The sequence below is a fragment of the Camelus bactrianus genome, chromosome 35 (assembly GCF_048773025.1).
Source record: "Camelus bactrianus isolate YW-2024 breed Bactrian camel chromosome 35, ASM4877302v1, whole genome shotgun sequence".
NCBI classification, from domain to species: Eukaryota; Metazoa; Chordata; class Mammalia; order Artiodactyla; family Camelidae; genus Camelus; species Camelus bactrianus.
Genome location: NC_133573.1, coordinates 15,351,381 through 15,639,738, shown reverse-complemented (window position 1 = coordinate 15,639,738; position 288,358 = coordinate 15,351,381). Strand labels below are relative to the sequence as shown.

The window sequence follows — 288,358 nt, the reverse complement described above, 5'->3', positions numbered from 1 at the left end:
ATAAAATCATTTATTTACGAATCACTGACATGACTAAATAGATATATTATCACCAAAGGAATTTGTTAGAAATTATATTCTGATTTTAAAAAATACCTCTTATTGGAAAAATGAAAATGAATTATGTTCTTATCACAAGAGGTAGGAAAGAAATATTCCATAGATGTCTTCAATGTTGTTCAACAGAAAACTTTCTGAATCATCCTATGAATATGAAAGATCTATAAAATACAGGAATTGGGATAAAATAAGTCATCTCCTCAGAACTATTTCATTACTAGATTCAACTTCTCCTGACCTTATGCTGATTATATGATAAAGTTTTATGAGGAAGTATAAAAGCTTAGCGTTGACCTCAGGTGGGGCTGGGGGGAGCCAATAGCAACTTGACTACTAAAACTACTGTATTTAAAATAGTAGCACACAATTATGGCAAAGGTTTCCAAAGGATAGAAATCATAAATATTTTTAGGATCCTGACTGATGGACATTTTTCAGTATTTTAAGATACTTCAAAATGGGTAGTATATTTCTTCTCTAGGTGAAAGCTATAACTTGAAGTTAAAATGACTGTAGTCTCAGGTCTGAACCAAGTTACAGGACTATTAGAACCATTCCCTTTTGTGTGACATTCCTAAAGAAAATGTAATGTCCCCTTTCTTTTAATAGAGACCCACTTATTACATAGCTTAACCTGACAGATCCTACTGAGGCCGTTGAATCAGAACAGACCTTGTATAATAACAATGCAGCAACACCTCAGAGACACAGACATCATTCATCCAATAACTTCAGTTATCTAGAAAACAGCAGCAATCAGAAAGTAATATGTATACTTAAATAACCAAGACAGATAACATATAGACCAAATTTTAAGAGCTCTCTGCTCTTGGAAGAACTCTTTAAGCCTTTACTCTCAGCACCTAGCACTAACTTTAGGCATGATTTTAACTGCTTTGTATATTTGTTTTCCATATCTTTAGCAAATTAGAAACAATAAATTAAAAGTTGGAAATGCTGAAGGCAACAATTTGACAACAGGAAGAACCAGAATCCTACAGCCTGAGCATAGAGATGAGAAAGAAAACAATTAGAGCATACATTCAGAAACCCATCACCACCATCACCACCACCACCACCAACAACAACAACAACAAAAATAACAATAATAGTAGTAGCACTCTGCTGCCACTTACCATGCCATAAATGGCCCTTCTGTCTACCATGGTAGAGGTGAGAGTCTGAGGTGTGCAAGTATTCCTGTATGAGATAGATAGTATCCTCGATGTAGAAAGCATGTCTCCATAAACTCTCACCAGGAAACATTACTGGAGGTTTTCAGTAATCTTTGATCACCAAGGAATTTTCTGCTTAGCTTCCCAGGAACATTTATATTGGGAAAAGTGGTGATGTCATTAAGAGATATATATACCCCATCAATGGAACTCCCACATTCAAATTAATAAATTGACTTTCTGATTTGTGTAAGCCTTGTATAATATAAACCCACTGTGAATCAAATCTTCTTTGATCTTACTAATGAAATCCAATTTTTAGACCTGCAAGTCTAAAGAGATGAACCTTAGATTCTGGTAAAATTATGAAACTATGCCACCAGCTGAGGCCTCTGAGCACCAGCTTTCTCTTGTCTCTCCCAACATAATGATAATTTGTCTTCAAGCAAAGTTTCAGCAAGAAAATCCTGATTTAAAAGTTTTTGCTGTATTTCCTTCAGGAAGTATTCATTTTCTTAATGAAATTCTAAGAGTATTTCAACATTTACATGAAGCAAAAGCTTTCTCTAGTAAGTCACAGGCTGTGATATTTTTACAAATGGCCTGATTACTCCTATGTTAAAATCTTTAAACACTCACTATTAAACAATTTCTGGTCACACATACAGACATTTTTTATAATTACAGAGAAAACTTTTAAAAAGCTGCCAGAAACAAAATTAAGATTTTGATTCACAGTAGAAACAAAGTTATTCAGAATTTATAAGTAATTTTGTGATTTTAAAGCAGCTTTGGAGGAGGTAAAATTCTGAGGTAGCATTGCAGGCACTCTGTCTAGAATAAAGCTGTGAGCTTAAAACCTATGTCTACAAACAGAAACCACGAGAGGTGGGGGTTCTAGCGATCTCCTGGCATAAATATTGACTAATGTCTTTCAGTGATATTAAATTCAGAGTTCAGTTCTATGCCCTGCACAAAGTTATATTAAAGAGTCATGGTTTAGTTTTCCCAATACCATTTGCTAAAGAGACTGTCTTTATTCCATTGTATATTCTTGCCTCCTTTATAGAAGATTAGTTGACCAAAAGTTTGTGGGTTCATTTCTGGGCTTTCTATTCTATTCCATTGGTCAATATGGCTCTTTTTGTACTAATGCTATGCTGTTTTGATTACTGTAGCTCTATAGTATTGTCTGAAGTCTGGGAGAGTTGTTCCTCCAGCCTCCCATTCTTTTTCTTCAATAATGCTTTGGCAATTCTAGGTCTTTTGTGGTTCCATATAAATTTTATTATGATTTGTTCTAGTTCTGTGAAATATGTCGTGGGTAATTTGATAGGGATTGCATTAAATCTGTAGATTGCCTTGGGCAGAATGACCATTTTAACAATATTGATTCTTCCAATCCAGGAACATGGGATATCTTTCCATTTTTTTAAGTCTTCTTTAATTTCCTTCATCAATGGTTTATAGTTTTCCGTGTATAAGACTTTCACCTCCTTGGTTAGATTTACTCTTAGGTATTTTATTACTTTAGGTGCTATTCTAAAGGGGATTGTTTCTTTACTTTCTTTTCCTGTTGATTCATCATTAGTGTAAAGAAATGCAGCTGATTTTTGAACATTAATCTTGTAACCTGCTACCGTGCTGAATTCTTGGATTACTTCTAGTAGTTTTCGTGTGGACCTTTTAGGGTTTTCTATATATAGTATCATGTCATCGGCATATAGTGACACTTTTACCTCTTCTTTTCCAACTTGGATCCCTTTCATTTTCTCTCTTGCCTGATTGCTGTGGCTAGGACTTCCAAGACTATGTTGAATAGGAGTGGTGATAGTGGGCAGCATTGTCTTGTCCCATGTTTTAGTGGGAAGCTTTTGAGTTTTTCACCATGAGTACTATGCTGGCTGTAGGTTTGTCATATATAACTTTTATTATGTTGAGATATGTTCCCTCTATACCCACTTTGGTGAGACTTTTTAATCCTAAATGGGGTTGAATTTTATCAAATGCTTTTTCTGCATCTATTGAGATAATCATGTGGTTTTTGTCCTTTCTCTTGTTGATGTGATGTATTACATTGATTGATTTGTGAAAGTTGAAACACCCTTGTGTCCCTGGGATGAACCCCACTTGATCAGGATGTATAATCTTTTTTATGTTCTGTTGGATTCTATTTGCTAAAATTTTGGTAAGGATTTTTGCATCTATGTTCATTAGTAATATTCTGTAATTCTCTTTTTTGCTAGCAGTATGTAAATCAGTGAAGCTAGAACACTCCCTTACACCATACATAAAAATAAACTCAAAATGAATCAAAGACTTAAACATAAGACAAAATACAATAAACCTCCTAGAAGAAAATATAGGCAAAACATTATCTCACATACATCTCAAAAATGTTTTCCTAGGGCATTCTACCCAAGCAATAGAAATAAAAGCAAGAATAAAGAAATGGGACCTAATGAAACTTACAAGCTTCTGCACAGCAAAGGAAACCATAAGTAAAACAAAACGACAACCTACAGAATGGGAGAAAAGTTTTGCAAATGATGAAACTGACAAAGGCTTGATCTCCAGAATATATAAGCAGCTCATACAACTTGATAAGAAAAAAACAAACAACCCAATCCAAAAATGGGCAGGAGACCTAAACAAGCAATTCTCCAAGGAAGAATTACAAATGGTCAATAAGCACATGAAAAAGATGCTCAATATCACTATCAGAGAAATGCAAATCAAAACTACAATGAGGTATCACCTCACACCAGCCAGAATGGCCATCATTCAAAAATCCACAAATGACAGATGCTGGAGAGGCTGTGGAGAAACGGGAATCCTCCTACACTGCTGATGGGAATGCAGTTTGATGCAGCCACTGTGGAAAACACTATGGAGATTCCTCAAAAGACTAGGAATAGACTTACCATATGACCCAGTAATCCTGCTCCTGGGCATATATCCAGAAGGAACCCTACTTCAAAATGACACCTGCACCCCAATGCTCATAGCAGTACTATTTACAATAGCCAAGACATGGAAACAGCATAAATGTCCATCAACAGATAACTGGATAAAGAAGCAGTGGTATATTTATACAATAGAATACTGTTCAGCAATAAAAAATGACAACATAACACCATTTGCAGCAACATGGATGTCCCTGCAGAATGTCATTCTAAGTGAAGTAAACCAGAAAGAGAAAGAAAAATACCACATGAGATCACTTATGTATAGAATCTAAAAAAATAAAAAACATAAATACAAAAGAGAAACAGACTGATACACATAGAATACAAACTTGTGGTTGCCGGGGGGAGGTGGGTAGGAAAGGACAGACTGGGAGTTCGAAATTTGTAGATACTGACAGGCATATGCAGAATAGATAAACAGGATTATACTGTATAGCACAGGGAAATATATACAAGAATATATATTCTTGTGGTAGCTCACAGTGAAAAAAATGTGACAATGAATATATGTATGTTCATGTATAACTGAAAAATCGTGCTCTACACTGGAATTTGACACAACATTGTAAAATGAGTATAACAATAAAAAATGTTAAAAAAAAAAAACTTTAGTTCTTGAACGTGTTTGTTATTATAACTGTGGTGATGGTTTGGTGATTATATGTATATGTTAAATTCATCAGATTTTAATATGTGCAGTTTATTGAGTGTCAGTTATAACTCAATAAAGTTGCTTTGAAAAGTACATAGAAAAAAAAGAGTCATGGTTTAGATACACAGATTGTGATTACCAGAGGCAGGAGGATGGGGGCACTGGGAGAAAGGGGTTGAGGGGGTCAAAGGGGACAAACTCCAGTAAAAATAAACGTCATGAAGATGTAATGTATGCCACGGTGACTATAGTTAATAATTCTGGTCTACATATTTGAAAGTTGCCAACAGTAGATCTTAAATGTTCTCATCACAAGAAAGAAAAAACTTGTAACTACGTAAGGTGATGTTAACTAGACTCATTATGGGGATCATTTTGCAATGTTTACAAACCTTGAATAATGATTTAGTTTTACACCTGAATGTTTTATATCTGAAACTAATATGTTATATGTAAATTAGACCTCAATTTTTTAAAATTCTTTAAAAATAACACAACATGGTTTTTCCTTATCACCTTAGACAGACTTTACAAGAACAATTGTATTTTAAAAGCACACTCAGAGGCTAAGAGTGGATCTGCTTGTCTTTATCTCTAAGTATACTTGTGAGAGTTGCATTTTTAGATAGGGTTGGGGCAGTAGAAAGTAGTCTTCTCTTTTCTGATTTATCAGGCAAAACTTCACAGTGATGTTAGGAGGAAAAAGAGGGAGTAACTGTTGAGTCGTATGCCATTTATTTATATTCTAGTCTATAAACCATTTAACAAAGATGTTTGCACAGAGCAGCCCATGATAAGAGGCAAAGAGTGGGTGTCATTCTACAAATGCAAGTGTATATAACCATATCCACAATGCAAGAAAACATGCCTACCTAGACAACCTCTTAAGATATGTGCCTGTGCTCAAGATGAGACAAAAACTAATGAGAAAAAATCAAGTACTGCCCCTTCAACAAACTCTGATGTGTTTTCAGTTATCAGAAGACATGTTTAGAAGATGATCTTGTGTGTGATAATCTAAATGCATCTTGTAGACAGAGAACTAAACTGCAAATCTAGAAACTGAAAGCCAGTGACAGCCCTGCAGAGAGTGTGGTGAAAAGGACTGAAGCCCAATGTCATTGTCCCTTTGAGTTCTTACTAGTTCTACTTCTTTATCAAGCCCCTGTTAGTACAATAAAGTACAGTCTGGTTTGTTCAGATAATTTTTAGTGGTGAATAAAACATTACTCAAAGCTGGGTTCTATCCTTCACAGCTAAACACTCAAATTCCCTATGCATCACTTTTCTCATGTTAAATAAGTGTAATAATGCACACTTTCCCAGACTGCAGGCAGTGCTAGAGGTAATGTGTGTAATACACCCAGCCTGGTGCCTGCCATAGTAGATTCTCAATAAATGGAAGCTGTCATTCATAGCATTTTAGTAAGACTTCCTCCTCTGACTGTTTTTGCTCTCTAAACATTATATCCTGACTTAACAAACATATAAAAAGTTGCCAACTTTACTTTTTGTTGGTTTATCCATCTATAAAATAAGGCTAGCAGGCCAGAGAGCATATTTAAGTCAGACAAAAATTACCTTTGTAAACTGTTTGAAATCACTTGAAAGACATTCTGAATTGCATCCTTGGTATTTTAGTAGAAATAAAATGCTGCCTTAGGGGTAAAGTTTCTCCTTTATATAATATAAAATACTCTTCTATTAGACTGAGTGCATTGACAAAGCCTTCATTACTGGGAGATTGTTAAAATAACACATGCAATCTATGGTGAAGAAATAAGCCATGACTCTATACATTGATGGCTTTATATGTAGATGGATTCCCTAAGGAAAACCTTTGAGAAAGTTCAGAAATCAGAGAACAAGAGAAATGAATTAGCTCAAAATAGATTTTTTGAAATTTTCTTCCTCATTTGCTTCACTTTGTCTTATACAAGGATTCAATGATTAGAAAAAATTAATCAGAAATATCTTTTTTTTTTTGGCAACTATGTGTTGCTAGATTGGATATCTGTATAGGCTTATTTGAGGACTTAGTAAAAACTGATGGTTATAATAATGAAAAGAAACTCAGTAACAAAATTATTTTATAGTCAGGCAAATATGATGGCAAATAGATTATCTCTTATATTTATGATTTGTAAAAGTATTTGAACACTTCAAAATATACCCAGTCATTTAGTTTCATAAAAACCATTTCAAACTCCTTCAGAACTCTTTCTAAAAATTAAGTTTAAAATATGAAGAAACAAAGTTGATATATTAAAAGATTTGACGACTTGAAGATCAGAAGACAAAGTCTGTGTTTCATACCATTTAAATGAAATTTAGAGACAACTAAAGGGAATTTTCCACCTTATCTAGCCCAAATAAGAGGACAAAAGGGTAGAGAGTCCAGACTACAAGCAGTGACCTATAAGATTAAAAAGAAGTCTCTTTGTTGCAATTTTATCATCACTTGTAAGTGATAAAGTGCCAAAAGACAGGCTTGTGGCAGTAGCAATACATTTTCTCAAGGCAGTAAAATCGTCAACAAGGTGTCTGTGTATATGTAGCCCTGCTTGAATATGAAAGCAATTTTCCAAAGCCCTGTCTGTGGCTTAATTCTATTGTTTTCATCAAGAACGAATATTCTAGATCACAATTTTCAGTGACTGATTGTAATGGACGCAGCTTGAAAAATAGATGAGGAAGTTTCCCGAATGATTACTAGACAAGAGTCCAATGCCATCAGCAGCAATATTTGCATTTATCTAAAAAGAGATTAAATGCTAACTGGACAACTATACATTTATCTGTATAGCATCCTTGCATACTTCTTCTATTAAAATATAGTAAGCAAAGGGCAAAATTGGAGTAGAGCAAAAATAAGCAGAAAATCTAAATAAAACAAATAAAAGTAAAAGTTTGAGGCTGTTATACAGTAATACAACAATTAATACATACATTAGATTAAAATGCTGAATTTTTAAAATATTCTATTATTAGAAATAAAACAACGCCGTTGAAAGATGCAAGTGCTGTTTAATTACATCACTTTCAGCAAGTTCATTTTAGGCTAAGTTTTCAAGTCTAAGGCGAATCCAAAGTTGGAAAATATTAACATATCATCTTTACGTATGTAATTCAGTTGTGACCAAAGACAATTTTAATTATTTAGTTTCTGAACAGCTTTTTATGGGTAATTTTATGGTCAATAGCTTTGTAGGAATGTTGCTTTAGAAAAGAGTAATAACTTTTATGTGTGAAGAAATAAGCAGATTGTCATGGGCCAAAAAATTAATTGCTCTGTCTGCTCTTTTGTGCCACTTAGTGTGATTGGGTAAGTTCATGCTTTGGGGTTTTTTTTTCCTCCTTGGAAGGGTTCCTTTGTTGTTGGTGGCAGTGCCACAGAGGGGCATACATAAATGATGCTCTCAAACCAGAGCTTGATGATACTCATTTTACGACATTCATAAGTGTGTGTACTTAAAAAATTGGCAGGGTACTTGAGTTGCTGTTTTAGAGACACACAGGGGATACCAAATGACAGGAAAGTTTAAAAGACTGTGAGACACAGGGGAAAAGGAATAGCAGAACATTAATGGCCTGACAAGTTTAACTCAAATACTTTGGAGGACAGCTAGGCAGAAAACAGTAGCATAGAATTCTCAGAACATAATATGCTTCAGTTAATTGAGTTTCTAGAACAATTATAAGAAAGACTTTATTTCAGTCCTTAACTTTGAAGATGTTTCTAACATAGGATGGTTTGTTTCATTAATTAGCATAGTAAGTAGTGCAGTTCCATATTTCATTTGCTCTGTGATGATTTAAGGTCTTGCAGAAGCTCATTCTGCACTTCAAATGTCACTATAAAAATTCTATAAATGTAGAGAAAAGAAGGTATAGAAGATTGGTTTTAATGTGGGTAGATATTTCTAAAAAGCCAATAATGTCATAAACCTCTAGTGTTATCTTGCTTTTTGGAGATTTGCTGTCTGATTTTTACAAGCAGGGAAAGATTGTTGTTCATAGGTTTTCCTATCTTTCAAGGTTTCACTGATCTTTAAACCTATGACAGAGAGAAACAAGCCACCTGGTTTTGTAAAACTCTCACTACACTAACCACACATTTGAAAATTCTTGCTTATATAAGTAACAGACCATAATGGTGAAACTAAAACAATAGTCATATTTTTTTCAAGACACTATTTGATTAAAAAAAAAATCTTGCACTCTCTATTCCTAAAAGTCCTCTAAGTGATTAGGCAGTAGCCTGACTGGAATGGTTTAGCAGTAGTGTTCCCAGAAGGAAAGGGTAGAGCAGAGGAAGTTTCAAGTACTTCTTACAACCAACTCTCTGAATCTACCCTCCATAAAACAGAATTTAAATGCCTTTCTTATTTGGGGAAAATATTTCTAAATTCTCTATTATTCCCCCTATCCTCATACTGATTCCTCAGAAGAACTCTAACTCTGACTTTTTAATTACCCATTTTTGGTAAGAGTGATTTCTCCACATTAAAATATAGTGCAAAATTTTAGAAGAAACTTTTATTAAGTCATCTCGTCTGTCCTCTTCATTTTATCACAAAAGGAACTGAGACAGGCACCCATCAGCTGATTCATTCAAGACAACACAATTCCTTGTATAGCCAGAAGCAGAACCAAAATTTTTCTCTGCTTAGCACATGAGTCTTCCACATTTATTGCAGAAAGTGGTTCTGAGTTACTCTATGACCAAATTACACATAATAGTGTACTCAAAATCTACAAAAGTGTCCCTGCATTATATGACATACGCTCCTTTACATTATGGCTTTTTTATTCCTCTATCCATTCCCCTCCACACCTCATGATAGGGTCAAATAGTCCAGATTCCAATATATTCATAAAGGATTTGTCATTCTGAAACCACAATGTAGATCACACTCTAGAAAGTGAGTGTGTCCCTGGAAGGAAATGAATGTTATTTCTGATGCAGAAAATGAGTTAAACTTTTAGACTGGAGTAAGGAAGAGTTTACTTCTTTCTTAAATTAAATATTTAAATATTTAATTAAATATTCTAATGTATAACTTCCTAGAATGTGTTTATTTTCATTCATTAAAAGCCAAAAATGATGTTAATTGATTTTGGTTTGCTTTCATATATTAATGCCTAGAGTTTAAGAAATAGTATACTTAAGAAGATGAGCTGCAATATCACTAATTATCAGAGAAATGCACATCAAAACTACAATGAGGTATCACCTCACATTAGTTAAAATGGCCATCATTATTAAGTCCACAAACAATAAATGCTGGAGAGGGTATGGAGAAAAGAGAACCCTTCTGCACTGTTGGTGGGAGTATAATTTGGTGCAGCCACTATGGAAAACAGTATGGAGGTTCCTAAAAATACTAAAAATAGAATTACCATATGATCTGGGAATCCCACCCCAGGCATATATTCAAAAAAGACATAAAGTTTAATTAGAAAAGAGATATGCACCCCAATGTTCATAGCAGCACTATTTATAATAGCCAAGACAAGGACAGAAGAAGTCTAAGTTTCAGGAGAATGGATAAAAAAGATTTGGTATTACACGTACACACACACACACAGTGGAATACTCCTCAGCCATAAAAGAGAATAAAATAATCCCATTTGCAGAAACATAGATGGACCTAAAGATTATACTAAGTGAAGTAAGTCAGACAGAGAAAGACAAATATCATATATTTATCATTTATATGTGGAATCTAAAATATACAAATGAACTTACTTACAAAACAGAAACAGACTCACAGATATAGAAAACAAACTTACGGTAACCAAAGGGGAAGAGGAAATAGATACATTAGGTGTTTAGGATTAACAGATATAAACTACTACATGTAAAATAGATAAACAACAAAGTCCTACTGTGTAGCACAGGGAACTGTATTCAATATCTTGTAACAGCCTATAATGAAAAAGAATATGGAAAAGAATATACATATATGTATAACTGAATCACTATGCTGAATACCAGAAACCAACACATTGTAAATCAACTATACTTCAATAAAAAAAAAATTAAAATTTAGAAAAATATCATCAAAACAATTTTATGTCAATAAACTAGATAATCTAGATGAACTGGAAGAATTCCTAGAAAGATACAAACTAGTAAAATTGACTCAAGAAGAAATAGAAAATTTGTACAGATCTATAACAAGTAAAGAGATTGAACTATTAATATAAAAATTCCAATAAAGAAAATCTTAGGCACAGGTGGCTAACTGGTGAGCCCTACAAAATACATAAGAAATTAATATTAATTTTCACAAACTATTCCAAAAAATACAAGAATACAGAATACTTCCCAACTAACTCTATAATGCAAGTATTACCATGGCACTAAACCCAGACATAAACAATACAAGAAAACTTTAAGCCAGTATTCCTTATGAATACAGATGAAAAACTCCTCAACAAAATCTAGCATCACATAACAAGAATTACACACCATGAACTATTGGAGTTTATCCCAGAAATGTAAGGTTGGCTTAATGTCCAAAATTCAGTTATTTTACTACACCATATTAATAGAATAAATTACCAACAAATTATCATCTAAGAAGATACAGAAATAGAAAATTTAATCATTTCATGAAAACAACTGTTGACAAATTAGGAATAGGCATCAATAACAAACTCACAACTAACATACTTAATGGTGAAGGGCTAAATATTTTTCCCCTGAGATCAGAAACAAGACAGGAATGTACTCTCACAACATCTATTCAACAAGATGATTCAAGGTCTATACAGGGAAATTAGACAAGGAAAAGAAATAAAAGATATCCAGATTGGCTCCGCAGCCAGTCCCGCCCAGTCCATGCGCGTCCCGCAGCCGCCCACCACACGCACCGAGCATGAGGGAGATCGCGCACATCCAGGCCGGCCAGTGCGGCAACTAGATCGGGGCCAAGTTCTGGGTGGTCATCAGTGATGAGCATGGCATAGACCTCAGTGGCAGCTACGTGGGGGACTCGGACCTGCAGCTGGAGCGCATCAGCGTCTACTACAATGAAGCCTCTTCTCACAAGTATGTGCCTTGGGCCATCCTGGTGGACCTGGAGCCGGGAACCATGGACCTTGTTCAGTCTGGAGCCTTCAGGCACCTCTTCAGGCCTGACAACTTCATCTTTGGTCAAAGTGGGGCTGGCAACAACTGGGCCAAGGGCCACTACACAGAGGGTGCCGAGCTGGAGGACTCGGTCCTGGACATGGTGCGGAAAGAGTGTGAGAATTGCAACTGCCTGCAGGGCTTCCAGCTGACCCACTCACTGGGTTGGGGCACAGGCTCAGGCATGGGCACACTGCTCATCAGCAAGGTCTGTGAGGAGTACCCTGACTGCATCATGAACACCTTCAGCATGGTGCCCTCGCCCAAGGTGTCAGACACAGTGGTGGAGCCCTACAACACTACGCTGTCCATCCACCAGCTGGTGGAGAACATGGACGAGACCTACTGCATCGACAATGAGGCACTGTATGACATCTGCTTCTGCACCCTCAAGCTGGCTACCCCCACCTATGGGGACCTCAACCACCTGGTGTCAGCCACCATGAGTGGCGTCACCACCTCCCTCTGCTTCCCCATCCAGCTCAATGCCGACCTGCGCAAGCTGGCCATGAACATGGTGCCTTTCCCCCGCCTGCACTTCTTCATGCCCGGCTTTGCCCTGCTTACAGCCCGGGGCAGCCAGCAGTACCGGGCACTGATGGTGCCCAAGCTCACCCAGCAGATGTTCGACACCAAGAACACGATGGCCACCTGCGACCTATGCCATGGCCACTACCTGACCGTGGCCACCATCTTCTTAGGGTGCATGTCCATGAAGGAGGTCGACGAACAGATTCTGGCCATCCAGAGCAAGAACAGCAGCTACTTCGTGGAGTGGATCCCCAACAACGTGAAGGTGGCTGTGTGCAACATCCCGCCCCGTGGGCTCAGGATGTCCTCCACCTTCACTGGTAACAGCACGGCCATCCAGGAGCTGTTCAAGTGCATCTCTGAGCAGTTCACGGCCATGTTCCGGCACAAGGCCTTCCTGCACTGGCGAGGAAGGGTGAGGGCATGGATGAGATGGAGTTCACGGGGCGGAGAGCAACATGAACGACCTGGTGTCCGAGTACCAGCAGTACCAGGACGCCACGGCCGAGGAGGAGGGCAAGATGTATGAAGACGATGAGGAAGAATCCGAGGCCCAGGGCCCCAGGTGAAGCAGCTGGAGGGGTGGGACGTGGCTATGGCCAGGACCAAGAGGTCTGTCCCCAGAGCCATGAAGCCACTGACACCCCCCACCCCCCACCCTCACCTCCACCAGGTCCAGTTATGTCACCCTAGGGCTCCCGAGTGTTCATCCTTCTGTATTTACAGCATCCCAGCCCTGCGTGAGTCCACTTGGCTCAGTCTTCTGCCATAGATTATTTCCATTTCTGTGTGACCTGTTTGTCTCTCTGCTTTATTGTCAGCTCCAGGCCTGAAGTTTTATGGCTTTTTTCTTTCGACTGGTTTGTGTTTATATTTTGGGGTGATACTTAATAAATTTATTGCTGTCAGGAAAACAAAAGATATCCAGATTGGAGTTGAAGAAGTAAAATTATCTCTAGTCATGGATGACATGATGTTAAATATAGAAAATCCTAAAGAATCCACAAAACTGTTAGAATTAATAAATGAACGGGAGGCATGCGCAGAGCCGCCACCTGGGCTGGGAACCCACGAGGCCTCCGTGCCCTGCCCTCGGAACAATGGGAGTTGGCTCACGAGGCTTCTTGGCTGCACTGGCCCTGGGGGCAGTGCTGGTGACAGCGTTGCTGAAGATGGTCGCCGACAGCAGGGACCTGGACGGATCTCCAGGCACAAAGAAGTCTATGCCTCCAGAAGACTCTAATGCTGCCCGAACAGGGAGTACCCCACAGGTGTCTCTCAGCCATACAAATAAGTCCTCCACCTTGCCCATGAAACCATCAGCAACAACTCTAGTTTCCTCAAAGAACATAACAGCCACCACCTTGAAACCCACAGCAAAATCATCAATTCCAATTTCTTCAAAGAACACAACCACCACCTTGAAACCCACAATAACGTCTAAAACGACACCACCAGTGATCTCAACAAACACGACTTCTACCACTGCAGGGTCTACAACCAAGATAACAAGTGCTTCGCATCCACAGTGACCACAGCCCATGATAGTTCAGTGACATCTGTTTCTTCACCTGTAACAATCACAGCAACTACTAATTCTGAGGAAAACAAGGCATCCAGCTTCGATACTGGCAGTTTTGTTGGTGGCATTGTATTAACACTGGGAGTTCTATCTTTTCTTTACATTGGATGCAAAGTGTATTATTCAAGAAGAGGCATTCGGTATAGAACCATTGATGAACATGACGCCATCATTTAAGGGTTCCGAGCACCAACGGAAAGAAGAAAGACTGAAGCAGCCCAATTGGTTTTGGTTTATTATTAGTTTAAAACAGGATTCTCTTCTTGAAAATAGCATAAACAGGCCATGCATATAATGTACAATGTATTATATAAATATGTAAAGATTCCTCATGATTGCTGAAAGTAAAAAGGGTTTGGTTTGGGGTTTTTTAATGAACATATGGACCGTACAGTTAATGCAGTGGTTAGAATCACTTTTAGAAAATATACAGCAGGACAAGGCCTGTCCCATTGTTTTGCGGCATTAGTTGCACAGGGCCAGTAATTAGAAGACATCGTCACCGAAGGGCAGGATGCCATCTGGTCACACGAGTAAGGAGCTTGTCACCGCACTCAGGACGGTGCCATTTTTGTTGCTCACACTCGTAAGAGCTGAGTTTATCCTAATTACTAAAGTCACATAGCAGAATTTATACAAATAAACCAAATCTTAAGTGTAACTTTAGCTTAGGTGTCTCTTCTTCAGAAAACATCAATGTTTCATAAGTTTAAAGCTTAGTTATTTGGTTTAGAAACAAAACACACACCCTCCCCCACCAAAAAAAAAAAAAAAATCAAAACTGGAAATACCTAGGCTTGGCCTGTCAGAAAGCCATCAGAGATCCTGCATTTTTAAGACCATCTTTTGAGTTTTCAATGGCAGTTGATAATAATTACTTTTTTCTCTCTGTAATTTCAGTAAATTGAAATGATTAACCTGATAATGTTTTAAAGACTTAGCTGTTAGTATTAAATAATAGATTATGTGCTACTGTGAGAATACTGTCACCACTGGAAACTGCTTTATTTCATTTTCAGCTGTTAATTTTATATTTAGTGAATATTTTTCAGAGATGTAGAGCTGCTTTCAGTACCTAGAAATGATTAATGTAGTGTAAACACACCTAACTTAAAAAAAAAAAAAAAAGAAGAAGACCCTTAGATGGTTTCCAAAGCAACATCTCATCAGAACTAGGGATGAATGCTGTGTCCAGGCAGCTGGGGATTGTGGGGCCCCCTCGGGCTACTAAACCTGCAGGGGGGGGAATGCTGTATTATCATGCACTGTCGATATTGCTCAGAGATTCGGGGAAACAGCATTTTTGGAATAAATTACACCAGTGTATTTTGGAATAAATTAAGTTTTAAAACAGGAGACTTTTAGCTGGAAATGTCCTGTTTCCTTGCTTGGGTGTTCTTCAGCTGCCCCTCTTCCTCCCTGCTGGAGAGGCGGCTCTCTTACATGTGCTACGTTAATGGAGACAAAAAAGCACAGTACTGTAGGGACACCTATGTTAGCCGTCGTATTTTGGAGTGTTTTCGATTTTACAGTTATATTCCAGCGCTCAGAATTCAGGGTCCAGTTTTGACAAAAGAGGTATTTAGTCATACTATGTCCTAAGATACTATTTCTTCTACCTTAGGTGGTCAAAGTAACTGATACCAATTTCTGACAGTCCAAAAATGAGCTAAGAAGTCCTACTGAATATGTACCTACATTTAACACTTTTGTGATCAGCTTTTGGTTTGCAGAGAATCAAGAATTCTGATATAAAAGGATCATTTCTACTCACTGTGCATTATGGACAATTGATGTGATGAATGATGGATGGATAAAAACTATCCAAAATATGAATATGATCGGATGGATGATGTGGCACATGCAATGTGGAAGAAATATTATGAAACATGTGTGTTTACATTAGTTTGAAAAGAGATGTGGGCTGATAGGGCTACATTAGTAACATTCAATTTACCTAACTGGTCTTTTACCCACTGCTTGCATTTCTTTGCAAAATACACTGACAACACATTTTATAGTAATGGGGGCCTTTTAAATTTAACTTGTTTTGTCTCCACATTCTTGATATTTCCATACTTCAGGTCAGTCAGAACTTTGTAGACAGGCCTGAAATTTTCTTGAATACTTGTTTCTTTAGCACTTTGAAATTGTAAAACCACTTTTTAAGTACTAAATGTCATTATTTGCCTTTAAAGCTTCCTGTGCTTTGGGTTTGAAACAATTTAGTTATGTCTTTTTTCTGTATATATGTTGTGTAATTTGTTACTTTCAAATATCAGTACTTCATTGCAATCAGGTTTTTTTGGTTATCTGCAAAAAAATGAGGGAAACAGTGATGGCAAACCAGTATTTCACTTTGGAGCATATTTCCTTAGCATAAAAGTTTATCTTCCTAATTATGTTTACTTATGCAAATGTTCAGTTTTATTTTGTAACCTTTGAGAATGTATTTACTTGAAGATAAAAGCAATTCAGATGTATGTCTAAATATTAGGCAGAATTCAATCTTTGATTTTAAAATTTCCTTGGATAATCCATAGAATGAATAATTCAAATAGAGATAAATGAGAGCTGGCAGTATATTATGGTGATAATTTTGTATTTTTCAGAAAAAAAATTCAAAGCAAATTCCTGTTACTTCTTTTTTTCTTTTTATTGTAATGACCAGCTTATGGTATTTCATTGTTACTGAGATCTATTTTTAGAATAAAACTTTGTTCTTTAAGAAAAAAAGAATTAATAAATGAGACTAGTAAATTTGCAGGATACAAGGTCAATTAAATATACTAGCAATGAACAATCTGAAAATAAATTAAGGAAAGAATTCTATTTACAACAGAATCTGAAAAGAATAAAATACTTATGGATAATTTAACAAAAGAAGTGTAAGACTTGTACACTGAACACTAAAAAACATTGAAAAATTAAAGATTTAAATAAATGGAAAGAAATCCTATGTTCATGGATGATAAGACAATATTATTAGGATGGTGATACTCCCCAAACTGATCTGCAGATTAGTGCATTTCCTATCAAAATCCTAGATGCCTCTTTTAAAGAAATTGACAAGGTGATCCTAAAATTCATTTGAAATTGCAAGAAGTCTAGGGGTCAAAATGTTCTTGAAAAAAGAACAAAGTTGAAGAAATTTTATTTTCTGATTTCAAAACTTACTACAAATCTACAGTAATCAAGACAATATGATACTGGCTTGAGGATACACATATACTCCAATGGAATAGAATTGGAGTTTATATGTAAACCCTTACATTTATGGTCAATTGATTTTCAAAAAAATTAATAGGGAAAAAATAGCCATTTAACAACTGTTGCTGGAACTACTAAATATTTACATACAAAACAGTGAGGTTGAATCCTACTTTACACCATCCCCTCAAATTAACCCAAAATTGACAAATCTCAATGTAAATCTTCATGAGTTTGTGTTAAGCAATAATTTCTTAGGTATGGCACCAAAAGCGTAAGGGACAAAAGAATATGTTTCTTTGTTGGAAGTTTTTTGATTACTTGTTCAATATCCTTACTTGCAATGTTATGTCTATTCTATTTCTTCTTGAGTCAGTTTTGGTACTTTGCTTCTGGGAATTTGTACATTTCACCTAATATTTTTTAATAATTATTTTTATTTCTTTAAGGTTGGTAATAATATCCCCACTTTATTCTTGATTTTAATAATTTGGATGTGTATCCCCACCCCCACCTTGGTCATTCTATTTAAAGTTTTGTTAATTGTATCAATCTTTCCATTCTGGTTTCACTGATTTTCTTTTCTATTGTCTATTACATTTATCTCTCTTCTAATCTTCATTATTTCCCTCCTTCTGCTAGCACTGGCTTTACTTTGCTTTTCTTTTTCTATTTTCTAGTTCCTTAAAATGGAAGGTTATGTATATTGGTATTCTTGATGTTGTCTCAGAGATCTCTTAAGCTCTGTTCATTTTTCTTCATTCTTTTTCCTTTCTGTTCCTCAGACTAAGTAATCTTAGTGGCCAATCCTGAAGTCTGCTGATTCTTTTTCTGAATACTAACATCTGATGTTGAGCCCCAGAGAATTTTTAGTTTCAGTTATTGTACTTTTCAACTTCAGAATTTCTACCTGGCTCCTTTAAATAACTTCAATCTCCTTATTGATATCCTTTCTGGTGAGACATTGGTCTCCTGATTTCCTTTAGTTCTTTGTTCATGGTTTCTTTTAGTTCCTCCAGCGTATTTAAAAGAGTTGATGGAAAGTCTATTAAGTCTAGTCTATACTTCCTTAGGGACAATTTTTATAAATTTCTCTTGTTCCTCTGTATGGGCCATGCTTTCTTGTTTTTGTCAGCCTTGTAATTTTTTGTTGAAAATTGGACACTGATTAACAGTCACTTGTGTATAACACAGTGTGGCAAGTCTGAAAATCAGATTCACCTCCCAGTCAAGAGTTTATTGTTGCTGCTTGTTGTGGTTGCTGTTGTTTATTTACTTTTCTCAACTAACTTTATAAAGTCAGTATTCCTTGGCCACTGAAGTCTGTATTCTGTTCGTCTAATTGTCAGTTAGTGATCAGACAGAGATTTCCTTAAATGTCCAGAACCAAAAAATGAAGAAAAGCTTCCAGTCTTTGTCAGTGGGCTCTCTGTATGTGTTGGGTCATACTTTCAACATTCAGCTTGGCAATTAACATTTCCTATTTGAGCAGAGCCTGAAAGTTAGACAGATTTCAGGGCCTCTTCAAGACTCTTCTGAGCATCTACCCCTCCCAGATGTGCACGTGTCCTTTTGGATTCCCAAAATACTTAGGAGCTTTTAAAAATTTTTATTGTCCAAATTATCACTCCTCAGCCATCCCTTCCAGGACTTTTGGTGGGTCAACTTAACTGTTATTTCTTTTCCCACATGGCAGCAGCTAACAAACTTGCCTTCAAAAGTTTTTTTGACAAAAACCTGGGTAGTCACCTTTCTGCCTTGGGAGAGTTCCAAGTTAAGCAAAATAAAGGCAAGCCCTTTGCACTAGTCCTTCAGGGAACCACCAGACAGGTCAAAATAAACTACCACAATTCTTTGAGTACAAGATCCAATCTGCTCCCTCTGGGACCAAGAACCTACACTAGAAATGCAGATTGTTGTCTTCAAAACTGCCACTGAGCTGGGGATGAGAAAATGGGACCAGGACAAGTTTAAATGACACAAATTCTTCTACTGAGATTCAATCACTTTTTTCTTGATTAAGTGTTTTCCTAGTTATTTCAAACGTTTGACTCATTTCCACAGTTCACATAAATTTGATTCTGACAGGTTGTGCTAATTTATTTGCTGTTTATATGAAGGGATGGGTCCTTGGGAGTTCTGTATTCACCATTTTTGCTGATTCACCTCCAAGGGACTGATTCTTGAAGAACATCAGCATCTGGTAGTGAAGATGAGTCTGTTGATGAAGCACTGACTCAGGAAACTCCATTTTGGTGATGTTATGAGTGGAAATGTTAGACTACTTCTAAAGGCCAATGACTGAGCTCTGGGCAGCCCAGCCCGCCCAAGGCTGGCCACACGCTCAGCTTCCAGCTTGAGGCAGGTGCCGAGGCCTGGCTCCTGGCTCCCAGGAGCGGGCCTGAGGGAGCATTTCCCATCACAGCTCCTGGATGAAGCTCCCTGGCCACCACCTGCCCACCCACCTGCCACCCAACGAGGGGGCTCCCAACCAGCCAGCCTGAGCCCACCGGGGCAGGGGTGGTGGCTGGCCTAGACTTCATTTTTTTAAGAGCAGTTTCAGGTTCACAGCAGAAATGAGCAGAAAATAGAGTTGGCACATAACCCTCCCATCCACACATATATACTCCCCTACCCTCAGCATCCTTCATCAGTGTGGCATATATGGGACAATCAATGAACAAACATGGAAATATTATTATCAACCAAAGTTCATAGTTACATTAGGGTTAGAGGTAATTAGGTTTATTTATTTTTAATGGAGGTACTGAGGGTTGAACCCAGGACCTCATGCATGCATATATAGAGTTACCACTGAGCTATACCCTTCCCTGCCCATTGTATAGATTTATATAGTTTGAAATCAGAAAATTTCAGATTTGTTCTTCTTTCTCAAGAATGGTTTGGCTATCCAGAATCCTCTATGGTTCCATATAAATTTTAGGGTTGTTTGTTCTATTTCTGTAAAAAATATCATTGGAATTTTGATATGGATTGAATTAAATATGTAGATTGCTTTGAGTAGCATGGACATTTTAGCAACATTTATTCTTCTAATCCATAAGCACATAATTGTATTCCATTCATTTGAGTCATCTTCCATTTCTTTCATCAATGTCTTAGAGTATTCAGTGTACAATTCTTTCATCTCTTTGGATAAATTTATTCCTAGGTAGTTTATTCTTTTTGATAAGTGGTTGATATCCAAAATATGTAAAGAACTGTTAAAACTCAATAATTAAAAGACAAATAACTCACTTTAAAATGGGCAAAGGATTTGAACAGACTTTTCTCCAAAGAAGACGTACAAATGGAAAATAAGCACATGAAAAGATGTTAAACATCATTATAATTATGGAATTCAAATCAAAACCACCATGAAATATCACTTCACTAAGATGGCTATATTCAAAAAGAGAGATTGACCAGGATGTGTAGCAATCAGAATCCTTATACATTGCTGGCTTGATTGTAGATTGTTTTGAAAAATGATTTGGAATTGATTCGGCAGTTTCTTAATATGTAAAATATTGAGTTACCATTTGACCTAGGATTTTGCTCTGAAGTACATACCCAAGAGAAATAAATAATATAATACATTCGCTCAAAAACTTGTACATCACTGCTCACAGCAATATTATTATTCATAGTCAAAATGTGGAACAACCTAAATGTTCATCAACTGATGAATGGATAAACATGTGGTACAGCCATCCAGTGGAATATTGTATCTCAATAAAAAGGATTAGAGCACTAAATACACACTATAACATGAATAAACTTTGAAAACAATATTGTAACTGATAGAAGCCAGTCATGAAAGACCATATATTTATGATTCCATTTATATGAAATGCATAGAAAAGGAAAATCCACAGAGATAGGAAGTAGATCAGTGTAGGCCCTGGGTAGGGGAGAGGGGAGGAAGGAGAATGATTGCTAATGGCTAAGGCATTTCTCTTAGGAGTGATGTAAATGTTCTAAAATTAGTGGTGATAACTGTACAACGCTATGAATATGCGAAAAAGCACTGAATTGTACACTATAAAATGGTTATTACAGTCTATGAGTTGTATTTCAACAAAGCTGATATTCAGAAAAAAATAGTTTTAAAAATTACACCCCAGTCTATGGCCATACTACCCTGAACACATCCAATCTCATCTAAAAATTACACCACAGACCTAAGACCTAAATCTAAACAAAACAAAACAAAACAAAACAAAACAAAAAAATAAATCAGGAAATGAAGTTTTAAATGTTGAATAAGGCATTATCACCAAAAAAGTGATGATATAGTAAAAATATAACATAACATAGCATAATATAATATAACATGAGTAGAATATGGTAACGCAACATGAGTATACTAGACTAGAACGTGATATGACATGACGTGACATAACATGATACTGAGATAGATACTGGAAGTACAGCCAGGGAAGTATCCCACCAGACAACTAGGAAATTGACCCTATAACAGTGTTCTGGAAGTCAGAGATATGACAACAGTAGTTTTGTCTGTCTTTTGCTCCACTCTGTTTCTCTTCCTTGATGTTATCATAGGAGGAACATATTCAGAACCACAAATAATTTTTCTGTGAAAGTCAGATCATAAGAAACCAAACACAGTGAGCTAAAACCATAGGCTTTGGACTACCCTCCAGTGTGGGGACAGGTGGTCCCACAGATAATCCAGAACACAATGGACAGACATGCCTTCAAACTCAGGCTGCTGGTGAGTTTCTTTTTAATGGCATGTAACAGTAAAATTAGAACTTACTTAACATACCTTTTTGTATTTAATTTCTTACTACGTATATAAGTAAATATACATACACATAATTCAGAACACCTAATATGTATGCATATACTCCATATGTACACAATTTTACATAAATGCATAAGCATAACCATGCACACACTTTTTTCAAGTATACATTTTTGACTTATTTTTTCTGTTTGGTTTCTCCTTCCCTTGTGCTTCCTTCTTCACTGATGTCAAATATGCTCCCCCAAATAATCCACATTTAAAATCTAATACTATCCGTATTTCTTTCTGTACTCCTACAATCCTGCATAGTTGTGCACAGTCACACAATGGGGATTATCCTGATTTTTTAAAATGAAGTCATGGTGCACTGGTTCTCTATATCTTGATTTTCATTCTAAAATACTTTGTGGAAATTCTCCCAAGACATCTGATACGGTTTTAATTTATTCTTTTAAAGCTGCTTAATATTCCTGATTGTCCATGCTATGACTGTGCTGTAACGTATTCAGCCATTCCGTCACTCATGGACATTCATTTTGCTTCCACTTTTTTTGCTACTGTAAAAAATGCTGCAATAAACAACTTCAATTCTTAGAAATATATGTCCTATGTATGTTTTAGTTCTAAGGCACCAACTCCCAGGAGTAAGATGAAATATATAATTATATAGAGAGATAAATGAAGTATATATATAAATAAACATGAGTGGATGTTGCAAAAAAGACTGGAACAGTTTATATATCTACCTCATGCTTACATGTATACTTTTCCCACAGCCCCACCTATAATAAGAATTGTAGTTCTTATTCATTTTTGCTAGGTATATATTATCTATTCAATTACTAAGGAGTCTACCCATTATAAATTTCAAAAGAAATCTACCTGACTGCTTAACGAAAAGGGAATAGATATGCTCACACAGTTATATAATATTATTAAGACTTGGTTTATCTCTCTTTCTCTTGCTTTCCCTCATCCCTGTTGATTTCTTTTTCAGATTGTCTCTCCCTTTCTAGTCACATGATGGTGGCCAGCAGTTTCTGGAGCTACCTTCTTCCTTCCAGCTTGAGATCTGATAGGAAAGAGACAGAGCCTTGTTCTAGCATTCCCAGCAATGTTCTGAGGTTGTTCTGAAGTTCACTCCTACTGAATCAACTGTACATATCTTTGAACATAATTGTATTGTTGTGAAAATGTGATTCCTTGGTTGGCTTAGGTCTGGGTCACATGCTTTACCCAGGGCTAAAGGTAGAGCCTCAAACTGCCTGTGATGTGGATGGGAGGCATGGGGAGGAAGCAGCCCCTCCAAAAATAGCAGAGTTGTTGACAAAAGAAGTAAAAATAGCAACACAGATATCCACCGCATTTTTTTTCTTTTTTTTTTTCCCCATTGGACTATAGTTGATTTACAGTGTTGTGGTAGTTTCTGGTACACAGCAAACTGATTCAGTTTTATATATACATATACTTTTTCTTTTTTAATATGTGAAGTACGATTACATCTTATTCCTATTGCAGTTGTTACAAAAGGACGTGTTCATCATAAGTCAAATATGGTTCACCCCTTTAAATAGCTGTAAATGTCAAAATTACAATTTTAAACTTCTGTTGAAAATTTTATTATAGTATATCTTAAATGATAATCTTATCCCCTATGTTCTTATTACTTCAGAGTAATTATTAGAAATCTCTGTTGTTACAATGTGCTGTATTCCAATATAATTAGGGAATATGAGAAACATAGGGCCATTGGCTTTAATGTCTTAATGTCTTAGTCTTAACTTATGTTTTCCTTCATTTCCCCCTTTTTCATAACATTACTGTACTCATTTGTATCTTCTTCTACTTCAACTCACCCACCCTTGAAACCTGCCACTTACAATATACAAGTTGTCTGGAAAACAAGAGGCAAGAGAGAAAACCCAAGGTGTTCCTCCATTAGGGAAAATTACGAGCTTCAGTACAAAGACTCTGGGTCAGGCTGAGTCAGTCCTGATCACAATTGTGTATGAGCACCTGGAGGCTCACTTAGTTATTGAATGAATAAAGTTATTTAGGGTACTCAGAGCTCCCTTTTGCTCACTTCCTGGTCCTTAGTTCTATCAAATAGGTGAGGTTGTCAGGTAATTAACTCAGGGTGAGTGAAGTTTCAGTGTTTGTGCGCACGCGTGTGTGTGTGTGTACACATGCACATATACCATACTGTATATTATAAATATACAGATATAATGGGAGCACAGGCTCTGGAATCTGTCTACGTTCAAAATGTGGCTTCAGCACTTAGCTGTATGACGCGGAGTGATGCACTAAACCTCTTCTGCCTCAGGCCTCCCATCTGTAAAACGGCAATAATAATAGTATCTACTTCAACGAGCTGTTCTGAGTATTGAGATCATCTTCATGAAACTCAGCAAGGTGCCTGATATATAATGCATTCCAGTAGTGATAATTGGTATTATGTGTTAAATTTTCCTCCCCACTACATTGGGAGTGATAATAGTCTCAAAACCTAGTACAGTTCCTGGTACATGATAGGTGACACACAAATTTTTAATAAATTACTTGAAACTATAAGGTACTTTTCCTCTGTTCATAGACATGTACATGTACATTTGCAACATCTCAGACAGGAACTACTATCTTAAATACTGCTGGACTAGGAATCAGCAGGTAAAAATGAAACGAAACTGTATAGACGTGGGTTTATAACAAAGCCATAATAATTCCTGAAAGTTGTGCTGAGCAATCGTTGAAATGGAATTGTGTTTTCCCGTTTCCTTTTAATAGGCTACTCATCTTTCTGATCAAAAACTCTTCTTCCAGCAATATTTTGCATGGAGGGATCATAATTTTCAAAAAGGTAAGTCAAGAGGGAAAAGAGTGTTTAACAGGCTGAGTGCAGAAATAGCAGTTTTTCTTTTTCAGTAGGCTTTCAGATTCTGATCTGAGAGCTTTTCAGCTTTTAAATAACATTACCTCAAGTTACCTGGAGATTCCTTCCTGAGCACGCTGACCCTGGAATGTCTTTGGGATGTCTCCAATACTTTTTTATACTGTAATTTCTTTCCCCATAGCTCCACTCCCCCAGCCCTCAAAAGTACCAGATTTGTTTAAAAAATCAAACAAAAAGAAAGTCAAGATTATACAGAGATGTTAAGAACAAAAGCTCGGCCTTCAACTTTCAATCCTCTTATTAAAACTCATGTCATGACTCTTGTCGAGGGAATGATTTGGTGTCAGTGTCCTCAATCAGCGTTCTCTCAGTCAGTTTCATTAGGAGCCATGTTTCCTTGACAAAGGATAACAAATGGACACTGTTGGTCCCTAATGGGCTTTTGACTACAGATCCTGTACCATTTCTCCGTGAAGCAATTGCAATTATTTGTCATTTTAATATGACTTGGCAAGGAGGTCCAAAAAACATGGCTATTATTCATCAATATGTATATTTTGTACTTATATTAGTATTAGAATATCATTATTACTCGTCTCACATTGTACGAGCAAGATAGAATTACACCGTGTAAAAAATGCATTAAATTCTCTTCGGCTGCACTCATATAGCACAAGTAAATGTAATTTAAGAGCTTGCACCATTTATATGCTAAACTCTACCATCTATTATTATTAGTGGAGAAATGCTTTTACCTTTGCACTAATGAAAAATATATCAATATGTTCCCACTGTTAATTGGAAATAATATAGCTAATACTAAAACTCAAACCTTTAATAGTATATCTATCCATCCTTTTACATTCTGAAATGTTCTAGTGCCTAATTTTTCTATCATGTTGGCATAACATAAATTTAATTTTGATATTAGAATATAATTCTTTCATTCTGCATTCTTTCAGAGGCTTTTGTATATAAGATTAATTTGAAACTTTTGAAATTCAACAATTAGCTTTGTAAATAACCACGAATAATTTATCAGGCAACCTTCTCTCAGTGGATATAGTTAATATTGTATTATAATTCTAATGAAACAAGTTAAACCCCTGTCCAATTCCAGGTAGTTTTAAATTGTTTCTGTGATTTTATCAGTCCTTTTTCTAATTCTAAACTAGAGCTAAGTAAAACTCAAGTATGTTGCAAATAAATACACAAACAATGTTTTTCATTGCTACATGTTAAGCAAATGGAAGAAGAGGGCAAGTTTACTAGACTGTTTCTCTGAATTAAGGGCAGTACACACACATGCAGACGCACATACACATCCATAGTGTAAGAAGAATCAAAGAAAGGACAATCAGGTAGATTTCCATGTTTTTAACATGAATAAGACCTTTATCATCATAGCTCAAAATAAAATTAAACTTTTTTTCATTCAACGATTATTTACTAAGTGCCTTACAAAAGACCAGGTACATTTTTAAAATCACCTACAATGTACAAGGAGACCATACTAAGGTCTGATTTTAGCTCATAAAATTTAGAATGCTAGGGAGCCAGACAATGGTCTGAGAAAGAAAGAAAGGCAAAAATCAAGGCAAAATATCCTGCTTGTTTGTGTTGGTGGGTAGGATGGGTAAGATGGAAGAAAGGAAAGGACTAGAAATATTTAATTGGTCATTGACAAAGTCTAGTTATAAGATAACTGGAATGAAATAAATTGAGCTGAAGAGAAATATTTATATTAAAGGAAAATCATCCTATTATTTGTAAAATAAGAGAGTAGTTACATGAAATACAGATTATCTATACAATGAATTATCTAAAATCATCATTTAAAAACTATAGCTATGAAACATTTAAAATTATGTCTTATTAAATTTTTAGATATTTATTGAAGTATAATCAGTTTATATTGTTGTGTCAATTTCTGGTGTACAGCACATGCTTCAGTCATATAAGAACATACATGTACTTGTTTTCATGTTCTTTTTCACCATAAGTTACTACAAGATATTGAATATGGTTCCCTGTGTATAAACTTGTTGTTTATCTATTTTATATATATTAGTTAGTATCTGAAAATCTGGAACCCCTTTCCCACCCTCTTCCCCCAACCAGTGGGAACCATAAGTTTGTTTTCTATGTCTGCATCTATTTCTGTTTTATAAATAATTTTGTCTTTTTTTTTTTTTTTAGATTCCACATATAAGTGATATCATATGGTATTTTTCTTTCTCTTCTGGCTTTCTTCACTTAGAATGACATTCTCCAATTCCATCCATGTTGCTGCAAATTGCATTAATTATTTTTATGGCTGAGTAGTAGTCCATTGTATAAATATACCACACCTTCTTTATCCAATCATCTGTTGATGGACATTTAGGTTGTTTCCGTGTATGGGCTATTATAAATAGTGCTGCTGTGAACACTGGGGTGCATGTGTCTTTTTGAATTAAGGTTCCCTCTGGATATAAACCCAGGAGTAGGATTGCTGGATCATATGTTAAGTCTATTTTAAGTTTTTTGAGGAATTTCCATACTGATTTCCATAATGGCTGCACCAAACTTCATTCCCACCAACAGTATAGAGGGACCCTTTTTCTCCACAGCCTTTTCAGCATTTATCATTTGTGGACTTTTGAATGATGGCCATTCTGACTGGTGTGAGGTGATACTTCAATGTAGTTTTGATTTGCATTTCTCTGATATTAAGACTATATTTTTAAATGCAGAGATGTAAAAATATATCAAGTAAAGATAGATTTTTAAAGGAATGTGCACACACACATAAAACACAAATATATACATGTATAAAACAGTATGCTACAAATATTTACTATGTGACAAGATTATGGGTGATTTTAATTTTCTTCTTTATACTTTTTGTATTACTCAGATTTTCTGCAATGAATGCATTACTTTGTCAGAAAAACAGTCACTTAAAAGGCATACTAAAATATTAACTAGAAGATTATTTTTTAATGTGCAAAATTTAAAACCTTTATTTTTACAACTCAATACTGGACTAAATTATGGGTTTCTGTTGAATTTATTATGAAACTTAAATCTGTGCTAAATAAACTTTTGGCCCTTGTTAATGATATTTTAAATATTGACCTTAATATTTTTAAAAGTATCCTTAGAAAAGGCTAAGCCTTGTGGGAAGTATATTAAAAACTTGCTCTCAGCCCAAAAAGATCACAGAACCTCTAGGAAATACAAAACCACTTTTTTTTTTTAAGGTAAACATTAATAATATCACTCAGCTTTTTAAAAAGTTTGGGTCAGTCACTGACAGTTTTATCTGAGAGTCAAATTTGAAACACAGATGGATTCAAAAAGTCATGAAAAATAATGTAAGTTTTTATGGAACATTTCTTGAGGAGACAAGGAAACACAAGTTACATACACAACATGTGGTAAAGTTTCCCTGATGCTCTTTGAGCATTTTGTCTTCTCCTCAAATTTCCATCCCTAGCTTTCTCTCTCTCCTAGGAGTCTTTATGGTTTTATGCTTGTTTGCATGATTTCTCTATGCCAAAGTTCCTCTAACTTTCCCTTCCTCTCAGGTCATTCCCCTCCTGTCCTCTCCAGAAACCTCCATTCCATTTTATAGGCAGATCATGTTTAGTCTTGCTTGGATTCCTCTAGTTCTCTTCTCCAATATCCATCTTAGTCAACACCACGGTTCACTTATCTATAAAAATGGGAATATTAATACCAACCTCAGAATGAGTGACCAGGGTAGCTGCCATATACTTCATGCTCAATAAATATTAAGTTGCTGTATTATATATGATAACTGGTTTAATCTCATTAGTCTCTTCTCAACCACTTTTAAAGTAGTCACAACATAATATTGTGCATTAAGAGCCTTTCAACCTCATTATCTTCCGTGAAACAAAGGGCAAGCAATAATTAAAACAACAAAGAAAATTTCAATTTCAATAGAATAGAATACAACATTAAACAACAATTCTGAAGAAGAGCTACCATATACAGTAAAATATGGAGTGAAGTGAGGGAGATATTGAGTGAAGGCATAGATGTTTGATATCGCATGCATCTTGTTTGCCAAAATCTCCTATAGGTTAAACTGCTCTGAAGGGCTCAGAAGTGATCTTTTTCTTAGCACAGAAGCATGTTAAGATAGTTTTAGCAACATCTATGAACTGTGTTCAACCCAAAAGAATATTAGAAAAGGTAAAGCTGAGAGAAGACCCTCATAGATCCTTCATATGAAAGAAGCATACACAACATCCTTAAACCAGGAATTTAATACCAAGCCAAGATGTCATGAACATTTAAAAACAATAAACAGGTGTAAATTCTCATGAAAGTAATAATGTCTTAGATATGTCACCAAAAGCACCAAAAGCACAAGAAACCAAAGAAAAAATAGATAAATCAGAATGCACCATACCTGTTTTAAATTAATGAAATTTAAGTTTTAAATTAAAATTAAAAACTTTTGTACTTGATAGGACACCATCAAGAAAGTGAAAAGACACTCCCAAGAGTTGGACAGAATTTTTACAAATCACGTATCTGAGAAGGGATTTGTATCCAGAATACATAAAGAATTCTTACAATTCAATAATAAACAGACCAATAACCCAATTAAAAATGGAGAAAGGATCTGAACAGACTTTAAAGAAAATATACAGGTGGCCAATAAGCACATGAAAAGATACTCAACATAATTAGCCATCAAGGAAATTTAAATCAAACCCACAGTGAGATCTCACTTCATACTCATGAGGTTGGCTACAATGAAAAGGAGATAATAACAAGTGTTAGAAAAGATATGGAAAAACAGAACCCTCTTACATTGCTGGTGAGAATGTAAAATGATGCATTTGCTTTGGAAAACAGCGTAGCCCCAATGGATTAAACACACCCAATAGTTCCACTTTTAGGAGTATACCAAGAGAAATGAAAACTTATGTCCACACAGAAACTTTTACACAAATGTTCATAGCAGCATTACTCATAGTAGCCAAAAGATGGAACCAACCCAAATGTCCATCAGCTGATGAATGGATAAATACCATATGGTATATCCATACAATAGAATAGTATTAGTCAGTAAACAGAAAGAAAATACCAATAGATGCTACAACATGGATGATCCTTGAAAACGTTGTGCTAAGTGGAAGAATCTAGTCCAAAGGATCACATATTGTATGGTTCCATTTATACAGAGTATCCATAATAAGTAAATGTATAGATATAGAAAGTAGATTAGTGATTTCCTAGGGTTGGGGTGATGGAGGGGTGGGGGATGGAAGGTGACAGCTTAGAGGTATGGAGGATCTTTGTGGGGCAATGAAATTGTTCTAAAACTGATTGTAGTAATAATTCCACAACTCTCTAAATATACTGAAAGCCAATTAATTGTACACTTTAAGTGGGTAAATTGTATGGCATGTGAATTACTTCCCAGTAATGCTCTTAAGGAGAAAAAAATAGGCAATTTGGTCTTTCAAGATCTTGGGGACTATGGCTAATACCAGACTTTCCTCTAAAAAGAGGAAAATGAGGACTTTGTGACAAAAAATGCCTAAATGACTGTCCCATTTTTGTCACTTCTATGTTGTCCTCCCATCCTAACTACAAAATCACTTCAGATCTGGATTTTTCTGACAGTTCACTGCTCTCAGAAACAAACATGTCATTCCAAAGTTGAGTCGATTTTTCTTCTTGTCTCCCAAGGCTTTACCCAGGAAGAGACAGGACAAGTACCCTGGGCCTTGGGATTTCCTCAATCTACCAGGATTTTCATTCATTTATTTTCCCTCACAGAGTCTTACCAGGTGGCTTAAGAGAGGGTCTAAGACCCCATCAGTCACTTAACAATCTTTGCTTTACCTTTCACACTCCTCCTCTTGTTACCCAAGAAATCATTATTAAGTATCAGGAAAAGGAAGAGATGATGTTTACGTTTTTGTGTATTTTCCCAAATTTGAGGCCCTTCTCAGAGATTTTCCCATTTCTTGCAGATTTATATCTCTGAAACTCAGATACCTGGAAATGTTCTGTGTTTTCTCTATCATCCTTTCTTCCATCAACCATTGCTTGTTGAATGAAGAATGGTCAAAGTTAAAAAGAAATATAATAACAAGAAAAGTTTGGTTTATATTTCAAAATAGTATCTCATCATATTAAAAAAGTCAGCAACTCCTCTTTATATAATCAATAACCAATTAGAAAATATAATGGAAGAAAGATCTTATTTATGTTGGCAATGATAGATGTAAAATTTCTACCAATTAACAGGAAGTATGGAAGATCTACACTAAAATTAAAATGAAAAGGAAACTTTAGAACTCTACAGAGTAAATAAGAGAAGACTAGAATAAATAGTAGGATATATCTCATTAATGAATAAGGTTCAATACTGAAAAAAAAATGTCATTTCTTCAAAAGAAAGCCTACAAAATTAATCTCAAAGCAAATACCAGTAGAATTTTTCCTCATGAAGAACTTATTCTAAAGTTCATGTGACAGGACAGTTATGGCAGATAGTTAAAAAAATCTGGGAGAAGAAAGAGATATGATAGATCAATAACCCAACTAGGCATTGAAAGTACTTATGAAATTATAGTAATTAAAATAGTTTATAACTTCCCACTAACAAGAAGAGGTCAGTAAGACAGAATAGGGAATTTAAAATTTGACACAACATTGTAAAATGACTATAACTCAATAAAAAAATGTTTTAAAAATTTTAAAAATAAATAAAAAATTCAGTCAAAAAAAAGAATAGGGAATTTAAAAATGTATTCAACTACTTACAGTTATTTGATATATTTTAAGGATAGCATTTCAAATAGGAGAGGAGAAGATAGGTTTTTCAATAAATAATGTTGGGAAAATCTGTATGTAAAAAAAAAATAAGTAGGATTCCTACAACTCTCTTTATACCAAATAAAAACAAATTAACTATTTAAAGATAAAATTATAAAACCATAATATAGAAGAAAACTAAGGTAAAATTTGTGTATAATCTTGGAGTAAGAAAAGTCTTTTTAAACAAGACATAGAACCTAAAAGCCATAAAGGAAAAGATTTAAACAATTTATTACATAAAAATTTAAAACTTCAGTGTGGCAAAAGAATCTTAAAAAAAGTGAAAAGGCAAATCAAATGACAGACAAAAAGTAAGTTTTCTTTTTATAAATAGCTCTAACAATCTAATAGAAAAGAATAATGGCCTAATAGAAAAATGGGCAAAAAATGGAGTATTACATAGAAAAAGAATTTAAAAATAAAGTAAAAAATAATAAAATTATTCAAAACACCTTGAAAAGGCTAAGTGGCAGCCAAAATATCTGGTAATAGTTCTGTCGCATCCAGCTCTGGATATAAACCATCAATTCATCATTTCTTCATGACTTGCTCTACTTCCCTGAAGTACCAGAGATTTTATTCTGGTTAGTACTAATATCTCTGATCCCTTTAGGGCAAGATACTTAACATAGGTGTGTATCTTAAACATTAGAATATTATTAAGCTCAGTTAACATTGGTGGTAACTGAAAATAAATCACTCAAATCATTCCTGGCATTTTGAAATGAACTCGTATTATGTTCAAAGGAGCCAGTTAATTGAAAGCTTTTGTTATTGGTTTAATGCAGATGGTCTAACGGAAGGCAACTTTAAGAGATGTGTGTGGATAGATAGATAGATAGATAGATAGATAGATAGATAGATAGATAGATAGATAGAGATAGATATTTATATCTCCATATATATATATATGTATATATCTTATCCAGATTGAAGAAACTGTTTTTCTAACAATATATTCTTAAGAAACTTTGGATTGCAAGAGAAATTCTACATTATGAAATTGGGAAACAAGACTCAGACCCATTGTGAGAATGCTTTTAAGGGTTTTTTTTATGGGACATCGTTTGACCTGTACTGCAGGAAAATTCAGGTAATAATAAACCTTCAAATAAAAGACTTTTTCAGTTAATTAATGATCCCATGTCCATATAAGTGAATCTTGAATGTTCAATGAGATGTATCACGGATACCTAATAAAATAATATCTATGATGCAGCTTAATAACTTACCTGGAAACTTTAAAACTTAAAAAAAAAAAAGCCTTAATGTAGGAGCATCACATTAGTTAAATTAGAGAATTCCAGAATCTCTGATAAGAGTGTGAGCTGTAACACCAATGCCTTAATATTCTTTGAATGTAGTCATCATTTCTATGTATCTAAAGTACTGACATGGATATCAGGAAACTATTCACAAAGGAGATTTAAAGACAAGTGATAGCTAAACATTTAGAGCCTAGAATTACTAATTTGTAAAGAAAAATGAAGAGAACTAAATATATATATATACACACACATATATATGTAACTTTTTTTGGCTGAATGATAAAAATAAAGTACTGTGACAATTAGGAGTATTTTTAAATTGTAGAAAAGAAGTAGATGGAGGCATATTTAGAATAATACAAAGACACAATCAATGAAATAAAAAACAATAATTTTGGAATGGCTGTAAGGGAAAACACTAATAAATTGATTACAAAGTTTTTGATAGTACCCCTACAGAGCATAACTTGAGTCATATCTTTTTCTTTTAAGATAAAGTGTAAGCTAACAAACAAAGGAATTGTAAATATGTACCTAATGTTAGAAAGAAAAGAAAATTAAATTTTATTCAACCTATAATCTCTTAAATGTAATGGATTGCCTCTGTTGAGCTCTGCACATTAGTGTTATACATGCATAAAATCTTTGTATGCTGTGAAGAGTATTTTAATTTCAAAAGTCAGTTATTTGATAATAAAAAAAATGGTGCACTACTGAATTAAGCAATAATGTAAATAAATCTTTGAGGATCAAAAGAAGCCAGACACAGTAGTGCACATGCTGAAACCATCCCATGTATATGAAATTCAAGAACAGGCAAAACTATTACTCAGCATAGGAATTTTGAGATTAATTTTGTTGTAGTATGTATCAATTGTTCATTTACTTTTATTGCTGAGTGGTGTTTTATTGGGCTATCATTGCACAGTGTGTTTATTCATTCACCTTTTAATAAACGTTTGGGCTATTTTCATCTTGTGCCTATAACAAATAAAGCTGCTGTGAACCTTTGTGTAAAAGTCTTTGTGTAGACATGTTTTTTTATTCTCTTGGGTAGAAACCTAGCAGTTGAATAGTTGGATTCTATGATGGGAAAACATATCACTTTTTTAAGAAAGTGTTGAACAGTTTTCCAAGGTGGATGTACACTAGTATATTCCCATCAGCAATTAAACAGAGTTCCACCTGTTCTACACTCTTAACAACACTTTTTTTTATTGAAGTATATTCAATTTATAATGTTGTGTCAATTTCTGGTGTACACCATTCTTCAGTCATACATGAATATATATATATTCATTTTCATATTCTTTTTCATCATAAGCTACTACAGGATATTGAATATATTTCCCTGTGCTAGTTTATTATATATATACCACTCAGTATCTGCAAATCTCGAACTCTCAGTTGATCCCTTCCCACCCCCCTAATCCCCTGGCAGCCACAAGTCTGTATTCTATGTCTGTGAGTCTGTTTCTGTTTTACATTTAAGTTCTTTTTTCTTTTTTTTTAGATTCCACATATGAGTGGTATCATATGGTATTTTTCTTTCTCTTTTTGGCTTACTTCACTTAGAATGACATTCTCCAGGAACATCCATGTTGCTGTAAATGGCATTATTTTATCATTTTTTATGGCTGAGTACTATTCCACTGTATAAATATACCACTTCTTCTTTATCCAGTCATCTGTCAATGGACATTTAGGTTGTTTCCATGTCTTGGCTATTGTAAATAGTGCTGCTATGAACATTGGGATGCAGGTGTCTTTTTTAATTACGGTTCCCTCTGAATATATGCCCATGAGTGGGATTGCTGGGTCATATGGTAAGTCTATTCCTAGCGTTTTAAGGAATCTCCATACTGTTTTCCACAGTGGCTGCACCAAACTGCATTCCCACCCTTTTCTCCACAGCCTCTCCAGCATTTATCATTTGTGGACTTTTGAATCATGGCCATTCTGACTGGTGTGAGGTGATACCTCATTGTAGTTTTGATTTGCATTTATCTGATAATTAGTGATAGTGAACATTTTTTTCATATGCTTATTGGTCATTCATATGTCTTCACTGGAGAATTGCTTGTTTAGGTCTTCTGCCCATTTTTGGACTGGGTTGTTTGTTTGTTTGTTTGTTTTATTAAGTCTTATGAGCTGCTTATATAGTCTGGAAATCAAGCTCTTGTCAGTTTCAGCTTTTGCAAATATTTTCTTCCATTCCATGGGTTGTCATTTTGTTTTGCTTATGGTTTCCTTTGCTGTGCAAAACTTGTAAGCTTAATTAGATCCTATTTGTTTATTTTTGTTATTATTTATATTGCTTGGGTAGACTGCCCTAGGAGAACATTGCTGAGATGTATGTGAGATAATGTTTGCTTATATTTTCTTCTAGAAGGTTTATTGTGTCTTGTCTTATGTTTAAGTCAGTAAGCCATTTCAAATTTATTTTTGTGTATGGTGTAAAGGAGTGTTCTAGCTTCATTGCTTTCTTTACATGCTGCTGTCCAGTCTTCCCAACACCATTGGCTGAAGAGACTGTCTTTATTCCATTGTATGTTCTTGCCTCCTTTGTCAAAGATTAGTTGACCAAAAGTTTATGGGTTCATTTCTGGGCTCTCTATTCTGTTCCATTGATCCATATGTCTGTTTTCGTACCAATACCATTCTGTTTTGATCAACAACATTTGATATAGTTAGCTTTTAATTTTTCAGTCCTCCTAACATGTTTAATAGAATTGTTTTAATTTGAGCATCCTTGATGTCTAATGATGCTGAGTTTGTTTTTAAATCATAGAATATCCAAACTAGTCTAAAGTGAAAGAAGGCAAATCATTTGTTGTCTGGGGATGAGGCAGAGGGAGGGTTGAATTACAAAAGGACACAAGCAGCTTTTAGGAGCGACGGAAATATTTGTCTTTATTGTGGTGATGGTGTAACTGGTATAGATACATGTAGAAATGGATCTAATTGTACACTTTAAATATATGTGTAGTGTACTTCAGTTATATGTTAATAAATGTTTACAGTAGTTTTTGGAAGTACAGGCAAAACTAGTCCATGACGAAAAGCAACAGAACAATGATTATCTAGGGGTAATAGGGATCACCTGGAAGGGAGCATAAGTGAACATTTTAGGGTGGTAGAAATGTTATTTCTTGGTTGGGTCATTGTTCAGTCAGGTGTTTGTGTTTATCAAGACCCATCAAAGCAAATGCTTAAGATTTGTGTAGTTCATTATATACAGATTTTCCTTCATTTTTTAAAAATTCATTATTTGAGATTTTACTTCACAATGTCCCTATAATATTTGCACTATTTATGCAAGGTTCTGTTTTTTCTCCTGACCGCACAGAATTAAGCTTTTTGTCTGATCTTTTATTTCTTACCACAGATAAATATTTATGTTTATATTGAAGATCAACAAACTGGCAAATTGGTAGCAGAAGCTGCTGCATGCAAAGAAGAGTTTGAGTGAGTGACAGACACTGTTACTGTCTCACCGATGAATTTATTCATTGACCTTGAACGTCACTTGGGAAACACAGAAATTTCAGTTTCATAAGCAGGGTGAAGGAGTAATTGAAATATTGCAGAATTTTTCACAAAATTGTGACGGTCATTATTTTCTTATATTCATGCTTGATGCCACTCTGTTGAATGCTAAGCTTTTTTTCTTTTTTGGGGAGGGTTCTTCATTAAGTAAGAACATAGTATTTGTGGCAACAGTCTCAGAGGTTGTCCCCGCATGATCTTTGCATCTTGGTGTTCCCACTTTTGCATAATCCCTTCCCCTTGAGTGTGGGCGGGACCTGTGACTCTCTTCTAACCAACAGAATGGAATGGCAAAAGTGACAGGCTATCATTCTCACGATTGTGTTATGTTACATAAGATTCCGTCTTTGTAGTGGGCTCATTCTAAAGACCCTTCCTAACTGGATTTGAGGAAGTTAAGAAGCCATTTGGAAATTCCACTTGGAAACCAGTTGTGGGTGGCCTCTGGATGCTGAGGGCAGCTTCCAGCTGCCAGCCAGTAGAAGCAGGGCCCTCAATCCAACAACCAAAAGGAAATTTATTCTGCCAGTGATCTGAGTGTCCTTGGAAGAGGGCTCTTCCTCAGCCAAATGTTCAGGTGAGAATGCAGCTCCTCCAACCTCTTCATTACAGCTGTATGAAACCTTAGGCATTGGACTCAGCTAAGCCATGGCCAGACATCTATCCTGTAGAAACTCTGAGATGACGTGTGTGTGTTGTTTTAAGCCACTATATTGTGGTAACTTACTGTAAAACCATAAGAAGCTAATTCAATATTTTCCCTTGAATGTGCTAATTAAATCTCTTTAGATACCTTCCCTGTGCCATTAATTTCCCAATTTATTGCTGATGCTTCAGCTCAGGTCACAGTTCAGGGGCTCTAGAGTCAGTTCCTCTGCCAAGTGTGTTGATGTTGGCACAGAACTCTGCTACAGCTCGAGCATCTAACAAGACCAGACACATTTCTTCAGTTCCTTTGAAGAGATGACGTTGTGGCTCCATCTCAGGCCAAGAAAATAATTTCCCACCTGTACATAATAAAGGCTGAACATGTACCTTCAACTAAATGATGCTAAGAAGTAACCCCAGGCTAAATAAACATAATAAAATAAATATGTAACATGGGAGAGAAATCTGGGAGTAATTTTGGTAGTTTACAATTTTGAGTTTTGAGTATTTGCCTTTTTCCTCATTTAAATGATTTTGAAAGGCAACTACTTAAAAAGATCTCAGGTCAAAAATACCATCAAGAGAATTCTCAGCATTATCATGTGGATCACATTTCAGAGCTGCCCATTTTGAGAGGTCAAAGGAGAAAAGCTACAAAGGGATTTTTATTTTCAGTTTTATTTATTTTACTTAATTTTTAAAGTTCAATACCATAAAAGAACTTTATTACCTGAATGTCCTTTTCTCCTCCTTAATTTAATGCAAAATAATCTTACCATAGTTTTACTGAAATGGTTCTACACTCTTGCTGAAGTTCTTCAAATCCTGCATATCTTTCAGTTTCTTTTTAAAGCACTTTATTAAACACATAACACTTCATTTCTGCAGATATTTGACTTGCTGTCTATAAGACTTCCAAAGTCAGTAGTACAGTCTAGACTTATTAATTAATGTATATAATGAGACAATATACATGCAAGTTTGCTTTACTCTTCATGCAACCCTAGAAATCACATTAGAATAACCAGAGCCAAACATTGAATTCTGCCATCTTAAGGCACTGATTTAATAAATCAATCAGTAGGTATCAAGTTCCTATAAGGTACAACACTGTGGCCTAAATGTGTATATGTGTTTCTAATTATATGGGCAACATTTTCAGTCTTAAACATTACTTAGAGTTGATAAAGCAAATACAGACCACATGGGATAATGTAAATGAACAAAAGAAATCTTTTTAGCTCACGCTTTGTTTATGTATTACATGGAGACCTTGGAACTGAATCAAACTGTCTTACTCAATTGAACAAAAACTTTTAAACAAAAGATGTAGTCAATACGCTTGGCATAAGGTCAAGAGTTAAATGTCTAAAAGGAAATGATAACCAGGAAGTCTGAATAAATTATGTCTCCAAGTGCCTTCCTCATGACCCCATAAGTAGTAAGGATTGGGGCATTCAGGTATAGAGTGCACAGTGAGTACACTGTTTCTTAGAGTTGTGATCTGCAGAACACTATTCAGGAATAATAGCTTCCATGATCAGACAAGGTAGGGACATGCTGCTGGGTGAGAAGTCTTGGTGGTTCTCAATACATACACATTGGCATCTTAAAACTGTTGGGAAGCCCTGTAGCAGATGAACCTCTGTAATTTTAACACAGTATTTTCAAAACCTATTGAATGTTCCACACTTTCGAAGGCACATTTATTAACATGCTTAAGAACAGTTTTCTGCAAAACAGTGTCCCAGGAGACATATATGGTTAAAACAAGAGTGTGGAGAGAGCCCTGAACAAGGATTAGGTCCACAATGGTGTAAAACTAACACTAGCTGTCACTAAGTTATTACAACATTTTAAAAGAGAGAGAGAGAAGAATACAAAAGAAAAGAAAAGAAAAGAAAAGAAAAGAAAAGAAAGAAAGGAAGGAAGGAAGGAAGGAAGGAAGGAAGGAAGGAAGGAAGGAAGGAAGAAAGAAAGGAAGAAAATAAGAATTCAAACAATGGAAAGTAAAACTGACACTCTGGTATCAGGGTCTGCTGGGAACTGGTAACCGCACAGTCATGGTTACAATATGCTTCGTGTCCTTTCCACCACCAAGATTCAGCTACTTAGAAACTCTTACACAATGAGGTCTAGCAATTTTACCTTTCTTTCTGCCTTCAGTAGATTCTGGATTATTTCCTCATGCTTATTCTCACTCTCATAGTCTCCCCATCCATAAACTTTTCCCATTCTTGCAGAAAATTCCATGATTCAGCAGGAAACTGAAGTTTTGGTAGTGACATTTATATTCAAATTGTATGGCCAAAGCAACAGTCTGAAGCCTGCCGAGGGAAGAATTCTAGTATAACTGAATACTAAAAGTTAGAATTTTATATATACTATCTAAAGATCTCCCTAGGAACTTGGGAGGTGGACAATGCTGCTTCCATTGAACAGAAGTAAAAATTGGGCTGGAAACTAGAGAACTTACCAAGACTTGTACATTTCAATCTGTTCTACAACCTTAGATCTAAAGAGGAATTAAATTACCAAACAATCAGGCAAAGAGCAAGATGCAAGGCAATTCACCCATAAGATTTGTCTACAAATATTGAGTCAGGGAAGATTCCTTCATTTGAGCACGAGTAGGAGGTAAAGCAACATGAGGGAAAGAGGAAACTGTGAATTAAGCTGTGAGCAAGAGGAAGGGAAGAATATTCATGTGCTATTGAAACTGACCCACTATGTGGTCCACAAGAAAATTCTGCATTGAAGTGTGAAACTGTTCGTGAATCCTATAGAATGCAGGAAGCTATAGCCACCAAGAAACAGGAATAGGATTTCAAAATAGTCCAGGAGTAAAACATAATAAAATGGAGGGGCATGCTAAAATAAAACAGAAGGAGAAATAAATATAGGAATTCTCAAAATAAAATAAAAATAAAAGATGAAACTCAGGGTGCAGAAGGTTAAAACAGTACTGTAGAGAACAGTTATTACAAGTGCAATGGGGGGAAAGTATAATGGGAACAATGCAGTAGATATGGAAAACAGACTCAAGGAAGCCAACAAACAAGGTCAGGAAGGGTGGAGGAAAGTTGCTTCCCCTTCCTGCTCTTGTGTTCCACAGAAGAGGCACAGATCCCCGTGGCCTCTTCTTTCATTGCCCCTCCTTTCCAGACAGAAGGGACCCAGCTACCCACAGGAAGCCAATGTTCTGCTGTCTTATCCAAACCATAAGATTTAGAGCACTAGGCTCTCCTCTTGATGGGAAGTTTGTGGAAGGAGATAATAAATTCATCTCATGGTGCTATTATCATCTAATGCTCTGGGCAGGGAACCCTGAGAAAGAGATAAAGATTTGAATGACAGAACTAAAATAACAATATGGAGAGACAAAACTAGGCTAGGAAATGCAGCTTCATTTTCAGATTTAGTTAAGCACATGACCTTGGAAGTTTGTAGAGACTTCTTTGGGCCATGCGTCTGTTTTTGTTTGTTTGTTTTTTGTTTTTTTACAGTTGTGGTTCTTTATTTTTCATGTCTTCAGCACAGTGCCATGGAGCTTTCACATTTTGAGGTCACTGAATCTTATGTAGTTTAGGCTGTTATGTAGAGACAAGGTTGAGTTTGAGAGACTGTAAGTATGCAACTCAAGGATATGACCTTCTTTAAGCAATACCAAAGGCCTTAGCAAACATGGAAGGTCTAGAAGCAGCATGGGTCTCAGCAAGGGTGCTGTGTACAGTATTGCCTGGGCAGATGTTGGCCACTCGGGTACCAATAAGCAAATATCAGCCACACAGGCTCATCAGGTAATTGCCAATCATGATGGCTTCAACCAAGCTTCCAGCAGTCCTAGAGTGGAGGCTGCAGCCCCCTGGACTTGAAATTCACAAGTATAGCTTAACCTGGTATTACAAGTTAGGCTAAGGCAGGATTAGGTATTTCTAGCTGCGGGTAGACAGAACAGTTTTTACTGTAAGGCAGTTGTTCTGTATGTACTATGAAACATTAGCAAAATTCTAGGTTTAAAATGTTAACATTTGGTTTAGAGAGGGCAGGAAATCCTGAACAAAGAAAAAGCTGGAAAGCACCACAATTTATTTACAAAACAAAATTACCTTGTTTGCTATAGACAGAATGTTTGTGTCCCTCCAAAATTAATAGGTTGAAACCTTACTCCTAACCTGATTGTATTTAGATTCGGGGTCTTTGAATGGTCCTTAGGTCACGATAGTGGAGTTCTCATGACAGATTTAGTGCCCTTATAAAAGAGACCCCAGAGAGCTCCCTCACCCTCTTCTGCCAAGTGAGGGCACAACAAGAAGGCTGTCTGTGAAGCAGGAAGTGGGCTCTCACCAAATACTGAACCTGCTGGTGCCTTGATCTTAGACATCCCAGCTTCCAGAAATGTGCAAAATAAATTTACGTTGTTTTTAAGCCACCCAACCTATGATAGTCTGTTATAGCAGCCTGAACTGATTAAGGCATCTTGCTATTAAAGAGAGAAAAATAATAGATAAAGACAGAAAAGAGTAAATAAACAAATAACAGCTGCGAATAGACATGAAAAATCTTAAGAAAATATTAGTGAATTAACTAAAGACATATATAAAGCAATTCCACTCTTGGGTATATATCCAAAAAAGAAAAAAAGAAAAACACTAATTCAGAAACATACATGCACTCCCAACGTTCATAGCCGTATTATTTACAATTGCCAAGACAAGGAAACAACCAAAATGTCCATCAGCAGATAAATAGCCCATTACCTCTGTGATCTTCCTCCCCAAAATCCATAATTCAGTCCAATCATAAGAAAGCAAATGAATAAACAAACAATCCTAGGATTGTTTGCTGGAGACATTCTACAAAATACCTAACCAGTACTCCTTAACACTGTCAAGGTTGTCAAAAACAAGGAAAGTCTGAGACGCTCTCATAGTCTAGAGGAGCCAAGGGAAACATGAGTCAATGTAATGCGGGATCCTGGATGGCATCCTGGAACAGAAAAGGTGAAACCTGGGTGAAAACTGAGGAAATCTGAATAAACCATGTACTTTAGTTAATAACAGTGTATTAGCATTGGTTCATTAATTGTGAGAATTGAACCATATACGTAAATAACAGAGGAAAGTAAGTGTGGGATATATGGGAACTCTCTGTATTACCTTTGCAATTTTTGTGTCAATCTAAAACTATTCTAAAATAAGTTTATTTTATAAAAATTCTTCCCCCACCCTTTGAGGCAATTAGATAATTCAATGGTAAAAAAAATAAAGAGTGCTCCCCATCTACCATAAAAAAAACTGGCATTATTTTCAGGAATTACATGTAAAAATTGAAATTGTATTTTATTAAAAGAAACTATACATGGATATTTTTATGATGAGGGAAAATACTTTTTAGTATAACACCAAAAATAACAATAAAATATTCATTTACAAATATTAATAAATTTGACCATATAAAGATTAAACTAAGTGTGATATTACAATAAACATATTTTTACATTTACAATATAGAGGACAAAGAGTATCTTTAATACACAGTGCACTCTTATGAATCAGTAAGAAAAAAAAAGACGTATCCAAATAGAAAAATGGGCAAATGCCACCACACAAAAACACAAGTTATTGAAAAGGAAATGCAAGTGACCACTAAGTATACGCTGCTTAGCATCATAAATAATCAGAGAAATTTTCATTAGAACAGTGAATTTTTCCCACTTACGCCAACAAGGACAAAAAGAATGACAATACCCACTGTTGGCAAGGTGTGAGGAAATTGACCTTTTCATACACTGTATGAACACAGCATTCAAGACTTTCACGGTCATTATCATACTTAATTTGTGTGAAAGATAATTTTTATCTCTAGTTTTAATTAGCTCAATTACATGACTACAACCAAATTACAGAGCTAGTTCTGTACCAGATTTGTAGCAATATCTAAGTATTTATTTAAAAAATTGTTAGCTGTTCAAGTTTTAATTGGTTTTCTTTAAATAGCAGTGCTAAGTATCTGTTGATGGAAGATATTTGCTCTTAAGTGGATATGCTTCCCATCAGACATGCAGTAAGTTAACATTTGTACCATGTGCTTTATTTCTTTCAAAATTACTATGAACTTCAGGGTTTCCTTCTGTTTCTATTACCAAAGTCATTTGCCAGAAAAAAAAAAAAGTACCTGTTTTAGCAGGGGCTCAAAAACATTGGATAGATAGATGGAAGGCTGGATGGGTGGATAGATGGATGGATGATAGATGGGTAGATAGACAGAAGGATGGATGAGTGGATAGATGATGAATAGGTTGAAGGATGAATGGATGGATAGTTAGATGGATAGACATAAGGATGGATGGATGAACAAATGAATGAATGAACCAAATATGTTTCTCAAAAACCATGTTCAATTCTCTCTCAAAATCATTTTCTTCTAATCATTGCATCATAATCATTAAGCCAAAGATAACTGGAAAATAAGTTCTTACCAAAAAAGGGCAATTAAGAAAAGGCAGAATCAAACCATTAGTGTTAATTTTATTGTGAAAACAATTTTTCTTAATTTTTACTTAAGTTTTTTTAATTGAAGTACAGTCAATTACAATGTGTCAATCTCTGGTATACAGCACAATGTCCCAGTCATGCATATACATACATGTATTCATTTTCATATTTTGTGAAAACAATTTTAACAGTTCTGTTTTCTGAAACCAAATGAAAAAATATCCTTAAAAGAAAAATTAATAATAGCTATGCTTTGAATTCAACACTAAAAAGTCTTTTGTTATAAAATTAGTTACAAATATTTTTTAAACATAAAGGCTTTAAAAGTATTTAAGTAGGGCTCCAAATAGATTTACAGAAATCTCTAAATTGATTTACATCTAAATTTGTAATGTATGTAAAACATAATATGACAGGTTGCAAATATTTTGAGAAATGTTTCATATAATAAAGGGATTTAAAGTTTACTTTAGAGAAATCATCAATACTTCCTAAAATAGACCATAAAAATAACACAGGCATCCTTTCGATTCTCTTGAGTATACTTTATTTGTCCTTGAAAAAAAAAATATATCCAATGTACCTTTCAGAATGATGTATTAGGTGTTATTGTTATGGTGCTCAATATTGTTCAATACTGAACTACTATACTGATTACCAGTCTCCACTCTGCTTATTTCTGTCATGTGCTTTTATTTACCTCCTGAGGCAAAAACATTTTAATTGGTTTAGAAAAGCTTGAACTCTCTTTTATCAGTGACAGATTTCATCAAAATGGAACTAACCTAGGAGCAGTAGTCCCAGGGCAAAAAAAAAAAAGATGCACTTTGAGTTTCTACGTTTTAAGACTTATAAAATAATAGTTATAAAAAAGGAAAATAAAGCCTCTTAGTAATTTTTTTCATGATATGGATATATATGTGCACACACATATATATGCATACACACATACATATAAATACACAGATGTATTTATACGTATGTGTGCATACAGATATGTATAGCACTCAGGTATAGTTTTACAGAAATGTTAAGAAGTATCAAATATATTAAAGTATCTGCAAAAATCTTTAACATGGCAGAAAAATGGTTTATAATTCTAGTCTAGGAGGAAACAAGTTAGTACTTCTCCTGTTTTGTTTTGTTAATGGGCTGCTTGCCAAGTTATCCACACATTAAATTTATGGAACACTGCAGTCAATTTTGAAATAATTTACAGTTATAGTAAATCCTGCTAACTGCATAAACAGGCAAATGGTGTATTATTTTAATAGGTCTATATTTCTTTAAGTACTCATTTCACAGTGCTCCATTATTTATGAACAACAGCACAAGAAATAAGTTGCTTGTTGCACAGAAATTGTATTTATTTAATAGATTTTAGTTCCATACAGATTTAACTACTTCAAAAACAGAGACTAAACTGTAATTTGCACAGAGCCAAATATTAATTGTAATACACGTGCAAAACAAACATTACAAATACTAACCACAGTGACAGACACCCACTGTTGGTTGCCATCTCTTTTAAATTTTATTTTATTGTGATAAGAACACTTCACATGGATCCACCCTTTTAACAAATTTAAGTGTACAGTATATTACCCAAAAAATACTAAAGTTGACAAGTACTGATGAAGATGTGGAGAAATTGGAAGCTTTGTATGCTGTGGAGATTCCTCCAAAAAACTAAAAATGGAACTGCCAGATGATCAAGCAATCTCACTTCTGGGTATTTACCCAAAAGAACTGAATTCAGACTCTCAAAGAAGTATTATTACGGTCACGGTATTATTATCATGGTCATATGTTCATTGCAGCACTATTTACACTAGCCAAAATGTGCGGAAAAATTTTTAAATGTACATCAGTGGATGCTTGGCTATCACTTTTTGCCAAAAAAAGATGACAAGAATTATAAACTAAACCCAGAAGGGCCAATAGAAATAAATTCAAGTTCTCCCAACATTCTCATTGCGAGTAGACACAGCCTTTCCTTGCATTGAATTTTAACAAAGTTGTTCATCTGTAAATCCATGTGCACTCTACACATAGGAAATGTAAAATGGGCTGTTGAAAGTTGACGGAGGCTTCTATCCTTTCAGTAAATTCTATCTATGCCCAGTGAGATTCTTCGTTAGAGCTAATTTTTGTTGCTCTTTCCACTATATTTTTCTCTTTTTAATTTCTCTTTCTATATCAGGCTAAGCAAAAGCCCTTGAGAGCCACAGACACTGACCTTAATGTTTCCCTCTGCAAAGTTAAAGGCTTTTCCAGCACAGAAAGTTCATTCGAGAGAGACTAAAGTCATCTCATGTTACCTAGTCATGAAATAACAATGAGTTCAGTGAGTTGGTGGAAAATTATTCTCTTCTAAAAGGCAAATTTGTGAAATAGGTGTAAACGTGAGGTTATCTATAATGTAATATAAAGGGTACAGAAAATTGATATCTCTCACTGACAATAATAATTCCAGTATATTCACATATTCTTACAATGCACTGAATATACAAACGCATCTAGACACTTCATTACTTTGGATTAACAGATATTCTCTGCTGAAAGCAAATTAAAAAATGTCTGTGAAGTTACACTTTCAGTAGACAGACCAATCAAGTACTTATGGAGTACTTTCTCTTTGTTCACCTATGTGCCTAAGGATTATACAGAAAGATACAGACAAAATGTAACATTTCCTGCCCTTAAGCAGCAGCTAAAATTGTGGTTAGGAAAAAACCAAGATGAACTCATGAGATATCAAATGAAAAATGTCATATTGCTTGAACTCCTAGATTTCGTGGACCCAACTAGGAGTCAATAAACACTTCTTTCTGCAAAAGGGCAGATAGTTAATATTTTAGACTTAGAGGAACATAAGGTCTCTGTAAGACTACTCAGCTCAGCTGTTGTAGCAGGAAAGCCATCAGAGATAATCCTAAATAATGAATGTGTCTGTGTTTCAATAAAACTTTATTTATAAAAAAGAGGTAGTGAGCTGCAATGGGCCTGCCAAAGTAGTGTACTGACCCTAGGTCCAGTCAATAAGTGTGTTTACATTATGTTAATGATGTCTTGGGAAGAACCAGATTTTTTTCTATCTTTTAAAATTTTATTTATTTTTATTGAAATATATTTAACACATAATATTGTACAACTCTAAGGTGTAGAATATGTTAATTTGATATTGATGTAATATAATATGATTGCCATTGTAGCAATAATTAGCACCTCTGTTACATAATTATCCTTTCTTTTAAATTGTTGGAATTAGTAAGTTCTAATCTCTTAATAAGTTTGATGATTATAGTACTATATTGTTTATATTCTAGTTCTTATTTACTGCTCACTACAAGTTTGTGCCCTTATACTACATCTTCCCTATTCCCCATCCCCTGGTAACCACCATTTTACTTTCTGTTTTTACAAATTTGACTTTTTGATATTAAGTGATATTATACAGTATTTATCTTTCTCTGTCTGACTTATCTCACTTAGCATAATATGCTCAAGGTCCATCCTTGGTCATGCAAATGGCGAGATGTTCTTCTTTCCCTTAGGTAAATAATATTTCACCCATTGACAGGCACTTGTTTCCATATCTTGGTTATTGTGAATAGTGTTGTAATAAAAATAGGAGTACATGTATCTCTTCAATACCCTGTTTTCATTTCCTTTGGGTATATATATATACAGATCAGATATATATCTATATATCTGTTCCCTTGCTCTATGTGTCTATTTTTACGCTAGTGCCATACTGTTTTTATTACTATAGCTTTGTAGTATAGTTTGAAATCGGAAAGTATGATGCCTCTAGCTTTGTTCTTTTTCCTCAAGATTGCTTTCTCTCTTTGGGGTCTTTTATGGGTCTATACAAATTTTAGACTTTTTTTCCACTTCTGTGAGGAATGTCACTGATATTTTGATGGAGATTGTGTTGAATTTAGATAGCTTTTGGTAGTATGAACATTTTACCAATATTAATTCTTCTGATCCATGAATACAGGATATCTTTCCTTTTTTTGTTTTCTTTAATTTCTTTCAGCAGAGTCTCATAGTTTTTATTGTACAGATATTTCATTTCCTTCATTAAATTATTCCCAGGTTTTTTTATTGGTTTTGATACTATTGTGAATGGGCAAGATTTATTCCTTTTTTCAAATGTTTTACTAATTAGTGTATAGAAATGCACCTGATTTCTGTATGTTGATTTCAGATTCTGCAGCTTTACTGAAATCATCAATTATTTCCAACAGTTTTTGTTTTTGATTGATTCTTTGGGATTTTCTAAATACAAAATCGTATCATCTGCAAATAATAACAGTTTTACTACTTCTTTCCTATTTTTATGCCTTGTATTTCTTTGTCTGCCTAATTTCTCTAGCTAAGACTTCCAGTACTAAATTGAATAAGAATGATAAGACTGACATCTTTGTCTTTTTTCAGATCTTAGAGAGAAAGATTTCAATGTCTCTCTGTTGAGTATAATGTTAGCTGAGTGTCTGTCGTATATGGCCTTTATTATGTTGAGGTATGTTCCTCCTATATCCAGTATCTGGGTCTGCTCCCCTGTTGCTTTTATCATGAAAGGATATTGTATTTTGTTGAATGCGTTTCTGCATAAGGAAGGTTTGTTTTTTTAATGGAGCCCATTTTATCAACTCTTTATTTTATTTTTATTTTACTTATTTTTGCTTGTTTCTTTGTTTGTATTTAAAGTTGGAACATTCCTATGAAGATTGTGTGTGTCTAATAATTTCATTGCAAAGGCTGTTCTTACTATGGATGGTTGTCATGTCTTTCTTCTGTGTATATTGGCTGTCGTGTCCTTTTGATGATTAGAGCCTTCCCTGATTGTTGTTGTTGAGCAGAGCCTCCTTTTTCTGTTCTGTGGTTGTCACAGCCTTGACAGGGGCTGGATCTGCTCCCCTGTTGCTGGAATAGAGGCTTCTAGACCCATTTCTAGCTGTGGGGTATATTAGGCAGTGTTGGAGTGCCTCAGCTGGGAGGAAGAATCACTGAGTGTACCTCTGCAGGAGTTTTCCATTGGTAGGTGCCCTCTGCAGTATTGTCTGTCACTTGTTATGCGACTTACAAAGTACCCTTTGTTGATGCTGCCTTTGACCCCACATCAGCTGTGGGAATGTCAGCCACCTGGTTCTGGGCCCCTGGAACCATTGGTGCAGACCTGCCAATGTCAAGTACTATGACCCACTGTAGCGAGCGTGTAGTCACATACCTGACTCCATGGTATACCACAGGGTCAGCACAGACACCCATCTTGCCTCTGCATATATACTGTATGCCAGCCTGTTGCAAATAATCCTACTCGCCTTTGCCATGTGCCAAATTTCCACCCACTACTTGTTCTTCCTAGAGATGCAGGTTCAGAAAGGTGCCAGCAGAGCAAATCTCCCCTAGCTGCCTGGTGCTGTAAACAAATCTCGGTCCCATCTGCCCCACCTCTCTTCTCATGAGAACACACCAACAATGGGTCCATGGGGAGATAGTGGCTATGGTAGGGCTGCATTGTGCTCCTCCCCCCATGAACACCAGCAGTGGTGCTTTTTTATGGGGGTCCTAAGCTGTTCTGTTCTGAACACAGCCCCAGACAGAGCTCACACCACCTTCCAGTCCCCTGAAGCTGGCTCTGTGCAGTGGGCCCCAGCCTTCTCCCCGATCTTGTCATAGATCTTCAGCAGCCAGTCCCGGCTTGTCCCTGCCAGCTGGTGTCTAGGGCTGGGGATCTCAGGGACCCTCCGTGCCAGTTTCTTAGTTCTGTCTGCCAAGCAGCTGCCACTTTCTCCTCTGAGCCCTGGAAGCTCCACTTCTGTCCTTGCTGTCCTTCCAGCTGGAGAAAGGGCGTATCAGTGTGGGAGTGCCTTTCTTCCTTTGCAGCTCCCTCCCCACAGGACTGGTCCCTGCACTGATTTTCTTTTTCTTTTTTTCTCTTACCAGATTTTGTGAGTATCCTCCTGTATTTTGAAGTGAGAGACACTGCAAGAATTCAGTAGGTGTTCTGTGTGATTCAATAGGTATGTAGATGCAATTCTTGGTGTACTTGTGGGAGAGGGTAGCTGTGAGTATCTCTACTCCACCATCTTGGAACCTCAAACTTTTTTATTTTAGTGATGGGATTTTTTTTAAGGTACAAAGATACATTGTACAACACAGGGAATACAGCCAATATTTTATAATAACTATACATACAGTATAATATTTAAAAATTGTGAATCACTATGTTGTGTACCTTAAACTTATATATTTTATACCAAAAATTTTTAAAGCATGCATAGGAGTCCAATAGACACAAAGGAATATGTATGTCAATCCAGGAAGGAGTTTCAACATATGAAAGATTTTTGTGGGAGACGAAGTCAAAATTGCAGATGAAAGCTAGGTCTTAGGCACTGGGAAGCCTTTAAATGACAGGCTCGGGCTTTTATCTTTGGGCTGAGAAGAACATTGGGTCTTCGAACTTGTTCAGAAGCAGAGAACCTGGAAGCCTCTGAGCTCTGCATGGAATCCCACAAGCGACAGACTGTGCTTCATTCCAGGGCCACGTTAGTGTTAGGAAACGGGACAGCTGTTCCACGCCCGCTGTATGAAAGCACACCCAAAAGCATGCACACAAAGTAAGTCCTCCAATCAGACAGGATCGGTCTTTTCCAAATACTCATATTAGCCCTTATGTGCTGGTTTCTTTCTTTCTTTCTTCTGTCTCCTGAAAGCCTGCATGCTAGCAGACCAGTCCAGGAGCCATTGTTTTTCATAAAATATAGGGGAAGAAACACTCAAAAATGGAGAAGGTTCTGAGAATTTGCTTCTTTTCTTCAGTTTGGGAAGAGGCATTTTATAACTTAAGGGGCCCAAGGCAATGCCACGAAGAGCAGTGTCCTCCCTGAGCCTCAGCTTCCCCACGTCTAACGTGAAGGGGGTGGGGATGGGAGCATCACCTGAGACCAAGCTTTGGATGCATTTGGTCCAGTCCATTCATCTTCACATTTCCTGGGCTCTCCAGACAATGAAAGGGATAGGCACGTGTCCCTTCCGTCCACTCCTACAGTTCTCAGCTGCACAGAAAGTAGCTTCAAGTGGGACATCAGTTTCTGAAAAGGCTGGAGGGCATCATGGGATGTCGACAGCCATTTTTGTGCAGGGTCCTGGAGTGAGCACCACATCCCCAATGCTGACATGACTGACACCCTTCAGAGTGGGTCCAGATGCTCCTCTCCCCACCTAGGGCTTGCCATCAGCCACCGTGGGCTCCTGAGGCCTCCCTGACTTCTCACCTTCAGTCCTGAAGGAAGATGAGTACCTCCATCCCTAGGTCACCTAGTCAGGAATAGGCAGCACCCTGTGCCCAGGATGTGGGCTTCTATGAGCTGGCAGGGGCATGGGATCCTTGGAGAGTCTGTGTGTCGTGTCCCCAGTGCCTGGGGAAGCTGGGAGGTCACCAGGAGTCAGATGTAGTAGCTGCCAAACACTGCCAGCAGCTGCTGGGCCATTTCCTGAAAGAGGCAGGGAGGCAGAGTGAAGGCTGCAGAGATGTAGCCAATGCATAAGGGGAAAGCCAACCGGTCCCCACACCCTGGACCAGCAGTGATGCACACTAGGGAGAATCCAGCTCTTGGAAGATGCCTGGCCTGGTCTGGAACTCCAGCTCTCAAACTCTGTGGGGCTCCTTGCTGCCTCAATTTCCTGCTCCCCAAGGTGGGTAACCTAAATGCTCGGGCTCGGCCTCAGGGATGAGCTGGCGAAGCTCAGTCTGCATGAGTGGTCTCTCTGTGGGACGAGGACTGCTGGGCAGGAGAGGCGCTTCCTCCAGCAGGTTCTCCGGCCCCTCGGCAGCCGTGGGGCTCACCCCTGTGTCCATGACAACACACAGCTGGCTCAGTCGGCTTCTCAGCAAGGACTCTTGGCTCGTCTTCATTTCTCAAATGTGATCAGACAAAAACTGCACACAGGTCTCCAGGTCAAAGTAGACAAACCAGAGCTGGATCACGCTCTGACAGCCTTCCACTGTGCCCGTCACCCCCAGCAGCACCCGGTGTCTCAGGAGGGCTCCGTGGACAGCCGCCAGCCTTAGGTCCGCGTTGGTGTTGGCCTTCCTCTGGTGTCTCCGGAAGGTAAGCACGAGGGTCAGGGTCAGGCTGACCGCGGCCAGGGTCACGAGCAGCACGCCCACCCAGTGGTTCCCCAGGACAAACATCTGGCTGGTGGAGTAGCTGTTGGCCCACACGACCACATGGAACACCACAGCAAAGGCCAGCTGCATGGGCCGCGAGCTGCAGACGATGTATCTTCTCACACGGGGCTCCAAGAGGGCGCTCTCGGCCAGGCTCCTGTACTGCTCAGCCGGGCCCTGAATGCCCCAGGTCTGCAGTTGCTCTTCCGCGGCTCCCAGGTCGAAGGAGATGGGTGCACAGGTATTGTCGATCCGAAGAACCTGTGAGGACCTGGCCGTGGCGGAGCTCTGAAAGCAGACCAGAAGCTTCACCTCGTCCCCAGCCAGGAGTGCTCCCCACAGGCAGGGCGCTCCAGCCAGGGGAGGAGGTGGGCAAGGGGCCGGCCGCCCCGCCGGGGTCCATCCGCGGCTTACAGGCCACGGCAGAGCCAGCGAGATTTCTGCCTCCCCTTCTCTGGAGCTGCGATTCGTTCTGGAGCAGCCAGCTGAGCTGAGCTGGCCCGGCCGCGGCGCCGCCGCCCGCCGCCGCCCGCCGCCGCCCGCCGCCGCCCGCCGCCGCCGCCCGCCGCCGCCCGCCGCCGCCGCCCGCCGATGCGGAAAGTCGGGGAGCCGCCGCCCCCCCGCGCCGGTGCCGCCGGCGCCGCCACCGCCGCCCGTGCCCCGCCCGCCGACCACCGATGGGATTTTTTTTTTTTTACCCTCTTCATGAAAAAATTTTCCTAACCAATGCCACAATAAAGCCATGTTAAAAGTACTTGAAAACCAGCTTTAAGAGAATTTCACTCGCCAAAACTGTTACAATTATAATCATTGAAAAGAATAAGATAGTATGATTGTGGAAAAATTGACAAAATATTTAATCAATAAAAAAAAAAGTCCATGAATCTATAATAATACCTCCCAAAAGGAAAAAAAATCGTTTAAAAAAAAACTCATTGTTGCTTTTTACATTAACTATTAAATCATCTTTTTCTTTGAAAATTAGAGCTCAAAAAGAATAATTAAATACGTGGTCTTATTCTTTTCAGTAGGAACTGTATTTTGAAGTAACCACATGTCCTCAGTTCATGAGGAAAAGCTCTACTTCGCATAAGGCGACCACGTATTAATCACAAAAGGAAGGATAACATTAGAAAAGAGTCATCATTTTCCAATGGCCGATAAAATTGTGTATTCAGACAAGGATCACAAATTGATTTTAAAGCCATTACACAAATGGTTGATTGAGAAATGGATGTGTGTATGCTGCCACAGGACACCATACAGATTATCTTGTGATTGTAAAGGGAAATTTTAACGAGCAGTGAACGGATGAGGTTGTCCTCTCTCTAATGTGGTGGCCAAATGTGTGTCAATGATGAGAGGGCAACCAAGTATCATGTGTTTTCAGTTATATTGTATTATGAAATACGCAGCATCACTTACGATGTATTCCACCTAAAAAGTTTAACTCAATCTATTAAGAATTTGGAACTAAACTCTAGATTACAGGAAATACAGAATATTACACTATAAAATTTAGTGACACCACGAGAAGGAAACGAGGCAGGAACCAAGAGGTAGAATATTCCACAAGACAAAGTTAGTGTCCTGTGTCATGAAATTGTTTTTCATCAAAAGAGACTTACAAGATTCAACATATGGCCCTGGATTTCAGTAACTTTCATACAAGCCAACTATGAAGGACATTTAGGGAATACTAGGGTAAGTTTAAATAAGGATTTGTTATTAGATAACACTAAGTAATTATTATAAATTTTATTAAATATGATAATGTTATTTTATTTTGTTTATGTGGTAAAATGTCCTTAGTTTTTAAAAATTCAAATTCATCTTTTTAAGTGTGGAATGTTATAACTTCAAAAAATTGCTTTTAAATGCTTTAGAATAACAAGGGTTTAAAACGAGTGTCCTCACTCCGATTACCCTACACCCTCCCATGCTCTCATTCCCAGATCACTGTCCAGCACACGTTATGTTATCTTCCTCATGACAGTTGTCATTAACTAGAAAGACTTGGTTGGTTGGTTGTTTGGTTAGATGATTCTTTGGTTGGTTGCTTGCTCATCTCCTTCCCTCATAATGCAAGTTCTATGAGATGAGGGGTCTTTCCTGTCATATTTACAATTGTACTCATAGCCTTTGACGAATGTGTGGTGTAGTAGTAGATGCACATAGTAGATGCTCAGTAAGCATTGTTACATGTTTAAAAAAAGGGGGGGGCATGCTTGTACTAAATCACAATTATTTGTGAAAATTTTCCTTTGAAGATTTCCTTTGCTTAGTTGAACATGGGTTCATATTCCTGTGGAAATAATTGCCAACATAGAGAAGGAGATGCTTTTTTATTTAATATATGAATGAAGTTTACATTGTGTACTGCCAGCTAACAGAAAAAGAGGGGAAAAAATGATAGAAAGATGTGAGATTTAAATTCAGTGTTATTTGGAATCACATGTGAACAGTCTGCTGTGCGCTGCTGGAAGACATCCCTGTGAAGTTCAAAAAGCTGAGTGTTCTAACACCTGTTTCTGAGCTGTAACCTGTTTACACTTTTCATAATAAGATGAAACTCAGTGTTTTCAGAAAGCCAGTACATGAGAGTTCTAAACATATCCTGTTGGAATTAAATCTTTAGTTCTAAAAATAAAGCTTGCGGGGCTCAGATGAAAGAAAATTAAAATATTTTATTTTAAAAAATGACACTGAAAATCATAATCCAAAGGAACTGTACCAGTGTGAATAGGAACATCTTTTCTACCTACAGGAGGCATCTATTACAGTCAAGATCAGATTTAAATTTATAGACTACAGACACTCTTTGGCTCAAAAAATACCAGTAACAGATTTTTGTCATATATTAAAAGACTGGATTCCAGAGGAAACTAATAATAAGACCATATGCTTATCATTTTATGACTTGACATTGAAAAACTTGCCTTAACTAGTAACGGCCACCCAAAGAAGCCAACTAGGTGGCATGTCTAATGGCTTATTCTCCATCTCTTACTCTAATCGAAACATGGAGAATAAGCATCTCAGGTCCTGCCGATGCAACAGAAAAGCATGGTAGTGTGACCATGTTTTTCCCCGGCTACATTTTCTTACAACCAGAATCCTGCTTCTCTTCTAGGTTTAGTTGTCACTAAGAGGGAAGATTATAAAAAGAGGTATGAAAACACTTAAAGTAAGCAGCAGTCAATAGTGAGAAGTAGAATCTATCCTTTCCCCCAAGCCACAAGTAACTTCACGTACTCAACAAATTTTTAGTAAGTTTCAATGACTTGCCACACACTATGTAAGAAACTGAGAATACAAAGAACAAAAGGAACACGGTACTTGTCTTCAAAGGGTATATACTGTAGTGGCAACTGCCCAGTAGAAAATGCATGAGTGGGCCAAAGTACATCCTAAAGCTACATAGAGATAGATCAGGAAGCCAGAATCTTAATATTAATGCTTTTCTTAAGAAGCACAAGGTAATCTGTTAATAATCTGTTAATTCTGTAATCTGAATGTTTGTGTCCCCCCAAAATTCACATGTTGAAATCCTAAATCCTAAAGGTGATGGTATTAGGAGGTAGGACTTTGGGGAGGTGATTAAGTCAAGAGCATGGAGCTTTCATGAATGAGATTAGTGCTCTTATAAAAAAGACCCCACAGAGCTCCCCAAGACCTTCCAGCATGTGATGATACAATGATAAGTCTGAACCCACAAGAGGTCCCTCAACAAAACATGACAGTGCTGGCATGGACTTGATCTTGGACTTCCTGGTTTCCAGAATACCAATCTCTGGTACTTCATTATAGTAGCTAAGTGGACTAAGACACTTAATGTATTAAATGTGTGTATCATCTGGAGATTGATGAGGCAATGTAGAAGAAAAATGTTTATGAAATCTTAAAACACTATACACAGATGATGAAAATATTATTAAAAGGATCATCGTCCAACTTATTCATTGATGTCAGTATAATTTTGATCACAAGTGGGTAGGTTAAAAATACCACACACCTATGTAAAATATGCAAATATATAAAGGTAAAATTAAGCAATAAACATATCAAGGTAAAATAGAGTGTGCTCCAGAAATACAAAAATACTTCAATATAATTTACTATATTAATATAATCACCTAAATGGATACCTCAAGTTTTTGAGATAATTCATCATCCATTCAGAATAGAAATAAATTTGCTTGACTTGATAAAGAGTATGAGAAGCCAAGAGTGAACTCTATGTTTCCAGTATAAAAACAGCACACGTCTTCTAGCTTTACTGTAAGGGCTGCCTGAGATCTTGCATAGGAGGCACTTATAACATTGCTTGATACATCACTTCCTTATCTTTTACATTTTAAAGTATTAAAACCATTCGTAGATCAGGAGTCATAGCAAAACAATCCATCAACCAGATTCGGCCCATGGAGCCATCGTTTACCAAGCTCTATTATACAACTACATAATCAGCAAAAAATGTCCTTCAAAATTAAGAGGAAAAAGTGAAAATACATTCCAAAAAGCACAAATATTTGGGAAGTAAACAATAATTTCTAAATAACACATGGGTCACAAAAAAAAAACTGTAAGAAAATTAGAAAATAATTCAAATTGAATGATAATCAACCCAGTAAAGGTTTTGAGATTCAATATGTTAGAAAAGTAGAAATATTTTAAATCAATTATCTCAATTTCTATATTCTAGGGGGGAAAAGAAGAGCAAATTAAACATAAGAAAGAAGACATAAGTGTAAGAATAAAGATCAACTGAGCAAGAAATAGACTAATAATAGAGAAAATCAACAAAGTGAAAATAAGGTTCTTTGAGAAGATTAATAAAATTAATAAACCTCCAGCAAGTTTGATTAAGGAAAAAAGAGAAAGCATAAATTACCAACATCAGAAATTAAAAGGGAAAACATACCACAAATTATATAAATATTTAAAGGAATTTACAGATAAAGGAAAAAAACAGGAATGTTATTGGTTATGTTTTCTCAAATAACCTGAAAACTGACATGGAATAACTCCTTCCAAAATATGATGTATCAAAACTGACACAGAAGAATTCTAAAAATTAAACAGTCTGTATCTGCAAAAAAAAGTTTATGTCATCATAAACTTTCTCAGACACCAAAAAAAAACCTCTAGCCCATGATGTCTCCAATGCTGAATTCTTTCATACATTTGAGGAAGAAATAATAAGAAGTCCTACATAGGACTTTTTCAGGAAATAGGAGAGGCAAAAAGCTCAGCTCATTTCACAAAGCCAGCATAATTTTAAAGAAGCAAAAGAAAAATTAATAGAAACATTCAAAAAATGTAACTACAGACAAATATCCCTTATAATCAAAGATACAAAAATCAACAAGATATATCAAACCAGCAGTATATCAAAAAGTGATATATCATAGCTAAGTGGATCAGACACAGTAATGTATATACTTTAAAAAGTACACCATGACTAAGTGAATTTCCCTTTCCCCAGGAAAGCAAGTTTGGTTTAACGTTAAAAAAAATCAATCAGTGTAATTCAACATATTAACAAAGGAAAAATGTCAAATGATTATTTCAATAGATACAGTAAATTTGCATTTTATCCACCACCTAGGCCTTGTCTCCTGGGTCAGTGGCGTTGTGGTTCAAAAGAAATGGAAGAAAAAGAGCGATGTGACCGATTTCGTTCAGTCCTCCTGCTTTGAGGCCTGGTTGACATTTGCAGAGAGAAAAATACAGCAAGAAATTCATGGGGGGTTTTTTTGTAGGAGGTGGAAGAGGAAGGTGAAAAGGAAAACAAGGTCTTAGATTTTATACAATTTTTTAAAACTTCTGCACTTTGACAGTGGTGGTGAAATACACTAATCCAAAAGTTATCTTTCCATCAAGAAGAGAGAAAAGGGGGGATTATTTTTCCTTTTGATTCCAACCTTTTCTTCCCGTGACAAAGCATAAATCATGGACACCAGAAAATAATGTGGACCTCAGGAATTCTGGAAAGACTGAGAAGCATACATTCCTCCTCAGGAGGGAAGGGTGGGGTGTTTTTAGCCCCCTCTGGAATCTAAAATGAAAAACACGAGTTGCGTGCCATGGAAAGGAGACAAGGCCAAATCTGAATCAGTGGAGCTGCCCCAGGCAGCACCCCCACATATCCTCCATGAGAAACAGCGCAGGGAGCTTTGTGCCCCGCATGCCCTCAATAAGTCTTCCAGGACAACAATGCCTTCATCCAGGATACGCTGCAAGAGGTTTTCCAGAGGTTGTCTCCAAACACCATGGTGACTCCCCACAAGAAGAGCATGCTGGGAAATGGGAACTACAATGTGAACGTCATTATGGCAGCACTTCAGACCAAAGGCTATGAAGCTGTTTGGTGGGACAAGCGCAGGGATGTGGGTGCCATTGCTCTCAGTAACGTTATGGGCTTCATCGTGAATCTGCCCTCCAGCCTGTGCTGGGGTCCACTGAAGCTGCCACTCAAAAGGCAGCACTGGATCTGTGTTCGAGAGGTGGGAGGGGCCTACTACACCTTGACCCCAAACTGAAGATGCCAGAATGGATTGGAGGTGAGAGCTCAGGAAATTTCTAAAACATCATTTGCGAGGAAAGAACTGCGAACTTCTGCTGGTGGTACCAGAAAAGGTGGAGGCCCATTAGAGCTGGAGGGCTGACGTGTAAGGCAGTTCTGCCCAACCTCCCCTCACCTCCACCCTCTAAATCCTCTGTGATGTGCTGTGGCCTATACAGTGGCTCTGCCCTTGCCACTTCCCCAAACATCTCATCGGGGTTTTCCCCTCAGATTTGGCAGTGCAATAGGACAGACGTGTGGACTGTTTGTTATAAGAACCAGCCAGCGATCCTCGTTCCTGGGAAAGGAAAGTAGGAGTTCTGTGTGCTTAGGGCAAGCTATGGAAGACCCTTGCCGTGTTTAAGGGAGAAGAAAGAAACGTGGGTCCTAGCTTATTTTCCCCATTTCTGTGAGGACTTGACAGAGGCTCTGCTGGAGTTTACTGCTGCTCTGACTCCTCTGGAGATGCTGCCTCCACTTCCCCTTTCCTGGCAGCCAGTGGGTCTGAAGACACTGTACATGCAAAGCCCGTGTGGCTGGCCTGAAGGACCCAAAGCAGAAAAGCCTCTCAGGAAACCATCTCCAGAACCACAGCAGAAGTACAGCATGCTGTCTCCAACCCTTCCTGCCCCCCGACCCCATTTTTAAAGGTGGTTTATGGCTATCCTTGGAATTTTATAATGAAAAGTTCTCTAATATTCCACTCCAGGTGGTTAAAGCCTGCAGTTTTGTAGTGAGACAGGAGGTGTCCAAGAGGTTGTGGCCAAAGCCAGGCTGGGGCAGGCACGGGCAGCGTGACTGCCTCCCTGGCTCCCTCCGGCATTGTCCCTGCCACTGCACCACACTGGTTTAGGAGGCTCTGGGGGACAAGACAGGGAAAAGGGCAATATTCCCAGTTGACCCACTCTGGCAAAATCAGGGAAAAGAATGACTGCCTTTGACATCAAATTCCACTAGTTTGAGACAGCTGAGCAAGGAAAGTATCGTGAAGATAAGTCTTCAGAGACTGGGAGCAGCTAGAGTTGGCAGAAGTCCTAGGTGTGGAGTCACTATTGTGACAAGAGCAGAGCCCTCAAGTTGGGTGGATATGTGCATTATGTTTAGGACTTGGGTTTGTCATCTCTATAGTCTCCTTTACAGATCAACTCAGAATTGACCTGCCCCCTACCTCTTTAAATAGTTGTAGGCCACTTTTCTCCCCATAACTTTGGAAAACAAAAGAGGAGGGGAAGTAAGTGTCATACCACACTGCCTGTCACCAAAGTGGCTGTGGCTGCCTCAAGCCAGGTGGGCAGGCAGGGACGGCCTGTCCACCCTTGCAGATCAATCGTCTTGGCAGGTCTGCAAGCTGCCCCACTGGCCAGACTTCTCTCCAGCAGCAGAGCCAGCCTGGGACTTGCATGTCAAACTTGAGCAAGCTTAACGGGATGAGGCTGCGGCTCTCTCCCCACTGTGACTGGAGTGCATGTTTACCCCAGCACTTTTCTGCACATGTATCAATCCAACAAGGCCATTTTTATGCTGAGTAACAGGCCACCAAGCGGCTACCGCATTACACCCTCTCAGCAACTGGCCGCAGTCTCTTCTGCACCATTTTCTACACCAGACCTGCTTGGCCCCACAGGGAGCTCTTTCCCCCTGCACGAGGACATTCCAACCACCACCAGCTGGAAGTTAAGGCCAACCTTGCTGATTGTCACAAGCAGGATCTTGGGTCCATTGGCACTGTCAGTGATGTAAGCCGTTTCCTGGGAGGAGGAGGAAACTCCTCTCCACCAATCTGCTTGGGCCTGTGCAAATGGCACTTCAAAGGAGTCCCCATGCACTTGGAGTCCATGAGCCAATGGGATATGCAAAGATGTTTAAAAACATTTCAGGGCTGGTTTCTCTGTTTGTATCCAATTCCAGTGCTTAGGAACAGGGACCCACGCTGATGCCCAAGGGCAAAAAGCCTGACTTCCTTCAAGGAAGAGGGGCAGGCCTGACCCTGATGCCCAGTAAGGGGCAACCCTAGGTTTTTTTTGTTTTTCTTGCTTTTATTCCCCTTTTTTCATTGGCCCTGTGTTGGGTTTGTTTGCAAAAGATGTATTTTGTTTAACCAAGTATTAAAAATGTAAAATTCTGTACATGAAAAAAAAAAATGAAATAAAACAAACTCAATATGTGCAGATGTATTGTACAGGAACATTGTAAATATACTTAATGCCACTGTACACTTACAAATGGTTAAAATGACAAATATTGCGTTCGGTATGTTTTACCACAATAACAAAAATATGTTAAACAGGAAATAGTCCTGAATTCATCCAACAGTGAGACCAGTGGTCACAATGGAAAGTAATTTTGAAAGATAAGGGTACAGGAAACTTCACCTTTAACCTATAAGTGCCACCGTTTACCTGTAAACATTCAATTTTCTCATTTGTAGAATTTTCTTTACCATGAGAAAAGGACAAAAACAATTACAACTTAGTGAGCAACTCTTAATCTCCTCATCTTTCAAACTCCTCTCTTTATCTAGTAGTAGTAAAAATATTCCAACAGTAAAGAAGACTAAATCTGAGCAAAAATATTTCCCAACTTCCATCCTTCCTTATTCTCTTCCTTCCTTTCTTCCCATCTCCTTCACATCAGCTCACTTTACTGCATCGTAGTGTCCACAAAGGAGTCTCTAATTAACTCATCACACAGTCATCTGAAAGTTGAAAAAGTGCTCTTTCTACAATTTGGCCAGTGAATTAGCTGGAGAATTTTTTTTTTTTTTTTTTTTTTTTTAGTGTTCCTTAATGAACTTCAAGGTAAATCCAAAGACCTTGGGGTGGGGGAGGGTATAGCTCAGTGGCAGAAAGCAAGTCGAGCATGTACAAGGTCCTGGGTTCAATCCCCAGGATTATTTATTTAATGGGTTCAATCCCCAGGACCTCCATTAAATAAACAAACAAATAAGCTTAATTACCCCCTCCACTAAAAAGTAATAATATAAAATAAAAAGGACATAGATTTATTGGTCACTCAAGACCCCCTGCAATGTTGCCCTGACCCTGGAACTATCATTTTTCCAATGGTTAACACTCCTTCAATGATAAAAACTTGCCTTGTAACATTTCTCTTTCCCTTTTCTTCTTTCCTTCCTCCACTCCTCCATTTTCTCTTCCCTTTCTCCACCCTCCTCCTCTGTCTTCTTCCCTGTCTTCTTCCCTCCCTCCTGCTACTCCTCCTCCTTCTTCTTGGTTTTGAGGCCACTTCTCCACTAGAAGTAACACACTTATTCCAGTGGGAGTAGCCAAGAGGCTGAAAGGCTGAGAAACACTTTTGACCACCTAGTAGGACAAGGAGGAGGGAGACTGAGTATGGAACTGTCACATGGGGGAGGAGGGGCTTTCTTTAGGCTGAAACCCAAAGCCCTTGAAGCAGGGTGAACTAGAAGCTAACGTCGTCACAGGAAATAGAATCCAGCTTCCAAGCATCACGGTCTGTGAAATTGGGCTGGGATGATCCAGGATTGCTAGGGCTCATAAGGGGCTGGCAAAAGCACACATAAAGCCCTCTCTGAAGGCTGATGAGGATAACATCACCCAAGAACTCAAGTTACTTCCATAAACATTTGTGCGATTGCAATATCTTGCATGAACTGAACAACTGCTAAGCACCAGAAGAGGCATGAACACATGAAGGAAAATGGGCAGAATGGTTGCACAATATAATCAGACCCAAGGGAGCTCCAGATATTAATGTTAGCAAACACACATTTTAAGTAATGAGTGAATCAATCAAACACATGGCATTTCTGTTCATAAAAATCACCCTTTATAAACTGACTCAGGAAAAGGATCCTAAGAGAAATGAGAAGTGAGGCAAAAGTCCAGAGATGCTTTGCCTTCAAGTCCTGTTCCTTGGCACTAAAGATACCATCCTGACAGTGTCTTGGTGTGGGTCAGTCATGGGCGTAAAGGCTGCTAATAAGAATAGAGAAGGAAGGACTGGGATGTGGGGTTGCCCACTGCCCACACTCTGCTCTAGGTGACGTGTCTAAGAGGGACCCTCATGTCTTGTGCTATTGTCTGGATACAATTCAGGATTATTGACCTCAAATTTCAAACCTTAAGAGATCTCCAGGACTTGAAGAATAAGACAGGACATTTTTTTTTAATTGAAATGTAGTTGATTCACAATGTTATGTTAGTTTCAGGTGTACAGCAAAGTGATTCATTTATACACATATATACATATATTCTTTTTCAGATTCTTTTCCATTATAGGTTATTACAAGACATTGAATATAGCTCCCTGTGTGCTACAATAGATCCTTGTTTATCTATTTTATACATAGTAGTGTATGTCCGTTAATCCTAAACTCTTAATTTATCCTTCCCCCTACCTCTCCCCTTTGGTATCCATAGTTTGTTTTCTATGTCTGTGAGTCTGTTTCTGTTTTGTAAATAAGTTCATTTGTATCATTTTTTAGATTCCACATATAAGTGATATGATATGATATTTAAGATAGGACATCCTTGACAATGTGGAGACATACAAGACTTACAAGACACTTTTGGAGCTAGAACCATCCAGAAGATAGTAGCTGGGGCATCCCCCAACAATAGGACCCCACTGTAGCACCACCACGAGGTGATATGACAGCGTAAGAGCACAGCCTGCTTGACTCTGAACTTCCTGATACCTGGAAATAAGTCTTTCTTATGATGTATTTCCCAGTATTTGTCACAGGCCCAATATTGAGAGGAGACTCAATAAATGTTTGTTGCATAAATACATAGTCACAAAGATGTTAAGAATGAGAAGAGGCACTCATTCACATATTTTATGTTAATCACACTGCACTGTATTGAGATTAAGTAACCTGCACAGTAATTCAAGTCAGTGAATAAAATGGTATTCAATTCAAATCAATCATTAATAATAATTGCTAATACTTACATAATAATATGTAGTATACAATAAGCACTATTCCAGGAATTCTATACATATTAACTTTTAAGGCCCATTATGATGCTATTTAGCAGGAATTTATGATCCTCATTTTACAAATAAGAAAATTGAAGCACAGAAAGGCTAAGTAATTTTTCTGGGTTCACATGACTAGGAAAGGGATTGACCTAGGATTCAAACACAGGTGGCCAGTCCCCAGAGCCCAAGCTATTAACCACCACCTCTAATTACACGGAAAAATGTTAAGAATTTGATCCTAGATCTCCTCTTTCTAGATGAGTTCCGTTATACTATGCTGCCCCCTTTCTAAAATGCAATCAGATCAATTGACTCAGAACTCGCTCCCTTTGCAAAGGCTCCTCTTAAATATTAGCTTGTATTCATAACTGTTTAGTTAAAAGATTAAACATTGTATTTGCTTTTTAAAAACCTATAGAAATAGTGATGTGCTGAATCAAAAATATATTCTTACCTAGTTGAGATGGCTTTTAGGTGAGAACTAGTCAGTTCCATCCTATCCAACTGTGACAAAACCAACCAAACTGGCAATCCCTTCTTACTGTATGAAGTTTTATTTAACACGTGGTTAACTTCCAAAGGGCTTCAGACTTTTCCAACTTTAAATAGAATGCTTTTTGTAATTATGGGACATACTGTTTGCGATGACATACAAATTTGAATCTACCAGTTTTGCAAATGGCCTAGTGCCTTTAAACCACCGGTTTCAGTCCAAAGTCCACTGCCTAAATTGAGTGCTTTTCCTGTTTGAGGACCATTGGCATATTTGTCAGAATACTATACTGTATTTTCTCTTCTATGCTTACGTAACTTTAAAGACATTTATTTGCTATGTCAGCATGCTAACTTCAGGGAAGTATCACATATATGCTTTATACCTGTGATTTGTTGAAATCAGCATGTATAAAATGCTCTGTTCTCAAAGTTAGACATCAATATTCTTTTTAGCCAGGTATGTGGAAATTGTTACAGACTTAAGTCCAATACAGAGCATAAAAAGAATTGTCACAGAACTAAAGCATTGCTCACATTTAAACTGAAGGAGGTAGACTAAGATAGTACAGTATTTGAAAGAATTTTTATGTTGCATGCAATACACAGTGAACCCAGTTGGAGAAATCTCTGCATTATTAAGACCAAGGCAGGAGGAAAGCATTTTAGTGTTTTGAGAAGTGTATTCCCTTATGGGATAAAATATCCCATTAGTGCAAATGTGGCCCTGAACTCTATATGAAGGTGGACTTGAGGTCAAAAGCAATGCAATCTCCTGTACTCAGTTCACCCAATTCTGGCTGATATTATACAATGGAAGGTTTTCATGGGCTCATCATTTCTTGTCACCCAGTGCAGTCCCTGAAGCTCAGGATTATTTTAATTGCACTTAAATAAAAACAAATACAAGGCAAGCACTGTATAGTGGGCCTTTGTTGACTTTATGGCTTTCTTTAAACAGTGTGGCTATTCCACAGAGCAAGTACCTTCATTATAATAAGCAGGATTACCACAACTTTTGTCTTCCATTCACCCTCCAAATCCACTCTCCATCATTCTCCAAAGATGCCATGAGAGGTCAGCCATTGTGGTTTCTTGCTTCCTGGCTGGCTGTTGGAGATCAAAATAACAGAGGAGAGTACAGCTGGGTTGCCTCAGGATGGCCATGTCCCTAAAGAAAAGGTCACAGTTTTCCTCAAAGCACATAATTTTCTCCTTCCAACTTCCAATACTCCTATCTCCACTCTTCCCTTTGGTCCTAGAGGTGGCCACACCCCTGCTGTATTAGCCCCAAAGTACTGCACTATCTCTTAGAATTTCTCTACATGCTGACCACCCCCTTTCTACAATCCCTTTACAAAGCATCCTCCTCTGCCCCATGAATTATCCCAATTTGAATGTGTCATCAGGTTTTCATTGGGGCCCTATTTTATAAAATTAACAACATAAGAAAAAATATTTCATGTACTACTATAGCATTTAAAAGTTGTGTTTAAATTCTTCTGTAATTCAGAAATGTATAACCTCCCTTTTGCTTATAAAATAGTTTTAAACATTTTTAACTAAGACAAAGACCTTACTAAATCCTTCCTTTATCCTTCACTGGACAGTATACATGACTTTATATAAAACTCTGACTTAAAGGACTATCCTTCATTCTTTATTGAACATCTATTATATACCAGGCACTCTGCTAATCTGTGGGCACGCAAAAATTGCTAAGAAACAGTCCCTGCCTCTAAGGAGCTCAGATGTGTAAACAAATAATTACAACACTGTGTGGCAAATATGATGATGAGTAAGAGAGCCTAACAAAAACTCAGCATAGGAATACAAGTAATGTTTTCTGCAGGAAGAGGGTTTTTTTTTTTAATATGAAAGAAATTGAACTACTTTATGGCCTGGAAAAAAGGAGCAACATTCTTGGAGAAGATGTCAGAGTATTAAATTAAGAGTAAGAAAACAATTAAGAAGTCATAAGTTAATTACACATCTTTTTTTTTTTTAACATTTTTATTGATTTATAATCATTTTACAATGTTGTGTCAAATTCCAGTGTTCAGCACAATTTTTCAGTTATTCATGGACATATACACACTCATTGTCACATTTTTTTCTCTGTGAGTTATCATAACATTTTATGTATATTTCCCTGTGCTATACAGTGTAGTCTATTCTACAATTTTGAAATCCCAGTCTATCCCTTCCCACCCTCCACCCCCCTGGTAACCACAAGTCTGTATTCTCTGTCTGTGAGTCTATTTCTGTTCTTTTTTTTTTTAAATAAATACTTAAGCAAAAGATACCTTTTGTTTACTTTGTTTACTTGGATGATGCAGAGTAGAGTATCTTAAATTATTAAAATCAGTTCAAGTGCTGCATTCCAGAAGGACTGTATCTCAGCCTGAGGATTTATTATCACTCAGCCATCTGCAACCAATAGTCCCTACAGAATTGTTCCAAGTTTATTCTCCAAAGTTAAATCTATGATAGAAAAAAAAAAAAACTGGCACCCTTTCGGTAGGTGAACATCTGGATTCATTTTGAACAGGTAAGAACCAGATACGTGATACCCTAAGATTTAAATAACCATAAGAAATAAAGCAGAAATATATTATTCTATTGGAATACAGTAAGAAAATTAATTAAATATATCGGAAGAAGGCTGAAAGTGGATAGAATACCAAAAGTTCTACAAAATTGCCAAATACAATTTGGAAGATTCATTTGTAAAACAGCAGGGTGTCAGAAAAAAATTGTTCAATTTAGAATTCATAGTCCCCAATTTTGTTTAAGTTGAAAGATTAGTAATTTTAAAGTTTTTGTGAAAATATATTTCAAATTTGAACATCTGTAAGAGACAGTATGCATAAGACATGCTTGGTGAGGGATGGAGTGGATCTTATTCTCAGAGAAAACTATAATTATAGGAAAATCTTCGATTATAGCCTCCCTCCAACCAAGGATCTGGGAGTGTAAGAGTTGTCAGAAGCATTAGGCTGAATCTACTGCCAGCTTTATTTCTTTTCCACAGGCTCTTTGTGCTTCCATCCAGTCCACTGTAGGGGGCAGTACAGATGGACATGTAGTTCCTAATCTTGAAATCTCCAATCTTTCTCAGTTGTCACCTGGAAACAGGATGAAGAAAATGTCTCTGTCCAGGCCACAAGAATGGAAGCAAAGCAGGTCTCTAGGCTCCTCCCTCCCCAGTGCACTAGAGACTGAATGTTGCCCCACAAAAGTCATAAATTGAAACCTAATCCCTAGTGTGATGGAATTTGGAGGTGGGGCCTGTGGGAGGTGATTAGGTCATAAAGGTGGAACCCACAAAGAGATACCAGAGAGCCCCCTCACCCCGTTCACCATTTGAGGATCCAGTGAGAAGATCCTGTCACTGATGAAGAAGAGGGACCCCACCAGACACAGAATCTGCAGGATCCCTGATCTCAGGCTCACAGCCTCCAAAATAAAGAAATAAATGTCTGTTGTTTATAAGACATCCAATTGATGGTATCTTATTATAGCAGCTTCAGCTTGTACAGATTGTTATGACCGCCATGAGGTCATCCACACAAGAGGACTAGGGGTTCAAATGTAGGGTGGGGATGGGAGTAGGTCTCAACAGGAGGCAACAGCAGGGCCAGAAATGAAAGATCCCATGTGAAAAGGCAAGCCCTGGGCCCACAGGGCCTGTTGACCAAGACTTTATTAAAGGGCTCTCACTGGGTAAAGTGTAGAACTTTTTAAGGTCTGTAATATACATAACCATTACCAAGAGCCTTCCTAGAGAGAGAGTGCACCAATTTTCATATCTACCAACAGCCTATGAAGTGTTGCCAACAGTGAGCAGTACCTTTTATAATTGTAGCTAATAGGAGAACAATTATATCACATTGTTACTACAAATTGTATTTCTTTATTACTAATAAGATTAAAATTATTTCAACTTTGTGTCATTTGTGTGTGTGTGTGCGAGTGTGTGTGCATGTGAATCAGTTGTCTTAGACTAGTACACTTTTAAATTGGCTACAACAGTATAATTTCATCTTTCCACATACTCATGTGATCCCACACTGAGTAGAACAGAACTTATAAGGTTGTCCAACATGACTTTCAACTCTTTGAAGGACACTTTAAAAACTGTAAAGTATTTACATTTTGATAGAGAAAAATTATAAATGTTTGCTCTATCTTTTCTAGGTTAGTAAGTCAAAAGGTAAAAACAAATTGTAGAAAACTACCCTAGGTTTGGTTTAAGGTAACCAGTCCTGTAGGTAATTAGTACACACAGTTTGTCTACTCAAACAGGGAAGTACCTATCCAACACTTTTCCTGTCCTTTTCAAAGGCAAAGTATAGGGATAAACTCATTGTTCTAAACCATGAATAGTATGGGTACCATCTTTGTATAACTTACATCTTGATTCCACAAAATGCATCTTTTAAAATAATACATTCTTTTCCTTGTAAGGGATCCATAATCACTCTGCAAGAGAATTTTCTTAACGACATAATGTCTCTTAATAACTCGAAGAATTATTTTAAGACACTTAAAGATCTTTCAAGTGTTTCCTCCAATTTTTATTTTTAAATCCTTAAGTTTCTAATTAGCACAAAGTTCTCTCTTACAACTATTTTCTTTTTTAGAATGAGTAAAAAAAAATCACTGTCAACACATTAGTGCAAGACTGATGTAGGTAATTTCACAACCATTATTGGGCTCAAAGATAGTAATCCTTCATATTATAATAATTTAACCCCGTGTTACATTTTGACTGTTTCAGTTGTTGAACAGCCACTCTGAGTTGACACTGTGTTCTATGGTTATGAATATGAATAAGAAAAAAATCTTTGCAATCAAAGTACTTATGTTCGGGGTTGTGAGATGCCATGATATACAAGTTGAGAGGTGGGAGATCAGAGAAGGATTCATTAAAAGGTTGTTTCTGAATTAGATCTCAAGCAAGCAAGTCAATTTAGGCAAATGATAACCTTTTGTTCCAGAAAAAGGGGAAAGCCTGCATGAATGTGGGTGGGAAAGAAAGGGCCAAAAGTATCCTGGTAAAGTAGTCCATTTCCATTGGCAAGGGAGCTCGTACTGGGAGGCAAGGCAAAAACAGTACCATAAACTATGTATGTACAAGACCCAAGTTATAAATTATGACGGAAATACCACATTTCATTTCTGGGATATTAATTATCAATTCTGGGGTATAAGATTTCAATAATATACTATAGGTTGGTGGAGTTTTTTCTGCCTGGAGAAAAAGACTGCTATTTATATCAAGAGTTACAGCTCTCTCTGCTGGTTGAAAGTAGAACTATTCTCAGCTGATTGCAGAAATAAGTGTAATACTGAGAACAAAGACTGGACATTTCATTAACTATCTAGTAATGCTGGCAATATCTCATAGTGTCTTCTTTTAAGCTGAACAGATGCTTTCCTTTTTGTTCTATATACCGCAATTCAGAAACTTGTTAGTGAGAGAAAAGACTCAAAAAGTTGGGGATTCATTTAAAGCCATTAAATGAATGCTAAATTGTTTAAATGAAGTTCACCAAAGGTCTCTCTTACCACCTTGTCTTTACTGCCTAATCCTACTGAAAGTCAGAGCAAACACTAAATCTGTTATTAAATAGGTTTTCTAACTACTAGAAGAGAGTTATGCACAAATGACTCACTCTGTGAGCTTTTAAAAATACTGTTTTTACCCCAGATCCACTAAAACACCAGTGCCAGAAGAGGGGCTTGCCAACCTGCACTTTTAACACGTGCCCCCAAGGGATTCTTCTCAGACCAGTTGGGGAAACACTTCTCTGATGCAAATCTTCTTTAATAAACTAAAACTCTTCAGCTACTAACTTGTTGCTGAACAGCTGACTCGTGATTATCCTCAATTAATTAGCACCACCTGCTTAACAAAAGCGAATGGCTCCCTATTGTCTATTAGATCAACTCTAAAACCTCTCTCCGGCAGGAATTCAGGCTCTCCACCAGCTGGTCTTGTCTCATTTGCTCACATCCTTATCCAAAGCCCCGGTGCCAGCTGGGCTTCTCTTTCATTGATTCCCCGCTCTGCCACGCATCTCCCCGCAGAACAATTACCCCTGCAGGAAAACGTAACTTCTCCACTTCTCTTGATGTCTACCTCAGTCTCAACATCTCCTGTACTAATTTTTATGGCCTACCATGGTCTTAACTCTCTGAATCCTAAATGTTCTTCATGTTTTAGAATTGCTCCTAAATGCTGTAGAGTATTTACTGGTTTTGTAACAATTTACGGGCCAGTGCATGTGTGCACACCCCCTAGCAGGCCAACAATTTGGCAGCCTTCTAGTTCATACCAATTCAATACTAGTTCAGCCATTTCATAAAGGAGCGGCTGACGTGGTACAGGGAGGAACACAAGAGGACCACAGAGCTCAGCCACTGTCCTACTAGTCCCAAAACTTCCCTACCCCACTCCCCAAAACACAAACCTCGCTTATGGCATGCCCTCTACAGATTTCACCACTGTCCTCATCAACAAAAAGCTACTAAAAATATTTATTCCAACCACAAATAATGCATATTCTTAAAAAAAAAAAAAAACCTTTGTAATATGATCTTCCCAGTCCTAATTTTCTTCTGATGCTGAGCATACCCTAAAGATGTGGAAGTATAGTATCGGAGGCCAGCCTACCTCAGCGCTATGTGTATTGGAAGGAGGTCTTGGCTACCTATGTGAAATGTCCAGATATTTTATTTTAACTTTTTGTGTCCTCCACGGGACCTACCATGCTTCAGTGTGCTCTGAAGCTCTATAATAAATACTAGAAGGGTTTACCACAATCATGAGCGACCATCATCTGTTGCCTACTATCTCTAGTTCCACGAGATTAAAGAGACTATAAATTCAGCATTTTGATAATATTATGTTAATGTTTTCAGGCCATTAGAGTACTATACGTATATATACATGGCTTCAAGAAAAGCATGCCTTACTTAACATGAAGTCACTTCACCAAGTCCAAACCTTAATACTTCCATTCCTAGCCATACAACTGACTAGTTACCTGGAAAATACCAGTACTAAAGCATTACAAATGCTATATAAAAATCAGCAAATATTCTTTTGGATACATCAAAGACAAAACATTTTTGCATGACCTCCATATACCCAACACCCAGCCCAGCAACCATCAACCCACAGCCAACCCATGACCCCATCCAAACTCCCATCCACTTCCCTCCATCCAGTATTACTTGAAAGCAAATCCTTTATATCATCCATATGCATTTACGTATGAATCTCTAAAAGGAATGACTTTTTAAAAAAAAATACAATATTATATCTAAAGCATTCCTTAATATTATTAAATATCCAGTGTTCAAATTTCCAATTGTCTAATTGCCATAAGTGGAAGTTTTTTTAAAGCATTAAAAGCATTTAGGATCAATTTCTTAAAAATAAGAGAAGACATTATCCAAAAAATGTTTAAATGTTTAAATGCCAGGCATATTTGACACAGAACCAAACAGAACTTCAGTAACTAGAAAATAAATATACTCACTACAACAGGAGCCCCCTGAATATCCACACTTTGAGGCTACTGTGTTGACTTCTTTGACATAAAATGTTTGTCTGCAATTATGGCTCTGATGTCATGAGCTAGAACATCAAGATACTCTGACTATATGTATCATGTCCATGACTGAATTTCAGCCAGAAGCCCACCTAGTGCATGAAATGTGGAGTGTACCCAACACTAATTTGTTACTTTATTTGAAATGACCACACTGTCTTGCACTAAGCATTCTTGCCTCGTTAACAAGCATCAGTCTGATGTGGAAATGCCTATTTTCCATTAAATAAATAAATAAACCAAAACCGAGCAGAACGTTTGTTTCCAGTTTGTCTGGTGAAGTTACCCACGGGTTGTACTAGTCCTGTTGCTGCAAAGCAAATTACTAAAAACATCCTGGGTTTTGTCAATACCCATTTGTTATCTCCCCTTGGGTGGGTTAGAAGTCTGGAATGATGTGACTGGGTTCTCTGCTTAGAGTCTCACAAGGCTGAAATCAAGATGTCAGGAGACTGGTCCATTATCTGAAGGGTTTAGAAGAATCAGCTTCCAAATTCATTCAGGTTGTTGGCAGAATCCAGTTCCTTTGCAGTTGTAGGACTGAGAGTCCCATTTCCTTGTTCGCTGTCAGCTGGGAAACACTGTTAGCTCCTGGAGGTCACCAGCATTCTTCAAAACTAGTAATGATGCATCAGATGTCCTCAAGCTTGGGATCTCTCATTTCCTTTCTCCCACCAGCCAGTTAAAACTCTGCTTCTAAAAAGCATGTGAGATTAGATAATGCCTCCCCAGATTATCTCCCTTTTGCCATACAACATAATATAATCATGGGAGTGGTATCTCAGAAGTGGGGGAATTACACAAAAGTGAGGGCCATTGGGATCATTCTTAGAATCTGCCTATCACATATGTCAAGTGTATGACTTAGTAGCTATGCTTTATTTTAAAAAAAAAAAAAAAGGATTGAGCATGAATTTATTAATTCAACAAACATTTGTGACACTGCAACAATATACTGGGTACTGTTGTTACAAAAATAATCATGGCCCCTTCTCTCAAGGAGATTAACTTCTGAATAAATGTGTACTGTGATGAGTGCAGTAACAGAGACTCCAAAAGGTGCGGTGGTGGCAAAAAGGAGGGAGAGGTGGGTCTGAATAGTGATGTAGGATCGAGCTGGGGAGAAGAGCAAGATGATGAGATCTATGCAAAATACCAGATCCCAGAGGGCTTTGCATGTCATGCTTAGGGATGTTTACTTTATTCGGTAGTTGAAAAGCAGTCATTGGTGGTTATTAAGCAACAGAATAATGTGAGATCCTTCCCCCAACACTTGACACTCAGCTTATGAAATTATCACTAGCAATAAACAGTATAATACCAGCTACACCATATGCAAACTGACTCACTATTATCATTGCTGCATTTGGGAGAAGTGAGTGCTAATGACCTAGTGGCCAAAAATGTTAGGGCAATTTTCAAAGGAGCCGAATTGATAACCAGTTTGTTGCCTAAACACGGAGAAAATCGGACTCAGCCTGGCATCTCCTCCACCAGTGTTCTGTGACAAATTTCTAATTTGCCATAATCCACTATGTCATACTTTCAAAACTCCATGACTTTCCCTCCTACCCTCTGCCAGGCTTTCAACTACTTACAAAAAAGTTTTCTGTTATAGACTGGAATTAAAGCTTTGCACACATTAAAAAAAACTGCACATTTTATACCTGCTGTTGCTTCCTGAGAAAAGGTTACAGGAACCTCAGGTAAATTTTAATGAGTTAGATTCTTAGGTCTCAGAAGTGATTTATGTGGGGAAGCATTTGAGAGTTTGTAGTAAGTGCATGGTTGACATGAATTACCACGTACGTGTACGTCTCGTCACAACATCGTCCTTTTATTTTAAAGAGTAACCAAGTTACAGGAACAGAATAATTTTTAAATGTCACTGTTGAATCTCTGCTAACGATAAAGAACTAAGTATTTAGAAATCAAATTCCTGCTTCCTCAAATTGACTCATCATTAAATTTCTTCTAGCTGGTGACATACATTGTTTAAAAAAATAAAAGTGGGGAAGGGACTATTTCCTGATTACAATGAGGAGAAGAAAATTAAGCAACTCCCTTCCCATTATCTTCTGTACTTGCACATCTCTCCTTGTCTCCCTTATGTTACCAGACGTGTGTATGACTCATGAGATTCTATTTGAAGTTTCAGCTCAACTATTTTTTCCCCAGGATGGAGTTTTCTGTCAAAATCCATGGGGCAGAGAAAGAAAGGAGCCTGAGTACTCAAGCTTCCTGACTTACAAGAAGACAGGTGGATATTTTTAAATAGGAAAGATCAAAAAATCAAAGTATTGGTAAAAATTTAAAGAAGCATAATTTTATCTTTCTTGTAGATATTATTTCAGAAATTCAGATAGCTATAAGGTAATAAGAAATTCTAGGGCTTCTAAAAGTTAATTTCTGAAATCTGAACTTCTCAAAATCATTTTATTTTATTCAACCAAAAACTATTTTCTGAGCACTTATGTGCCAGTATTATACTAGGCATGGGAAATACAACAGAGAATGAGGCACTTTGTCAGATTCTACTTTAGAAGAGAGTGTTAGGAGTCCTTTCCAACCTTCAAATACCAAATTACCATGTGAACTTTTTTTGCATTTTTAAATTTTTCTTCATTTTGTTTCAGCTTTATTGAGATATAACTGACATACCGTATTGTGAAAGTTTAAGGTGTATAATGTGTTGATCTGATACACTTACATATTGCAAAATGATTACCAACATAGCATTAGTTAATACCTCTATTGTATCACATGTGTTGTTTCTTCTTTTGTGATGAGAACACTTAAGATTTACTGTCTTAACATTCACACATATAAAACAGTACTATTAACTATAACCACCATGCTGTACTTTAGACCCCCAGAATTTATTCATCTTCTAGCTCGAGGTTTGTATCCTTTCACCAGCATCTCCCATTTCTCCCACCCCCAACCCCTGGTAACCACCATTCTACTCTCTCTGTGATTTCAGCTTTTTTAGATTTCACATATAAGTGAGATCATACAGTATTTGTCTTTCTGACATATTTCATTCAACATAATACCCTCAAGTTTCATCCATGTAGTAGAAAAAGGCAAGATTTCCTTCTTTATCATGGCAAAATAATTTTCCATTGCGTAAGTATGTATACCACATCTTCTTTCTCCACTCATCTGTTGGATGGATCATCATCTTGGCTCCTGTGAATAAAATGATATTCCCAACCACATGCTGTATCTTCCTCCTCTGAAGACTCAGATTTATTTTTCCCTTCCTTAGAGCCCTTAACCCATTCTTCTTTGTACTCAAATTGTTTATGCAATTGTCCTTTTAATCACCAACACAGTTCACTATACTCTTCTATGTCCCAACATACCTTTTTATGAACTGTAAATCTCCTGAACCAAGGACTCCATTTTTCTTACTTCTGCAGTCCTCCACACAAAGTTTCTGGAGTTTTGGAAAATCAGTAAATAATAATCTTCAAGAATAAAATTCAGTTCATTTAATCAACCAACAAAGTCCAAATTCAGAAAGTTTAGTGCAAACTAGAATACTAGCTTTTGGCTGGAGGCCCGCTGACTGGCAAATAATTTCTCCTCTTGCTGCCAAGAGCTATGGAAGGTGAATTATCAGTGATTTTCCTGGAGTCAGCTACCTAATCTCACACTTTACATGTGATATAGACATATTGAAAATAATGATATAATTCTCATTCTGAACGAATTCTACTATTCCCACACCCACTCCTAGAAATCATAGAATCTTTGTTGCATCAGCAAATGTTTTAAGAATGTATCCTCTTAACTTAATTCCCCTAATATGAATCATTAGTCCTATCTTGGAAGAAACTCCACAGTAGCCCTCTAAGCACATTTATTCACCAGGACCTGGCAGGAGAGAGCTCCCAAGGGGTTTCCTCTCTTGGAAAGGAGGGCAGGATGTTTTACAAGGATCTAGAGGGAGCACATCACCAAAGTCGCTAGTGCTGGGCGTGGAGGAATTGTTCCTGCCTGTTAGCAGCCATTGTTTGGGCAACTTGATTTTATCAAGAGGAATAGAGAGGAATGGCTACTGGATAAAGTCAAATAAAACAAGAAGAAGGGGGAGGGGCAAAGACAGGTGAATTGCCCCAGTGGAAAACTCTCAAGTCTCAGATCCACTTGGGGTTGGTTTTTGTGTCTGGTGTAGGATAAGGGCCTAATTTCATTCCAATGTTTCTCATGAAATTAACAAGTATGTTGAAAGTAAAGTCCAAAAACAAAATAAGAAAATTGACTTTTTAACAACATACAACAACAAAACTCTGCCATTAAATGGATAGCTCTAGCTCGATACATTGTATCATTTCTAATAGTGGAATTTTAAAAACTCTTATCTAACTCCAGCTGAATAAAGGATATTAATTTTTGTCAACATTTTGCAAAATGATGGTATTGCTTCTTGGTAGAAATCAGTTTTATATAATGGTTACATTAGATCTTTTTGTGACAAAGCAAAATTAGCCTTGGTTACATGATTTTTATAAGTATTTCTTTTTGGCTGCCATGTAAATCACAGAATTAACTTCTATGCATTTGTGTATTTACTTGTTCATTTTTTAAATAAATATTTATTAAACCACTATTATAAGTCAGGTGTTTTGCTAAGGTATTATAGAAAATAAAGTGTTGGATTTGAAGGTGTTGATCTGCTTGGGATAAAACAGAGATGAAATAAAAATATGTTAGCAATATCAATGAGAATCATTGGCACAAGATAAGTATCTATATGTTTATTTTCCATTCATAGATTTTAATTATTTTATAACTAATGCATGTTTATCATTTTAATAAACTAGAAAAACAGATAAGAAAAAATGCATTTTTAAATTATCCATAATTTCACCTGCTGATAAACAATATTAAGACTTTATGTTATATCTTTCCATTTTTCCCCATACATATGTGGCAGGGAAAAACTAAAATGTCAGTAGTTCTGTGCTGGCTCAGAATGATACTGTGTCAGAGCATTTCCTTGGTGTAGAGTGCAGTTGTAGGAGACGGGGAGACATAAAGAGAGCAAGCTGGTAATATCACTTACATATTTTTCCTTTTGTTGCTTGTACTTTTGGTGTCATATCCAAAAAAAACTTTGCCTTAGACCAATGAAGCTTTTCCTCTATGCTTTTCTTCTAGGAGTTTCATAGATTCAAGTCTTAACAATTAATCTTTAATCTATTTTGAGTTGTTTTCATATATGATATAAGAAAACAGCCCAATTTCATTCTTTTGCATGTAGTCATTTTTTTTCCCCAACATTATTTGTTAAGGAGACTGTGGTGCCCTTGTGGAAAATCAGTTGATTGTATATGCATTCTGTTCTATTGGTTGATATGTCGGTTTTTATTCCAGTATCATATTGCTTTAATTACTTTAGCTTTCTAATGCATTTTAAAATCAGGAAATGTGATTCCTCCAGCTCTGTTCTTCTTTCTCAAGATTGCTTTGGCTATTCAGTGTCTTTTGTGGTTCCATATCAATTTTAGAATTTTTTTCTGTTTCTGTAAAACATGCCATTGAGATTTTGATAGGGATTGCATTGAATCTGTAGATATCTCTAGGCAGTGTGGACATTTTGATGATATTAAGTGTTCTAATTCATGCCATGGGATGTCTTTCCATTTATTTGCCTGTCATAGAAGGCAAACACTGCATGATTCCACTGATATGGGGTATCTAAAATAGTCAAACTCAGTAACAAAGAGTAGAATGGTGGTTGCCAGGGTCTGAGGGGAGAGGAAAATGGAAAGGTGCTGTTTTGTGGGTATAAAGTCCCAGTTATACAAGATGAATAGCTTCTATGGATCTGCTGTGCAACACTGTGCCTATAGATAACAATACCATGTTGTGCACTTAAAAATGTGTTAAGAGTAGATCTCATGTTATGTTCTTACTACATTTTTTGTAAACAGGAAGCAAGATTGACTTGAATGACTTACATAGGAAAGGGCATTGAAAGAGAATAAAATAGATCTGGAATATGGAGGGAAAAGAGAGAAGAAGATGGTAGTGAGAGGGAGTTTAGGTAATCTGGAAAAAGGAAGGATAAAGTTTTTAGTATCAAATGTGGCATGTATGTATGTGTTGTGAGGAGGGAAATTTTTAAAAATGTGTGCTATGTATGCCACTATAAACATTAAAATGTATTTTCAAATTTTTGGAGAATTTTATACTTTCATTTATTTGAATGAAAACCAATAGGTGATTCAGTTTTATATGAATAATGTGTTTACATAGTTCTTGATACCTGTGGGATTTCTGCCCAGCCATAATCATTCCCCTCTTTTGAGTGATGGCATCAACTTTCTAAACCTAGTGGGTTCCTGGCAGCCACATTTGTCTGACACAATTTTATTCTTCTGGCCATACTTAATACACTAAGAATTGACATCATATATTCATGTATTCTTAGCCCAAAGCCTCTCCAGGAATTTGGAACTGGAATTTACAGAACGCCAGGCAGTTTCTAGGTATGGCTGGGCTATAATATATAAAGTTGGGAGCTCCAGGATAATCAAATTCATCACGTGGATCATGGAATAAACCATATAGAAATAGAGAAACAGAGATGAGAGATGAAAAATGCTTACAACTTTTTAGTGTGTGGTTTAGTTTTCCTAAGAAATTTCTCCTAAGACGTAGCTGTGGAATCTCTGAGACATCTTTCTTTTTATAAGTTCCCTTTCTTTTGCCTTAGCTAGCTCAATTTGGTTTCTTTCCTTTGCAAACACATGCACACGTACACACACACACACACACACACACACACACACAAACATACATACATACATTTACTTTTTCTCTTTCAGTAATATGAAGATTTTTATATTAATAAATATAGCTTTACCTCATCTACGTAGTTACTGAATGGTTTTGTGTTAATAAATGCCCCATAATTGATATGACCAATGCCTATTTTTGTACATTTTTTTTTTTTTGCTCTCAGAAACAATCCTTATATGTATATCTTTGCACACGTATTTGATAATTTCCTCAGGATAAATTTGTAGCAGCACACATGCTGGGTCAAAGAGCAGATATTTCTTGTAAGACTTTTGAGACATGTTGATAAATTGTCCAAAGAATGTGTAGTGAGTCATCAAAATAACTATAAAGATTTAAAATTCTTGTCAATAGGAAGGAAGACAGTATCTTATTTTAAGGTGTTGTCCTTTGCTCTCTAGAGCAGTAGAGTATTTGTTCACATGAGAGTCATTTTATTTCATCCTTGGTTACTAAGTTCCTCAGTGCCTTCACAAGATCTGCCCCACCTCCCCTCCAGGTGTCCAAGACTATAATTAAGATAAGTCACAATATAACCCAGTCAGGTCTGATAAGGGAAGTAAAAACCTATGCTTCAAAAGGGCTGCAAGATACAGCTTGTATATATTAGGGAAAAAAACAGGCGAGTTTGCATAGGATTAGATTCCTCAGAAGTTTGATGAAGGGAGCTAGTGCATTAAGTTGAATGCACAATCCAAAGATGCAAGAATTAATATCCGGGCAAGGATTGAAAAGATTGGTACAATTTATACCTAGAAGCATGGAAACAGCAATAAGCTCACACTAAAGAAGTGTGAAATTCTAGAATTTCCATGGAAGATCGTAGAAAAAGGGATCAAAAGGGTAAGAGAATTGTGTACACTAAAATGGATATATCATGGAAGGCCAGAAAACCTGTCAAATTATTATGTTCCATGCGATATCCTGGAGGACACACCATTTCCAATCCATAAGAAATACTGGTGAGAGATCACCAGCATCAGTGAAAACTTCAGTAGTATATCTTCCTCTGTAGTCTGGGACTGACAGTAGAAGAGTTCTTTAAAGAACTGGGCATCCTGATAGCTGTGGGGATTGTACCCCCTGAAACTTAGGGTCCAGGTGAATGTACATAATCACAGGATACCAAGCAGATGCAATTATAGTGGATAGCAAGGTTGGAGATGGTTTAATAGAACATGGCACCCTTAGGGGCACGATGGATGGGCAGCTGACAAGCACCCCTCTCAAATCTGTTCCATCAGAAGAAACAAAGGATGGAAGGTGAAGCCAGTTGCCCCTTATTTAAAAAAAAAAAAAAATAAAAGACCTTATCTAGACCAGCTTCCAGACCTAAACCAAGTTTTAGGCATGGAATTTATTGACTTAAGAAGAGACTGAGTTCCAGGTAAAAAGACCTAGCAAGCTTATACTGAGTGTACACAGTCATGAGTCCCTTCGTGCCTTCCCAACAGGACCTACAGCTGTTTACTCAGGTAATATCCAGACATTTCTAGAACTCTGTTAAACTTATGGTCCAAGTTAACACTGATGTCCAGGGACCTGAAATGACCCCCTATTATTGCAGGGACATACGGGGATAAGGTGATAGATTAAAGAAGTCCTGGCCCAGGTGTGACTCACACTGAGCTCACTGGGTGCATGAAAAACTTAATGTTCACTTCCCTGGTTCCTGAAAGTATGACTGGATTTGACACTACTTGGAGATTAGCACAACCCTCACACTGGATTCTTGGCTTATGGGGTAAGGTCTCTCATAGTGGGAAAGGCCAAGTGGAAGTCTCTGAACCTGCCACCCCCTTTAGGCTAAGGAAGTAAACAAGAAACAATATTGTACCACGCGGGGACTGGGGTCAGAAATGAGTGCCACTCTTAAAAATTCAAGGTGAGGAGTGATGGGACCCATCATTTAACTCACTGGTCTAACCCCTGCAAAACCAGATAGATCCTAGAGAATGACAGGTTACCACAACCTCAGCCAAGTACTACGCAGTTGCCACTGTGTTGCTAGATGCGACCATCTTTGCTGGAGAAGATCAGTAAGACCTCAAGTATAGGCAGCTGCTGATTTGGTGAATGAGTCTTTTCCAGGCCTATGGAGGATTAGAACCTGTTCACATTCCCATGACACAAAGAACAGTATATATTACAAGCTCTCCCAGGGGGTCTGTGTCTCCTATTTTCTGTTAAAATATAGTCTGGGGTGGGGAGGGTGTAGCTCAGTGGTAGAGTGCATGCTTAATATGCACGGGGTCCTGAGTTCGATCCCCAGCACCTCTGTTAAATAAAAAGCAATAAATAAATAAACCTAATTACCTCCCCCACAAAACAAAACAAACAAACCAAAATAAAATATAGTCCGAAAAATAGCATCCCTCAGAACATCACATTGACCCACTGTATTGAATGATATCAGGCAAACGTTCCAGGTAGCAAGAGATGACTGGCATGCTGGAGACTTTGTAAGACACATACACTCCAGAAAGTGAGGTATACACCCTGCACATCTCAGGAACCTGCCACATCAGCAAAATATTTAGGGGTTCAGTGGCCTGGAGACTGCCGGAATAGCACATCCACAATAAAGTATGATTTATTACATCTTGTAATTCTCACCAAGAAGAAGGAAGCACAAAGCCTAGTAGGCATCTTTGGAGCCTAGACACAGCATATTCTGCAGCTGGTATATTTTTCAACCTACATACTGGGAGACAAAAGGCTCGGTGTAAGACAGGGCTCTGTAAAAGATCCAGGCTTAGCGCCAACACCTCTGTAGCATGGGCTTGGAATCCCATTGGACCCTGCAGTATAAAAAATATCAATATTAGTAAAAAGTTGCCGCGTGGTATTTGAGACAAGCCCCAATGAGAGAATCACAATGCAGAGCTTCACAGTTTTAGAGAAAGGCCATTCCATCTTCAAATACTGGGACTTGGTAAAGACATTGTGTCTGACAATGAGGTTATGAGAGATCATATGTCCACAGCTGCAAATCTCCAGGAGTTTCTTTTAGGTAGAAAAATTCCCAATGTGAGTCATACCCAGTAACAATCCAAGACAATAGCAGTGGTACGTCTGGAGTCAAACCAGCATAAGACCAGAAGCACGAGCAAGCTCCATGAGCAGACAGCCCAGACCTGCGTCTCATCACCACTGTGGTACTAGTATCTGTCTCTTAGCTCACACTGAGGGATGGATTCCTTATGACCAGGTGACAGGGGAGGAAAACCTCAAGCTTGATTCATGGATTGTCATCCTGGAATGTGGGTGCAAGTTGAAAATGGATGACTCCTCTCAATATAATGCCACTCAAATATTGCCTTGGAAAACAGTGGAGAGGAAAACATCCTCCTAGGGGGCAGAGCTTTAGGAAATGTATCTGTTTGTTCATTTTATGTACAGAGATTAGTGACTTGGGGTTAGAATATATACAAATAGACTCATGAGCAGTGCAAATAACTTGATTGACTGTTCAGGGACTTGGAAAAGGAAGATAGGAAGATTGGAAGATTGGAAGATTGGAAGATTGGATACAAGGAGGTCTAGCATAGAGGCATGAGGATGGTACGCAAAAATAGACATGAAGTGTGAAGACATTCATTTTAATGTCCATCAGAGAACATCCACCATGGATGAGGCACTAAACAAGTAGAAAAAATTACTCAACCAGATGGCATCAGCCAACTCTGACATCAGCTATCCCACTGCTGGCACAGTGGACACATGGCCATAGTACCAGGGATGGAGGATATTCATGGAGTAGACATGGACTCCACTTACAAAACATAATCTAGCTTCTGTTGCTACCAAATGTCTGACCTTCTAGCAAGAAACTAACTTTGAGCCTCTGATATGGCACCATCTCTTGACCGCTTCCTGGCATGATGATCGCAATATATTCCTTCAACCCTGGAAAGGACTAGAATCTATTCTGGTAGAAACAGTCACAGCCAGCACCAAGAGCTTACGGAATTCTTGATCTACCAGCACACGATCCCATGTAACATGTCAGACCACTGGTCCCACCTTACAGCAAAATAGATATGATAGTAAGTTCATGACTATAGGATCCACTCAACATATATTGCATCTTTCAGAAGCTGCTGTCCTGATAAAGCCTTGGAATGGCATATTAAAGGCACAACTGAATTGCCAGATCAGAGGTAACAGTTTACAAGGACAGGGCGCCATTTAAAACGTTACAGCATAAATATTAAATCAAAGACCTTTGTATAGTCCTATGACCCCAACTGGAAGAATTCATGGGTCGAGTGACCAAGGTGAGGATGCTGGAGTGGCCCCATTTACCACCATTCTCAGTAGAAGATTCATTTAGAGAATTTGTGTTTCCATCCTTGCAAATTTAAATTCTGCAGGTGTAGTGATTCTAGTCCTCAAATAGGGACAAATTACCCCCAAATTACAGTCCTATTAATATATGAGCTGAGACTGATATTTGGCACTTTGGTCTTCTTGTGTCAAGAGAGTATCAAGAAAGAAGAGAAATCACTAGCCTGACAAGGATAATTGAACCTCACTTGAGAGTATAGGGCTGTTTTTACATCATGGGGGCTGGAAAGAATATATTTCATGCCCAGGCGATTCATTTGGCCACTTGGTACTCCTATGCTAAATTTTGACGATACACAAAAAGTGTAGCACAGCTAACCTGAGATGGGCATGATGACCAGAGGAAGTTAGAGCCCTCGGGGATAAGGGTCTGAGTCATGCCACTAGGTAAGACCCTGATACCAACAGAGGGATTAGCTGAGGGTAAGGAAAATCTGCAATGCAGAGTGGAGGATGGAGAGGACGAGTGTCAGTTTGCAGTTTGGAGGCCAGATATTGGAGTGGCATGACTTTTCAGGCACCTCTACTTCGTTTAATGTAAGTCGTTAGTTTTTCCAAGCATCATACTAGCAGCATGTGAGAATTATCTTCCAGATAAGCTGCCAGAGTGTTAACTGTTGTTTGACAAGATCCCTTACTTAGCTCTGTCTCCCTTCCCATGTGATCTAGCACCCTCAAGACCTAATGCCATGTTCATACTCTGATTCCCACTCTTACATGTTGTCCAGGTTCTGAAGCTTTTTTGCTGAATGAATCCCTCTCTATCCCTAAGCAAGCCCAAAAATTCCTCAGTTGGGTTACATAAAAGCCATCATGAAGAGGCACCCACTGGCCAAACTGGAGGCATTCTGGACATCCAAATAATGATATTAACAGAACATATTGAATAAAATAATTCTATGATGTAAATAAATACAAAAATAAATAAAAGACTGTATAGCAAACAATAAAAAATTCATTCATTCATTCATGAGAAATGGGATATTTACACAGTTCCCCACTACAAAATACTCATTAATGACAGAAAGGAAAATAGTAACTCTACAGTATAGAAGCCTGGAAGTCACTACTTTGATCAATCTGTTGACCAAAATGAACATCGTTAGTAATGGGGCAAACTGAAATCACATGCCACCTGACAGGATGCAATGAAAAGAACACAGCACCGCTACCAAAGACGTGTGATCTGAATCTCACCATGAAGAGATATGAAACAAACTCAGATTAGTGGCATTGTACAATATAACTGTCCTGTAATTCCAAAAGTCTCACAGCCATTGTTATCGACTGAATTGTATCCACTCAAAATCCATATGAATTTTGGGTGGAAGCCCTAATCTGTAGTGTGACTGTATTTGGAGACAGGCTTTTAAGGAGGTAAATAAGGCTAACTGATATCTTAAGGATGGGACCCTAATCTCACAGGTCTGGTGCCCTGGTAAGAAGAGGTATTTCCCTCTCTTTGTCTCTTCATGTATGTGCACAGAGGAACGGCCATGCGAGGACACAACGAGAAGTTAGCCATCTACAAGTCAGGGAGAGGGGTCTCACCAGAAGTCAACTCTGACATCACCCTGATCTTGGACCTCTAGGCTCCAGAGCTCTGAGAAAATACATTTATTTTGTTTAAGCGATCCAGTCTGTGGTATTTTGTATGGCAGTCCCAGGAGACTAAGACAGCATGAAAGCCAGGAAGATTTAAAAACTGGCATTGCCTTTCTAATATGTATACATGAATCTTCAGCAAAATAATTTTTTAAATTATATCTGCTATATTATTTGCCTCAAGTGTCTTCTTTATAAATTTTGTAAGGAACATGTGGTTAACTCCTCAAAATCCAGTTTCCTCCTTCCACCATTATGCAGCAGCAAAATGGTTGAGTAAATTAGCCTGAGCTCCAGGAATGGTGTCTGGGTAGTAAAATGCAACCATTGCAATCACATCACTCTTTTTATGGACTGGTTTCTAACTTTCAGCTTAAACTACTCACAGCTTAGCAATCCCCTGGCACCAGAGTTGTATTTATTAACTAAATTGGCCAAAGTAAGGAAAACACTTGATCAAAGGTTGAGGGAATATCTCTTTATTCCACTGGACATGAATGAAGAAGTAGCCGTCATCCCAAAACTCCAAGTGGGACCAGCCTTAAAATGAAGCACATACTGTGTATACTAGAGCAGAGGAGTTGTAGGAACACAGGTCCTTGACGACATTGTTGAACCACTGAATTAACCAATTAACATTTATCCTAGTCTCCTAGTGATGTGAACTATTTTCACTAACGGTCTAAGTCTCTTTGACTTTTCTATGGCATACAGATGAAAGCATTTTAATTGATGCAGTAACCAATTAATTATTTTTCAACAATTACATAATGAATACCTACTATGACCCAGACACTCTACTACACACAGTGAACAAAGCAGAAAAAAAAGTCTTCCCCTAATAGAGCTTATTCTTTGTTTTGATTCTCCATCCTCTGTCTGCCTTATCTATTATTACTTTATGTGTTGCTTTAATCTTTCACATGCATTCTGGAAGACTTCACAAGTCTGTCCACTTCAGTGCCAAACTGATTTTCTGCACAACTAATTATGTTCTTTATTGGCTCCATTACAGATCTTCCTTTATCTCCTATGCTCTTACTTTCTCACAATCTTCTCCCCATGTGTATCCATTTTGTAACATCCATTTCTATTTCTTCCTTACCTATCAACAACGTAGCTCATATTTTCTATCCTTAGTTTTTCCAAATGAAGAGAATTTCATCTTTATACTACTAAGGATGTAGACAATGTCCTGAAATTTACTTTCTAAAGCATTTTCCACTGGAAGCATATTGTCATCCTTGTAACTTCAACTGTTTTCTATGATTTTTAACAACAAAAAAAATTAAATTCATAATTTCTTTCAGTTTTTAAGTTATATAAACTTCAATTGTTATATATAATACATGTTATACATAATATATAATCACTTTGCATACATTTCTGTGTAAAAAAATTATAAGCAACAAATTTTTCAATGAATAAAAGCATACTTTCTACTATCACGGAAAACAAAGTCTCAAAGAAGATAAGCCCACCCTTGTTTAAAAAATCATTATTCACTTTCCTGACATAAAGAAAAAAGGGCAAATGTAAAAACTTATGATTTCTCAGAGAATAGATTAGGACCTATTGAAACTTTGAAAGAACATAATGACAGATGGGAATTGAATATTAACAGAATATGTCTGAGATATGCTGTCATTCTCTTTTGTGCCTGGAAAAATTATATTCCCTACTCCTCACTTACCACCAGAAAAAGCGCCAGATCTGAAAACCAAAGAGATCCTCCCTGATCATTTTAAACCCTAATAAAGACAGAATCAGAATATGGTAGGATAATTCATGGAGAGGATCAGCTACATATCATCTGTTATCACAATTCAATACATGTAACATTTGTACTATTACACTATTCTATGCTCTGCCTTTGTCCTCTAAACTTCTTCACTTACTATACTACAGAGCAACTATAGTTGTTAAAATGTAATCATTTCACTCCCCATTGTGTAATGAAAAAGAACATATAAGTTAGAGGGATCTGGCCTACTCTGGGTCCCAATATTTATTTTAGTATAACTTTTGAAAATTTGTCTTAATTATGAAATAAGGAGTGTTACAGAGTTGTATAATAAGAATCAATAGAAGTAAATCTGAAAATAAATTTGAAGATATGACTTTGAACCATAGAAATACACTAATAAGTGAGTATTACATATTAAAATTTACAGTGAAGGAGAATTATTTTAAGAATTTTTCTTGCTTTATTAATAAAATAAGATGAAATGTGTCCAGCATATTGATAATTGCATCATTTCACAAAGAGTCCCTAACTTGGATTTCTGCTCCCAGATACATTGTATTTTGTCCATGCTGAACTGAATTTTCCATCTGCTGACCTGCTCATCTAATTGATACAAATGATTTTAAATACGTTTGTTTCATTCCTTAATATTTGTGTTGCCTACATTTTTAGTATCAGTAAAGAACTGTATCATTTTCAATTACTTGCTCTCAGATCATTCATATCAAAAAGGCAGGACTAATTAGCTTAGAAGAGCTAGCTGTCCCTGAAACCACTGAGCAGAATCAGAAGAAGCCTCAGAGAAATTTCCCTGTCAGTGAGTTCCAACTTCTTATTAACATCTTTTGTGATCATGCTGTGACTTTGACAACCATCCCTGAGAAAACAGCTTTGCCAGTTTACATAAAGAACCAAAAGCAGAACTAGGAAATGGATGAAGCCCGGTGTGATCTGCTTTTCATTCTCTTTATACCAGTGAATGAGCAGTTACCCATTCCAAGCTGACCCTGTGTGACTTGCTGCAACATGAAGGGAACGCCAGTGCTGTTATTTCTGGGAGCACTTAACTACAAACAGCTCTCTTGACAGAGCTATGAAAAATTATAAAATTATTTGTGGCCTTGTCATATATGACCTTTATTATGTTGAGATATGCCCCTTCTATGCTAATGTGTTTAGAATTTTTATCATAAATGAATGTTGAATTTTCTCATATGCTTTTCCTCCATCTATTGATGTGATCAGATGATTCTCTTTTTATTCTATTAATGTGATGGATCACATTGATTGATTTGTATATGTCAAACCATTCTTGCACCCCAGAGATAAATCTCACTTGCTCATAGTGAATGATTCTTCTAATGTGCTTCAGAATTCTGTTGGCTAGTATTTTAATGAGCATTTTTGCATCTATATTCATCAGGGATATTGGCCTCTAGTTTTCTTTATAAAAGGAGAACTTGTGATAATCTATAATTATAATGCATACATAGGTCCTACATATATCAGAATACATAGCTAACTATTACATTTGGTTAATTGCTCTGTAAACAAAATAGCACACATATGTTCTGTAATTTCTCTAAGTATGTTACATATTAGAAGAATCCAGTCAAGTTTATTCCACAACATAATTTTAACAATATAAAAAAAATTTTTAAGAAACCATAAAATAGAAAGTTTCTTAGGGTATAATAGCAATGACAGAATTCTCTAGAAAAGGGAAGATGCTACTAGGTGCAACTACTCTAAAATGTTTTGTTTTGTTTTCCACAAAATTCAAACTATAATACAATGGCACCATCTGTTGATGAAATAGCAGAATTGAAATCCTAAAATTACAAAAAACATTATATCCAATATTTCTCAGAATTATAAATCAAGGTATAAAACATACAGGATTGATCACTGATTAGATGACGTCTATAAGTGAGATGGTTAAGTGGTAACTGATTTGCTTACATCAATTGCTTCTTTGACTCGGGCATTCCATGGAATGGCACAGTATTTTCTTCAAGGGCTGATCATTGTTTGAACAAAAGAAGACCCAAAAGAAGACCAATACGCCAGTGAGTTGGATAGTCCCCAAGTGTCCTGGAAGAAGGTGTATGTGTGTTGGGGGTTGGGATTTGCTTTCAAAATTCTTGAGTTTTAAGGCATCAAATAGAAAGAGGATAACTTGAACTTGTGTGATGTCACTAGTTGAAACGGAGACTTTCAAATGGCTATCCCTTTAGCGAAAGTGTAGAATAAAAAGAAAATATGCCCACCACTCAAAATAAACAAACAAACAAAATGACAAGGAAGCTTGATTGTCTTGACACAGGATCTAGATGGATCGATAAAAAGTCAGATTTGAGAATTTGTGATGATGGGTTTTCCTCATCCAGGCTGAAGTTCTTATTTCTGCTATCTCTGTGGTCCAGGAATGTTTCAGCTCAAAAAGCAACATAAAATTGGTCTATGGTTGCACAATACCCCAAATTCAAAATCTCCTTGAGGGACAAATACTCTAGATAATACAGCCATACAAGATTCCCACAAATAAAACTTAATTGAAAATAAGTCCATAATCCTAAATCACATAACTAACAAGGAAATATTTCATCATGAGACAGAAAAAAAACTATTACAAAAGTTCTGGAGAGATTGTCAGAACAATCAAAGATTTTGATTTGTATAAATACAAATAAAATAACAGATTTAAAATTCAATGTTACCTAAAAGCACAAAAGACAGAGGTTAAGCAGAGAATTAATAAACAGAAGACTTTATTTCACATGTCATATATAATACTGTAGCAAAAGATAAAGAAATGGAAAACATGAAAGTCAAATTGAGACACAGAAGACAGAATGACTAAACTCAACTAATGTCTGTTTAGTTTTCCAGAGTCAGACAATAACTGGAATGACTGAGAGAAAATATTAAAAATTAAATGGCTGAAATATTTCCCAAATTGCTGAAAGATATGAATTTCCAATTTGCAAATGTACAACACATACCAACTAGGACAAACAGAAATAAACCATACCTAATAACACAATAAAACAGCAGAAAACCAAAGATAAAGATGTGTTCTCAAATGCACAGACAGGACAGATTTCCTAAAAGTAAATGATAATTAGATAAACTAAAGACTTCTCAAAAGTAACAATAAACAATAAACAAGCATTTACATGGCACTTACTATGAGCCAGCACTGTTTAGGGCCTTACAAAAGTTAACCTATTTAACTGACAAAATTTAAGCCTCATAATCTCATAATGTAGGTACAATTTTAAATTTTTATTTCACTGATAAGAATATTGAGGAACATTGAGGTAAAGCAATATTCTCAAAGTCACATGGCAAAGAACTTAAACTTGCATTACATACTTAATTAAGTTATCACTTAAGGATAAGACATTTTTACAAACAAATATTTAGTAGACTCAAAAAGCTTCTTATTAGAAGAATTAAAAATATATATACTTTTGGAAGTAAGAAGTTAAATCTAAAAAGAAGGAATGGTAAACAAAGAAAGTGGTAAACATTTAAGTAAATCTCAACAAAGCTTAAGTATAAAAAAAAAATTAGAAATTACCTAAACAAGGGAAAACTAAACTTTGGACACTACCATTATTTATTCTAATTCAGTTCATTACTTATAGATAAAGGGATGATTTTCCAGATATGTAACAATTCCAAATGTGTAGACACCTAATATGTAATATAGAAATGTGTAAAGCAATGCTTGGCACAAGACACATATCAACAAATTCATCTTAACCATGAGATATTTAGCATTTTCCTCTCTAAATCACTGGTGAACTAGATTTTTTTTTAAGTTTTTAACTTTGTGGATGAATAAAACAATGAATTAACCTCCTTATTTACTAGTAATACATGGAACCTTGTACCAAAAAATTAGAGTAAATATTCTTCTCAATCATGCACAAAACTTTTTTAAAAATTGAATATGACCTAAGCCTAAATGCAAGTCTCACCAAATATCAAAGTTCAGGATCACAAAATGTTTCTGTTGAACAAAATATAATTAAACTAGAAATTAATGATATATTCCTCTAAGAAATATTTGAAGACTTAAAATTTATTTGTAAATAACTAATGAGTGAAGGAAGAAAAACTCATGGGAATCATAAAATATTTGAACTGAGTGATAATTACAAAAATACCGTCTAGCAAAACTTGTGTAGTTCTTAGATAGTGATTTTGTAGCACTAAATGCTACATTAAAAAGCATTAAAAAGGATTGAAAAATAATGAACTAACCATTCGTTCAACTCAAGAAGGGAAAAGAACAACAAATAAGCAGAGCATGATCATTTTGTGGCTCTGAATCAATTAATTGACTCCTACAAAGATTTTCAATGGATGATAAACCATTAGATAAAAAGTTGACAGAAAACGGAATTGACACAAAGCTAAAATAGATTCCACAGATTATCTGCTGGTGACACTTTCCATCGGTGATCAATGTTAACGCTATTCATAATTAGACACCCAGGCCTTTGATGTGATGCAATGAGAAACACATAGCATTGTTCTTAAAGTTTTCTTGCAAAGAAGTGTTTTGGCATCTAATTAATTTATTCAAAATTAATCAAATAAAATGTTTACACCTAGACTTCCAATTAAAAGGAAATGCCAAAATGGACAGTAAGGAACAAGTCAAACAATCCCCACAAGGAAATAATTATACTCACTAAAAAAAAAAATTAAATGTTCTAAAGGAAAATTGATCCTGTCTCTTCAAAAAATTAATATCATAAAAAAAAGAGAGGGGGAGGAATGTTCTACATTAAAATATTCTTTAGAGAAATGCCATATATTGTCATTGATTGGATCATGGTCTGAAGAAACTAGTTTTAAAAAGCATTGTCTCAACTAAATGGAAACATCTAGATAATATGAAATAATATCATTTTAGGGAATTATTATTAATTCTGTTAGATGTGATAATGCTATTTGTGGTTATGTAGAAAAGTCTTTTAATTTTAGAGAGGCATTCTAAAATAATTACAGTTATCTTGTTATGTTATCTGTAAATTATATTTAAAAATTTATCAAAAATAGATGAAAAAAGTTATTTAATTGTTAAATCTAGGAGGGAAGCATTTATAATTTTCTTCTTTTTTTGTATGTTTAAATTTTTTTTATAATAATATTTCAAAGATAAAAACCAAAGGAAATAGAAGCAGTCTTATGGCTCTGCTATTGTGTGCTTTAGAAGGTGCTAACACGAAACAGACCTCTGCCTGTGTCGGCCCCAGTCTCACCTGAGGATGCTTCCTAATGTTGTAAAATGTATGGCACCAAACGATTCAGGAGCAGAGGTCATTCATCCTTCAGCAAGTGTGACATTCTGCCTAAACAGAAGCCCTGCTAGAGATCCTGACACTAATTGAACCAGGAAGTTGATGGTCATACACCTTTTCCTCCTCTGGTTTTAAATACAGCATTCCAATATCAACTTTGAGTCAAGCAAACCTGGACAGCTCCTACTGAAGATAACCAAGAAAGCCGGAGAGACAGTCTGGGATAAAATTAAAAGCAGTTTCAACTCATGGAAGGAACTTTCCTACCCAGTGTTACCAGTGCTGACTTAGTTTAAAAATGGCAGAATGTTCTTTTCCGTCTGTCCCGTTCCGTCCAGTTTCTGAATTTTACCCCCAAAGAAATTGCCATTCTTCTTCCAGAATACAGAAGAATTGGATATTAGATTAGCAAAACTTAAGCAGCTCAATTCCATGTTCACTTATCAGAGTCTCATCCTACTCAAAGGGGATTCAATAAATGTTGTGAGGGGTCATAAACAGGCAAGCTCTACAAGAAAGCATAAGTAACAGTGAGAGAGAAATGCCTTGAGCACTAAAGGCAAACTGTGCTATGGAAATTCAGGGAAAAGGTGCTATCTATAGAATAAAACATGAGGGAAGCTATGAGTAATGGTAGTTTTGTTTTCACCTTATTAATCCTTTCATTTCTTTCTCTTGCTTTGCTGACTAGGATCTCCTTTTTCTGTTGAATAGACATGATGATTGTGGGCATCCATAAGTTGTTGCCAATCTAAAAGGGAAAATTTTCTAGTTTCTCCACTAAGTATGATGTCGCCAAAGCCTTTTTAAATTCTTGGTGCCTGTAATCGATGCTATTAGTCTCCACCCAGGTTCTTCCCATTGAACCAGTCAGTGTAGCCATCCCTCAGCTACTGGAAATTATTGACAAAGTTTACAGCTGCCCCTTTCTACAAAGAATGACCTTTAACCAAACTGGAGCCACTGGGAAGCCCATGTCTAATCAATGATAGACATAGACTTACAAAAACTGACCACTTTGTAAATAGCAATGAGGCATTGAAGAAAATGGCAAGTTCATAGTCATTAACCAGCAATCTAAGACACAGTGTAAGAGTCAAAAAGTCTCCTAGGCAGCATTTAAAAAAAAAAAAATAAAATAAAAACACTCATTTCCTGCAGTGAGGGAACAAACAAAGCTGAAGGCCAGATACAGAATTTGTGAGAGTACTGGAACTTCAAAGAAGGCCAAATTCTCCTTCCCTAGTCCAGGGCCCTGATAATGAAGAAGTGGGATTTGGAGATTTGGGACAGGGGTACCTAACCTCAGTTTCTCAATACGTGTGCCTGTCTGCAGACAGCTTTGGTGTCCTCACATAATGGCAGCTGGCTTCCCACAAAGTGGAAGCTCTAAGAGATTACATGGATATGCAATACCTTTCATAACTGAGTTTTGAAAACTACATACCATTAATTCCACAATATTGTGTTGGTCACAGATTTCAACTCCTTTCAGTGTGGGTGGGAACTACTCAATGCCAGGGGTCACTGGTTGCCATCTTGGAGGCTGGCTCCCACAGACCACCCTTTGGCCTCAAATAATCCAAGTTTTTCCTACCTGTAACATCTATTTATTCCCTGCCTACAGGCCTTGAGCATCTCATATTATTACAGCGTCAGTTTGAACTCCATAAACCTTATCATCTAAATTAAGTACAAGTGTGTATGAGCTTCCTTGAGTGTAGTTTCTGAAGACTTGTGAACTGAGACAAGTTGTCTGGTCCACACACCCATCACAATGGTAAGGGAGGGATAGAATAACCACAATAATCTCATCCAAAACTGGTAAAAGAGGAGGTATACAGGAGCTTTGGGCCCCTAGCATTTCTGAAACCTAGAAGGACACATGGGACATATGTTGATAGTTTCTCAATTAGGACTTGAGTCCCAGGGATGATTCACTGTAGTTCTGGGTCTGCCCTCTGAGCTCTTGGCTCTTTTAGTCATCCTTCCTTTTATTATGAAAAGTATTGCTAGGACTTCCAAGATTATGTTGAATAGGAGTGGTGATAATGGGCAGCCTTGTCTTGTCCCCGATTTTAGTGGGGAGCTTTTGAGTTTTTCACCACTGAGTACTATGCTGGCTGTAGGTTTGTCATATATAGCTTTTATTATGTTGAGGTACGTTCACTCTATACTCTGGTGAGAGTTTTTATCATAAATGGGTGTCGAATTTTATCAAATGCTTTTTCTGCATCTATTGAGATGATCATGTGGTTTTTGCCCTTTCTCTTGTTGGTGTAACGCATTACATTGATTGATTTGTGTACATTGAAACATCCTTGTGTCCCTGGGATGAGGCCCACTTGATCATGGTGTATAATCTTTTTTATGTGCTGTTGGATTCTGCTTGCTAACATTTTGTTGAGGATTTTTGCATTTATGATCATTAGTGATATTGGTCTGTAATTTTCTGTTTTGGTGGTGTCTTTGTCTGGTTTTGGTATCAGGGTGATGGTGGCTTCATAGAATGAGTTTGGGAGTATTCCCTCATTTTCAGTCTCCTGGAAGAGTTTGAGAAGGACTGGTATGGGTTCTTCTTTGTATGTTTGGTAGAATTCCCCAGTGAAGCCATCCAGTCCTAAACTTTTATTTGTAGGGAGGTTTTTTATTGCTAATTTGATTTCATTTCCAGTGATCGGTTTCTTCAAGTGGTCAGTTTCTTCTTGATTCAGTCTTGGTGGACTATGTGTTTCCAGAAATTTGTCCATTTCTTCTAGGTTATACATTTTGTTTCCATATAGTTGTTCATAGTATTCTCATATGATATTCAGTATTTCGGTGATATTGGTTGTTATTTCTCCATTTTCCTTTCTTACTTTGTTTACTTGTGCTCTCTCTTTTCTCTGCTTTGTGAGATAAGTGTCTATCAGCAGATGAATGAATAAAGAAGATGTGGTGTATATACAATGGCATACTACTCAGCCACAAAGAAAGAATAAAATTCTGCCCTTTGTAGCAACATGGATGGACCTGGAGAATATTATGCTTAGTGAAATAAGTCAGAGTAAGACAAATACTGTATGGTACCATTTATACGTGGAATCTAAAAAACACTACAAATAAACATATAAAGCAAAACAGAAACAGACCCACAGATGTAGAAAACAAACTAGTGGTTACCAGTGGTGGGGAGGGGCAAGATAGAGGTGGAGGATTAAGAGACACAAACTACTACATACAAAAATAAATAAGCAACAAGGATATATTGCACAGCACAGGGAATTATAGCCATTCTTTTGTAGTAACTTTAAATGGAGAAAAATCTATAAAAATACTGAGTCACTATGTCATACACCTGAAACTAATATAATATATTGTAAATCAACTAAAATTCAATAAAAAATGGAAATTAAAAAAAGTATCTCATGTTTACAGCTGGGTAGTTTTCTCAGCTTTCTTCCTATATAAATCTAAGAATTCAAACTCCAATTTTTATTTTTATTGCCTCTGATCCTTGCAGTCCTAATTGGTGCTGTTTCCACAAGTACAACTATTTTTAAAACTTTGTGGGTCTCCTGTGAATCTTATCAGAGTTTAATATATTAGAAAATAGCCACGCCATGGGTGTCCGTGGATAAGTATTTTTCTAATTGGACTTCCCAGCGAAGCTGCTGAAGTATAATACACTTTAGACTTTTAGAAGCCCTTCTGTTTAAAGTAGAAGTTCTATGAGACATATTCTTTAATCCTTTAGAGGGTGTTTTGCCTGATTGATTTCTCTCAGGATTTTACAGTCATAGTCTTCTTTTCACCTTTAGACCATTTCTTTCCTGACCTTTCCTTGTATTTAATATTTGCCTGGAAGCCATTTCTTAACTTTTACATCATTTGTCCTATGGAAAGCCCAGGAATTCTCCAAACCAGAAAATCCTAGATCTTTTATGCTTAGCAGTTATTTCTGGAGCATCTCTCTCTCCTCTTTCATTTTACTCCAGGCGACAAGCAGCAGCCAGCTGGCACATTCAACACTGTGCCTGGAAATTTTCTCAGCTAGCTCACCACTTCACTCAGGGAAATGTCTACTTTCCACATTACTGCAGGAGACAGCATCCCACCCAGGGATCCCTTTCTGTGTAGTTTCCAGTATTTTTCTCACTTTCCTTTTCTCACTTTCCCTTCTCACTTTCTTTTTTTTTTTTTTTTTTTTTTTTTCATTTTCCTCACTGTTCATCTCCTTGGAACCATCGGGATTCCAATAAGAGTCTCTTTGCTGCCATTTAGGCTCTCACTAACATTCCTTTGACAGGCCTACTTTTTACCCATTGCTTAGTCTGAAGGCAATTCCTACATTTTTTAGATTTTTGTTAGAGTAGCACCACACTCCTGGTACCAAAACTTGTAAGAATTATCTATCACTACATAACTTTACCTTCAAATTTAGTGATTAGAATACAAATAATCGTGTATTACCTCTTTGTTTTTTAGGCAAGAATTTGGGTGCAGCTTGGCTGGGCAGTTCTGGCTGAGGGTTTCTCTTGAGGTTCAGTCAGATGTCAGCTGGAACTCCAGTGATCTGGAGGCAGGAATTGGACTGAGGCATCCACTTCAGGATGGATTGCTCATATGGCTACAAGTCAATGCTGGCAGTTGGAGGAAGGTTTCATTTCTTCTCTAGGGGGCCTCTCCACTGGACTACCACCCTGCTCAGGACATATTAGCTGGCTTCTCCCTGAGGGAGTGATCCTAAAGAACCAAAGCAGAAACTGAAATACCTTTTATGACTTAACTTCAGAAATCACACAATGTTGCCTCTGCAGTATCTTATTGGTCACACAGCTTAGCCCTATTCATGGTTGGAAGGGATCACATAGGGTCATGGGCAGGCATCTTTGAGGCTGGCCACCACAGACATACTTCACATTCATCAGACTTTCCATACTTAGATTTTTATTTACTGAATAAGACTAGGAAGTAGGAACAGTCAAGTGGAAGCCCCTGAGACAGCCCCCTCCAGCTGTGACAAAACGTCAAATATAATATTACATCCTTGGGGAAATGTCAAAGAGTAGTTCCACACTAAAAGACATAAAGGATGCTGGGGTAACGATTCCCAGCATATTCCTGATTGAATTCACCAGTCTGGTCCTTCCTCCCCAAGCTGGATGGGTAAAGGTAGATGTCAGGAGATTACTGCAAACTTAGCTAACGTGCAGCCCTCGCTGCAGCTCTGTGCAGACGGTGGCATCTTCACTGCAGCTGACTAATATAACTTTGGGTATGTGGAATATGGCTATGACGTCATACATGTGTCTCTTCAATGCCTATCTGGAAGTAGGATCAGAGATAGCGCACATTCACATAGGATGGATATCTGGCCCCCAAAACTGTATTCATTTTGCTGCTCTCTGTTGCTACACAGCCTCGAGAGATTGGGACTATTCCACAGAAGAAATGCCACAGACGATCACATGGGTACAGTATGTTGACGGTGTATGATCTATCATCGCATAACAAAGGACGCACAAACGTAGTGACTTAAAGTAACAATATTATCTCACATAGTTTCTCTTGGTCAGGAATTTGGGAGCAACTTGGCTCTGAAGTTTTAGCTCAAGGTCCCTGATGAGTTTATAGTCAAGGTGTTGGTCAGGACGGCAGTCCTCTGATGTCTTGACTGGCGGTAGAGGCCCTACTTTCACATAGGTTCGCACACATGACTGGTGAGTAGGTGCTGGCTCTAGAGAGAACACCTCAGTTCCTCATTACGTGGATCTCTCTTTAGGGCTACTTAGGTGTCTTCATAACAGAGTAGCTGGCAACCCCTAAGACAGCAAGGAAGGCGCTTTCATGGCCTTCCCTTGGGAATGATAGTTCTACTCAGTGCGAAAGGAAATACACAAATGCAGGAGTCACAGGAGGAGAGAATCACTGGTGACATTCTTGGAGGCTGGCTACTACACATGACATCATGTTAACCGGACCCGATAAGTAAGAAGTGGCAAGTCCTTGGGATGCCTAAAGAGGATAAGAGATCAACTCCACAAAGATTCAGGGACCTACCAAATCAGGGATATTTTAATGGGTTCCATTGTCTGGGTGATTCAGGACATCCCTTCAAAATAAAGGACAAGTTATTGTACCTTGTACCTCCTGCCACTAAGAAAGAAGAACAATGCTAAGCAGCCTGCTTTATGCTTCAGAGGCAGTATGTTCCATACTTGAGCACAATGTTCAATTTCATACATCATGTAAGACAGAAGTTTTGAGTGGAGCCTAGAGCAAGAAGATTACTTGTTGCAAGGTCAGGCTATAGTAAAAGGAACCCTACCCCTTCCTCCATCTAATCTTACAGACCTTGTAGTTCCCAAGATACCTGTGGGAAAGAAAAAAGCTGGGTGAGCCCCTAACAAGCCCCAGTGGGAAAGCTGCAGCGCAGAACAAAGGCCACTTCCTCACTTGTCCCCAGCCTCAGAGTTCTCCTTGCAGCTTTGCCAACTGTCAATGTGTCTTCATACTTGCTATTTCGTCTGCCTGAAATACTCTTTCATCACATATCTTGGCTCACTGTTACATGTCTCTGCTTACATACCACTCTATCATGAGTCAAGGGTGAACTCCATTTAATACTGCAATCCCCCATTCCTCACCCAGCACTCTTTCTTTCCCTGCTTTATTTTTCTCTACAGGATTTAATGTAACACACGATATACTTCATGTATCTGGGTTTTTTGTATGTGATTCACACTAGAATGTAAATTCGATCAGGGTAAGGTTATTTGTCAAATGTTTTAAACTGCTGGATCCCCAATATGTATAGAACAGTTTCAGCACAGAACAGACACTCAATAAATATTTATTGGATGAATGATTCCAAATTTTAATTGCCTAATGAACATCTTCATCTCAACACTTTCAAGACACTGATCATTCATTATCCCTCATCCCCTGTAGTAGGCAGAAGAATGCACTCCTCCAAAGGTGTCCATGTCCTAATCCCTGCAGTCTGTGAATACAACTTGTGCAGATTAGGGAACTGAGCTGCAGACAAAACTAAGATTGATAATTAGCTGACCTTAAGATAAGGAAATTATCCCACAGTAGTTGGATGGGCTCAATGGAATCACAAGAGTCCTTAGAAGTGGAAGAGGAACAAGAGGAGGAGCTCAGAGTGATGTGATGTTAGAAGGACTCAACCGGGCTTCGCTAGCTCTAAAGATGGACGAATGCAGTGACAAACCATGCAATGCAGGCAGCCTCTGGAAGGTGGAGGAAGCAAGGAAATGAACCCTTTCCCAAACCTGCAGAAAGGAGAACAGTGCTGCTAATGCCTTGACTTTAATCTGGTGAGAACCACATCAGACTTCTGACCTGCAGAACTAAGGTAATGCATGTGTGTTGTTTAAGCTACTGGATTTTGTGGTAAATTGTTACAACGGCAGAGGAAAACTAATACATCTCCTCCTTATTCTCTTCAGATCTTCCTTTTCTCCCATACCCTTTTTGTTACAGGAATACAGTTTAATTTAGGGGTCATAGCTTCCTTTAAGGAGCAAGTTAGCCCCCTCCCTCAACTCCCATTTTCACATACTGACTTCAGTAAACATCAGCCTTCAGAAGTCAAATTCCTACTCATCTTTTCCTATTTCCACACCTGGAACCAAACAAGCCCATAGCTTTAATCCCCTTTTGTGTTTCTGTTGTGTTTCTGGTCAACAGAAATGCTAATCTTGCATTCAAGCATGCTTACATTTTATTAATTTTTAAATATCACTTTCTTTTCTTAGTAAGTCACCAGGTTTTACCCATGCTGTTTCTAAAATGTCCACAGAATTTGCCCATCAGTGAAATCACTGCAGCGAGTTTAGTACAAGCGCTAGGCATCTCTTCATGGATGACTGCAGTAACGTCTGAACTGGTTTGGCTATTTCAGACTGTCTCATCTTAAACCATTGGCCTAGCTGCATTCTTCCTGTGATCGTTATAAATTAGAAAGATGATGTTAATCACTCCCCTGTTCAAAAATCTTACCTAGCTCCTGTTATATTCGGAATAATGTTTGTAGTGTTAAGAACCAAGTAGTAGTAAGGCCATGGACTCTGGAATCAAATCGTCTCCATTCTGAACCTTGTTTCAGCAGAGATTCTGGGTCAGAAAAACCTAGGTTTGCGTATTAATTTTTCCATTTAATGCCTGATTCAGGGTAAAGTCTTCATCCTTCTAGGAGATCACTGTAGTTCACAGAGTCGTGAGAGTTCTATACTGTAGTACACATAGGGAGCTTAGTACTGGCAATATGTGATCAATCAATATTAGCTTCTTCTATAATTATGTAAGCCCAGTATTCAACGTTCTTAAGATTTGCACTCTCAATGTTATTCTATTCAGGCTGCCCTAGCAAACTGCCAGAGATTGGGAGGTCCAAACACTAGAAATTAATTTTCTTGCAGTTCTGGAAGCTGCAAGTACAAGATCAAGGTGCCATTAGGGTTGGTTAATGGTAAAGCCTCCCTTCTTGGCTCATAGAATGCCAACTTCTCTCTGTGTCCCCACAATGCATTTTATCTGTGTACAGGGAGAGGGAGAGGGGGAGGGGGGGGAGAGAGACAGACATCTGGTGTCTCTTCCTCTTCTTATTAGGATGACATTTCTATTGGAGTAGGGTCCCATTTTTATGGCCTCATTTAATCCAAATTACCTTTTAAAGGCACTATCTCCAAATACAGTCACAGAGTTCAGGCTTCCATGTATGGATTCAGAAGAGACACAATGCAGTCTATTGCACCGTCCTTAACCTGTCATTCTTTACTCCCCTCTCCCTAGTGACACAGATGGTAGGCTCTCTCACAATATGCACAACCTAAACACACACCTTCCCTTTCTTCTCTAATCAAAATTCGATCCCGTTCAGACTTCTCTGATGTTTCCTTCAGCTCAAATGCAGCAATAACTCATCTTCCACCTTTGCTCCTACAGTTATTTGTTCAAATCATTAATATTGCTAACATAAGAACAGTATTTTTCAATTTGCATATTTCTTTTACATAAAATGTTCTCTGTTAAACCCCATAATCATTGCATGATGTGGTTATTATTAATAAGCTTGTTTTGTGTATGCGGAAGCTGAAGCTTAAAGAGGTTGCTTATTTATCACACTGAAGTTGAGAACATTAAAAAAAAGTGCTTGTTTATAGATAATGGTACCATTCACTGATTATGAACCCCATTGAAAAGGGAACAGGTTTATGGGAAAAGGTGTTTGATTTGGCACACATTGAGCTTGAAGTGCCTGTAACACATTCAAGTGTGTGAATATTATATACTCATTTAATATAGTTATTCTTGGATTAATATGCAAGTTTGGCTTTGACTTTACTTCATAATGTTAGCGCAAGTAAGTGGTAAGTGGCAAATTACTAACCTCTTGTATTAGTGAAGAATACTACTAAATTATTTGTTTACTTTTTATACTTGCCCAACATTTTCTTCTCACTCCTTCCATATATTTTAACTGCTAAACAGCCAATTTTTAAAATCATGGAATTAGGCAGGATCTGAAGTCGATGGATATTAGGGGATTATCTAAATTTAGTCCTCTCAGTTTACAGATGAAGAAAGCACAGTAGAGCAAGTTAAACGACTCATTCAAGGTCACATACCCAAGTAAAAACAAACATTCAGATTTTCTAATTCCAATCGAGTCTATTCCATTATACCAGTGATTCTGCAAACAGTATTCTGCAAAACATAAACTGTGTGAGAAGTTCAGTGAGTTAAATGATTCAAATGTGACTTCCAACCCTGAATATAATCCTGTCTCTTTTAAAATTTTATTTAACTCAGCACTTAATGACAGAAGCCCTTTTCCACCATGTATTAATGCTTGTAGGAAATGCTTTTGGAAATGATACAGTATTCCATACTTGAGGGGATTTAAAAGATATCTGGTATGCTTGGTAGGAAAATCATCCTGCTGTGATGAAGTTAGAATGATGCAAAGGAAAGAGTACCATTTATCTCATAGATTTATACTGTTATTGGAAGGCACAGGGCATATAAATGAAATAGTTTTATTAATAAATGAGTAGGCACATTGTCTTAGCCATGTGCCTAGACCGTATTAATCTTATTGTAAGGATGGGTTTTTGAAGACTGATTTCTCCTAAAAAAGTGATGATGCAAATACACTCACCTAGGAGTTGAGGACTAGAATTGTTGGAGAATTGTTCTTTTCATGGTATGCTAGTAACCCGGTAATGAGGCTCTTGTGCTTTTAGTTGACAGAGATATTCGGGGAAAGACAAGAAAATAAGTACAGAGTTAGAGTTTGATAATGAATAATTAATTCTGCTTTTGTGAAGTAGTAAGGATGGCTAAAGAGAATTATTATGGAAATCTAAGCCCAGTTTTATTGAAGTGCCATGACGTGAATTTGAAAGAAATACTACAGGAACAGAAGTTTCTGATATTTTAAGACTCTCTTTTAGGACTAAAGAGAATTTATACAAGCTCTGTGCATATTAATGGGATACATCAATTTATTCAGAACCATAGATGGTCTTAAGAAAAAAAATAATACTATGCTAAAATATGCAGCAAGATAAATACTTCAAAGAAAATTCACATAATTTTCAAGTCATTATAATAAAAGAGAAAGGCTTTATTGTCCTGTACCAGATACATATGCAACAAACTTGACTGTTTTCAATTTTTCTATATAATTAATGAATAAGAAAAATTTAAATGAATATTAATTTGTATTTCTACTGTAGCTTAAGCAAGTTCACAACTTAAATGTAAGTAATGAATAATTAAGCAACATAAATAATTTAACGTTAATTTAATATTCCTTGTCAAAAATATGTCCTGCTAATTAAAGAAGCTTAAAACATTGCAAATAAAGAATATAGCCTAAAGGCCGAAAGGACATACATATCAATGTCTACCCACAATTCTGCCAGCTTCACTGTAGCTAGAAAGTAATAAAAATCACAGATCAAGACATATTTCGTTTTTAAAAATACACTTTGAAGGTATGGCTTTTTCTTTCTATCTATAGACAGTTAATCACATCTGTAACTACTACCTATATATTAATAGAAAGAAAACAAATGTGGCAAATACCTCTGAACTGAGTTCTGCCACTTACAGGATCCATGAACATTGACCCTTCTATGTCTTTCAGGAAGTAAAATAATTATGCAAATTGTAAATCACCATGCAAATATTAGGTATTTAGTTGTACCACTCAATAGTATTTTCCCTGATCCCTCACTTGCTGCAAGATAATGAAATCTTAAGTTCCAGTAAAGGCAAGTTACATTCTGTCAACTAATACTTATTGAGATCCAGTAATATATATTTAAGGCTCCCTATTACATACTATGAATAAAACATGTCATTGGCATCCATAGATGTATATTCCATGAGAAGAGTAAATAATCCTTTGCAAATACAAATGGCAATAATTGTCATAAGCAAGTTGCAGATAAGGTACTAAGAAATTTCAGAGGCTAAAATTTTTCTTTTAGATTGTAATGACTGGAAAAAGCTTTATTACAAAGTGGCATTTATACCATGGGTATAATGAAGAATGGGTAAGAACTGGTTTGAAAAAAATAGGATAAAGAATATTCCAAAGGGAATGACAATTCGGAGGAAGGCTGTGATAACGGTTCGGGCACTTTGAACAACTCCTTTTAACTGCAGCAAAGGTTGCTTAAGTTAGAAATGAAGTATAAATTTGCAAACCATCTTATTTGCTGCCTAAAAGAAATCATCAGATTTCACCTTTTCATTTTAAATTCAAAGGTTAGCCAGAATAAGTTCTTTTGAAGCAGCGAATATAGAAGTTTTCACCCAAATTAAATTTAACCGAATGCTTGTCAACGATTAAAACTTGGTCTTTATTCCAGGTGTTGCCCATACACCCTATAGTCTCAAAAACTGTAGATGAAACGGCTCTACCATTTACAAACAGGCCGCTTTGAATCCGTTTTCCTATAAACAGCTCTGTAATTCTGCGTTACAGCTGGCAGAGGCATTTCTAACGCACAGTATGCCACATTCCTCGGTGATGTTAATCGTTGACTCGATTTTACATGATTGATCACGAGGCTGACAGCCTCCAATTTATCGGCAGCTCTCAACACAGACAGGGATGTTTCCTCACCGAGACTCAACCATCGCCTTAAAGCTGTCCTTTAGCGTAACTAGTATGACTAATTTTAAGGTATAGGCTAGGCCACGTTCTGGGCCCCCAGAGCCTCCAGCTAAGCCCAGAGCAGTGCGGAGAGGACGCAGGTATTCCAGGATGGGAGCGATACGCCAACGCCCATGGGGCGCGATGCTCCCGCCAACACCAACGCCGCAGCCGCACCGAAGGGGTGAGGACTGGGCTCGGAAAGGCCGGGGGCGTCCCCAGCCGTCCGCGGCAGTTCCCGCCCCCCAGTTCCGCTTTCGGGGAGGCGGCTCCGGGCCCTCCGGCTGTGGGGGCGGCGGCGTAAGAGGAGCCGGAAGTAGCCGCAGTCCTTCCGGTAGGGGAAACTGCTTGCTGCCGCTCCGACCCGGCTTGACAGGCGCGGTCCCTGCAAGTAGGTCTCTTTCCTTTGGCCTTCCGCCCGTCCGCCCTCGCAGCTCGTCGGCCGCTGCCGTCCCGCCACGCCTGTCTCCGAGCCCGCCCTTCCCCCATGTGCCGGGGCAGGAGTCCTGAAAGCCGAGACCCGCTCGCCGGTACCCCATCATGTCCGAACTGACCAGAGAGCTGATGGAGCTGGTGTGGGGCACCAAAAGCAGCCCCGGTCTCTCCGACACCATCTTCTGCCGCTGGACGCAAGGTACCCTGGCAGGACTGCCCTTTCCTGCCGCCGCTTCCTTTGGCCCCGCGGGAAGGCGACCCGTGACGCCGCGGGCGCCGACCCCCTCGCGCGCCCGGCACTCGGCCCCAGTCCCCTAGCTCAGCGCTGAAACTGGACTTCCTAGAAACGCCCTGCCGGGCCTTGGGCTAGAGGTTGAGTGCCGAATGGCTGCAGCTGTCCGCTGGAGACCGGGAGCGCCTGTGCCGCTCCCTCCCTGGGCTGCCTCTCGGCCGGAGAGGCGAGGGGCGGCTGTCGGGCTGCAGGGTGTGACACCGCAGGTGTGCCCTGCGCCGCGGTGCCAGCTTCTCAAGAAGTGCTCTGGCCGCCAGAATCTTTATCCCCTAACAAGGCTTCGTGTTATGGGCGTTTGGTCTAATTTCGGAGCGAGCAAAGTCCACACGGAAGTGGCCGTGGCTAATTCCAGAAAGCGATTTTGTTGTTTGTGTTTTAATTAGCTGGTTAGGCGTGGTGCGTGGTTAGGCGTGGTGCTCGATGCATAAATCAGATGTTGCTGCTGCAAAGTGTTCTCTTGACCCGAAGTGTCCCCGGTTTTGAGGTGGTTTGCTATCTGTTACAGTTAAAGGGAATATGGATCATAGAACTTTCTGTGCCGATCTAATTACCCAGACAGGATTTTGAGTTATATAAGAAGTTTTATTAATAATGCGAATAATGGTGAAGTGAAAAATACCATTTATGGAATCCCAGCGCCTCCTAGGCTCTGCCCTGGGCACTTTATGCTACTAGTCAACTCAAACTCTTAAGTTTTAATATTAAAACACAATAGACACATTACTTAAGGTGACTTAAAGACTGTGGTGAGGTTAAGTGAAGTTAAGAGCATTGTCTCTGGAATCAGAAGGATGGGTAATATATGTATGTAAAACATCACAAGCCAATAAATAATAGCTATTTAATACTATTATTAAAACATTTATTTAGAAATACTTGTTCTGAAAGGATTTAGGAGAAATTTAGCATAGTAAATCTGAGTCCCTTGCTTCATAACAAAAATTCAGGGTTTAAGTAATCCCTTCCTCCTTCTCAGATACTTCTGTTTTAAGAGCTGGTAAAATCAGAATGGTAATATATTACAGTTAGGTTATTTAGTCCATTACCCTTGTTTTGAGGATGAGCGAAATGAGTTCTGAAGGCTAAACAACCAGCCCAAAGTTGCACAGATTGATAGAAGTGGAAGTGAATTCCAGCTCTCCCACCTCCTAATATAGCTCTGTTTTTGTTATTTTCCTTTGTGTTTCTACATGTCTATGACATGTAATTAGTTTGGTTCTTTTTACACATTTAATTATGTCGCTTAACTAATATTTTCTGGTATCTTGGACATCCCCATTTGCATGTTTTATTTTAAAACTTGCTTGCCAGTTTGTCTCACTTATCCTAGTAGTGAACAGCCAAAAGTACCCAAGACTGTGAGTGTTGAGATAAGTTTTACTTCCTGTTGATTAACTAATAATACAATACAGAATCAGGTGATATTCAGCTTCATTTATGTTAATACTGTGATGCAGATCCAAGAATTCAGAGAGGCAGTTCTAATAATGGTTAACAGCAGACTTTGGAATGGGCATACCTGGGTTCTAGGTTCATATTTTTTAACTTACTTTTAAGCCTCAGTTTCCATCTCTGTAAAGTGCAGATACTAGTAGTGCCAGTTTTATGGGGTTGTTGTGAGGATTAAAGGCAAGTAAATACATCTAGGCACTTAGCACAATATCTGACATATAGTAGACACTTAGAAAATGGTAGCTTAATTTAAAGTTTAATTTTAGACGAAGCCAGAGATCACTCTCTGGCTGTGCCCTGACAGTACAAGAAATTACTGTATCTTTGATGGCTAATCACTAAAGTAGAACTTCGTAATGACATTAGAATGCACTGCCACCTTTTATTTGTACAGAAGTTCCTTAACAAGATATGTTCAGTCAATACCATTTCAAAATAAAGGATTATTTATTGACTCATTTCTGTTTTGCTCTTCAGAGAGTGTAGTTGTATGGTGGCTATGCAATTCCTCAAGGTGTTACATTGATCACGATTTTAAGGCAACCAAATAGTATTCTTAAGTTCCCATCTCTGAATCAGAGGGATGTTGTTACCGGTTTTGCTATGTTAACTTTGTATTCATTTATTCGTTCTTAGAGGCAGAAAACACTGCTGAAGATTACCGTGGCAGTGACCTGGGATTGTGGGAACAGGCACAAGCTACTGCTTTTCTGCGCTTGCCTTATCGCAGTCCTAATGTGACATCAGCTTTTGCTTTATTTCATCATCTATAACTGTGCTTTGAATTGACATCTGTAATCTCATTGCTCTTTTGGAAGCAAGGTATAGGTGGATTGTGTTTGGGGTAAATATTTATAGAATTATGTCCAGGAATATGCTATTTATGAAACTTTATTGATTGGTCATGTTAAATTCCTTCGATATATTAAACCGCTGTAGGAGTTGTTTTTTTGTTTCCCCCGTGTTAACTGATTTGACCGTTTTAGATAATTCTCTTCTGCAAATACTTTTTCTTTGAAAAAGAAAGGAAAGTTTTGGTTTGGGCTGGTTTTTGTTGTTGTTGTTGTTTAGTTTAGTTTAGTTTTCTGGATCATTTTTATTTTAAAGGCAATAAGTCACATAATTTAAAGATTTGAAATTGTTTTGTTTTTTAACTTGGAGATTTACTCCCTACTCCGGCCTGCTTCCCTGCTGCTCAGTTGCCTATATATAATACTTTCTAAAGTGTGTATTTGAACCCCCTTATTTTTAAGCACCATTTATCCTTCCTTCCCTTCTTCCCACAGTGTTCCAGGCTTAGACTTGGTAAGATGCGAGGGAAGACACAGTATAAATTAAGTGTATATAATAGAAGGTAAAGAAATAAGGAGTTATAGGGTGAAGAAACACGGACACGCCTCGTTTTAAGATGAGATTTGAGCAAACACTTGAAGTAACCAAGTCAGTCATGCAGATACGTGAAGAGTGTTCCAGGCAGAGAAGATGGCCATTATGAAAGACTTAATACAGAATCTGCCTGGCTTTTTGTTCAAGGAGCATGAAGGAGGTTAGTTTGGCTGGAGAGGGAATGAGGGAAGGGGGACAGTAATAAAGATGATATAAGAAATAATGTGACCCCAATCATATAAAATTTTATAGGCCATTGTAAGGACTTTGGCTTTTTATTCTGAATAAGATGAGAGGTCACTGGAAGGTTTGGAGCAAAGGAGAGGCACAACATGACAAGTTTGTAAAGGGCCGATCTGACTGCAGTGTTTGAGGGTAAACTGTAGTGAACTAAGTGAGAGATAGCAAGACCAGATGAGAGAGAACTGCAGTCATTCCAGGGGTAAAAAGTAAGTGGCTTAGACCAGGATAGTAGTAGTTGAGATGGTGGGAAGTGGCCACATTGACTTCATCCCAGCAGAACCAAAATAAGAGCCATCTAGATTTAACTGAAGTGAGTATTAATCTTCAGATAAGTGAAAACATTTTGACTTATTGAGAATTTGTTTTCTTTTCAGTATTGATTGTCTAGCCAGTGTTTGGCAAACATTTCCTGCAAAGGGCCAGTGCCTTCATTGTCTCCTCTTGATACGAATCTCTGCCATTGCAGCAAAAGCAGCCCTGGATAATATGGGTGTGGCTGTGTTCCAAAACTGCATTTATAAAACAGGCCAACTCCTGATCTAAATTATTAACTTTTTTTTTAAATCTAATTTTTAAAAATTTTCTTTTCCTTTTTTAAGGAGGGGGGACGTAATTAGGTTTATCTATTTATTTTTAGAGGAGGTACTGGGGATTGAATCCAGGACCTCATGCATGCTAAGCATGCGCTCTACCACTTGAGCTATACCCTCCCCACTAAACTATAAACTCTTAAGAAATCATTTTATCCTTTTTTCTTTCCCCTTCCTTCAAGCTTTAAGTTACTTCATTGTTTCACCAAAGATTAGCCAGAAGAGGAACCCAATTTTGCTGTTTATAGAAGCGGTTCATTGTGCTTTGGATGGGGAGGGAGCTGTAATTGTCTGAAATTAGAGTTTGGGGCTTTTAGTATAGGGCAATTTTTGTTATGTAATATATAAAAAAAAATGAGATTCCAAATAGCTTTGGAAAAGTGAGGGATAAGTTAAATTATAGAAAAGTATAAAATGTATTAAGGAGTTAAAACATTTGGGTAAAGGTCCAAAAGTATGATTTTTATTATAATGTGATTTATTTTTAACATTTTGCCAAAGGAGTAAAATGATATGCCAGTATCATTGATTTGTCTTCCAAAGTGAAGATAAGTTAATACTGTGGATCGTAGCACCTCAAAGATTTTTGTTGTTGTTGAGAGGCTTTTATTTCAAATACAGATTTTCCTTTCTCCAACCTACCTAAATCATAATTCACCTAAAACCGAATTTTTTTTAAACTCACAATTTGTAAGCTTATGTGACAAATTTAATTTCTTGGTACTTTCAGTATGTAATGAATTTTTTCAGTTCAGAGTATCTATCATAATACCTCACATCTGTATCATGCCTCACAGTTTTTGAAAATCTTACTTAATCCTTGCAACCCCAAGAGATAGCAAAGGATGAGTGTATTTATCCCCCCTTTTATAGATGAGGAAACTAAGGCTCAGTCCAGAGTCTACTCCACTAATATTATTTAACTTATAATGATGAGGTCTTTCTACGGCCTTTTGTTTATGGGCAGCTTGAACAGTAGGGGCAGTCATTGTCAGACTGATTCGAATCATGTAAGTCAGTCACCTGAAAATAAAAAGACAGGAAAATTGCAAAGAGGTTCATAGTTCAGTTATGAGCTTTAAAACTGAGAAAGACGTCTATGTCTTTAGTGCTGTGGAATGTGATACAAAATTGTATATTTAGGATCAGATGCTTTAGATAGCTAATTTCAGATATAATCAGAAAAAAACCACAGCCATTTTCTGGTAATTCCTCTTAAAACTAGGAAATAATAAAAAAAAATGAGAACACATGGCAAGAAAAGTAACTCTGTGTCCTAAAAAATTTGAACTCAAGTGAAACCATATTATAGAAGATGTCTACTTAGCTTCGTCTTGTTTTAGGATGGAATAGTTAATTTCCATTTATCTGACTTTACTTCATTTTAAGCTCTAATGGTCTTTGTTCGCTATCAGTTAACACACTCAAACATGCATAGTGTAATGAAACAGAATTTGGCATAAAGCTGATGTGTTTAGAATTCTCTCCATGGGGTTTTTATCTCTAAAGTACAAAAGCAGCTCACCATAATGCATTTCAAACTATAAGCCCCACCCGTGGGTCTGGAAAATTGAATTACATTAGTTATTTTAAGGAAGGCAAGAATCCATTATTGATACATATTTATCACACACCCTGAAAGTTTAGCAAAGCCTTATTTCTCCTCTGCACTTAGACCCAATACCAGCGACCGTTTTCTTCTTCCCAACAGGGAAAGAGGTAGAGTAGAGAGGACCCTTGGCTTCACCTCTTATTTCTAGGTTGGACCTCAGGTTTGGTTGTCTTGGTGTGATAACAAGTGCCCTGGGTTCTCATTTGTCCTTATTAAGTTCACTCCATCCACCATATCTGTTTCTTATCCTACGTTTAGCCTCTCTATTCTGTTTCTCCCAAGCTGTTGTGTATTGCTGGAGAAAATTGTGGTGGGCATCAGTACAAATGTAGTTGTTAAACCTTAGCTGAGCCCTCAGTGTTTCACTTAGTTCTTTATCCTGTCTGCTTTTCTGATGTTTTTCAGCATTAACATTCTCTCAGTTCTCTCCCCTCCTCATTCCTCTCACTCTCAATCAGTAATGCCTGTTCACTTCCTGCAGTATTTTTAACTTGGAAGCCTGCTAAGATTTCTTTCTCAGGTTTTTTAAACTCAGGGCCCCATTACTCTCTTAAAAATTACTAAGGACTTCAATATGAAAAATTTCTAAAAAATAATGAGACCTGTGGTATTTTACATGTTTCTAAGTCCCTTTAATGCTAGCTTGTTAGAAGACAGCTGGATTGTCACACTTGCTTCTCCACTCAGTCTGTTGTAATACGTTGTTTTGATTGAAGTATATGCAGAAAATCCAGCTTCACAAAGCTACACAAGTGATAGGGTAATAACCTTTGCAGATAATTGTTGATATTCTTTGATACTTTACCAGAACTCAACAAGGGTTAGGTAATCACTTAGAGGTTAGTTGCAATATGGAATCTGAAGGCACATCAATTTAATGTACACTGTTAAACTGAAATCCGTTGGTTTGTCTTGCATTTTGAATGGATCTTTTACCCATACATTCATTCCTGACAGCGTGCATCAGTCAATCAGAAGTTTTTGGTCCACTGGCTTAAGTAGATCTTCCAAATGTTAACACGTTTCATTATACAGTATCAAAAGTCACATTTATTACTATCTCCTGACCTTGTCAGAAGAATCTCTTAAGTATTGAGAAGCTGTCAAGCTCACAGTGTTGGACACAGGTTTTCCAAAACTTTAGTTATTGCTTGGAAGCTTGAAATTTTATCACTGGCAAAAATACTGTCAGGTATTTTCCTTTAAGTTTGAGGCTCACTTCCTTCACTTCTTAAAGAAAGTCTGGGTAATCGTAGTTTGTTAGTTGCTCTTCAAAGTAAAAACCATGCTCCTCAGAAAAGCAGTTAGTTCAGTTCACAATTCAAAAACTTGCACATGCGCTTTTCTTTGAGACAGCTGTCAATCATCATGCAAGGTCTGTAGCCAGCGTGCTTTATGAGTATTTACCATTTTGTCACACAGACTGTTTTTTAAAAGCACATTGTGTGTGTCATGATTTAGTAAAATTAGCATCAGTAAGGGCTTTCTTAAGTTAATTGGCTTTTTCTTTGTGTTTGAGAGTGTATAGTGGTATTTCCTAGTAATGACTGCTGGTACAGCTTAATGTCACTGCGTTGATCTATGCTAAGGCACAAGTAACATAACCCACTGTTCATTTTTATCATCACTGTGAATGTCAACACAGTGAAAAGGGCAAATAGTCTCTTAGCATTATAATGGGAATGGTTTTAACCTCTAGCAAGTCCCCTGAGGGTTTCTAGAATGTCCGGGGGTTTGTAGGCCACACTTCGAGAATCTGTCTTTATCCAGTCCACCACTGCCGCACCACACTGTCTCAGCTCTTTCAGGACTTGGAGTCCTGAAACGTTTCTTTCTCATTTAATCACTCTTTTCCTTTTTTTTTAAACTCATGCCCTTAGGTCTGTAAAATAGTAATTCTTTTTCCAACTTCAAGCTATCATCCTCTTTCCCTTCGCTTGTTTTACAAATAGTTTGCATTATTTTTTTCTTTCTCCTTGTATTCTGAATCACACCTCAACCCATTAAAATTTGGCTGCTCTCCCCAGCATTCCAAATTTCTGTGTTTAATATTCCCAGTGACATGCTTAGCCCAGTATTTTCATTTATGTTTTTATTCCACTCGGCAACATTTGTAACAGGTGATGGCTGATTTTTCCTTTCTAGGGCCTCAGTGTGGTTTTTTTTTGTTTGTTTGTTTGTTTTGTTTTGTTTTTGTTCTCTTATCTTTCAAGTCTTTGTCAGACTCCTTTGCTGATTCAGCTTCTGCTCACTTTTTAACATTACCAGCTTCATTATCTTTGTTCTGCATGTTCTCATTCACTTTAACTGCCATGTTTAGGATGATTCAGATTGGCTGTCTCTAATCCTAACCCCTGCCCTGAGCTCCAGATGTATGTTTCCGCTCTTGTAAATGTTGCCAAATTGTTGCTTCACATTTTAGAGATGAACTTAGAAAACACACAGTGCCCTGCATTATCTTCCCTTCAAAAACCTGAACAGGTGTTCACTGAGCACTAACTATGTAACGTACTAGAAAAACAGTGAGCAGTAGAACAGGCAAGGTAGCTGTAAGGCAAGAAAAACAATAGACAAGTAAACTATAATATAATTACGGATTTTAACGGGTACAGGTTGATGGGGGATGGTGGGAAAGATATACTTAAATTTGTCAGGGAACATCTTTCTGAGGAGTTAATACCTAAACTAGGTGGTAAGAATGAGAAGGGTTCAGCTACATGAAGAGAGAAGGGAAAAGAGCATTTCATGCTGAGTGAACAGCAGGTATCAAGGCCCCAGGTAAAGACCTTGAGATGTTCTAAGGTCCTAAAATCATCATAGGTGTTGAAGGTAAAAATGGACTGAGGGAAGGTGGGATTGATAAATCATACAGTGTCTTTTAGGGCATGAAAAGGGGGTGGAGTTTTATTGTAACTGCAGTGAGAAGCCACTGAAATGTTTTAAGCAGGCTGTGACAAAAACTGATTTCCATTTCTAAAATATTTCTCTGATAACTCTACGGTGAATTGATGAGGGTGGAGGTGAAATGTGGGTGGAATGGGGGGATCTGGTTGGAAATTCTTAATAATTTTCTAAGTCAAAGACGATGGTTGGTTGAGCCGGAATGTGGACTAGCATTGGGACAGAGATGGACAGATACAAGATAACGTTTTGGGGCTTTGAACCAAGAGGACCTTACCTTAAGGTGAAGACTAGTATAAGTCGGAATTTTTCAAAGAAAGAATTAGCATGTGTTTCAAGGGAAGGGGACAATGACATGTTCATAACCTAAGAAACCAGAGAGGAAGTGGATATCTGAGAAAGTGAAAGAAGTTCTGCATGCCTGAAGTCTAAAGATGGAGTGTGGCAAAGGATGAGGTAGGAGATACAGGCAGAAGCTGGACCATACAGGACCTTGTTAAGATTTAAATTCTCTCTATACCTGGAGTTCTAATCTGGGCTCTATTGGGGAATTACCTGATTATAACCCATAAAAGAAGCCTTGGGAGCCGATGAGTTACTCAGGGAGAACATGTAGAATGAAAAAGCAAAGATTCTAAAGCCAAGACATGAGGAACCTTAAGCATTTAGGAGTTGATCAACAACACTGAAAATAAAACAGAAAAGGGAAAGTTGGATCAAGATGGACGACTAAAGCTAAGGGCCAAAAGTTTTTCAGAAGTCAGTGGTCTTTCTTTCAGATGATTCTCTAGGGGATTAAATAAGAAAAGACTTGAGAAATAGCCTGTCTGGTCATTGATGAATTTGATGATAATAAATTTGGAGCAGTCACAGGTTGAAAACCAGGTTATTGTGGGTTGAGTAAATTGGGAGGTAAGGAAATTGAGACAGTGCATATAGACAACCAGGTCGGCTTTGAGAGAGTGGTGTTTGGAGGTTTGGGTGGAATTTTTTTTTTTAATGATCAAATGACTTTTTAAATTAAGACTTTACTTTTTAGAACAATTTTAGGTTCACAGCAAAATTGTGGGCAAGGTACAGATACTTCCTTTATACTTTCTGCTCCCACAGCATGCACAGCGTCCCCCATTGTCAATACCTCCCACCAGAATGGTACATTTGTTACAACTTACGAACCTACACTGACCCATGATTATCACCCAAAGTCTATAGTTTTCCTTCTTGATAAGGTATATCCTATGAATCTTAACATATAATGGAGTATTATATCCATCATTATAATATGATAGAGTATTTTCACTGCCCTAAAAATCCTCTGTGCTCTGTTTATTCATTCCTTCCCCTCCCCCTGCCCCCAGCAGACACTGATCTTTTTACTGTCTGCATAGTATTGCCTTTTCCAGAATGTCATATAGTTGGAATCATACAGAATATAGCCTTTTCAGATTGGTTTCTTTCTTTTTTTTTTTTAACTTTTTTTTATTGAGTTGTAGTCATTTACAATGTTGTGTCAAATTCCAATATAGAGCACAATTTTTCAGTTATACATGAACATATATATGTTCATTGTCACATTTTTTTTCACTGTGAGCTACCACAAGATCTTGTATATATTTCCCTGTGCTATACAGTATAATCTTGTTTATCTATTCTGCATATGCCTGTCAGTACATACAAATTTTGAACTCCCAGTCTGTCCCTTCCCAACTCTCTCCCCCTTAGCAACCACAAGTTTGTATTATATGTCTGTGAGTCTGTTTCTGTTTTGTATTTATGTTTTGTTTTGTTTGTTTTTTAGATTCCACATATGAGCGATCTCATATGGTATTTTTCTTTCTCTTTCTGGCTTACTTCACTTAGAATGACATTCTCCAGGAGCATCCATGTTGCTGCAAATGGCATTATGTTGTTGGTTTTTATGGCTGAATAGTATTCCATTGTATAAATATACCACGTCTTCTTGATCCAGTCATCTGTTGATGGACATTTAGGCTGTTTCCATGTCTTGGCTATTGTAAATAGTGCTGCTATGAACACTGGGGTGCAGGTGTCATTTTGAAGTAGGGTTCCTTCTGGATATATGCCTAGGAGTGGGATTCCTGGGTCACATGGTAAGTGTATTCCTAGTCTTTTGAGGAATCTCCATACTGTTTTCCATAGTGGCTGCACCAAACTGCATTCCCACCAGCAGTGTAGGAGGGTTCCCTTTTCTCCACAGCCTCTCCAGCATTTGTTATTTGTGGACTTTTGAACAATCACCATTCTGACTGGTGTGAGGTGATACCTCATTGTAGTTTTGATTTGCATTTCTCTGATAATTAGTGCTATTGAGCATTTTTTCATGTGCATTTGTATTTCTTCCTTGGAGAATTGCTTGTTTAGGTCTTCTGCCTATTTTTGTATTGGGTTGTTTGTTTGTTTCTTATTAAGTCGTATGAGCTGCTTATATATCCTGGAGATCAAGCCTTTGTCAGTTTCATCGTTTGCAAAAATTTTCTCCCATTCTGTAGGTTGTCATTTTGTTTTACTTATGGTTTCCTTTGCTGTGCAGAAGCTTGCAAGTTTAATTAGGTCCCATTTGTTTATTCTTGCTCTTATTTCTATTGCTTGGGTAGACTGCCCTAGGAGAACATTTTTGAGATGTATGTGAGAGAATGTTTTGCCTGTATTTCTTCTAGGAGGTTTCTTGTATCTTGTCTTATGTTTAAGTCTCTGATCCATTTGAGTTTATTTTTGTGTATGATGTAAGGGGGTGTTCTAGCTTCATTGATTTACATGCTGCTGTCCAGCAGATTGGTTTCTTTTCCTTCACAATATGCAGTTAAGGTTCCTCCATGTCTTTTCACGGTTTGGAGGGTAATTTTTAGATGCTGAATAATACTCCACTTTCTACATGTACTGTGTACTTACCCATTCACCTACTAAAGGATGTCTTGGCTGCTTCCAGGTTTTGGCAATTATGAATAAAGGTGCAGTAAACAATGTGTGCAGGTTTTCATGTGTGGATGTAGGTTTTCAACCCCTTTGGGTAAATACCAGGACCTCTTGGTAGAACCTGAAGAAGAATTTTTGCTTGTTTGTTTTTAAATATGTGAGATACACGTTTAAATACCGTTTGAGAGATTGGAAGGTAAAGAGAGAGGTGGGGGATGGAATGGGATCCTCCATACTATTCCTTATCTCCCCTGCTATCACCTAGTGTCTCAAGCTGGAAACCTCAGAGTCAGCTCTAATTTCTTTTGTACCAAAACTTTGACCCACTTGCACATACTCATCAAATCTTATTTTTTATTTCAGAAATACGGGTATGGTGTTTGAGTATAGTGTCTCCTCTCACAATAATGTTGCTTTTATTAGTTTTGCACCATCTCAATGGGTCTCTTGAAATGCCTTCTCCCCATTCTTGTTCTTTAAAAAAAAAAAACAGGAAAAAAATTGATTACTACTTTAATTACTTTAATTAGTACTTAAATTAGTAGTAATATTACCACTTTAATTAGTGCTTGTGATGGTGTGGCCCTTCCAGAGTCAACATCCTGTCAACTTTCCCTCCTCCTGTTTGCCATCCCACCCATCCCTCCCCCATACTGCCCTTCAGGTGCATTAAATTTCCCTCTGATCATAAACTTGTCCTGCTCTTACCGAACCTTTTTCCTCTAATAAAGGTGGTTTTCTTTACCTGAAAGTCTTTCTCCTACCCTTGCCTCTCTGGTAAACTTCTATTCTTGAATAGAAGCCTCAAAGTAACCTGTTATGACTTGACTGAGGCAAAGTCATTCCTTTCTGTATCCACAATACTTTCTTCATACTTCTGTTGTAACACTCATTTATTCCTTTATTTTAGTAATTATTTGTTCGTATGTCTGTCTTCACCTGGACTCTTGGCTTCTCCCAACTAGGGACTTTGTCATTCATGACATTTGTATATCCTAGATGCTTGATATAGTACTTTATGTTCATTAAATGTTTGTTGGATGAATGAATTATAACTGTTAGTGAAATTTGACATATTCCTCGCATGTCGAGATTGGAAGTGATCATTTTAAAGCTAAGTACACTGAGGCCTAGGGAGGTGGAATGATTGCCTGAAGGCTTACAGGTACTGACTCCCCTCTCCTGACCTCTGGCTCCAAGCCCCCTGCAGTATGCCAGTGCCTGGGGAAGCCTGCACCAGTTGCTCTCAGTCCGTGCTAGTTGGGTAATGTTTAAATTAAAATAGAGACAATATGAGCACATCCACTATGCATGATCCTTTTCAGTTTTTAGCTTATAGAATATGATTCAAAGATTGAAACTAAAAAAGATACTGTTTGAGAAGGGTCCTAAAAATTCTGTTTAAATTCAACAGGTAGTCTGTCTAGTCCTCTTCCTTCAAATTAAATTATTTAAAAATCAGATTTAGTGTCCCTTTACTAAAACCACACTTCATCTCTCTAGTCCACTTAGAGGGGTCCCTGGGTGCAGAAGTGTGTGTGTGTGTGTGTGTGTGTGTGTGTTTACGTACATTTGGCAAGGAGCCGAGGTTCCATATCTTTTTTCAAAGGGTTCCTTGATCCCCCCCCAAAAGTTGAGAACCACTGTACTCAACTGACTTGATATTTTGCTGTTGTGATAAGCGAGCTTTCTCAAAGCAAAGTACATTAAAGATTCTTTTAGCTACTACTTGAATTACGTTTTTAATCTTTGCTACTTGCTTTCATTTTTAGGGTTTGTGTTTAGTGAATCAGAGGGATCTGCATTAGAACAGTTTGAAGGTGGCCCCTGTGCTGTTATTGCACCTGTTCAGGTAACACAGATTACTTTACCAACTCCTTAGAGGGACGTGTTCAAACGTTTCAGACTTTACTTTTTGTTTTCTATTATTTGTTCTGTATGTAATGATGAGGCATGATGAGTTACCTCTTAACTTTTGTTCATGTAAATTGCTTTAAATGTCCAAAATTAAAAATGAATTCAGAACATGAGTAGGTTGCAAAGCAATAGCCTTTTGGCTGTCTTTATTTTCAGGAAAACATATTAAGTGTTCCTTTCTTTCAGAAAATTTGGAATTAATGACCATGGCATCTTATACAGTGATGCTGTTGAATAATAACATTTTATGCCACAGATAGTTACATCATAGCAGTGGTACTATTTACATTAGTTCTGTCTATAAAAACAATTTTCTTACAAAGCTGAAGATGAGTTAATATTTTCATGGCCTAAAATTTTATACATTTTTAATATAAGTTGACAGTATGTACTGTTTTAGGCTCTAGCTTTGGTATTTAAAATAAAATTAGTAGCAACTGATTTCAAACAGAATTCCTGAAATTAAAAAAAAGAGTTTTTTCTTTGCACAAAAGGTAGGGTTAATCTCAATATGTGTATCTGATTTTGAATCTTGATGTATATAGGCTGATTTGGTTTATACCATTACATTATTAAAATGGAGAATTAAATTTTCAGTTTACTGTAATATTTACAATGTCTAAACAGCAGTGTAACCTCAGAATTGTTATAAAAGAAGCTTGAATTTATTGTTTGTTTTAATCAGCACATTTTGAAAATACATATTTAATGCAGTATTTATTATTCATTGGGCATAAAGAATGCATTCCTGAACTTTTAGCTGCAAAGTAAATTCGTCTCAAATATGATACTCCATACACTTACACTATTAAATCTAAAATGTATTCTCTGAAGGAGAGAAAAAATTCCCTTTATGGTTGATTCTAAGGTATATCTGTTATAGGTCATTATTTTATTTCTTTAGAGAGTAAAGTTGATTTTTTTTAAATTAGTAGAATTATTTTAAAAATTTGAGTGAGCTTTGCCTGCAAATTATGGAGTACAAAGAGTAAAATTTATACATTAGTGTTTTAGAGCTGGTATGTTGAGTAGCAGGAAAGTTTTGGTTGCTGGGAGAAATCTTATTATCTGAATTTGAAGATTCCTTGTCCTGTCCATATGCAAGTTAGATTGTATTAACACTGCCCACCTTCGGCCGTAATACTAACCTAGGATCTGTATTGCAAGTCTATGAATTTAGTTAAATGCAAGGTAAACCACAGGAGTTTCTTGTTTTATAAAATTCTGTACATTTCCAAAATGGTAGTTACATTTGCGATTGGGGTTGCTGTGTAACAAGAGATAATTGTAATGTTCAGAACCCTGATGTATCTTTCAGGTAGTAAATTAGTTTCATAGTCACATAAATCTTCAATCATAGAGGGATTTTGTTTATATTAATATTTCTATGTAAAAGTCAAAATTAAATTACTAAGAGTAATGAGGGGAAATGAGTGAGTCCAGATATTAAAACTTTTTTTAAACTATAAAAACCAAAACATGACACTTACACTTTTGCAAGAAGAATAGGCATACTATGGAACCAAATAGATAATACAGTAGTAGACCACATTGCACACAGTAATTTACCAAGAATTAATCACATACCATGATAAGAAGGATTGCAAATCAATGGTGGAATAAAATGTAGTTTAGTAAATGCTACTGATATGACTAGTTGATAATTTGAGAGGAAAAAATGAACTTAGGTCATCTCATACCATATACCAAATATATTCTTGATATAATACTTAACCACAGAAAACTAAAAATAATATATTACCAGACATCTAAGATAGGATGAGTTCCAAGTTTAGAAAAATATTTTCAGTAGTATTAGCAATAAATGAATTTCTTTTACAAACAACTCGTACATACTGGTTAGAAGAACACTAAAACCTTAGAGGTGGAATGGACAGGTATATACAATCATAGCAGCTGAACAACCAAAAAAATCAAGATGTCCAACCTTTCTAGGAATCCAAGAAAGTACAAATAAAACAGTACAAAATTCTTGGTTCTATAGCTCACTCTTTCTGACCTTTAGATATAAAATAATTGCCAGTGTGTATGAGTAGGATGATGCTGGCACACTCATATCTCTGTGTAGTACCAATTTGTACTTTGACTTAGGGGAGGATTTTTGCATCATAATTGGACCGTAATAATGCAGATTCTTTGATGCAATAATCATACTTCTGTGAATCCTTCCTAAATAAGTAATCATTACTATGGAGAAGGTTGTATTCAAGAAGAAAAAAAATTTTTTAGTGCAAGTCTGAATGTATTTTATATTTATAGTAGTTAAAAAAACTTACAAGCAGCCTAATGTACAATGCAGTTTAAACACAGAATAATATTTAAATTTTAGTAGCTTGATAGACATTTAGAGATTAAGAGTTACAGTTATGCATTGTGTGGGAAAACAAAATGTGGAAAAGTCACGTACCCATTATACGTGCTTCTCACTTAAAATTGAAAGCAGATATGAAAGAAAGACTGGAAGGAAGTGTATCACAATGCTAAAGGTTGTGTAGTGGTGAAAAGTGAGTGTCCCACCTCACCTGTCCAAAATTTTATAATATTATGTTACTCATTTTGATGGTTTTTGTTATTTTGGGGAAAAGCAGCAGCACCTAGTTGTAGTTATTCGTAGGTTTTATTTCTATGAGAATATCAGAACATTACTTAATTTTTTGCTCAAGTACTTTGAAATAATTACTTATTGGGTGCCAGGTACTGTGCCAAGTGTATTAATAGCTTATCTCATGTAATCCTTACTGCAGCCTTTTAAAGTTTGTGCTGTTATTAATTTTAGTTAGTAAAGTAAGGAACCAGGATTCAAATCTAGGTGTGTCCGACTGAAAGCAGTCCTCTTATCTGAACACAGCTGTTTTCAGATACATCTGAGTAATAACCACCAGGAACCTCTTTTTCTTGAATCAGCCCCTGGAGGTTCAGATATAATAGGTGGAACATCAGAACCTTCCTTTTAAATAAACAAGTCAGGTGACCAGGATGCTGCTAGCCTTTGAACTACACTTTGTGAAGGAAACATTCTACACTCAGTTTCTGTCTATCAAATCACCAGTGTAACATAGTTGGGTCACATAAGGAAAGGTTAGAAATCAAAATTTTTTTTTTCCTTTAGAATCTTAAAGCTTTTTGAGTTAAGCCTGGAAGTTAGGAGCTCCTCATAATAAAGTGATGACCCACATAGTGGTATTCTTGTATCACAAATCAGAGCTAATAGAGAAGAACCACTTTTGTATTTAGGTTTCTTTCCCCCCAAGGAATCAAAGAGAAATGTAGACTTTTTCCTGGTTGACAGGGCCTTCCCTCTGTGAATGGAGTCATAAATGTCTCTATTTTTTCAGTTATGTGGCTATTATTTTGAGTCAATTCTCTATTTGCCACAAAATACATGTTATAAAAGAAGAAGAACTGTGTGGATCTACAGTCAAGGTAATAGTAGTGTATTCAGAATGAATAATTATGCTCAGTTACTGCGAAGGGAACCATTGGAAATTTTTATAGCATTATTCAAAAGATCAGAAAGAAGGTACACATTAGTTTTTTTTTCCATTTTAAAATAAAAGAATGATATAAGGTATGTTTATACTGCATTCTAATAATTATTACTTTAATTGTACAAAGGCATTTCTTTTGAAGAAGCTCCTGTTTTCTTCTGAGAAGTCTTCCTGGAGGGATTGCCCAGGTATGACAGTGTCTTTTATAAACTTTTACTCCATCTTCTGTTTTATAGATGATCATTGCAGGATTCATTGGCAGTAATTTAGCTGAAATTATCTATCTTTGAAAAGTAAACTTATCAGTGGGTTATTTTTCCCTGAGGTTTATTTGTTAAATGTTTCAGGTAGTGTCACGGGCAGCAACTCCAAATTTTAAAAATGTGTGTTTTCCAAATTTGGTTTTCCGAAATAAGAATTTTAACACAGGATATTATAACTAAGCGAAAAATCATATGGTGCATTTCCCTGAACTGTTAAATAATAACATGCCATGAGGAGTAGTCATTTATGTTTGTTTTGCCTTATTTAGCTTTGAGCAGAAACTCAGAATTATCTTTGTATTTCTGCATCTTTCAGTATTATGTCTTACACAATTCAAACAGTACTGCAAGTAATTCTGAATTCAATCACAAATGAAGCTGTCATGGCTTCTGAAATATGATTAAGTCTGAGAGCTGTATGTGCTACCTGATAATAACAAGCATTTGCATTCTGCGTGACAGTTTACAAAGATATTTCCTTCACTCACACAATTTTTTGTGAACTCACAATAACTGCTGGAGGAAGGTAGAATATATTATAATTGCAGTTTTTATATAAGGGCAGAACAGCTTCCATTCCAGAGCATGCACATAGAATGTACTAGTGGTTTTGAATTGAAGAGTTAAAGCATCACTGTCAGGTATTTTTAATTAATTAATAGCTGAAATGCAAAATAGATTTTGGTAGAGAAGAAACTATTCAAATGATACTATTAGCATTTTATTAATAAAATTTATAATGTTTCTGCACAGAAATGTATTCACATTGATAAAAAATTTATATAGTGTTGTCATAATTGCTGGGATGGCTATAAAGTGCATGGCACAGTTCCTACCTTTAAAGAACTTTTAAATTATTAGGGGAGAGAGAAACCTCCCTATAGCATAAAATTTTACAAAGGGTTGTTTGAAAGTTCAGAAAGTGGTACTACTTCTGGAGATTAATACTGCTTGAAAGAGGGAGGGTGGCTAAGGTTCAGGAAGAAACTGAACATTTGTGCTATTGTCTATAAATGTCTAGTGCTCAAATATGCAGCACAGTGTCAGTGGTTTCTGTATTATGCAACATAACCACAGTGGCGTCTGCTAATACAATGGGATGTGTGGTTTTGTATGTGCTGACGGTGTGTTATCTCATTATCCTTACCCACTGTGAGACAGGGAGATCAAAGACATCAGATGAATTCAGAACTGGGGAAAAACAGAGGTCTCAACAGGCCTTTACAATAGCCCTGGTTCTAAAATGAAGGCAACCTCATGGCTTAAATGTTCCATTTGCAGCCTAAGAAAGGGGCAGTCAGTATCAGATGATTCCACGTAGTGTTTTCTTTCTTTTGGTGTTTAATTCTGCATTTTCCAGGATTCTTTTACATGATAATGGAAATATTTAGTAGTCATGACATTGTAACCTTCAAACACATTGTTTTTCTACACTATAATTTAAGATGAGTTATTCATGAATTTTCCCCCAATAAAAATGTTTGATTTTCCTCATTAAATTAACATATTCTTAATATTGTTATTTATGACAGGGTTCCCCCCTCTTATAACTTATACTTTGGTTATTTTTAGAGGAAGAGCGGAAGGAACTCCTTTGTCATACCTTATGTGATATTTTAGAAAGTGCTTGTTGTGACAACTCTGGATCCTACTGCTTGGTTTTGTGGTTAAGAGGAAAGACATCTGAGGAAACTGCTGGCATTTCTGGGAGCCCTGCAGAGTCTAGTTGCCAAGTGGAACATTCTTGTAAGATATACTTTCATTTCCTGAAGTAATTTCTTGTACATTTGTTCTCATAAAACTATTAGAAACTGTTACGAAAAAAAGATTTTTAATTTTTATAATGTCTCTTTTTTAGCCTAAACTTAATTCATGAGTCTTAGTAGTATTTTTCATTTCTCCTTTATTTTAATTACCAGAGAATATTATATTTGTTTATTTTTTCTTTCATTTTTGGAAAAAAGAAAACAAAAATGTGTCTCTTAAACTTAAAAAAAGTTCTAATTAACTTCTGCTTGATGACAATCTCTTTTGAGCTTTGGAAATCATGTTTAGAAAGCTTAAAGAACATATTTCTGTATTCTTTAATTTCAACTACCTTAATGTTTTCTTTGGTATTGGGAAAAAAAAGAAATTTTTTCTTTTTAATTTTAGAAAATTCCTTAAATATCTCTAGTTGCTTCCTTAAAGCAAAGATGGGGACATTTTTCTTCATTATATGTTGTTTCTTTTCCTCCTGAACTTTTTGGACAGTGTTACTATCTATGAATTATTTTAAGGTAGTTTTAATTATGAGTTTTAATTTTGCCTTCATTTAAGTTTTTCCATACTTTGAAGATTTCACTTGAAGATAAATTAAATAACAGCTATTCTTATTCACAAAAATTATATAGTCTGTGGTCTTTAGTATTTGAAATTCTGAAGTAATTGACCTAAAAACTACCAGAATGAACTAGTAAAATGGAGACTTCTGGTGGTACAGAACCTAGATAGAGTTGCTTTTCTGGTTTCCTTTTCAGGAATTATCTTGCTAGTAGGTGGCTTTTGATAACTGGTTGTTCCAAATGCTTATGTCGAATAAGTGACTTATTGTATTCTACCTGTAATGCATTCCATTAACTATCATCTCTGCAGAAATTGTTTGTAGAGAGATTAATTTAAACACTGAAGTTCTAGGAAGTAAATTTCAGTTGCTTGTGATACCCACCCGTCTTGCTGTCCATATAGGATTGTCTGTGAGGCACATTGTCCCCTTAAGCTGAAATGTCTCTATGATGTCAGTGTCTTCTCTCTCTTACCTTTGCAGTTACAATGGCAAATTCTACTAGTAGTACATGTGCAAGGAATAATTTTTAAAATTTAAGTAGTTAAATGACATTTACTTTTTAAACCTTTTATACATAGCCTTTCAAAGAGAATTTATTATATTTTAGAGTTGATAATGACAGTTGAAGAAAACAAGTGAAAAATATTCACAAAGTTGATAGTCAAAAATGTCATTAAAATTGTTTTTAAAACATTTTCCAGGTTTTACTGGGATGCATATAAGCCTGTTTGGTAGTTTTATTTAGGGTGTTAAAATTTTAGTAGGAACAGTTGAACTAGTTATAGTTAGAAGTTATTTTAAAGAATATGTACTTAAAACCAGTGTACATATTAATATGTTAGAAAATAGTAAGATCTTTCCTGTAACTTTTTTTATTAGTATCTTAGTATACTGTGTGCTCCCTGTGGGATATGCTGTCCACTTCTGTGGTGACAGGTTTCACTGCTCTAGGTTAAATGGCCTCATGTGTTAACTTTGGTCAGTAACTGATTTAGGTGGGCATATTATATTCAGTTCCTCTTCAAAACACATATTTTAGTCATATTCCAATTTACTTTCCCTCATTTTAAAAATAGACATGAAATAAAACTATTTTAAATTTGTTTTTAATATTGCATAAATTTGAAAAGTTTTGGTAACTAAAAAGTTGAGAATTTTCCTTACATGTTGACAGATGAAATGAACTTAACTTAAATTTTTTATTCCATATAACAATCTATTTTACCTGTTCTTTCCTTTATTCCCAGCTATGTTCTTTTTCTTGTGTTTTATATTTTTCCACCATCTTGCCTGCTAAGCTTTTTATTTTGCTTGCCTCTTTTCTCTAAATTACTATCTTTATGTCAGCTTTCATGGTGAATACCCAGTAAAAATTATTTAGTTACTCAGGCACTGCAGGGCAATTAGTACAATTTGGAAAAGGTTATGTAGAATTTTTATTTTATTCTGAAATTTTAAATGTGAAGTGTTTTTCCCCTTGTCAGTATTACATTCTGTACAAACATTAATTTCATTGGCTTGTGTGGTGTGTTTAGTTTTGGCTTTCGGTAACGCACACGTTTGCAGTAGTGAATACTCAGGTTCAATTTCAGTTTGTTTCCCACACAAATCAAAAGATTATTTAAATTAATCCATTTGGACTTCTACAGAATTTTAAAAGTAATTTGAAACTTTTGAAAATTAAAACTGGACTTTGGAAGTCATTAGAATCATGTGACATTTTAAATTATAAATCAGAATTTTAATTTTTAATTCATACTGAGTCAGTTTCTTCAATTCTCTAGTGAGAATTAATATTTGAAAGTACAAAGATTTACTTTATAAAATATATATGAAATTGTTCATTGTGACAAATTAAAGTAGGCATTTTGATTCGTGTTATGATATCTTTAAAGAGTTCATCTTTGTGGAGCCAAGACTAGCTGGGTTCAAATCTTAGCTCTGCTGTTTATTGCTTTATGCTCTTGAGAGGATTCTTCTCTGTGCCTCAGATTCCTCTACTATAAAATGGGGATAATAGAGTTGTTTGAGGATTAAATGAGGTTAAGGCCTGTAGAGTGTTTAGAAGGGGCCCTGGCACTTAGAAAAGTGCTAAATAGACATTACCTTTGATTTGAATGCTTTCTTTGATTTCCTTTGATTTTTTTTTTAAATTTATAATTGTACCATATTAATAAACAATCTAAATAAGTTACTGAAAACTTCTCAACAGTTACATGAATAAATGAGGAAACAAACTTAAAGCTGTTGTTGAACCTGTGTACTTTCAAAGTGCTCTGCCTTTTTATACACATTTGTTTAATGATTAAGGAGGCATTAGGCCTAAAGATTTTATAATACAAAGCAGGAAGATTAACTATGAGGATTTTACTTGGCTCTGTGAATTGAAAGATTATTTAAAAGTGCAAGACACATTACAGTTATGTGTCAATCACTATGATTGTCAATAATTTCTCATATATTATAAACTATCCTAGCACAACTGAATTGAAAAGAAATGTTTATTGTTTAATTACCCTTCTACATTCTCAGTGTTAAATCCATTTTAGTTATAATCGTGGTAACTAAGATGTTCAAATATAAATTTATGTTAAAGGTGAAAGTAAAGTGAGAATTTTAAGGGAGTAAGGAAAGAGGGAAACTTTTGATTGCTCGAAAGTATTTACAGCCTGCTGTGTGTATCTTGTGTCATTTATTTGCCATGTGTAGTGCTGAAAAGTGTCTTTTATGTATAGCTGCCTTGGCTGTCGAAGAGCTTGGCTTTGAGCGATTTCATGCATTAATTCAGTAAGTAACATTGGAACATTTAAAATACTTACCTTGTGGAAACATTGCCATTTTAAGTCTGTTCATACTGTGGAGAGGTACTCAGATTTATATGCTTGAGGATTAATTTGTTTTCAGATTTAAAGAAAAGAATAATTTATAAATGTGTACTTTAAATAATCTGATTCTGATAAACAATTTCCTACTGTATAACACAGAGAACTATATTCAATACCTTGTAATAGCCTATAATGAAAAAGAATATGAAAAGGAATATATATAGATGTATACATGAATCACTGTGCTGAACACCAGAAATTAACACAACATTTTTAAATTGACTATATTTCAGTTTAAAAAAAGGAATATTCTGATTCCTAAATTAACTATTGAAATACACCTTTTATAACAAAAGCTTTTTCATTATTATAATAGAAAAATCAGTTTATATTAATGTTTCTTTGTTCCAAGTGAATATAAAGATTTCTAGTAGTATAAATATGCATAAATGTTTGCATTATTATTTATTGTTTGCCAAAATATACTTTCTGTAATTCTCATGAAAAGTGCCATATTTTTATTAGGGTATTTAAATTTTTTGTTACAAAATAAAAGGTAAAGATAGCTACGTTGATAGAATTATAGGTTGTTTTGATTTGAATCAAATTTGATTTGAATTACATTAATTTGTTTTCAAAGAAGTCACAAATGTACACCTTATCTTTGGTGTTCAAATATTTGTTAAATAATTTTCAGGCTTTCAAAAGTCAAGTTTTCTTGGTTGCTAACTATATCGTAGAAGAGGGCCACTTCATTCCTTAAATAACTAACTGTATGATCATTGAAGAAGTTACTGATGCCAGACAGTTCACCTAGGAGATGAAGACATTCCTTAGCAAGTAGACATTTGATTTTAATGGTATCTATTATATACAGTGACAGTTGTCAGCAATAGCTTTTGCTTTTAATGGCTCAATTTGTATTTAAAAATTTGAGACACTTACAGAAATCTCCTGTTTGTATGTATGCATTTTAATGTAATAGACAGTTAAAATTTTTTCCCATTTATGAATGTAGTCAGTGTCATCATGGTGTTAATACTTAATTCTTTTTTCCCCCCAGAAAGAGATCATTCAGAAGTTTATCAGAATTGAAAGATGCTGTCTTGGACCAGTATTCAATGTGGGGAAACAAATTTGGAGTATTGCTTTTTCTATATTCTGTGTTACTGACAAAGGTTTGTTGAAGGAGATCCTTCTTCTGGTTTTTATTAGTTTGAGTTTAGTATTTTCCTGCTGTGAAGAGAAATTTCATTCTTGATTTTGTTTCTTTTCTCAAAATAAATACCCCTTATGCTGATAATGAAGAATCAACTTCTTTCCTTACCACTTGCTTGTTACTTAACCACTTTGCAACTTTCACCCCTGATCTTCTAGACTGCAGAGATTACCAATAATGTTCTAATTATGAAGTACAGTAAGTTCTTCTGAATTTTATTTTCTTTGATCTTAGCAGTGTCTGGCACTTGGCCCCTTAAACCCTTCTGGAAGCTCCTTCTAAACCCCCACTCCCTTTCTTAACCTATCTGATAAATCACTGTACTGGTTCTCTCTCTATAATGCCTCATAATTACTTTTTTGTTTATAACATCATTTCCATCTTTACTTGTTATTTGCCTCTTTTATTCTCTCAGCTTACCTTTATGTGGTTAATTCCAACATGTACACTTCCAGTCCTACCCTTTTCCTCAAGTGCTAATCTCACATTTCTGTTAAGGCTCAGTTTTCCTGCTATATTTACCATGTCTGATCAGACTTTGTTCACTTGACAAATGTTTATTGAGCATTAACTCTAGGCTAGGGACTAGATTTACAATGTGAGATACAATTTTTAAAAATCATTCCTCTTCAGTGTCTTAAACAAAACAAAAAATGGACACATTAGTAGTTACTTTTGTTATGGCAGTGTTTTTTTCACGTTTGTTACATGCACAAAGCATGGTGGGAAAATACGAGAAGGTGTGCCTAAGTTTATTTGGTGGAATCAAGGGTAGACCTTATATAGGAGCAGTCATTTGATGGATAAGGACACATTTTCCAGACAGAATAGCTGTGGGAAGATGTTCCAAGCCATGGGAGTAGCAAGTATAAAGGCATAATCAATTGGATATAGGAGCAGTCATTTGATGGATAAGGACACATTTTCCAGACAGAATAGCTGTGGGAAGATGTTCCAAGCCATGGGAGTAGCAAGTATAAAGGCATAATCAATTGGAGATATAACACACATCTGGGAAACTATAATTTACTATTATTACTGCAGCATTATATACCAGAAAGGCAGCTGTGGAAGATGAGACTGGGCACTTACGTAGAAAAGGCTCAGAATATGAAGATCCTTATGCACTGTACCCAGAATACTTTAGATTTCACGTGGCCAAAACAGGAACAAAACCAAAATTGTGAACAATGGAGTAACAAGATCTTTTTGTTGATAAAAAAAGTTTTTTAATTGGGTTAAGAGTTGTGCCTAGAGGGAGTTGGTGTGGAGAGTATGGCTAGAGTCAGGAAAACTGGAAAAGTAGTTACTGAAATAAGTTAGCCTAAGCTAGAGCAATGACCATGGGAATAGAAGAGAAGAAGAACATATTTAGAAGCATGTTTTAAACTTAGGGAAAAAAATGTTTTAATTTAGAATATTTAAGACTAAGAACCGAAAGTGCTGGTGGTTGGCTGGCCGTGGGGAATGGCAGTGATGGAGGTTTCTAGGATGACTGGTTTCTTATGAGTTCATTATTCTCCCAGTTTTTTGTGCTCAGAACTTTTGATACCTCCTCTGACTCTTGTCCTTTACGGCCAGTAAAACCATCAGGTCTTGTAGTTCTCCTCTGAGCTGGTTATTCATCTTTGAGATGATGTCCCCTCTCTCCCCAGTGATTATGTCACTTGTTCATATTATTCATTATGGCTTAATCATAGTCTGCTTTGTATAGGTGTTTACAGGGAAGGCCAGTGCAAGGTCTCACACTTGTTTGTATTCTCTTACAATATTTATGCAATCATTAATATTTTGATTATTATCATCTCTTTAGTTCTTAGAAATGGCCATAATCAGAACCAGTGGTTAAAGTTAGGTGAATAGCACAATGAATGGCAGTTTATCTTTTGTGATTTTGGAATTGATGGAGTTACAAATGCCTAGGTCTTCTTGTGCTTATCCAGTATCTAGACCTTAAGGGATTTGGGTGCTCTTCTAGGGGATTGAAAATACCAGAAAATTGCCTTTCAAGGAAATAAGAATCTTCCTGCCCTCCTAGCTTACATTTTATTTTGTCAGTGCACATTCGAATTACCAATAAACCTTCCATTTTCTTATGTACCAAATATACCTTTTAGGTATTTAAATTTATATTCTTATCAACTCTCATGTGTGTATGTATTTAGTTCCAGTAAATTCTTTTAATGGCCTAAGAAAATGCATTTGATGCCTTAGCAGATATAGTAGGTTCAGATTTAATTTCACCTGAAGTTAAATGAGTATTAACTTTCAGATAAAATAGTTTTCTCTTCTTTCCTCTTGAAACTTAAGCATTCTGTCTCTCTACTCCTTTAACCAACATGCTGACATTGGATCTGTTACCTGTGTTCTTACATACAGCCCATGGAAAAAAATAAAAGATTCTTAGAGGAACTACTTCTCACATTATCTTAGTTGCACCTCCATTTCAAATCTGGGTAATTCTTTGGGAGAAAAGTTACTTAAATAATTGTGTTTTATTAATTCATAGTATAAACTGGTTAGTTTGAAAACTACCATAATTTTTAGTTCTCAAAATAAACCAATGAATTCTTGGTTTCTTTAGGGCATTGAAAACATAAAAAATGAAATTGAAGATTCAAGTGAACCTTTGATAGATCCTGTCTATGGACATGGCAGGTAATTAAAATCTATTATTTCTTTAAGTGGACTTTTGTTTTTAGGAACTTGGCTTAAGATAAAACACCACTGAGTCAGGTAATTTTGTTTGTCAGTGTTGACACCATGAAGTCTATCAATTTGAGCAGTCTTGTGCTTTATGCTTTGCTTGCTTCAGGTATGAAGTGTTAATTTCCACTTTAGGTTTATGCGTGCATTGTGTTTATTGTAGCAAGTATTTTGTTTTAAGATCACAGTGGGGGCATTTTAACAAATTCTGCTTGATATTCCATTTATGAAATTTTTTAATAGATGAAATGTACTCATTTTGACTTAAAAATCAGTATACCCTTACCTATTTGTAAATGCTTTCCTGCCTGGGAGAAAAATTTTTTTCTTTATTTTTCTCTGAGACTACCTCCCCTCTCAAGCTTTTTATAGCGATTTCTACTAAAATTGGTAAGACAGTGAACGATTATTAACATGAGTCCTTCCCTTTAGATCTTTCTGCCTCAGAGGTTAAAATTCACATATCTTCCATCAAACACCAAATAATAACAATTATATATGTATTTTTAAGATGATTATAGATGTTAAGTAAAGTATCAGTCTAAAATAAGTTATTGCTTATTTTTTTATCCATTTAAATTTGACATTTTGGATAAAGTTGTTAAATTTATATGAATATTTGGAACAATAGATACCGTTGTGGTGATAAAATAAGTGATTCATTTAGCAAGGTGCTTGTTTGGTGAACTGTGTAAAATGAGAACTCTAAGGTTTTTCTAGTTTTTAAACAACAGTTTAATGTAAAAAATCATCACTTTATGCCTTATAGGAATCATTTGATTTGAAAATGAGTATATTCATATTTTAATTGCTTTTTAATTTTTATTAATAGCCAAAGTTTAATTAACCTCCTACTGACGGGACATGCTGTTTCTAATGTCTGGGATGGTGACAGAGAGTGCTCAGGAATGCGTAAGTATATTCTTGGTTGGGTTTATCTCCTTTATAATTAATATTTCACTAGGATGCAGTTGTTATTCATCTGTTTGACGGCTCTGCAGTACTTAGGGGTTAAGATAAATGCTTTATCATAGAAGACTCCCTCACTCTTTATAATAGAAGATGATTCCCTCCCAGTTTTCAAGGGGCTGTAATGTGAGGAGCATAGACTTTGGAGGCAGACAAACTTGGGTTCAGATACCAAGTGTATGGCTTCAGTCAAGTTCCTAACTTCTCAAGCCTTTAGTGTTCCCTAGTTTCCTATAAAATTAGGTTATAGGACTAACTTCTTTAGAAAAAGTAATAGATAGATCTCTTAATATATGTAAAGTTAGTCTGTATTATCCAGTGGTATCTGTAAGTCTGGAGCACTATTGCATTTTGCTTAAAATTGAGGAGAATTAAAAGTGTTGTGATTTGAAATATTTGCTTAAAAAGTCTAGTGGGTTTTCCCTGGATTACTTTTCATGTTTATAATTTCCTTTAAAATGCTGGGCAAATATAATATTGTCTGAGGATTTTAAACCATCATCAACTCCATTTTTGGTCTCAGTTATTTCTTTCCTGCAGCTTCATATGTTGCCACGGATGTTGAAGTGAAATACCTTTGGCCAATTCATCTAGTTAAGGAGAGCTGATACATAGCTCTGGAAAAAAATTCCCTTTAACATATTATTAGTGGATCAGTCTCAATTCATTTATTCACTCATTCAGCCTATATTGAATAACTACTAGGTACCTCCTCTTAAAGTATGTAGTGTAGGACAGGAAGCACCGTGGCTCCTATGGTTCACAGGGAAATTTACATTTTCTTATATAATTAGACAAAACTGTCATCAGATGACAAGCAAATATTGTGATTGAGGAAATAATAGTTACTGCTTTTTGCTCCCATTTAAATGAGTGGATCTTGTTCCTAAATTTGAAGTTTTCTCAAGTTTTAGAAATACGTATAGTTAATTAACAGAAGTATGAAAGGATACAAGATTAAGGGGAAAAAAATCAGTAAAAATGATAGAATTTCAGAATTAAAAAGCACCTTAATACAATCCAACCCTGCATTTTACTGTTTAAGAAATTTAAGAGCTACCCTGCCTTACTACATTAGAAATAAATGCAAAATTATTCACTGAGTGATGAGGTTAGAATGAGAACCTAGTTTAGGTGATTTCTGATAAAGGTCAAAATATAAACAGTAAAATTCAGGGACCAAAACACCCCTCAGGTTATCTTGCTCTTTTAAATTGGAGGTACTGGGGATTGAACCCAGGACCTCATGCGTGCTAAGCATGCACTCTACCACTGAGCTGTACTCACCTCGAGCCCTCCCTGGTCTTGAGTCCTCGTTCTGATTGATAGCTGAAAGTGTTTAACTCTGCCAGTTAAAAGTACGTCAGTCTCTCAGCTCTCCTCGGCTTTTCCCCGTCCAGCCTCCCATAGGCTTTTCGTTGTGTTGTGCACTTCATTTATAGGATAGTAGTCAGTTATCCAAGCTTAGGCTTTTGACATGCACAGATTCATCCTTTTCTGTTTCTTAAAAAAATTAGCTTGCAAGGCTATTGCCTTGCCTTGGATCTTTTTAAGTATAGTTTAAATATCAAAACTAAGCAGTGACTTTGAAATAATTGTCTTGGAAAAGAAAACAGGCAGGATACATTCCTTGTATTTTTCCTTAATCATTAGGAACGTTGACTTGAATCTGTTTTCAGTCACCAAAGTTAAAAATTATACATTCATTCAGCGTTTATTGGATATTTTTTTCTGTCTGATAACATGAGAGGAGGTTATGATATGTATAATATACAAAGGAAAAATATAATGTTACTAGTTTTACAAATCTTTAGGCAAGCCACTTTACTTCTCCTGGCTTCAGTTTCCTTATTTATAAAATATGGGGGTAATGCCTTCCTCAAAGGGATGTTGGATTTGTAAGGGTTAAGATCAAATTTCTAAAATGTCTCAACTGGCCGATGGTAAGAACTTGGCTTTCCCTCAGAAGAGGGAGACAAGAACATGCATGCAAATAACTATAATACAAACTGAGTGAAGTGTTTTGAAATAAATAAAGTATTATAGAAGTTCGGGGGATGGAGAAAACCTTTCCCACTGTGCTTGCCTTGGGGTAAGTGGATAGCCGTTAAGTAGGAGTTAACATTTTAATTGGCCGGATAGGATGAGTGAGGGGGAAGGAATACAGGTTGTGTCTAGGGATGGAGAAAGATCAGTCTTATTAGAGCCATATGTCAATCCCTGCTATACATCATCACTTAGGGAATTTAAAAGTAAGTTAATGTTCAGGCCCCAGCTGAGAATAAATAAACAAATTAGAATTTCTAGGTAGTGGGGCCTGGACGTGATAATTTTAAAATTACCCCTAGGTGAACATCTTTGCCATCATTACTTCAAACTCTTTCTCAGATAAATTGCCTATCTCCTCATCACTTACTTCTTCTTCTGGGATTTTATCTTGTGTCTTCACCTGGGAGATATTCCTCTGCCTCCTCATATTGTCTGTCTTTCAATTTGTATTTTTAGGTAGGTTACATTTATCGACCTTGGAGAAGTGGCCCTCTGTGGGAGACGTCCTATGCGTCCCAGCAGGACACTCCTCTCTTGTCACCCAAGGGCCAGGGTCCAGGTGGTCCCAGTGTAGAGTCTGGCCTGTGTTTGTGGATTCCTTCCACAGGCTTTGGGATTGTTGTTTTCTTATTTCTGGTATGTGCCCAGGTGGATGAGGCTGGACTAGAGGCTTATGTAGGTTTCCTGGCAGGAAAAGTCAGTGCCTGCCCACTGCCTGGTGAAACTTGGTCCTGGACCTCTGGTGGGTAGGGCCGCGTCTAAAGGCATTTGTGGCTCAGGGATTCTGCTGATGGGTGGGGCTGTGTTCCCACCCTGTGTGTTGTTTGGTCTGAGGCTTCCCTACAAGCTGTTGGGTGGGGCTGGGTCTTGGTGCCAATGATACAGTCAAGATGTCAGCCTCCAGGAAAGCTCATGTAGATGAACACTCCCGGAAAGTCCACCACCAGCTTTTTTGTCCCCTGGGTGAATTGCAGCCATCCTCTACATCCTCAGGAGACCTTCCAAAACCAGCAGGCAGGCCTGGCCCAAGTTCCTAAGAAATCATTGTCTCGGCCCTTGGACCTGGCACACATGAAATTCTGTGTACACTTCCCAAGAGAGATAAAGCTCATTTGTAAATAGCAGAGCTGTGATTTGATGAACCACAGTGGTCTGGTTCTGTACAACCAGAATACTTACTTAATCATCTTGACATACTGCCTCTTACAGTCCACTTAAAGAGTCTTGAGTGTGGTAATAATAAGTGAGATGATGTGAAAGAAGTTTATATAATTAAATTTCACAGTAGCCCTGAGAGGTAGTTATTTGCCTCTTTTATAGAGAGAAGCTGAGATTCAGAATTTAATCCAAAGATTCTTGTCTGTGATAGAGTTAGTAAATGAGCCATGTTGTATCTCTCATTCAGTGAGAATGAAGGCTAAGAATAGGTAATGAAATTAGCACTTAGCAAGGTCTTTCCTTTAAAAGAGCAATTGAGATAGAAGCTGTATCATAGGGGGTAAATATTTTAATTAATGTAGGCAAGGAAATGTAGGAAAGAATTGAAAGAGAGGAGTTCATTGCCTGGTCATAATAAGGCCAAGGGATGGTACACATAGGTTTTGTTTTAAGGAACAGAAGTCACCTGAATCATTAGGGAACCACTTTTAATAGAAGAGACAATAAAAGGAGTCAAGAACAAGAATGACCTTGCAAAGATGCGCCATTCTTTTAAAACTGGGGGGGGGGGGGGGGGGGGAGGTGTTGAAAAAAGAAAAAGTCATTTTTCAGATGTGAAAGATTTAAATTGGGAGAACTCTTGGGATTTTGAAGTTGCTGAAAATAAAGGGACACAGATAAAGTTAGAAGCATATAAAGGATAGAAAGGGTTTGAATCAACTGCTTTAAGAAGAAATATCAAAATGAATTATGAGAGAAATTTTTAAATGTGCAATCAGAATGAAGAGCTGAGATGAGGTTACATAGAATTATTTACAGTGGATCCAACCAGCAAAACTTACAGTCTGGTCTTTTTCTAGTGATAGTCATCAGTCTGGCAGTGGGAAAGAAAATGGGTATTGTGTGTTATGCAGGAAAGGCCAAGAAGGTTCAGTGAAAGATAAATAGGACAGTTTTCTCTTCTTTATATAAAGGACAGCAGTGCTTAATCTGTTATATATGTAATAAACATATTTTTCCTCAGTTTGTCTTTTGCTCTTAGTTTATTTTTGATGAACATTTAGATGGTTACCATTTTCAAACATTTAGATGGTTACCATTGCAACTGATTCTACAGTGAACATTTTTTGTATATGTCTTTCTGTTCATAGTCAAGTTTTCCTGTAGGATAGATTCCTGAAAGTTAGCATGTGTGTTAAAAATGTAGGCTTCTGGTCTTTTTTTTTTTTTAATAATAGCTTTTTTTTTTGAGATATAATTCACATACCGTATGAATCTCCTATTTAAAATGTACAAGTCAGTGGTTTTTAGTATGTTCTTAAGAGTTGTGAAGCCATCACCACATCAATTTTAGATAAGTTTTTTCACCTCCAAGAGAACCCTTGTACTGACTAGTAGTCAGTCCCTTTCAGCCGTTAGCAACCAGTAAGCTACTTTCTGCCTCTATAGGTTTGCCCATTCTGGACATTTCTTGTAAATAAAATCGTGTAACATCTGATCTTCTGTACCGGCTTATTTCACTTAGCATAATGGTTCGTCCATGTTTTAGCATGTACCCACATTTCAGTCCATTTTACTGAACAATATTTGATTGTGTGGTTTATACCACATTTTCCTTATTCATTTGTCAGTTGATGGACATTTGGCTTGTTTCCACTTGGCCGTAATGAGTCATGTGGTTAGGAACATTTATGTGCAAATTTTTGTGAGGATATATTTTTGTTTTTCTTTAGTATCTTCCTAGGAGTAAAAATCCTGGGTCATATGGTAACTCTGTATTTATTTAACCTTCTGAGAAACACCTGTTAAACTTTGACAAATAATGCCAAATTACTTTCTGAAATTTGCTTTACCAACTAGAAAGATATAAACTCACGCTTCCAACATGGAAGAGAGTTCCTGTTTTTCTGCATCCTGACCAACAGTCAGAACCTTCCATCTTTTAATATTTTGTCAGTTTATTGACAATTAATAGCCTAATTAAATTCACGTTTTTCTGATTCCTGGTGAGCCTGCACTTAATCATTTTTTCATACATTTGTCAACTTTTAACATTTCTTCTGGGAATTGTCTCTTCCTCTCTTTTGGCATTTTCAGCAGAGAGGTTATTTTTCCTTTATTTACAGTTTCTAGGAGTGCTTTATAAATTTTTAGTTCTTTGTATGTTAAATCTGTGTTGTAAGTATTTTCTCTCAGCCTTTTCTGTCTCCATTAACTTTGCCACTGGTTATCTTTTACATACCAGAGCTTTTCATTTTTATGAAATTAATCCTCTGATCTTTTCTATTATGACTTCTGTTTTGCTTTTAAAATTTTTTCTTGTATTTGTTTTATGTTTCTCTTGCCCCAGGTTAAAACTAATATTCTCTAGTATTTTCTTCAGATGCTTTTGTAGGCTTTATTTTTTTTTATGTTTAGCTCTTTAGCCCGTCTGGATTATTTATTTATGAGTGGTGTGTGGTAGGGATCTACCTTTTTCCTTTTTTCCCAAAGAAGTACCTAATATCCTAATTCTAGTCAATTCTCCACCGATGTGAAGCACATACTTCATCAAATGACACATTTTCCCACACCTGAGTCATTTTTTGGAGTCTTCTTTTCCACTGATCTCTTTGTGAGTTCTTATGTCAAGACTATACTGTTTCATAGTTACATAATATACTTCGATATTTATTAGCATGTTTCCTAACATTGTACATTTTCAGATTTATCATAGTCATTTCCACACTCTCCATTCCAGTTGACCTTTATTTTCAGCTTTTAAGTTCTGTTTTTAAAAACATCTCTGAAGATTCTGATTGAAGTTACAGTAATTACATTTGTGTATTATTTTAGAGAAGTGACATCTTTACAATATTAGGTCTTCCCATCTAGATTGTTTTTAATATTCCTAATTGAAAGTACATATTGTTGATCATATAGGTCATGTAATTTCTGAATTCTTGTGCATTATTCCACCCCAGCTGTTAAACCTAGCTCTTGCTTCTGTAGTAGAATACAAATAAAACTGCAGTAGAACTAGTCACCAAAATCATTCTTGCCCACACCGTTGGTCCTTCCTAGTGAGTAGCATGGCATTTTAAAAACTAAATCAGATATTCTCTCACTTAAAATCATTTGATGGCTGGCTTCTGTATGCACTTAAATAAAATCCGAACTTCTTAGCAGGGCTCTCAGATCCTTTTGTGGTCTGGCCCTTATTAACCTGCCATGTGTCTTCATCCTTTCCCATTGCCTATATTTTGAGCTGAGGTTTGCTTTGACTTTGTTTTCCTATAGTTCAGTCTTCCATTGGCCTCCTTTCTGTCTTAAATGAGTCCTTCTCTATTTGTATACCCTGTTTTTGTATGTATTGTACATATATTGCTTTCGTATGTTTATTTGATGATTATTTTTATTTTAATGTTTTCTTCCTTTCATGGGATTAAAATAGAGTCAGCTTTTATAAATCAGAAATCCACATTCTTCTTTGTTCTGATAGAAATCAGTATTGCAGTCTATCCAGGCGTAGTTAATTGAAAGTTGATAAACTCATGATACATAGACAATGAAAATCTGAACTCCACAGATGAAGAATTCATTTTGAAATTTTAGTATTTTTAAGTAATTGATATGAATTATGATTAAGTTGCTCAGTGCTGTACAAATATGGAAAGTATTTGGTTTATCAGCATATATGTGAGGAAAGATCAGAAATGTTTATGTTCTCCGAATTTTATTACTTGTAAAAATACATTAAATTAGCTGGAACTAAGTTGTCAGATAAAATGCAGGACTCTTAGTTAACTTTGAGTTTCAAATAAATAATCATTTCAAATAAATAATCATTTCTAGTGGACTATACTTATACTTAAAAGTTATGTTTTATATCTGAAATTTAAATTTAACTGGGCATCTTGTGTTTCTGTTTGCTAAATCTGGCTGACCCAGCTATATGACAACTCTGTAGCAACCTGACTTCCTAGGAATGCAACAAACAACCACTAAGTGGGTTTTAAAAATAGATCCTCACGCTGTGGTGGTGGGGGGAGGGTATAGCTCAGTAGTAGAGGACATGCTTAGCATGCACTGAAGTCCTAGGTTCAATCCCCAGCACCTCCATTAAAAAAAAAACCTAATTACCCCCCCAAAAGGCATAACCAATAAAGAAGAGAAAGGAAAGCCTTCTAATATTCAAAACACATGCAGGTTTCTAAATAATAATAATAATATGAGACGCTCGGAACTGCCGACTGGAGAGCTACCCGTACAGGGCCGGCGGCGGGAGCGGAGTGGGTCGGCAGGCCGAGCCGGGCTGGGGCCGTGTGGGGGCCGGGCCGGCGGACGGCGGGACGGGCTGCACCGTGAGCGCCTAGGATAAGGCGGTGGCCGAGCGCCCCAAGGTGATGGACAAGAACCTGCGGGAAGGCAGCTCGGGAGGTGAAGTTGCTGCTGCTGGGTGCTGGGGAGTCAGGGAAGAGCACCACTGTAAAGCAGATGAAGATCATCCATGAAGATGGCTATTCAGAGGAGGAATGCCTGCAGTACCGGACAGTCGTCTACAGCAATACCATCCAGTTCATGATGGTCATCGTCAAAGCCACGGGCAATCTGCAGATTGACTTTGCTGACTCCTCCCGAGCGGATGACGCCAGGCAGCTGTTTGCACTGTCTTGCATGTCTGAGGAGCAGAGTGTGCTCCCTGAGGACCTGTCCTGTGTCATCCGGAGGCTCTGGGCTGACCGTGGTGTGCAGGCCTGCTTTGGCCGCTCGCGGGAGTACCAGCTCAATGACTGCTGCCTACTACCTGAATGACCTGGAACGCACTGCACAAAGTGACTACACCCCCACGCAGCAGGATGTGCTTCGGACCCGCGTGAAGACCACGGGCATCCTGGAGACACACTTCACCCTCAAAGACCTGCACTTCAAGATGTTTGATGTGGGTGGTAAGCAGTCCGAGCGGAAGAAGTGGATTCGCCGCTTTGCGGGCGTCCCAGCCATCATCTTCTGCCTAGCCTTGAGCGCCTATGACCTGGTGCTAGCTGAGGACAAGGAGATGAACCGCATGCACGAGAGCATGAAGCTGTTCGACAGTATCTGCAACAAGTGGTTCACGGACACGTCCATCATCCTCTTCCTCAACAAGAAGGACCTGTTCGAGGAGAAGATCACACACAGCCCCCTGACCATCTGCTTTCCTGAGTATACAGGGGCCAACAAGTACGACGAGGCAGCCAGCTACATCCAGAGTTAAGTTTGAGGACCTGAACAAGCGCAAGGACACCAAGGAGATTTACACGCACTTCACGTGAGCCACCGACACCAAGAACGTGCAGTTCGTGTTCAACGCTGTCACCGACGTCATCATCAAGAACAACCTGAAGGACTGGCCTCTAATGAGGGGCAGCGGGGCCTGGCAGGACAGGCCACCGCCAACTCTGCTCCCCCCAGCCCCTGAGGAAGATGGGGGTAAGAGGACCACGCTCCCCGCCTGTCCCCCTGGCCGCTTTTCCTCCTCTTTCCACTCTATGTGCTTGGCTCCCCTGTCCCCTCCCTCAGCTCCAGAGACTGGGGGAAGGGGTTGCCACAGGCCTCTGTGTTTGAAGCCCGCCCTTGTCCCAGGTGCAGGGAAGGGCCATGGGTACCCTCTCCTGTCATCTCTTCTGGTTTTAACCATCATCTTGTTCTGTAATGGGGGAGGGGAGCACATACTGAGTTTCCCAAGGCCTGTGTTTGCACGGGCACTCAATTCTCCGGCCTGGGACCCCTAGCTTCACCCAACACCAGCCCCTGACCCAGCCCCAGTCCAGATGTTTACACGGAGACTCCTGCCCGCCCACCCGCCCCCCTCAGCCGCTCGGAGGCCCCAAAGGAAAAAACACAAGAAGCGTGAAATGCCACCATTCCTGGAGACCACAGTCCACCTGCTAATTCTTATAGCTTTTTAAAAAAATGAAAGTCAAGAGAAAAAAAAAAACTGCAAACCTAGAAAACTTTTTAGAGAAAAACTATTTAAAACTGTCCAATCCTGACCAGTGCCCACCCAACCCCTTTCCAGTGATTCTGTGCCTTGAATGTGTCTTGTGTGTTTACACCCATCCCTCTGCTGGTTGCCCCCTCTGTGGGCGGTGCCCTGCCCTCCACAGAATTGGGTTCCAAGGGCTGTTCCAGACAACTGCCAATGTCACTGAGGGCCTGCCCCCGCGGCCCTGGGCCCTGGCTCCATTAACCTAAATGTAGCTCCTTAGTGCTAACCTAGGAACCACCGCTGCCTGCTGACCCCTCATGCCCTCGCCCCAGGCCTGGGTCCTTCAGCATTGAACACTTCCTTGCTTTTTTCACGTTTTATGAAATTGTTCACCTGGTTTGAAATAATAAAATGTAGAAAGAAAGAAGATAATAATAATAATATGAAAAAAAATTCCTCACTTCAAAAACAGATTTCACAAAGTTCATGTCTCAGATTGTATGTACCTTTACCTCTAAGTGAGATAACCACATCTCTCTATTTTTTTTTTAATTTTAGATATTCTAACATTTGTGTAAAAAAGTTCTTTTTTTCTTTAATTTTTTTAAACTATAGATTCTACACCTTACTGACTCAAGGACCCTACATAATTTCATCCTAGCTTATTTTTTCAGCCATCATGAACCTATGCTGGAACAAAATTACACTGCTTGCTTTCATTTCTTTGTTCATGCTACTCCTTGTGCCCGAAGACCTAGATCCTTCCCATCTGTATTTGTCCAGTTCCTCAACTCCCACCTCGTAGGCCCTCCCTTCCTGATTCTCACAGCTAAGGGAGACCAGCTTGCCCTCTGAGCATTTTGCCTTTGTAACGCTTACCACGTTCTACTTTTATCATCTACTGGTTTGTTTCTCTTTTTTCTGGGGGGGGGGTAAATATTTTTTAATTGTAGTAAGACCATTTAACATGAAATCTACCTTTATGATGAGTTTTTAAGTATGGTATTAACTATTAAAACAAAGTTTTACAGCAGATTTCTAGAACTTATTCATCTTCCGTAACTGAAACTTTTTATCTATTGAATAGCAGCCCCCTATTTCCTCCTCCTCCCAGCTCCTGGCAACCAACATTCTACTCTCTGCTTCTATGAGTTTGATGATTTTCAGATACCTCATGTGAGTGGAGTCACGCAGCTTTTCTCATTCTGTGACTGGCATATTTCACTTAGCATAAAGTCAGCAAGGTTCATACCTATGCCACAGATCATGTGACTTTTTTGTTTTTTAATCCTGAATAATACTCCATTGTATAGATGTACCATAATTTATCCATTCATTAGTTGCTAGACATTTAGGTTGTTTCAATTTCTTAGCTGTTGTGAACAGTGCTGCAATGATCCTCGGAGTGCAGATACCTCTTTGAGATCCTGATTTCATTCTTTTGGATTAAATACCCAAAAGTGAAACTGCTGGATCATATGGTGGTTCTATTTTTAATTTTTTGAGGAACCACCAATCATGGTGGATTTCCATTTTCCATTCCCACCAGCAGTTTACAAGGATTCAAATTCTACACATCCTGGCCAACGCTTATCTTTTGTGTTTTTGATAATGGTTATCCTAACAGGTGTGAATGATACCTTCTTGTAGTTTCAGTTTGTACCTCTTTGATTATCAGTGATGTTCAGCATCTTTTCATACACTGTTGCCATTCGTATGTGTTCTTTAAAGAAATGTCTAAGTCTCTAGCCCATATTTTTTTCTTTTGGGGTTTGGCTTTGTTTTGCAGGTTATTTGGTTTTTTGCAGCTGAGTTGTAGGAGTTCCTTATGTATTTTTGGTATTAACCCCGCATCAGATATGCAGAGAGGCTGTTTGCTTATTTGTCTTCGTATTCCTGGTGATATTTGTATGTCTGCACTGTTTAGCATGGTGCTTTTCAACACTTGGTACTCAAGGTATGTTTGTTAAATAAATGTAAGCAAGTTATCTCGTTTCCAAGGCAGCATCAAGTTTGAAAGGCCACAGAATTTCTGTAGACTCCCTGAATGAAGTGAGAAGTGATAGTTGAGGGTGGAGGAGCAGGGTATAAAAAAGCAAACTTGAATATAAAACTCTGCATTTAGAGGCAGTCTCACTGACTGAACGAAGAGTTGCTAGGCACTGATCATGATTAGTCTTAAATGCTAGGCTAAGAAAACGAAGCTATACAGAAAAGTCTAAAATATGACATACTCATTAGAACTTTCTGCAAATTTCTAGATTTCTTTGAGACTTACTGAGAAAAGTCTTGTGTAACTAAATTCTGTAAATTTTAATATGTGCGAATAATATATTCTCACTATAATTACAACTTTGTACAACAGTAACTATTCTTAATGATGCACTTTAGCTATCTAATGAAGATAAAAGTAAATATTTATCCTATTTAAGAAAATAAGAGTAATACATTTTTAAAATGTTACCATCTAAACAGCATGCCTAAACGTGATTATTGACCTAATCTGAATAATTTATTATCTAAGAATTATGAACAGCTAATTTGCTATATTTAGTAGCATGATATTATTATAAATATACATTTGTTTAAAATTCTAAGGAAATAAATGATGTAGTATTAAGTCATAACACTAGGTGGTGGTAACTGATTTTAGAAATTGAAATGTGAAAATGTTTCTTAACATGTATTCTTTGAACTTGAAGACATTTAGTACTGCTTCTGTTTCAGAAGGAAGAGGACGGAAAAATTTGAAAGGCTATTTGGGCTGCTCACCCTCACTCCTTTTTCCTTTGAACACTGTTATCCGGTGATTCTCCAAGTTTTTTGATCTCATGCCCTTTATACGCTTAAAAAAAAAAATTATTGAGGATTCAAAAAAACTTTCACTTACTTGGTTTATAGGAAAATAATGATCACTGCCATTTTGTCAAAGATTAAGACTGAGAAATTTTTAAAGATTTATTAATTCATTTTAAAATAACAATAACACAACCATTATTTTGAATATAAATATTTTAATAAAAAAATAACTATTTTCCAAAATGATAAAAAAAAACTTTAGTAAGAAGAGTGACATTGTTTTAAAATTTTGCAAATGCCTTTAATGTCTAGTTTATTAGTAGACAGCTGGATTCTCAGATCTGTTTATAGGTTCAGTCTGTTGGGAATAACATATCATTTAGCCTCTGGAAAACTCCACTCTACACTCATGAGAGAGTCAAGAGTAAAGGCAATTACTGCCTTCTTTATGAAAATCATTTTGATTTCATGTAGTCTCCAAAAAATCATGTGGATCCCTAAAAATCCTCAACTACATTTGAGAACTACTGCTCTGCCTCCTCTGTGCCTGTTAGTTAAAAAATACAAACTGTATGTATACATGTCTTCTATTAATTTTGAATTTACAATTAGAAAGCCTTAAGCAACCAGTTCTTGGTTTATACTATCTGGATGTTGTACTTAAGGATACATAGTAAAATATTTACAACAAAAACTACTAAGTTACATCAGTTGACAAGAAAAACATAATATCCTAATAGAAAAAAGGACAATACATGACCAGAGTGGCAAAAAGATGCCAAGTTTTATGTAGGCATTGTGTTTAAAGTGGACCTAATTTTTACCTGAAGAAAATGCTTTTTAGAAATACATATGGACCCAAGTTACTTTTATAGTGATACTTAATGTACATGAGCTGAAAGCTGTACTCTTTTCATAAAGATCTTTATTACCATCACAGTTACATCTTATGAAATAATCTTTTTATTTCCTATGCTTTTTCTATTCTTTCTTACTCATTTCCATGTCAGCTCTCTCATCTGTATGCTGACGACTCCCAAAGCTTTACATCCAACCCTGACCTCTCCCTGAGCCTTACTTCTAGTTGTGTATCCATCCTTAGCTAGAAGTCCTAAAGTTACCTCAGTTGCAGCTTATCTAAAACCATCTTCTCTCTCCATACCACTTCAGAAGCTACTTCTTAATTCTTTCTCTTAGTTAATCATGATTTATCAGGTTCCCCAGGCTAGAAACCTTAAAAGGAAGCTTTGGCAAATTCTTCACCACTTAAATACATTGATTTTTCATACTTTTTTGCCATTTCCTCTACCTTGAATTTTCCTCTTATCCTCTTCTTGGCTTGGAAAATCCCTACTACATATGCTTCAAGATTCAACTCAGACACTTAGGTACGCCTTCCCTATCACAGTGAGCAGATGCTCTAACACAACTATAAGATAATGTGTGTGCCTGTAAACAGCACAAATGTTTTCATCTATGTCCTTTGATAAGCTCTTAGCCTTTGAAAAGCAGATAGCATGTTCTCTTCATCATTTCCCCAGTCTTAAGCATGCTGCTTGTGTTTATTTATAGGAGAGAGGGATGGTATCCAATGTCCGTCAAAACGTAACATTGAATATAAAGTTTTATAAGTGCATTTTAATGTATATCTGAGTTATCACATACCCACTGCCTGATTGAACGGTATTTTATAATGAGTAGTTCTGTGATGATAACTTGATGTGAACTCTTAACAGTAAATATTTGCTAGGTTTTAAAGTGTAGTTTCCTGTAAAAGAAAAAGTTTCGGCGTAGAATATGTATGTACGTACGTATATTTACACTGAAGTGCTTTTCCAATTTATATACTAATGCAAAACGCTATTTTGTTACAGAGCTTCTTGGTATTCATGAACAAGCAGCTGTGGGATTCTTAACACTAATGGAAGCTTTAAGATACTGTAAGGTAAGTTAATTTTCAAGGTGCTTTGCGTGGGTTTTATTCACATACCTACTGTTGTGGGTAGCATTTTTCTCCCATGACAACACATTTTAGCTTACTACTGTTGCCATGTCCTCTCAGCTACTTTCTGATCTCCCTTCCTGAGCTGACAGGCTTATCAAAGGCAGCATTAAGCTGGGTGATCATCTGAGTTTCCGATTTTTGAAGCTTTTTCCATTTTGAGCGTAAGGGGCAGAACCCAGTATGAAGTAATTTATAAAAATAGAGATATCTATGGCTGCGGCTGCATATTCTTTTACCTCAGGTAAAAGAATGTCCCATTTGTTCCTCGCTAGCAGTGTGCTTCACTGGAACAACTGGTAATACTTTATCAGGCAAAGAGAAAGATTTGTTAAATGCCTGAAATTCTTTCTTTTGTCTATTTCATCTGAAAAATGATTTCACAGCAAAAAAAGAGAAGCATTTCACAGCATTAAACCCTTTAATACATGTGCTAGGGTTAGCAACTGGCATGAGACTCCTCATTTTTTGATATATGTCTCTGCTTTACTGGACAATTTAAAATAACTATTGGATATTCCAAATAGTTTTAAATGGAATTTAAATCACTAATGATTTGCACTTAATAAGATGCTCGGATTTTGGAGAAAGAAAGTTCTCATGTTCTTTTCTATTCTAGAATGGTGGTTCCATAGCAGTGGTTTCTGGTGGTGGTGATTATTTTTAGTAACATTAACAGTATTTTCCTTCTTTCCTTCCCTTTCCTCCCCTCTCCTCCCCTCCCCTTTCTTCCTCTCTTCTCCCTCCCCTTTCTTCCCCTCCCCTCCCTTCCCTTTCCTTCCCTCCTCTTTCCTCCCCTTTCTTTCATTCCCCTTTCCTCCCCTTCCTTCCTTTCCTTTCTTGTTTACCAGACAGCGTTCCTTTTTCAAGACAACACTTAGACAGGAGTAATACACACGTGATAAACAAGTTTCTCCTGTCTTTATTCATTAGTAGTGATCATACTATCAAACAGTAGGAACTCTTATATTTTCAGTGACTTTAATTACACAAGCTAAAGCTATTTCAAGGCAGTCTAGTGACCAGAGAATCAAGTTGTGTCCCTTCCTCTCCAGCACACCAACACACAAACATTCACGTATCCTCAAAGTGTGTGTGTGTCTGTGTGTGTGCACACATAAAAAATGGTAACTATATAGAGACAATGGATATGTTAATTAGCTTTTTAGAGTGCATACATCCAAACATCAAGTTGTACATCTTAAGTATGTACAATTTTTATATGTCAGAGATTTTTCAGTGAAGCTGTTTTCTAAAAAGTGTGTATGGTATGTGTGTTGCAAGAGGATAGGGTGTGAAGATGATAGATTTTGAAATCTTCACCCTTTGGCCTTAAGGCCCTGATGGTCTGGATTCTGTCTGTCCTTCAGAGTTGCATTGCTCTCTCTCTGTTTGCTGTGGTCCAGCCACACTGGTCTCCTGTCAGTTTTTCATACACGCTAAGCCCTTCCCTGCCTGATGACTCTTTGACTTGCTTTCATTTCTGCCTGGAATCCTCCAGCTCTTTAATGGATGTCTTACTCTCTCCTTCAGGTCCTACTTCAGACGGTGCCTCAAAGACCCTTTCCTTGACCTTTACCTCCATGACCCTTTTTCACATTATTTCATAGGAATACTCACTTTGTAATGATCCTTTTTGTTTACTTACCTTTTTTTAATCTTGAATTTATTTTTCCATTGTTGTCCATAATGAAGTATAAGCTCTTTGAAGGCAGGCACATTGTCTTTCTCAGTACATCTTAGGTACTCAGGAAATATTTGTTGAATGAATGAATGGATAATTTCACCAGAATTACAAGCTTTTCTAAAATAGGTGCTTTTGCTTTTCTTTAACTGTTAGATAGAACAGAGGAGTGTCTGTTTCTCCCCAAGATCTTAGCAGAAAGTCGGTAGCTGCTGCATATTCTTCTGTTACTGTAGTATTATTACTCTGGTGTTACTGTAGTTTTACTGCTCCAGTGTTCTAGCAGGAACTGTGATGTTTTCTAAGATTAAAAGATAGTTTTTAATGACGGGGTTCAGCACACTGACACTCAGATAGATGAAAGGCAGAACTCTTTGTTACTTACACTTCCAAACAAAAGAAAGCTACCAAATCGGGCCAAAGAGGAAATGACACCTGGGTGCAGGGCAGCAGCAAGCTGCAGCCCTAGGAAGTTGAGGTGGGAGTTGGGATGGTAACTATGTTTCATGGGCCCTTTGTGGACTGACTGCCTTGAATAGTTTCAGTGAGCTCTGGGGCGTGGGAGTTGTCCCTCCTTGTCTGGTACCTTGCTCCAGGGCGACGCACAGTGGCTGGAGTATGGGGGTCCCATCAGGGAGGTGGTTGGGGTTTTGACTTAATCTGTCTTTTTTAAGGGAATTGACCAGCCCCTAGTCAGGCCTCAAAACGCAGTTAAGATAGTGATTTAAAAAAAAACAAAAAACAAAAACCTACCTATTACACTGTGGTGCTCATCTGTATATAACTCTAGATGTCCTTCTGAGATATGTACAAACATTTACTCTTTACCAAACATTTAGAGAAATGGCATTAAGGAAGTAATTGTGTTTGTATTAGTTTTGTGAATCTGAACAATTCCCTGTTCTTTGATAGTGTAGCAAATTGCCCTTTAGAAATGAAATTAACATTTTGATTACCATTTTGGCCACATGTGTTCATTAACACCCATGACACTGTCTCTCTCACGGACTCTCTAGATAGCTGTCTCCTCCCTCTCTCACCCTGTGTGCGCGCGCGCGTGTGTGTGTGTGTGTGGACACTTGCATGCGAGATAAAAGGCAACTCTGAGTGCTTTTGGCTGTGCACTTTAAAAAAAATAGATATACAACTTAGATATCATAAAATTCACCATTTTAAAGTGTGTAGTTCATGAGCTTTTAGTATATCCACAAGGCTGTGCGGTCATCACCAGTAGCCAATTTTAGTATGTTTTCCTCACCCCGTAAAGTTCCTGTGAACCCTTTAGCTGTCACTTCCTCACTCCCCCACAGCCCTTTCTGTCTCTGTAGTTTTGTCTATTCTGGACATTTCATCTAAATGGAATCCTATTAGGATTGTGTGTGTGGCCTTTAGTGTCTGTTTCCTTTCACTTAACCTAATGTTCTCAGTGTCCAGTCATATTTTAAATGTATTAGTATTTCATTCCTTTTTATGACCAAATAACATTCTATTGTATGACACATCAATTTGTATCAGTTTTGTTTATCTCTTTATCAGTTGATAAACATTTCGGTTTCTGATTTTTGTCTGTTATGAATAATACTGCTATGAACATTAATATGTAAGTTTTTTGTGAACATGTTTTTATTTCTCTTGAGTGTTTACCCAGGAGTGAACTTACTGGGTCATATAGTAACTATATGCTTAACATTTTGCAGAACTGTCAAACTGTTTTCCCAAGTGGTGGCACCATTTATGCCTTCTTGATTTATTTATTTTTATTATTATAAAACACTTCATGAGCTCAGCATTTACCCTTTGATCCTAAAGTATATAATCTTATCCTTATTTCTTACTTCTACCTTAATTACACACACATACATACACTCTGACACACACACACACTTCTTCTAAAAGAGTAATTAAACATCTAAACTTTTCAGCACAGGAGGCATGATGTAATGGAAAGCTGCCACATTAGGAGTCGGGAAACCTGAGTTTAATTCCAGCTCTATACTAGTTAGCTGTTTGAATCCAGACCAAGCCCTGATCCTGTGTATTTCTCAGTTTCCGTATGTAGAACTGGAGGTCTTGCACTGAACACCTCTAAAGCTGCTCTAGTCTGAACCTGTGATCAGAGCTTTTCCTTTTTCTTTGTCCTTTTGCTGTGACTCTTCTCTGTTGTCCTTAAGCCATTTGTCCTCCTCGACTGGTTCACTGTTGCCATTAGCACATCCGGCTCACCCCTCCCATCATGGGTTTTACTATCCACAAATACCAAAGAGCCTGTTTCCCACTGCCCTCCTGATGATGTGAATAAATTCCAAATGGTGGTCGGAAATGGGGCCTCCCAGCAGGGTTTTTGGCTGCTTAGGGAATAGTTGGCCCTGACTGCTGTGAGTAGCCGCTTAGAACTTCCCAATTCTAGGGAGCCTGTGTAAGAAAAGAAAATTCTGCAGATTTTATTGGTAAGTTTAGTTGTTTTTCAGTCCCAATCTTTGTCCACCTAAGATTGTGGGTGATTGAGGTGAACATGATTGGATTTCACAAGTCTTATTTGTTGTTGTTGAATTTTAAGCTTCCTTTTTCCTCTATCACACACACAAAAATGATACTCTTAAATTTGGGGTACTATCATTTTTATAGATTAAATATATAACCTTAAAGGCAGGCTATAAAGTATAACTTTTTGTACATTTTAAAGACACTTAATATTGTAAAACTTTGAATTTACCTTCTACCATGAAGAATCAAATGACAGACTTCTTTTATATTCTTAAATGTTTGGGAGTATATATTTTGCTATAGAGAAATTATTATATTGCTCCATGGTCTTTGCAGACAGGGTGTTCTTTATCTTTAGTAAGAGAAAAACGTCACACAAATATGAAGAGAAGCATGAGTAAGAATAGACAGGGTGTTCTTAAGGATTTTTCCTTTTACTTACTTATTCATAAGTCTACTTACTTGTTAATTTTAATTATTTTCCTGATAAAGTAATCATCATCAAGTTTATAGTGTCAGAGTTTGAGATACCAAGCTAGAATTCTAGAAGTGTTCGTTCTACCTAGGATCTTTAGTAAAATCTGAGAATAATTCTTAGGGCTAAACTAATTCCTTTTATCTGTGTTACCTTTGATGATGATGATGATGATGATGTGGTGTAAGTGTCCAATGTAAGCTTATTAGCCCTGATAGTCTTTATAACACTCATTTGGACAGTCAGCATTTGACCTTAATGGGGAAGGCATTCTGGCACAATCCATTATTCCATTTAAATATCAATAAGACACTAGTTATGCTTCAGATATTCATTGACAGATATTTAACAGACAATATAAAGTTTTCATTTGTTTATTTATTTTGTTACATTTGTTCTAGGTTGGTTCTTACTTGAAATCTCCAAAATTCCCTATTTGGATTGTTGGCAGTGAAACTCACCTCACCGTATTTTTTGCCAAGGTATGCTTATAGCAGGATTTTTTTCTTTTAAGTATGACATTAGACAGATAAATAATATAGGTCCATATTTAGTTTGAATCTTTGTGCAGACTTCAGTGTATTTCCTCTGACAAATGGATTGTTTCAAAATCTAAAAAATTAATTCTGAAGAACATAACTGTTGTATTGCTCTGGTTTGGGGATCACTTTAGTAAAATCTGTCATGATTTAGTTATAATTTCTTTATCTTTTCCAACTTAAGAACTTTAGCTTTTGATTTTTTTTCAGGAATCTCTTGTGATATGGTGAAAATAATTGAATTTAAAAGTTTTGGGTTGATCTTTTGTAGAGAAAATCTTACTTATGTGACAAAATAATTTTAGTTATAACATCTAGGAAAATATTTTTAAATCTGTTAATAGTTTAGTGATATAGAAGTCCAGTTGCTCTTTTAAGAGGGAATATTTCCTATAGTTTTAATATATATAGTTACCATATTGAAATAGGTTAAATGCATTTGAATATGTTTATTTTAAAATTCTTAAACTCTTTCTAAGTCCCAGCCTTTATAATATTTCTTTCTCTTTGAGTGGCTAAGAGCATTGAAGCCAGACAGCCTTTATTAGAATCTCAGCCTTGCCACTTCCTAACATCCCTCAGCCTCTTTTCTCATGTCTTTAAAATAGTTTTAATAATAGCACTTTGCTCTAAGAATTGTTGTCAAGCTTTAATATAAAGCATTTAGCAGTACCTAGTACAAGTTGAATGCCCAGTAAATCTTAGCAGTTGTCATCATCATCATCATTGCCTTTTTCGTTTTCCTACATTTATTATATATTTTTGGTATGCCTACACGGAGTAAAAGGAGAAAATATATGTAATTATATTTTTGAGGTTTCTTAATTCTCTTGCACTTTCCTGCTTACTCAGCATGATTTTTCAGCTTATATTTGTTAATGTTAAGTTTGTATCTGTAAGAAGTATGAATTATATAAATTGTACCAAAGGCTGAACTGACAGTGCTGTTTTTTGGATCTTTTATTTATTGCTGTATTTACTTTTATTGTGCTGGCGAATATCCAGCTAGTAGATGTAGTGAAACACACATACATACCGTTCCTTAAACAGAAAAAGCTGTAAAATACAACTCTACAGGTACAGACCTTTCTGATTTGTTACATTTCATCTGACAGCTTTGCTGTTAATTTCCCTCCTGAAGTAGAGAGGAAGAAGTTAAAAGCAAAATGTAAACCAAAGAAACTAAACGAATTCCTGAGTGAGGATTTCATCATTTGACTAATTTTTGTGTCGTGTTACAAATTTCCAGAAAAGGAAATCAGTTCCATTTCACATACAGAAATGTATTTTCAATCCAGTTATTAATCATTTTTATCACCAATCCTATTCTTTAGCAGTAGGAAAACTAACAAATGCTCTGAAGCTATGTAAGCATCAAATATAAAAGGTAATAAGGTGAAAATATTTTAAATCTTAAACTTTATGATTGATATTTGATTAATGAATTTGTTGTCAAAACAGCAGAAGAGGTTTCACAGGAGGTTAACACAAAGAACAGTGTCAGTTGACCTATGTAAACACACACGCTTTGTGTTCAAGCCTTGAAACGTTAGGGATGTTGAAAGAGTCATGGGAGTGAATGAGACCCACCTTTCTGTGAAACAGACACTTCTTACTTGCCTGTCCTGGTCTTCTGTGTTGATCCCGTAGCACTTGGCCCATCGGGCTGTTGCATTTACCACACAGTGCACAGTTGCTCCTTCCCATGCCTTTTTCTGCATGGCAGTGGTCAGCAGTGAGCCTTGTCTGGGGCGGGGACTCTCTCATTCATCTCCTTTTCCATAGACCTCAGCCACAGGCAGTGAAAGGTTGAATTGGAGCTATGAGGTACATTGAAAAACAAAAACCCCTGCCACACCAGTTGTAAGCCTGACAAAACAACTCAGGGTACACCATGGAAGTCAGTCAGGGTTTTTAAATCTGTCTTCATTTATTTGCACCCCTGAACTACTACTAATCCTGATAGGAAGGTGCACACACACGCGAAGTGATCAAAGAGACGTTTGTGGTAGGATAGTAGGTTCTTTAACTATTATATATAATAACAACCATATGTTTCAGGTATCTTATCTCTCTTTAAGAGCTCTTAAATTTTATCCTCATTATTATTATTCCGTTACTTACCGTTTGCATTTTCCATATCTGGCATATAGAATGACATAGTGTGGGGGTTCGTTAGTTTAATGAATAAAGCCTTTACACAAATTTTCTATAGTTGGGTTCCAGCGACATTTATAGCTTCTAAAAATATTTTTTCATGACTCATTCTGAAGCATCTTAAAAGCCTGGGTACTTCCTTTTCAGTGAAGTTTAGAGCAACTGAATTTGGATTGCTTGAACATGTTATCTTTAAAAAGAGTTGCAGGTAAATAATTTTTTGTTTGAAATAAAGTATTATAAAACTGGAAGAACACAAGTGGTAAATGACATTGATAATACTTGATAACATTTACTGGGTCCAACTTTAAATTTTTTTCAAGTAAAGTATTTATGTAGTCTTCACGGTATGGAAAATACTGTGTACATTTTGCTGTTCTTCACATTATAATGGGATCTATTATTTGGTCATTCTTGAATATTTATATATTAGAGCAAGTAATTTTGGCTGTGAGTTTATTTTTATTATTATTTTTGATTTTTGGTTTATTTGATTTTGGTGGGTTTGTTCACTTTATGTTCCTGGCCTGAAATAAACAACACAGTTTTTTGGGGGGGGGGTTGGGGTTCTTTTCCAACCCTCCCAGGAGCTTAATGTAAATGTTGATATCTTTTTCTATGAAACTGGTGTGTTTGTCCGTGTATGTATTTAATGTGCTGACTTCTTTGAGCTGATTATGATAAAGTAAAAACGCATGTTTTAAGGTCACAATTTTCAAGGTAGTCCATAATTCGGCATTGTTAGATGCCTTTAAAAAGCAGTAGACCTGTTTATGTATCTTACACACTGGAGGTGATAGTAGTGGCAGTTCCCTTCCTTTAATTTTATACCATTTGTCAAATATTTACAGGGTATATAATAGGTGCCTGGCATTATGCCTAGCTCTGTGAAAACGGTGGTGAGCAGAAAGAGATTAGGCGCCTGGTTTTATGGAGGTGTGCATTCTAATGAGGGAGGCATTAATCAAAGAATCACACTTAGAAAATTACAGCTGTGATGGGTGCTAACAAAGCGCAGGTCTGGAAAGCTAGAAGGGAGATTAGGAACGTTTCCTTGAAGAACTGATGTCAAAAATGAGCACTGAGGCATCAGTAAGATTAAACAACAGGAAAAGGAGGGGAAAAGAGCATTCCCTACATAGGAAATAGTTGGAGCAAGCAAACAGCGGTAGAACAAAGAGCTGTGTGTGAACAAATGAAAGAGAAGAGCAGGAGCCCTGAGAACTGGGGGCAGGGACAGGAGGTCGGAGGAGGCTGCAAAGGTAGGCAGCCCACACGACTCTCTTCCAAGAGTACTGACAGCCACTAGACTTTAAAAATCCATGGTGGGAGTAGTTTGGGAGAAGATAGGAAGGAAGGGAACAAGACTGAAATTGCACTTTGAAAAAATACACTCTGGGTAATTGGGAAAAACAGACACACTGAAGGATAACCTGGGGAGGGGGTAAACAAGACGTGTAATTTTCCTGGTAAGCAAAGAATGTAGTTTGGTCCAGGGTAATGATGGTAGAGATGGATAGAAGTACAGTCGACCCTTGAGCAACACGGGTTGGAACTGAGCGGGTCCACTTATACACAGATTTTTTTCAGTAGTAAATACTACATAATCCTGGGTTGGCTGGATCTCTGGTTGCTTGAATGTTTGGATACAGAACCACAGAAAGAGGAACCATAGATACATATGGCTGACTCTTAAGTGACATGCAGACTTTCAGCTATACTGAGGGTCAGCGCCCCCATCCCCTGCATTGTTCAAGGGTCAACAGTGTATAAACTCAAGGGATTTATTCCTGAGTTAAACTGACAGGACTTGGTGAGAGACTGGCCTGGATAGGTGAGGGGTGAGAAGTCTAAGGAGACATATGTTTTTAACGTATGATCAGATCTTAGAGACTCGGAAAGAACCCAGCGGCTTTGCTCTTGCTGAATGTACCCCTTGATGATTAAAGCAATTTCTTTTTCTTTGGGCAAATTGACCAGGTCAAAAGGAGGGATTAAGATACTGCATGCAGTTTGGGATACCTCAGTGGAACCCTGCCAAATAATCCCACAGGGAGGTTTATTTATAAGTCCTTCCCACATAGGCAGTGCATTTTAGTTTCTCAAATATTAGCAGACCACCAAGGATCAGACATTTGAGGAATGCTTACATAAAGACCAGAAATCAGAGCAAATAGGGGAAAAGGCACTCAAAAAAATAGAGACAGTGTAGGATAGTGTAGGGATAAAAAGAGAACGTCAAAAAAACCCAAAAACCATAAAAGAAATTATATCCACAATACTATGGAGGCTGTGAGAAGAGAACGTTTTGATCAACAAAAGAGAAACTGAAAACTTACTAAAAGAATTGAAAGACGCACTGGAAAATTCTCTTTCCTAGATCATTGCAGTAGCTCCCTAACTGACGACTATGCTGTTGCCCTTGGTGGAGCTATAGTGTCTTCTCAATTCAGCAGCTCAAATGAGCCCATTAAAATGTAAGTCACTTCATGCCACTGTCCTGCTGAAAACCCTGTCAAATATTGGTATAAACGATTCCTGCACTCCTTCAGGTCAGCATTCAAGGGTCATCTCCTCAATGAAGCCTTCCCTGGTCATTGTTTTTTAGAAAAGAAACCCTTTTCATTAACATTCTCCCACTCACTCTCAAAACTAGATATTTTTTAATTAATTATGTGAAATTCACATAACAAAATAAGTCATTTTCAGGTGAACAATTGAGTAGCATTTAGTACATTCACAGTGTTGGGTAACCACCACCTGTATCTAGTTCCAAAACACATTCATCATCCCAAAGTAAAACTCCGTATCCATTCAGCAGTTACTCCCCATTGCTCGTCTCCAGAACCCCAGCAACCACAGATGTGTTTTCAATCTCTATGATTACCTGTATTGGATATTTCCTATAAATGGAGTCATACAATATGTGACCTTTCTTGTCTGGATTCTTTGCCTGAGTATAATGTTTCTGAGGTTCATCCTCACTGTGGCATGTATCAGTGCTCCATTCCCTTTTCTGGCTGAATGGTATCCCATTGTGTGCATGTGACACCGTGTATCCACTCCTCGGTGGGCATCTGGTTTGTATCTACCTCGTGGCTGTTGTGAACAGTGCTGCTGTGAACATTCCTACACAAGCACTTATGTGAGTCCATTGTCAGTTCTCTGGGAATTTGGGTATATACCTAGAACTGGAATTGCTGGGTCATATGGAAATTTTATGTTTAACTTTTGGGGGCACTGCCAAGCTGTTTCCATAGCAACGCCATCATTTTACATTCCCACCAGCAATAAAGAAGGGCTGTCAGCTTTCCACATCTTTGTCAGCACTTGTTATTGTCCCTTTTTATTATTATTATTTTAATTTTTATGATTATAACCATCCTAGTAGGTAGTAAGCGGTCATTGTGGTTTTGATTTACGTTTCCCTAATGACTAATAATGTTGATCATCTTTTTATGTGCTTTTGGCCATTTGTATTTAGAGGATTATCTATTCAGAACCTTTGCCTATTTTTGAATTGGGTTATCTTTTTATTGAATCAGAAGATTTCTGGTTCCTAGGCACATACGGTATATTTTACTCATTTGTTTTATATTTTATCTGTCTCATTAGTAAGCTCTATGGCAGCTGGATTTTTGTCTGTTTTGTCTCCCACTGTTTCCTAACACCTAGAACAGTGCCAGGCACGGTGTTCATGCTCTGTACATTTTTGTTGAACAAATGAACAAATAAATTGGCAGAAAATACTGAAGATTTATTTCATATTGTGATCTAATCATATTGGTACTTGATAAAGGGGGAAAAGAGGGCTTAAGGGTGCTAAGCTGTCTTTGATCATAAGAATTCAATAGATCCCTAAGCTTATAAATCAAGAAATAATGGTTAATGCATGCAATATCCTACATGGAGACAAAAACAGAAGAACTTGCTTTTACTCTTCTGGCTGATCAACTTAAATACACATACATACACAAATTATTTCTCCAGATTAGTGAATAAAAACAATTTTGATGAGTATTTATAAATAAGCATTGTCACACTATGTACTCTATCATATTTAAGATTTATGTTTATGGTTTGAAGATGGATAACAAAATTGTTCCTGTTTAGTGAAATAACTTCTTTACTGTATTTTGGTTTTTCCTTTTGAGATGAACAGTTTACTTTTAGGACTCTAAGTAATTACATTTTTTTAAAGAGGTTAGTTTGTGATTTTAAATTTGAGTACCAACCTGTTTAATTTTAATAAAATCATCTGATATTTGAGATGTTCAGTGACCCAGGACTTATTTTTATTTCATTGGAGTCTTCTTCCCAACCCATGGGGAGTCATTTAACACATTTTGTAGGATTGGTAAAGATTTTCCACAGTTCAATTTTATTTGAAAGTCAGTGGTGAAAATAAATTTAATAGTTAACCTTTATGAACAGGTTATGAAACTTCAGATTGATCATTTATAACCATCTTTTTTAAACCGTCTTTTTATTGATGTATAGTCAGTTTAAAATGTGACAGTTTCTGGTGTACAGCATAATGTTTCAGTCACACATCTACATACATATATGCCTTTTCATATTCTTTTTCATTACAGATACAACCATTATAGATATAACTTCTTTATCTAACCCTCAAGTTTCTCAAATTTAACTTTCTGCCATGTTTTATAAGTAATCTTACTTTTCTATCCAACATAGACAGGGTCATCTTTTTTATCTTAACATCTGTGTCTGTGAAACAAAAATTATATTGTGCTCTGATATATCTTAGAGAATGTGGTTGAAAAAAATGTATACAAGCTCTCCTATATAAATTGGAGTTTTATACTTAATATTGAGGGGGGAAAGCACGGAATCTCACTGCAGGGACCTTTAGAACTTACTGTCCTCAAGTAGCAGGGTCCCACAGAATCCTGTAATAAGAGGATGTAGGTGAGGTTAAATGCACTACGTAAATGGACTTCTTCAAAGAAAGAAACATAATTTCTATTAAACGGGGTGGAGAATTTTCCACGCTGGCCATCTGAGCTATGGCAGAGTAAAACCTTTGGATCTGTACAGAGAGGGAGGGGACCCTTTGGGCATGGGCAGTGTTCCCAGACATCTTTCCGTGGTACTTTTGATGAGATTAGTTGAAAACTTGCAAACCTACTGCACAAGTAGAAGACATGATTTTGAATTGTAGATGCTTAATGAATTTAGAACCTATATTTAAACTTACTTAATATGTTTTGAATTGCTTCCTTAAATTTTTGAAAAAGAAAAAATATCTTACTATTAAAACAAGTCTGTGTAACATTTGTTTTACAATAGGTTAAATCTTTTCTTCTTTTAGGAGCCAGGCCTTTTCATACTGAAACATAAGAATATACTTTAAATGCCCAAATATTACCTGATAGAATATTTGGACATTTGTCCTGTTACCTTTTTCTACTCTTATCATTTTTCCCTTTGCCTCTTTGACTTCCTTTTTTATATTTGGGTTCTAAGATTAAATTATTTGGCTCACTTTGATCATTTCTTCTTGAGTTGGAACTAATTATGACATTAATTTTCAATGTGAATTCAAGATGAGGGCTTTAAATTTTTAAAATATGATATTTTAATATTTTTAGAATTCTATGTATAAAACAGAGAAAAAATAAATTTGTAGTTTTTGTTCTTTACTGTGCATTTGAATCTCTGGGCTGACAACTGCTGATCCAACATAAAAATAGTTGGAACCTACATGTAACATCTAGTTTCATCTTCAGATCAGTGACTGATTTCCTTGGTAATCCATTTCAAACTTTCTTTTGAAGTTGGGAAGATGGTTTTACGTTCCTCTTTGTTCTCCTTTATGGTCATAAAAGGACTCTTTGTATGAGTGTCGCCTTTGACCTTTCCTCCGATAAAGCAGTTTTCTTTTTACGTAAGAACACATGAAAACGCATTTCTGTTTAAAGGTAAAATGTATAGAGAAACTGAATTTAGTGTGAAGGAGAAACAAAACATTTAACTGTTCCTGCAGTTAAGCTGACTGTTCTTACAGTGGTATCTGTTACTGGGAATCTAGATAGAATTCTTTCTACAGAGCAAGCTCCTTTTGTGTACTACTCTTTGGTGTAACATTAGCAAGACTACTGCAGTTACGTATTAGAGCCCTTTTTCTAGGGCGTTTAAAATTTGAACAGTTCTACTTTACCATTAATACATTTCTCTCCATGTAATAAACACAATCTTAAGGAAAAGAAGTAAAATAATTATAGATTATATTTGTTATAAAGAAAATCCACCTCTATCTATGTATCTTTAATTACTGGGTAAAAATCTTGGGATTTGGAATATAATTAAGTTCACAGGTGGGCATTTTGTAATAGGGTTTTCTTATGTATTAATGCAGTTTAGTCACCCCATCCATTTATTCTAAGTAAATATTAGAGTTTATGCATATGTTTAAATTTCATGCCTTAACTGCTACAGAAGGGAAGTGAATTTAAGACGTAAAGCATTAATTTTTATAGTTTAAATCATAACTTGTAAAGTTTCTGTATTGGTTTTTATGAGTATTTTTCTCTTTAGTTATTTTGATCATGTCAGTGATGTCACCCAGCTTACTGAAACTAGCTCCTCTTCCCATTTGAATTTGTTTCTTACAACTTTGTTACAGTAGAACCCAAATAATTGTCCAAACAAGATAAAATATTGCTGACAGAAAGGCCTAAAGGTGTTCTGTTGTGAGTCAAGTCTATCAGTTTTAGAATCAGCAACCTCTTCAGCTGTCTAGAATTGATGAAAATAATTGTAACAAGTAAGAGTTGGTAACAGAAAAGATCTTATAGAGCATCTTTAATGTATGATAGTAAATGTCACCAGTTTATGGCTTTGTTTGTTTATTCTCCTGTGCTTCTGCTTTTGTTTGCCCAGAATGTGATCATAATCCTACTAAGTGTTCATGGTCCAGCCTCGACATCTCTTGTGTTGTGACTGCTGCTCCTCTTACTCCCTTGTTGCTCCTGTCATTTCTTCCAACTTCCTATCTTCTTGTATCTGTGATAATACCTGATTTATGTGTTTTCCCTCAGTGCCTGGTAGAGTAAACACCAGGTGCACTGTGCTAAGTATGCGTGAAATGCAAAGGTTAACGATACATTGTAGTAGTTTACTGTTTACTTTTTCTGAGTGTTTCCTGTGAGTCAGGCACTGTGCTAATTTTCGTCTACATTTTATAGAGTGGGGCCAGTGAAAAACAACATCTCCTGGCTAAAACAAGGATTCAGATTCAAATCTGACTCCGGAGCTGTTAACTATTTCTTATCCCTTAGGAAAACAAACAACAGAAAAACCAAATTATTATACTAGGACAAAATAGAGACTAAAAGAGGGGAGAGGTGGGTGCAGAGAAAATGATACGTGAATTAAAGGTCATGATAAATATGTTTTAGACTTGTATGAAATGAAGGCTGCATTCTAAGGGTGGGAAAAGATTAAGCAAAAAGACAAGATGTGGGATGTGAAACTTCATGCTATATTTGGAGAATAATAATTGGTTCAGTAGGGCTGAACCATATTCATACTAGGAGATTAAGATGGAAGCAGAAGTTGGGATCAGAGGCAATACACCTGGCATAATCGTTTCTTCTCATACTATCTTCACTATACACTGTTTGCATGCTTATCTCAATATAAAACACTAAACGTGAATACCCAAGGCGTGACCGTAAAGGTATTTGTGGAAATAGAACAGTCTCCTTAAAGAGCAGTAAGAACTTCTCTTAAAGCTGTAGTAAAACTTTAAAGTATTAGAAACTGAGCGCTGTAACTGTTTTTCATAAACCGTGCTTAAAGTAGCAGAAAGGGAGGCAGGATTGCGGTGGGTGGGGGGGTGTCAGGTCAGGGATGTCCTCACTTTGCATTTATACTAATCCAAGCCTACCAAAAGCTTCATGACTAGTATTGTGCGGACAAATACCAGTCATCTTTCCAGGCATTCATTTTCATCTGAAAAACATGAAGTCTGTGTATATGGAGGTTCCCGCCAGTGCAGCTCATAGTGTTAAAATCAGCGGCAGTGGGTAGCATGAAGGAAGAGCAGAGCAGGAAAAGTCGGTCAGGGGTGAAGAGGAAGAGCAAATATCCCTGTGACACAGCAAAATAAAACCCCAGCCAGAAAGATTAGGTTTTAATTCCTTTTGCTAGCTTCCTGACGTCACAACCCTAAAATTTGAGCGATCTGTACAGTCATATTAAAGAAGAGGGCAATGGGAGCAGTCCACCTAGGCAGGAGGGATGTTTGACCCCTGAAATTGCTTAGAACTACCCACATATGATGATGATGATAAAGTAGAACTAGACCAAGTCAGTTTTATTGTCCTTAAACGCTGCAAACACCCTCTTTTTGCCTTTGCTGGGGCATGCAGTTCCCACTATACCCCTTCTCGAAACACACACCCCGAAGCTTCTTTCTCTTAATTTACATGTTGGCTGCACGTGTCCTTTATGTGCCTTCCTCATTCTGTGATGACTTGAGGAGCAACCTCCATCAGGAATGGGCAGTTCTCCTGGTGGAAAAAAAAGAGGAAGATAATTGGCAAAACCACAGATGACATGTAAAGCTTCTTTTAGGAGCTAGCAGACTGTCACTTCTGCTTCTATTTCTCTGGCCAAAACAGTGACCTGGCCAAACCTGATGTCAGTGAGGCTAAGAGGCAGACTCCTCCCACAGAGAGATCCTGCAGGTCCTGTAGCAACAAACAGTGATTATACTCTTAAAGGGAAACACAAGGAATTGAGAACAGTAATACCATCTGCTGCCATAGGTTACTGTATGTCCGGGGGATTTAAGAGTTTAAATTAATGGAAAGGATATAGAGTTTTACCTAGAAATAAGGAATTTTTTGACTATCAGACTGATATTTGCCCAGGTGCTGATATAATAACTTTTACCATTTAAAAATGTCAGATAGTCATTTTTTTCTTGAATTTTGTAAGTGTTCATGTGCGTGCAGAGCAGTGGCTTATTGTTAGCTGTGTTCTTAATAAAATACAGTAGTTAGATGGCAAAGAGCCTTTCTTGGCCCAGTTTTTCATAATAAACAAGAGAACCCAGAAAGTGATTGTAGATGTATAGGAGAGTTAGTACACAGAGCAGATGCCTGGGGAATGAATTCTCTGGCCGAAATCAGTGGAGAAAGGCTGGGAGGATCGTGGAAGTGAATTGTGCAGTTATGGCAATAGGAAGAGAAAAGAAGTCCAGGAGTTAATACTAATCATTGTAGTGATTACAGCAAATTGTACCCTTCAGAGACTTTTCCTCCTACTGCCTTACTTCACTTACTCATTTAGAGTGCTGTTTCTATGCATAAAAAACCTCAGTGGACTTCGCTTTATGTTTCCTACCCTGACTTCTCTGCTGACACAGCACAAATCAGCACACAGCAGTGGGTTCTTGTGGAGGTAGCTAGGACTTCCTGCACATAGTTTGGGAAATCATGGAAGAGTAAGAAAAAATGACCAGTGACCTACCTACTTTCAATTGATGGCATTAACTGAATTCTGTTTCTAACATTGGCAATGAAGAACATCAGATGCTCAAGAGCATTTGATAATTGATTTAAAATCTGTTTCATAGTGGTTCCCACATTATTTTCATACGTATAGTTAGTGAATGAAGAGGCAATATAAAACATAGAACAAAGTGACTTTAAAGGGAAATTCTACTTAAAGCTTACAGAGAAATTATATCCTAGTTTTTTGTTTTGTTTTGGAAGGACTCTTAATAGCACTTTAAAATGTTATCTGCAAGCTAAAATGTAATTTAGATATGCATGATTATTCTTGAAGCTCAAAGGTTCTTTGATTACTTGTGACAGCAGATTGTTCTTGATAATAATGAAGGGTATAATAAGCTTTAAAGACCTTTTCAGTAATGAACTGCATACTTATACCTAGTTAAGGAACTGAGCACAGGCCTTCCTTGTATTTCAGTAGGTGTTTAGAAGCATAGCTAATGTTAACAACATTTTAAAAGGTTATGGTGAGCAGACAGCTAGGTGAGAAAGAGGTCCTTGTTTCGTGACTACTGGATATTAGATAGTCCCATTGCAGCAGTTGTTTTGTTTTGTTTTCCTTCTCTTCTGTAGCACTTTGCCAGTTAAAGCTAGGTGAGGCTAGATAATTTTGAAAGCTATATTGTTCAGCAATCCCTGTTCACCAGTAAGTTGGCTGAGAAAGGGGTTGTTTGCTCTAACGTTCCTCTGATAAAAAGCATCTGATTATATATGACTAATGTAGAGAACTACTTTTAGAGTAAATGTAATTTTGATGATCAATCTGAGTTTTTAAACATAGCTAATTAAAATAATATTTAAATATTTGACTTAATGTTTAGAATCTCTTCCTAGTGGGGGTACCTAAAAATGTTTCTGGTATAATACACATTGAACTTTTCTCCTAAGTGCTATTTACTAGGGATGAAGAAAAGAAAATGCTTACAAGTATCCTAGAATTACATCATTAGAATCTCTTTATTTCTATCTCAATAGTTTTTTGAGGGTAGGGGATTACTGTATGTTTAAATTTTACTTTAGAAGGTGTTTTTTGTTGTTTGTTTTTTTACAACTGGATGCTTTTTATTGCATAGGACAATGGTTGCAGGCCACAAAGATTCCGGAAGACCCACTGCTTGGGCCCAACAAAAGGCAGTATTCACCCTCTCAGTTAGGAGTCCTCTGGGGTTGGCGGGGATAGGCTTTTTCCCGCATGGCTCTGGTGGGAAGTCCACGACAGTACTCAGTTCAAGAAGAGGCGCATTTGAGCCTAGCTGTAGAGGGGTGAGTGGGTAAGGTGGGCCAGGCTCATTTCAGTTACCTGGGTGTGACCCTGAAGACGCGGGTGTGGATGGCCGAGTTGCTGCGGATGCGAGTCAGCGGCTCCCGCGTATCCGTCTCTGGTTCCAGCTCATCAGCAAGCTCCACGGTAGAAGTACTGGTGGCCACCTTCAAGGGCCCGAAGCTGCCAGCGTGCAGCTGGAGGGCAATGCTGATGGCGCGGTTGATGGCCAGGCCCAGGCCGTGAATGTAGATCTCAGTGCGTGCGTTCTGACCCCGCGCCCCTCCGTCCAGCAGCAGCTGGCAGCGGGCCAGCTGGGCCTTAAAGTCAGTCTTCGTGTTGACATAAATGTCATCGGGCCTCCGGGGCCGACGGTGGGGAAGCCGCGTCCGCAGGGTGTTCTCCACCGGGTCCAGCTCAGTCTCCACGGCCCCGCGGAGCTCTCGGTTTTCGGCCGAGTTCTGTGCTTCTCTCCGGCCCGCAGTTTCCGCCCCGCCCCCGCGCCCCCGCGCCCCCGCGCCCCCGCGCCCCCGCGCCCCCGCGCCCCCGCGCCCCCGCGCCCCCGCGCCCCCGCGCCCCCGCGCCCCCGCGCCCCCGCGCCCCCGCGCCCCCGCCCAGCCGCTTCAGCGTAGCGCCGACCGGCCTGCCAAGAGGCTGCTGCCCGCGGGCCCCAAGGAGGCAAGAGAAGAAAAGGCGCTCGCCGCAGCCCTAGCGGCACCTGGCTCCTGAAAGGGTTGCCGAGTGCCTAGAAGGTGTTTTTTTTTTTTTTTTTTAAAGATAATTTTAATGATATTCTTGGAAATAAGCATAAAGGGACATATTTCTCTCTCTCATTAGATTGTGACCTTAAATGTATAGCCTAAGTTCTTATCTGATAGGCTTGATAGTATTCAAAACATTATGAGTGGTGGATAGTTATATAGGAAAAATAAATGTGTAATCTAAAAGCTATTGCCGTATTAAGTGTTGGAAATGGAAAATCAGTGTAGAATCCTCTTCATGTTATTCTTCACACTTACACAGTTTTTACATAAGAGTTCTAATTTGCTCTTTCCTTTCTAATTAAATCATTTCCTTTATGTGCAATGGCAAAAAATTGGCAGTTACATCTCACTAAAGTATGTTGTCTTGAGATTGTAATTACAGGACTCTTTGTCAATTAATGGAATTCTCTACTGACTGTTCAAACTTGCTATGCAAATATGAAATCTGTTTAATATTAACATATTGCCAGACTGGATACCTAGATCATTCTGCTCCAGATCTTTAAACTGGGAACCTTGTTCAGAAGTGTTTAAGTTAAACTAATTGGTAAAAATGAGTGTTGGAATTTGTAATTTTAAATAAAATTAGAAAGTTAAATGGAATTCAGCATGAAACTGTATAATGGTAATAATAGAAGGTGGTTTTGTAACTTTTCCTCATTTTATCTATAAACATTTAAACATTATATAAATTTAAACAAACTTTACACGATCTTTTTCAGTAATAATCTAAAAAGCATTGTAAACACTCAAAATAAGCCAAGCCGATAATCAGTCTAGAAGACTGTACTGGTTTTGATTTGTAGATGAAAACTTTTGGATGTTTTCATTGGAACTCACTGTAGTTTTTTTTTTTTTTTTTAAACCTTCTTTTCTTTTTTTCCCCTCTAGTATAAACACATCTTAAAATGAGTGATATGAGTAAGAACAGTTAATTTCTAAGGAGTTTAACAAATTAGCTATTAAGTATATCACTGAGAGCCAAGGAGCAAAACAAGATTGTTTTCCTAATCACCCAAGACCCAACTGGCTTCATTAGTAATGACCGTTACAGTTGATGGCTTTATTATGTGGAACCTGAGCACTACCACTGGGTTGTATTTTGGGAGGAAAAAAGAAATTACTGGTTAGGTAGTTTACATCTGGGGTTTGTTGTTGTTTCCTCACATACAGGGTTTTGACATACTTGTTTCACACTTTTAAACTTCAAGCTATAAATTCTCTAAATTCCTTTTTGGAACTACTCTGTTTTGATGTCTTTGAAGTTACCTGCTTTCACCTGTTTCCATATCTTAGCTTGCGGTTTCTCCAGCCCTGATCTCCTTTCTCTTGGCCTGTGAGAAGCCTACGATCGGCAAACACTGGGTGTCAACAGTGTACCAAGTATTAAGATAACCATGTGCTCTACATGGGTGTTTAACCATCACCTTCAAACTGAATGTTGAAAATCATTCTTCCAACAGAGCTGATTTCCCTGCCTAATTACTCCTTTTCTTTCACAGTTCTCAGTCCAGTTCAACTCTTTCGGTTCCCCCTTGTCCTCTGCTAATTCACATCTTTCTACCTTTCATGATTCTGTTCCTCCTAGCTAGAATTTCCTACCTTCTTTTCTCTTTCAGATGAGAGCCAACATATCTTCTTTGTAAAACCTATTCAGGTGATTAAGACATCACTATGTCCCCAGATATGTCAAAAGAAAGCATGTTTGCTAACAAATGAGCACTTGGGTTAAAAATACAATGTATCCTTTGAATCATGGATCGGCAAACTATGACCCATAGGCCAAATCAACCCTGCCACCTATGTTGTAAAATATTTATTGGAACACAGCCATGTGCATTTGTTTATGTATTGTATTATCTTGCTACTTTATGATCAGCAAAGCCTAAGAGATTTACTTTCTGGCCCATTACAGGAAAAAAAATTTGCCACCCTTTGCTTTAAATTAACACCTGTTAAACCAGAGTACACCAAGATTTTTGCCCAAGCTTCACTTGATCTTTCTATATCAGGCCAGGCCAATTCAAACAAGAATTAACTACACATTTTCTAGAGCCTAAATTTTTTATATGTTTATAACCAGAGGCGTAATAACAGATAAGCAATGAACATTTCATTAAGTCTACTTTAATTTCTTTCAGCATAAGCACAGTATATTTTTTGTTTGTAGTACTTGGAACTTAGAGATGAGGCATCAAGTAGTTCATGTTAAAATTCTTTCTGTGCTCCTGTGTTTTCTGAAATCTTTAATGCCAGAGAATTTGATGCAAACATTTTTCTATAACTGAAACTGGAATCTTCCTTGTTCCCTCCACTTTATAAACAATGGTAATTTCCCGAAACTTCATTTTGTAGAAAATTAAAGTAATGCTTCAGTTTTATTCTCTTCCACCTCTTCCTCCAAGAGTCTGGTTTTTGTTTTGTTTTGTTGTTTTGTTTTTTGACTAAGAAAATGATATTCCCTTTCCATCTATTTAGATCATAGTTTTAATTAGTATTTAGAAAATTTGAAGTCATGTTTTAAAACTCATTTCAAACTTCATCACTTACTAGTAACAAAGATTGAAATGCAACAGATAGTGAATGGAAAGAATGTATCTTCATCTTGGGCCCTCATATGTTCCCCGTGCATAAATCTCATCTGCAGCTGTACGCTGTCTCCTCAGCCAGAATTTCAGTGACGGTGCTCATTCACAAATACCAGTAGCCATTCTAAGGGGAAGAATTGAAGGAAAAAAGAAAAAGTAGGGTTAGAAATAGTTAAGGGGGCTAAAGCTTATTCTGGAATACATGTAGAAATGTTTCCAGTTAAGGTTTGGGAGTGGTAAAAGAAGGTAAGGAACAATAATGAAGATAGCCCCAATGTTAATAATTGCTCCCTAAATCTGAGCGCCTACACTGCAATCCCAGCTTTGATACAAAGTTAATTACAGAGCAAAGGCTTTACTGGTGATACATTAGAGAAAGGAAAGCATTAAGAAATCTCATTCAAAATAAGTTAAATGAACAAATTAAACCCAAGAATCTGGCAGTAGCTTCCAAAATCACAAATGCTTTCTTCCTTTGTCCCAGCGATCCTACTCTGGAACTCTGTCCTACAGATACAACTGTTCATGTATGAAATTACATGTTCAAGTTTATTTGGTGCAACATTGTTTATAATAGCAAAAGATTAGACACAATCCAAGTATTCAGCATTAAAGGACTAGATCATAAACTCAGAAAGGCATTGAGAAAGTTCAGCCAGATGAAAACATGCCCCTTGACATGTGTATAATAATCTACAAAATAATATGAAAAAGCAGGAAATACAGCCCCGGAAAGTTGCTACCAGGGGATGGTAAATGGGAAATAGTTGTGCTTTACTAATTTTTACTGTTACAAAATACCAGATTTTTGAAATTATTTTAATACTTAGTTTAATACATTAAAAACATTTAGAGGCTTGTATATATTGCCTTGTTTTGATTCCCATTCCCATTTGATTTTTACTCCCATGTAAACTGAACATACTATTATGGTGTTCAGGTACCTACTCTCATGGTTGAGTAAGAATTACACTGACTCCTAGAGTTCATTCCTTCACCTTTGAGCTAAGGATGGGATGATTAGGACAAAAGTTAATTAGTACATTTCTTTTTTTTTTTTTTAAAAACAGTGTTTCCACAGAGAAATAGCAATTTAAATTGTATTTAACATTTATACTCTACAACTTCTTAAAAAGGATTCAAGATGATAAAAAGGGATGCTTGGAAATTTGTTCTGTGATGAAGTTTGTCTCAGTGAACACCATTACAGGCAGATGCTTGGACCAGATTTATGAAAAGGAAAACAATTACAGTGTAGATTCTAGATTCATGTCAGTCAAGTAATAGAATTTCATAATAGGTAAAATGTGTGGGATATAGGTTTGTGAAGGATCCAGATAACACTGAATTTTGTGTTTATTTTTGATTAATTGTAATACTGCTTACCTTTTAAAGAAATTAGTCATGATAGAGAATTAGTTTTATGGGAAAAAGAAATCTGCCTTTTGGATATTTCTTTTAAGGAAAGTTAAAATTCTGAACATGCAAGAGCTGGATTGTTGATCTGTGCATAAGTATTGATATAAAATGCTTCCTAAAGTAATAACTTTCAAATGCATTCCTATGTAATTATTTGCTGTCATATCTCTTGATTTGAATTTTCAATATTTGAAAATGAGTATATTTTCAGTTATATTTCTTTTTACTTGGACAATAATATAAAGCAAAACTATCAGTCATTAATTTTTGTAGATTCCACCTAATAGTATTACCGATATAATGTTAGACTTTTCAAGCTTTATATAAACCTTAATGTCATTCTTACAATTCTCTGTGGTTGTAGTATTCCCATTTTTCAGATGTGAAATGAAGGCCCAGAGAGTTTGACTTATCTAGCTATACACTTATGATACAAATAGAACTCATAGTCTTCTGACTCCAAATGTCATCATTTCTTCACCCTAGCCTAATTTGTTTTGTTTATTTTTGGTGTCATGTGTATTATAGCTCATTGATAGCACGCTTTTTTATCTTTTCAGGATATGGCTTTAGTTGCCCCTGAGGCTCCTTCAGAACAAGCCAGAAGAGTTTTTCAAACTTATGATCCAGAAGGTAAAAGATTTTATTATTTTATTAATTCTGTGTTTTATATCTTTATGTATTCGAAATATATTGATACTTTCCTGAGTTTTATTTTAAAGAGTTATTGGATTAGTGAATGAACGGTAGCTCACATTTCTTGAAAACTTTAAATGGGAAAGGGTGAAAATGGGAACAAAAATAACAGAGTACTTCAGTGATCATCAGAGTCTCACGTGGTATAAGGTTTTCGTGTTTCTTAGGGTACGAATGTTATGGTTACTTGAATCTTGACCTCTGATGATGTTAAACAAGGAAAAAATCTACCTCTGAATAAGCTCTTTGAAAGTTAAGTCATTTATGTATTCAAATGAATAAATGTTCCAGAATATTTTTTAATTGAGATATAATTTATATATAACATTATTTTTGTAAGGTTAAGGGATACAACGTGTTGCTTTGATATATTTATATATTACAAAATGATTACTACATTAGCATTAGGTAACACCTCTATCGCGTCACATAATTATTTCTTTTTTGTGGAGAAAATGGTTAAGATCTAGTCTCTTTAACAATTTCGAAGTTTATAATACAGTATTGTTGACTGTAATCACCATGTTGTGCATTAGTTCTCCAGAACTTAACTACTGTTTGCAAGTCTATACCCTTAAACATCTCCCCAATTAACGTACCTCAAGCCCCTGATAACCACCACTGTTACTCTCTTTTTACAAATTCATCTTTTCTAGATTTCACATGTGCTGTTGTGCAATGTTTGTCCTTCTGTGTCTGCCTTATTTCACTTAGCATAATGCCCTCAACGTTTATCCATGTCGTCATAAACGGTAGGATTTCCTTCATTCTCATGGCTAAATGATACCCCATTGTAGGTGTGTACACAAACACACACACACACACACACACCTCATCACCTTTATTTATCCAGTGATGAGCACTTAAGTTGTTTCCATATCTTGGCTGTTGTGAACAATATTGTAGTGATTGTAGTTGTGCCAATACCTCTTTGCTACTGATTTCAGTACCTCCAGATACATACTCAGGAATGGAATTGCTGGATCATATGGTAGTTCTGTTTTTGTTTGAGGAATCTCTATACTGTTTAATAGGTGTATCATTTATATTTTCACCAACAGTGAATAAGGGTTCCCCTTTTTTTCCATAGACTCAACCAACATTTAATCTCTTGTCTTTTTGATAAAAGTCATCCTAACAGATAGGAGGTAATATCTCACTGCGGTTTTGATTTGCATTTTCCTGATGATTAGTGATATTGAACATCTTTTCATATACCTGTTGGCTATTTGTATGTCTTCTTTAGAAAAATGTCTATTCAGGTCCATTGCTAACTTTTTAATTGGATTATTTGTGGTTTTGCTATTGAGGCCTATGGGTTCTTTATGTATTTTGTATATTAACCCCTTATCAGATAAATAGGTCGCAAACATTTTCTCCCTCTGTGTAGGTTGCCTTTTCAGTTTATTGATTGTTTCCTTTGCTGTGCAGAAGCTCTTCAGTTTAATGTAGTCCTGCTTGTTTATTTTAGTTTTTGTTGCCTGTGCTTTTGCTGTCTTATCCAAGAAATCATTGCCAAGACCAATGGCAAGGATCTTCTCCCCTACAGTTTCTTATAGGAGTTTTATAGTTTCAGGTCTTACATTTAATTCTTTGATCCATTTCGGGGTTTGTTTTTTTTTTTTTGTGAGTACTGTAAGGTAGGGGTCGTTTCATTCTTCTGCATGTGGATATCCATTTTCTCCAGTACCATTTAATGAAGAGACTATCCTTTCCCTATTGTGTATTCATGGCATTCTTACAAAAAAAATAGTTGACCATGGGTTTATGTCTGGGCTCAATATTTTGTTACACTGGTCTGTGTGCCTATTTTTATGCCAGTACCATATTCTTCTAATTATTGTAACTGTACAGTGTAGCTTGAAATCAGGTAATGTCATACCTCTGGCTTCGTTCTTCCTTCTCAAAATTGCTTTGGCTGTGCGTTATCTTTCTTGGTTTCAAACAAATTTTAGAATAGTTTTTTCTATTTCTGTGAAAAATGTCATTGGAATATTGATAGAGATTGCATTGACTGTGTAGATCGCTTTGGGTAGTATGGACATTTTAACACTATTAATTCTTACAATCCCTGAGAACAGAATATCTTTCTATTTATTTATATTTTTTCAGTCTCTTTCATCAGTGTCTTATTGTTTTCAGTTTCTTATATTCCCTTGGTTAAACATACTCCTAAGTATTTCATTGTTTTCAGTGCTATTGTAAATGAGGTTGCTTTTTAAATTTTTCTTTCAAATAATTCTTATTGGTGTAGAGAAATGGAACTGATAACAGTATATTGACTGTGTATCCTTCAAAATTACTGAAATCATTTATTCTGGCAGTTTTTTAGTGGTATCTTAAAGGTTTATATGTAAGATCAAGTTATCTTTATAATTCTTGGTGTATTATTGTTCATAGCAGTTTCTTCTGACTGTGTTTCTCTGGTATCAGTTGTAATACATCCTTTTTAATCTCTAATTTTATTTGTCTAATTTGTTTATCTTGTCAGAAAGCCACTCTTGATTTTATTGTCCTTTTCTATATTCCTATTCTCTGTTTCATTTCTTTGTTCTGATCTTTGTTATTTCCTTCCTTTGTAAACTTTGAGCTTATTAGTTTGTCTTCTTTTTTCAGTTCCATGAGGTTGTTTACTTGAGCTCTTTCCTGTTTCTTAATGTAGGCACTTACCACTATAACCTTCCCTCTAAAAACTGCTTTTGCAGCATCCCTTAAGTTTTAATACATTGTGCTTTCATTTTTATTTGTTTCAAGATATTTCTTGATTCTCCTTTTGATTTCTTTGACCCACTGATTATTCAGGAGCTTGTTGTTTAAACCCAATATATTTGTGTGTTTTCCAGGTTTCTTCCTATTATTAATTTCTAGTTTCCGATCTTTGTGGTAGGGAAAAATAGTTGGTATGATTGTAGTTCTTTTAAATTTACTAATGTTCATGTATAACTGGAATATTGTGCTCTACACTGGAATTTGACACAACATTATAAAATGACTATAACTCAATAAAAAAGTTTATATATAAAAAAAATTAAATAAATAAATTTCCTAAGACATATTTTCTGTCCTATCATGTGATCTGTCTTGGAGAGTGTTTCATGTGCACTTGAGAAGAAATGTGTATCCTGCTGCTGTTACACAGAGTGTTCTGTGTATGTCTATTTGGTACATGTGTTCTAAAGTGTAATTCACACTTGCTATTCCTTCTTGATTTTCTGTCTGTGTAATATCTTACTGTTTTTGAAAGTGGGGTATTGAAATCCCCTACTTTATTCACTCCTGTCTGTTCTCCTTTTAGATCTGTTATTAATAATCATTTAGGGGCTGCAATATATGGTATGTGTATACTTACAGTCATTAAATCCTCCTGATATCTTGATCCCTTGATCATTGTATAGTGACCTTGTTTGTCTCCTGTTATTTTTTATTAGAAAATGCTTTGTGTGACATAAGGATGGCTACCCCAGTTCTTTTGTTCTCTGTTGGTGTGAAATACTTTTTTCAATCCCATCACTTTCAGCCTGTCAGTATCCTTTAAGTATGAGCCTTTAGGCAACATATAGTTGGGTTTTGTTTTATTCATTCAGCCACTTTATGTCTTTTGATTGAAGGAATGAAACTATTTACATTTAGAGTAAACGTTGGTAAGTAAGGACTTACTATTGCCATTTTGTTGATTACTTTCTGATTGTTTATAGTTCTGTAGTTTTTTCTTCCTCTGTTGCTTTCTTTGTGACCTTAATTTTTATAATACTAGGCTTTGATTCTTTTCTCTTTATTGTGTATCTATTATAGGTTTTTGCTCTTTGGATACTGTGAAGCTTTCATAATACATCTTAGTCTTATAACCATCTATTTTAAGATAACAACAACTTAACTTCAGTTACATAAAAAAGTTCTATGCATTTACCTGCCTTATAGTTTTGATATCCCAATATACATCTCCCTATATTGTGTATCTTAACATATTATTGTAGATATAGTTATTTTTAACCCTTTGTCTTTTGCTAGAGTTCAAAGTGATTTACACACCACCACTACAGGATTGTTTTTGTTTTTTTAAGGTATAACTGATGTTTAACATTATATTAGTTTCATGTGCACAACATAATGATATTTGTATGTATGGCAAAATGATCACCACAGTAAGCCTAGTTGGCATTAACCACCATACATAGTTACACATTCTTTGAGTGTGATGAGAATTTTTAAGATTTATTCTGTTAATGACTTTTAAATAAGCAATACAGTATTATTAACTATAATCAACATGCTGTACATTCCATCCCCATGACTTATTTTACAACTGAAAGTTTGTACCTCTGACACCTTTTACCCATTTCACCTACCTCCCCACCCCTTGCCTCTAGCAACCACCAGTCTGTTCTCTATCTATGAGCTCAGTTTTGTTTTGATTCCACGTATAAGTGAGATCAGGCGGCATTTGTCTTCCTCTGTCTGATTTACTTCACTTAGGATAATACCGTCAAGTTCCATCCATGTTGAGGCAAAGAGCAAGATTTCCTTCCCTTTTAATGGCTGAATAATACTCCATTTAGTATATATACCAAATTTTCTTTATCCATTCATCCATTGATGGGCATTTAGGTTGTTTCCATATCTTGGCTATTGTAAACAGGGTTGCAGTGAACATGGAGGTGCATATTCCTTTCCAGGTGTGTGTTCTTGTTTTTTGTTTGTTTGTTTTTTCCCTTCAGATAAATACCCAAAAAGTGAAATTGCTGGATGATATGGTAGTTCTGTTTCTGATTTTCTGAGGTACCTTCATACTGTTCTCCACAGTGGCTGTACCAATTTACATTCCCACCAGCAGTTCACAAGGGTTTCCTTTTCTCCCCGTCCTCGCCAGTACTTGCTGTTTCTTATCTTTCTAATAATAGCCACTGTAGTAAGTGTGAGGTGATGCCTTGTGGTTTTGATTTGCATTTCCATTTAGCAGAGGCTGGTGTGGGGACGGGTGCCCTTTGTCACCCTCTTCAGAATATTTGTAGAAAAACTGACCTACAAGGAAGCTAAAGAAAAGAGAATTAAAATTCTGGTATCCCTGAGTATTTGTGTATCTGTCTCACTCTCCCCACCTCACCCTTGCTCCTGCTCCTGGGTTCTACCCATGTGTCTGACAGTTGGGTAGACCTGTACCTAAACCTGTTGCCTAGACCCATACATTGTTAGCACCATGCTTTAGGCATATTATGAATTGAAAGTATTTGCAGACTAATCACCATTTATTGCATTGCTTCTGTGAGACTGCCTTTTCAGTGTTGTAAATAGTTGATATGTTAATGGTCTTTTGGAACATAAAGCTGATTTATTACTTGAGACCTGTCTAAAAAAAAATAATGATATTGTCTGGCCTTTGCATGAAACATTATAATTTATAAATCAGTTTACCTCCATGGTCTCATTAAAACCTTACCATAAACCTAGGAGATGGGCAAGGAACTACCATCATGATTTTATTCCTAAGAAAACCAGTCCTATGACAGTTTAAGTCACTTCTTCAGAGCTACATACCTAGTTGTAAGAACTGAGACCACATTCTAGCTGTTCTTCCAGGAAATCAAGCAATCTTTCCCTTTCTCTCTACTACAAATGTCTGTTTAGAAGGCTGAAGTGATAAAGATGTATTTTTTAACCTCTTTGTCTTTGAATTATTTTTAATTTATTAGAATAAGGATATGATATTGACTATCATTCTCATTGAGCAGTTGGAGTAATCTCCATTTTAGAGTCTTTAGGATCTTGGGAGCTCAATAATTATTTTGATGCCAAGTACACATATAAAACAAGTTCAAAATACATTTTTAGCTGTTAGTTTCTTTTGTAATACTTCTAAAATTTTGATTTCAGCAGGACCTGGACATATCACCTCTAATTACTAGGTTCACTTTAATAAGTAATTCCAAATTCAGAAATGAAAATAAACCCTAGTATGTGTGCTTATATCCTAAAGAGAATCAGATGCTGGAGCCATGTAAAGTGTGTTAGATATGGTCTTTAGAAAGTCCATGTTTTGTTTCCTGGGGACTTGGTGTGGGGGCTGGGAGCTGTTTCTGTGTGTGTGTGTTTTGTTTCATTTTGTCTTTTACATTTTTGGGGGGAGTGGGGATTGTTTGGGTCTTTGGTTTGTATTCAGTTACATGTTGTACAGGAATTTAAAAAAATAACCATAAAAGAGTAGGGATGGAGATCAACTGATCAATGTGATCAAAGATACTGGACAAGAGAGGAGTTTTGGAGTACCTCCAGGTGTCAGCATCCCAGTGGATATCAGAGAACCCGGATTTAAATCCCACCTCTGTTACTCATTAGCTTTTTGATGTTGGGCAAGTTCCTAATCTCAGTTTTCTCAGCTGTAAAATGGACTTTATATCTACTTTACATCATTATTCACGTACTCAATAAATTGACTATATTGTTTTGTTTTAAAAAGAAGAAAGATCCAAAACTGTGGGGCATAGAGCTTATTCAGGAATCTCCAAAGAACTGAATTCTATATAGATGGTAATTGAATTTTTTTGCATTACACATAATGGGGTTTGTTTTGTTTTCTTCCTTCTTATTCTCTCTCTTTCTTCACCCCACCCTGTGTAGAATTCATCAACCATTTGGGCAAGGGATATATATTCTTTGATTTAAAAAGAGCCCTTGTTTTTTTTGTTTGTTTTTTTGTCTTGTTTTGTTTTGTTTTTAGGTTCCTAAAATATATTGACAGCATATTTTGTCTGAATGATTTCAGTGTGGTACTTTTTTTTAATCTTTAAGAATAATTTTACTTGTAGATTAGTATACACCGATCCTTAGACATGATCTAGAAATTGCCTTTTGTTTAATTGTCATTTAAAATGACATTTTCTTCTCTCTACCCTTGCTTCCTCCCTTCTGTCACTGCCATCCACCTTGCTCTACCATTGTTAACATTGTCTTTCATGCTGCCCCAGCCATTGTTTTTCAACATCCTGCACTGTGTTTTGTTTGTTTTGCAACTTTTCCATCACACAACTAAAGTGGTTCTGTAGGACAGGCCATATATTAACTGCTCATTTCTCTCTGAACTTCCTATGTACAGTTCACAAAGCTGGTTTTGGTTGAACCGTGGGGCCTGAATGAGCAGTTTGTGTGCCTTGAAATTAGCATTCGCTTGTATCATTAAATGTAGCAAATGTTACTGAGTGGCTACTTGTGTGAAGCATTGTGCTGGGCCCCAGGGTTATGGAATCTCTGCCATCCAGGAGCCCCCATCTGCAGGGAGCCAGATGGCAAACTGGCAGAGAGACCGAGGACAGTGCAACTACAAAAATGCCTTAACTGCCAATGAGCAGAAGTCACACATTTTTCACTAAGAGTTACATTAAATTGTATGTATATGTTATTAAAGCACTAATAATAATTAGTTAGGTACAGCATGATACAGCATTTAGTAAAAATAATTTAACTCTTACTTGACTAAAACCAACAGCATTAAATTCTCCTTAACTAGATGTCATTTTTCTCTTCTATTCCTAAGAAACATGACTCCTCACCTACAGGGGTTTGTAAACGTTATGGTCCCAAATATTCAGCCCCCATCTCCTCACAAACTTTAAAAAATAATAATAATTAAACAAAACAACCAACCAAAAACCTCCTTTTAAATTTTTAAATGAACAGCTTCTTTCCTCCTTTTCAAATGTCTTAAAACATAGTTTAACTGAATTTGAACATGTACACAGTAGGTGCTTACACCATCATAACTGCCTCTTTTCCTCCCCACTTCATTTTCCCTGTTCTTCTGAGTTTAAGCTTGTAGAAGGCCATTTTATATCCATGTGGTTAAATTACCAGTGCATCCTAGTGCTGCTTTTTCTTTTAGTGCTTCTCAGGTCTGCTTGAGTAGTGAACAAACTGTAAGCTCAGATTTCTTCTGCTGTTGGTATTGAGGCCCCCTTATCATTGTGTCTCTGTTTCCATTTTCTCTAAGGAACCAATTGAATTTCATCTGCTTAGACTTAAGATTTCTGTTCTTTTTCTAAAGAATTTATCTTGATAGGTATGATTATTGAAGAATAAAGTAACTTCAAAATAAATATTTTAAAAAGATAAGCGATTCCAAATCTCCTCTTCTAATCTTGGGTGTATTAAAAAGTCTTTGAGGTATTGAAAAAAATTTTTATGCTGCAATCTCCAGTTATAAAATACTGTCTACAAAAAGCAGAGTCATTGGCTTGGTGTCATCATTGTTGTACTCCAGAATGTCTCTGTTTACAAGTTGTAAGTCTCATCGGTCCCTTAAAAATGTGTTGGAATGTTTAAGCTGGAGGCTAATCACGTTTAAGGAGGTCATTTTGTTGTCTTCCTAGTTGTTTGTGTCTTTGTACAGCCAGTTAGCTCTTTCTGAGGATGGGAGCTGGGTCTTGGGTTACAGTAAGAAGAGACAGGGCTGCCTGCCATTCAGTGCTCCTGAAGAATATTGTACTACACACTGCTTCTGTCAAGTGGACACACATGATAGCCCGTAAATACAGAAACTATCCAGATAACTGTTCCCATCTGCTAGTGACAGATAAAGCCTGTTTTACATTTGAAGATGCTACGCTTTTAGCTGTGACCTGACTCTAGGCAAAATGAGTAATTTTTTCCTACCTTTCAAAGTCATTAGAGTTAGGCTTACAAAGGTTGAATATTTTCACAGGTACCTTCAAACAAGTTCTTCATTCTCTGTATCTTAAGTATTGGTAAATTGACAATTTATTCTAAACCTTCACTTTATAAAATTGTATTTAGGCTAATTTTTAGTTAGCCTTTTAGTCAAAGCTAGTCTGTCTTCACATGGTAAGCAAGTGCTTGTGAGGTTTAAGAAAAGACTTTTTAAAAATCATTATCTTCTTTATTTCCTCTCTGGTAGAGACAGAGTATACACTGTGTGTGAAAAGAGCAACTACACTTTTCACTGTAGCCTGATGATTAAAGCAAGACTTTTGGACATCTTGTTCTCCAGGACAAGATTTTTTTTTTTTTTTAATCCTAATCCTTGAAAAGGATACTGTGTTGGAAGTTCATTTAAAGCTGAGACAGTCTTCAGGAATGAATTAAAATGGTGGAGGAACACAGGCATTGTACATGTAAGGAAATATACAACTTGCTTGTTTTAAAGTACTGTGATTTCCAGCTGCCCTACAAGCTTTTTTGTGTGTCATGTTCTATTGCATCATTTGAGTTTGAGCCATTTAGCAATGCTATTTCTTCATCGAGCCCAAGAAAAAGAATATTTTCCATAAACTAGTCTTTCATCAGCATTTGATTCTACTCTTCTTGTATTCCAACTTTGAATCTTCTTCCCCTGTTAAATCTGTGGCTTTTACTTAAATTAAGTCTGTTGATTTTAAGTCAAGGGATATCTTTTCTTGATCTTACATTGTTGGAGAGCTAAATAACAGGGGGTCATGAACATTCTTGCAGAAAGTTAAATAACTTTGTAACAAAAGGAATGTGTTGGTAAAGGATTATTTTAATTGGATTTCTTAAAGGGAATTTAAAGGTTTGCATTGTTTACTGAAAAATATACCTATTTGATAAATAATTGTTATAAATTTAAGTAGAAAGAAACCTTTATCGTTTAAATTTGTAAGCCTGTTTAAGAAGGAATTTGTCTTTAAGGTTTTCTTGGAGTTCTCAGGTAGAAGTCATATGGTTAATTTTTGTATTAGAAACTAACCTTTGAAAATAAGTCTTTGCCTGTGTGCCCAAGAAAGCTAATAGAAAAGAGTGCCTAATAATAATAGACATTGTGCCCAAAATAAACGTTAAATGCTGTTCCTTAACTCTCTGTGTCCCTCTTAAGTGAGTTTTCACTGAAGTCTAATCAGCAATAATAGAATTTCTTAAAGTAAACTTAATCCAGATTGTTTTCTCTTATTTTTTTTTCCAGATAATGGATTTATACCTGATTCACTTCTAGAAGATGTGATGAAAGCGTTGGACCTTGTTTCAGATCCTGAATAGTAAGCTACCTAAGAATTGTTAGTTAACCGACTCTGATTCCGTTGAATGTGTGACATTATCTGCACATTACCGCCTCTTTTTTTAAAATCTAAACTGCATAAATGAAGTGTAGCACTTCATATTAAGCAAAGATTTCGGAAGCAAGCAATCAGACTAATCAATATTTTAGTACAGACTTGACCTATTTAAAATGAGCTTCCTTTCCCACTCTGCACTGAAGTCCTGCTTTTAAAAAAGGGTGCTAAGAATATAAGTGCCTTTTTCTATATTAAAATGTTTTTTCTCACTGTGAAACCTGTATTTTGAAATTCTGTGCCTGTCTGTATAGTACCTTTAGTGAAAGTAGTGACAGTTTTGTAGACTGTCTCTACCGTTAGGCTTCCTGCTTAAGTAACCAGCAGGCCTCTGACTTTCAGTCTTAAGTAAAGACGAATATTTTAAATACCCGAATCCTTTGGCCCCACTATATTTCAGAATATAGTTTTCAGTTTTGCCTAACATTAATATCCTGTCATTGTCTTCATTCTGTTATATTCTGTACATTGTTACATCTACAACTTCTTCCATAAATTTGGGATCTTCATTATCCATGGGAAAATATCTCTCGGGTTAAGTGGATACGTCATATTAATACATATGAAAATTAAAAATCACCTATGAGCTACACTAACTTTCCTTTTTCTGCCTGGTTTAATTATTTTTTTTCTTCTGAAAGTGTATCTCACAATAAACAAACGTTAGCTTACAAACATTTAAGAAAAGGATTCAGCAAAAGCAACATAAAACATATTGGTACACATAGTTCTTAGAACTTGATGCTATCCTGTTTTTAAACAGTTTGTATTTTCTTTGAAAGTGTAAAATACATATAAACATTTGCAAACTAATCATTGAATTAATGTGTCTTGCTCTCACTACATGGCGCTGTGATGTTATTCTTTCTTAGTAGACATAATTGTTGATTCCAACTTAAAGAGGAGAAATTCAGAGACAGTTGAACTATTCCAATAAATGGTGTAACTGTAACTACCATATTTCCTCTCAGCTGATTCCAAGTGGAGACCATCTTTTGTTTACCTTGTTCTAATTTGCAAAAGGGAGTTGAACTTAGGTAATTTTGATTACTAATAATTCTTAAGATAGGAAGGAGGAAAAAAGAAAAGTTAGGTTTATTTGGTTTTTTTCCCCAGATTCTTAGATGGTTATACATCATCTACTTAATTTTCCTTGTTTCATCAGAATTCATAACATACCTTGAATTATAATCACAAGTTGAGCTAGTAAATTGTTTTTCTAGAAGTAGCTGAAAGATTGGACTGAGTTATTCACGTGGTCCTTTGGTCTAATCACATTATAATAACCAGGCCATAGTAAGGATAAGTAAATATATTAAATATAATAATATAATCTTGCTTTCATTTGCTTCATGCCATAACCTCCTGTCATTACTCAGACCCATTAAAATGTCATATCCTCTGCATGTTGTGCAGTTGACCCTTGAACAGCTCAAGGGCTGGGTCACCGACCTGTGTGCAGACCAAGATCTGCATATAACTTTTGACTCCCCAAAACTTAACTGCTAGTAGCCTATTGTTGACTGGAAGCCTACCGATTAACACATATTTTGTATGTTATATACATTATATATTCTGTTCTTAAAGTAAGATAAAACAAAATGTTGCTCGAAAAATCAAAAGGAAGAGAAAATATATTTATGGTACATACATGTATTTGTTGGGGGAAAAAAAATCCATGTATAGGTGGACCCTGCGGTTCAGACAGCCCCATTCTTCAAGGGTCAACTGTCTAATAAGGTCTATTTAACCTAACATTTATAGTTTGGGAGATAACACAGAGAATCAGAATTTTCTGAAAAGACCATTTTTATTTTTGAAACTCTTCCAACCACAGTCCACTTTCTGCCTTCTCTAAGTCACACATAACACCTTTCAGCAGCCTTGGCTACACCTCATGCATGGCAAGGGCTGTGCAAAAGCACAGCTCACTTCAGGCTGCGCCTGAGACAAGACAGTCCACACCACTTACTGAAATTCACCACACTTTAGCTCTTTTACAATATCTTACCTCTTCAGTTTGCACTAAGAATTTTAAGCCTCCACCCCACTTGGTTCTTGAAAGCTAGCTTTTTAGGAGATGTTTTTGATTATCTGGTGTACCGCTGCCTTTGACACTGCTTTTCTCCTTGGACTTAAACTTTTTTTTTTTTTTTAAGTTAAATGCCTCATTTGATAGTCAAATTCAGGCATACTATGAAGCAAAGAAAATATGCCTTTGGGAGGGTATAAGCCAGTGTTTGTAAGCCTGGGTTTTTAAAGTTACTTTACCTAATAAGGAACAATATTCCAAAGTCATCATCATAATTTAAATTCTAAATAGTAACACATTACTCTGGTTTAAAAATAACCAAGTTTTGGCAAATTAGATGTCATTCCTGTGTATTTGTCACAAAGGGTCTAAAAAGAACAGCTCTTAGGATTTTTTGCAGTCAAATATGTTGCAGTACTAGTAATTTAATCATGAAAGGAGAAAAATAAGCTGCTTTTTTTTCCCTTTGGTATCTACTGTTTCTTTTTTCTCCCCCTCTAGTATAAATCTCATGAAGAATAAATTAGATCCAGAAGGATTAGGAATCATATTATTGGGTCCATTTCTTCAAGAATTTTTTCCTGATCAGGTAATATAGCTGAATATATTTATTGTTTTGTTCTGTTGAGAAGATTGTATTATAATTGTTTCAGCATTTTTTTCTACTAGTTTTTTAAAATGTTCTACCATGCAGATATAAGAATAAGAAAGCACTATTATTATGTAAATGCTTTCCTGGGCAGAGAGGATGCAGGGTATGTGTGTTCTAATACAGTAATGCAAAACTTTGGGGGACTGGGGTGGTGGAAGAAAATAAATACACCAATATAGACACATTGATACTGTTTTTCTGAAAGAAGGATAAATTTCAGAAGTATGTGGAGTAAAAAGAGAAGGATTCCCTTTATCCACTCCCACCCGTTTTCCTTCTCTTGGGTGACTGCCATTAATAGGTTGGTGTGTATCTTTAGAAATTTCTAAACACAAGGCAAGAAGGTAAAGGAGCCTGTGTGTAATGTGAACTCCTGTGAGTGCTCCTAAGTGCCAGGAGAACTCTACTTGAGTAAAGGGAAACCTTCGGGTGGCGCTGTGCTGTTTCGTGTTGGGGCATGTCTGCCACTGGCTGTGACAGGAGCTCAGTGAAAAGAATCTTTGCCGGTTGGTCTCTGTACTCTTGAGTTATGTCTGCATCACTGACAAGCTAATTCTGCAGCCTCCATTGGTCTTTTCTTCCTATCTAAGGGAAGGGTTTTACCACTCAGCCAAATTATTTAGCCAGTTATATTGTGACCATTTCATCAGATACCAACATGGTCTAAAGTTCGTTGTTTTAATAGAAATGCCAGTTTATATTCTACCTCTGTTATAAAAGTAGAAAAAGTGTAACAAAATGATGGAGGGACCATATTAAGATAAAATTATTAAATTGCAAGATATAATTACCAGTTTAAATCAGAGGCGTTCAATCTTGGTAATTAAAAAAGAAAAAGAAATCCTTGTTTTCTAAACCTGTATCTATCTGTTGTGGTTATTGTGAGTAAAGACAGTGCGGTAAAATTCAAAAAGTAAGGAGAGCACAATATAGCTGTTAGCCGTCTTCAATTTTTATTAAATGCTTCATGAAAAAGTTTTTCTTTCTCCTCACATTATTAGGAAGACTCCATTGGATTGTAAGGCCCTCATACTTCAACTACTAGGGTTTTTGGAAAGTTCTTTTTTGGAATCTAGTACTGTGTTTTAGATATCTTAATTCATGTTTAATAAATTATATAGCATTACATGTAATGCTATCATTTTTAATTTAGTGATACAAACTTTTGGGGGATATTTTGAAAAGTTCTTGGGAAATGTAAACAAAGTGAGATAGTTACCAACTCTTTTGGAAATATATATGTATATTTATCTTACATTTAGTTAATTCTATGATGTTGCTTATAATTATTCTATGAACTTATTAGTTCAAGAAATTAATTTTTTCATTGTAATATTCCTTGAGGTAATTAAAGGGAATTCTAGTCCCCTTCTCAGATAACAGACTGTTCTTATTTGGTTATTCTGTTTATTCTCTCCAAGTTCATCTCTTACTGTTTGTTTTTTTCCTCCCCTTCATCTAAACAGACTCTGCATCTGAGCTTGCTCTTGGTTCCCTTTAGAGCAGTGGGTTCTCCAAATGTGGTCTCCAAGAACTTATTAGAAATGCAAATTCTCAGGTGACTCCGCAGCCCTAGTTCAGAAGCTCTGGGAGTAGAGCCCACAGTCTGTACATACCAGCCCCCCGGGGGCATCGGATGGTACCAAAGTTTGAGGCCCACTGCTTCAGAGGAAGACCTGTCACATTCCCATCTGTTCACGTCCAGTGCGAGCTCAGACCTCCCTGTGTCACAGATCTTTTCCGATCACAGCCCACAGCACCAATGTCCTCCTTCTCCATAGTCAAACGTGAACTGACTTTATCACTCGTTTTGGCCATTGTTCATGTATTGTTGTGTACCTGACAGGTCAGTATAGTGACACTCAGTTAACATTTAATCAGCCAGTAATCAATGAGGTAAAGTTGCAAAAATGCGGTCAGGACAGCCAGGAAAGTATTTATCTACTTTAGTAATCTTTACAAACGCTTAATGTAGGTGCTACACGGCAGCATTTCTCTGCCATGAGGTAGATGCAGATTCGGGGGGAAACAGAAGTGGGAATACTGATAAAGTATTTCAAGGCAATTTGCTTATAATAAGAATAGCAGGAGCAGCTACCATTTATTAAGCACGTTCAGTGCACCAGGCACTACGGGCCTTACCAGTTAGGTATTATTTTTCCCCCCATTTTGCCAATGAGGAAACCGAGGACTAGAGAATTTAGGACGACATTCAGCTAGCACATGGCTGAACCAGGATCCAGCGTAGGTTACCTAACCACCACATTACACTGCCTTTGGTTGATACTTATTTTGTTCCAGTTGTTAGTGACTAGTACTGGAGATATAAATTGATTACAGTAAAATATTTATTTTGTAAGTTAAAGTACATTAACCCTGAAAATCAATAGCCAGAGTATTTATCTCAGTAACTAATTGCACTGACTTCTGTATACAATTAAAGTGACTTGATTTTTCTGTTCTTTTGTGAAGCATTTTGGGTGGGATACAAAAAATTTTAAGAGAGCTTAGATTTTAGCTGGGAATACAAGTCATGAAAAGTTAAAAACAGTTAAAGATGTTAAACAGTCTTTCAGAATAACAACTGAAGAGATAATACAAAGTAGTATATGATTCACAAATTAATTATTGAGACGTTGTTACAAAGTTCCCAAAGTAATAAAGAACCCAACTAGTGTGTTTAAGGAGAACTTTACAAAGTAAGATTTGAACCAGAGCTCGAAAAAGGAGTTTTAAAAAATCACAAACGTGCAAAGAGCCAACAGCAAAAGGTCTTTTCAAGAGATGAGTAATACACTTGTATCTATCAGAGACTTCAGACGGGTAAGCGGTTAGAGATAAGACTGGAAGGGTGTGTTAAACGGTCTTGTGTTTTAGGATTCTTGGCTACAAATCCCAGCCTGGACTGACTTCCTTGAGAGGGAAAAGATGGGAATTGGAAGGAGTAAGCTCAGAGCAGCTGAAGGGTGGAAGTGCAGCTCCCTGAAGGTGGCACCAGGAGCCTCCAGGACTGGGGCTGTCTCTCCACCTGCACCCTCACCCAATCCCTTCTATCTGTAAATTAGCTACTTCTCTCAGCCCCTCTTTCTCTGGGAAGCTGATGCCACAGTTGCCAGCAGCTCTTTTCTCTTAGTTCCAGTTGGAAAAAATTCCAAATGGGGATGCTGGCCCAACTTTTGTCATTCGAGTATGACCAGGAAGACCCTTCAGGGGGATGGGCACATGGAGACTCAGCCACAGGGCCTGAGGGGAGTCGCTGGGGGCCAGGCACCTGCAGTGGGGGACCTGACTGCTTAATGGCCTTGAATACAAGTTCACGAGAGGTGAATGTGAACTTTAGCTAACCGAGAACCGAAGTTAGAACAGTGGGGCTGACATGATCAGTTTCTCTGGAAGTTAGTATAATAGTGATTTATTCCATTTCCTTCCTCCATTGAAAGTTACTTAATTCTCTAAGCACTGAAAGCACAGGTGTCTGTTTCAGTGCTCTTTTCACTATTAAAGTTGACAAGATTTGAAAGGTATTTTGGGGGGTAGAAACCCCTAATTCTGTAGTGTGGACCAAAGTGGAAGTATTGGTGCATGTGTGTTTGTAATCTTAGTGACGGTGGTATTACTGCTCTTCTGGATTTATTGAGAGGAACACGTTATTTACAACAGAAAAAAAGCAGAGATACATTATAGGGAATATTTCTGTATTTTAGAAACTTGCCCTTTTTAAAAAAATTACATTAATGGATGCACATATTTAGAAATGTAAATTCTACTTTAGAAGAGCTTATAATTAAAAAAAAAAAAAAATCACCACTTGCCCAGTTTCTGCTCTCGTTTCCAGAAACAACTATTTCAGCTTTCAGGCTTTATGGTATTTAACCAAATAAGTGTAAGTTTCTTGCTCCATCAAATGATTCCTTTAAGGATACGGATTTAAGAAACTTCCGTTTTATTTTCAGTCACTAATTAGAAATTGCCTGATACAAAGATTTAAAAGTTTTAATTGTACTTTATTTATAATAGGGTTCCAGTGGTCCAGAGTCTTTTACTGTCTACCACTACAATGGATTGAAGCAATCAAATTACAACGAAAAGGTATGAAACTCACATGTTAATTTGTCTTCACCTGGGTGGGTAGAATAATATATAACAATGTTAGATGCCCAAAAAATTGCTACCTAAGGAACGAGTCTCTTTACCATCACAGCATATTTTAGAACTGGACTTAGTGGGTCTTTATTGGAATTTTGGAGCCGCAGTTTCACTGTGACAGATAACTGTATCTATACACGTGTTGTTACCCTTGAGTGTGTAGCTATTACTAAATCAAGGTTAGTCCACTGAGAGTTACTGATCCATTTAAATGGAGAAGGGGATAGTGAGATTTTTGATTTAGAAAAATATTTTTAAAGGGTTTAAATTAATACCATAATGGATAGTGAGCATTTACTTGGAAGTGTCTTAAGCACTTTTTTGATCTGAAGTTTCACACCACCCCAAGAAGTAAGTATTGCCTGTATACCCCTGTCTTACAGTGGGGGAAACTGAGGCACAGAGAGAGAAGCAACTTGCCAGTGTCAGGCAGCCAGGAAATGGCAGAGCTGGGTCTGAACCCAAGGACGTCTCCCTCCGAGCCTGCGGCTCACCCACTGTGCTTTGCTGCATTCCCTCCTGAGTCACTGACAGAGGCACCTCAGTGCTTCACTTCCAGGTGGACTCACCTGGTTTAAGTCAAAAGTTTGGCCTCACCAGTTCACCAGCTTTGATTAGTGAGCTTTGTCTACATGTAAGATCTGCCTACTATGTTTGCATTTATCCCAGTGCCAGTCAAGTAGATATAGCTAATGTTAGAAGGAATAAGGCCTTATATGCCTTTTTAATGTGAAATACCCATGCTGGTTTTATAAGTATCTAAATTGAGGATGGCTCCAGAGAATAGATCATAATGTACATTAGATACATAATTTTAGAGAGAACCTGAGCCTGCAACTAAAATTTACTTCTATATTCATAACATGAATTAGAACTTTTATTAAATTAGGTACAAAGATCTTTTCATAGGAAAATAATTTATTGATATTTATAGCAAAAAATATAAATAATAAGAAAACTTGTATGCTCTGTCCTAATATGTGTAAATGAGTGCTTCATCTAGACTTTGAAGTTTTACATAGCTTTGTAATAGAAAGTCCTTTATAGTCACTAATTAGTTACTTGCCTACACAATCCCTGCAAGGTAGGTGAACCACATATTATCCGTATTTTACAGATGAAGCATCTGAGACAGGGAGAGTAAGTGACTCACCCAGGGTCACACAGCAGGTCACTGGCAGAGCAGGGATTGGAACGGAGTTCCTGGTTCCCAGTCCTGTCTTTGGTCTGCTTGACCATGTTGCCTGTGTATAGTAAGTCTTCAAGTCATGCCCATGACAAGCGTCTGACATACTAACAAAAAAGATCAGAAGCCAAAGATGAACTACTGACGTGACAGTAGTGTGCAAGAACAATAAACCAAAGCATGGATGCCATTGAGGTGCAGAAGTCTGATGTTATAAAGCTGCTCAGGAGCTAGGAGCACGGTAGACTGCACAGTAAGGGACTATTAAAAATATCTGAGGAAACGGACAAAACGCAAGAGCTGGCCTTGTGGGAGGGACCGTGGTCCACCAGGCGGCACGGCTGAAGCCAGAGGTAGGAGGGTCAATGGCCTTCCACCCAAGCCAGCCTGTTCTAACACCATGGACAAACGACGTTCTTTGTGCAAAAGAGGTCCTGTCTTACTTGAATTGTGATAACTTGAGTTATGTTCTTCCTGGACAATTTCTCAGAGAAGTTTGCTTTGGAGAGTTGAAAAGCATGACTTGTAGTTTTAAAAGTAAATTGATTCCATCAAAACTAGAAAGAAACTAATGTATTAAGCAAAATAAAGAGGCAAAAAAAAAATAAAGTATTTCACAGTAAATTATGTCTTCAGAGTTTCCTAAAAAAGGAGTCGTTTATGAAACCAAATTACCTCCCCTAGTAATAGAAAATACTCTATTCCTATATTTAGTATGTTTTTAAGGAGACTCCAGATTACAGCTAATAAAGTTTCTTCTTTCGGCTCCTTGATCAAATACTTTATAGCTTTTATCTTAGAAAAACATAATTACAATCATGTGTATCAGTCACTGAGTGTGTAAAAATCATTATACATCCTTTGGATGAAGGCAGTCTGTAGCTCTTCTTTTTAAATTACTCAATTAGAATTTCTCTTGGTACAAAAGGAAATTACTGCTTGACTGCTTTAATGTATACAGTGAGCACTTATCATGACTTGGGGTTTTAGTTTGTATGTTACTTCATAGATAACTTCTAAAAGTTTTTATTATAAATTAAAGAAATCAAAATAAACCTTTTTTCTGGTTATCTAACTGCTAGTGTATCTTTTAAATGATCATTGCTGCTGCATACAAAGTTACCCAGATGGTTTTATCTGTCAGCCTTTTTCTACTCTTTGATTTTTGTTTCTGTCCTTATATCCTTTAATTCTTTTTCTGTATGATTTTTCCTGCAGAGCAAAGTACATTCTAATACAATAAGAGAAAATTTCGTTGACAAACATCCAATTTGCTTCCAGCTCTGAAAATTCAACACCTAAGTTGAAAGTAGAAAATAAAGTCCTTCTCAGGATATATATATGTCTGTTTCTGTTACAGCTTTTTTATCTCATGAGGCAGCATGACTGACTGAGTGCCTCAATATTAGAGCAGTAGGAACTACATAAATGTTATATAAATAAAATTTAAAATTTATTCCAAGTGGTATGTATTATTTGGAGAATGATTTTTCTTTTATCAGAAACAGTATCTTCTATGGGATTCACATACTAAGTTTTTGTTTGTTTGCTTTTTTAATCATGATCTTAAAATCTAAAAATCAGCTGGTCAGCTAGTAGTTAAAACTGTTTCACCATCCTGTTTCCAGGTTTATTTTCACACTAATCATTAAGCAGATATTCTTGCTTATAATTTCTATCAAAATAAAATTAGATCTAAAGCTCCATGTGAAATGACACACAGTGCCTTCTTTGGCAGCCTGTGAACGTTCTGTATCTTTCCTAAGGCTGTGCTGAGAATACTGACTGACCTTGGTGGCTTTATTTTGTTCAACAGGTAATGTATGTGGAAGGAACTGCAGTTATTATGGGTTTTGAAGATTCCATGCTACAAACAGATGACACACCTATTAAACGCTGTCTCCAAACCAAATGGCCATACATCGAATTACTCTGGACCACAGACCGCTCTCCTTCACTAAACTGATTTGCCTGAGTATTTATAAGGAAGATTGTAATAGCAGATGTTGAAAGAGGGATGTAAGACTGGCGATTGGCTCAATTAAGTTATACACTGGTATCACTGACTAACTGTAAATAACAATTAAAAAAACACATTTTCAGTGTTTAAGATATGTTTAAATTATTTGTTTTAAAGCTTTATGTCAAAGGTTACCCTATTTAAATTCTATGTGAAATTTATTAGCAAAACTAAGCTGTAATCAATGTTCATCACTGTTGCAGTCAAATAATTGTCATTTATCAAGTTACAAACATTATATTACTATAGCATTTTTATATTGAGTATCAAAGTTACTATTTATAAACTACTTTGGGGTTTTATTTCATTCAGGCACAGTCTATTGTTTAAATGATTCTGGCATGCAATATTAGCCTCCACGCTGAAATGCAGACTTTTTCTTTGTTATTTCTTTTCTAAAATCTGGTTTCCATTAGAAATATTGGTAACAAATCATCAGCCTGGATCTTTGACAACTGGCCTAGCTCTGGCATGTTTATAAAAATTAGAAACAATAAGGGAACATTACCATTTATTCACAGATATTTAGAGGATGTATTTTAAAAAAGTGATAGGAAAGAGAATCCGTTTGATAGTCTTAACACTGTTAACTTTTACTGTATTGCCAAATACACTTTTCCAAATTTGTCCCAACAGCCCTGTAAGCCAGCTTTCTTGTATATTTATAAATGTGATAAATGCATGAGAACATCTGTTATTACACCAGTATATTGCATTATTTATTATGATCCTAGTGGATGGCCTAAATAAACACTTTTTTTTTTTTCTTTAACGAACTGTACCCTTGCATTTTATGTTCATGGCTCAAAATAAACAAATACTTTCAAGTGATTTTGCCCAGTTACCCTGAGAGAACCCAGTAAAAGCAAAGAACAAATGCCTGCTGGACTCACACAACACCTGGAGAGGGAGACCACACCTTATAGTCACTTGGGACCATAATGTACTCAGATGGCCAGGAGCACCTGGGGGGCAGCTGTCTCGATCAGAAGCCCCCATCCTGTTTATTTCTGAGAGAGATTTATTGTATTCCAGTAGGATTGTTGTCAAGCAATTTGAAACGTGAAGATCCAGAAAATACTTTTCTTTCCTTCACTAGAGAAGCAGACAAGATACCCTGTTAAGAATTTCAGAACTGAACCTTACCTTCAACAGTATAGTTGAATATATATTTCCTCTATAAATCTCTTGGGATTTTTTTCTATGTTTTATTTTTACATACATTAACAATTATAATAATTAAGTAGATTTCAGCATGGGAAAAAGGTAACACAAAGTTTTATGTATAACTTTTCGTAGCACTGTGTTCAGGAGAGTTACTAGCTCCTACAATTATAGCTGTAAAATGTCAGTGTTTTTGGTCGATCTTGGCTTGCAAGTCCTACACCATCTGCACCACCACTACCCTTCTTAACTCGTCTTACGCCACTCCCAACCCCATTTGTTCTCCCCTAACACAACTGCTTCATTGCTTCCCTGGACAATATCAAGAATGTCTCCACCTCAACCCCTTGGTACTTGTGATTCTTTCAACCTGAGCCCACATCTCCCCAATCCAGCATCATCTCCCCAAGCCCGCATCATCTCCCCAAGCCCATGTCATCTCCCAAAGCCTACATCATTTCTGCAAGCCCCTGTTGTCTCCCCGAGCCCATGTCATCTCCCTGAGCCGGCATCATATCTGGAGGCCACTTCATCTGTGCAGGCCTGTGTCATCTCCCTGAGCCGGCATCATATCTGGAGGCCACTTCATCTGTGCAGGCCTGTGTCATCTCGCAGAGCCCACATCATCTCCCTGAGCCCATGACATCTTCCTGAGCCTTCATTATCTCCCCGAGCTGGCATCATCTCCCAAGCACACATCATCTCCACAAGAACACATAATCTCCAAAGTCCCCATTATCTCTCCAAGAATACGTCATCTCCGAAAGCAAACGTCATCTCCCAAATCCCACAGCATGTCCCTGAGTCCACATTATCTCCCCGAGCCCACATCATCTCCGCAAGCCCACGTCTCCCCAAGCCCACGTTATGTCCCCAAGCCCACATCTTGTCCGCAAGCCCACGTCGTCTTCCCGAGACCGCGTCATCTCCCCTGGTCTGAGACATCTGTCTGAGCCCACAACTCCCCGACCTGCTTTATCTCCCGGAGCCCACATCTTCCTAACCCACATTATGTGCCTGAGCCTGATTCATCTCCCCGAGCCCGCATCTCCCCAAGCCCGCATCACCTCCCCAAGCCCGCATCACCTCCCCAAGCCCGCATCATCTCCCCATCCCACATCTCTCCAAGCCCACATTATGTCCCCGAGGCCACATCATGTCTCCAGGCACACATCATCTACCCAAGCCCACATATCCTCAATCCAACATCATCTTCCCAAGCCTACATCATCTCCCCAAGCCCGTGTCATGTCTCCAAGCTGGCATCAAGTCCCAGAGCCCACGTCATGTCCACAAGCCCGAAAAATGTCCGCAAGCCTGCGTCATCTACCTGAGCCTGCGTCATGTCTCAGAGCACACGTCATGGCTACGAGCCCACAGTTGGCTCTTTTTCTAAAATATTTAGTATATTTTATTGTCCATCCTTCCAGTTTCAGCAGAGTGAGTCCCATCTTTTTGATAATTGTGTACTGCCCAGTGCACCCCCATTCTACTTTAGTGGGTGTTTTTTTCTCACTGCTGGCAGGGAAGTCAGTAATCTACAATTTTGATAGTTTTCCATGTTTAAGGTATTCCTCTGTCCTGATAACAGGAGCATCCAGAAACACAAATTATGATGCAGACATATAAATGTCCTTTTCATGGGAGAGACTTCTGATATCACTGAATGTTCTAGAAGCACAGTGATGGAGAGGGGTCCCCTGGCTCTGTATAGATCCTACCTGTAAAGCCCTCCTCATGTCCCACAAGGAAAGTTACCCCTGTCATGGCCATTCCCACACACAGTGATGCTCAGTATTTGAGCCAGCTAGAGGAGAATCAGCCACGCGACAAATATGCCAGCTTTTTCACCCCTAAAGTTCAATCTTCCCTAAAAGTGCTATCTTTTTTTTTTCTCTCATCAGCACCAGCTTTGTGAGTTTTTTTCCTACATAATAAAGCAGATCCCCAGGCAAATTCTGATATAGCCATTTAACTAAGTCTATGTTCCTAGGAGTATATAACCAGCCTCTGTATCCTTGGCTTCTGCATCTGCAGATACAACTCATCTTGGATCAAAAATATAACAACAACATAAAATTTCCAGAAAGTTCCAAAAAGCAAAACTTGAATTTCCCCCATGCTGGCAACTATTTACATATCATTTGCATCATATCTGCAACTATTTACATAGTCTTTACATTGTATTAGGTATCATAAATAATCTAGAGGTGATTTAAAGCATAAGGAAGGATAGGTGTGTGCGTTTGTGTGTTATGTGCAAATACTATGTAAAAGGGCTATTTTTGTAACTTCCCCTTACCCAGTCCTTTCCACATATCCCCTTTGTAAAATCTCAACTTTACAATGCCAAACAGCACTGTACATTTTTAAGCTAATTTGCCAGCTATTTTCATCATTCAGATTTGACAGGCCCAAATTTAAAAATTTAATTTCTGTCTCTGATGACATATTTAAAAAGTCAAAATATGGGGAAATGGTGGCTTTTCCAGTGCTTAGAAAATACCACACAAAACGAATGTCCTGATTCCCCCCGCCCAGTCCACGTTTTTATATTAATCTCCTGTGTGTGAAGACCTGGAATTGCAGGTGAAGGCTTTCGAGTCTCTGTACTTATTTCCCAACATGCTCTATTTGGTGATGTGTTTTTTTTTCTAAACATTGAGCAATTGTCAGTCATCCCTATGTTTCACCAGCTCCCTGCTAATAAGTTATTTGCTGACATGCTGGTCTATTAAGTAATGGATGAAGAGAGTGCACAAGTTTGTGTTTTCAATTAGTCATGAAGAGCTTAAGAAAATTCAACAAAGGGTGGTGAGCCAAGGAAAACTTAATTAGTTCAAGTGAAACGGACTCAAACAAAAATGTTCATTTGCTGACTCCAGGATCTGATTTTCTTGAGAACAGACTTCCATGGCTGTTTCATCTAGGCTGACGTTTTTCTTTTTTCTAAAATCATGTTCAACTTTATTCTTCTTTAAATTTTTTTAAAACATTTTCATTGTGGTATGATTCCTGCACAGTAAACTGCGCATGTTTCAGATGCACACTTCGATGAATTTTGGCAGATGTATATATACCCCCATGAAACCACCACCACAATCAAGATAGCTAACATTTCCATCACTCCCCAAGAGGGGCAATGTTCAAATTTCCAATTTATCCCTTCCCACCCCCTTTCACCCCTGGTAACTGTAAGTTTGTTCTCTATGTCTGTGAGTCTGTTTCTGTTTTGTAGATAAGTTCATTTGTGTCTTTTTTTTTCCTTCAGATTCCACATATGAGTGATATCATATGGTATTTTTCTTTCTCTTTCTGGCTTATTTCACTTAGAATGACTATCGCCAAGTCAATCCATCTTGTTGTTGCAAATGGCATTAATTTATTCTTTTTTATGGCTGAGTAGTATTCCATTGTAGATATACACCTCATCTTCTTTATCCAGTCATCTGTCAGTGGGCATTTCGGTTATTTCCATGTCTTAGCTATTGTAAATAGTGCTGCTATGAACACTGGGGTGCAAGTGTCTTTTTGAATTACATTTTTCTCCAGATATATGCATCTAAGCTCACTTTTGACTTTTAAATCACATTTGTGATTGTAGACTGTCCCAGGCCCCACCCTTCAGAGACAGGGCTGGTGTGGGTTTGGTGACAGAGAAGAGCATCCAGGCAGGAAAGTCAGGCCTGGCTCAACAGGGGCTGTTCTCATGGTCAAGGCCAACAGGACTCCTAGGAGGAGGGAGAGAATGCCACTTGCAGCTAAGAAGACATAACAAGCTGATGGGAGCAGCTGAGAAGGCATAACAAGAGGATGGCAGAGCTGGTCCTAATCGGGATGTCAAAGTGCAGATCGGGCCTAGTTGGTGAAACAAAAAAAGAGGTCAGTGTGGGGCAGGTTGTGTCTATTTTGGATGCTGCCTGGGATGAAAGGTATTCTTCTACCCACACTGAAGTGACTTCAGGAGCCTTTAGTCAAGTGAGAATTATATTTTGTTTCAAAGGAAACTTCCCAATATCGCTGAAGCAGCACCTGCCTTGGCAAGTGAAAGTGTCTTAGGGCAGGTTGACAGGCGAAAACTTGAGGCTTAAGATATAAACTGTAATTAACATTTGCCTCAGAGCCTTCCTAGGAAAGACACATTGTCTGCGTTGGTTTTAAGTCCCCAAGACTACATCCCACAATAGCCATGTGGGTCTGCCTGGAGTCCCTTCTGTTGAAACATGGCTCTCAGAATAACAAGCTGCCCCTCTCCTCCTTTCCCTTTCCAGTAAGGAGTCAGCAGCGCTGAGGCCTTGGAGGGAAGAGGCGCAGAAGTCGTCGGCTGCGTGATGCAGTGGGGTCAGGAGATTGGTATCGTAGAGGGGGTGGAGCAAACAAGTCAATTTTGGCATTCATGGAAGTCAGTTTTCTCACTATCAGACAAGGGATTTACAGAGACAGAAATTTGGAAAGCCATAAAGAACTCAGATGTTGAATTGGAATAGGAGTTATTGATGTCAACTCTTGATCTTTAATACATATACACACATGAGAAGAGACGTGGAAATAGACGTTGCTCTGTGTGTGTATGTGCATGAAAATATATGTTGCACATGTACACAGACACGTATACATATTTTTGCTAGCTGATTCTCTAATTGTGGGGCAGGGAAAATATAAGATGGGCATCTTTTGGGGCCAGAGTGTAAAAAAGTACTCAAGATAGTTAAATACACACACACACATACACAAAAAACAGGATGGGGACATGTGAATGGGATATAGGAACCAAAGCCAAACTTAAAGAGCTCCCAGTGCCCAGAGAGACCTTCCCTGACCTGCCTCTCACTTCCTATTACCTTCTGTTTTCTTTATAGCATGTGTCACTGACATTACACTATATATTTATTCATTTATTCTTCTCCCTAAAATGGAAGCTTTATGTAAGCAAGAACTTTGTCTTTTTCAGTCACTGCTGTATCCACAGCCCCTTAATAACTGCTGACATGTAGTTGGAGTACGTGGACACTGAAGAGCCCTTCGATAGAGTAATTTTAGAGGAACTCAAATCTAAAAGGAAACTTCAGTGGGGCAAGGATGGTTTTTTCCTTCTGTGAACCCCGTACCTAAATAAATGTCTCTGGCTGAGATGAATAATTGCCTAAATTGAAGAGAATCAGTGTGATTGGTCCTTAAAATGGATAATAGATATTTTCCCCAGCTAATATCTGGCCTGAACTATAAATGGAGTGGACCCGAAAAGATCTCTTAGCGGAGCCAGTCTAATCCTGTGTCACATTGTTGAATTCCTTTGAAGAAATGAACTTCAAATCCCTCTGATAATGCAGCCAGAACCCAGAGGAGAAGGAAAATGGGTGTGCCTGCCCTCTCCTCCCTCGTCTTTCACATGGCAGAAAAATGCTCGTCCATCATAGTGTCCTTGGCCCCAGAACCCTCAGCAAGGCTCTCTTGGAAGCCACAGCTGTGATGACTCTAGGTGACATTAATTTGTTGTTGTTGCTTAGAAGAGTCAGTCTTGGGCAAAATTATCAGAAACCAGGAAAGCACAAATTATTGCTTTACTGCCTAACACAAATAATATAGATCTCAGACCTCCATGTAGGTAAACCTAAAATCCAAAAATTGGTCCTTATTACTTTACCCCCATAGTAGTGGAGAAAGAATGATCCTCATTTTGGCAAACATGAGATCCAAGCTTTTTTGGTGGGGGTGGGTGGGTGGGAATGATTCTTTTAAAAAGAAAGATTAAACTTGAACTTTCAAGTCTGTTTCCTTGGATGTTTCAGATCAAAGTTGTGAATGCGACTTATATTTAAGCTTATTTAAATGCATACGTATTTATTGAGTGTCTGCTATGGAAAATAGATTCCCTGGTAGGAATAGGTTATTAAGAGAGGGAAGAAAGCAAATAGATCCCCGATGGTAACTGTATTCAGAGATGACATTTGATAACATCATAAACACTTATAAATGGCGATTGCTTAAGGGACTTACATAAACCCATCTTTTGGATGTGACTAATCCAAAATTCCTAATAACTAAGCCAGGTCTATTCTAAAGTTTAGTTTTGAAATTTCTTTGGGAAAAAAAAAATGTGTCAGTAAGCAAATTTGCAACATAAAAGGCAAATGTAACAGTATTTTTAACCTAGAGAGTAAAAGAATAATTTTTAAGACTCCAGTGACATTCAGTAAGTAGAAACAATAAATGTCAGTTAACAACAACTCTCAACTATCCCTTAAAGCTGGTAGAGGAGGATCTACATTTTGGCAACATAATTAGCAGTTTATTCAAGATAACATGCAACTTGCGAAAATCAGAAGTTTTGGATTTTTCAAAAATGTATTATTCGGATTTTTCCACTAATGTACCTGGTCTCTCCTTCCTGTGACTTTGGATAGATGAGTTGTTATCTGTGAAAAAAAGAAATTTTTTAACATTGAGTCTTTCAGAGACCAAATAACTAAGAACTTTCTGCAACAGGAAATTTCAGTTAGATAGCCGAGAGAATTCAACAGTGCAAAATGAAATCCTGTTCTGCCATCTAGAGGACACACACTAGTGGCATAGAAAATGTTTTATCTTTAATGGCCCTTGAAGCTTAAAATAAAAAGAGATTTTCTGTCTAAAAAAAAGGCAGGGGTAAGGGAGTAGGTGTGTATTTTGCTCTATGACATTATGTCAGATTGGAGCACAGAGAAGAAAGTAACTTACTTTTTTTAGTTGTTGAAAGTAACTTACTTTTAAAAGCACTTAAACAAACAAACAAACAAAACACTGTGGATGAGATATGCACCAAACTGAGGTCTTACACTTCACCAGACCTGCTTGGCCCCATCTGGCCTCCAGGGCTGTGGCCACATACAGTTGCAGAGCACCAGCCCCCACCACATCCCCTAAGAACACTTTCCTGGCCATAGGAGGGCAACAGCACAGCCTCTGTTCCGCCGGCAGGTGGGTAACAAGAATTATTTGGGGCACTTTGGGGTTTGATCACACCAGACTCAATCAGTCAATCTTTCACATATTTCTCATAATATTCTAACTTGACTGTCTCCAAGTGACTCATCCCAGAAGTCCACATCAATTCCTCCTATTGCCGGTACTCAGATAACTTCCTAACTGAAAGGACAGTAAAGATAATCTACTTCAGTTTCTTCATTTTTCAGTAGAAGAAGCTGAAGTCGACAGATTCCATACTGTTTAAGATCACTAGTGGAATTTTCACTGTAACCTATATTGCCTACTCTTAAAGCCAATTTTTTTTCCACTTTATGTATCCATTCATTTAACAAAAACTCAGTGTTTGCATACTATGGGCTAAGCATTGTGATAGGTACTGAGGGGGAAATGCCACATCAAAAAAAAAAAAAAAAAGAAAGAAAGAAAGAAAAAAGAAATTCCCTGTTCTCTAGAAGCTAACAGTCTGTTGGGGGTGAAAGTCATATAAAATTATAAAAGTACAAGGGACTAAAAAAATCTTAGTGGGAGCAGAAAAAAGGAACAAAAAAGATTGGGTTTTAAAAGGAACCACTGTTTTTGTTTAATTTTGCTTTTTGCTTGGTTTTTAAGCAGAGGAATTCAGAGTCCCTATTTAGCTCAGTCCGGCATATAGCTGATTTCCCCCCAGAATGTGAAATCCTTCTTCAAGGCGCCTCTGGGCACAGGGTCTCTGTTCTGAAGCCAGACTCTCTTTGCTAGACCAAGGACTCCATTACGCCTGTGCCTCCCCTGACCATCCCTTTCGGGCAAAGCACAGCTGCAGGGTTCTTTCCCTCCTCCTTTAGTCTGCTGACAGGAGAGAAATGAAGCCAGAGCTAAAGTTCCTAGAGCCTTTTCCATTGATAGTTATCAGCTTTAGAACAACATGTATCTCTCTTGAATCCCAGCTCTGCCATTTAATAACTTTGTAACTTTGGGCAGGTCACTTTCCTTCTCTGAGTCAGTTTCCTTACTACAGAATAGGAATAAATAGATTTACCTTCATAAAATTGTTGTAGAAAAAAAATGAGTTCATGTAATAGAGTGGTTAGCAAAGGGTCTGGTTGTGGAAGGCTCAAAATAAGAGATGTCATTGTTAACTTATGACAATTAGTTATCTGAGACTCTCAACAGATTCTTAAATACTGTGGCTTGCATCTCACCTCTCTACCAATTCTGCAGTAACTGACTGGCTGTATTTGTTTTCTCATCTCCTGTTGGTTCAGCAACTGGCGCCCAGGGCCAGAAATAGTCTCATTTCCTAGTTAGGCAGAATCTGATCAGCTGTAATTTGAATGGAATGTGAAAGTAATTCAGAACAGAATCAAGCAATGTAGATTAGATGATGCCTATCAAGTTAAGAAGTACCTGACTGTGAGTTATACCATGCAATCTACCGAAATAAGGTGATTAATTTGATTAAATGATAAAATAATCAACCCCATTTGGAGGGCACGGATTAGAATCAATATATACGGAAGATTAAGGAAATTAAACCCATAGTATAATGCTTTTGTGTTCGGTTTAAGATGAAGCTATGCCAATTAGAATGTAGAGTATGTGTAATAATACTAAGATTTGTCATATTAGAGACTCTAACATAATAATTTACGATTCTAACTTAAAATGTATAGACGGATGATTGTAGAATTGTTGGATGTAAGTAAGTTGTAAGAAAACTTGCTGAGTGAATATTTAATAAAAGGAGGATCTATTACATTAAATCCATATTAGATTTACTAGATTTCCTAAAATTATCTAAATACTTGGGAAGGCTTAGTCAGATTTGAAGTATTATAATATTTAAATTTTAAATACATTTGTAAATGATTTAAGACAATTTAATTAACTATGCTTAATAATGGACTAAATAATAATCTCCTTGAAAATAACTTTTTAAAAATTTTTTTAAAAATTTTTTAATGAAGGGAGGTAATTAGATTTATTTATTTAGTAGAGGTACTGGGAATTGAACCCAGGACCTCATGCATACTAGGCATGCACTCTACCACTGAGCTACACCCTCCCCCGAAAGTAACTATTAATGGGTAAGTAATTTTGTCCATTTTAACAGTTATTTAGAAGATGAACTTAGGATTTGTAAGTTGACCTTAAAAAGGGGTCAAGGTACAAACTTACATTTGTAAGATAAATAAGGGACGCGGGAGGTCGCGGCGTTCTTTCCGCACAGCGATTTGCCCTCTGTCCACCCTTGGGCCACAACCCCCGACCATGCAGACGCTGCGGGCCGGTTTGACCCTGGCGGGGGCGCGGGGCTGGGCGCAGCCGCCGAGGGCTGGCGGGCGCACGGGAGGCGCCGGGGCTGCTGAGCCGCTGCCCGCGCTGCCCGAGGCAGCGGCGGCTGAGCTTCCAGCCGCGTCCGGGGCCCCGGCGGGCTGCAGCCCCGGAGAGGTGGCCGAGTACGGGCTGCCCGGCCTGCCGCAGATCAAGAGCCGCGAGTCGTTCCTGCTGCGTTACGACCCGCGCACCCGCCGCGCGCTCTGGGTGCTCGAGCAGCTGCGGCCCGAGCGGCTCCGCAGCGACGGCGACCGCCGCTCCTGCGACTTCCGTGAGGACAATCGGTGCATGCGTGCCACCGCGCCGCGAACGCCAACTACCGCGGCAGCGGCTTCGATCGCGGCCACCTGGCCGCCACCGCCAACCACCGCTGGAGCCAGAAGGCCATGGACACCTTCTACCTGAGCAACGTCGCGCCCCAGGTGCCCCACCTCAACCGGAATGCCTGGAACAACCTGGAAAAGTACAGCCGCAGCCTGACCTGCACCTACCAAAATGTGTATGTCTGCACGGGGCCGCTCTTCTGCCCAGGACGGAGGCTGACGGGAAGTCCTCTGTGAAGTACCCGGTGATCGGCAAGAACCACGTGGCGGTGCCCATCCACTTCTTCAAGGTGCTGATCCTGGAGGCAGCAGGCAGGCAGATCGAACTCCTCTCCTATGTGATGCCCAACGCGCCTGTGTGAGGCAATCCCGCTGGAGAGTTTCCTGGTGCCCATCGAGAGCACTGCGTGAGCCTCTGGGCTGTCTTTGTGCCAAATATCGCACGGAACGGCAGCCTTAAGGCCATCACTGTGGGCAGCAAGTAAGGGGTAGCCCCGGCCGGACTGTGGGGTTGTTGGGGCTGGGTCAAATTAAAGGTGTTTATATTTGGAGACAAGTCTTGGCTGCATCAGTCTCGGGTGACCCCTGGGAACCTCTGGCTTCACCGCTGCTCCTTTGCCTTCTTGGGCCCAAATGAACCTTCAGCTGGGCCGGGCACCTGCCTGGGTGAGGCTAGGCTGCAGGGTAGCCAGGGAGATGAGGATGGCTTCCTGGAAGAGAAGAACAGCACAGGCTGGGGCCTGGGAGGCTGGTGCGTGCCTGGCCACCCAGGACCCAGCCCCTTGGGGTAGCTGCCTTGGCAGGGCCTGAAGAGGTTAAAGACAGGCCCAGATTCATCCTACAGACCTGTCACTGGCCAGCTGTGAGCCCTGCCAGGGAAGGGCCCTGCCTCTTTGCTTCTCAGTCTCCTCCTCCAGTAAATGGGGATGGTCATCAGATCTACCTCCCAGCTGGCAGCACCTAGCCCTTGCAGGGATCTTGGACACAGGGAGACTGAGGCCGTCCACCTATTCAGTCACTACCCTTTGAGACCAGCGGAAGCCTTCCCCCAGCAAAGTGCCCACAGGCACAGCGTTCTGTGCTGCCCTCAGAAGCGGAGGCCCAGGTTGAAGGCTCTCAGAGGCGGCTACATCCTGTCCCCCAGGGGGTCAGAGGTGCTAGTGAGGCCAGCGGTGGGGGGGGGGGCTGCCATGCCCACCACGGTCACACAGGGGGAAGGGAACACTAAGCGTACAGCTAAGGAAACGGGCCCAGAGCAGGGGTGGGCGCGGTCGTCCTGGGTCATCCAGCCTGGGAACAGTTGGACGGGCACCAGCACCCAGGATTCTCGACTCGCAGCTTGCTCTTAACTCGTCCCTGCTGCAATTCTGCCATGGTGGGAGGCTGAGGGGGTGAGGAGACCGCTCTAGAGAAGGCAGGCTCAGGGCACCCCTGGGCAGGGTAGGGGACAGGTAGGACAACAAGAGTTGCAACCCCCCTTGGACAGGGTAGGGGACAGGTAGGACAACAAGAGTTGCAACCCCCCTTGGACAGACCCCGAGGCTCCATCCCCTGGCTGGTGGCTGAACCTCGGGAACTAGCCTGGGGTGGGAGGCGGGCGGGCTCACCTCTGTGTGGATGGTGCGGCTGCCCTGGCTGGGGCAGGTGTTGATGCACAGGTCAAAGAGGACACTGGGTTCAGCCACCTCCAGGTTGGGGTCAGCATCCATGCCAGCTTCCAGCCCCTGGAGGCCCCCAAACATGACGAGAGCATGCCTGGCACCCACAGGAGTGGAGAATCACTGACTGTAATCAAGACCCACTGAATGCGGCCCCCAGAGCTCTTAGCAACCCCTCATACACAGTAGGGGCCCAGTGTGTACAGCTTTGCCCCCACCAGTCCCTACCCTGCTCTATTCCTCCTCCCCTGGCTATACCCACCTGAGGTTGGGAACCTGGGCAGAGGCCACATCTGAGCCTCGCTCTGATGTCCCGATGGTCAGGTCATAGCCGTCCTGGAAGAGAGCCTCAGCAAACACAGCACCTGGAGGGAGGCCAGCTCATTGGGGGGCCCTGTTCCCCACAAGCCACAGCCGCTTGGCTGTGTGTGTACCGGTAGGGTGGTGGTAGAGGTGAGGGAGGGAGGTGAGGGAGGGAGGTGAGGGAACCACACTAAGCCCTTCACTGGGAAGTCAAGGAGTGAGCAGGCAGGGCAAAGAAGTGTTATCAGGTAGTGTTATCACACAGCAACAGTATGGGCTGTAAAAACGTTAACTCAAATTATACCCCATCTTGCATTTTTCCTAAACTTATTAAAAGCCTGAGTTTATATTAGATATAAAATAAGCTACAAGAATGTATTGCACAACATGGGGAATATAGCCAATATTTTATAATAACTGTAAATGGAGTATAACCTTTAAAAATTATGAATTACTATATTATATACCTGTAACATAATACTGTACATCAACTATACTGCAATTTATAAAATATGATATAAAATAAATGCATTAAAGATAAATAAGTACTGTGTGTGTGTGTGTTTTGTATCTGTATGAGATAATGAGTGTTAACTAAACTTTTTGTGGAAATTGTTTCACAATATCTATGTCACTGTGTTGTACACTTTAAACATACAGTGCTGTGTGTCATTTGCATCTCACAAAAAAAACTGAAGGAAAAAATTGATTAAATTTAAAGATGCAGGGAACAATTACATTTTCAAATTTATGACACTCAGTTAATGTAATACCTGAATAGTTTTTTTCTGTGGATAAGAGCCACAAATTGACTGCTTCATCCAAGTGAAAGCCTCTAGTTCATGGGTTTCAGATCATTTGGGGAAAGTAAATGTGGTCCTGTTTTAGTTTCCTCCTGTTGATATAACTGATCACCACAGATTAAGTGGTTTAAAACAACGAATACTCATTCCAGGACTGTCATCTAAAATCAAGGTGCCAGTAGGGCTGCATCCCTTCTGGAGACTTCAGAGGACAACGTTTCCTTGCCTTCCGCAGAGGTTCCCCGCATCCCTGGGCTCCTAGCCCCGTCCTCACCTCGCTCCAACATTTTGCTTTTGTCCTCACCTCGCCTCCTCTTGATCCTGATCCTCCTGTGCTTTCCCTCTGATAAGGGCCCTTGCGACTACATTTAGGTTTACCTGAATCACCCAGGATAATCTCCCCATCTCAACATCCTCTTACCACGTAAGGTAGTGTTGTCACAGGTTCTGGGGAATGAATCAGTACTTAACGTGAGCTAGAGGAGTGTCCAGAATCAAAACAGTCTATCATGCTGGTACTTGGCCACTTTCTCAATCAATAGTTATTTGGGAGAGTGTAGGGTAGTCACCAAGCCACTAACTAGGGTTGTCTGGTTTGGTTTCCCGGCATCTATTGGGTGCAGGAGATTCTCTAGGTAATCAGCCTAGTTTGAACCATCCTGGGTTTTGAGATGGTAATTCTGGGTTCCAGAGGTGCCAAAAAAGACCTGTCTCTGGTTGGTTGGTTCCCTCCTTGTAACTAACCCCCTTTGTATTCCATACTTTGTTAGGCCGGGGTTTTAATAAAATGAAGAATTTTTTTTTCTTTTTTAAGAAATTAATCTAAAACTTAGAAATAAGACAAAAAGATTACCAAACCTTTCAAAGTCATACTAGGACACTGTCCACCATGTCCACTGAAAGGTCATCTGATTTTCTAGAGGAAGATGTAACTGACTTCCTGTCAGTTAGGGCCCAGCCTCTACAAAGTTAGATGGTAACATGCAGAAAATGTGTTTGTAAGTTTTTCAGAGGTACGCTCCTTTGAATCAGCTTTTGTAGCCTGCTGGTCCCTTAATTATTGACTTAAATAAATCTTCCAACAAGTGATCACTATGTAATTACATAAGTTGTTTTTAACTTTTTAAAAATTATACTTTGACATCTGGTTTCTCTGTTTAGGAAAAGCAAACAATTTCCATCTTATGAAGCGTGTTCCAAGCAAGCTTGGGTTAATGATTAGAAAACTTCATGGGTATTAACAGAACTATACAAAAATTACATGTGGAGCTTATATAGGGATCTGTTGAGTAAATTTAACCATGTGATTAGCCAAAAGCCACTTACTGATACTCCTATATTTGGCCATCTATAAGTTAAGAAGTAGTGTGAAAAATAGGCAGAATACTAAAAAGACATTCTTGAGAGAATGAAAAAGCAGATAACATATCTGATAAATGACATATACAGAATAAATAACTCTTGAACTTAATCATAAGAAAATCTAATTAAAAATGAGCAAAACATCTGAACACTTTGCTGAGATATAAGGATGGCAAATAAGCACTTGAAAAGATGTTCATCAACATTTGTCATTACAGAAATGCAAATTAAACTCATGACGAAACACCGATTAGAATGTCTAAAATCAAAGAGTGACCAGGCCAATTGTTGGCAAGAATGGGGAGCAACTGGGACCCTTATACACCAACACTGGGAATGACAGTATACACAGTCATGTTGGAAAAGTTTGCATTTCCTGAAAAGTTTAATGTACACTTGCCATATACCCCAGTCATTCCACCACCAATTTTCTTAGTTTACCCAAGAAAAATGAAAGTAAACGTTTGTATAAAAACTTACACATTAACAGTCCAGCAGCTCCATTTGTAGTAGCTAGAAACTGGAAACTACCCAAAGCTATGCTAGCAGGGAGCACCTAAATAAACTGATAGATCTATACAATGGAATGCCACTCAGCAACAGAAAGGAATGAACCACTGATACAATGAAATGAATAAATCTCAAAATAGCTGTTCTGATTGTATACAACTCTATGCAAGTAAAATCCAGCCACAGAAAGCAACTCAGTGGACATCGGGAGGTCGACAGTGGAACTGAAGGCAGGAATTACAAAGGACACTAGGAAAATTAGATTGATGGTTTGTTTCATAGGTGTATACACAACGAGGCTTTTCAATTTGTACACTTTAAACGTGTACAGTTTAATTATGTGTTAGCTATAACTACATAAAGCTGTCAAAAAAAAATAGGCAGGATGAAATCTTATTTGGGTATGAAGATTTCTCAGAAATTGGAATGTTCAGCCACTGAAGTCCTTTAGCATAGCAGAACTCTTATATTGAGATACTTGAATTTCCTAACCCTCTATACAAAAACTTGAACTTTGTACATATGTGTAATTTTTCAACGTCTATCTCTTTCATCACATTCTTAAAGAGATTTGGGGGGAAAAGGAGTTTAAAATCACTACCTCAGAGGAATCTAACGAATATAATGAAAATTGCTTATCCCACACAAGTCAGATTAATTCTCAGCTTTCTAAGTAAGAGTACAACTTAACTACAATGTGTAGATTATCCCGACTATCTCTCAGTGGAGTACATACTCCAGTGTGTTCTTTTCCAACACCACTAAACAGTTCTCCAGTTCTCAGCAGACGCTGGCAGAGTGTCCTACAACTTAACTCAACTTTGATACTATTTACTTGGATATAGCATCAGATCCCACAGGTTAAAGGCTCAGTCCCACAGATGGTCAGCATCCCCTTCCTCCCTTCACAGGCCAATCCAGAGTTCAGATTGTTACCCGTGCTTCCAACTGGATATAGATTGAAGGTTCCCATAATTCCCTCCTTGTGTTTGATTCATTTGCTAGGGTGTCTTACAGAGCACAGAGAAACACTAACTTACATTTTTCCAGTTTATTGTAAAGGATGCAGAACAGCAGGTGAGAGGTAACACAGGGCAAGGTCCAGAAGGGCCCCCATGGAAACGGGGTGCACCACCTTCCCAGCACATGGATACATTCGCCAACCCAGAAGCTCATCAAACGTTGTTCAAGGGTGTCCAGAGCTTAAACAATGGTACCCTGCCCCACTTTCCCTTCCCAGAGGTTGGTGGGTGGGCTGAAAGCTCCAACCCTCCAATCACTTGGTCTTTCAGGTCACCAGCCTCATCCTGAGGCTGCCTAGGGGCCCCACCCTGTTACCTCATTAGCATAAGGTCAAAAGGGGTACCTTATGAATAACACAAGACACTCCTATCATTCAGGAAATTCCAAGGGCTTGAGGACCAGGGGACAAAGGCCGTATATATTCCATTGTAACATACACACCTAAAAGAATAGACTTCCTGCCATTCAGGCTTCTCCCCCTCTGGCAGGTGTACCTTCTGCTAGGCCACAGGTATTTGGACCAGAAAGAGTAACTGATCCAATGTGGGCAAATGAACAGCCACCTGGGGAACATGGAATTGTGGCTCAAAGCCTATGATAACCTGACTTCTCCCTTGTACAAAGGAGCTAGTAAACCTGGACATTATCTGCCATGGGACTAGGGAACAGAAAATAACAATCTAGTAGGAGACTGAGAAAGAAGAGATAAGTAGGAGAAAGATGAGGTCCTCATTTCTCCTCAGCATTCCTGGGTCTCACTCCCAGGCTGTTCCAGAAATCCAGTGGTGTCCCCGACCTTGGGCTCCATGAATGCCTACCACCTCACTCAATAATAAAATTCCTCTCTGTTAGCTTAGAGGTTTTTATCACTTGTAACAAGACTGTTAAAACAAATTTTATCTTAAAAACAAACAAACAAACAAACAAAACCACTAGGCCCACATCGTATTGGAAAAGTAATTATTTATTATGACAAAAATAAAACTGTTGACTGAAAACAAATGAATGTTACACTGTATTGCACCATGATTGCAAATGAGACAAAACCTGTCTAAAAAAATGAACATTCCAGAGCAAACAGCATCCTTTCACTTGGGTAAGTAGGCATGCGAGCAACTCATTACAGCACAATTGCAGAAATAAAAAATCATGAGTACCAGCAACGTAAGTTTAACATATAGAAGCATTTCATGACAGTAATAAAGCTATTAAAAATTTAAATCATGTCTTTTCAACAACCGCACCATTAGAAGAACACACTTTGAACCGTTTTCAAGAAGCAATGATGTGAATGCATTAAGTAATTTGTTTGCTCTTAGGGTTTTATTAATGCTTTATATATTGGACCAGTAGCACACATCTCAGTTGCTTGAGTGGGATTAAGAAGCACAGTTCATGGTACGAAAGAAATTTTTTTTCCTCTGTACAATACTGGGGGCCCCCAGAGAGATCCAATTCATAATTCTGGCTTTAATACCATCTTCATTTGACCAAGCTCATTAGCTAAGATACTGTTACAGCATTTGCAGAAAGCCTGTAGCTTGATGGATTAACAACAGTTTGTATTTAAACCTTAAGAAATGAACATACATATAAATACAGACACTTTAATGTAGTTTTACATTCTGAGGAGAGAAATATACAGGGCCTGCTGTTTCTCCTTTAATGCTCTAAAGCACCAGTTTATGTTACAATGGTGATGTGTGATTATAATCATTATATTCTGATTAGAACAAATGCCAAGAGCAAAGCTGTAACTGCTTTTAGTTTTAGTTTTAGTTTTTTAAACCATGCTCTGTACAATAGATGAACAGGGTAAGGTTTATAACTATTACATAATTGGAAAAAAGTCATAACCATCATTTTATTTCACACTTTTAATGAGATAGCAGCTAAACATTTTAAAAATTAAAAATGAAGTTTTCGTAACTACACTGAACAGTTTACTCCAAGAGAACCAAACAGGGACTGCAGAGTCCCTGAATTTCCTGAAGGAAAATGCAAGAAGATTAAAATGATTACAGTTGCTTATGAATAGGGCCAAAATATGCAAACAAATTGTACATAACCAGCTTCAACTGATAGTCATTTGATATCTTACCAACACTGATGGCAATAGATTCACAGTATAAATCAATCAATCAAATTTTAGGGTTTTTCCTTTCCCTTATTTGATTTTAATTAACTGTTGACTGAGCGCTTGCCCTTGTGCTAATGAAGACAGTATGTGGATCAGCTGCACCACATTAGCCCTGCTGGTGGTAAACAAGTAAAAGAGAACAAAATCTCCAAGGAACGCTATCCCTTAGTTGGGAATTTTGCATATTACTAATAGTTTAGGTGAAGGGAGTTTTTATGGGATGGTGCTACATTTCAAAAACTGGAGTAAAGCACCTTATGAACTGAAAAATGAGGTAACGTTTTAACTAAAGTTCATGAAAGAGAACATTTCCATTCTGCTAGAACTTTGTTTTCTATTCCAAAAAATATAAACAGCACATTTTATTTACCCATGTCTATGAGAAAAAGTAGATTATTGGTTTTAGAACAATGCAAAAGGTGCCTCTCTGTGACTAACACCCCCAAATTCTAGAAACCTAATCAGTCTTCAGTTCTTTGGCCACGTTGAAAATAACATAGGTCATCTGGTTCTACAATAAGACTGAATTTTCTAGTAATCTTAAGTGCCTTGAATGGGCACAATTCATTGTTTTTATTCAAATATTCTACTGAAGATTTTTTACCTCATGGTCATCTTTACTATAAAGTTTTTTGTTTTGAGGTATGCCTCTAAATCTTCAAGTTAACATTTCTTATACATTACACTAGACTATATACATTTAAAACTGACTTTACATCTGTGAAAGTGTCTTTTTTTCTACTCTAACTTTAAAATGAAGTAGCTGAAAAAAAAATTTGTTTTTTTAATTGGTCCTCTGTGTAGCTCTGGTCACCTGGAACTGTTAAAAAATACTTTTTTGGGGGAAAAAAAACCTTTTTGGGAAGTTGACTTTTAGATTTCAGTCTTCACAGTAAGCATAAATTAATAAGGATGAGACAGTACTGAAAAAACTAACCCTGAATATAACTACCTTCAGATTTATACAGACATTTGTAAAACATTGACATCCTGGCTGTATACTAGCCTTTCAATACTGGGAAGTCAAACAGAACTGAAGTTTGGGGTCGTCTCTAAAGCCAAAAAACTGAACAAACTTAACCATTTCCATTCAATTAGAAAAAGCCAGGAAATCAAGCAAGATACTTTCTAGAAGAGAGTATTCTCAACACACACTGGTGTTTTATAAGCAGCTTAATATTATCCCCTTAGCAATATGGCTTACTTTCTCTTTTGCACTGTCATTAAATTATAGCTCAATTTAAGTGGAGTTACAGTGACTAGCTGATAGTTTTATTTGACTGTATTCATACACTAAATGACATGATAGTGGGCTGGGAATCAAATAATAGAAAAGAATACATTTAATTTCATATTACATGTCTTTCCCTAGTTTTTGTTTTACTTTTTCAGTTTCTAATAGGGTATAAAGATTCAGGATTTAAAAACCAAACCAAACCAAACCAAAAAAAAACCCAAAAAACCCAAAAAACAAAAAACAAAATCATGTTGGTGCTCTAGTTAAAGTTCCTTGGTACAGGGAAAAACAGTAGGAAGGTCATGAACAACAGTAATTGTCTAAGGTCAAGCAGGTAATGGCTAAATTAAGATTCAAACTCACTTCTTCAGACAGCGAGCACAACACACAATATTCTACTAGATACAAGTCATGCTGTATCTTCGAGTGACTTTACCCCAACAAAATACAGAAGATCCTTTAGAATTGCACTAGATATGAAATGTTTTGGATCCAAAGCCACAGATGAAAAGTTAGACTCAGAAAGTGGTCTTCAAAGACAAATGTCAATGGAATTCATCTATTCTAGGCATAATATCAGTACATTTTCTTCTACTGATATTGTTTACATAGTTAAGAATTAAGAATGCTAGTCAGAGACAATTCCATTTACAATTTGTCCTAAGATACTACATCAAAAAGATTTTTCAAAAAATAAAGCTTTTATTGTTTCAAAATTTCCTTTGCTTTGTGATTCCCCATAAGTCTTCAGAGAATAGTTAACAGAACTGCCTATATCACTCAGTTTCTATAGGAAAATAATTATTTTCTTTATGCTATAGATAATGAAAGTTAATTTATGTGTAATCAAAATGGCTACAGGAGTGGTGCCCATTTAAAAATGATTTTTAACAATGAAATTTCAATCTGTTATCATTCCTCTAATGCATATAGAATAAAAATATACCTTTAAGCATACTAACAGAAACTAAAAGCAAAAATTATGTATTTAACCATCAGTTATTAGATTATAGGTATATTATTTCAGATTTTAAGAAATTAAATTACACTAGCAATACAAAATACTTAGTATGTTCCCATATAAAAGGGCTTGTTAATTCTAAAAGAGCTCTTAAATGGGCTTCAATAAGAAAGACAGGTTTAAATATGAAGAATGCAACATCCTCAAAATCAAGAAAAATGCCACATGTGAACTTACAAGGGTAGCAGTTACATTTCAGTTATACAAAAGAACATCAGAATTTAGTTTCTTCATCCTCAAATTAAAAACAAAATGTAGAATAATCTCTCAAAAGTAACGTGGGTGGGTCCCCTGCTTTTCACCACTGACTAGAAACTTGGCTAGGCAACTGAGGGACTGATGGGTAGGGTGAAATTTGAACTGTTTCATTAATTAGCTGCTGATCTGATTCTAAAGAACAGGTATAATACAAAATTGAGAACTTATCTCAAAATACGAATGAAGGCACTAATGACAAATTTACATTTTTAATCAGACAATTATCTTATAGTTGGTTGACTTTCAATGAATGTCAGAATCAATGCTTTAGTGTTAGGTATGTCCTTGGGTCAAAACATTCTCTTGGAGTAAAGGGTAATCAGTTTTCCTATTACTGTAAGAGGAAACGTCTAATGAGAACTTCACACTTAAAAAAGGCTTACGTGAATTTCCTAATTGAACTGTTCCCAACTGTTGGCACAAAACCTAGCTGAATGCTGATTTCATCTTTAACACACAGCTAACATAAATCATTTCTAATCCAAAACCAACCAAGTACCCTTTAAAAAGGATTTAGAAAATAAATTGTATGTTCAAAATTAAATAGAAAACCCGAGTCTATACTAGTAGTTTGACAAAATAACACTTTCAATATAATGCTGATGTGGTAAAAACAAAAAACCAAAAAAAAATGTAACTTGATGAAAGAATTGAACCAGCCATTTTCATTAGATACAAACTTTATAGTTAAGAACACATACAGGAGTATTAAATAATGCTTTTTCTCAGGACAGAATTAAAGAGAATTATCTTCAGTATTCATGGCTAAACTCTACAACCAAGATAGAAGTTCTGGCAAAGTGTGCTTTAGGTAAATGGTGCTTTCATAATTCCTCCTATCCCCACCACCACATACACACCACAGAGCATCCATATTATGTCTGCTTTTCTCTCATGTTCTTGACTATAGGTTACATTAAAAACAAAATGTATCCTCTACCTGGTATAGAATCACACAGAAAAAGGTTCAAAACAAGGTTAATGAATAAAAAGTTCCCAAAGCCCAGAAAGCTTTCTTCTGATCATTTTTCAGTTCTAGGGTATGCTACCACCGAATAGAAATCAGAAAAATGCTCCCACACCCAACTAATTAGACTAAATATAATAAATCAAGTATAACTGAAAACAGCAAAACTGAAACCAACTTCAACAAAAAAATTTTTCACTTTTGAATAGGTATTGATATTCTTATGAACACTGAATCCTGTTTTTGACCCAAATGAAGGAAAAGTACTGCAAAAATAAGGTATTAATTATTTTCTACATATGTGTTTTATCCCTTTCATCATGGCAAAATCACACATTTGAAATAAAGAGGATCACAATCACAATACTGGTCCCCCCTCTTTAGGTGTGCACTGCTCAATTACTGTTTGTATTAGACAACTGCCTTGAAAATGTTTTAATGTTACCCAATAAACACACTTTTGATAGATTATGAGTTTTTCACTAACTATTTTTTAACCTTAAGAATTAACCTTAGTATATTAGTATATTAACCTTAAGAATTACAGTAAAATTCTCAAAGCTATGATGAAATTCAGCTGTTTCCATATAATCCAGCAAAAGATTTAGAACATGACAAATGGCAGACACGTAAGCCAATCACACTACAACCTCAAACATATTTAAGGAAAGCCATATTGTTTTTTAAGTAATATACTGCTGGTGGTAGAAATGCTATTACAGACACAATTTCCAACGTTAAGAAATAAAATGAACTGTTCATACTTCTGCTTTAGTTACTATCCAAAGCAGATGTGGTGCCCACTGCAAATGGAACAAGGTTGTTTGTAACTGATAGTAAAATATATTCCCAGTGCCTTGTTTTACTTTTAGTGCTGGTATGTACTCATAACCTCCGACAGTTACGTACGCACTGAATAATGTGACGTGCTTAAAATATTACATTTATTCAGAATATTTACCATCAAAGTTGGCCTTTGAAATAAATATTTTACCTTGATTAGTTTTGACCAAAACCGATCCTGTGTTGTAGGCAGAAAAGTGAACTTAATTTTAGATAAATACTCTACTTAATTTCCATGCTAACAGCAACTTAAAATTACTTCATGACTTGTAATATGGGGGAAGTTAACTCACTTAAAGGCAGTTTTCGTGATGTTTCATTGTCCTTACATACATCTTCTAGGCAGATTTCTTTCTCTATAATAAGTTCTGTCCAAAAGATAAGTGGCTTAGAGAGGGAGCCAGTGTTTTTAGTGCTGGGTAAGTCTGCAAGCAGTATCTGATGATTTCCACCACTACTCTGTCAAACCAGTAATTATCTGGTGGGGGGATGGGGTGGCCAAGAAATGAAAGAAATTGGTTATGAAAGTTATTACAATCCAGAAAACATTAAACATGTGACAAACATTTCTTACAAGGCAGTTGTTGAATAATTAGAATAAGCAGTCAGAGGAATTCTGTTGCTGAAAACAGGTATACATTATGTTCATCCAATTGAAGATTAGTGCATTAAAAAAAAGTTAAGAAAAAAATCTTTTCTGTTCCAGTTCAGCTGCACTTGATTCAAGTGTTGCTCATAGAGGTTTGTGTTGTTATAAATTAAACATGCTGCTTCCTCAGCAGCCAAAGGTACTAGGCAAAAATGTTCATGTCACAGAATAAATAGAGTAGATCTCTTTCAAGCCAAAAAGTTATCTCACACCGATCCGGGACGTCATCCACTCTAGACCTTGGCATAACCTGAGACAAAAGACAAAAGGAGTTTCAAAATGAAAAACTTTATACTTGAAAATTGAATGCATACTTATTTTTAAGTCTTACTCAAAAGTTGGTACTACAATAATTATTCACACACTGGAGTGACAACATTCAACTAATATTATACTAAATAGCCTTTTTTAAGTGGAAAATTCACACCAACAAAATGACCCTAATCAGTTAAGTAATGTGGGAAATTGCTTTAGTCTCACCTAAAGATACAGCTCTGGCAGTTTCGCCATTAAGATTGTAACTAGACCCCCCTTCCCCCGACTTTAAGATGAACCAAAACTGAAACCACTATAGGAAGACAGCAGAAACTTCACCTTACCCTCCTGAATGCTAAAGAATAGAGTGCTTACAGCCTAGTCTTAAAAGTACAGGTCAAAAAAGTCTACATGTAGATATATTACAAACTTTTTCTAGTAAGAGAAATGAGAAGGTCAGCTGGATCTGAGGATAAATAAGTTCCTGGAAATAAAGTGGGTAGCCCATATATAACCCACTGGGTTCTCCCTAGCCTACTATGTCCAAACTCAAATTTGCAAGGAAAGAAAAATATATTGGAATGGCATTTATTTCAAAAGTTTGTTGTTTGGAAGTATGCCTCCCAAAATGACTCCTGATAATAAAGGAGACGTCTTGTGGAAAGCTGGGAGCTCATGCTTAATTAGGCCCCTGCAGAAAATATGACATTTCTTTGAGGCTTCCTTTTTAGTTCAGGCAACAGTACGGTCTTCTCCCAGTTAGTAAATGATAAAAGTAAGACATGAACAATGACTAAAAACCTGGATTGTGAAAACTTAATTCAGAAGTTTGTTCTTGCCCTTTTTGGGTAAAACATTCTATTTATATTAAAAGTTACAAAAATTTGTCAACTTTGGTGAATTCTAATTTAACAATAGTAATTGACTATAATTATTCCAACCTTGTAAGCCTAAACACAATGAAAGCCACCTTTAATTAAGAACAAAAATGGGACAGAATTCAAAGAAAACATGCTGGCCCCCCAAAAGCTGAAAGAATTAGAAAGGAGCCAAACCTCCCCTCAGAGTGATGAGCACTTACCCTTCTCCTGTTAAAGCACAGCAGGACTGAATGTGCCAGGGGTGGTCCTTAATTGAACTCAGGGTGAGGTATTTAGAGATTTCGGCTGCTGTCATACACCCTTTCATATCCTGTTTATTGGCAAAGATAAGGACGGCAGCCTTCTGTAAATCCTGCAATCAACATGAAATATTTCTAATATCTGAACTATTACAATTCAAATAAACTAATGAAGCAGGAGGGTAAAAACACGCCCTACTGAACAATTATAATGAAACCTCTCTACTTTAAAATGATCAGGTACTACAATTTAAAAGTTTGATTGAAATAAATATAAATGACCTCAAATCACCATGACTTAATGATTCACTCTAACAAAGACAGATAAACTTATATAAGCTAGATAATTAAAAATTATTTTTCTATTGCTGCACCAAATGCGTCAAACTAAAAGTAAACCTGAATCTGAAATAATGACTTATAACTATATGAGCAATATTCCAATGGGCAAATACAGTACACACTGCCAACTACTACAGAATTTCTCCAAAATTTAAAGGACTGTACTAGAGGAGGGGTTGGGCAATACTTACTAATCTTTGTATAACCTAAGCTCACTGATTAATGCTCACTGCAGCACTGTTTATACTACCAAAATATTAGAAATAACGTAAATGCTCATTAATAGAATAGATCAAATGTGGTATATTCATACAGTGGAATACTATGTAGTTGTTAAAAGGAATGAACTAAAGCTGTATGTACTAACATAGATAAATCACAGTGTTGTGCAAAAAAAACCCTAAACCAAGTTACAGAAAGATTACACACACACAAATACACACACAATACCACCATATAAAGTTGTTTTATCAACATGGAATATTCTATTCTATAGAACTGATAGGTATATAAAAAAAACTAATAAAATTATAAAAGTATAATAAAAGTATAAAAATACACACAGGAGTAATGATCACTACCTTTAGGATGGGAGAATTCTTTTAGAATTCTCTGAAGACAAGGGAAGGAAATCAGATTGGAGAGGTCTAAGATTTAGTATCTTATGTTGACTGGTGGGTACATGAATGTATTTTATTATCTAAGTCCTTTGTATATAAGAACTGTTTCAAAAAATGATCCCAAGTTATTCACTAAGGAATTTTCAGCTTTAATAAACTCTAGAGGGAAAAACACTTAAATTTTCCTCTTTCTTGCCTCAATTTATCAGACTTTTTAAGGTATGGCTAAGTAGTTTGAAAAATATTTTCAATAATGGTATTAATCTCCAAATTAATGTGGTAGGCTTTATTAAGTTTAATAAAGCACTAAAATTTCTGACTTCAAAGCTTTCATCAATTTAATATATGAAACATTGTTAACAATAAAATAACTGACAGCAGAGGACATTAATCATTGTAAAAAAGCAAAACCTGTATATGGATACCTTACTCCATTTATTTTATGTTTACTTTCAAAATTTACCTCATGAGCCAACATTCTGTATAATTCTTCTTTTGTAATAGCTAGTCGTTCTCTGTCAATGCTATCGACCACAAGAATGATGAACTAGAAGTGAAAAAAAAAAAAAGAAAGAAAAGAAATTGAAGGGGATGTGAGGTGCTCTGCAAAACTACTCTAAGTGCTAGAAGTACTTTCTGTGATGGCATCATCATCACTATAAAATGGCCTACTGCGTTTTCATCATCAGGAGCTTACTTTATACTGAATCACATCAAGCAGCAAAATCCAAATGTTAATAAGAAAAATAACTCATAATTCAACAAATAAAAACCATGCCCAAGTTTATTTTCAAATGGTGATGCTTGAATGTATAACATACCCTAATATGTACTAAGATTTATTTTAAAATGCAGGTAATAAAAAGTAGTTTTTAAAAAGAAAGTCACAGTAATTTAAGTAACTTTCACTAAAATTTAAAAGTACTCTGTACTAATTCAAGCAATCGATAATTATGTTTAAGACAGTCTCCTGCCTCTTAGAAAGAGGCTGGTTTCAAAGAAAAAAAAGAAACACATTTAAAAAAAAACTAACAAATAAGACATTTTTACATGACAATATCAACAATAAAAGGGCAAGAAAAATGTGCTAAGTAGAAATATACTTGGGTGTTAATAACATACTAAAGATGCAGGTGAAATTAAAGAGTGCAAGGAGAATAGAAGAAAGCTATTGGTAACGGTGTGCATGAAAAAAGGTGAAGGTAATACATTAAAAATAATGTATCTTTGATAAGAAAAATAAGAAGATAAAGTGAGAAAGGGCCCCTAAATGGAACATCTTATGCAGAAGAAAAAACTAAGAAGTGAGATGAAGTGGTTTGAAGAGTTACAGAAGAGAAGTGATGTAAAAGAAATCGAGACAGGAAGGGTAGAATCAGATTATTAGATGGCTTTAAAATTAGGGAAAGAGACAACTATAGGAACCTGACTATAAACTGAGAAAGGGCTGAGAATGATAAAAGATAAGAAAATAGAAAGGATAAATGTAAGAAACATGGCAAACTTTCTTATGGGGAGGTAACTATAAATTAATGAGAGGAAAGCGTCAGGAATTAATCAACAACTTTGACTCGCTGTATTAAAATGGAGACATTTCAGCTTTTGAATGGTCCCTCCATGTAAAGAATTGAAGAAGCAAGACAAGGGTGAACAAGGCGATGGGAGAGACACCACGCAGATGAGAGCCCTACAAGAGTCTAACTGCCAGGGCCTTGTGCTATGCTGGTGGGCTTACATCAGAGGCCAAAGGTTCTTTGTAGTAATTTCTATACTTTTGTAGAAATGGTTTATTTAAAGAACATTTCATGCAAATGGCATCAGTAATAATGTACCTCTTTCTGGATCCATGCAAAGTCTTCTAAAGTTCCAGCAATTTCAAAAACTACCACTTAGTAATGCTATAAATATACGTGGATCAGCCAGAACCAACTTCTACCTATTCACCGAAGATAAATGTCCTTTTCACACTTGGAGCTAACTGCCTGCTTTGAAAACATTCCAACAGCTATGCTGCAATGTTGTTCTTTCCTTCTCTCTAACAAATTTTTATTTTGGAATGTTATTTTACTGCAGAAAGATATATTAAGCTAACCTATAACCATAAATATTAGCTTCCCAACTTATCTTCCCTGCAAATTAAAAAAAAAAAAAAATTAAGTGCTCCCACATCTGCTGAACATCTATGACACGCTATCTTGGTGTGACCACTCGTACACTGCACTGGACTATATATGCACACACACATATGCTATTACAATATAAACCTAGAGGAATACATGGGTCTTTTTTAAAAGGCAATTGATTCACTCAAAATTCCTTGCATCAGTAGTCCACCTCCTCTGCACTCCCACCCCTCAAAAAACACTCAAGTTTTAAGAGGCTTCCATTTAGAAAAAATAATTAATTTTGTGTACCTCTTCACAAAGAAAAATTATAAACCCAAATGTGCATTAGTATTCCTAGGGACAAACCTCTCTCAATCACACTGCACAGTTTAAAACAAACAAACAAAAAAACCTGCCTCTAAGAAATAAAAACAAAAGTAGAAGATATTCCAGATTTGTTGTCCAGGTTGACTGTGAACTGGGAAAATAAAATAAATGACAAGAGAACACTGGGAGGGGCTGGCCTGCATATCCATTTGCTTTTCAATTAAAACATAATACTCCCAAAATTGTGAATGCTCAGTTTCATATTACTTAAAAATCCTGTATTAAATTACACTTATAATATTTTATTCCTCCCCTAACCAGGGCCTCTTATAAAGCTGGGAAAGGTTACATAGTTTATTCTACTGTCCGATTTCTCCAACAATGGAGCTCCAACAGTATCACCCTGAGGGGCCACCGAGAGCAAGCCTGACTACAGGAAGCACTCCACTGACGACAGCCCCCGTTACTCCTCCCGCCTGCCCTTCTCTTCTACTTGAGGACCTCACATTCCTCACAAAAGAGAATCTTATTGAAAGGCAGATGTCGCTATGCCTTATGTCCAGTCTGTTCTCTGGGTTTACCCCTTGGCTGTTTTCATTCAAATTCAGAAGTAACTGTAGGGTACCTCGGTGTTTGTGTAATACGTGTTCCACGATGACCGCAGGGACTCCTGACCACCAATATCCCACATGAGAAAATGAGTGTTCTTCACGACTATTTCTTCAACATTGCTTCCTATGGTTGGAGATGTATGAACCACTTCGTTCATTAAGCTGTTAAAAGACAGACACCATAAAAGCTCTTGTCAATCCCGAGAACCTGAAGCACATTTTCCCTGTACTTTTATATGAATCAACCTTCCTTACTTGCATCAGTGATGGTAATCACTAGCAACAGAAATGGAACCCTGGAGAACATTTGTGCAAACACCTAGACAGAGAACAAATCCCGAAGGAAGGCTGTTTTTTTCGTTCTTTCAATGGAGTAAACTACAGGCTTGATCTGGATAGGAGGCAACTGTGTAGCCAAGTTGCACTTCTGTGGCCAAAATTCCAGTAGCCCCCGTGCCCTGTTACCAGCTAGAGCAGAACCAATGCCCCATCCTGAAAGAGAAGGTTTCCAGGTGACTGTCATCAACTTGCAAAGTAGTCACCGTTGCACAGTAGGCTGTCTATAATTCTGAAGACTTTTTATGTGAGAAAACAGACCCAGCTGAGGCATAAAAATTAGTGCATGCCTATTAACCAAAACTGCAGTCTTAAAAAGACCTTGGGCAAATGAAAATGTACGGATTAGAATGCTGATGCTCCTATCACATGTATTATCAGAATCACCAGTGAAGCTACACTAATTAATTAATTCAACAAATACATATTTACCTATAACACATCAATACTCTGGTGGAAAAAGCTTATAACTCTCTCTTGGGTTTTATATATATGTACATATATATTTTGAAGCTATGGGCAAAATTACTTCAACAGTGATGGCAGGTTTCTGAAATGTGATGTGATGTCTAAAGGTTAAGTCATATTAAAATACATCATGGCCAATGAATGAATGTTAAAAAAAAAAAAAAGTGGTTATTAAACTCTGAAACAACAAGCCAGAAGTTGGTAGCTTTTTAGCAAAATAGCTGAAAATACATAAGAACTGCTTACGTGAAAGAACTCTCAGCTGCTACACTTAAGATGCGGTGCGGAGAGGTTAAGAGCCACACAATGGTGCGCTGCATTTAGTAACTATTCGTTACAACGTAGGGACACAGATTCATTTCCATTGCTTAACAAGGATCATTTCTTTGGAACCAAAGATAATGGGAGGTCATCTGACAAGGGGATTGATGGCCTGTTAAAATTTCCTTAAAGTATTAAAGTGTTTCTCTAAAAGGCTCAAGCCTCTTCCTACTGCAAGCTGCTAAAGCAGTTATTTTCAGGGGCGATCTTCATTTCTGGTGAATTGCCAAGTCTGGAAATGTTTAAAAATTCCAGAGCTATTAGGCAGCAGAGTAGCAGTAACTTCCTAGATAGGTATCTGTCTAGCCACATGCACCTCAGAGTGGGAAGACCTAAGTGAAATGCACTTTATCTCTTCATTCCAGCACAAGAATGTGTGCTTCACTTAGTTTTAGTTTAATATTAATTCTTTCTTTCAAGGCTGGAAAAAGACATGTTTTTGAAGGCTGTAGCAAACATAACAACAGTTTACCCTATTCACTTTTTAATAAATTTTGTGTCTGGTAGAAGACAAAACCACGTGTCTTAAGTTTTCCCATTATAATGGTATCTCATTCTAATTATACAAAATTAGCTCCAATAACTAAAATAACAAAAACCTTAATTAAACCCACATACTTACAATTGATAAAGAATGGTGGTTTTCCCTGCATTATCCAGTCCCACTATGATTACTTTGTGTTCTACAAAGAGAAAGCAAACCATAAACATTTAACACTGCTGCATACTTCAATTATGTGCTTTCAACAATGATTATTAGTTAGCTCTCTAATGAGAATCATTCACTGGATATTTATGCCTGGATTAATATACGGAAAGAGAGCTTTATGATGTCAAGGCTACCTGCCTTAAGTGAGACAATCTAGTATGATATTCTTTTCCATCTCTTATAAATAAAAGAATGTGGGAGATAGAGAAGCACAAGAGGATTGCATCACTTATACTGAGTTTGGGAGGAAAAGCCAAGACATTAAGGACTTAAAATGTTAAGTACAAAGGAATAAAATGTTTTACACACCTGTTTGCCCTCTACCAATCAAAGTAGCTTTTTATCAGGTTTTTAAATCCAAACACCTGGATGTTTTCCCTTACATGTACCAAGATTTTTTTTTCACTTAAAAAAAAAAAAATCCAACTGAAAGCATAAAACTGAAGTTTTCCCTGTCAATAACAGGCACGTAATTTCAACCAGTTTTCATTCCTTCCATTAATTTATGGATAAATAAGCAATTACAAAAGAAAATAAAAACAAGAAATCTCTTCAGTTCCCTCCTCCGTTCTGCTGCTGTGCACTAAAAACAAGCCACTTCATTCTTAAGGATTTTTAACGCCTGTCTAATTAGTCTGTTAAGTGGGAGATGTTCTGAAACCTCCTTAGAACAGTCCAGACACATTCTTTTCTAGATTTGAACCTATCTATACAGAATATTTTGAAGATTCCTCCTCCCCAGGGCAGAATGCTTAGAAAGTGACCAGTGAACCTCAACAGGGTATGTAAGGAAGTCACATAAACCTTCACACAACCAGCTGATTTGTGGTGAATGTTCTGACACATTTCACAGCAGAACCCTGCTGCTCTTGTTAACCTCTGAAGAATGTCAAAATTCTGACTATACATCTCATCAAGTATTAGCTGATATTCCTACCCTAAAGTGTCAATACGCATCAGTGAAAAAAAGGGGCCATAATTCACAGACAAGTTCTCACGTGGTCACTTTGGACATCTTATTTCACTAGAAATCTCTTCCCGGAGACCAAGCTGCACCTCTCCTCCCAGCAAAGGTCTGAGAAGAGTATTTCCAGTGTTACTCATGGATGCACCTCCAGAGCCAGACACAAAGCATGTTTGTTTATATTAAATGAAGGAAAAGGTCCAATCACAGAGCTTTTGTTTAATTTTGACCAAGTGTTTGCACAGAAGTTTCTCTACAGGCTTGGCTGTGGTGTTTATTCTCCTGGATTTCCTTAAAAGCTGGCTCATATATTTTTGTAAGCAAGGAATAAAGATTATACAGGATGAAGCTTCAAAAGAAAATCAGTAAGCACACGTGTAGACAAATACGGGTAAAATGGCTATCAAGAAAAATGATGAAGGGGGAGGGTATAGCTCAGTGGTAGAGCACATGCTTAGCATGTAGGAGGTCCTGGGTTCAATCCCCAGTACCTCCTCTAAAAATAAACAAACCTAATTACCTTCCCCCACCAAAAAGAAGAAAGAAAAATGATGAAAAAGGAATTTTAAAAAATTAAGTGAAAGAAAAAAATCAAAGAAAACAAGTTTATCCCCTTACTGACCCCTTTTTTAACTACACTCATTTTGAAATTTTAGTACAGAATACCAAATAATGTATATAGACTAACATGTGAAAAGTATTAGAGAAGCACTAAATGCTGGCAGTTAACTGGCAGTTAAATACTTCACAGTGTTACTGTGAAATAATACGTTAACATTTATTTAATCACGTGAAAATTGGATATTGTTAAAATGTGTGATGAAACGACCAACTTTTAAGATATAAGAAATTCCCCAAAATATCATGCAATAGGGATTGCTACCTTCTAGATACATGATGTCTGCGCTAAGACTGTCATGTGATGAGAACAAGCTATACATAACAGAGTATGTGAATGACTCTTAACTAAACAAACAGAAATGCCCTCTGACAAATCCACGGACTCCAAACTGGAATATCGCACATACAGAAAATCAGTTTGCATTATTGCAAGGGGGTAGGCAGTAAAATGTCTGAGATGACGCTACAGTCTGAGACCTGAAGGCCTAGACAGCAATGAGGAGGTGCCAAGCAAGTCAGCCTCTTGAGAGGGAGAGGGAGAGAGAAAAAGAAAGGGAGAGAGAAAGAAAGATAAGGAAAGAAAGGAAGAAAGAGAAAAGCTATTTTAAAAACCAAAAAACAAGTAATCCTGCCCTATACTTATTATAGAATCATAAAATATCATGGCTTGGAACAGACCACAGAACTTGAGCTCTGCTCCTTCCCTCCCACCTCCACCTCTTCATCAACAAAGGCACCACCTATACAGCAAGTCTGAGGAACCCAGGTCTCCAAAAATGCACAGAACTACTGACCTGGCCCACTTGGCAGATTTTATAGATATAGAAATTACAGGCCTGTGAAGTTGGGGAGGGGGGGAAGCTGCTATTTTCAGCAAAGATATACTTCAGGAATAAAGGCAAAATAGACGTTTTCAGATAAAACCACACTATAAAAATGGTAGTTTTTCAGCTTGAAGGGCAATTATACAAGATGGAAATTCAAAACATGAAAAATAGTAACGTGGGTAAATATAAGAAAAATTTACTCTCTTTAAAGAACGTGATTGTCTATGGCAAAAATTATAACACTGTATTGTGCAACTTACAACACACATAGACACAATACAAACATGTAACCTGTATAAAGGACTAGAGGAGGGGAGAGTACAACTCCATATATAGTTTAAAGATTCTTAAAACTTCCAAGCGTTACATTATTAACCCCTAGTAGCCTTAGACTGCAAAAAGGTAAGAATGTATGTTGCCTAGAAGGACCATCAAAATGATGCAAAATGGAATTTTTAAAAAAGGCAAAATATAAATTAAAATAGAATTCTTCAAAAAAAAAAAAAAAAGTTAACCCAAAAGAAAGTGGGAAAAGAGGAACAGAGTAATAACAAAATAAAACAGATGGGACAAACAGAAAACAAATGATAAAACAACATTCCTTAACATCTAACCATATCATAAATCCAACCACATCAATAAATTGGGTCAACATTCCAATTAAAAGAGAATTTCACCCTAGATAAAATAAACAAGATCCCAACATATGCTCTCTAGAAGAGATACACATTAAGATATAAAATATATAAACAAAATTAACACCTTAAACAAACATTTATAGAACATTGCATACAGAATACATGTTCAAGTGCAAATGGTACATATACCAAACAGACTATTTTGATGAACTATGAAAGTCCCAATAAATTTGTAAAAAAAAAAAAAAAAAAAAAAAGGAAAGCTTACAGAGCATGCTTCTGACTGAGACAGGAGGGAAGAGGGCAGGGCACAGCCATTCAAGGAATGACAGAAATTAACACCAAAATGGCATAAGTTCAATTCCCATTAGGCCTTGAGTCTCAAGATGGTGGGAGATTTGGCTTCTAGTAGACCTTGAGCTTCATTATATCCTCACTGTAATGTATCAGCATGAATAACACGAATAACATGCCCACAGGCGCCAAGACAGCTCCAAGGCTAATTGTAAAAGGTCAAAGAGTGGGCAGTGGCCAAATTCCCAGGAATCCCAGACCCTTCCCCAGGGTAGTTAGGATGGTCCTCCAGCCAGTTACCTTATGAAGCTAAGGAGCCCATAAAAACTGGCAACAGGGCACCTTGTGGCCCCCTCTGGCTCCCTCCTCTTCAGAGATGGCCCGCACTGTCTAGGGAGTGCGTACCTACTCTTACTTTAACCTAAGCACCCAACCCACACACCTTGTGGCTTTTCTCTTGGTGAACAGCCTACACTCTATGCAGTATGTATCTCTCTAAACAAATCTATCTTTACTCAACTGTGGCTCGCTCTTTAATTCTTTCCTGCTTGAAGCCAAGAACCCCCCCGGCCGGCCGGGCAGGCAGGTCCCAAGGGCTCAACCGAGGACCCTCCTCACACCCCACATACTTTTCCCTGCATCACAAAAACAAATATTTGGAAACTGTAACAACACTTGTAAAGATTCCATAGGTCAAAGAAGAAATCAAATTTTTTAATGTTTCAAACTAAATGAAATATATTAAAACCTGTGGAATAAAGCTAAAGCAATAATTAACAGAACAGTTACAGCTTTAAGATGTTTACAGATGAAAGGAAAAAGAAGCAAAAACAATGCCACACACCCAACCCTTAAGAAGATGGGAAGAGGGGAGTAAAGTAAACAAAAAGTAAGCAGAAGGAAGTAAATAAACAACAGGAATTAGGAAGAGACAATAGAGGAAAAAACTCTTCTTTGAAAAGATTAACAAAATTGGGAGAAACTACTTCCAAAATGTACCTGAAGTCATTGCAAGAGAAGACAAAGTCTAGAGATAAAAATCAACGACACAAATGAACTTATTTACAAAACAGAAACAGACTCAGAGAAAACAAACTTATGGTTACCAGGGCAGGATGTGGGTGGGAAGGGATAAATTGGGAGTTCCAGATTTGCGGATACTGTCTACAACATATAAAATACATACACAAGTCTCTACTTAATAGCACGGGGAAGTATATTCAATATCTTGTCGTAATCTATAATGAAAAAATAAAAAGGAATATATGTACATATATGTCTAACTAGAATATTATGCTGTACACCAGAAATTGATAAAACATTGTAAACTGACTATACGTCAATAAAAGTTTTTTTCAAATCATTTGAGTTTCAACAGACTCCAAAGTAATCCACTGGGAAAGAAAAACCTTCAGCAAATTATACTGGGACAAGCAGATATTCTTCTAAAAAAATTAATAAATCACAACCCCTACCCACATAACCCCCAAAATAATTTTAGATGGCTCATGGGCCTAAGCATAAAAGCTAAAGCTTCACCAAAATAAAAAAATCTTCATTCAAAAATGTTAAAAAATAAACAAACAAAAAACTCCATTCAGCAAAAATCCCCATTAAAAAAATGAGTAATAATAATAAAAAAAAAAGACACTGAATAGGGAAGCCATGGTAGAGAAAAAGGGGGATATTCACAAAATGCAGCTTATAAAAGACTCCATTCCAGAATACATAAATAATATAAATAGCTTTTTGACCAAAAAACAAACAAAAAAATCCAAAACAAAAAAATGGGGAAAGGATTTGCACATGCTGCAAAAGAAGATACACAAATGGCCAATTAGTACATGAAGAAGTGTTTAACATCCAAAAGTCATCAAAGAAACGCAAAGTGAAAGCAAAGTGAGGTACCACTGCACACCCAACAGACTGACTGACATTAGGATACTGGCAACACCACATGTTGGTAGAGATGTGGAACAATTAGAAATGTCAAATGTTGCTGGTCGAAGTACAAAAATGGTATAATCACTATGGAAAATCTAACAGTTTCACTTACTACAACCTATTATGATGCAAACGAAGAAACAAACCATAGTATATTTTCATGCAACAGAATTATTTCCAACAGATCTATGAGGAAAGTTTCCAGTGAAGAGCTAATATAAAAATAGAAACAGAAGGGGGAAAAAAAAAAAAACTTAAGACACTTAAAAGACATAGCACTATGAAGCAATGCCACAAGAATTTTAAAAAAACAGCAAATAAGAAAAAGCATTTAAAAATTAAAAATAAGATAGGTGAACCAAATATTCAAAAGATTTGGAAGACAAAGGAAATATCCCAGAAACTTATTTTTTTAAAAAAAGTGAAAGTAAAATGGAAAAGAATATCTGACAATCAATTTAGTACCATATGACCAACAAGATTCTCAGAAAAGTAGAAATCCTAAATAGTAAAAAAGAAAAAAAAAAATTCCTAGAATGGAAAAAAATGCAACTTTGTGTTAAAAAGGTGCAGAAGGCCTAGCACAATGAATCAAAACATTACATAACAGGGCACAACTCTTTCAAATTTAAAAACGCCAAGGATAAATGAAACATTCTAAAATCTACTAGAAAGACTAAGAAAAAAAAATCACAAAATACCGGTCTTAACAATACTAGAAGCTGGAGGACGACAACATCTTCAAATTCTGAAAGAAACATTTTCCCAACTCAGAATTCTATATCTAGCCCAATTATAAATTAAAAGTGAAGACAGACCAAAACATCTTCAGTATTTGAAACTGCAGAAAAATGATCACTTTGGAAACCTTTGCAGGAAATGTCTGAAGCATGTGCTTCATCAAAGAGTAAAGCAAGAAAAACATAAGTTCTAATCAAACAGAAAAGGAAGGGAAATTCCTAGAAGGATAGCAAGGACATGTCCAGAACAGCTGTGTACCAGGCACAGAGAGGGACACAGGTCCAATTTGGAGCAGGATGGAACACTGACCAGGCAGGGAGGTGTGTGGACAAACTTGTAGGAGAGCTTCTGTATAGCATGAAATGACTTAACCAAACATACAAAGAAAACTAAGGCAATGAAATATTAGTTACTCTAGGGGAAAAAAGGTGTAGGAAAAAGGGGAACACTGCAGCACAGCAGTAACTAAACTTTATAGTGACAATAATGAAAAGACAGAGTGTGGATTAAGCCAAAATACGATATAGGGGTGATAAGGGAAAAGGGCCAAAGTATTTTCTGTTCTGCTATAAGAAATAATTAGTACACCTGAAATAAATATAATATTATATGTTGATCTTATCAATTTTTAAAAAAGACAAATTATACTGTTTAAAATTTCCATATATGCACATTATCCAGAAATATCAAAGTATATACTAGGGAAAAAAGGGTAAGGCATTAAAGAGATTTGACTAATATATATCATTTTCAGTTTAACATTATATAGCTTTTTTTTTTTTTAAAGAATGTCTATGTTACTTCAACACAAAATTTTTATGTTGAGAAACAAAACAAAAAATTGAGTATTTTGTATTAGGGCTACAACAGGTAGTAAGGCAAAGTTCATGCCTCAGTGAGTTTCTATTGAAAGAAAAAGACAAGTAAACAAATAAGCTTATACGATGACAGGGATAACTGTTACTCAGAAAAATGGTAAAGACAGAGAGACTGCGTGTCAGGGTGGTAAGAGTGGTCAGGGAAGGAAGGCAGGCAATATATGTGTGTGTGTCTATCTTTATTAACCTTGAAAAAAGGCTATTTTAGTATTCTTATCAATCTACGGCACAAGTGAGCTAAAGCCATTTCATTCTCTTCATGACTTATTAAGTCCGGGAAACCTCCCCCCCCCACCATATTAGCAGTAACAAATTGGCCATAAAACACTGCCTTTTTTTAGGCCTGGGCATTAAATGCAAAATGAAACTAGTTGAGTTTTTAAACTGGCTTCAATTACTGAGAAAACATTCTGTTAAAAGAATGCCTAAAACTTTACCTATTGCTGGCCCTTTTTGTATGGGTAAATTTTCTCTCTTCAGAAGGCATCACATCTGATTCACTCTGACTCAGAACAGGTTTTACAACTTCTTGGCCCTTTGGTCTTGCAAGTTTTAGATGTCTCAAAACCAGTTCCAGACTAGTTATGGACAAGCAACATAGTACATGGAACCAAAAGCATTCAGTTTTCCAGCACTGAAGAGAGGAATAATCGGTTTGCAATGAAGATTTCCAGGAAACCCGTGAACCTCTACAGGACAACATATTCCCGAGTCCTGGTGAGCAGGCGAAACAAGAGAACGTGAAGGCGCACGGGCTTGAAGAGCAGGGCAGAAAACAAAGCACTAGTTTTAAAAAGTTGATAGGTTTGGGGATAGACATTTATCCTCGGGCAGGACACTTAGGATGCTTAACTAGAGACGGAAAAGGCCCTCCAAGTGCCTCCGGGTATCATTAGGTGCTTTCCGCTTTCCTTCACTAAAATCCCCAAATTCTTGGTTTGGCTCTTGGGAGACCAAATGCCCCTTTTCTGACTCTCCATTTCTCCCCGTCATCACGTCTCTCCAGCATCTACTCCCAGCCTAAAATACTGAGTTTTTACCCAACCTTCTTGACTGACTAACTCACTTCTCTGCGTCTCAGAAGGCTAGTGTCCACAGACAGCCCTGCCTCTCGAGCTGTCCTCTTCGGCGGCCAGACCCACTTCCTCCGGTGCCAGCCGTTGGGCAGCTCCATCCTTCTTACCTTGGTTACAGAAGAGGCTCCACAGTTTGGCGAAGATCAGCCCCATCACGAGCGCCCGGGAGGGCCGCGGGGTCCCTCAGCAGCAGGTGCCGCTGCGCCGGGCCCCGCACCGCGGCGCTGGCCGCGGGGATCCGAGGAGAAGCCGACTGGGACCGCGCGGGGAGGGCACTGGCTGGCCGGGAAGCCGCGGCCGGCCGCCCAGCTACCCGTCAGGAGGCGCCGCGCCGCGTCCCTGCCCGAGCGTCCTTTGTTCGAGCCCACTGAGCCCAACGCCGACCCGTAGTCCCCTCGGTCTGAGCCCACCTACCCACCGGAGCCTCAGCCAGTCCCAAGCCCGCCTCCGCCCCGCCTCCGCCGCTTACCCCGGAAGGACGGCGCCGGACGTCGGCGGGCTGATGTCACCCCCGCCTCCGACGTGGCGCTTCCTCGGTTTCACTTTCGGCGGGCGGGCTCCCCGCCGCCGGATCGCGGGGCGGCGGGGGGAGCGGGGTGCGCTTGCGAGTCGCGGAGTTTCCCTGGGTGAGCCCGTCTTCTGTCATCGCTTTTCCGAAGTCCTTTCGCTTTCTTGAGTCGCTGCTGGCTGGCAGGGGCGTCCCTGGCCCCTCAGCCTGGGGGCAGGTTGCAGTTTCTCTGGCTCAGCCGCCGCCGTTTGCCACCTTTCTGCTGCACAGAAAGGAGTGTTTCAGCTGTCACCCGGTTCAGGCTGGCAGGCAGGCTTGGGGTTTGCCGTGATTTTAATTCTGAGTAGAGCTGATTGGGATAGGATCCATGGAATGCCAGCAGCTACAGAGTTCATGTTTGTGAATAACCTACAGTCCCCCAGTTTTACTAAGTATTTGGTATTTTTCAGGATCCCAAATCCACAAAATAAAACTTACTTTCTGAAGTGTTGAAAGGAAGTAATTTCCTTTAATTAAAGGGGAATCCTAGGAACAGCTGTCTCCTGTTCAACAAAATGGGAAGAAAATCTACAAGTGCAGTACTTGGAGCAAGGAACTATTGTAAACTGACTTCCGAAAGTACTTGGGGGGACTGGCTGCAGCTGGAATTGAATTCAGTTTATTACTCAGTTAAGTAAGAGGTGTGTGTTATGTATACATGCCGATTTGCTGCTTAATGGTTTCAGTTCCATTTTCCTTCCCTTGGTTAGGTTCTACTCTCTTTATTGCTCTTCATTTAGCTTATCATCATCATCATTACTTCTTACTTTTGGGGATTTTTCCACACTTCCTTTTTGGATTAGCAACACATTTCAAAAAATAAACTTTTTGTGCTTAATCAAATGTGTGTGTTTTTTTTATGTTGTAGTTTGTCATAATGGATTCAGAGTATTAATTCCCAAATGGCCAGAAACAAAAGTCTCAAGGTCTTTTCAGAAATAAATAGGAAATACCATTTTAATTACTCTGAGCTTCTGGAGAAGAAGGAAATGAAGTAAATAACTGCCTTGCAATATAGGAAAGTACTTTGCAAATATCTCAATTTGGGGAGGTGGTGTGGCAAGATATCATTTAGAGAGAATGTTTTACCTGAACTATAGCTTCTGCAGTGCCTGCAGGTTGGAGGGGGCTGATATCTTAATTCTGTTTTCTGTGTAACTGTGAACTGTTGCCCTAAATTACTTTCTAAAGGTTATAGATTATAGTCAAATCCTCACGGAGAGGATTAAATGGATAGGAAACCAGTCACAGAATCTGTAGCAAAATTTTCTTAGCTAAGATCCTTCTTTCTGAGAGTATCTACAACATGAGTATTATCTAAGAACTCATAAAATTCAGTACCTGCTAAATGGCCTCACATTTCAAATGTCCAAACATTATTTTATTTTAATAATGAACCAAGTGGTACCACTCCAATAATGGACTTGAAGTAGGTTTAAAAAAAAAAAACTTTTATGAATCTTATTAAAGATGTAAAACTCAGGGAAAATTGAAAATATGTTGAATAAAATTTCTTGACACTGGAATAACACCGGAAAATTTAAGTGACCTCTTGCATTTTTGATAATCCTGCAGACAACTATAATATTTTCTTGAAGTATAGGATTCCGTGCAAGGCCTTTCCTTTACTTAAGAAGATTTAATTGCTATTTCTGACTTCTTTCCAGACATCTCTATGTGAATGCCCAGTTCACAGTCAAATGATAACTATCTGAACCTGAGCTTAGTGATGTTTACTCCTGTTAAATCAAGATTTATTGAAATCTTCCTTTATATCATGTTCTTTGCAAGGCAAAGTGAGTGAAAGATGAATTAGCCATACACTTATCTTCCAAGTGGCTTTCAGTCCACTAGGGATGGGTAGGAGGGACAGAAAGCATGTTTTTTAAAAAAATCACATGGTGTGGTAAAGGCTAGAATGGAAACATATGCAAATAATTCTTTTTCTAAATGTTCATAGCATCTTATCTTTTTCTCTCTCATGGCATTATTACTTTTACCATTTAATACAGTCATTTGTCACTTCTATGACTTCAGACTTTTTTGAGGGGTAAGACATGGATATTATGTTGTGTGCTTTAAGACAATTTTTTTGAGCAGTTTTAGGATTACTGCAAAACTGGGGGGAAGGGGCAGAGATATTTGGTGTGCTCCTTCCTCCCCCCTACCAGCTTCCCTTATTGGTAACATCCCCCACCAGAAGGCTGCATGTGTTACCATTGCTGCACCTGCATCCAAACATCACAATCACACGAAGTCTGCAGTTTGCATTAGGAATCGTTCTTGGTGTTGTACTGTCTTTGAGTTTGGACAAATATATAATGACATGTATCTACCATTAGAATATCATAGAATATTTTTACTGCCCAGAAAATCCTCTGTTCTCTGCTTAGTCATTCCCCTCTCCCCCCATGATATCTTTTTAAAAACTCTCCAACACATTTAGCTGAGTGCCTTGCATGGGAAAGTAACAGTAAAAGAACAACAGCAGTAACACCATTAGCAACAAAAGTCACTTAAATGTTGCTAACTATGTGTTAGTCTCTGTTCTAGAGTTTTGTCCCTGTTACTTCATTTAATCCAAATAACAACTCTGCAAATCAGGCACTAACATTATCCCCTTTCAACTGATGAAGAGACTAAGGCACAAGTTAAGTGGAATAACTTGCTCAAACTCACCTAGCTCGCAGTGCAGAGTCCAGAGCTGGACAGCAGGTAGTCAGTAAACACCCACTGAAGACATAATAAATTAATATTAGGTAGCTGTTTAAAGAAAAACTTAAACACAGAAGTCTTGGAAATTCTACATCTGATACTAATGCATTTTCCTTTGGTGTTGGGGCTGCATCATTTGTGGAGACTGTAACAAACTACCTCTGCATTAAAGGATTTTATTTATGTCTGGTGGGGGGCTCCTCAGTAGTGTCTCTGCCCTAAGACACAAAAGATCGACACATTTTACCTATAGCAGTTCTTTGGTTTCGTTGTCCTGTTTTTCAGATTAGATTGTCCTCAAAGGACGGAAGCTTCATTGCCATGCTGGACTTCTTGTGTTATACATGGAAACTTCCCCACTGCTCTGAATATAAATCAGCGTTACCGGCAGCACATAACAACTGACTTTACAAATTAATGGAATGCGCCAAACTGGAAGTCATTTGGAAACCTGGACCCTGTTGGCCTTCTTGGTCTTTTACCTTCAGGCCCTAAGATAATCATAGCCTGTTGGAGTTAGAAGGGGCTTTGGATCATGTGATCCAACCATCTCCTTTTCCAGACAGCAGGCTCTGGTTCAAAGCAGCTCTGACCCACCTGAGGCCACACTATAAATTAAGGGAGGACACAAATGAGGACAATCCCGTTTAGAGATGAGAAGGACATGCATGAAACAATCGGAGACATGTTTCGAGGGCAGCATGAGCTATTACCATGAAAAAAAATTAGCCATTCTCTGTATTCAAGTACTCGATGGGGGGCAGGGGAGGACAATACAGGGCACAGGCAGACTGATGGGGTCCACACCAGTGACAGAGGCTAGATTTTGTGGGATTGCAGAGGAACAAGTGGTGCATTCTGGCCGTTGTATTCAGGGAAGCTGCCGTTTATTCATCTGATCTGTCATTTTTATCTAGCATATGCTCTGAGCATTACTCTGTATGCTGGAGAATCAGTGAACATGCTTTGTCCTCATGGGATTTATATCCTTATTGAGATAGACTGGTCTTCATTTATTTCTGTATCATTAACAATGAAAATACAGAGACTGGGCAGGGAGTGCGGGTTGGCATCTGCTCAAAATGGAATGGTTTTTAATAGCTTTGAAGTCGATACATTTTTTTCAAAGCTCTTTTTTCCCCTTCTTTCATTCTTCCTACCCCTCCCCCCCAGCTCTTTCTTACTGGACATACTGAGCTATGCTCGGCTCATAGACAATTCACAAAATATCAATGTTGATATCATTTCCATTCTTTTTACTAAATCAGTGCATGATGAAACCATTTTTTTCCTGTACTTTAGTAGGAGAATCAGAATGCTTTGCAATACTGTATAATGGCTTAGAAAGTTGGAATCAGAATGCGTAGGGGGATTTTTTTCAAGGAGGCTGTAGACTCTCAGGTTCGTTACTTTTCTTAATTCTAATGGGGAGGAAGGAGGAAAGAAAAAGGAGACTTTTAGTTACTTGCTTTCTTAATGTGATTTCTTTGACAGAATAACGCTTCTATATAAGCTCAAAACAAGCCCAGAGAAGAGGTAAAATTAGAAAACAGATATGTAGAATTTTAGGTCAATATCATATGTATCATGTGAGGCTGAACACATTTTAAAAATTTACTGAACTTTTTAAAGGATTTTCCTGAGTCCATTAACTGTTTTATTATATTGTCCATTTTCCAAGAATTAAGAATAAAGCAACATTTCCTGTCAGTGAGGAGACTGAACAGAGTGGACGCACTTGAGGATATGCCTACCTCCTTAAGACATTTAATTTTAAGCTTAAATCCTAACTAGTAGCATCTGAGGATTTTTTCTTTAACCTCCCTCCATGTTTGCTGGGCTGGCCATGGCCAGTTTGCCCACCGATCTGTTCCTAGCCTCTCTCTTGCTTGGCAGAGGTGTCAGCATTCTCAGGCTGATTTTTCCAGGTGATGTTGACTTCCAGCTGTGCCTGGCAAATGGAGGCTGGGTGGGGAGTTAGAGGGCAGTGGGAAGGAAAAGCCAGGGTCCCCCCGCCTGCTCTCTCCCCTTGCCCACCCGTGATCCATCCCTGCTGGCTGCTCTGTCCCCTCAGGGGTCCGCTTTGTGCCTGGCAGGCTCGCTGTTGCTTTAGCTGCTGCTGGGTGGCTGGCATCCCTGGGCTCTGATAACATCACTTCCCTCTGCTCACATGCAGGAGTGGGAGGGGCTGCTTCTCTGCTAATGTCTGGGTACCTCCTCATCCCCGGTTTGACTGCTTCAACCTTCCAAATGCCACTGTAACCAATGTTATTAAATCAATTCTGTTTTAAATATTTGGAGTGGTGTCTGTCTTCCTGAATGGTCTTGCCAGTAGTATGATGATGACTTTCAGAATTTTCTTTATTCTAGTATAGAAGCAGAATCCCTTTCTTCAGGGCACACCAACTGGAATGGGGTGAAGGGTTTTCCTCCAAATTCATGTCTACCTGGAATCTCAGTATGTGACCACACTTGGAAATAGGATCTTTGCAGGTGTTGGTAATTACTGAGGTCATACTGAAATAGAGGGACATCCCCAGTCCAGTGACTGGTGTCCTTATAAGAAGGCTGTGTTACTACAGAGGATGGGTTGAAGCTGAGTTTGGAAGTAAGTTACACAGTCTGTCTCTGGCTCATCTTTGTTTCAAGGGTATGGCTCTCCCAGACATCTGGTTTACATCCTGGACAGTCCTCTTTTTCTTAGGAATGAAATACTGTTGTGACTCTAGTTCTGTGCTTCAGAGCCAAATCGCCAGGCTCACACCCTGTATATTTTCAAAATTTGACGAATACTGACAGAAAAACTTGACAGTGTGCTTGAAGCAAGTTTTTGTTTCCCTAAGCATTGAGAAACCGAGAATTTCTGTCTGCTTTTAGGAGATTTTGACCTGTCTCCTTTTACCTTTACAGCCCCAGAAAACAGGAAATATACTGTTGACTAGATGAACTGTTGTTTTGGTTCTCTCAAGTTCCCTATTTGCTACACTGTTTCTTCTAAGGGTAGTCAAAGCTTTTCCACTTTATATTTTCCCCTTAAAGGCTCTGTGCTAAGGCAGACTTGAAGCTTGGACAAATTAGATCTTGAGTCTACAACAGAAATTTGAAGGCTTTTCCTTTACCTCAGTCCACATCATTCGCCATTCAACAGAATGTGTACAGACCTTTTACACTGAGGAGGGAGAGGACTGTGAGGATGGTGATAAAAGAAACATTGCATTATTTTTTTCCCCTTGATTTGTTCTCAAACCCCCTTTTCTGGTAGTTCACACATTTTCATTTTGCAGCTGATGTAGGCAGGGATGACAGATTTTTAATACTGAAATGGCGTGAAAATATTTCTGATAAAACCTGGAAAACAAGTCTTTCCAGCACAGCCACTTGCCGACTGTGTAGGTTTCAAGTCCTTGAAGCTGTACCTTCTTGATACCTCCCTGTACTTTAATACATTGCATTGGAACCGTCTACTTAGGTTTCTCAGTCCAGAGAACAAATAAAATTTCCTCAAGGACAATAACCTTTCCTTTGCATCTTCCATCCCCAGTGCCTAAACCCAGCTGTCATACCGTCAGCACTCAAGACGTGCAGTGACTTACCTTGATGAGGAAGAAGCACCAGCTGCTGCTTTGGGATCAGTTAGCTAAAGATTTTGGACGGTTGAGGTCCCGTGGCTCCTCGGTATGAAGAGCTAAATATAAAAAGAAGAGAGTTTAAAAATGTATTCATCTTCCCAAGCCCACATCATCTCCAAAAGCCCACATCTCCCCAAGCTCACATCATGTCCCCAAGCCCACATCATGTCCGCGAGGCCACGTCATCTCCCTGAGACCGCGTCATCTCCCCTGGCCCGAGACATCTCTCCAAACCCACAACTCCCTGAGCCTGCTTTATCTCCTGGAGCCCACATCTCCCCAAGCCCGCATCATCTCCCCAATCAGCATAATCTCCTCATCCCACATCTCTCCAAGCCCACATTATGTCCCCGAGGCCACATCGTGTCCCCAGGCACACACGATCTACTGAGCCCGCATCATCTCGCCGAGCCCACAGCATGTCCCCAAGCCCACATCTCCTCAAGCCAACATCATCTTCCCAAGACAGCATCATTTCCCTGGCTCACATCTCCCCAAGCCCACATCGTGTCTCCAAGGTGACATCATGTTCCCGAGCACACATCATCTCCTCCAGGCCCCATCATCTCCCTGAGCCAGCGTCATGTCCATGAAACCAAATCATCTCCCCAAGCCTGCATTCTCTCCCCAAGCCCACATTTGCCCAAGCCCACATCATCTTCCCAAGCCTACATCATCTCCCTGAGCCCTTGTGTCCACGAGTCGGCATCATGTCCCAGAGCCCGCATCATGTCAGCAAGCCCAAGTCATGTCCACAAACCAGAAAAATGTCTGCGAGCTCATGTCATCTCCCCAAGACCTCATCATGTCCCCTGGCCCGAGACATCTCTCTGAGCCCACAACTCCCCGAGTCCGCATTATCTCCCCGAGCCCAGTCATGTACCTGAGACCACATCTCCCCAAGCCCATATCATCTCCCCAAGCCGACATCATGTCCCAAGCCCGCATCATCTATCCAAGCCCACATCTCCCGAAGGCCACAACATCTCCCCAAGCCTGCATCATCTCCCCGAGCCCATGTGTCATGGGTGTTTTTGTCTGCGTGTGTGAATGTCCTGTGAGATCACAGGACTCCTCAGGAAAGTGTGAATTTCCTCACACTAGTATATTTAGAAAAAACACTCTTTTCAGAGGGTGCTGTACTGGATTACCTCCAAAGGTCTCTTTATGTACTCTGATTATGAAATTTAAAATGATATGGAGTCATTAATAATTGATCATGATAATTGACTGATCCCCTCCTGCCCGCCGCTGTAGGAGTGGGCACAGAAGTGCCCCTGAGAGAGTCAGCTTTAAAGCACTTGCCAGGTCCTGTCCACTCAAGACCAGCTTCTGGGAGTGTCGGCCACTTAGGAGGGGCTGGTGCGCCCCCTGCAGGTTTGACCCCGGCAGGGCCAGAAGCCATAATTAGCCAGCTGCGGGAGGAAGGACGGAGCCAGGCAGGGAGAATAGGCCTGCCCTGCCTTCCACCTCTCCTGCAAGCGGTTAGCCAGCAGCGTGGCCTCGCTGAGTCACTGACGTGGTGCTTTTGTAGTTACATGGTTAAAAAGTTCTCAAATGTTATACCATGCTCCTAAATAAATCTTGGATTGATTAAAGATTTAATTGATGGAAATAAAAGCAAAAAATAAAATAAAAGTGAAGAAAGCATGTAACATAAGGCTGAGCCACAGAGCAGGGTCAGCAGACAAGCAGAAACACATTTTCATTTCATCTGGAGAGCGTGTGTTGGTTTCTCAAGTTTGTACTTAATGATGCACATTGCCACAATCTCTGAAACCATGAAAACAGCTTCCTGCTGTTTGCACCTGCTAAATTCCAGGGAGACTGGCTGGGGCCCAGAGGGATGCAGAAAGGAATACACTGAGGGATAAGGAGATGGAGAGGTTTTTGGTGGGGAGCTCTCTGGGGAACTAGGCCTTCAGCATCCTGTAGTTCCACCCCACTCTAACCACAGTCACATACAAACATGACTTTCTCAGGGGCAAGCCTCACTTCTGGAAATGTCCCAAAATGCTCAGCCACCTAGCACCGACATTTGAAAGGAATCTAAACTGGCCCACAAGCCATTGCAGAGATTTGAAATGGCTTAGGCTCCCACGTGCACACGGGGCACACTGGGCCTCCGGACCTCTGTGCACACGTGCAGGGACACTGGCTCTGGAGCGACAGTTGAGGGACAGTTGAGGGTCAGTTCTGTTGCTAGGCTACGAGTGTTCCGGACGAAACATTCCAAGCCTCTGAGCTTCGCAGCCGAGGTGTGGCAGCGAGATCTCTGTGGCTTTTCCATAGCGCTAGCGCTGAGATCGGGAGGTGGCAAGAGGCCAGGAGGGAAGTGAGCGGTGTCAGAAGGTGAAAGGCCAGATCATGAAGAAAGTGATTAAGTTCATGAGCTGGGTGGGCTTCAGGAATCTTGAGCGTCCTGAGCCTTCGTACATCATCGATAAGAGTGAGCTACCAAAGCTCCACAGAGCTGCATATTTAGGCTATGATGAAAAATTGCGGAAGTTGCTGTCACGTAAGAAAAATGCTATAGACAGCAGAGACAAGAACGACAGGTAACAGTGGCGGGACGGGGGTGCGGACCTGGGAGGAGCTGCCAACTATGGTTGTAAGACAAGAATTTTAAATTGCCTTCCCATGTCAGAGATGTTGAAGTGTGAGAAAATGAACATGTTAGAATCATTGAAGTACAGTGTTGTCTCTCATCCTTGCAGCAGCAAAGTAGATATACTACCATTTTACTTAATTGAAATGCTGTCTTTGTAAAATAGTAACGGTAACAATTATAACATTATCTAACAATGATTGAGCTGTTATTTTGTGCAAGGAACTGCCAGACACTCTGTATAGTTTTTCATTTAAGCAACACAGCGGCGCCCTGTAAGATAACTACTACTTCGTGCCCGTCTTGTTGATGAGGACAAGGAGGCACAGACAGGCTAAGTGACAGCTAATAAGGGACAGTGTTAAAGGAGAAGTCAGACCCAAGTTGAGCCGAATCTCAACGGCATGCCCTTTCTATTCAAACAGGTTGTTCTTCCATTAAAGTGGTGAGTAATAAGAGCTAATAAATATTGTTCTTTCTCCATAGAAAGAACTAAGATAAGAAGACTAAATGTTAGTTTTAAAGGGGTAGGAATAGCATGCTGTTGAATGTTTACAATTACATGAGTAATTGTATCTTTGAACTAGTATGCTCTAATTTCCTAAGCAGTCCTCTCATGTTCGCAGGACTCCGCTACACGTAGCCTGCATCAGCGGCTGTCCAGCAGTGGTGGCTCTCCTTATCCAGTTCAATTGTGATCTGAATGCTCGTGACAAGGAAAGGACGACAGCTCTCATCAGGGTATGTAGCTGCCAACTGTGTCCACGTGAGATGGATTTGATTTAATTACTTAGAATAAAAATTAACTTATCTGTTTTAAACATAACAAACTGATGGAACTTGGGGAATGTTAACTTGGAATGCCTGGCACTTACAGTCTGTTTCTTGGCATGATACCAACAGGCTGTACAATCCCTGAACAAGAGATGTGCCGGTATCCTGCTGGAACACGGTGCTAACCCAAATCTTGAGGACGGCAGTCAAAACACTGCTCTCCATTATGCCATCTTGGAAGAGAGCGTGTCAATTGCAACACAGCTGCTTTGCCATAATGCAAATATCGAGGCGATAGACAAGGTATAGCTCAACTAACTTTATTTACAAGATATTTGAAATACAGGGTCTTTTCCAGCTACAAGTGTTTTATTTATAGTAATATGTATATATACTGAATGCAATACATCAGGCCCTGTTACCATGGAAGCAACTCCAAAGCCAAGGCCAGGGGCCAGAGGTAGTGCCCACAGAAAGGGCAGAGCTCTGTCTCCCAGCTGCACTTCTACCCCAGAAGGAACAACTTCCCATTAGGAAGTGCCTGGGAGTGGGTGGTAGGCTCAGTGCCTACAGAAGATGAAGGCTTGCGGGGAGTGAAGTGATGGCAAGGGCTGGCTGCCTGCAGGGGCAGGGGTGCTACTGGGGATGGGTGGGAGGAGGAAGGAACCCAGTACCCAGCAGGGGGAGCTGGGTGGCTGCACCTGGGCAGGGGAGGCAGCAAGCCACAGGCCTGAACACCCCAGGATCCCAGGTTCTAGAATTTGGGCAAGTGAGGTCAGGTCATGTTTGCCAGCCAGCAGGGGCATTCGCTTGTGCTGGTGGCCACATGGCCCTCCATGTACACCTTGGGGTCTTCCGTGCTCAGCCTGGTGTAGCTCCCCTGCGGGGCTGTGGCTGTAGGTGGGGAGCAAGTGATGGCAAAGCTGGTCCTCTTGCTTTTTCTCCTGGCTCTCCCCCGAAGATTTTGATTGAATAAATCTACTAAAGTCTGGACACAGGTATTTAGAAATACTTCCCTGAGATTCTGATACAACACTTGATTAAAGACTATTGAATGGATAGGTGTAATACATGTAAATTCACAGATCTCAAAAATAAGACATTTCTGGAAGAGCGGGAATTTGATAGATGCTGCTTCTTTCAGTGCTCTCCTTTCCAGCCATGTTAGCCTGATTTTATCCATCTCTCCTTCTGTGATTGAGGAGTTTATTTGAATATTACTGGCAATATCTATTGGCTTGAAGAATAGCTCCTTTTTCCTTCTAACCACTGATCATTCAGTGGCACTCAGACAGTCTTAGAAATTTGCTTGTGGTGCATGATTTAATAAGTATAGTCGGACCCTTTAAAGATTTTGCATCTTTTGTTCCCATCCAGGTCATTAGGTCAACAGGGTTTTTCTGATTGCAATAATAGGAGATCATGAGCCTCCTTTTGGTTAAAGCTGTGTGACAGATTCTTGCAATATATCTGTTAGATTTGCTGAGCCCTAGCATAATCAAGATGACGGGTTTTTTTTTTTTTAATTAAAGTCTAGTTGATTTACAGTGTTGTGTTAATTTCTTGTGTACAGCAAAGTGATTCAGTTTTATATAAACCATATATATATATATGGTTTTTTTATATTCTTTTCCATTATGGTTTACTACAGGATATTGAGTATAGTTCCCTGTAGTATATACAGTAGGACCTTGTTGTTCATCTATTTTATATATAGTAGTTTGTGTCTGCTAGTCCAAAACTTCTAATTTATTCCTCCCCCACCCCCTGCCCCCTTTGGTAACCGTCAGTTTGTTTTCTATGTCTGTGAGTCCATTTCTGTTTTGTCAATAAGCTCATTTGCATCATATGTTAGAGCCCACGTGTCAGGTGACACCCTATGGGATTTGCCTTTCACTCTCTGACTGACCTCGCTCAGTATGAGAATCCCTAGGTCCTTCCATGTTGCTGCAAATGGCATCATTTCATTCTTTTTTATGGATGAGTTGTATTCAATTATATATAAGTACACCATGCAAGATGGCAGTTTTAAACATCAAAACCCATGACATTAGTAACAAATTGGAATTGTTTTAATAATTTAGTTTTGGCCAGCTTATGAACTAATTATCCATTTGATTAACAACTAGGCAGAATTAGATACAGGTAGATTGTAGTTTTAGTAGGCATTGGAAAAATTCTTGAAGGAGGTATTATAAGCCTTTTTAAATGTATTTATTTTACAATATCTTATTTTTTTTTAATTGAGGTATAGTCGATGTACTATGTTATATGTTACAGTTATACAGTTTAGTGATTCACAAATTTTTAAATGTTATGCTCCACTTATAGTTATAAACTATTGGCTCTATTCTCCATGATGTACAATACATCCTTGTAGCTTATTTTATGCCTGATTGTTTATACCTCTTAATCCTTAACCCTAATTATACATTTGATTAACAGGGTGAATTTGACACAGATAGATTGTAGTTTTAGTAGGCATTAGAAAAATTCTTGAAGTGGGTATTATGAGTCTTAATCACAATTTTTATTACATGTTGGGGCCCAGTGTTTTTGTGTATAAGACATATGATACTAAAGAAAGGCAAGGTTTTACATACAAATACTTGATTTATACCGAACTGTTTGGAAACACAGCAAACATAAAAACACAAGTGGGCTATAGACTAAACATGGCCCTGGATATGTTCAGTTTGTCCCCACACATTGAGTCAACATTTAAAATTTAGGAGACTCGTGCAGAAATCTGCATTGCAGAACTTCTCCTGAAGAATCAAATCTGGTCCCCCTTGAGCCCAGGCTCCTAGCAGACTGCCTTGCAGAGGTGGCCCCTTCCCGGTGGGACATGTGTTCTCCAGTTTGCTGTCCTCACCTGGGACCTTCACTTACTCAGGTCACCTACGTTGCCTCTGTAAGCATTTGAATTTACAATTCCTGTTGTATAATATATTTTGATAAATATTTCAAGATTTTAAAGACACTCTATATTAATTTATAGTCTATTTCATATTTTATAATAATCCCTTAAGAGTGGGATGGAATTTTTCAAATTAGAATTTATAAGTTGGTTTAAGAAAACCTTTTTCTTTACATGCAAATAATCATATTCCCATTGGAATGTCTGCAAGCTTTATGAGATTAGTCATAGTTGTAATTGGATAGGTTATGCATGTTGCAGACAGTATGGTATCTTTCTCCTCAGCATGGTTCCTTAAAAATGCTTGATTCAGTAGCTAAATGGTTCTCTCTGGAGCAGTGTTTAGAGTGTCAGAAGTAGTCATTGAGCAGTAAGGTAACTACAGAATGCCTGATAGACACTGCGATAGAAGCAAAGGTTCTTGGAACCAGCAAATGTCTTAAGTGAGTTGCAGAGAATGACTTCACAGGTAAACTTTTGAAGAGGTCAAAGAGGAGCCTTTTAAAGGGAAGGAGCACAGAGGGGCAAAGAGGGAGGGGCTGCTTGTTATTTACTTTATAGTATATGTTTAAGTTCAGAGTTAAGTTTTTAAATTCAGTTTTGAAATTTATATGTAATTTTGTACATTATCAACTGTTTTTGCTGTTTTACAGAGTAACTTGACACCATTTTTACTCGCTGTCAAGGAGAACAAAAAGGAAATGGTCAAATTTTTGATAGAGAACGGGGCAAATATACATGCAGTTGACAACGTGCAAAGGTACAGTAGTTTGTTCTCTCTTTCTCTGTTTTTTTTAAACCTTAATGTTGTTCTAGAGTAATAACAGCCAATCAGAAAGATTAACTTAATAAGAAGAGGATTAACTTAGAATCAACACATCATCAGTTAGGTAGAAAAGCAATTATTCTGCCTGGTGTCACAAAGAACAGTATGCAGCAGGATTCATCTTCCTTTGTAATAGTGACATGTCATTTGCAACCTGATTTTCTTGGTCATGTGATCTTACAACAGTTCAGGGATTTCATTTTAGTTTTATTAGTATGGACTTTAATTTTAATTTACCTTATGAGACAGTGTTGAGTTTCTTCATTCTTTTATATTTTTTTAAACCTCTTCTTGCTATATATTTTTGTCTTAAAAGATGCATATTAAACAAAGAGGAGTTTGTTTTGTCTTTTGGATGACTCTGCTTTAAATTACTTTCTTTGAAGGATACTAATGTTATTAGGTTATCACTAAGTGAGTATCACTAAGTGAGTAACTATTACCAGATACTGTGGGCTCATCAGTTTTTATCCTTTTTCATTTCTAGTACATTTTGATGTTTTTATTTTTAATTGATAATGGTAGAGGAAGAAAAATAGCTCTAATTATTGAATAAACATTCCCTTTAGAGAAGACAAGTCATTGGTGGGTGATAAAGAGGAAAGAGCTGGGCTTTAGAGTCAGACGAGGTTGAATTCCCAGCTCTCCTGCTGGCCAGGTGTGTTACCTGGGGGACATGACTTACCAACAAATATGTATCCTGACATGTAAAGGAGGGTCTTAGTACATCCTTCGAGGGTGGCTGTACCTAAGACCATACGTAGACTATTCAGGTTAGTGCCGGGCACATGCTTCTCAGCGTGGTTAACTGCAGCTGTGACTAGTTTTGCTGCCATCTTTATTCATATTACTGTTTTCAGCCTGCAAACAGCTTCTCCTTACCTGACCTCTAGCTGATTTTAAAGTATTATATTTCAGACGAGGGAAGAAATGGGGAATCCTTTGTTTAAATCTTTACCTACTTCAGACAAGTGACCTCAGCATCCTTTCCTGTCCATCAGAGGACTTTAAATTAGCAACTTCTACTGTGTGCTACCCAACTAGGACAGGAGGCTTCTTTTTTGTCCTTCCATTTTGGCCTTGGAGGTCATTCGCAAAAATGAGCACTCGAGCATGTAAATTGTCAGTTCTCCAGGGGTGGGCAGGATATTAACTTGGTAAAATAGATCAAATTAACTGTTTAAGTGAAGCTAACTCAGTTCCTAAGGGTGAAGTTATCTCTTTTTTATTTTAGATCAGCGCTCATACTTGCTGTATTTCATGACTCACCGGACATAGTCAAGTTACTTCTTCAGGAAGGTGTTAGTCCCTATTCTCAAGATTCACACGGAATGTCTGCTGAACAATATGCTTATTCTAATGGGTTTGAACAGTAAGTGTTTACACTGAAATGCCAATTATCTCTTAACTGAGGTTGGAAATGACCTAACTGTTACTTGTTATGTGACAGGTGAGAGTTCCTAGTTGGGAGCAGGCACTTTGGGGATGGCAGTGAGACCCTCCACATCATCAGCTGGAAACCAGCAAAAGGCCAGACTAGTGAGATGGAGCAGTGGGCACAGGGCTCTTTATCTCAGGCTTTGTAAGACCTTTATCCTTAGGGATCCTACTGTTCTCCATTGCACTCCAGTGTAACCCCTGTGCATGGGGGCACAAATAATGTCACATATCTGATTTTTCTAACTAATTCTTTGGGTCTTGAAATGTTTAGTTGAGCAGAAAATCCTGTATTTTCCTTTGGGGACTTTCTTCTATAATCTTCCTTTTGAATTTTCCAAGAGCCTAAGGGATTCCCTGAGATCAGTGACAATCCTCTCCCACAAGGCATTGGGGCAGGGTGAGGGCATTCTAATCATTCTCTTGTTTCCCTTGATTCTGTTGCTGCAGTGTTGGTACTAAAACTGGTTTTAACAGGATCTCCTTGGCAGCTGAGTCTGGGGTCTGGACGTTGCTCTCTAAAGACATTTAATAAAATTTTAAAAGAAGAAAAAGAAAAAGAAACTGGTCCTGCAGTCGGGTCACGATTGACCTCTGCTCCCGGGATGCCTGTGCTGATCCAGTTTCCGTGGTCTTCATGGTGATCGACACGTAAACTTCAGTGTGACAGCTTGTTTAGTTCTCATACATATGCTTGTATGAGGTCATATATTTATAAATAAATTTAGCTACAAATTATATAGTAGCTGAGGTGCCCTGAATTATAAACCATGAAGAACAGCTAATCACCATAATTTGTAACATTTTCCTGAAAACTGCCACATTTAAATATTACACCTGTGAAAGAAACACACATTGGGTTTTATTTGGGATTCTCAAGTAGTTCCTGCATTAAAGTTCAAGAACAAATTATTCCATTCTTCCACACTTTCTCTGAGCATCTGGGGGATACATTATCTCATTAAAACTTTGTAATACTCTTATGAGTATTAATAACTAACTGCCTAAGAAGACAGTAAGATCCCAGTTTTATAAAGGAAGACTCTGAGCTGAAGAGAAGCAACTTTTCTAGGGACAAATAGCTGTTGGTTATAGAGCTGGGACTTCTGAGTTTGAGACACTTTCCATATGTCAGGCTCACTCTAGATAACTTGCTGAGCTGTACTGCCCTCAGTTCATGACACTTCACTTTACTTTTTTTTCTTCTTTAATTATACATGCTAAATTTAAATGTTTGTAGATTGTACAAATTTGAAGTATATGGGACAATTGAAGTTTTGATATCTCTGATATTGTCTGAAATAATCTAAGAATTTAATATATTTGGTAATTGTTTTTCATATTAGTATTCAAGTAGTAATATTTATTTATCACATTATTTCATATATAGCATTTACCAGCTGATTGTCGACTACAGAGAAGGAAAGATACCAAATACTCCCTCTCAAAATAGCGATCTGGGACAGAGTTCTGGTAATAAGTTACTCTTGTTGGTCCTACCATAGATAAGGAAGTAAGAGTGAGGAACTTTTGATAATGAAAGAGCAGTGAAAAAAGCCAGTGTGTAAATTTTATGTACGTTTTTATTTTTTAATTAAGTTTTTCTTAATGGTCTAATATTCAGAATTACCTAAGAAGTTAATTGTAGGTAATTTAAAATCTGAGACAATACTGTCTGAAAAGAAATTAATTTATTTAATCATAGCTCCTGAAATCCCATATTATATCTTTGTGTAAATAAGAAAAACTTTTTTTAACTTTGTTGTACATTTCCTCTAACATTATAACAAGTTGGCCTTGTTATAGAACTGGATCTTTAGTTTTTATAGCGAATGGATTACATTGGGTAAATGAATGCTAGTTATTGCATAGTGATTAATCTCACTAAAAAAGTTACTGTCTTTAAAATGGAACTCGGCAGTGCCTTCCTAATGCTATAAACAAATGGCCAACAATTAGAACTGCACAACTGGGCCAGTGTGCAGCATACTAATAAGAGGTTGCTTTTTAAAGATACCTAGTGATAGAGCAGAAGTCAGAAAAGCAGTGCCTTGTTGAGAAGCGCTGGTTACTTTTTGCATCATTATACCAACAAGGTCTCACTCGGTTACCAATTTCATTCCTCATAAGTGCAGACAGAATGCAATATGTTGACTTCATTAGAGTGAGATGTTTTCCTCTTTTTTGGGGGGATACTTGTCTTGAAACTATAATTTTGTGAGGACAAGATTCTTTGTTGCCATTAGTTAAAGGGTTGTCATAATAAATACTCAAATAGCACAACTCAGGACTCAACAAATTGCAATAAAAGCACAGAAGGGCTTCACATAAAAAAACAAAAAACAAAAAATGACTGTGTTGCCTAGATGTGACCCCTAGCGTGCTGTTCAGTCTGAACTGTATGAGGGCACCTTAAACTTAGTAGACCTCAATCAAGCAAAGAACTTCTGTTGCAGGAAATACAAACATGGAATAGACAGAGTTTTGGTCTTCAAGGTGCTCATAACACAATAGAGTTGTCCCTGGTTAGTGTCTGTATTTTTTTTTAAAACAGGATTGTCAAAGAAAACATTCTTATCTGTGAATTCACCCACTTGACAGATGACTGTCAAGTGTGTTTTAGGTACTAAGCACCACTCTGACATTACAGAATGCAAACAGGTCAAAAGCACAGTTCCTGGCCTCCAGGAGCTTGTTTCTGTCATCACCATTTTTATGATTGACTTGACTTTATTCTGTGCTTACTGTGTCCCAGAGCCCACTAGGACTTTGTAACTGTCTTTATGTATTTTTTATTGATATTTAATATGTACCAGATACTTTAAGTCCATGGTGAGGAAGGGAGTGTTTTAAAAGTGGGTAGGATGTCAGGTAAGCATGCAGAACAAGTAGAAGTTTGCCAGGGAAGGAGGCAGAAGGGCAGTGTTTGGTGGGCAGAACATCTTTCAAGATTACATTTGGCAGAAAGGACAGCAGTGCAAATGCTAAGATGTGCTGGTGAACTTTGCAGGATCTATGACTTTCATTTTGTTGGTGCAAAAAGGATGCTGTAGGAATGGTTGGGAACGAGGTGACTAGCTAGCTCAGGCACGCTTCTGACAGCCTTTCTAGTACTATAGGAAGGAGGAGGTCTGCTGTAGACCTTAGGAAATTTGTCAGAATGCTTTTAGCTGCAAATAATAATAGGAGACCTAAGTAACAGTGGCTAAAGCAACAGGAACCAGGATTGTTTAGAAGGTTCGGTGATGTCATCAGGATCCCAGATGCTGTCCCTCCTTCAGCAGTGAGGCTGCTGGTGTTTGATGTCGCCTTTCCTGGTCTGCTGATCGGCAGCAGCCCCAAGCGTCATCTTCTCACATGACAGTATCCGTAGGTGAGGAGGGCTGCTTCTCTGCATGTTTTCTGTTAACGAGGAAGAAAACAGAGAAGCTTCTGGTAGACTTCCCCTAGCATCTCACTGGCTGGGTTACATCACATGCTCATTCCTAAACCAGCCACTGGGGAAGGAGATGTAGTTACTGTGATGACCACAGAATAATCATTTCTCTTTTTGCAGCTGAGAATTTACCTTCTTCACATACTGGGGCAGAAAATACCCAAGAAAAGTTGCAGTTGTCCAGCAAGGACAACGAAGAAGACATGGTTGTCGAGCTGGGAGCCAGCAATGGCAGATGCACGGATTCACTGAAGAGTGTTGAGAAGAGTAAGAAAATTTGATTTGAGTCTTAGGGTTTCCTGGTTATGACACAAAGCAGGGATGCACAAGCTTTTTCTATAAAGGGCCAGAGAGTCAATATTTTAGGCCATGTGGTGTCTGTCACATCTACTCATGTCTGCCATTGCAGTGTGAAAACAGCCCTAGACCATATGTGAGTGAATAGGGATGACTGTGCCCAGATAACACGAGTCTGACAAAGCCAAATGGCAGGGTTGGTTTGTCTCATGGGTATCGTCCAGAAACACCATGCTATGTAAGTTTGACATTGTCAGTTTATGATACTGATTCTACTAGTGATTATCATTTTTTTGTGAGTCTCATAAAGTTTGGTTGGGATTTTGGTCCTTGTAAGCAGCAGTTCACTTTAAGATACTAAATTTTGATAAATACCTTTTTTTTTTTTTAATAAATGTAAAGGAGGGGAAGTGGGTTTTATGCATTAGTTACCCACCAGGAGTATACTCAATATTCACTCGAGTGTGTAGTCTCCAGGTGTGGTCCCAAAGGAATGCTTTTTAACAAAACATTGGTCTTATACTTTTAATATTCTGTATTTTTCTATTGCTGATACTAAATCTATTTTAATTTTCTCTTTAATAGAGATTTTAAGGGTTAAGTTTGCACCGAGGTTTGAAGATCTTTCTGTAAGCAGGTAGGATTTTGTGGATTTTTAAAAATTATATGTTGACTAAGGGAACACAGAGAAAAGAAACAAGGTTTGTTGAGTGTCCTACTCTGGGTTAGACACGCTGTTGTGCACTTCACATTTGTTATCTCATATAGTCACTGCAACAGCTTTGCAGAGTAGCTGTGCTGTTGTAGCTTACTTCTAGTTAATTAGGCAACTGTAGTTCAAGGAGGTTGACTAGTTGACCCATGATTCCATGGTTAACAAGTAGTTGACCTGTGACTTGACCATCAGGCAGCCTGGCTCCCAAATCTGCTTTCTTATCCCTCAGCATAGACCTTTATTTGTTTAAAGAAATGAATTCACCCATTTTTGATGTGTATTTTTGCTCCAAAGTGTTTCATCCATACCTGGTATTGATGATTCATGGCATCCATCAGATGATGACGCAGATCTTGCTCCCAAGGTAAAGTGCTCTCTTGTGAAATTAATTTTTCTGCTCTGAATTTAGTTTTGTGTAATATTTACTCTTAAAATTTAGCAGTGGTCTGCCTATCATTGTTCTATGTTTGTGTTGGAAAGTTGGTCAGAGTAAACCATTTTATAAAAATACGACAGGTTAATTTTTTTTTTCTTTTTTTACTTTGGTAAATACTGAAGATGAGGCTGAAGCAAAATGGACCAGAAAATATATAGTGACAGGAAAACTGTGCTGTGAAAAGGTTTCCCACGATAGAGGAAGTGTGAAGCTTGGCCAAGGATAGGGGTTCTTTGACTTTTAAACCACAGTGACAGCACTTGTATAATACTCGTGCCTCAGGGACACCTTCAGTGCACACAGCTACTTACTGTGATAATCATGGGCTCTTCCTGGGGCCTTTCAGTTCCAAAACTATGTAGCAGGTGTCTTTTTTTCCCCCCTTGGACACTTTTTATTTTGGTAGCATAGAGTTTTTAGGAAAGAATTTTTCTTTTTTACTTTATTTCTATCTTTGGTTCTGCATTAAGACTAAAATAATAGTTGAAATTATAGAAATTTAGAAGTTAAAATTCTGTTTCTCAAAACCCATATTATAAAGAGAGTCCTCTGTGTTTTCTAAATTATCCCATTAAGAGTTTATTCAAAACTCTTCATCTAATTGAAGAATACATGTTTTCCCTAAAATAACAACCGGCTCTCAAAGTAGACTCTTAATAACAACCATATGATGAAGCCTACTTCAGAATTCTTTTGTATTATAGTTTTAAAAAGTATGTCCAGTCCTCGTGTCCCATTCTAAAATTTCAAGTTTCAGACATTTTGTAGTATAGTTATTTACATATTCATTTTATAGCCCCTGCATCAGTATATGCCACTAGAGAGTAGGAAACGTAATTGTGCATTTCCTGGAGCACCTAGAATAAGGTCTTAAATGTAAGAAACATTTTAGTATTTTTTGAATGTGAATGCATGAAGAGACATGGAATTCTGTATCATGTTGCAGATAATATAACATGTATACTCTATCATAATGAAATCTATTTGATGGGACAGGTAATATAATATGCGCACTATGTCATAATGAAATCTATTTGAATTCCAGAAATATGACTTAAATTTCTATTCCCTTTGTTTAGGTTGTAAAAGTTCAGTTGTTGTGAGAGGAAATATGTCATAAATGCCGAGGAAATAGATAAGAAGTATATGATAACTAGGAAAAGGTTACAGTCTGTTTTTCAGTATCCACCAATTGTGAGATTAGAATTTGAGATGAAAACTTTTTAACCTTCTTTTTAGCCCCATCTCATGTTCCATTAAATATATCTTTTCAAGCTATATATTCTCCTTAGAATCCTGATTACCAGTTCTTTCTCTGGAAAGTTGATGTGTTAGAAACTTTTTAAAATCTATTTCTCTCTCTCTCTCTGATAATAATTTACAGCATTCAGGTAGTGAGAGACGACCATGTTCAACTGAGTGACTTATAGTAACAAAATTTAACTCTTACTTATAGTAGTGTTTACAAGCAAACAGTTGTAGAGTAATACAGGTCAGCATTATTGGGGATATACTATGAACAAAGGCCTTTGTTTTATATATATGTTTTATATATCATATATTTTGATATCTTTAAAAATTTGCTGAAGAACAATATATATAATTGCATATATAATTTATATATTTTCACATAATAAAAAGGTAAAACAGAGGCTTTCATTGATAGTATGTCCCTAACAATACTGATACATCACTGATCTATTATATATAAATGCTGAAATATATATATTTCTCCACATACCTTGTTATACTTACATTTTCCTTTTTTTCTTGCCTTAAGTTTGTACTTGACTAGTCATGTCTCATGTTTTCTTTTCTTCCTCCTCCCCCAGTTTTTTTTTTAATGATTTGCCCCAAACCTAATATTTCTTTGCAGAAAACACTTCTTCAGTGTCTGTTCTTTCAGTCCATCTCACTCTGCCTCTGTGAACGTATTTAGTTACAGCTTTCTGTTTACTATGTGTGTGGCTTTCACTCATGAGTCATTGCCCTTCAGAATTACTTTTGTTTTTAATTCCTCTTTCTTAGAAGTAGCTGAATTTAAACAATCATTTGTCTTTAGCTTTTTGGCAAATGGAATAGAAGTAGCTTATACTGTTTGCTGTTCTAACTCATCCAAATAAGATACTGCTAAAAAGTAAACTCTCATATTTCCCCCATGAGAGATCATTCACACATATATAAATCATGCAAGCACATTTCAAAATAGAAAAATTCCTTTAAATTTCTTAATGTTAGTTTTTTCAATAGGACTCAAAACTGTCAGGGACAAGTTTTTGTTCTAGATCATTTTGTTCAAGAAAGTCATCTAATGGATACCATAGTGTTTGTATAGTAATCAATGAGGGGTAAGGAAAGTAACATTTTGGGACTCCTGAGATCATCTCTCATAATCCTCACCCCCATGAGAAGATGTAGGTTGGTAAAGGTCAGAACCAGGATTTGAATCCATATCTGAATGACTCCAAAGCCAGTGCTCTTTGTGTTAGATCATCTAGGAATGGGGAATGTTATAATTATTTTATTCAATTTCATATTTGTTGTTCTTAAAGCTGTTATTTTCTTCTCTAGAAAGTCTGGCATCCAAGGTTCACAAACCCAATTCAGGCCTGGCAAGAACCCATGATAAACAGTGAGTTATTTGAAGAGTGTCCTTCTTGTGTTTTCACTGACTAGAAATTATAGATAATTTCATCTACCATACCTTGTTTTCACTACAGCAGAGGCAAAAGATGGTGTTTTGAAACCAGGAGCTAGCACCTCCTTTGAGGACAATAATTCTGATAATAAAAATGAAGATGTGGTTACAACCTTTCCCCAACCATCAACCGAAGTTCCAGGCTTTTCTCATCCTGCCTTCCCAGCACCAGAACCTCTCACGTCTTCAGCAGTCCTTGGTGTTACAGAGGTAAGTCGTTTTATTTTTAACTTTTTCTTCCTGTGCTTTTTCAAATACCGTCCCCCTTATTCTCATGGGGATGAAAATGATCCTACACAGAAATGGAAGTCCTCAAGATCACAATAGAAAACTGTGATAACAAGAGAGGCACATGTGCAGAACTGAGATTTGTAAAAGTTGGTGGCAATAAACAGTTCTCAACTGTGCCATTAAGAAAGGAAAGAATAAGAAAGCAGCTGAAAAGAACAGCTGGACGAGTATGAAGATGGGCAGGAGTACAAAGGGGAAGGATTCATTTAATAAGGACAAGATTACTATAAAGATAAATGAGCGTCAAAATGAGAGAGATTATTACACAAGCACAGCAGAAGTAGTGGGGTCACATGAGAGCAGGAGCTCTATGTACAAATTATGATGGAAATAATCTCAAATTCAAATTAAGAGAAGGAAAAGTCAGGTCATGGAAAATGCTCAGACTCTTCTGAAGGACATATAGCTGATTTTTTGAACAATGGAAAGAAAATTTGATCCTCACCTTTTTTCTTTTTGGCTATAGAAGTTTTTTTTAATTGATATGTAGTTGATGTACAATATTGTATGAGTTACAGGTGTGTAGTAAAGTGATTTGGTTATACATATATGTGTATATATCTAAATTCTTTTTTTCTTTTCCATTAAATTTTTTTTTATGAGATATTGAATATAGTTCCCTATGGAAGTTAGTTTTAACTTGAAGTTATTTCTTTTTTTAGAAATCCTCACATTTAAATTAATGAAGTGATGTCTTATATTTAATCTAGCAAATTTTGTCTCTCCATTCCGTCCCCAGTAACTGAGTTCTAGTTTTCCATGTGACTTCTCATGCTGTTTCACACCTCGACCTTCGGCTTTGGCTGCCCTGTTTAGAATCCCCTTCACATCCGCTCTTTGCAACGGGTCTGTCTTTTAAGACACAGTCTGGCCTTCCCAGCATTCCCAGAGCTACTGACATGCAACAAATCTCTTCTCTCCTTTGTGCCTTTACTGTATCTGTTCACTTCAGTTGTAGAGCTGTTGAATGATACTTGTCTGTGTTGATTCATTTTCATGTGTCTCTACCTCTCCTAGAATATAGAGCAGAATCTTTTATATATATTGCCAGCTTCTCCCAGGATAATGCCTAGGATCTGATGGATACACTAAATATATGTTGTCTTCCTGACTGATTGATTGAATGACCAAGTGTAGGAATATGATATTTTCTGAAGTTGGATTTTTGTTACATTTTGTTTTGCTTTATAGGAAGAAGCAGCTAAGCCAAAAACTGGGGGAAAAGAGAATGGCACTCGGACTATTAAAAGTGTTCTAAAGGAGCAAGCAGATCATAAAAAATTGATTTCTATTGATGGAGCACACAAAAATGACAAAGGTGGTAAGTTAGTGTACATCTGTGGATTTTCTTCTCTGCTTAAAATCTAGTATGGTTGGAGGGGGGAGGGTATAGCTCAGTGGTAGATCACATGCTTAGCATGCATGAGGTCCTGGGTTCAATTCCCGCTAACTCCATTAAAAAAAAAACTAATGTAAAAATTCTGAAGTGTGTAGATCCAAATATGATAAACTTTTCTTTTGAAATGTTTTTCTTTTGCCACCTTTCTTCATAAATATCCCAACTATGGCCAAGTTTTCTTCCAGAAAATGCTTCAACCCTCTGAAATTCTTTTCTGCCACTTTATTTTATTGACATAGTCATGAATGGAGATACGCTTATATATGTATTTAAACTTCCCAGTGGTACGTGTTCTCATTAATGTATCTGTGACTGCATATTGTAGGTGCAGCCTCAGCATTAGGATTAGGAGAAGAGGAAGGTGTGGAACCATTCTGGGATTCTGAGGTACTGTCTTCTATTATTATTATTTTCAAATATAAGCATTGCATGATGTTAAAACATAAATGGAGGGATGTTTTGACTTCACTTTCTCACTTTTGCGTTTGCCCAGCAAAATTTTTCCCTCATATTTTTAACCTACACTTAGTAAAATCATTCCACGCTACATGTCATACCACTGCAGAGCGCACTTCTGTTAATTTTCCAGACTCACCCAATGAAACGGGTATATGTAATGCAAAAACCAAGGCTTAGAAGTCACAGGGAATCGGTTTTGGCTCTGAAGTTACATTTTCTAAAAACTAATGAATTATTCTTGGTCAGCCTGTGACCAGATGTTTGTTTCTTTGTTATAAATGGATGTGTAAAACTTAGCAAGATTCAGAGAGAAACAAGTTGCATTTAAAAAAAAAAAGTGTTTTTGTTTGTTTGTTTAACTACTTTGACCTTGAAAAGACAGTGCCTGCGACTTGAAAGTATTATTATGTTTGGATTGTCAGGTAGATCTGCAACGAACACTTCAGGAGAAGCAAAAGCATGGGGAATAGTAATAAATATGTGGGGTTAAAATACCAGCAGTTTGGTTGAGTGATGTTTTACTGAGGACAGCCCATTTTGGGCAGGGAAAATAGCGTGCACTGAGTACCTTTATGGCGACCGGACTTGAAGGAAGCTAAGTGCAGGGTAGTGATGACCTATTCCAAGGTGACAGCCATGGAAAGAGGTCAGAAGAGCCTGAGCCCTTGGATCTCAGCAGCTCCTGCCTAGTGGCAGAGCACTGTACTTGAAGTCAGCAGATGTGGTAGCATCCTGGTTCTGACCCACTGTGGGATCTTGGAAACACTTGTCTGACTTGTTTGAATGTCAGTGACCTCGTTCAAAAACATGGTACTGATACCTACCTCTCAGGTTATGTGTCATGAACAAAAATGTGGTAACAAATGTGAAAACACATTTTCAGCTGTAAAAAGTGCTATAGAAATGTAAAACAGAATGATGACAGTGGCCACTAGTGACCTACTAAAATGTTGAGGACACTTTTTTAAAATCTGAAGGATGACAAAATGGGAAAGTTAGAGCGGGCACAGGATTTCTCATTTGGGGTATGCTGAGTGTCGGTGGGCTGTTATCGGACATCTCCGATAGGTATGTAGTGCTTTGGTACTTGACGCCCTCTGGGGATTTTAGGTGTTTTGAGCTTAAATAAATTCTTGTTCCTGAACACCAGCTATGCATCAGGCAGTTAGACACTGAATGTAGCAGTTGAGGGGTTAGGCTGTAGTGGCAGGAACAGAAGAACAAGTAAACAGGAACCATTTTTCAGGGACAGTAAGTCCTTCATATAAGGAATGTGGAGAGTGTTAGGTTAGACAACAGTGGGGTTTGTAGTTAGGACTGGGGTGGAGTAAGGGTGGAATTTAGGTAGTCAGAAAAGAGCTGAGTGTGACCAAAGCTGCCAGGTGATGGACAGGAAGGAGCCAGTCACAAGAAGGTCCAGGGGAGGGATGTTCCGGACAGAGAGAACAGCGGGTCCCGTCTCCTCATCACGGTGCTCCAGCATCTCGGAGTGGCCAGGAAGCAGCAAGTGGGTCCGTCCTTAGAATCACTGTTATTATTATTGTGTGTAGAAAAGAGAATGTGCATGATAAGGGCCTGGCACATGCGGGTGGTCACTAAACAGTTTTCTTATTCTTCCCGTATTAAAGTAAAGCTTATGGTACTTTTTTGAAGAGCTGCATAGCTACATTTAAAATTTTTCTACTGTTAATTTAAACAGAAATGTTTTTCTTTCTACTTTGCTACCTTATTCAACTATTTTCCCTATCAATAAAAGTTTTATCAAATAATAGTTAGATTCTGCTAAGCCTTTGTTTACTTAAGTGTAGCAGTTTCCACAGTGTTCTGTTAATACTCAACATGACAGACTCCAATGCTTCTTTTCATGCCAAGTATGTTATTTTAATACTAAAGACAATATCTGCCCTAAGAAACATTTTAAATTTATAGCACATATACTTATTAAAGAATATAGTTAAATACTTATATTTTTAATTTTATTTTTTATTGAAGTGTAGTCAGTTTATAATGTTAGTTTCAAGTGTACAGCAAAGCAATTCAGTTATACATATAAAAATAAGTATTTTTTAAAAAATGTCCTCTTCTTTTGTCGAGGAATGCAAAGTGGAATTAGGTGTTTTGAAAATAATTCTTTGTTGAAATCTGCACATAAGTCAGTATTTTGTCTGTGAAAATATTTGCTCTGGCTTTCCATGCTCAGTTTACAGAGTCAAAAGCCAACTGAAGATAAAAGATAGACTTGATCTAGAGAGTGTATTATGAAAATTTCTATTTAAATGTTTGGGTTTCTAGGATATGCTTATCTTGTTTTTAAATCTAATTGCTTTTAAAGTAGGAAATTAAAAAATAATAATAATAAGGTAGGAAACACAAGTATTTTCTTAGAAAGGGATTAGGAAATCTTTATGCAACTCATTATTAATTTTAACAGAGTACCTCCAAGATTCAACTACCGAACCATGCTGATCATTTATCTGGAGCTGCAGGTCAAGGAGAAAAAAATACATTAAATGGACAAATAGAAAGTAAGCACTGTATTTTATAAAAATGTCATTTGACAGAATGTTGATTTAAAACATGAATTTGGATATATTCTCTCAGCCAAAGAAAATCACCTGTTGAACGTATAGTGAGAAAAAAAGAGGAGAAAAGGAGGTAGATTGTATATCTTATCAGATGTCAGCAACAGATTAAACTAGAATGCTGTTTGAGGAGCTCAGTTGTTAGTTTTCTTTCAAGATGCTCTTTGACCTGAGGACAGTCAGGAAACCAGGAGAAGGGAAGGAGGGAGTGAAGAATGAGAGAGGCAGGGAGAAGGGGAGTAAATGAAGGAAAAGGAGGGGGGTCCCTGGCAGGAGGTGGTAATGTAGAATAGTTCTTTGGAAGAAGGAAGAGAAGAGTGTTTGAAATGAGATGGGTATGAAGTGAGCTTCTTCCAGCACCAAAGCTTGTCCCGGAAGCACAGCAGAATGTTCCACTCCCCCGTCCCCCTGATCATTAGGAAGGCGGTGAGGACTGCGGTACAGAGCTGGGTGTGCCTGCCGTGGGTGAGCACAGGCATGTGTGGTCAGCTGTAAATGTCCGGAACTTCGTGTCATGCAGCATGTTGCTGCCATATAGGATGGTGTCTCATAGGCCAGCAGAAGAGTGGGAAAGAGGAAGAGAGCAGGGTGCATTCTGGGGAGGTCAGGAAAGCTGGAGCCTGGTAAAGAGTCCGTTGGAAAGTCTGCAACTTCTGATGCAGCTTTTGGGGAAGTGTTACAGGGAGGCGCGTGAGGCTGGATTTCAAAAGGATCAGTTAAGGCCAAGTGCTGTAGAAGCAGACTCGGTATAGACCAGAGTTTCTCAAATTTTACTCAGTCACCCAGTGAAAAGTGCACATTCTGAGCAGTGGGTCTGCATTTCTAACAAGCTCAGGTGATGCCCTTGTTGCCGGTCTTCAGACCACGCTCAGAGGGTAGACTTGTGTTTAGAGGAAACAAAAGAAATTAATAAGGTTCATTCCATAAATGTTAAAGTTGTTATTTTCAGTGAATACTACACAGGTTTTGAAATATAAAAGACTTTTAATATCTAATAATTCTGTGGCAATTAAATTTTATTTTTGATCATCAGATTTCAATATTGAAAACTCAGTATACGTTCTTTTTTGCATGAGTGGATCAAGAAACTTCGATGCCTAGAGGATCCAAGAAATGTAGGCATACCAATAGCCCATGTGTGTATGGAAAAAAATGAATATTTTTATGAGCTATTATTCTACAAGTGTGTATCCAATCTGATCAATTCATCACACTTTCTCTGATGATAAGTGAATTGCACATTCAAATGAACCGCCATCACAACTGTGGACTTCCTAAATTATAGGACAAATTGAAGAGCATGATAAATACTTGTAGTCTAATGGTGTCAGTCGCATTAAAGCTGTGCTGTTGCATTTTACCATCAGCTTTCACATTTGTCTTCTTGGAGCCATGATTTGTTCTTCTGATTAAAGCTCGCTTTTCTCCTCCTCAGGCAGCATGTTCACGTTGGTATATGTGCACGTTTCTATTTTATAAAGTCATTTGAAACATAATCGTACTTTTGAAATCTTAACTGCATGTTTTGTTAAACCTATATTCCTGTTCTTTATTCAGTATCTATAATGGATTCATATTTCGGTCTTGTTGCTGTCCTAACTGCCCCTCAAAAACAAAACACCGAAACCTAATGTATTCATTTCCAAAGCAAGCATGAGGATTGCGCTCAGTACTAACTCTGCATGAATGGGTAGTTGGCTTTCATATTTACATGTAATTGATTATGTGTCCCTTTTGGCTTTTAGATTCTACTGAAATGCTTCCTCACTTGAAGGTAAAAACTTTTATACTTTTGAATTTTTTTTTAATGAGGGTACTGGGAATTTAGCCTAGGACCTCATGCACTGCTAAGCAGGCACTCTTCCACTTAGCTAGACCCTCCCCCCCTTGAATTATTGCTACAGATTGTATCAAATGTACATTATTAATCGGTTTGTTTCGAAAACCATTCAGCCTGCAGTTGGAGTGAAATATTCTGTTCCTAATAAAACAGGAGGAATGAAGAGTTTACAAACATTCAAATCAGGTAAATTTTGCAATACAAATTTAACTCTGAAATGAAGTACAGTCTTCTTATTCCTAATTCCTTTCATTTTTTTCAAATTTAATTGAAAGATGACATAAATAAGGCAGATGTTATTATTGGCATCCATGATTGAAAAAAATATATAAGCATAAGAAAAAGATTTTTTAAAATGTCAGCTTTGACTCAGATGTTTCTATTGATGTTGGGAGACACTGAAGTGCTCAGTTTGGAATCCCTATATTTCTTAGGGATTCTGAGAGATTGATTATTAAGTTCTAAGGTTTTTCCAGACTTTTAAAATGCTTAACTGAATTCTGACCTTTACATAGGGTAAAGCTTCACTAGCTAACATGTAAGTCATATTTCACTTTAATTATTTAGTGCTGTCACATGGATGATATTTATTTATTTCTGTATTTATTTATTAATGGAGGTCCTAGGGGTTGAACCCAGGACCTTGTGCATGCTAAGCATGTGCTCTACCACTGAGCTATTTCCCTACCCCAAAGATCTTAAGCCAACTGGATGTTTTGATTAGCAGTGTGTGGGGTGGAAGGGGTGGTGTCTTTGATTATTAAAAATGATGGAAGTAATTAGTCCTACCTTAATATTTGGTAAACACAATCTTTTAAAACAATAATCCTGAAAGTTTTGGGGTTTAGGATTCTTTTTATACTATTAAAAATTATTGAGAATTCCGAAGAATTTTTAAGTGGTTTGTATCTATTGATGTTTAGTATATTAGAAAATAAAACTGAAAGATTTAAAATACAAGCACACACAAACATTCCATTAACCATTAGAGCTATGATGTTATCACATGTCATGTATCTGGAAACCTCCACTGCACACTTAATGGAGAATGAGAATAAAAATAGCATTATTATTGTGAAAATAGTTTTGACCTTGTGGACTCCCTAGATGGAGGGAACTTGGGGCTCCAGGGCTTCTCAGATGACACTTGAGAACTGCTGTTTTAAACAGGGTTCATGGATGTGAAATGATAAAGGGGCCCTTGTGATGAAACGGGCTTTAAATTTCACTTCTACATTTCTTACCTTTTTTTCTTTAACTTGTCTTAAAAAGTTTAAATCTGACAACTTAATTCTTTAAAAAAAAAAAAAAGGAAAACATTTTTTGTTACATATTTCCTGTCTCATGGCACTCTGTACTGTTTGGATCTAGTTTGTACCTAGACTTAATCCTATTTTTATATGGAAAAAATTAGTCACTCAAGGCTATCCTTTCTTAAATAAATTTATGATGTTTATCCAAGCCTTAAGGAAAGAATTCTGAAGATATTGGTACATTGAGGAAAGACTGGCTCATTGTAATTAAAGTAGTACCATTCAGTAAGTTTTCTTAAAGCCCATGTCTCTGGGACACAATACTGCCATGCATATTTAAAAGTCCAGTAAGTGGCTGGTTAGACATACATTTTGTTAATGAAAAAATTCATATGTTGAAGAATCCTAATTATTCATAAAGCTCTTATGGAATATAGACTGTTTAATAGAGAGTGTGAGTGAATCCAAATAAGTAATACTAGAGAATTAAAAGTAGAAAAAAGAGAGACAGTGGTTCCCTATGTGAACAGAAGTGACATGTAAAGCACAACCAGCTGGGAAGGAGCAGTGTGTTTGGGGGGAGAGGAGGATGTGGGGCTGTGGATGTGGGGCTGCTGCTCTGGAAAGAGAATTCGTACAAGTTAGTCAAGCTTGTATTGTTATTCACATTCTAATAAGTGGAAACTTTGTTTTCGGACTCTTCAGACTGGGATTCTACTAGTTTGAGACCCAATAATGCGGCTGGTCAAAGAGCCCAGCACTTGAAAGTCGATAAATGTCCGTTGGTATCACAATCAGTGACCACAAACCAGTCAGCACCCACAGAACTGAGGCAGACGGCCCTAGTAGATAAAGACCAGATGAATATTGGAGCCGTGTCTCTGTCAGAAAATGCAGCGCTCCGTGGCCTGCGTGAATCACAGCTGCCAGAGAACAGCAGCAGCAAAGAAGGTAATAAAGCAGCACAGAGAGCTAGCTGTGGTCTACCTGTGCGTGGCTTCACCACACTCTGACTTTGCAGAAATCATTTTGTGGCAGGATCTCCTTTGTGTTTACTCCTTTTATGCAACCTACAACCAGACAATACCTTTTGGCATGACATTTACATTCATCCTCTGATGAAAGCAGCATATTAAATAGCAAAGAGGGTTAGGAGAAAGTAAGTTCGTTCAGACTAGTATTCAACACAGTCCTGGGAGTGGGTAGGAGGAGGATGTCTAGAGCTTTGTGACTAGTTGGGAAACCTAGGTGGACATCCAAAGACTCCCTTCTCAAAGTATGGCTTCTTAGCTTCATTTTTATCTAGCTCTGAGTTTATAAGTATTAGTTACAGCTATATTCAGTGTAACTGAAAAAGCACCTCTGCAAATAAATATCAAAATATTTCTAGTATATTCTATGACTTTCTGATTTTAGAAGTGGCTTTCCCAGCGGTAGCAGCAGTCATTGGGAATTTGCTACACAGAACCTCCTTCTTAACTGTCTACATAGTATATCAGCTTCTTTTATTATTTTTGATGGATTGATAGGTCAAAAAGGATATTGGTTTTTAAGGAGTGCTTTATCACTTAAAAATAATATATGGAATATCAATTCTATTTCTTCTAGCATACCCAGTCTGTTGGCTAACCACATCTAATATGTGTTCTACTTTATATATCAATTAATTTAGTACTTTAATCAGTGATATGATCAGAGCTGTAGTAATAAATCGTACAATATTTTTTCTATTTCTATAGTTTTATCTTCTTTTCTTTCCTTATCTGTAGAATTAATGTCATATTTACAAAAGATTCTCAATTATCTTCTATAGTAGTGACTACAAGCTATAAACTCAAAGTTTTTTTAAACCAAACAAGTGACTTGTTTGCTCTTGTTTCTTCATGAGCTTGGGAGATCCAGAAAGCAGGACTTAAGACACCTACATGAGCTCCCTCAACATGGGAAGATGTGAAACAGAAAAACTACAACAGAAATAGAAGCAACTGAAAATAGTTCATGCAGATCATGTCTCTTCTCAGTTGATATCTTTTATAAAGTAATAAGCAGAGTCTAGTTCTCCAGGGACCCAGTAGTCATGCATTTATTTATTTAATAAAGATTCTGTGCTGGGCCCTGATAATCTTAAATCCTAAATATTTCTGGAAACATTCCCTCAGTTCAAGCCTGCATCTTTTTTTTTTTTTTTTTTGCATTATAAATACCTTCAAATTTGTCTCCCTCCATTTATTTTTATGCCCTTTAAATTCATCCCTCCTGCAGCAAGTAGAGTGATCTATCTCAAATGCACACATGACCATGAAACACTCTTTAAAGCATATTAATGTCCAGGCATCTTACAGGGACAGGTAAGGCTTTCATGGTCTGACTTCTGCCTCTCTCTCCATCTCTAGCGCCCTCTGTCTGTCCTTTGCTCTGGTGTTCTGAGCTGCTGGTGGTGCCCTCCTCACCTGTCCTGTATTTCACACAAATATTGACCCTCTCGTGTGTGTCTCTCCCTTCCTGCCCAGCCTTGTGTGCTCTCTTCCTTTCCTGCCCCGTGTTCCTGGGAGCTGGCTGACTTCACTGTTGAAGTCTCAGCTCAGGCATTCTCTCTAGAAAAGCCATCCCTGACACCTTTTATCCACATTCTTCTTTAAACTCCAGTGCCTACTGCTAAAGCAGGAACTCAATAAGTAATTATTGAATAAAATAAATAAAGACTGTTTATACAAAGGTTCTTTTAAGAGTTTGTCCTCTACAGCATAGGAGCAAAGAGGATAGACATGTAAAGAAATAGTTTACAGCTCAGCTGATGAAGATACACTAGAAAAATCTGTGAAGTACCAAGGTAGCTCCAAGGAAAGAGATCCCTGTGTCTCTGTAGAAAGATAGCTGTAATCAAGGAGGACTTCACAAAGCAGGCTGAGTCTTAAAAGAGGAAAAGGAATTTGTCAGAACAATAGAGGGAAACATTTCAGATTAAGGAAAGATAAAAGCATAAAAAGTAACAGTAATTTTGGGGACCATGAATAGCATTGCTCTTGAAGCTTGGTATGTTGTTAAAAAGGTAGTTAGGAGGTACAGAATAGAGTCTATTGTGACTTTGTATATTTCTACTGTATTTTTAAATTTTTTTCTCTTTCTCTTTGCTTTGTTCATGTCTGGTGGATGAATTTGCAAATGAAACTTTGAAATGTTTATGTGCCTTTAATCTGGTAACATCTAGTATTTCCCAAATACTTTGTTGAAGTTTTAGATAATTAGAAGTATTTCTTAAAGAAGTAAATGTTCAGCTAAAGATTAAGCTTAATTTAAACTGTCAATTGATGAAATGTTTTTTTATCTGTTTTTATAAAGATGATGCCTTTTATCTAGCTGTTCTAAGTAGTTAATTTTAATTAAGCATATTCATTTTTCAGCAGACCTAGACTTAGAAATGACATCTAAGGAAGAGCAAGAAGGACTTGATGGAAGTGAAAACAACCAGTCACAGGTATGTAAAAATGTAAATTTGAATTTCTGGTTTAATATTGTTTTCTGTGCTTTAATAACACAGTTCAAAAGAAATTGCCTTTCAAACTAGAATTTTAGAGTCAATAAATAATTATTTAATATTTAGTTTTTAATAGCATTTTATCTAGTTACAAAGCTTAAAGTATTGTTAGGGTCTATAATAACTTATAGTTAAACTTTATCCTTGGAATTGAGGCAAAAAACCTTCCTGAATATTGTTTACTTCTTCCATTTTTATAACTTCCTCACATGATAAAGAAGGTGATATCAAATATTAAATCATGTGATTAAGTAGTTGAAATTGTAAACAATATAACAGTGATGGCCACTGAGTTAGTTTCATGTAAGGAACAGTCATTCCCAGTGGTCCAAAATTTGCAGTTTCAAATTGCAAGTCATTGATGCCAAGATGAAAGATTTCTTCTGTCTTGCAATCTCTATGTAATTGATTTCAGAATCTACAATCAGGGAGAGAATAGGGGTCATAGAGTCAACCCAACTGCCTAGTAAGAGAATCAAACCTTCCAGGATTGGACCTTTGCTCTTAGGGAACAAACAAAACCTTTCTAATTTATTTCATTTCAGAGTAGGAAATCAGTAAATATTATTAAAAATTCTTTTATTCACTCTCACTAGTGAATATTAGAGTATAATACACCTGGATGGATGCAGAGAATACATATTGAGATAGATCACTATCATAGTATATAGTTTGCATTAAAATTCAGGAGTTTGTTCCTCTTTCTGATTGATGTTAATTGATTTTGGCACATAATAATTTATGGTTTGCCTATTCTCCAGTTATTAGTCCTTTTTAAAAAATCTTTACATGCACTGGAGGGGCTCACTATTTAAGGTATGTGGGGTGAAATATTTTTTAGTGAGGAAGCCTTTGTAATGTTAAAAACCTAATCTCTAATTCTTGGTAGATTTAACATTTATGAATTGTTTAGTTGAAACAAACAGTGACAAAGTTAGGTTTCTGAGTTCCTATTTTTCTCCTATTTCAAGGCTAAGGCAAGTTATTTTTCATTTCTTAGTTTGTGAGTAGCCAAACATAGATTAAGAAGTTTGTTAAATTTTAATTATTTTCTAATTTTTTTTATCCGTACTTGACTACTTAAGGATAAATGTGTTTTACAAGCATGTACTGTGAAAGAAAAGAAATCTGAAGGTCAAATCAGGCAGATTAATCTTTCACCTGTGCATCTGCAAAAAATGCCTGGAGAACCAGGAATGAATAAGGAACAGGACAGAAAGGACGTACCTGTATCTTCAAAACATTCTTGTGTGGAGAAGCATGAGGACATGTGGGTCAAAAAAGGCAAATTAGACTGGAAAAATAATACAAAATTTATCACAAAGAAGTTAAATCAGAAAGTCAGTAAAATCCGTGAAAAATGCAAAATTACTGTTCATCGTAAGGCAGAGTCACTACATGACAACTCTGAACTACATGGTGACTTAAAGGAACTACCTTCCAATGTGACAAATAATATATGTTATTCTGAGGAAAAAGATGCACCTGGAGCCTCCGTCTCTGTAGGATTCCAGGCTTTCCCTCAACACGAAGAGCCCAGTCTTGAAAATGTTTTTCCATCTTACTCCAAGTATGGTTCAGCAAAGTATGGCAGCCAGTCATCTTCAAAACTTTATTTAAATGAAAATAAGTTAACTGAAAATCGTAAACCATACACTGAACATGTTTCTAATAAAAATGAGGAGGGTTTTTATAACAATAGAGCAAATGAAGTAAGGAACCGAGTCCGACTTCTGGTGGAAGAAGACCAAGAATTTGATACGAAAAGAAAACAGAAAAGGAGCCAGAGTGCTCCCTGGAAATCAGACACTGGACACGCACCTCAGGTCAGTGACCCAGAAAGCCTTTTTGGCTTGTGGCTTTCCCGCCCTGGTGAGATGAAACACATGATTCAGATAAAAAGTCACGATATGTCTGCTGTTTCAAATACTCATAAGAAAACCAAACCAATACAAGACCAGCTCCAGAAGCCATTGCTTGCAGATAACTGCGGTGCTAATAACTCTAAAATCATGGACCCCGAATTAGGAAATTTGAGTTCTTCTCCATCAAATGGTAACAGAACAAAGTATATCTAAAAGAGTTACACCAAGATATGCAAAGGTTTAAGAATGAGGTAGGCATGTTACAAGTAGAATTCCTGGCTTTGGAAAAAGAAAATTCAGCTTCAGAAAGAGGTAGAGGTTCCTCTGCTGCTACTGTGTTTTTTCTCTTTATCAATCATCTCTTCCGTTCTGATCCATATCTGATCTGATTTTCCACTTAGGAAAATAGCTTATGTATAAAATGGGGGTGATCTAAATATGTAATTGTGTAGAAACAGACTATTTCTGCCATCTAAATAACAGGAATTCAGGGAAGTATTTTCCTGGGTTTGGTTCCTTAATCAACATAAGTCTCTGTGTCAGTCTTTGATATGAAGTGGGAAAGTAATTCAGCTGTGTGCCACGTGACCTTCTGAGCCAAAAAAAAAATGCAAGTGAAATGGCTTAGGAAATATAATAAGCTCAAGGTTTGTTTGTTTGTTTTTAACCTATTGCCTTAAATATAAGTTACATTTCCATAGAATGGGAAGGAAGCAGTGACAGAGAGAAGGGATATAAGCACACACTCTCACTAAACTGATCCGTTCGTTGTGCTTTAGTGAGTGCGGGCTTATCTGTCTCACTGATCACTGGACGCTTAGAATTCCATCATGGCCACTTTGAGATGTTCTTAAGAACAAATACATGTGCTCCCACATATTCTTGAATCACCACTCTTGGGTGTTTCTGTTGAGTCAGACCCTTACATTGTATTATTTAATAAAATGTAGTAAGTTTTGACATGTATGATTTTATCATACAGGTAGTATGAACCCTCAGCAAAAAAAAAAAAAAAAAAAAAAAAAAATCAGTATTTATCTCCAAAGGAGAAAACTTGAGTTTTGAGATGCACTGAATGGTTTTCTTTACTTCTAGTAATAGATTTTTAAAATGTGTGTGTGTGTGTTCTTTTGTGTGAGTGCAAAGAGTGTGAAAGATAGACAGAAATCTGAAGGTGTTCTCTTTTAATAGAAAAAGGAGATGAGCCCTGCCACCAGCTCTGCCAAAGTCACACTTTTAACTTATCTGATCAATTTGATGAATTTATTTGGTAATTTATTAGATTCAGTGTTATAGAATTGTATCATCTCTTTTGACACCATGAAATGCTGAAGATTGCTGCTTTAGGGGCTTTGGACAAATCACTTAACCTTTCTTGGTTGTGTTCCCATTATCAGTAGACAGTGGGGCTAAAGTAGATCACTCATTACTCCTATGCCCTCTAGCTACAAAATGGTCATGGTTATTGAATGCGAAATTGGGAAGCATTATTTCTTTTCCAGAATTCCACACTAACCGGCAATTCATCAGCTTCACTCTGCTCCTTTCAGTAAACTTGGGTTTATATATTTTATTAAACACCACTTTTTTGATACCCCAGGATCCAAATGAAACAAGAATTATAAAAAGTAGTGAGGAAAGGATAGCTTTAGCACAGAATGGAGATTGTTTCCTTTCTGTTACTGAAACACCAAGGTGTGACATCTTCTAAATCTGGCTGTTTAATACAAAATCTAGGTGGTAAAGACAGAAGAGGACAAATTTTATGCCTTTGTCTTTTTATTTCTCTGTCTCTGCCATTCACACCCAGAAGAGTGGATGTAACAGCACAACATTAAGAAAGTCCTTTTAAAATTTTGGAAATTCTGTTTCTTTTCCTCAAACAGAAAGAAGCAGAATTTACAAACATTTCAATGTCTTGAAATGATAAAATTAAAATAAGCACAAAAATATTTTAATCAATTGGAATCAGGGCAAACTGAGTCAAATGATAAAATGAATGAAAACAAAGTCTTTATCATGAATAAAGTAATAATTACCTTTTGTATCAAACTGTCACTAAAGGTTAAAGGAGAAGAGAACAGGAACAAAAGTGGTGAACTGAAAGGATCAGAAACCATGTGTGATGGCAACTGTTATAAAGGACTAACTCAGCGGAGGAAGAGGGGAAAAACTGATGATCAGCAGTTTCCTGCTCTGCAGAAAGGAAATTCTGATAGGTAAGCCTATATCAGTATTCAACAATAGATAATTATTATTTTCCTAGTATTGTTCAGAATTTCTTCCCAGACTCATCTCTGTACTTGCTTCCATGTATTTTACACTCTTCCTTCCAGGTTCTGAGGACAATCCTAGATGCCAAATGCCTAATCTTTGTGCTCACGTTCTAATCTTTTAGGTAGAATAATTTCCTCCTGTCTCTTTTGCTCATGACTTGTTCATTTCCCCTCTTCTGTAAAGCCTTCCTTATGCTCACTTATTAATTTCCATATGTCAGCTCTTGCATATCACATTGTATCATAATTGTATATCTGTCTTTGAAGCAAGAATTTGTATTTCCTTGCCTATGGTTGGCACTTGATAAACCATTTTGTGAATTAATAAATGACTGAAATTGGGTAAGAGTTGGAATTCTACAAAAATTGGTTTTTTAAAATTTATTAGTAGAATTATTTTTTAAAAATTGGCTTTTTTATGGATTGTTTTAAAGTAGCTCCCCTGGCTTGCCTATGAAGGAAGTAAAGAAGAATGAAAGTGGAAAACGGACATTAAAAGCATCTGTGACTTCACATGTATTTGAGAAGACTGCCTCACTGGCTGGTGGTCTCCTACACATGAATGACAACAGCAGTTTAAGTGAAGGCGATCTAGGTCATGGCAGGGAAAATCTACAAATTCTTTATTTCTAGGTGAAGACATATTGGCAGTGATTAACTTCTCTGGAAATAGAACAGCATCATATAGTGCAAAGGCCTAGGCAAGAGATTACTCAACTATCAGAGGAACACTGCCAAAAGGTTAAGATGAGGACAAGTGCTTTGACCAGAAGTAGTTTCAATAATACGTCCCCATGGAAGCCAGGCTGCAGTGAATCGGTCTAAACAGCCCCTTAGAGAACATTCACTGGGAAGTCAGGAGAGGGCTGGGTGACAACTGAAGGGGGATGTGGGGCTCGTGGGGGTTCCCTTTCTTTTTTTTTTTAATGATAAGATGGTAGTTTGTAGAGCATGTCTCTATGCTGTTGGAATTGATTCCGTAGAAGACAAGTTTTTCAGTTTAACCTTGTTTGCATTTCCGATATAAGAAAGTGTATTGATTGTGTTACATTATCTTTAAAATATTGTAGTAAACTTCTATTCACGTATAGTTGTTGTAAGGGCTTATTCATTGGTTCTGAAGAGTAATATTCTTACACAATTGAATATGCAGATAATGACTTTAAAGTTACACTATTGTACATAGATTTTTAAAAATTGTGTACTCATAATAACTATACACACACTTAGGCCATACTGAATAGGGTTTAATCATTCCTTGATGATTCTAGATATTATAGTGTCTTTGACAGTATCATTATGGGTGGCTATGGTTTTGTATGCTATTGTAAAATATCAGATTATATTAACTTAATATTTGTTTAGATTCTAGGAAGAAGGGGAAGATTTTGTTTGTATACAATAGAATAATAAACTATTAACAGTCTATCACAGATGATTACTTTTGGATTACTAAGTTCTAAATTACAAAAGCCATCATTCCTGTACCAAAAGTGTCACTAACATGTTTTGTTTGTTCCATAAGGACATGTCAAATGCATGAACAAACAGCTGAATGGATAATGAATGCCCACTGATTAATTTCTTTAGCAAAAGCAAATCTTTATTGAAAGTTGATTTCCAGTATTGCCTAGGTCTAAAGCCTTTTTATTTTTAAAAAATAGGTGTTAAGATTCAGAAATTATTATTACTATTATTTTAACTTTTTAAATTGAGTCATAGTCATTTTACAATGTTGTGTCAAATTCCAGTGTAGAGCACAATTTTTCAGTTATACATGAACATATATATATTCATTGTCACTTTTTTTTTTTTTTTGCTGTGAGCTACCATAAGTTCTCATATATATTTCCCTGTGCTGTACAGTATAATATTGTTTATCTATTCTACATTTTGAAATCCCAGTCTGTCCCTTCCCACCCCCTGCCCCCTTGGCAACCACAAGTTTATATTCTATGTCTATAAGTCTGTTTCTGTTTTGTATTTATGTTTTGTTTTGTTTTTGGTTTTAGATTCCACATATGACTAATCTCATATGGTATTTTTCTTTCTCTTTCTGGCTTACTTCACTTAGAATGACATTCTCCAGGAACATCCATGTTGCATATGGTGTTATGTTGTCAGTTTTTATGGCTGAATAGTATTCCACTGTATAAATATACCACATCTTCTTTATTCAGTCATCTGTTGGACATTTAGGCTGTTTCCATGTCTTGGCTATTGTAAATAGTTCTGCTATGAACATTGGGGTGCAGGTGTCATTTTGAAGTAGGGTTCCTTCTGGATATATGCCCCAGAAATTATTATTTATAACTATACCTAGACATAGAATAATAATAGAGATTCATTTACTATATTAGTTAAAAATACTTAAAAATAAATATTACTTTTTTAGCATATTGTGAAATGCAAGTATTGAAGCCAGATTGCCTGGGTTGGAATTCTGGGCAGACATAGGGGCTTCGGCAAGTGACTTAGCCTTTCTGTGCCTCATTTTCTTCCTGGGTAAAGTACCTAATGTATTACCTACCTCCCAGGATTGTTGAGAGGATTAAAATGTATTTAAGACATGTGACGTGCTGATAATAATGCATAGTGGTTGCATACTAAGTCCTCGAAAAAGCTAATTTCATGATTATTAGAAAAGGGTTTCTTTCATATAAGGACTTAAGTAACACTTTCCAAATAGGTTTTAGTGGCTTAAATGCCAGTTTTTATTGAAAATGACAACAAGAAAATCCTGGTGTATTTTTTCCTATCAAATAATGCAAGTAACCTTATATTTTTCCTTTTCCTTTGTTTGTCTGCTTGATCTAAATTTAACACTTTGTTAATAATATAATTGATATACTTTCTTTGTCCTTTAATGTTACAGTTTCCATTTTTTGTTTAATCCATTTTATTGAAAATTAATTATCAATGCAAAGATTTTATATAAAAAAATAGGTTTACATATTTCTTGTATTTTCAATATTTAGTATTTGGCTGAAATTAATTCCTTTTTTTTTTTAGGTCTTCAAAGAAAACATCTGCTAAAAAGGACAAGGTACAGTAAAATATTAATTATAAAAATATTATCCTGTAATAAAAAAAATTTATAAAAGAGAGAGTGGAAAAACAGAACATCCTCCTTTGTTGTAGAGATATTTACTTAAAAATAATTTAGAAACACTATTGATAAAGTTAGCCTTTTGACAAAAATCAGTTCTTTCAAGAAGTGTCTGTATTTTTGCTCTCATAAAAAGATGGATATTTATCACCTCAGTACACTGAGCATATTTTATAACTATGTTGGAGACACTGTGAAATAGCATTATTTATTTGTAGGTCAAAGAGCAGATAAATTCTGTGGATGGCCTCGATGACTTAACTCTGTCACCGGAATCAGCTTCCGAGGACTGCGAGTTGCTTTACCCTAATTATAAGAACACCCTGAGGCTAATCGAACGACTTGTCCTGGAGTGTAAAGGTAGGACCCCCGTATAACTACAAAGCCTTTTTAAGTGTCTTGTGGTAACGTGTGCACACCTAGTACTGCCCCAGGGAGCACAGCTACGTTACAGTCCGCTGTGCCTCAGAAACCTGCTTTGTGTTAAAGCAGAATCAGACGTGTTGCGCGCTGCCAGCCAGGGGCTGTGACCGCTCCCACTCCCTGTGCTTTCTGTTGGCTCTGCTGCTCCTACGCCTTCACCCAAGGTCAGGGTATCACTACTTCCCTCCTAGAACGCTGAAATCACCTCAGGACTTTCTTCTCCACCGTTCCACCTCCTGGAACCTTGGTCTACACCGCAACCATGATTACTAGATAGTTTTTAAAATTCAGATCTTTGTTACCCCCTTGCTTAAAATCCAGCTACTGCTTCTCACAGCTCCGTGGTTAAAGGCCACAGTCCTCTGGCTTCATCTTGTTTCATTTTATTACCCTTCTTTCCACATGAATTTTAGAATCAGCTTGTCAATGTGAAAAAAAAAAGTCTGCCAGTGTCCTGGAAATTAGATGTAGATTATGTTAAATCTGTAGATTAATTTGGGGAGAATTGACTTCTTAACAATACGGAATTTTTAACCCCAAAGTTTATTTCTCCACTTATATAGGCCTTCCTTGATTTTCTCAGTAATATTTTAGAGTTTTTAGTGTCTGGGTCTTTCCGTCTTTCATGAGTTTACCTGTATTTCTTATTTTTCAGTGCAGCTGTAAGTAGTATATTTTTATTTATTTGTTTGTTTGTTTTAAAATAATATAATTTAAATTTTAGTTTCTGATTATAGAAATACAGTTGATTTCTCTATACTGACTGTGCTCTCCAACCTGGCTGAACCCATTTATTAGTTCTACTAGCCTTTTTATGTATTCTCTCAGATTTTCCATGTAACCAAAGGTGGTCAAGCTTTCTCTTCTTTAAACTACTGTCTTACTAAAGATAGTTCACATTTAAGACTTGCAGCCAATAAATACATTCTCTGTCACAGCTAATCAGCTCTGTCACTGTTGCAACAAGAGTAGCCATAGACAATACAGAAGTTAATGGACGTTGCTGTATTTCAGTAAAACTTTATTTACAAAAGCAAGCAACCCAGCCCACACGTTGGAGTTAGCTGACTCGCACCATGTAATCATATTCCTCGCTGACTAGCAGACAGTTTTACCTCTTCATTTCCCATCCAGATGCTTTTTGGTTCTTTATTTTGCCTGATTGCACTGGCTCCAGTATAGTGCTGAAAAGGAGGAGTAAGAGAAGCCATTCCTGTCTGGATCCTCACCTTCTGGGAAAAGCATTCCGTTTTTCACCGTTGCGTATGGTGTCAGCTGTAGGGTTAGGACAGATCTTTGTCATAGTGAAGACGTTCCCTTAGTTCCTAGTTTGCTGGAAGTTTTTATTAGGAATAGATGTTGAGGTTTGGGAAGTGCCTCTTTTTATCCACTGACATGATCATATGGTGTTTCTTTTTTAGTTTGTTAATATGATGAATAACATCAATTGATTTTTACGTGTTAATACAGCCCTGCATTGTTGGGATACACCTCACTTGGCCATGATGAATTATCCTGTATTGTTGGATTTAATTTGCTAATGTTTTGTTTAGAATTTTTACCTCCATTTTCATGACATTAGTTTTCTTTCTTGTAATATCTTTGTCTGGTTTTGGATTCAGGTTAATGCTAGCTTTGTAGAATGAGGACATATTTCTTCCTCTTCATTTTTTGAGGAGAATTTGTGTAGAATTGGTATTAAGTTTTCCTAAAATATTGGGTAGAATTCATCAGTATAACCATTGGGACTGGAATTTTCTTTGTGGTAAGGTCTTTAAATAGGACTTTCATTTTGGTTTTTAAGATATAGGGCTTTTTAGCTTATGTGTTCTTTCTTAATTGAGCTTTTGTAATTTCTCTCTTTTGAGGAATTTACCCACTTCATCTGAATTGTCAAATTTATTTACATAATGTTCACAATATTACTTTGTCATTCTTTTAATATCTGCAGAGCTTAGAAGAATGTCTTCCACAGAATAGATGCTCAGTACCATCTGTTCAATGTATGGATGAGTGAATGCGAAATGCACAGTCCTTTATACACAAAAATTACTCATTCATTTTATTTCTATTTGTGTTTTCTTCCTAATGCAGATTATGTTACCTTATTGAAAATTCAGAATGCAGTTCATTCACTCAGAAGATTAATAGAATGTAAAGAATCTGACTGTGAACTACTTAGAGGAAAAGTTAAAAAAATGGAAAATAAGGTTAACAAGCTACAAAAAGAGCTTTTGGAAGCAAGAGAAATGAATTCACAGTTAGAACGTCAAAATGTGGCATGGGAACGAGAGCTCTGCAGTATGAGGTACTGAATTCCTTGGTTTTAAAGAAATATTTGAACTCTTTATATTTAATACTGTAGATATGTAGGAGAAGTCTTATCATTGCTAACTGAACTTTTGGGACTTTACAGGGGAGAAAATTTCTTTAATATTGTGGAATATGAGACTCTTGGAAATAACACAGCAATATATATATATCTCCTCATTCTATATTTCTTTAAAAAAGATCTTTGATTCTTATCTCTTAATTGTCCTCCAGAAAGTTTATATTACTTTACATTCCCACTTGCAGAATTATGAAATGAACAATTCTCTCAAGGCAGAAACTTAAAAAAATTTATGCAGTTTTATTCTTGACATATGAATAGATGGAATAAAAAGTAAAGTGGAAAGTGATTGCTGGTTAGTTTCTTCAGCATCTCTCTCATGCAGAGATAAGATCAGTTCAAAGGTCTATGCTGAAAGCACAGATTACTCTTTATTGTTTACTTACTTACTATGGATCCTGCCTTGTTTCAAAAGGGATTTAAAAATGATTTACTAAATAAATAATAGTCAACAAGGTAAGTTCAAAGTGTTGCAAAAGAAGAAACATAAAGTGTAGGGCGTCAGGTAGTAGACTCCTCAGCCTCGCCTTGGATTATGCTAATTAGCGGATCTGTTCTGGAAAAGACATCTGTGGATGTTACCTCCCACTGTAGATCATTTAGGAGTACCTGTAATATTTCATGAAGTTGAAATTTTATTTGTCATGAACTTATAAACTTGTTTCTAAACAGCAACTTCTCTTAATTAGTAACTAAATTCTCTGTTCTAATAAAGGAGTAATTTATGACTATGTGGGGAAAAAAGGGTAATTTTCAACTCATACCTTACTGAATAATTGCAAAATTTCTTTCCTACACTATTCACCAGAGTTACTCTTGACTGAAACTCAGTAGCATTATGTCTTTTCATTGCTACTTTTCAAATATATATATCTTTATGAAGAGATTGAAGTGAGGAATTTAAAATGTGAGACTTAGAAATGAAAAAAAAAAAATGAGAACATAGAAATTCCATTAGGGTAATAAACCAGCATGTGAAGAACCAGATCATAAAATGAACTTTTCATTTTCTAACAAAATTAATTTTAAGGGAGAAACAATACAATGAACAAGTTTTCCCAAAACAGCAACTTGAAAGCACTGTCCAACCACTAGAATTTGAACTGAAGAGCAGAAGGAATAAACCGAGTCAGGTAAATTAGCCTTAGGTGAAAATTCATATCTCTAACACTGTTTCATCAATATTATTTATAATATTCCCTTGAATTAATCTATATTTTCATTTAAAACAAATTTAAAAAGTTATCTCATCCTAAATATGAACTATGACATTTAGAGCTTAACTTACTAATTTCTTGGTGTTCTTGGCATCTAGTAGATGCTCTGTGTCTTTTCTGAATGAAGGAATGGAAGGTAAATTGTTATATAATCAGAGCTGAGGCTCTTACTGAGGGGGTAGCTGTAAAGATTAGATACCAGATATAATTTTTAAGTGTAGTCAGATTTATTCATTTTTTATTTTAAGTCTTCTGGGTTTGTTGTATTTCAGAGAAAGAAAAGCCTTTCCAGTTCTGAGCTTCTTAAACATTCTTTTGTGATTTCTTTTTTACTTTCATGGATTCACTGTCTTTAATTAAATTTTTGAACTTTTGGGGATTTCTGCTTGTTTAAAATTTGAGATTTGTATCCACCTTAAGTTTTTCCAGTTATTTGTATCCACCTTAAGGATATCCAGTTATTGCAAACTTTTTGTTGTATAAACTTAAAGATTAGTCTTTCACTTCAAAGGAAATTGTGATATGTCAGTTTATTGTGTACAGTTCAAAGAGTAAGAGATGAGTGCTTTCACTTACAGGACACAATGAATTTTGAGGTGTCTGACCCAAAAGATAATGGCGAGGTGCTTCCTTGGCAACTTTCTGAAGCTGAAAGTCAATTTCATGGCCCAGAAATTGAGCTACATCCCAGGAGAGATGCTCTTAGGCCAATGACGTTGGTATTAGAATGTGTGCATAGAGACCAAAACCAAGCCCAGTGTTCAAACAAGGAAATTGAACCCTTGTATCAGCACAAACAAGGGAAAGTCAATAAATACTCTGGAAAGCAGGCATCCTTGGAGGAGAGATTGTGTGAACTACAAAGTGAAAACATGTTGCTTCAACAGCAACTGGATGTTGTTCAAAATGAAGCCAAAAGTAAAAAGACAATTAATATCCCAGAGCCGTTTCCAGATCATATGAGTAAAGCCATGCGTAAACAACTTCTGATGCTGGAGGACAGAAGCAAGCAATCAATCAATGAATGCAAATGTGTAAAAGACAGAATGTATCAGTATGAAACTGACAGAGCAGAAATGCAAGTAAGTACCCAGAAACAGAACTAATTTTCAGACTTCCTCAAAGAAAATTCAAAGTAGTATCTGATGAAAGCTAAATGTTGAAACTAGTTGAATGTTAAAAATGCATGGGCTATAAATATATACACAGTAAAGCAGCCTAAAAGCATATCTTGTATCCAGCAAACAAAAATTAGACCTGAGAGGTGCTTTACTTTGAGTTAATATGCCTTGTCACCTGAAATTTTAAGAGATTAAGCTGTAAGTTGTTGACAGATACAGGCAGGTATTAGTAATTTAGTCTTATACTACCCAAATCATTTTAAACTTTCTGTCACCACATTTTAGTATCGTGATGAAGCAGATAAATGAAATGCTCATACCTAAAATGAGTATTTTGAAATTAAGATTCAGTTGTGTGAACAAAAAAAGTAAAAGAAAAGAGAGAGAGAAGATTCAGTTGTGTGGATTACTTTGACAGTCAAGTCCAGATTTCCCAGATGAACCGATGTGTAAATGCTGCATCTTGTAGTACTTTTCCTTCAGTAGCTTTTCATACATTTTTAGTTGATATAATTTTATTTTTATTCATGTCAATTGGAATTAAATTTAGAAATATTTCCATCTCAAATCATGTATTGTTGTGACCGCTCCACTCCTTAAAGGCATCTACTTTTCATTCAGTCATAATTTGGGACAAATGCGAATTTTAGCAAAACTGTGTTTGTCTTAGTCTTCCCCCATCTATTTATAATTTACTTTGAACATTTTTTCAAATAATTTGCTCACAATTATTCCAAGGCTCAGTTACTGTCATTTGGATCTAAGTTTGTCCAGTAGAGAGGAACTGGAGCGCTCTGTGCTGTACGAGTTTGGCATTGGGGTCCCATTTTCAGACTGAGGAGAAGTGGCCAGAGTCCTGAGTGGCAGGAAGGGAGTGAGTGGGAGGGGTGGGGGGAGCTGTAGGAGCTGCATTCCAGGAGGCAGGGGAGGCCAGGTTGTCTAGGGTCCCCAAAGGCCATTGGAATAACCTCATTTTTATTGTGAGATAGGAGTCTACTGGAAGGATTTAAGCACCAAATTGAATATGTGAACTCTGAACATTCTCCCTCTACTGAGAAAGAGGGAGAATGCTCCACAGTGTGGAATTTACCACCACTCATCCCACCCGCACACCCCTTTCTGTTTGAGACTTCAGTGGGGGTAAAGCTTGGCCACTTCCTGCGGGGGGCAGGGAATGGCTGGTAGGGCTGCATCCATTGCCTACGTTAACTTACTGTCGGTAAGGCAGGAGGGTCACACCTTCTGTGTCTTTAACAAAAGTCAGCAAACAGGAATGTGTACCTATGGGGAAAAGAAGGTGAATTGATGTCTGTGGGGATAGTTGTCAAAGTCCATATGTTGGAGTTATATATTATTAATGTAACTTAATGATCAGGTGACTTAAAAATCAGTAACAGGGTTATCTTTTTAGGCCTGTGTGAGACGGCTTCAACAAGAACTGACTGACACCTGAAAGAAAGTGTCCATGTTGGAAGCTTCCCTGGAGGTGACAGCACATCATCAGACTAATGCAGAAAATAAGACACAGCATTTAGAGAGGAAATTACATCAAATTTCAGATCAAGTATGTATGAAATTGAGCACATCAGCCATGAATGTACAGTGCAGAGTTTTGGTCATGGGATCTGCTGACTCAGTCTGCAATATACTTCATTATGTTGCACTCATTATAATTCATAGACTTATCCAAAGATTTCACTATCTAGAAACAAAAGGTTAAGCCTGGAAAAGATGAATTCAACCTTCCTCTTTGGAAGCCTCTCTAATCCATCATCTTGTGGTTCACAATGAAATCCTCTTTTGGCTTTGTTCTTGTGTGTAACGCTGGTGCCGGTCCTGTTCTTGATGTAGATCCTGCATTCTCAGCTCCCTGTGTCTACCTCCTTTTACTTAAAAAGAGAGATGCCTAGCTGTATTCTATAGCTTAATCCATAATTAATGAAATAAATATTTCATCCCATCCAAGGAAAAATTTTCAAGAGTACAACTGTTAAAAATCAGATAATATTCCATCAGTTTATCAGAAACAGATAACAGATTAGTAATTTGAATTTCAAAAGTTCAAAGCCAATCTGTGTGATATGGAGAAACATTGTGCTACAACATAAAGGTGAGACAGTCTTACCTTCCCTTACAAACAAGCTTTAAGTAACGTAAAGGAAAAATTGTATTTAATTTAAATACTGCCAAAGGACACTACATTTATTTTACTACTGAGAAGATTAAAAATGGTTCCATAATATTTTATTTTCTCTCTGAGGAAAGGAAAATGAAGAGTGAGTGCTAGATTAGTAAGTTCTCAAAGCTGCCTGTCTCTTAGAATTTCAGTTAATTGAAATGAGATAAAAAGGCTGATTTCAGTAAACTGACTATTTCTAGTTGTTTTTCAATTATTAGTCTTCATATCATATGTCTCCTTGCCTACCAGTCTTCCTTATCCTCAAAGTTGAGGGGAAATTGTAAAGAGGCATACATGCCTATTTATAAGAAATTGTAACTGAAGGGAACTCTAAAAAAATCTTCCTTCTCACTAGTTCTTAGGTCTTTCTTTAAGTTATCTGCTTCTTCTCATCAGCACTTTGTCATTAAGTTAATCTCAACGTTTATTACATTACAGTTTATAGGAGACCAATTTCTACTATATACAAGTTACATTTCTTATTATCTTTTTTCATCCATTTTTCTGTTTATCTGTTTTTGCCTAACAAACTCCCCAAAGTTCAGTGGCTTCATCTTTAGACTATGTTTTCCTGGCAGCACCCTAGATTTGATCTTAGCCTAGAAGCCATTTCTCTGTTTACCCATTGTGTGACAATTGGGCATGTGGCAGTGCTTTAAATGGGATACAGATATTTGAACCCAGTGAGTCCTGGTTCCTTTGTATTTAGTAATCTTTTTGTTTGTTTGTTTGTTTGTTTGTTTGTTTTAGCTTGTCTCTCTCATCAATTTTACTTTCAACTCTTTGGTAGCAAGAGTCCCATTTCCTCCGGTTTCAGTGTCATTTTCTTCCCTGGCCTAGAAGCCTTCATTCTCAGACCTTCAAAGGCCCCCAGGCTTCCACTAACAGTCTCGTGGACACTTTGGGTTTTCATTCTTACTCTTCTCTACATCTGTTCATGTTCCACCTACCTCCAGGTTCAAAGGCATCCCCACATTTTTGGTTCTTTTTTAATGGCTGCACCCCATTTTTAATATCAATATCTGTGCCAGTTATTTATTGCTAATAAGTTATATAATAAACCACCTCAAAACCCAGTGACTCAAAACAGCATTTGGTTGGTTCACAAACCTACGTTTAGACAAGGCTCAGTGGAGCCAGCTTATTTCTTCTCCACTTGTAATCAAGCGGGCACTAGAATAATCTAAAGGCTTGTTCATGCACATGTCTGGAAGTTGGAGCTGGCTTTGGTTAAGGACGTTCACTGGGGCCATAAGCTGGGACAGCTGCGTGTACAAAGACTCACTAGGTGGCCTGGGTTTCACAGCATGGTGGCTGGGTTCTAAGGGTGAGCGTCCCTACAGAGTGAAAGTCAGAAGCTATTTAGCCTTAGAAATCACACAGCAGTGCCTCCACATTCTGTCCCCTAGAAACCAGATGCCGAGGTCAGTACATACTTCAGGGGAGGGAATTTCACAGGGGAAGTGTCAAGGAATTTGTAGAGATGTTTTACAACCACCACCTCCGCCTGCCTTGTCTTACCAAATAACCCTCCTATCTGAAGGAAAGTAGTGCTTCCCAAGTCAGTGTCACTGAAGTTCCAGCAAGGTTTTTTGTTTGTTTTTGTTGAGTATGTCCTTTTGTTTTGTGGAGAGTAACAAAGGATTCCAAGAATTAAGGCTTTTTTGTTTGTTTGTTTAGAAAAATGTATGGGTCATCTCACTAAACCACTACACTAGGAGATGAATTTCTTCTTAACTCTGCAAGTCATTCATTGCTCCTTGGAATGCAATTCAAACTAGCATAAAATATTTGTAGTTCAGAGAAAGGCTTATGGCATTAGAATCCATATTTGTAAGATGTATTAATTGCAGTCTTATTTTCAAAGTCTTGCTTTGGGAGGCATTTATTAATTCAGCCCTGAGTAACTCAATATGATCTCCCTAAAGCTTTAAAAATCATGGAGAGTTAAGACTTGGGAGAGGAAGGGGTAAGAGACATTCTACTAAGAGGTGCCTTATAGTCATTTTATGTAGGAAAGACATGAAACAATTACAGAAAAATAAGAGTGTAAAATCAAGTACAAATGTATAACAAAGATGATGACAGTAAACAGTATATTTTTGTGACTTTTGGTGGTTTGAACTTTTTTCTTGATTTTCTGAGTAATTTGAGTTTCTCCATTCCACAAGGTAGATACCATTTTATTGTAACTGAATTTACTTCAACGTTTGATGCTGGGTTAGAGTTAGGATGTTCTCAGTCTGCCAACCTCATTACCAAACAATTTTATCTTCTTCATGCAGAATGCTGATCTTACAGCAAAACTGGAATCGACAACTTCAGCACTTCTCCATCTGAATGCAGAAACTCAACTTCTTCTAAAAGAGTTATTATGTACGAAAGGGATACAAAAGAAATGTGAAACATTAGAGGAGGAGAAAAAGAAGTTGGAAGAAGAAGTGGTAAACCTCAAACGTCACCTAGAAGTGAACACAGTGGAACGCAGTCAAGTGGAGCAGTACAAACAGGAGATTGACGAGCGAGCAAGACGGGATGTAGCAGAAAAATTGACAGAACTCAGTCAAGTCGTGCAGTGCAAACGGGAGACTGAAGAGCGAGCAAAACAGGATGTGGCAGGAATATTGAAAGAACTCAGCCAGTTTTTACAGGTGAAGCATTGATCTGTAATGTGCTCTGATTCACTTTGCTGTGAATTACAGTTTGGATGTATACCTTTTATGTTTCCTCTACTTCCCATATAGCAGTTTGTTTTGTAGATTTCTGGAAGGAAGGCCGCATTTGTTACTCCCTTTAAATAATTCAATTTCCATCATTACTATCACTAAATTGATCTTTCAGAACAACTCTCACTAGAGAATCATTTTTAAGGCCAACTGGTGTAAATCAAGACTACTAGGAGGAAAAGAAAATATTGTGATTTAAATATTATACCATACTCTTGGATTACTCTTAGGTTTTATTTTTCAATTTTAAAAATTTTAAGTTGATCCTATTATTCTTTGAAGTATCACATTACATGAGTACTGATATAAGAGTGACTCAACTTTAATTTCATAATTCAGATTTAATTCACTTGACATTGATGATAAGTATTTTAAAGTTCAGCTTTTTTACATTTAAAATTGCTGTCTGAATCATTGACTCAAAACTAAAGAGAACAAATACACTAATTACTCAGGTTATAATTATTTTTAAAATTGTATCCTTTTAATTTGCTTTAGACACAAGCAGCGTATGAAGAAAACTTGTTAAGAACATATAAAAATGCTTCAATAAGTCAAATGAAACACAAAATTAAATATCTGGAATCTGAACTGAAAAGTAAAACTTTTCAGTTAGATTCTGTCAAAAAAGAATTGGAAAAATACAGACAACTGTACCTCGAAGAGCCAGAAAATAGAACGTCATGGGCAAGTCAAGTACACTCGTAAGTCAAAACATAGAACTATAGAGAGTAATTTAGGCCATTCATTTGCTTCTAAGGCATAAGTTTTATTGAGCCATGTTCCTGAGGTGAGTAGCAAGTGAAAGCTGACTGGATAGTATAATTTTGGAAAATGATGTTAGTAAATGAGCTCTCCTTTAAAATGTCAGTCCAGGGCAGTTTGCATCTCCCTGCCTTTTGTTACTTTTATATGACTTTATGTTTTATATTTGCATATCTTTAACCTGATCTAGTCTTTAAGCTGGGGGTTTTGCAAACTTTATAATTTAGACAGCCATATTATCACAAAATTTCTAGCTGGAATTCCCATAAATAGAAATGTTAATGAGTTTAAAGTTAACTGTGTTTTGGAAGAGTACAATTTAAACCCAAGGGGTCCCATTCTGGTGTTTAGTGAATTTACTTTCTTGATTGTGATATTTGGTATCACCACTAGTGGGCACCCTGAGACGAAGTACTGTATCCTTCTAAGTTTGTCTCCGTGACATAAAGGCATGCTTGGGAAATAGGGGGAAACTAACATAGGGGTGAAGGTCAGTATAGCAGTTCACAAAGTGGCTAAAAAGAATACGGTGGCCTGCCCGAGGGGGTGTATGGAAGACAGAAAGGGCAGGTCCCTCCTCCAGTGCCTGAGTAACAATGTTGTAAGCTACAGGTGTCCCCGGTATCCAAAAGTAGAGTGTTCCTATGAAAGTTGTCGGTGTAAAGCAAAGAGGCAGTTACCTTAGGACACATCTTGCTGGTGGATGCATAAAATAAACATGCATGAAGCACAGGCGCTCACAGACACAGTCCAAAGCCATGGCGGTGTGATGCCGGGATACTGAGTGTGGTTCTGGGGAAGGAGCTCGGTGGGGCCCCTCTTGCTGCTCGGGGTGCGTGTTGCCCTTCTGATGGCTCAGGCTAAAACAAACACCCAGCGCTATTCTGGCTTTTTGCTTTTTTTTCATAAAAGTGAAAATCTGCTTGAGATTTTTTTTTTGTTATGGAAAACAGGTGCTGATAAATGCAAAGTAACAAAGTGAGCTTTGGGAAATTGGGGGACACTTGAAATTGCCCCTGGCACTGTCACAGTTTATTCCCATCACTGACTCTGCCATCTGGTGCCCCCCAGTGGTGGTGGCTCTAAACTGTTCCTCAGTGCCGCATGCTTAATTTCTCCCAGGTAATGAGTGAAATGTGTATATAAGGGTGGTGAAAGCAAACACTTGATAATGGCTTTGAGGGATGGTTTATTTTTTATTTCTAAACTGGTTTCTTAAGGGTAAGTATGTCTAGATGCAGCCGGTGCAGAAGGCAGAGGGGGTCCTCTGTGGAGGCATCTCCATCTCTGACTCTCCCCACTTTGAAGTACTTGTTAGTTAAGGGCCCCCCCAGGCACATATGTCCTTCTTTAAGACAGTTTTAAACTGTAATTGTTTACAGTAGGTCTGCACTGACGTATTTTCATTGTCAAAACACAGTTTAATGGGATAATCTGTTTACTATTATAGCAACTTTAAAAATACACATCACTTAGTAAAAAAATGAAATGAATGAAATCTGTGTTTTGCAATCCTCACAGGATTAATGAGAGGCTGGTTGTGATGAATACTAAACTTCAGATGGCGGAAGAGTACAAGAGTTCTGTCCTCAAAACTGTTCCTACAAGGCCTGCTGAAAAATTTAATAATAGCTTAGAGCACAAATGGACTCTTACTCGAAGTAGAAACTTCAGGATTTTTTCAGAACCTTCAACTAGCACGAGTGATTGCTTGTTCAGGGTTAGTTATATTATCTTTTTTCCCTTGGGTTTCAGATTCCTGATATAATTCTTGTTTTTAATTTGATGAAATTCTGAGTTACTTATTTGACTTACACACACTAAGTAAAAGCCATAATTAATTGTGCTAATAAAGAAAGGAGACAGAAATTTTATAATTTTTTTAAGTCCCTGGACTTCTCATTTTCAAGAGATACCTGTCATTAACTTTATTCAATAAATGCAACTAAACTGACAAATTTTAAATTTCTTAAAAAGCTCCATTTTAAATTCTATTTTAGAAATTAAGTATTATTGCCTAATAACTAGAGATATACTTCCCAATGTTTGGCTTAGTTTCTGATTGATTTTGGTTTGGCATTGGTTCATAGTAATTTTCAAGTTTTGCTGCACCCCAGTTTTTCTACCCCTAAGCATAAGTAAATGGCATCGAGCTACTAAACCACACATGGATGTTTTTTATTTAAAGGAACCCAAGATAAATTCTTTTTATGAATTCAATAAAATTGTAACACTAAAAACATTAAGTTCTGTTTTTAAGTTTAAAATTTTATCACTTTCTTCTGTAAGAATACATCCTTAATTGCTAATTTACTTATAGCATTTTTATTTTAATTGTTATAAAATGTCTTACTGAGCAATTGTAGAACATTTCTGAATATGCAGTCAAGTAAAGCAAATATTTAAATTTTTAAAATGAAGTTCACTTATGTCTCTGTCTTACCCTCACCTGTAGAAATACCGAAGTGGCAATGATAGAGAGCCTTTAAATTACAACTAGTTTCCATTGTGTATCACTGTTGTTAAAAGAGCCATTTAAAGCAGTGCACGTTGGTTTATGGTTTGATGGTGTTTTCATGATCTTCTTGTTGCAGAGAAAGGTAGCATGGGCCCTTGTTAAGTGAGGTCTCAACCTGTTTTTTCTCACTTGGCTTCATGTCATAATAAATTGAAGAAGAAAGAAGCTCAGGTTTCATAGACAGTGTTGTGGGTAAATTGAGTCTAAGTGCTTCAGAGTCATGAAACCGGACTGCGTGGTGTTAAAAAAAAAAAAATGCATGGCTAACGCTTCTATCAGTGGCTAAGCATGATGCAAACTTGAAATGTTCCCATTAGTTGTCACCAAAAAATTGACAGTGTGTCACTTTGCAGGATGATGGTGAAAGAGTGTGAGTGCAAAAGCAGCGCAGGAGGAAGCTCCTGAGGACAGTTTTCTCCTTTAATGTTTTTGGAGGAAAGAGGTGTCTATTTGTTAGTACTTCTAGATAAGTTGGAAAATAGTTTATTTTAAACTCAGTGTTGTAGTTCCAAGGTACATGTAGTTCTTCTGTGGGGCCATGGGGCCAAATCATGCTAGATTTAGCAAGGGAGATGAAAAAGCACTGCTCTGTCCAGATGCAAAGACACGTCTTCATCGTCACTACGGAGCACCTTACAGGAGTTATTATACAGTTACTGTTTATAGATTTCTTAGTCAGACGTACTGAAAGAAGGTGCCTTCTGAAATTGCTAGCGATGTAATTATTTCTGCTGGGAAAACATAAAGTAATGCTATGAGAGGTGTGAACATAGTGTTTAAAATGACAGGAAGGGATGGGGTTTTGGATGGGGCTTAACAAAACAACAGACTTCCACAGCTTTTCAGCTATGATTCTAGAAAGCAAAATGTTAAAAATGGCATTGGGATTGAATTTAACATTCTCCTTTATTTGCAAGGTTTTAACATTTTGGACTGTTCCTACTGTGAAGTTCTAGCTTACTCAGCCTTTTTTTCTAACTTGACAGAAGTATTGCTCTAAGTCTGTGATTTCAGTCATTCTGGTTGTTGAAGCAAGTTTTCTCCAGTTCATAACACTTGGATTTATTGCTTCTCTTACTGCTACATGAAGTATAGCCTTGTCACTTGACATCGTTGTAGTGGTAGCAGATGGACCCCATATCTGTTTTGCTAATTTTTACCCTCAGATTTCACATTCTAGTTTATTTCTGGGATGTTTTGTCCTACATGTCAGAAGCAATTTTACAGTTTTACTCAATTGTGTTATTTATTATATTATTATAGAATATAAAAAGTTACAATTAGCCTGAGCAGATACATCACTGTTAAATTTTCTTGCACATACAATTTTTTTCTAAGAACTGAAAACTTAATTCCAGACAATATTATAACAGACAGAATTTCTCTGTTTTAAAGATTTTTTTATGTTCAAGAGTTTTTAAGTATTGGTGTGCCTAACATGCAGCATGGCCACAATAGTTAATAAATGTCCTTCAGATCTATTTTAAATAGGAAGACTAAATTTTACATTGATTGATTTTGGGCTTTTGGTGTACTATTGACACTTTCAAACATTTTCTAATGATTTATTTAAGTAATTTTTAAATTTCTCAAATGTCCATTCAGTTTAGCAACCCTTTTTCTAAATGGGATTATACCAGTGCACCACAGCTAAAACAATTAATATTCCTAAGACTGTAACTTTTTACATGACACAGCACTGTGTCTCAGCAGAATCTGGTCACGTTTCTTTTAAAATAGCCTTCCAAGGCAGGGGACATCCACTCTGAATTTTAATTCTAATCAAACTATCACAGTAGTTAAGCTCATTTCTCATAAGGCAGAGGCAGAGTTTAGTGACCTTGTTTCTGGTATCAGTTCTCTGCTCTGTGGAATCCCTCCTGCCCTCATTTCATTTTGTGTGAATGGACAAATGAGGAAGCGTGTTATCTTTTGTAAGACAATCACTTAACTTCCTCCAGTTCTTTTTCTTTCATTCACTTTCTCTATACTTAATTTTTTAGCTCCTTGATCAACAAATTCTTTCTCATTTCTTTTCTCTGCAGCAAAATACATGTATTTAATAGTTACAAACTGACAATATAGCTTTGCAGAGGAAAAGATAGTAATCTTACATTCAATTCATGTAAAAGTGTGATCTACATTTTGCATAGTGCTTTATGAAATTATTCCAATAAAGGCTTCTCCCTTCATCTGTTCAGTGTTACTCACTCCGCAGGACCTGCCTGGCACTGTTGTCACGTTGCTGATTGCATAAGGCCTCTCTAGAATGCTCTTGTCAGACAGTGTTATGGAAAACAGTCTCTGAAAATATTGGCAAACAGTAGCCAAAAATTTTGTTTTTGCACCTAACATTTACAAAGGCCTTGGCTCTCGTGTTACTGTTATCACCACAGTGTTTATTATGTCTGGTGTACTATTTTAGACCCTGTTTAGTGAGCGGGTGAATTTCATAAGAAAGATTTTTAAAAGGACACTTTAGATGGGGACACTTGTAGTTTGAAGTGTCCCCACACATTTCATAATTAAATACATAACTAAGTCAAGTTTCAAAAAGTTGGCCCTAATTTCTAGAATGGAAACAAAGTTACAGTTAAAGAATTATGTATTGTTTTCCTTGTTTCTAATTCTAGGAAGTTGTGAATCAGAAACCAAGTTTGAAAACTGGTGCTAGCCTCTCCTTTTCTTTTCTTCAAGCAGATTTTCTGGCATAAATATCTTAGTCATATACAGAGAGCAATGTACATTTGTTTAATTTGTTTGCCAGTAGAATTTTCACTTGACATTATAACAGAACCCCTTTCTTCATTTTATGTATCTACGATTCTGTGTTAAAAACATTTTTAGCATAGAACAGACCTTAAAATTGTAGTTTTATAAAAGTGCAGGAATGGAAAGCTCATTTTAAGGAAAAGTCCATTAAATTAAAAAAAAAAAACTGAACTTTTATAAAGGGCAGTTTTTCTGAGAACTGCAAAGTAATGCATTCAGTGTAGAACATGACTTGAATTGTTCAAACTCTTTGTGCTAATAAGATCGGACATCGCCCTCTGAGATTATGTGTCTCCGACAGGGCAGTGTTTACTGTGCTTTCCATCAGGGGAATCTAAGCCTTACATATATATGTTCTCTATTATCTAAAATCAAAGTAAGTAGGAATTTATTTTATTTTATTCATGTGATCATTTTTCTATTTAAGCAATCCCCAAGTTAGGTCAAGTCTCTAAAAGTATTATTTAAAGGCCACATTTCATAAGCTAGCTGTCATTCCTATGATAGTGTTTCTTGTTTAACTTAAACATTAAAAATAATATTTGACTTATTTCAGATGCACAAGAAGTTGGAAAATAATGCATCTAGGGAAGTAAAAGAAGGTATGTTGCCAACATTTCTGAATTTAGACATTGATTTCTGAAATGCACTGTAAACAGTAAATGGCACCTCTTTCTATTGTTTGAATGACAGATACTACGTTAAATTTTTTTCTTACACGTATCTAATGAAAACTGTGAAAGCACAATTTCATTCATAATGATAAATATACTTATTCCTCACTTCTTCATCATGATCCATAGCTTTAAAAAAGAAGTCTGTGCTCTCTGTTCTGGCTGTACCATTCCTCTCCTGCTGTCCCCGTGGGTCTGTCACCTGCACATGGATACTGTTCTCAGAAAGCATGGAGGTCATCAGCTTCTCGAGTTTCTGATAGTGACCGAGGCCAAAAGCCCCAGACTCAAGCAATCACAGTTCATGTAGCTGTCACCTGGTGGATGACAATTAAATTTCCTGTCATTCACTTTGTCACTGGTTAACATTTTGCCCTCAGGAAAAAATCCAAATTCCTTAGCTTGGGAGAAAAACACCCACATCAGTTTGGCTCCTGCCAAAGTGTTCAGCCGCGTCTCTTTCCTCCCCTGCTCCGCCCTCTGCTCCAGCGTCTGGTCAGACTGCGTCCAGCTCCGTGGGTGCCCTTCCTGCCTCTGCTCTGTGTGTTTGCTTCTTGCCTCTCCCTCCCACACTTTCTCCTCTTCCCTCAGGTTTCTGCTTACATATCATGGCCACCAAAGAGCAGACAGTATTGACACAAAGCTGGACGTCCCTTCTGAGTGTTCCACCTGTGCCCTCTTTTATACCTGTCATGGCATTTATGTCTCTGTACCAAAATTGCCTGTTCATCTATTTTTCCAGTTTACAGTACATGATTTTTCAGGGTGGACTGTGTCATCTTCATCTTGTGATTCCATTGTTTATCACAGTGCCTTAGCACTTGGTTGCTGAGTAAATGAATGAATAATGAGGAAACCAGGAGCTCTGATAATTAACCACAAGAGCAGTTAATTCAACATGCAACCCTGGGCAAAGTGTAGAGTAGTAATCTTGGGTTTTGTGTTGTAATCATATGTAGGTATTTTTCATCCTTCTTAAAACTTAGAAAAGTCTCAGCTTGAAAAAAAAACTGACATTTAGTTACCTATGAAGTATTTTAAATAAGGAATCTAATTCTTTCATTTTCTTTCCAGCTACTCCTAAACTTCAGTCTGAGTCCTACAGAACTTCTCTTGGAGGATCTTCGAAAGAGTCAAGATTAATTGAAGATATGCTTTTGAAAGCATGTAAAGAATATGAGGAGGTTTTGAAGAAAAAGTATCTGTTATATGATGTAACAGATGAATAGTAAACATTTACCTCCTGGGCTGTTTGTGTAACATTTTAATTATGTCCCATTAAGTAAGATATAGACAATGTTTATTAAAGAAAAATATTTTTGTATTATATGTGCATGATTAAAACTCATGCAGTATTTTAAACCACATTTCTCTGCATCTCATTAACTTGTAAGCCGATTTTGGGAATAGAACCCAGCAGTTTGGAGTATTACATGCTCAAACTGAGCCCGGATGCCAGCTGTTTAAACAACACCCAACCACCCACCAAACTTGTCATTGATATTGAGCAATGTTGATTGATAGCTTTTTTGAATTTCCCAGTGTTAATCACTGTATATAGACCTGAAGATTTAGACTGACAGCATTCAGATCTGCTGTGGCTGTTGTCAGTGTTCTGATGGATCACAACAATCGTTACAGTGCCATCAAACTTTCTATGTTACCTTAAACACTGATTCACAGCTATTTCCTCATGAAGAAATGAAATCTGCCTCAGGCTTTTCATCTTCTCTATTTATTTACTTACTTTTTGGAAACAGTCTTAAAATTAGAGACAAGTTCTGAGCACCAGACTCAGACATTGTCACAAAACTGTCATGCCTCCCATTCATTCTCCTAAGGCACTATTTATCTTTCCTAAGTGTCACTTGTTCTACCATAAGTGCCTTTTCTCTCCCCTCTCACCAAGAAGTCATTTGTTTTTCAAAAAATGCCTTTCTCCTTTTCCTGTCACTTATTAAATTGTATATAAGCCTCCAATTCTAGCCACCCCTTCAAATCACATTTCTTTGTGAATTCTTGTATGTATTCATACATAATTTTTTTCTCACAGTAATTGGCTTTAGTCAATTTAATTTGCAGGCTCCCAAATCACTGAACCTAAGAGAGTAAAGGAAATATTCTCCTTCTCAACAATTTCCAAGAGCTAAAATTTTAATAACTCCTACTTACATCCTTTATTCCCTTTTCTGTCCTTTCAGTGTACTTACTTGGCAAAACTCCCAAAGACACAACTGACTGATTATCATTCTTCCCCCTTA

At 37.3% G+C, this 288,358-nt stretch overlaps 8 protein-coding genes, 2 non-coding genes and 5 pseudogenes across 14 annotated transcripts; 11 read left to right on the top strand and 4 right to left on the bottom strand.

Moving 5' to 3' along the window:
• Positions 1-11,743: 11,743 nt before the first annotated feature.
• Positions 11,744-13,097, top strand: LOC105078230 (tubulin beta-3 chain pseudogene; annotated as a pseudogene).
• Positions 13,098-13,628: 531 nt separating this feature from the next.
• Positions 13,629-14,492, top strand: LOC123612038 (porimin-like). Its single transcript, XM_045504813.2, is given in 3 exon segments — positions 13,629-13,912; positions 13,967-14,046; positions 14,049-14,492. Coding segments are annotated over 3 exon segments (603 nt in total). The 3' UTR covers positions 14,288-14,492.
• Positions 14,493-49,862: 35,370 nt separating this feature from the next.
• Positions 49,863-52,514, bottom strand: LOC105078448 (transmembrane protein 268-like; annotated as a pseudogene).
• Positions 52,515-58,058: 5,544 nt separating this feature from the next.
• LOC105078438 (josephin-1 pseudogene) lies at positions 58,059-58,670 on the top strand (annotated as a pseudogene).
• A 21,995-nt stretch (positions 58,671-80,665) lies between these two features.
• On the top strand, positions 80,666-80,738 carry TRNAI-AAU (transfer RNA isoleucine (anticodon AAU)). Its single transcript has one exon. It is a non-coding gene; the product is annotated as a tRNA-Ile (tRNA).
• A 23,420-nt stretch (positions 80,739-104,158) lies between these two features.
• On the top strand, positions 104,159-189,754 carry MINDY3 (MINDY lysine 48 deubiquitinase 3). Of its 2 annotated transcripts, XM_074358491.1 has the most exons (15): positions 104,159-104,296; positions 117,280-117,359; positions 121,061-121,121; positions 122,769-122,942; positions 126,258-126,309; positions 127,411-127,525; positions 130,151-130,224; positions 131,105-131,184; positions 145,072-145,142; positions 150,244-150,324; positions 168,679-168,751; positions 178,740-178,812; positions 181,421-181,508; positions 185,589-185,660; positions 188,720-189,754. In XM_074358491.1, exons 1-15 carry the CDS (start codon positions 104,203-104,205, stop codon positions 188,867-188,869), a joined length of 1,338 nt encoding a protein of 445 aa, XP_074214592.1. In that variant the 5' UTR covers positions 104,159-104,202; the 3' UTR covers positions 188,870-189,754. The 2 variants fall into 2 exon arrangements, with proteins under 2 accessions (XP_074214592.1, XP_045380816.1); XM_045524860.2 differs by lacking the exons at positions 104,159-104,296; positions 117,280-117,359; positions 121,061-121,121; positions 126,258-126,309 and having other exon boundaries at positions 122,805-122,942.
• On the top strand, positions 138,819-145,064 carry LOC105077604 (guanine nucleotide-binding protein G(i) subunit alpha-2 pseudogene; annotated as a pseudogene).
• LOC105077603 (ribonuclease P protein subunit p20-like) lies at positions 160,178-168,105 on the bottom strand. Its single transcript, XM_074357984.1, has 3 exons — positions 168,086-168,105; positions 163,387-163,968; positions 160,178-161,078 (listed from the first exon to the last, which is right to left on the bottom strand). The coding sequence occupies exons 1-3, from the start codon at positions 168,103-168,105 to the stop codon at positions 161,060-161,062; spliced, it is 621 nt and encodes a 206-aa protein (XP_074214085.1). The 3' UTR covers positions 160,178-161,059.
• Positions 189,755-199,025: 9,271 nt separating the features above from the next.
• Positions 199,026-199,098, bottom strand: TRNAT-AGU (transfer RNA threonine (anticodon AGU)). The gene has a single exon. It is a non-coding gene; the product is annotated as a tRNA-Thr (tRNA).
• A 205-nt stretch (positions 199,099-199,303) lies between these two features.
• Positions 199,304-201,767, top strand: LOC105077605 (endonuclease G, mitochondrial pseudogene; annotated as a pseudogene).
• Positions 201,768-206,297: 4,530 nt separating this feature from the next.
• LOC123619964 (ADP-ribosylation factor-like protein 5B) lies at positions 206,298-228,361 on the bottom strand. 4 transcript variants are annotated; one of them, XM_074357967.1, is made up of 6 exons: positions 227,771-228,360; positions 219,594-219,654; positions 217,861-218,008; positions 215,267-215,350; positions 213,803-213,912; positions 206,298-212,716 (listed from the first exon to the last, which is right to left on the bottom strand). In XM_074357967.1, the coding sequence occupies exons 1-6, from the start codon at positions 227,814-227,816 to the stop codon at positions 212,668-212,670; spliced, it is 498 nt and encodes a 165-aa protein (XP_074214068.1). In that variant the 5' UTR covers positions 227,817-228,360; the 3' UTR covers positions 206,298-212,667. The 4 variants fall into 4 exon arrangements, with proteins under 4 accessions (XP_074214068.1, XP_074214067.1, XP_074214069.1 ...); XM_074357966.1 differs by having other exon boundaries at positions 213,803-213,954; positions 227,771-228,358; XM_074357968.1 differs by lacking the exon at positions 215,267-215,350 and having other exon boundaries at positions 213,803-213,954; positions 227,771-228,361.
• Positions 228,362-236,771: 8,410 nt separating this feature from the next.
• On the top strand, positions 236,772-244,586 carry LOC141576016 (uncharacterized). The gene is made up of 5 exons (XM_074358125.1): positions 236,772-237,112; positions 237,789-237,903; positions 238,066-238,239; positions 241,510-241,616; positions 242,917-244,586. The coding sequence occupies exons 1-5, from the start codon at positions 236,922-236,924 to the stop codon at positions 243,056-243,058; spliced, it is 729 nt and encodes a 242-aa protein (XP_074214226.1). The 5' UTR covers positions 236,772-236,921; the 3' UTR covers positions 243,059-244,586.
• Positions 244,587-245,983: 1,397 nt separating this feature from the next.
• On the top strand, positions 245,984-256,571 carry LOC141575984 (ankyrin repeat domain-containing protein 26-like). The gene is made up of 10 exons (XM_074357999.1): positions 245,984-245,990; positions 246,676-246,822; positions 247,438-247,489; positions 247,862-247,931; positions 250,575-250,635; positions 250,724-250,911; positions 252,184-252,313; positions 252,717-252,778; positions 255,282-255,375; positions 256,466-256,571. Exons 1-10 carry the CDS (start codon positions 245,984-245,986, stop codon positions 256,531-256,533), a joined length of 879 nt encoding a protein of 292 aa, XP_074214100.1. The 3' UTR covers positions 256,534-256,571.
• Positions 256,572-259,142: 2,571 nt separating this feature from the next.
• LOC141575966 (coiled-coil domain-containing protein 144A-like) lies at positions 259,143-279,061 on the top strand. Its single transcript, XM_074357976.1, has 11 exons — positions 259,143-259,476; positions 261,927-262,000; positions 263,146-263,886; positions 265,990-266,144; positions 269,214-269,247; positions 269,529-269,670; positions 271,828-272,041; positions 273,156-273,258; positions 273,921-274,424; positions 275,875-276,027; positions 278,928-279,061. Exons 1-10 carry the CDS (start codon positions 259,386-259,388, stop codon positions 275,914-275,916), a joined length of 2,100 nt encoding a protein of 699 aa, XP_074214077.1. The 5' UTR covers positions 259,143-259,385; the 3' UTR covers positions 275,917-276,027; positions 278,928-279,061.
• Positions 279,062-279,154: 93 nt separating this feature from the next.
• LOC141575967 (ankyrin repeat domain-containing protein 26-like) lies at positions 279,155-287,344 on the top strand. The gene is made up of 4 exons (XM_074357977.1): positions 279,155-279,293; positions 281,655-281,853; positions 285,980-286,025; positions 287,172-287,344. The coding sequence occupies exons 2-4, from the start codon at positions 281,677-281,679 to the stop codon at positions 287,324-287,326; spliced, it is 378 nt and encodes a 125-aa protein (XP_074214078.1). The 5' UTR covers positions 279,155-279,293; positions 281,655-281,676; the 3' UTR covers positions 287,327-287,344.
• Positions 287,345-288,358: the final 1,014 nt, after the last annotated feature.

Bases quoted from the DNA above. Each gene is read 5' to 3' on its own strand.
- LOC141575984 (XM_074357999.1), top strand. The intron at 250,912-252,183 runs GTAAGTCGTTTT...TTTGCTTTATAG, and splicing joins CAGTCCTTGGTGTTACAGAG to GAAGAAGCAGCTAAGCCAAA. The intron at 252,314-252,716 runs GTAAGTTAGTGT...TGCATATTGTAG, and splicing joins ACACAAAAATGACAAAGGTG to GTGCAGCCTCAGCATTAGGA.
- LOC105077603 (XM_074357984.1), bottom strand. From the start codon at position 168,105: ATGACTAATTTCTTTAAAAG. The intron at 163,969-168,085 runs GTAAGCAGTATT...GCTACGCTGAAG, and splicing joins ATGACTAATTTCTTTAAAAG to CGGCTGGGCGGGGGCGCGGG.
- LOC123619964 (XM_074357966.1), bottom strand. From the start codon at position 227,816: ATGGGGCTGATCTTCGCCAAACTGTGGAGCCTCTTCTGTAACCAAG. The intron at 218,009-219,593 runs GTAAGTATGTGG...GTCTTTTAACAG, and splicing joins ACCACCATTCTTTATCAATT to CTTAATGAACGAAGTGGTTC. The intron at 212,717-213,802 runs GTAAGTGCTCAT...CTTTTGTCTCAG, and splicing joins TGTGCTTTAACAGGAGAAGG to GTTATGCCAAGGTCTAGAGT.
- LOC141575966 (XM_074357976.1), top strand. From the start codon at position 259,386: ATGAATATTGGAGCCGTGTCTCTGTCAGAAAATGCAGCGCTCCGTGGC. The intron at 262,001-263,145 runs GTATGTAAAAAT...TGACTACTTAAG, and splicing joins GTGAAAACAACCAGTCACAG to GATAAATGTGTTTTACAAGC. The intron at 269,671-271,827 runs GTAGGACCCCCG...TTCCTAATGCAG, and splicing joins ACTTGTCCTGGAGTGTAAAG to ATTATGTTACCTTATTGAAA.
- LOC141576016 (XM_074358125.1), top strand. From the start codon at position 236,922: ATGAAGAAAGTGATTAAGTTCATGAGCTGGGTGGGCTTCAGGAATCTT. The intron at 237,904-238,065 runs GTATGTAGCTGC...TGATACCAACAG, and splicing joins GGACGACAGCTCTCATCAGG to GCTGTACAATCCCTGAACAA. The intron at 238,240-241,509 runs GTATAGCTCAAC...GCTGTTTTACAG, and splicing joins ATATCGAGGCGATAGACAAG to AGTAACTTGACACCATTTTT.
- LOC141575967 (XM_074357977.1), top strand. From the start codon at position 281,677: ATGAATACTAAACTTCAGATGGCGGAAGAGTACAAGAGTTCTGTCCTC. The intron at 281,854-285,979 runs GTTAGTTATATT...GACTTATTTCAG, and splicing joins CGAGTGATTGCTTGTTCAGG to ATGCACAAGAAGTTGGAAAA. The intron at 286,026-287,171 runs GTATGTTGCCAA...TTTTCTTTCCAG, and splicing joins ATCTAGGGAAGTAAAAGAAG to CTACTCCTAAACTTCAGTCT.
- MINDY3 (XM_074358491.1), top strand. From the start codon at position 104,203: ATGTCCGAACTGACCAGAGAGCTGATGGAGCTGGTGTGGGGCACCAAA. The intron at 150,325-168,678 runs GTATGCTTATAG...TTATCTTTTCAG, and splicing joins TCACCGTATTTTTTGCCAAG to GATATGGCTTTAGTTGCCCC. The intron at 168,752-178,739 runs GTAAAAGATTTT...TTTTTTTTCCAG, and splicing joins TCAAACTTATGATCCAGAAG to ATAATGGATTTATACCTGAT.